The following is a 255341-nucleotide window of genomic DNA, read 5'->3' as shown; positions in this document are numbered from 1 at the left end:
GTGCTGGCAGATGATCATTCCTTCTTCAGCCCTCAGCCATGAACCCAGTTATCTTACTCCTTGCACCAACAGGTAGAAAGAGACATTTTTCATTATTAGCTGCTCTCAGTCTTCTCCTAACCTCCTGTCAGCTTTCTGGCCTGAAAAGGACATTTATCTCTAGGTACTGCATATGTGGCTCTTGAGCTGTTTAGTATGCAGCTCATTTGTTTGTTTAATACGCAGCTCTTCAGCTGTTTAATCCTCATTGCCCATGATTCAGCTGATGTTTCTGAAAAGTGAAGGCTGCAACAGTTTTCAAACTGTACAACACTAGAACACCCACTTCAGTTTCTTGCATTAATGACAACCTTGGGGTAGCATTCTGTGTCAAGATTTGGTTTTGGGAAGAGGGTGACTTGGATACCAGTTGATGGCTAGGACTATCTAAGTAGAAGACACATCAGGCATCTTCTACAGCAAATGGAGAAAAGAGGGGGTCTATTTTATGATGAAAGTTTAAATTGAAATTAGCATATGCATTACAAAAAAATCAGCCCAAATTTATTTGTGTAATCAAGAGTACAGCCATTACCTGGCATTCATGTTACTGCAGAAGGAGCTCAACATGTTCGAAGGAGATGCTGTGATACTACATTCTCTTGCTGTAGGTGGGGAACTATTAAGAAGCCTTAAGAACCAGTAAAGCCTGTCGCCAAACACCTCTCGAGTTGGCCTTATTCTGCTTCCTGCAAGGACAAACCCAAGTGGTTACAGTTCGCATGCACAACTGCTACAACCTGCCTCCCCCAGGACTCATGAGTGTCTGCTAAAGACTATTGATTCTGTAAGGAGATGACTGTTGAAGCTATAAGTAGCTCCAATACACATAGGTCACTGCTTCACTTGTGAAGCATAAACTGGTCTGTTTTTTGTCGGGGAGAATTAAATCTAAAAAAGTCTCATAGAAGATCAAAGGAAAGTAGCATTTCGGGCACAGTCAGTGGCATTGCAGTACAGAACAGAACTTCCCAAAAAAAGCAAAATGCACCTTCCTGGCTGCAACAATAAATGACACATGCTGACAGTGCTAGCAGGCTGGGGTTTATTTCAGCCATGTGCATATGGCAGCGCAGATGGGCACAAGCCTTTCATCTGCCGCCACTCCGCTGGCTGTCGTGTAAATCTGGCCTGCAGCTTGAGTGCTCTAGCTCACTGAAGAGTAGGTAAGATAATGTGAGGATTGTTGCATCCCTTCATCGGGGCTTGTCCTGTTGAAAAGACACACAGGGCTGGTTCAGTGCTGTGCAGGGATGGTTTGTCCTGAGTCACATGGGACCAAAAAAGCTCTTCTCTGTCCAAAAGGAAATTCCCTCTCTGTTCCTTACACAACAGAGCTGAAGGGCCAGATGCACAAAGGGAGCTATTGTTTCTGTTGTATGAACAGTTGTACCATAGGGATCAGTAAGGGAACTAAAGAGCATGGTTAGCTACCTCTAAGTATGAAGCCTCTTTGCTCCTCAGCCAGGAATGCATCCACTCCTGGGGCCCTCCATTCTGAGCTCTTCTATCTGTTGATAATGGAACATGGGTGACTTTTCCCTACCTGTCACTACACTGAATAACTTGCATGTCATAAGAAAGATCATTCAGCAGACTTTAGCTTGTGGTCAGCATGAGTCTAAAATAGGAATTTCACATTTAAATTCCACAAATAAAGAAAAGAAACTAAAAATCACAGCAATGCAAGTGGTCATGGTGTCACCTCACAGAAAGGTGCAATAATGACATACTCATTTACTGTAGTATGAGTAACATCAAACAGTTCCTTTACCATATTTCCTGTCATCAGTGACATTTTTTTCTGGCTAGATGGAATTTAAAGGGAAAATAAATTAATTAAAACAGACTTTTTACAAAGAAAGCATCCGTTTGCCTAAACCAGAGTGAAATGCGTGCTAAAGAACCAGAAGATCACATGCTCTCCTGTCCCAGCTGCCAGAGCAATCAGCCCAGTTCGAGGAACTGTTTCTCATTGTACAGGCGTTCCCACCACACAGTGGAAAAAAAACCTTAGAGATAAATGTTATCTTTATAAAATCAATGAGTTTATCTACAGATCCAAAAGCACATTCGGGCTAGCAAGGGCCTAGAGCTCTCCTTTTTATTCATGTTTGCTTTAAGGTGGTGCTTAACGCGTAAGTTAAGTAGCTCGGTAGGCAAGCCTGGCCCATGTCACTGAATGCTTTATAAGTAACAAACTTGGGAGCAGTCACTGCAATGTAAAGACTTATTTTTGCCCATGTTTCTGTGGGGACAAGCATGTGCATAACAACTTCAACATTCACTTCAAATGGACAGAAGCTGGCTATTGTTACTTCACTCTATAACAAACTGACCTCTTACCTTTAAAGCCTACAGTTTTGTCATTGCTCTTCTTGTTTTTAAAGGGAGGATTGTGTTCATTTACAAAGCAAAGTGGGGCTTTTGGTCATATGAAGTGAAGTTGTGATGAAAGAAAAAGGTGTCTTAGGGCTGACCAGAGCACAAAAACCTGCAAACAAAACCCAAGCTATGATTTTATCCCTGATCGACTACATGTCTAAGACACCTACACATTTGTCATTTAGGCTTAGCTGCAGGATGACTCCAGGGTCCTCTTTCTTTGCGTTTCTGTATGGTTTTACATCAGTTATAGCTATGCAACAGTAGTTGCAGAATGATGCAGCTCAACTGATAACATTCATAATTGAAGAACAAATGGCTCCATCAGCCAGTGGGGAAAAATGGCTACTTTTTTCTCAGCAATTATCTGTGCAAGGAGTATCAACAAGGATACTGGAGCATCAGACTAAGTAAAAATCAAGTTCAGGAGCTTCATTTGTGGCACCTACAGCTGTGTGATGTTTCTAGAGCCATCAAACCTTTCACTGGCACTTCCCAAGCACTTAACCCGCTGTTCTCAGGAGCCAGAACTGGTGTGTACACAGATTACAAGGAACAGAACAGTAACCAGTGATTTTAATGAAAAAAGTTTCTCTCTCAGAAACATCCAGACCAGATACTCACAAGCAGTCCAATCTTCCTGTTTCCTTAATCAGTAGTGAAATCTGCTTCATTCAGAAACAACCATCTTCAGTTTCTATTCCAAGCAGCAAAGCAAGTGATACACAAACAGGTGAGCGGTAAACTAATCATCAGCCACACCAGCCATTGCACCAGCATGGGTCACAACCAGTCAAGGGATCCAGTTTCAAAACCTGTAGCAGGTCATGGGCCAGCGGAAGCTGAGCATGTCACAGGGATAAAGCGGTGCTGGGGAGGAAAAGAAGAATCAGCAGTTATCACTGGCATGACAAATCATCAGTCGAGCTGTAGAGCACCCATAGCTCATCTCCACCTCAGCCACCTTAGTTAGGAGGACTCCAGGATGGCAGATAGTCCATGAGTACCAACAAGAAGAGTTAATTCAAGTGAAAGGAACCAAGATTGAGAATGCTGTGTCTACTGTGCATGGAACTTTCTGGTCTCTGTGTAAAGCCTCCAGAGCAGCAGGGCTTTCTCTTTAGGCCTCCTGAAAGGACTGATCCTTTTAGCTCACACACTAATTCCAGCAGATTGAAGTCCAGGAGGTGTGCCTGACCACACATGAAAGTTACCTTTGCATTCATCTTTTAAACAGTGAGACTGGTCTGCAGAATGCAGAGACTCTCAACCCAGGGCCAACATTTTGGGCTGGAGGGATGCTGAAGCTGCCAAACACCCCCCCCCCCAGCAGGCACAGGCACGGGCTGCTGCGGTGTCCTCACTGCTCTGCAGATCACAGGCTGCGGCACACAGAGTCTTCCCTCTGATCCTCCCAGCCCTACCACACTGGGGGAATGAAATTAGACCTTGAGAAGGGCAAGTAAATGCTATATAAATGGAGTAGGGAGGCATAGGAAACTTGAAACTCGAACACCGCCTCAGCCTGGCAGGCTACAGAGCTATGCTGTCCCATTCTTGCGGAGGACAGGCAGCGTGATCTATAGCACGAGGTGCAGAGCTCCCTGCAGTTATCCCAAGAATTCAGCAAGCCCGTAGGACTGCCCTTACAGTATCTGCGCGAGGGCTGCGGCATACCTTACATCTCACAGCAGCCGGAGCTCGATTCCAGAACATGAGTAACAGAAGTATGAGGTGACCCAAGCTCTTCTCATATACTGTTTCTCTCACTCATAAGCATGTTCACATGCCAAATAAGAAGTGAAGCAATGTGTCAAAGGCCATCTGCTCTTCTGCCAGCCTGAGAATTCCTTGCAGGACCTCAGAGGTGTAGCCTCCCCAACCAGAAATTCAGCTCAGAGGCATTTGGCACTCTGCTTTTCCTGATGTTTGACTCAGGCAAGACTGGAGATAATACAGATCAAATAGGTTTGGGAGCTGGTTATGAGGCTTCCCAAATGCTGGGCACAACAAACTCTGATAACAGTTGATTGTAAGAGAAAGAATTGCTCCTGGAGCTCTCATCTCGGCTTCCCTTTCTGAACAAGTTTGCATGATGGGTCCTCCCCTCCCAACTTGACAGTATTAAGCCTTACACAGGGGCTTTCAGCTTAAATGTGGGTTTTTCAAAGGCCCTCGCAGTAGCTTTCCATAGCACATGTTTTCCCCATGGCTGTTCCTCACGATTTAGACTTCTTAGAAGCAATGTTCAGTTCCCTTCATGGTGCAGTCAGACCTCTCCAGAGGGCTTGTGGGCACATCTCCACAACCAGCTCCTTCTTGTTTACCCCTTTACCCGAAGAAGTAATGGGTAGGTGGCACACCCCTGCCGTACAGCACTCAAGCTGCAGTCTCAGGCACACTCCAATGATGGAGCTATGGGGCAGGGGAGTACTGGGGCTGGCCAGCTCATGGCCCAAGCTGGCTTCTCAGGTGATGGGGGCAATTCAGTCTGTACCATTAGTGTAGTATTCCAGATTCTTTCAACAGAGAATATAAATTAGCCTCAGTTCTGCTTATTTATCATTATTTAAACTCCAGTATTGTGCAGGGGGATGAGGCTGACCTTTTGTCCTGAAAACAAGCTCAAATGAAGCATTTTGTTTCCAGTTCGATGGTATGCACTGAAAGTGCTAAACTCATGTTAGCAGCCCTGCTAACTAACACCATAGCACTAATGTTAAATTTTGCTCTGACTGCAGGCAGTGCATCCAGTCAGCAATGCTCCTTATTTTAGGTAGACTTTTTTCACAGTGCATCAAAGTTGCTGCATCTCTAGTGCTATGGTGCAGAAAACTCAATAAACCCTGCTAAATCTGCTAAAACAGTATCTTCCTCATTATTAAACTAAAACTAAACTATCTCCCAACTTCTGAAGTCTTTTGCTAAAGATTTTGTCAGCGGAAAATTTCAGCTTCCATCAGTCATGAATAGCACAGCATGCAGACAGAAGAAATCGGATACACACATGCACACACAAAGTATGCATTCCTTCAAATCACTGATTATCAGTATTAGCCAGGCTTGACAGGGTTTTTCTTCACAGGTACTTAACACCAGTGAAAATTCTTCATTCGCCTCTGGGTATGATCATTCAGGGTCTGTTCCTGGAAGGATCTGATGTCCTTCTAAATTTATATTAAGTCACATGATTGTCATTTTAGAAATGGCTAATAATAATAATAATATGAACCTCATCTGCATGCCCTCCAAGCTTTTCCTGGTGGTTTTGTTTATTACAGCAGATATTTTAAATCCATAGAATTAGCAGGGCAGCAAATAATACTGGTTTGGTATGTTGGGGATGGCAGATGCTTGGTTTAAACTTAGGTGTCCGTCTGAAAGATGACTGGCATGCAGACCAGTTTGGGAGACGTGGTGGTTGATCAGAAACAAGACAAGAGTTTTTCTAAGCTCTACCCCTTCTAGCTCCCACATCTGTGTTATGCCATTTTGCAAGTACTTGCTTTAGAAAAGCTCCCAAAGGATGCCATGAAGTCAAAACAACATGTCTTTAACTCTGTGTAGCTCTGAAAGATAAAGCCATTTTGTGGTAAAATAGTTCCAGGCTCACCCATATCCTAGTTTAAAGCAACTGTAGTAACAACAGAACTAGCTTTTAAGTATCAGAACCACCATTTCCCTAAGCATTACGTTCCACTGGTGCCACAGAACACAAGTGCTGACAGCAGAAGGTTCTGCCTGCCCAAGAGCCAGACTAAGCCAATGGGATATACAGCAGTATGAAATAACTTACTTGGATCAGACCTGATGAGCATTCACCTATCACCCAGACCTCACTCACTCCAGCTTTTCTGCAACAGCATCTCCTGTCAGTACCTGCATAAGTTGACATTCCCATCCTGTTCACTGACTGTGATTATCCACAAGTAGTTCTCAGGCTGCAGGAGGTAAACTGGCAATGTTTCTGTGGCACTGGGCAGCTTCTGCTTTCATGCAGTCTTCATTTCATGTCCAACCTTCCAGGGGATGCTCATAAAAATAGTGGGGAGAGAGAACACACATTTATATGCTGTCATTGACCCCCCAGGGAAAAGGAGTGGGTATAAGAAACCCCCCATCAGATCCTAAACAGAGAAACTGACACATGTAAAACTTCCAGCTAGGTACCTAGCATTGCTGAGTTTCATGTAACCTCCATCTATCCACAGCCATTCAACTGTCAGGGTTGCTTTAATCTGGAATGAGAACTACTTAAGTTCCCCTAGTCAAGGAACCTCATCAGCTCCCCTAAGTTTCTCTTGTACCAAGTCCTAGAGCTCTTGCCCAAGAAGGCTGCTGGCCAGATGTGCCAAATCCAGGAGTCAAGCCACTTCCCCGTGAGCCAGCTCTGGCCACCAGAAGGCTCTATTGTGGATTCTACAGTAGCTGGGAAAGGACAGCTACAGTTTAAAGCAATTCGGATTTAGGAAAAATTTAGGTTTCTAAGAGACCTTTACCTCAGGTCTAAACCCATTATAAATAGTAAGACTGATCAGAATACCTAAGTGTTTTTACCACGTCCTTAGAACCCCAAGAAGTCACATTTTCCTCTTCTGATTTTGAATCTATGTCAAGTAATAGAGTTTTGCCCACACTTGAACATTGCATAGGGTTCAGTTCCCAGGGTTTGGGAATTGATCAGACAAGTACATAAATAGCTGGTATGTTACTGTCTTACCTGAGGTTCATTAAAGCCACCAAATTGAGCATACCTAGGAGACAAATTTTAGTTAAAAGTCCAGTCATTTCAGGTGTAGTTCTGCGGTCAGTGCACTAGGCATTTAGCAAAACCAAGGGAAATGCAACAGTCCACTCTGAAATTGCAGTGTCCCAACATGCAATTCATTTATCATGGCGTGATGTGTTACACAGCAAGCCTCTGGCACTGCATCGCTTTTTGACTAAATGTCAATTATAAAATGAAGAAAAACTTCAGTGTTAGTTATTGGTAGCAGCTCCAATGATAGTATGTAAGTATACCATGAACTGTTTCCTCTCACATGCTTTGAAAAGGGTTTTTCAACTCTCAAAACCTTTTTATCCCCCCTTCACTTAAAGGCTACAGGGAAATTGTTCAATACTAAAAATAGCTTTAGAAAATGCAGATCATTATAAACAATAATGCTATGGTAGCAGGCACAAAACCTTCCTGCCACAAAGATGACAGCTATTAGCATTCGAACGTACAAGTTTTATATTTGGACTGAGATACTGGACAGTACTTGCAGTGCTTTAGCAGAGGGATACACCACCTTTGTGTATGGAAGGTAAAGTCCCAACCTAGGGACCTACATGTGAAAACTAAGTTATCTAATTTTTTTCTTTTAATAATGGAACAAGAAAAACTCATACTTGCTTCAAATATTTATTTCCATGGCAAAAATAGACTATAATATATTCATTTCACATATATTACATTCAGTAATACAAGCTTTTCTGTCTATGAAACACAATTTGTACATTGTTTTACAAACCAATTTCAGTTTTACAAGAATTAAAGCTGTTTTGATTATACATTTTTACAGTATTGATGGCAAGACAGCAAAAATAGACATGTTAACTGCTAGCTTAGTACTAGAAAATAATACTTCATGTTTGCTACTCTTTAAACAAAGTCCCATTTAAATCCTTGCATACTGGCTCAAGTGAAAATGGAAGAAAATGGAGCCAGATCCTGAATTCCTCTGACATTAAGGACTCAATTCTACAGAACTGCTGAAAGGACTTCAAACACCCATTTGCTTTAACTGGATGAAGAGATTTCAGCAGTGTGCAGGAGTGCACATGCTTACTGCTCTGCAGGCCAAGCCTCTGCAATTTCCATCCAAGTCCCCCCAGATCAGCCATAAAGAGGACAGATATGTTGGGTATTTCAAAGCAAAGTATCTTTGTAAAGAGCACATACACCTTGTCTGTCAGAATTATCCAGGATTACCAAAGTGAAAGTCTGGAGGGTTTTTACACAGTTTTCTCCCATCGAGTTTCCTTGCAAAGTCTTTGAAGTATTTTTAAAGTCTCCTAATTCTACCTAAATATTTCCAACTGGAAAAAAAAAACAGCATTTAAATTCCCTTTATAAAAGTTAGGCACCTTCTGAAACTGTGCTCATAAAATTAATGATTTGGTAGTTTTGTTTGCCACATTTCTGAACCAAACTATCATTACGGTATCTAAAGACTTGCTCTCTAACTTGCCACAGGCTGGACCTGTTGTAAACTCTATTAATTAGATTCTTTGCATTTGATGTCTATCTTCATTCCCTAATTAGAGATGAAGAATAGTCTTCTAAAGAACAAATGCACTGGAGGTTATTCTTCACCACTGAACACAGCATCACGTGGAAAATAGCAAAGAATAGAACCAAAGGCCATTTAGCAACTGTCTTTTGAAATGCTCATTGAAGTTAACAAAACCTTTTTTTTTCAGCCCCTGTAGACCTTAAAATAACATGTGCCAACAGAATGCACCAAGTTAGCTGGTCCCCAACAGGATTTCACTATGAATTTTTTGTTTATTTTAAATATTTTTACAAATATGTTTACAACAACTGTTAGACGTTTTAACATTTTTTCCCTTACCTTAACACAGTATTATATCATTTTAATATCACTGTATTGCAAATGCTGTACTACAACACACCTTCTAAACACATGTTAAATTTCACATTTCAAGGGCTTGATTTTCAGCCCAGCCTTAACTTAGTTCAGTTCACACCTACTGTAAACACCTGGCTGCATTCATACGGTATTTAGACTTTGAAATCATCTAACCTGCATCCATTTAGAAATTACCACTGCAAAGTTGCATGTATGCCTATTCCCCCTGCATTTTGCATGTGTAAAACCAAAGACCATGGTTTGAAAATCTGACCTTTAATAAGTAAATAGAAACTGAGCTGACAGATTGAATTAAAAACATTTGGAAAGGAAGATGTGTAAAAATAACGGAACCTCTGCAAGAAATATTTGTAATTAAAAAAAAAAAAAATCACATTTTAAAAAGCCAGTAAAAATAACACCTATGACTACATATTAATTTACCCTACCATGCCAAGACAAACATACCATATGAATCAAATGCTCCTAGCAGCTCTACTGCAGATACAAAACATTCCAAATCCTCCTCCAAATGCCTTCAGCCATTCCTCAAATCCTCACTTTCTGCTTCCAACATTTTGTACTTTCACAAGAGAATTTGTAACGAACTATCTCAGCTGCTTTTCCTTTGAATACTGTAGCTTCATGTATGCACAGTCCTACTGCATTCTTTTGGTTAATTCTTGTAATCTGTATTTAAATCTAAAGCAGACATGTGAGTATTCATGCTTTAAGGGCTCAAACTTTCCTTGGCAATAAGCCCTTTTTAATTCCTACAGTACCAAGAAGCAGGAATTTTGCGTCTTGCAGGACTGGACTCTCGACTGCACAACTTTGCAGTATTGAAAAACAACCAAACCCCAAAGCAGAGTGTTCTTAGCAATTGAAGCATTGGGTTTTTCAAGTTAACAATTTGAACTAACTATTGAAATATAGTAATGAGTTCACTAATTTTAAGTCCAGGGTTTTAGTAACACTACTCCTGTTAAAACTGAGGTCTCACTGCACAGCTAGCTGGTATGATAAAGCACCCTGCAGTTCCCAAGTTTGGTCCAGAGCCCACTGAAATCTATGAGTCACCCAACTTCAGCTGCTCCAACAAGAAAAATGTAGCAGCAGCCTCAGGTAGTCTTAATTATGAAAATTAAGAAGCATTTTTGGAGAAAATTGCTCCTAATGTCATCCACTTCAACAAAAGATACACAGGATCACAAGGGGAGCCAAAAATACATTGCTCAAAATGCCAAGAATTTTTTCCATTTTAGTACACATTTATTTTACTTATTACTTCATTTTACTTTTTTCTAAATGTTGATGATAACCTAGAGCAGCTTCTCATCCTTGAGAACTCTGCCTTGCTCACCTGCTTTGAGTTAGATTCCTAGATATAAACCATAAACCTACTTGAAGTCTTTACTGTTTGCTTGTTTAAAAGGTATTACCAGGACAGCAACACTACGGCATAAAACTTTTTCTGCTCTTCATGCGGGACAGCAGAAAAAGGCGAGAACTACTGTGCAGGAGGCAGAAAAGCTATGCAAAACTCCCCTGTGTACCACAGAGCTTCTCCCTCCCAGAATGGGGTGAGGAGTGATTTGCAGTCTACGGTTAAGCCTGCTAAGTCAGCGACATCTTTGCAATGAACAGGGCTCTGACTCATGTGCTCAGACAAGAGCTGCTAGGCCAAGATCACAAGATTCAGTAGCCAGAAAATCTCTCATCAGAGCAACCAAGAAAAGAATCAAATGTGCAGAAGCCCTTACTACAGCTTGTGGCTTCTTCTCCTGACTCTTCATAGGCTTTGATGCTAAGAAGTAATCTTCCATGTAGCCCATAAAAAAACAGTCAAATCTGTCTCTTCACAGTATATAGCACCTTTACTTATCCCTGAGAGCTCTGACATCTCTAGAGATCAACATCATCTTTGCAAGAATGTCTTCACACAACTTTTCTTACTATAAAAAGCTCAAATCTTGCATAACAATCTGGTTTCATCCCCACAGGAACAGAAGCACATCTGGCAAAAAGGACATGCTTATAGTAGAATTTTACTCTTTTGACAAATAAATCCACACCCAACTCACACTCTGACTGGATTTGGACAGTGGATGTTCTTAAAATGTCCAACACTTCATGGAGCATTCAGCACAACTACATGTAAAAAAGCATCCCTTTTCAAGGCTCAGAACAAAGTGCTAAAATCTGGATTTTCTTTTAAAAGCTAACTGAAAATCTAAACAATGGGTTTAAAATTAATTTTTTTACAGGACGTTGTAAAGTTTATATTCATTTGGTATCTTTAGAAGAGAAACTGCTCATTTTCAGTACTCACTTGGAGCCATATGCTTACATACAAAAGCAGTCCTGCTCTTTCAGTAGGAAAACTCACATAAAGTCAAGTCTGTTAAGATCAAGTCTGTTAATGCAAACACAGGCTACTGACGGACGGAACTGAAGGCTGAAGTGGAGGAGGTAGCAGTGCTATGCTTAAAAACATACAAATCAAGACCGTGACTATCAGCTTAAAGAGCAACTGCCTCTAAATGTGAACACAACTTCTTTCAGCAGAACAGAAAAGCAAGCCAAAAGACACACATTTCCTCACCCACCTCAGATAATCCCACAAATTTAGGATTAAATCACTTGTTTTAACTGCTCCTTTTAATGCCTCACAGCTTATGTTCTGTCCCAGTAACTGCTGAACTGCTAAAAATTGTTGCTTGAAGTTGTGGTTGGGTATAATATCATTAAAAGCTGCATGCAGCAGGCTTGAGGATGACAGTCCAAAGTGTAGTGTTGAAATGGTATGAGTTACCTTTTAGAGCATACCTTCCTATTCAGAAATACTTCTGAAGATACAAGTGAACTGTGGCAAAATCTATCAAGGTTTTTAAAACACAGCATGATGCAAATAGCTAAGAACGTTTGTTTCTTTCAATACTTCTGTTAACACACAGATGTTAGACTGGTTTGTTTTCAGGCCTTCTAGAGAAAAGAATGTCTTCAGTAACTGCTTTCCTCTGAACTTCCAGTTTTACATTTGGCACTTTACAGGCATTTTGTAGTTATAAAAAGAACATATATTTTCCTCATCTGAAATATTCTATATTACTTTTAGTAAGAATAGAACAATTCAGACTGCCTGAAAGCAGACCAAATGCACTAGATTAATCAGAGTAACAGTGTACTTTAATATATTCTATATAGAATGACCTATTAGCACAATGTCATTTGGACCATGTGTTTTCCTTTGTGGAAGTAGGTTATTACAGAGGAAACTGAGGCAACTTCTTTACAATTCTTAATTAATGTTTTGTGAGACAATTATTATCTTGAAGGGGTTTTAATTATTCCTAATAGTTTCCAAACCCTTGCTATAGCTCAGAAAAAAAAAAACAAGTAATTTTGCCAATAATAAAAATGACTTGCAGTTTCATTTCATTTTGCTAAGGAGATATCAAGGGAAATGGACACTTAAACATGCGTGCAGACTGGTCTACCGTAGGGCTGTTTTAAAAATAACCAGGTATCTACAAACCAGTACTTCATTTTTGAACAGGGATTTTCAACTCAGCATCACAAAACACTTGAGAAGGCAGGTAAAAACCACACTGACCCCATCTGAAAACCACAGACAGAGGACTATTTAGGGATACCATCATTAAACCAGACCACAGGACAAAACGGAAACCACCAGAGGTACAATTCTCTTTAGGTACATGCCACAGCCATTGACTCAGCCACCTACACAGCTACTAAAATACCCACATCTCCAGTCTTGCCTCTAAGAGCTCTTACATTCTGCAGGTGTCCTCAAACAGCTTCTATGGATATTTTTCATTGCAACACTGCACAGCATTAGCAAAATCTGTTCTAGTACTGACAAAATAATGTGGAGGATTCTACAGAAACTTCCAGTGCTTTAACAGCTTTCTTGACTGAGAACATAAACATTTTTACTGGTCACCTTTGCACTGTGTAAACCAGCAATCATTGCTGCCACACCTCCTCCATTATGTTTCATACGATCATTTCCACTTCACCACTATGCACCTTCTTACTCCAATTTTGATTCTCTCACTTCACCAACTTAAAAGGCTCTTTCTAAAATTACAGGTTAGTAATGGTATATTACCGCAAGAAACAATAATGCATGATTATAATTTCTATGTTTAACTACATAAATAACAGAGAAAGAAAGTGCTTAAAACATTTGCATCCACTTTGATTTCAGCCAGTAAAATCAAACTGTCCTCTAAATATATGAATAATACTGAATATGTACTTTATCTCATCCACTTGTTTCCAACAACCTTGTAGATAATTAGAATATTTTCCCCGTTTGTTGCAGGCAAACATGCCTCCGCTCAAATGAAAGTTACTAACAGTTATCATCTTTCATTTGTCAGTTCTATTACACAGCACTACAAGTAACTACCAATAGCCCTCCCTAATACTTTCTGATTTTTTTAAAAGTTAGTTCAAACATTGTCAGTCTTCACTGAAAATATTACTGTGTTTAAAAAGTTTTGGGTTGTGGTGTTTGGGGTTTTTTTAATTAAAAAAGGCTGAACATAAAAAGAACTGCCCTTAAAGCAACAGCTTGAAATATCCAAGAGCTTCTAATTTTGCTGAGTAAACCAGAGGAAACTAAGAGTTCATTTGAAAAAATACAGTTGTATTGTTCTAAATATAAAATTGAAAGCAGAATGAAACTGCGTAAGACCTTGACATTCCCAAGGAGCAGGCTTCTCAGCCCATGTGCACCTTCAGGGTTTAGCTTTCACACAGCTAACAACTATGTTTTAAAACATAACATTAGTAAAATTGTGCCATGTACTTCCATTCCATAATATACTTACTTTGACCAGAGTAACACCACTCTAAAGAATATATGCAAGTACTACAGAGCAGTACAAGTAAAATTATTCCCTAATATAACTGCAGCTGAACATGGGAAGAATTTAGACCAGTGAAAATCCTACTTTGCAGGGACTGTTACTCTGACTTGCATTTAACAGTCACATACCAACCCTAAAAGGTAACTGTGTGATTCTTCATAGGAAGAAGACACCGGTGAGAGCAGGTCTGCCTGGACAACTGTAGCGGTCTTTCTGTAAACTCTTGCAATGTTCCTTAGGAAGTGGCAGGGACTATATAAGTCTAGAACTTTTGAGAAACTGAATGAGAACTCCATAGACGAAAGTGTACTGTGAAAGAGTCTGCACCATCATCATTCTCTGCTGCCTCAACATGTCCAGCACTCGTGGGATGTCCAGCATCTGGAGGAAGAAAACAAACTGTTAAAAGTGACTGGTGAGTAAGGAGGCTGGCTTGCACTTTCTCAGCAGGAGGTTCAGAGCAGTACCAGTGATCTAAGAGCAGAATCAGCTTGTCTAATGTCAACTCCAGCAATTCATTGCCTGTGCATGCATTACACCATGCCTACTTCCTCATCTATGAAATATGCATAATGTTAAACTTGCCCATGTCATGGGGTAGGACTCTTCACAAATCTAATGATTGCAAAAGTCTGTCACAGTGGTAGGGCAGGGATGCATAACAAAACAGTTTGTTGAGTCTCAGCTAGCATATTACATTATTAATAAACACTTTACAGCTGTTCACTTCCACTAAAAGCTGATAGGACCAGGTTTTATTCTATTAAACTACTGCTTTGTCCTCTGCTGAGATTGATACTGCAAATACACTACACTTAGAATCAAAATATTTAATAACAAGCACAGAGACTGGCTACAAAGCATATTTTGAATATTATCCATTAAAACTAAGGCATGAAGTAAAAGTGGTAAAGTCAGGGTGAAATCCTGAAATATGCTTCGTAGCCTAGAGCATTCCTTGTTCTATTCAGTGACTCAATATCTTATCAAGTCAAGAATCCAAATGAGCATTCCAGTATCCACTGTATAAGTGGGCAACTCTAGAAGACTATTAGCTTCTGCAGAATTGCTAAGAGCTCTTTCAACCACAGTCGTAAGGGCTCTTCTGAAGGCCACATCTTGGGAAAGTTCAGATGAACAGCCATTAAACATTTATTAGGTGGGTTATTTACTCATCCACTACCTAACATTACTTGAAGCATGAGAAAGGAAAAGAGATCACCTCATTGTGTTCCAGGCAAGCAATCATGATCTCTGACAGTATGACCACTCCTGTTCGTCCTACACCTGCACTGCAGTGTACCAGTACAGGAGGATTGGCGTTTTTAGGATCCGCAGTGCTGTTTGTATGGCGCCGCACTGACTGTATCTCTTCCAAATATGCTATTAAGTTCAACAAGATGAGAATAAAACAATTAGGAGATGAAGCCCCATGAGCCATGCTATCAAACCATATGACCGTCAGAAAAGTAGTAATCTAATAAATGACATCCCACAGAAAAATGACACCCTGTATAAATCACAAGTTATATCCCAAGCAAAGCAATACAGACCTATAAAGACCATCTAACATTCATAAGGCTTTCTTTGCCTTGTTCCCATATTCCCCACCAAAGCTGGCTCATAGCCATCTTGCTACTGCTGGAACATACTCAAATGCATAGTATGTGATACAATTATGTTTTAATGTATCTGAACTTTTAGTAAATTATATATATGGCCTAGGCATAAACAGTCACTTTATCAAACTGCCAGGTATATTCCTGCTAAAAATGTAATTCAGTATCTCTTGCTGTTGAGAAGAAATCTTTTCAGAAGAATGCTTGGCATCACTGATCAAAGCTAATTCACATATAGCAAAATAGTTACAAAAATAAAAACAAAAAAAGCCCAAACACCCCAATAACCCCAAACCAAAGCTATTAAATACAACTTACAGAGAAATCCCTTTAAATCCTCTGGACAGCCATGCTCTGGCCAGTCAGTATACTGCAGATGCCAAACTGTTCTTTCCTGTCCTGTGAGAAGATGTTTAATCTTCAAACCCGTAGTTGCATAGCAGCCTGAGTCAGTACGGAATCGTGTGGTAATCTTAAACCTTCCATAGGTTACAGTGTTGTGTCTTGAACCAAGACGTGGCCAGTACCTGAAGCTTTTTTCTCTCCCACTTTCCTTAAAAGTAAAATAGTTGCTTAACAAGAAACGTAAGAACACTCATACAACTAATGCTCCTGTAAGAACTGTCTCTCTCCTCTATTATGTACTACTACAGTGTTATGGTTTCTCAATGAGTAAACCAACTTTCCTGCGAAAAGAGGTTGCAAATTTATATCTTTCTGCCAAGGACATGGCAAATGGGTCACCAGAAATTTATCTTTGATTGGTCTTTCTGTTGGAGCAAAGATCCCCTTCCACTAACAGATCGTAACAAAAGCACTGCAGACTTTCTGGGAGAAACCTGACTCAGTTTGTACTCACTTCCTCTGCTGTCACCATAGCTATGATGGCAATCCCTTGTTCCCAGATCATCTGCCAGAAATCCTGACATGTATTCTGCAAAGGGCCTTGTGTAGCAATGTAATCCCACTCTATGCCTCCAACAGAGACCTGTAAAAGAAAGACATTAGCTTAGTAATTACCAAAATCCCTTTCTCCGATTCTTAAGTCAGCCATATCAACATTCACAAACTGAAAAACGACAGCAACACTGCAGCAGTAGGAGACCATTGTTGTATCTAACTCCCATTCTTTAGCTGCATCTTGTCACATTAGACGCAGAAGAGACACGATGTTTAAAGTTGTATAGGCACATAGCTAAATAAATATATTTTACATCACAAGCATATTGTTAAGTGAGTAAATAAAATTGTATTTCTTTTTTGCAACCTTGAGGTATTCTAGTGAACTGTGGTTTTGAGAAGCTTTCATACCCTGGTGCTTTAAATGCTATTTCATGCACTAAAGAGTCAGAATTAGCTTATTCCTCAAAAAACATTATCTTGTTTGGGAAGGATCAGAAGAGTTACTCAATATTTGTGAATGAGTTCAAGTATAGAAACAATGGTATCTTGTCAGTTGGATTAAAAAAGGCAACACAACTGCAACTGCTGCTTTGATGATCTCAACTTTTCTCAGAGAAAGCATGAAGCCAACTGTATTTGTGGTTGTGCTTCAAGTAGGTAGATGCATTGAAAAATGAACAAAATGCTTTGATCATTCTTGAGGTTACCCTGCAACTTCACTTTTAAATAGCTAAAGCTGAAGAAAGGAGGCAACTGAAGATAATGAAAAAGCAGATTTCCCCTTGGCTCCATCTGTTCCTCTAACCACTCAAAAAAGCTTAAGCTGGGAGCTGGCATACTGCCTGTTGTGGATCAAGTCAGAGAGTACAGAAAAAGAAGAAATAATTATTGTTACTGCAGTTCAAAAATATCACAATCATTGTAAAGGATCCCAGTTTGTTATAAAGCTATTTGCCTTCTTAACTCTTCAAAGAGTGGATATGCCTTCTGTTAGCAGCAATCCAGAGAGAGAGGGAAAAGAGACAGCAGATCAATACAGAAGTGAAATGCACAAGACCTCTCCAATAATTAACCCTCTGTTATGAGGTAATGAGGAAAAATAGGTTGCTCCTTTCCTCAAAGAAACCTCTGCAGAAGAAGGGAAAGAGAGAGAGATGGAGGGATTTTCATGCATCTGACCGAACCACAACTGATAGCCAAATCAATTTTTAGTTACCACATGAACCAGAAAATGTTTTTCCAGCAGTATTTCTCTCACCTTGATATGAGATGCATTGATGTAACCCGTGTTATTTTCTTTGGTTGGGACTAGCTCTACTCTGGTATCATCATAAGGAAGCACGTCGTGGAACCGGTTTCTTTCAGCATTTTCAGGGAGCCGAGCTATCGAGCACTCACCATCTGTAGGTCTCTTTTTCTGAATGCGCTCATACTCTGTAAACACCATCCCCTGCTCTAACCGTTGTTCCAGAACTTTACACTGAAAGACAGACACGGATAACCATATAAAGTCACATTCCAAGGCAAGTCTATTTTAACAGAGAATTCATGAAGGATAAAACATACGCATTTTCCTCTCTTACACATATTTTCAGTGCTTTTCCAGCTATTAATGTTTTCACAAACATACCAGAATAAATCAGAAGAAAACCTAACCAGCGTGAATTTTGTTCAAGTGCAAACTAAGGAGCCTGTTGTGCTTCATTAGGTCACAAACACTGTGGATACCACTGGTGAAAGAAAGATTACTTCATAGTTTCTACGAAGACAGCCCAGCTGGGCAAAAAATATTTGGCCAAACCAGATAACTAGGCTATACTACAAACCATCTGAAATACCTTTGAACAAGAAATACTCATTAATGCTCTGGCTCAAGATAAAATGTTAGATTACATGATTTGAAAAGGTCTCCTTTAAATTTGTAATCCAAAACCATATTGCCAGCTTTGTCATTTGAATAGAGAAAAACTCTAAAAATATAAAAAACACTTGCCTCAAGTCAATGAGCTGGTAATTCACTACCAATATTCCATATTTTCTTAAGCTGAAGATAATAAACTCTGAATATAGTCTTAAAGCCTTCTTAGAACCTCTTGCTGTGGCTGAGATATAAACCCCAGGATTTTTTCACTAGTACGACTCCATTTCATTTAATAAGCTGCTCCCTCCCTTTCCCCCACTCGCCCAATTCATTCTTTCGAAACCAAATTCTTTCTAAATCATAAGATGCATCTGGAATTTCACCATCTCTTTGCCAACAATAATTAGAGGAATAATATGTAAGATTTCAGCCAGAAAATTTCATCCATGTCACATGTCCCCAGCCTCTCACAGCAACTGCTCTGTGGTATCAGGTCAGAAAAGTTGTATCAAATAACTGTAATGCCAAATGTTGCAGAGGAAGGAGTAAAACCTCAATCATACACAATTTGCACATCAATTATACAAACTCCTTTATGATCTTTAAGTGAAATTCCCTCATTTAAACTGATAACAGCATGAAGCTGAGCAATGAAACAGGCAGTGAATCAAATTTAAAGTCATCTTCTAAAATATCTGCACTTTGGACTTTGTGTCATATGTCTACTTTGCATTGTCTCTTCTCAACTGTTTAGGTAGGAACTACTCCCATTTCATGGTAGTTATTCCACTTTACTGCCTGATGAGACTGTAGTGGCATGTCTTCTTCATAACCTGACTTTATGGATTCTTCTTTTACCTCAACACTTTGGGCAGAGCTAGCTGAATGATAACATGACTGAATTCAATAAAAGTCAATCCAGGAAGAGATGATGGCTTTAAGTAAGAAGTAACCAACTCAGGTACTAAATGTAGAACTTTAACTCAATAACATAACGTTAATTTTTGCCCTTTAGCATATTTTAAGAAGTATATATATAGTTCAAAAAGAATATGTTGAAATGGAACAGTCAAATCTTCCTTCCATGGATCTCACTCCAAGATGTCAAACTCCAAGACCGAATTTCCACTGTGTGACTTGCACATAATTTCCTTGTCCTGTTCCTTAAAACTGCAGCTGGCAAGACTTGGCCTGTTCTTTTAGTTGGACTTGATGACCTTAAAGGTCTCTTCCAACCTAGTTGATTTTATGATTCTATGATTCAGGTTCTAACCTCTGTCCAGTGACTGACAACAAACTGAGCAAGAGGGGGTTTGCAGCTGAGGAGCCAACCTATGCTCAGAACCAGATTCTAAAGAGACCACTGGTCGCAGAACATACAATAATCACTGCAGAACTTGATGCATCTAATTGCTCCCTGGTCAGATATGTGATGAAAGCACTGTTCTACATAGCCCTCCACAGGCTGGATATTGACTCAATTTCACTTTCCTGCACCTATTTAATGGTATATGAGGCAGGATGAAGTATATTTAGTAACCTTTTTTTTACCCTGGCACAAGCAGATAAAGTATTTCTCAAAGAAAGATCCTCAAATTCATCAGAACCTGATGTCCTCTCAGTGGTGTGAAATCTTTTACTGAATGTAAAATTTCTGCACACTACACAAGTTCCATCTGGATCTTCAGGGATCCACCCAAGGAAAACAGATAAATACAATCTGCACAAGCAGTACCCTGTGGGTGCAATCTAACTACAAAATTTATTTTAAAGATGTTATGAATAACTAGTAATTACAGGCAAATCCAATCTCACACTCCAAATTTTAATTTTCAGTCTGGAAAACCTCAAAATTAAGGGAGAAAACAGAAAGACTTGGCACCAAAATGTATCAGTAGATACTAGATCATTTGCTTCCCGTATGTTCGAAGGGTGAATTATAATCTCAGTCACTGTGATCTTAAATCTTAAAGAAAAATCAGAGTTACACCCAATATGTCCAGCATTCACTTACCAATGGGTAGTCTCAGTCTTTTGTTTCTGTCTCAGTATTGAGTTGCTTTGAATTTGATGCATTTTAAAGTCAACACAAAGCACCACTCACATGCATTTCATTTTTTAAAATCATTAGTATAAAAGAGAAATCAAGCATTAAAGAACTCCAACATACCCGTTCATCATTTGTTGCTCTTGATGACTCTTCCTTCCCCTCATCTGGCAGAGGCATTCTAGTCAAAGTTAGTCCATTTAGGGCAGCTAGCTTTAGAGGCCCTATTTTCTTTGCATCATTTTTGTTCTTTTTCATACCCTGTAAAATAAAAGCTAAAACTTGTAAATAAATATCTGATGAGGTTATAAAGCAAAACCAAATTAGCTCAAGTAAGCAAAGGATACTTCTTTGACCCCTTCTGCAAACAGCTCTGACTTTTTTTTTCCCTAAGCACTGCGGTAAGAGATTAGGGTGGTGGGACTACATTCCTCCAGGGACACAGTACAAGTCTGGTTTCATTCCAGACAGGTTAATTGACCTCCATGAGAATGACAAATATTAATGCCCACAAAGCTCACAACCAAGGGTGTGAGGTGGCAACACTGCATAATTACATTCTTGGACAGAACTGAAGTCGCTTTCCAACCCCAAAAATGCATAAAAATTATTTCTTACTATTCCTTACTATACAGTTTGCAGGCACTTTTCTTCTCTACAAGAAGGCATAACAACATACAGCTTTAAGGTATTTGGATATAGTTAAATGGTTGACTAAGCTTGCAACAAATTGCACATACAGAACATGAACACAGAACTGCAGACAGATCTGAGCCCTGAACCAGGCCATGAATCTAAATTATTGAAGTTAGTGTTCATTTTTTGAGAAAAATACCAAAGGGGGATTTTTATAAAAGAATAAATTAAAATGATTCTTAAAAAGTGTAAGAGAACTTAGCAGTTGATAAGTTGGGTTATTAAAAATACACTGAAAATGGGAGTGAATGTGCTGCTTGAATGAGAATCAATGAGTTCAAAACCTAAATGGTAGTGAGGAATAGGAAGACAAAGCTGAGAGCATGAGACCACATTTAAAAGTGAAAACAAACATGACAGTAAGAGTTCCTTGGAAAGCAAAATGTATAAACATTGGTAGGGAACACCTTTGTTACCAGGATATTCATCTTAATATTGAATGCAGAAAAGTAATATTCTGTGTTATGCAATGACACTCTTAAATGTTACTGAACATTTTATTGAACATTTCCAGCTAAAAAGTTTTAACATGGATTTAATTTCAAAGGTTGACCTGAACATTTACATAGGTATTAGAAGGAAAAGGCAGGGTATGATTTATGTAAACACATTCGTGTCTGAAAATGTGTCTTTTGAAGAACAAAATACTAAGTGACTATCTAAATGTGAACACAAGGAGAAAGATATCACCTTTTTCACCTGTATCTAAGTACCAAACAGTAGGAAGGAGATTTAGATAAACATATACAATTGTAAAATTAATTGAATCTGATAGAGGTACATTTCAAAGTATTCAGCTCCATGTATAGGAAGTCTGACAGACAAAATATAGTGACAGCAGTAACTATCTAAATACATAGCTTTTGCATAATTCGTTTTTGCAGCATCAGCTGTAGCAGTTACTACAGCAGTAGAAGTTATATGGTAGTTCCACTGCAGTCCAATTTGTGCAGAAGACTACTTGACACTAACTCAGGCAGGCAAAGTTAGCAATCAATTCTAAAAGGTGAAATAATAACAACAGTGGTCTTCCTCTGTTAGCACCTGGTATGTGTCACAGACTACATAAAAGTGAACAGAAGTTGAAAACAAAATGAGTGGTAAGGAGTGCCAGTGAAGTTGTACAGTCCCACACAGATTTTGATGTTTCTATGAGGTGAGAATTACAGGGAAGGTGAAACTTGCAGTTGTTCACTATTATGGCTTCAAAAGATTGGAGTTGGAAAGAGACATAGTAAGCAAGATCCTACCTTTAGTGGGATAAAAACAGCTTGAAGAGAAGGCAAATGTGAAAAGATATGAAAAGGGAAGCAATGGAGGAAAGAAGAGAATGCAAGGAAAGAATTTACTGCCTAATGTGTCAGGTCCCTCTCTTAGGTCAGAAGAAAGCAAACAAATTGAAAAATGTAAACACTCAGTTGCATCCAATTTTTCAGTGAGAGGAAGATTAGAAAGCTGGTAGTGGAATGGAAAGAATTGCTTCTGTTCCAGATAAGGAATGGTATGGCAGAATTTGCGATCTATGAACTGACTTTAAACTAGCTTGTTCTACAGTTGCTAGCCAGGTTAGGTGTATCCGATGGACAGAAGCTGCACAGCTGGATTTGGGGGCAGGGGAAATATAAAACAACTCATACATGGCTGGGCAAAGTTAATCATGGAAAAGCAGGAACATAAAGGTTAAGTTTGCTTTTAATCCACATTTTAAAAGCATCTCAGGTTGATTAAAAAAACACCAAATCTTAAACAAACCCCGACACAACTCCTGCTACAGAACAACATGAAACAAGAGGAATTGTATCCACTTACACCTAGTGGGGGAAGGCCTTCCACAATATTCTTCTTCCCAGACAAAAGATCAGACACAGGTCTCTTCTTTAATGAATCTTTCCTTACTCTGTATCTCCCTGATGTTGTAAGATCAGATTCTGACATAGATGGAGTAAGCAGTCCTTCCCCTCTTCTCTGTACCTGATTTTCTACTAGTAAATGAATGGGGCTCATATCTTTCACTTTCTTTTCTGTCTCTGTAATATGTAATTTAGGCTCAAGAATATGCAAAGGGCCAGCAGACGAAGCAACAGAGTTATAAGGGTAGCTGAGTACTGAATCACGAGAATAACCACCCATAACAGATGAAAGCTGAGTTTGATCTTCAGGGAGGGGAGAAAGGCTTGTACTAGCCTTGTTCTCTTCTTCAAATTCTTCTTCTTCCTCACTACTGTGAATCAGCATAGTGGCATCCGAAAGGGTTTTCTTATGATCACAGTTTACACCCTCTTCTTGCTTACTTTCTTTTTGCTTTGTTCTCTCCATCAGAATGTTGGGCTGTGACCCTTCTGAAATAACTCTTGGGAGAGCCACATCTGCTGCAGAAGCTGACATGGTCCTCTCTTTAATTCTTATTCCTTCAAAGCTGGGAGTCAAGCCTGCTATTTCAATACTGTTCCTTTTCTGCAGCTGAGTATGGCGTGCCGATGTTAGAGGTTCACTGACTTCCTGAAGAGAATGTGCCACAGGCAGGCTGTCTTCCTGAAACGTCTGGACAGAATGGTGCACTCGCCTTGTGATAAGATCTGGATTACTGCTGCTAATGTAGATATGTCGTGAAAGGTCTGGAGTACTATTTGCAGGTCTTGGGTACGGGTATGGGGGAGGTGGTCGATAGACTTGGGTCTTCATTATATTTGGTGCTGGATAGTCCTGAGCCTGGAGCTGCACATTTGTCAACTCAGGCACACTGACTGCCCCAACAACTGGGCGCTTTTCAGCAGGATAGGGATAGGGGGATTGACTGTGAAAACTGTAGTTCAGGTTAAATGGATAATGGTTAGACTGTGGCGAAGCAAAGTGAGCATGTTCTCGTATTTCAGGCTGACTGTAAACTAAGGCATCAGGCCTGCTGTAAGCATATGAATTGCTGATGTTAAGATTTCTCATTGAATGACTCTGCCTATCTGTGTGCACCATTCCCCTGTTGAGCTGTCTCATCACAGTTTCATAGTCTGGTGTGGGACGATAAGAGGGTGGTATTAATGCGCTATGTCTATGAGATGGTATATAATCAGTTCTGAGGACATCGCTTCCAGTAATGCTTGGGTTAGAGGACATGGGGGATGGCTGCAAGTAATGTTGTGGATTGTTCAAGGAATTCGTGCTGTGTGCACTATAGACACTACCATTGCGGATCCGACCAGTGTAGTCATGAGGGGCTCTATCCAAGCTAGTCTGAGAGTGACAGTAGTATCCATTCTGATTGCTCACAAAGAGGTTATCTGAAAGTAAAGTTTAAGAACAATATGTCCAAGACATCAAACAAATGTATCTTTCTATTAAGATATACCTAACTAATGTTTCAATTTTCAAAATTTCAGTTGTTCTTAGCTATGCATTGAAATGGGAAGGAAAAAAAACCCAACCCAAACCCAAAACAATCACAGCTTTTCGCTGTGGATAATGAAGGTATGTATACTACAATAACCTATTATGTTCATTTAGATGATACAAATTCCTACTGGAAAACACCATCTCAGTGTAAGAATGGCTTTCTTCTGCTTATGATAGGTTTGCTGAGTTTCAGACCAAGTTAAACAAAATCCGTATCAATCTTAAACCTCATTACCTGAAAGAAAAAACATCGACACCAGGATCTGCACTTGTCTCATGAGATCAGTTAAACAGCAGGAGACCAGAGTCTATATACAGCTGCTGTATATGCTATCATAGCTAACTTTGCTCATATCCCATAGAAGAGGATATAGAGGAGCAGTGGCTGAGGAACTGCAGTGTTTAATCTGGAGAAAAGGAGGCTGAGAGACCTTATTGCTCTCTAAAACTAGCTGAACGGATGTTGTAGCAGCATGGGTGTTTATCTCTTCTCCCAAGTAACAAGCAACAGGACAAGAGGAAATGGTCTCAATTTGCATCAGGGGAGCTTTAGACTGGACATCAAGAAAAATTTCTTAATTGAAAGGGTTGTCAAGCATTTGAACAGGCTGCCCAGGGAAGTGGTGGAGTCACAATCCCTGGAGGTGTTTAAAAGATATGTAGATGTGGTGCTCAGGGACATGCTTAGGATTTGGCAGTGTCACATTAATGGTTGGACTTAGTGATTTAAGGGTCTTTCCCAACCTAAATGGTTCAATGATTATATGATTCCATGATTGTATTTCACATTAGCCTAAATGCCTCTATGCACTTCAATGAGTGCTGTAGTATAAACCTGTCCCATGTTCACCCTATGACTTTATTCAGCTCTAGCTAAAGTAGCTGTAAGTACAAATCATAGCTTTTGCCTTCTACACTTATGTACCGTAGCCTTGGGTTTAATGAACTTACCTTGGGATGATGCATATGGTTCAGTATAATGACCATTGTAATGAAGCTGAGGTGGTGGAGGCATCATATAAGGCTGAGGCTTGGGCTAAGAAAGCAAGCATCTTATTGTTAGTTAAAACCTCATGATTTATTTTAAAAATGTCTTGAATATTTTTTATGTAATGCATAATATTATATATATAATATGAAATGTATAATACACACAAACACACAAAGCCTTCATCTTAAACCATTTCTCTAAATCTGCAGAGGTGATTTTCTTGTGAGGTCATACAAGAAACAATAAAAAAAAGGAATCAAAACCAAAACTACACACCACCAACCCAAGACTGTATCTTGCCATCTGACATCTAGGAGAGTCTGTCAGATACAGAGCAATCAAAATAAAACCAAAAGTGTTTAAAATATTTTTCACAGCAATTACTGTAATTCCATAATTTGGATATTACATAGCAGCTTTTTCTGCAAGTTAGAAACAGTTCCTCACATACTAGACTCATGTTTTTCACTGAAGGAGATTATTGCCTGATTCAAAATCAAATGAAATTCATGAAAATGCAAAACTATTTGCTGTCCTTACCATAGACATCCTGGATGAAGACCGCCTTCTAACAGGATTCACTGTAACAGTCTGGGTTTGTCTACAGAAGGAGTTTTATGGTGAGAAATTTTTCTTAACAACAACAAGACCTACTTCAACCCTTGAAAAGTGATCCCAAGTTCAGTTTAAAATCACTCTACATTTCTTGGAGTCAGGCCGTGAGTTAAATAGCTCTCCCCAGCTGTCTCAAATGGAAAGAGCTCTGTGGATAAACCACCATCACAAACAGTATGGGCAGAATCACAAAGCAGCAGAGTAACTAGGGACTACTTCCAAATTTGAACCCCGTGTAAAATCTTATACCGTTAAGTTACCTGTTCTACATGACTAGACATGAAATTGTTTACAGAATGTAATGTTTTAGATGTTACAGGAACTGGAAAATGTGACTATACTGCACAAGCATTTGCATATTCTAACATTCAAGCTAACAGCAATAAATTTTCATAAGTTGTTGGATTGCCTCCAGGATATAAGGTCCAGAAAACTTAAGCTCCTTTTTCCCCATCTTATACTGCACTTCTATTCCGCTTCTTGTAGCAAGACATATGTCAAGAGATGGCACAAAAATACAAATGCAGGAACGGCCAGATTTCAGAAAGAAAGATGATTTTTCAGCTCACCCTTTGGGAAGTGAAGGACGAGAAAGGATTGGAAAGCGTGGAAGGGAAAGAATGAGGGAAGATTTCTGAGAGCCCTCCTCAGATGGAGAGTCCAGGGAGTCTCTAAAGACAACGTATGTACAAATAAAGAGAAAACAAAACAAAACAAACAACAAAACCTGAACTTAATACAGGCATGCGTAAGACAGTTTTTAGCAACAGGACCGGATGACAGGGAATCTTAGACTGGAGATAATCAGAAAAGATTTTTTGAGGACTTATTAGTAAAACCATGTTATGATGAAAGGGTTAAAATGAGTAATCCTAGACATTCAATGTCACACTGACATTCAATACAGAACCACATAACTAACATTATTTGGATAGCAGTGCAGAAGTCCCACAAATGCACTACTTCTACCAAGATTTCTTATCCCTCTCAAAAGGCAGGCAGGTTTACAAGCTTAAGAGATATGAGGTCCACACTGTTCCAAATTCATTTTCCTCTTCTAATGTAAAATCAGCATTGAACACACTAAAAAGTTACTGTAGTACAAAATACTCCATCATCTTTCCACTGGCCTTAGTAAAATTTGGACCAACCCCTCCATAGGTATCTCCTCCCATACAATCCTGAACCCCATGAACATTTGTGAATCATGCTTTTTTAATGACAGACTATTCACTGGGTCTAATTCTCTGTTCTTTGACTGAAGTAACTTAACTGAAGGAAAGCTGTACCAGTGGAATAGCTAAAATTCCAGTCCTTGATTTACAAGTTGGAGATCAGCCCATTTAAATTTAATTTGATGAATTGTACTAAATTTACTTTGCACTGGTGCTACTTGAGCTATACGGATTCCATGGATATCCAAAGGACCACATACCTCTCAGCTGTCAATCCAGCACATTTCAGGAGTGCTTCACATACACTTCCCGCCCTTCTAAAGGCCTCTAGAGTGCCCTTTCAGAGCAGTTCACCCAAACCCAGGCCAAAATCCCAGTGACTCCAGTAGCTCACAAACATTCTAGTAAGAGTAGCCCCTGAAGCAACTAAAACATGTCCAGCAGCATGGGCCAAACACCGTTACTTTTGCTAAGATTTCAGTGTTTCATAATGTCCTCTGCATAAAGTAGAACACACTTGAGAAACTGGTAATAAGTATTTTGTCAAAAAAAAATTAAGAAAAAAAAACCCCAACTTATTAATTTCTACCATCTGAAAAGGACAGTAAAGACATCACAGAGGTTATAGAAGATTTCACTTCTTTATGGAAGCTTCAAGGGCACCAAGAGTTCTGGTAATATATTCTACTTACAGGCTGCATTTATTTAGTCTGTAAAATTTGTGTCTGGCCACACACATCCTCCACACATATTTCGCTGTTTCCATATCTTCCTGCCAAAAAAACAAAACCAAAAATTGCATATTAAGCCAAATATTCATACCCTTTACTTGCTTTCAGACAAGCCACTGAAATTTTTTAAATTAAATTATCATTGACCAATTTAATTTTAATATACTTTCATTACTGTCACCAGGTTCTCCCTAAAGCTGTACTTTGTGGATGTGAACATTCATTCTAGCCTATTTTATTAGACTTATGAAAGTTGAATGTAAAAGCCTTTTGTTGAAGACACTCTTATCAGCTATAAAACTAACATTGTATGTTTACAGTATATGTATGTCATGCCGTAAGATTGTCAACAGCTGTCTTTTTGACAAAGGGAACTTGCAGATGCTACACAGGATTCATTCTGCAAGGAACGGTGTGGCCCATTCCAGCAAAGTTCCAAGGTGTTTATCTTTCAATGCCACTGATTTAAAAGTCAAAAAACATGCTAGAAATTTTCCTAGAATGGATAAAAATGTTTATGACCATCTGAACCAAACTTGCCAATGTACTAAACAACAAAGGGCAGATTTTTTTATGCCTTCCTGCAGAAAGCTAGCCAGAAACAGAATTATTACTTTGGACTTAATCATACAGTTCAAAGTTGCTAAATATAAAAAAAGAAGGTTTTATCCTTTGAGTTAAATTAGCAGTCTTAACTTGTTCTTATTTACTGATGTCTTAGTGCAAAAAATAGAAGTAAAAATCTACTCACAGTTTGGAACTGGATTGTCTCTTCTTTGTTTGCCAGCTCTAATGCAAAAAAGGATTTGTTGTGGGACATGTTGGCAATATCATGCCACCTGCAAACAAAGGAGATGATAGAACATGACTGTCAAGCTCTGATTTTCAAACCACAGAAAATGATACTGAAGAACAGAATCCCCACCAAGAATACAGATAAAGAACTGAGAACAAATAAAGAGTTCAGCAATATATCTGAACAAGTTGCAGACCATCACTTCCATATCCATTCAATGACTGCTGAATTAAAATATGTATATGACACTTTTGAAGATGTGCAACATGTACACTAACAAGTTTATTCCTTGTCTTCCACTTGAAATTCTTTCAAGTGGTTTTGTTGTTGGGTTTGGGTTTTTTTTAAATGAAATTTAGATAAATTTAGTTATCAGTAAATTATAATGTCCCAAGTGCTTGAAAGCAAACCATACACTCTAGGAGATGGGTATGGGAGGGGGGAAATCTACACTCAACAAAGCCATTAAGGCATGATTACACATATTTTCAAGAACTCTCTTGCACATTGACAAATGAGAAAAACTTCAATTCCAAGAAATATAATACCATTTATTTCTTCAACTTCTTGTCAAATACAGATGTGGTTAGATCATTAGTATTGTGTTAGTTCAGATAAAGCCTGTATCATTGATTTATTAAAAGAATATTCTGCAGTACACAAACACAGTAAAAAAGCACCATCTACACACAGGACTCCCTAAAGGTGTTTATATGACTTCCCTTTTCATCACAAAGATGGGGCTGATAGCATTTTCTATAGTTACTGAAAATCAGATTTGTGAGGTAGAGAAACAGTAGTGTCCCCATTCCAATTTATAACAAATGCAATTTAAGGCTTTGGTTCATAGGCATTTATGGACATAATTATGAAATTACTTGAACCAATCTGAAGCATAAACCAGCCTTTGTATACCGTGCTTGTCTATGCTTTTTTGCCACCCAAATAACCATGGTATATCTATCCCCACCAGAACTGCCCACAGCCACACAACAAATAAGCAAAGAGCAGAAAACTAGATCCTGAAATCAGAACGTGAATACTCTCTGATGCTCTCCAATGTGCAAGTATTGTCTTATGTTTACACAGACCCTGAATACACAATTCTTTGGGAAATTACATTAAATGAATGAACAAAGCTTTATTTCTCTCCCCTTGTGTGGTTGGAAAACCCGTCAGCAGAGATTTTGTTGCTTCATTCTGCAAAAAAAAGCAGAGTAGGGTACTTCTACCGCTCTACACAATTAAAAAGAGCTTGGCTTCAGCTCTCCTCTCAGGAGCAGAGACAGAGAATTTTGTGAACAACCGTTAACAGTACTGTATTTAATAATTATATTAAACAAAGCCACTAACAGCAGGAAACACAGTTGCTACCTTCTCTAACCCCTGGAATTCACCATGATTTCCAGTAACTGCTGGATCACAGGATTTCAAGTTTCAGTTCATAATCAGCCAAACAATTCTATTCTAGAGGATTAAATTTCACTAAGTATAAAGCCTTCCTTGCTCTAGCAGTAACTACAAATTACTAAGATTTAAAAAACAAACCACCAAATCCCAAACTATCAATATGTATTCTTAAAAATTTATTCCAAATTCTATCCAAAGATGCCCAAGCAACCCCTCTTCAAGTCAGTGGGAATCAGGCTGTTTCACATGAAGACTGAATTTTAACTGTTAGGTGAGCTGCATACAAGTCTATATCCACAATTTAACTTCAGAATATTAAATAATAAACTAAAACAACATATTAATTCGAAATAATGAAATAAATGTTACCAAGTGACTCTCCTCTATTTCTTTTATATGTAATATATGAAAGGAACTCCTGGATAATTTTACAATTGAATATTTCTAAGTAACACGATGTGCCCATCTCAGGACTTAAGATGCTTTATGCATAGAGAATTGTTCCTTTTTGACTCCACAAATGTTTTGCAATGAAATTTACATTAAATGTTCATCTCTTTGAATTAATCTGGCTTAAAGAGATTCATCCTGCAGTCAATACTTTGAAAAATTCCAATGGATCTAAGTATTCACTGTAGCATGACAACAACAAGACTATGTTCAGGTTTTATCAAATTAATAAACACACATCACATCTATGACATTCCTCACATTCATGCTAGTGAGGAACACACCTAAAATGTGAAGTGCGCAAAGATATTTTAAGAAAGAACAATACTAACCTAAATACAACAGGAGGACGACCATTTTTGTGTTTCACAAAGATACCATCAAGACACGCTCCAATGAATATGTCACTTCCTTGGCTGTCCTGTATGAAGTTGCAAAATATTATGCAAATACAGAAAAAAGTCTTTAGAAGAAAAGTTACATAAGAAGCAACTGTTTTAACAATTCTGGGGGAGAAAAAGGGAGGTGTGGTTTAGAGTTTTATTTTGTTTTGTCAGGAAGTAAACCTTTTTAGATAGTGGAAAAAGGAACTGAGACAAAGATTAAAGCACTGTTTACCTTTGCAGGATAGGTCTCTTCGCCGTAGCCCTCCATTCTCTCTACTTCTTGCATGTATAGCATTTCTGCATCAGGAGGAGTAAGGCCTCTACAAATGGAAATAACAATTAGCTAGTACTGTCAGTAAGAAAAAATCATCTTTGTTTTACTCTGACTGACACTGTCAAAAGCTAGAAAAGCATCCACAAGACATCCAGGCAACCCTCAATCATGCTATTTTTATCTGTCCCAAAGGCTGATATATTTGTCTCAGCCTTTACACTTTGATTCTAGCAACCTCTTTATCTCAGGCATTTCTAGGGGTAAATGCAACAAAGATCAGTTAAAATTATAATCTCTGCTTATGGCAGACAAGTATCACATTCTTCTTGACATCCATCATTGTCACCAGATTTTCTCACTGTATCAGAATGATTTTTCTGGGGCATGTGTTCAAGACCTGAATTTCTCCTACTGCAGTATACATGTTAAGTACCGAGATGAAGCTTGATGCTTCACATCTCAGGAAGGAGAGTCTCATTTTTTAAATGCTGAGTTTTAACTATAATGGTTTGAGAACATGAGAAGATCTGTAGGTAAAGGTAATATTATTTTTTAATTAGACCACTTGGCAAAGATAGTTTTCTCACAGACTTACAGTAGTGTCACAGGGATTAAAAGCTTGTTTCCCTACCTACCTCAGCTGATCTCACAAAAGACATTATATCTGTCTGCAAAATGTTGTCATGCTCATTCTTACGTCTCGCAATACTTTTTCAATCATCAGTCTCTGTTTCTTCACTTTTTACTAATGTTATGCAGATTCAGTTTTCTTTGCTGAACCTTAACCATACAATCTTCTTATGAAAGTATTTCAAGGATAAACGGATTCGAAATTTTCAAACTGCTCTTTTAAAACAACACAGTAAGAAATAATCAGTATTACTCTCATAGTCACAAACATTTTTTTCACTGATGAGTTGACAACAGAGAATTTAACTTTCCTTTGTCTTGAACTACTGCATCTTAGCTACCTTTTATTTTAGATCATAAGCATTCTGGCACAGTAACTGTCTCCATATGTCTACTGCTGTCAGTATCTGCCAATGTTGTTTATCAAGGAACATGCTTACTGGGGTCACAACTTCCTATAAACAAGTTTCAGAAACATGCAGAGGAAGCCATACTATTCAGTTGTGTCTGTATTCTTAATTTTCAAGCAGAATCCTCTCATTTATTTTACTGGTCATTCTGTTCTCCTTTCACTTTCATTCAGCAAGAAAAAAAAAATACTGTGATTTTAATACAGACGTATCAGTGAAAAACTCATTTAAATGGGAGGTGAAATTAGTCCAACTAATTCCCAATGTCCTAAGCTACTGAAGTAATCACATCAAAATTAAGTAATGATGAGTGTTAGAAATGTTACCTGTACTTCTGATGTAGCAAGGCAACTTTCTGTGTTGCTTCTTCCAGTATTTTTTCTTCTTGTAGCCAACCCTTAAGGTAAGATAGTAATTATAGAATGAAATACATGCTATTGTTCTACAAAATTAAGTTTAATTACAGGTTCTTGACACTGGCAAGAAAACCCTCCACTCTATTCCTGTAGCTTAAATGCTGTAATATGCACACAAACAAAACCAAAAAGTGCAAGTACTGTTTTGAAGTTTTACTCACTTTCCCACCTCCACCCCAACCTTTTTTTCAGTGTAATATACAATGAAACTAATAAAAAAAAAAAGAAAAAACTAAAAAAACCTTGCAACATCTTTGCTTCTGTGTAATATGACTCACTCCAGTCTCAAAGAAAAGCTTTACTGAGTTGGACAAGCAGTAAGGTGGACGGATTATGGAGTCTTTAATAATAACCTGCATTTACCAATCTAAAGAAAGATTTAAATTTATCAATTTAAGAATTTATATTTATCAATTTAAAGTAAATACTTACCACTGGAAACAAAGCATATCTTTGTAGGAACTCCTGAGATTCATACTGATCATAGTCTCCAAAATCAGCTAAAAAATAAAAAATTTATTGGATTCAAACATTTGCAATAAAATGATTGAATACCCAATTAATTGCAGCAGGATCTCCAAGCAGCAAATCTCCACCCTACTGAACTATGATCTGAAATCAAAACAATGTAACAAACTAATCAGTAATGTTTATGATGAGGAAAACTAAAACCAAAACCCATACTTTAACCTTGTTCTGAAAAACTGGTAAGGTTTCTTGTGGACAGGAAAGAAGAAATGATAAAACAATCAGTGTTGCTCCAAGTTCCTTAGTTCCTTGGGGTTTTAATTGTTTAATTTTTTAATCCCAGAGTGGTTGAGAATGGAAGGGGCCTTTGGAAGTCTAGCCCTAAGCAAGGTCAGCTACAGCACACTGCCTCAAAGCTTTCTCTGGTCAAGTTTTGAATACAGCAGATGGAAACTTAACAGTTTCTCTGGGCAACCTGTTTCCAGTGTCTCACCACTCATACAACTGAAAACTTTTATCACATTTAGACAGAATTTAATATATTTCATCTTGCACCCACTGCCTGAGAAAGGTCTGGCTCCACCTTCTTTACTCCCTCCTGTCAAGATACTTAAATTACTTGCAGAATAGTGCCAATACACTGCTGTAACTTTCAGCTGCACTCAAAACACTGCACAGACGCACAGAAAGTGGGACCTAGAAGCCTTCCCATACTCTGGGGCTTAATAACAGGTTTGATTTTAATAACAGTTTTGAATTTGTGTCATGCTAAATGGCATCCCAAGGAATTTGCCTCTTTTTCTATTTCCAGGAAAAAAGCTAACCAATGCTTCAAAGAAGAGAAATAAAGCAGTCTAAATTGTAGAAGCTATGTACCAGTCTCACAAGAGAAACTGTGAAAACAGCAGTCGGTATGGAACAGCTGCTTCCAGAAATATAAACACAAACCCCAAGAACACAGATCCATCCATAACAGTATAATTTTAAAGACATTAGGAACCAAATTTGTATTCAGGATTAACAATTAATATGCAAGTTATTTGTGATGAAAGGGGAGGACTTGTGACACGCTACACCAACACAGCACTTGAGATAAAGCACTGTTTAGAATTAGCCTATGATAATTATTTAAAATACAGATTATTCTTGAAGTGAGTTCACCTGAAACAGCAAACAACTGCTTTTGTTCATTCACCAGCTCAAATTAACCCACCTACCTCGTATAAGCAACTGCAGTCACTAGAGCATATTAATTTACCTGTGCTTTTTCTGACTTGTTTTTTCACTGCTTTATAATCACATACAGTTTCTCTCTTACATGAGAATATGAAAGGAATATGAAAGCTAAAGGGATAAATATTTTCAACCTGGAAACAGGCTTATATTGAAATATTTCTATAAACAACTCACTGAGCAGAGAGACATGTGCACTGTCCAAAGATATGGAAATAACAAAGCAAGACTTTGTCAGTTGAAAACCATTAAATCCTGGCTTAGATTAAAAAGATTCACAAATTCATTAAACAGATGCATTATACAAACAAGGTACTAACACAATTCAGTATACTCTACTGGCAACCACGTTTTCAAAAAGCATAGACATCATATTTAATGTGATATTACCAACAAATGTAATAAAAACAAAAAACCCAGAAAAAAACAAGTCATATGTACTGCAAATGACTTTAAGTCCCTTTCAGTTTTTGGCAGATTTACATTTGCTGTTAGATGTACTGCAGTGGCAATTGCTGTGTAGCAATATACAAACACTAAACAAAGCTGCTGCCATTAAAAAACGTTTATTTTGAGAGATTTAAGATCTAACAAGCAGGGAATACGAGACATGACCAATGCAGATAGAGTTAGAACTGGTGGCTCTCTGGTGTCTACTGTATCCCATCTGACTCCAGTCAGGAAAAATACAGTGGCTATTTTCATGTAACTATCACTTCATTTTCATGTAGCTATCACAGAAATGGGTCTTTGGGAGCGATTTGAACACAAAAATTGTTAACAGTCTTGCATACAAACTTGAAATAATCTTACATGTTAGGATATTTGGGAGAAAATGCGGAGATACAAGTACATTCAAGTTTGATTTAGCAAAGCATGTTTCTTTTGTTACTATGTCAGAATAAAGTGTCTTTATTAACAGAATCAGATGAAATGTCTGTAAGCAGACAACTGAAGTCTTTGCCCCCACAGGAACTCTAATGTCTAATTCAAACCCAACTCCATGTTAGACACCCAGGCACACGTCTGAGGACTGCACAGAAATGCCACAAGTTCAGGCCCACTGTTCCACCTCTTCAGCATATGCAAGGAAGTTCTAAGGAGTAAGTCTTTCATAACTTATGGAATTCAGTCTTTGAGTGATAAACAGAAAAACTGCAATAGAAAATACATCCACAAAGCTTCTAATGCAGCGTTAGCTAGTTAGCACAACTTACCCTGAACAGCTAACCCAGCCAGATGTATTGCTTGCTCCAGCGTGCAAGGAATATTGCCCTCCAAGATATCTTTCTTTAATTGCAAATAATACTGATACCTACACAAGAAAAAAAGAAAAAGCTAATATGGTCTGCTTAATTTAAAGAGAATGCAGATAAACATGCCTGCATTTCCTATTCCTCTCTGCATTCCCCAGTTTTTGTGGAGGGCAATCTTCCACACCATTCGGACCCTTCACAGTCTTTGTTAGCTCCTCCCTTAGCTTTCATACATCACTGCAGAATCAAATACTGCTACCTCCTGAAACAAAGAATCTCCACGATTTCTACCTACTACCATACCCAAATATTGTTTTATTATTTTTACCTCTTCTTTAGCATTTTTATTATCTCCTCTTTACAATGTTCAGCACACTGGTGTTGTTAATGCACTGCTGCTGTACTGCTGCATTCCTTTTCAATAGATCCAACATTGCACATCCCTTTAAGCACAATAGCAGCTTTCGTTTCTGCATTACAACTTCCGAGTACATTTTATTCTTACTTTCAAGACACCTTTTTTTCTCCTTTAATCTGACCTTTTCCTGGGTCATCTCTTGTACGTGCAACCACTGCTAGGTGTACCATTTGTTCACACACTGAACCACTAGTTTCTTGAACTCTTCTGCCTCTCTCAGCCATCTGCAAAACACCCTATCTTGAGCCTAAAACACCTCAAAACACCATTGTAATACACACTTTGCCAACGACATTTGTCTCCAATACGTCTAGTTTTAAAAGCTGCTTAACTTCCTCGTATTGTACATTAACTCTTGTGTAGTAAGGCTTTAATACCAAGAACTTGGAAACATTCAGGGATTAGAAAAGTCAGGTGAACTACACACAGATTTTCATCAGGCTAAAAGGCAACTTTCTTCCCTCACTATCTAACCAACCTGTTAAATAAGGTGACAATTTATAAATATTAGCTAGAGTCTTCTGGATCCTGCTACAAAAGCGCAGTATGCTGTGTGACAGTAGTTAACATCCTTATACAACACACGCAAGAAAAGTCGGGCCTAAACCCAGGCCTTAGAAAAAAGGGAAGGAAAAAGCCATCACATATCAAGGCATTTGGGGAAATAAATCTTTCCAGTCCAACAGCAGAACATAAGCTCTTTCCATAGAGCTGTTATTAAAAGTAAATATGCAAATGAAGAATCTTGACGCTACCTTGTGATAGTACAAATACCATCCCTTTTGTCAATTTCCATTTCCTGGTATACATTAAACAAAATTTGCTTCAACATGCTCAATCTCATTTATATTCAAAAGGCATGAAAAAAAAATGACTTCTGAAACTAATTCAGACTCTCACTATTGGAAATCAAAGCAAGTACCATCATCTAGGACTTCAATATAAGGTTGGCAAATGAATTCTTGCTTTCTACATGGCAACACACTGCAAAACTGCTATTAACGTTCCAATATAAACATTAAATTCTTTAATGCCAGAGAAGAATATGCAAGGTCTTTCTAGCAATGCAACACAACATGTATCTTACTGCAATGCATCCTAGCATACCAACAAGCACAGAATCTGAACCAAAGACTAAAAAAAAGAAGACAAAAGAATTATTTTTTAAGCCAGTAAAATTGCTGAGAGAAAGTCCCATACTTAGCACTTTTCTAGAAAGAAAATATTAACACAGGTATTACACATAAAAAAGAACCTTAAAGCTGCGAGGCACTGAGCAACACATTAAAGCACCAGTGTCTGCATGAAGAGGCTTACCTCCCTGAAAAGCTTTCATACCACAATTAGTGGGAAAGGTCTCTGGAAAGTTATTCTAGCACCAGAGTATATAAAGACAGTTTCATGTAACCACAGAATAAATTAAGCTGGAAAGGACCTCAGTGATCACCTGGTTCAACTCCTCACTCAGAGTAGGACCAGCTTGAAGTTACCAGCTTGAATGGGTTAATTAACGCAAACACAGATTTCTGAAATAACAAATATATGTTTGTAATCCAGTCTGTACTCATTTGCCTGTTAAAAAATAATAACTAAATCAGAAAAACTACATACATTAAGGTCACTACAAGCCAATGTATAGGCCCATAGGAATAACAGGCTACTATATGCTCAATTTCACTTTCCCCCTGCAGTCAGCACCACTTCTGTGATGTTCCCCAAATTCACAGTAGAAATGGATATATGATATCAAAGCTAACATCCATCCTTATTTCCCAGTGATACACAAAAAAAAAAAAATCACAAACTGAAACTTAGCCTGTAGTTTGCCAATGTACTGAAAGTACATAAAGTACTGAAAGCAAAACAGAGGCAAGAACAGCTAAATAAAATGCTGTCTTGTGCAGCATGAGCATCCCCAAAAGCAACAGATGGCTCTTCAAAACACCACCAAAAAAAACCCCAAAAAAACTCCCAAAAAAAAGAAAAAAACCCAAAGACAACATAAAGGGAGGAAAACAATTAAAAGTCTAGTCATACAAGTATTGCTGAAAAAAGCCTGTTACTGAAAACAGTTTTCAATACCTTTCTAAGATCACATATTTTAAATATTCAAATGGGAATTAAATACACAGTTTGAACATAAATTCTGCCTAAAGTAATAATTTCCACTTCTGTAGAGGGGTGTGTGGGGGAAGCAGGCTATTTTAAAATTAGCCATATATTTCAGAATGTTGAAAGCAAAACTACAGACACAGGCATGAAGTTTACCTGGTAATCTCCTGCTGAAGCTGAGAAACAGTAGGCACATAGAACACTACTCCGAAATACACAGTCGGCTCTAAGGCGTATTTGTCCAGCTGCTTTTTCAGAGGCTTGTCCAAATCTACCCATCTGCGCTGATTCTGCTTATTATAATACCACAGACTGAAATACGTAATCTGAAAAAGAGGCATTTCAATGATGAAAAAGTTAATATTAACATAGTGGGTAAGATATATTGCATGAAAGTCTTGCTACTTAGAAGTAAAGGTTTTAAAACACAAATGCAATGAGGGTTTGAAAACTCAGAGAACTGGAGAGACATTTAATATCACAAGCAGACTACTTTCAGATGAGCAATCTATGTACACAAGGTCCCTCACCTAAAAAATTGCTAAACTTATTATTTGCAAACAGTCTCTGACCCTGTTGTGGCAACTCACAGGTATTAGTAATAAGCATTTATGTGTGACAGAAAAACTAAAGGAAGTGAGGAAGGCAAATAAAAAATGACATTGAACAGTGTGAGAGCAAAGAATGGCTTCTCTGGGGCACTGGCAAGTAGGCTCACATGGGATGCTGAAGGACAAAAGAGCACATGACAGCTGGTCACTCAAAGACAAGCTTATTAAAGTATATGTATGGCTCATCCCATGAGCACGATGATGTCCAGATGCAGCAGCAAGCTTCCTTGCCTGAGCAAGCAACTTTTCACCAAGCCAAAACCAAAATACAGTATGTACTAGAACAGACTGCCCAAAGAGGCTGAGGAATGACCATCCCTGGAATGTCGGACTCCCACTGGACAACATCTTTAGCTACACAACCTAACTTTGATTAGATATCTGAGGAGTTTGGACCAGAATATTTTCCTATCACTCCTAACCTAACATTTTCATTTTTATCACTCATAACCTAAATTTTCCTAACACTACAGAGCCACTCAAATTTAAATTTCTCTGCTGTGTTTAAACTGATTAAAATCTGCTCCTGAAGTATTAAATTCACTCAGTTCTGGACCAGCAAACAGATATGGGCTGGAAAATACTCCTGTCATTATCATAGCAAAACTATAAATTTCAATTACAAGGTTAGTAATTGAGGGAGGGAGATAAGGGAATGCTACAGATTACCAATTGCATCCTTAGGCATTTACATGAGGACTTCTCCAAGTCCTTCCTACATTAGCATATGTAGAAATGGTAGAAAGATGAACACCTTTAACCCAACACTTCATATATTATCAGATGTTTTTAACTTGTACAAAATAAAGCTATCAAGGATAAAGTTTTATAAAACAAATGACTGTTCATCATAGTGATTTTTATATCAATAATTTATGTTAATTAGACTTGGAAAAACTGTTTACCTAGCAAAGTATTTATTGTTGTTTTTCCAAAAGCTCTAGCATTTTAACGCTTCACGGAACACAGATTTGAAATTCACTTGGGAGCAACAGCTGGTAGTAAAGGCCACTTTAGTACTTTCTTGTGAAAACTTGCCTATATACACATCTGTAAAAATCATGTACATACATCCTCTTACTTTATACTCTGAACAGGATGAAGATTCTACCCTTATGGCCTTCTGGCTATGCCTTACAGCTCCAACAGGCTGACTATGAGTGTAACCATGGCATAGTCAGATATGCTACATCCCAATCTTCAGGGACAGCAGTGAAGTCAGTGCTCTGTATCAGTACAGATTATAAAATAATTGTGGGCACAAAAAAATCAAGGTTTAGCATTAAATAAATAAAGGCTTTTATTCCATAAAAACATTTTCTCTGCTAAACTATCAAAACTGGGAAATTGGAGCCAATTGTAATGCACCACGTTCTTTTGATGTTGCATACAGGCAAAATGTACTACTTTGCCACTCTCTAATTTAGCATCAACAGAGTTTTAAGTGATTGCTGGCAAGTTTTGGTGGTTTTTTATCCAATATTAAAAAAAATAAAAATCCTCTAAATTAAAATTACTGTTTCCATGTAACCACAAAACAGGACTCAGAAGATATATATATTTAAAAAAAAATCTTAGGATGAAATCTGACCATTTCACCTTAATATAGATTCCCTTCTGCAAACTCTAAGACACCTCTGCTCCTACTTGATAAAAAGGCAGCCTGTAATACAAAAAATAAATTGAAATAGAACCATTCATAGAAGAAAAAAAAAAAAAGTTTTTTTGTATAGTGGGAGATAGGACAAGGGGTAATGGCTTTAAACTAGAAGAGGGTAGACTTATATCTGGAGAAAAGGCAGGATGCTGATATATACAAAATAGTTTCATGCTTGGGAAAGCTTAAAAATCACCATATAGAAACAGACTGTATCCCTACATTGCAAAGTTCGCTTGTAAATCGAATCCTATAAACCAAATTTTTCACAGGTGGACACTCTGTGGTCTTTACTTCTGACTTCTGAAACCAAGGGTCAAATTTAAGAAGTCATAAATACTTCCAGTTTCAAGAGGATAAGGAATATGGCTTTGTATACAAATACTAGAAACAAAACTTTTCTAAATTTCTCAGTTTAAGTGCATTAAGTTTGCTGATAACTTGCACAACATTTGCTTTTATTTCTGTGCTTCAATCTGCCAACCATAAGATGTAGTGTGTGTTAATCCCAGCACCCAACAAAGATATTGAGAAGACAGTATCTTAAGATTCCACAAGGTATTAGGAACTGTAACAGGAGCACCAAATAGGCTCCACTGCTAAAGAAATACTATGTTAACTGTAAAATCATTGAAAAGGATAACATGTACCAAATGACTAGTCCTCCATCTTTCCTCAGACTGAATGAGGAAAGGAATGCGTGCAAAAAGTTGTATTTCTTTTTCATTTCAAGACTGTTACCATCGTGCACAATCACAGCAGCCAGTCAGACTGTGATGCTGACATTTTGTAACTTCCAAGTTTTACAAATGTATATATAATGCAAGATGGTAAATAAATTACAGGACCAAAAAGTAAACAAGATCTATATGCCATGAGCTATTTAATCTCACTTGCTAGGAAGAGCTCAAAAAAGAAAGCCTATTGTGCTGTCCCAGCCCACCTGCCCAACAGGTCAACTGCATCCGCCCTGGGCTGAGTGCAACCCAAAATGCTGAACCACAACTTTCTGGGTGAGTGCAGAGGCCATGGCAGAGACTGAAACTTAAGGGAAACAGCTACAAAACCACAGAAGCACATCAACAAAGCTGAAAGACTCTCTGATGTAAGATATTCCTGGTTCTGTACCCTGAAGTCTAAACTGATGTAGAGCCTATTGTTAAGGCATGATGATCATCTGCACTGGCCTGTCTCTTTAAAAGACTTTTTCTTGCCTACGCACAGCACAGTAATTACTGGCACAACAGACTAAGAAAAATGTGTCTGCATATTAAAATATTCTCTGGAATACAGCATATCTTTAAATAAGATTTTTCTGCCACAGTATTTTCCCTTACAAACTCCCCCAGTCTGGACTATCAAAAATAAAATGAAAGCCAAGCAAAACACTGTGGACCAAAGCCTGTCTTCTGACTTCTATGCAAACCTTTTACTTGACTTCAAGGGCAGAATTTGATCCTGTGAGTTTTCAGAGCAGCTTATGCACCCTGGAATATTCGCACTGATTAAAATAGAATCCATTTTTATTCATTGCTAAAACATTTTATTATTAGCAGCTCAGGACAACACCCAATGCTAAAAAGAATGCCATGACATAATTCTTAAAATATGTTAAGCTGTTAAGATTAACACTGCTTTGAGGTTCATTTATTTTAGTGACTTATTCATGACCCAACCCCTCCAAAGAAAATCAAATAGAAATAAAAAGAGCATATAATTTCTGCACAGTTACTTTCTATCTAGCTGCTTTCTATCACTACAGACAGGAATAGTAAGTATTTTTTGCATGAAAGTTTAAGAGTCATCAAGAACATAAAAGTACCAAAAGACCAACACAAGTTTGGTGGGCATGGAGCGATTTCATCCATGAAATAAAACAGATTTCCTAAGCTAAGCACAGGAGCTTCATCAGGTATGAACACCACAAAACTACGTTACTGTAGGTGGCTATATCACATCTTTCAGCATGATATGAAAGTCAAAGAAATGGGGCTGATCAGTCCTAAGATGCTAAAGTAAAATCTTACTGTGGACTTCAACTGCCTCAAAGCAAGGTATAGAGAAGACAGAATCTTCTTGGAAGTGCTTACTGCAAGTATGAGAAGCACTGGGCACAAGCTGCAATGTGGGAAATTCCAATTAGATCAGGAAAAAATTTCACAAGACTAGCCAAACACTGGTACAGGTAGTCCAAGAAGGTGCCAAATCTCTATCTTAGGAGGCACTCAAACTCACCCAGGCAATTCCTGAGCCACCGAGGTGGCCTCTCTGAGCAAAAGGTGGGATCATACAACCCTCAGAGGTCCCTTACAACTCAGAATATTCTGTGATTCTATGTCATTATAGAATCGGCACTGATAAAGAGAAACAACTGGCTCAGAAATTCTTGGATGTGAATTAAATAACACCTTTTTTAAAAACAGTGTTATCTTTTACAAAGACATTAAAAACTGAACTTTAAGTCTTCAAATTTTCATCATTTTCCACATCCATTGAGCATAGTTTGCTGTTCCTCATCTGCTCTCTAATTTGAAATTGAACCAATGAGACAGTCCTTCTTTCCTGTACCAACTGCCTCATATTAGTTAGCTACAACTAAGTGCTGCTTTTTGGTTTGTTTTCCTCAATGCAGATCAGTGTCATCCCTAATATAATTCCATTTTAACTCTAATCTAAAAACATAATTTGTATGTATCAGTTATTCTGATTAGCAGTATAAAATAAAATGTTTTAATATAGGATCTCAGGGTCTATTTTGGTCACAGTCTACACTATCCAGAAATGAAATAAAAATGACAAATGTATACACCAGATATAAAATATATGTAATCTTCTCACTCGAACTTAACAGCACCTATTATGTTCCTCAAATTCAACTGTGCCTTCTTTTTTTTTTTTTTTTGGAAGTATTATATAGAGAAAAAGTTATGTTCTCTAGGATTTTGAGAAAACCCTACTGTGTTGTGGATCTTAAGAAAAAAAAAAAAGGAAAAGGAAAATGAAAGAGATCATTCTCTATAAAACTTCAGACTAAAGGAAAAAAAAACCCTGACTGCTTTTTGTGGATGGAAGTGGGGAGTACACACAGACTTTACCACACATTCCCCGAGGCACAGCAATGTTTAAAGTTTACTTCAAACTCATGTATTTACCAGATCATTTCCATATCCTATATTATTAATCTTACAGAGCATCTCTCAGGTTACAAATAGACTAGTTAACAGAATTGTTTTCAAATTGTTAAGAAAGTGCTTTTTAATTAATGCAATTGCCACCTGCAGTGACCTGAGGAATCACCATCCTAAAACATGAGGCAAGAAATAAAACAAAATAAAAATAAAATAAAACAATAACAGGGTTTACAGAATAATACAATTAAAATACATTTTCAGGCTTTTCCTCTTTCACACTGACACATACAAATAAAACAAGCCATAAGGCTCTCCTATACAGAGTGCTAGAAACACCTTCTCGTTACCAAAGGATAAGCACTGCAGCTGGACTTACAAAATCCCAGTTAGCCCAAGGGCTCCACTGTGTTTAGCTTTATTATATGCTTAGATACAAAACAGCTCCTGCCATCAGGATATCACAGTTTAAATAAACTGCATGCAGAACTGGGTCAGTAATTCCATAATATGCACAACTGCCAGATACCAAGTGAAAGCTTTACCCTACACCCAATGTTAACTACAGAAGGAGACAAGAAGCCCTGAAAATTCTCCAGAAACTCCACTCTTATCACAGCAGACAACCTCCACAAATCTTCCCAGTCTCTAGGGAAGAAAGGATTTGGAGAATCCTGGGCTGGCGGGTGTACAAGATCCAAGACTTCCTGAAAGTGGTGAAATAAAACCCATGAGCCTTGCCAGGTACCAGTCACTGAGTGGAAAGTTGCACTCCTCTACATACTACAAAAACCAATTCTTCTTCCAGAAAAAGGAGGACTGCTGGCTAGCCCCACAAAACCCTCTCCCTTTTCCCCATCTTGTAGCTACACTGTTTTTAGTGTACTTTTGCTTACACTGTTTTTATTGTTTGAGTACTGACAAGATCTTCAACTGTAGTTGCCACAGGGAGTATTTAGCAGGGTAGCTATATGAATACAGAGAGAAGTCTGCCTTAAGTCTTCGTTCTTTCATAATGGAAATTTTTTTCCCAGTACACATGCACAATTATTTTTTCCTAACTACTCCAATATAGGATTCCTAAATGCTATTTAAATGAAATAGTTGCCAACTATAGCTTATAGCAAAACACCACGAAAATAAACAAAATCAATACTTTGCCAGATAATCTGACACATTCTAATGTATTCAAATCAAAACATTGCACAAATCACAATATACTGTTTGACACCCTGCAAATGTCTTGAATAAATGGTCTTTGGACAGGCAAGGCAGATTCTATTCATCAGTAACATTGACAAAGGTGAAGTACCTAATTTAAAAGCTGAAGAGCAATACTTTCACAGTGCACAGAAAACATTGTATCCAAGACACATTTTAACCTCTTGCAGAAACAACTCAGTTATCAGCACGACAAAAACATGCAGAAACATACTTTTTCTAAAAAACATGTTACGTTTTCCTCAGCACTGCCCAAGGCTCCAAGGATGGACTCGAGTATCTGCTTTTGACTCATACCTTACACAGCACTGACAACATTAAAAGGAGTACCATGTTCCCATTCATCAGAAGCTTAAATTCTCATTGCTTTACAACAGGAAAAAGCAAAACTTCAAAATGGTCAGAAAATACTAAACAATAAACTGATATCTTTGCTTCAGAAGAAAACCTCTTCTGTCAAAGTTAGTACAGAACTGTACAGCAATATACAGACATTGTGAAAATGAAAAACCAGAATTATGTGGTACATTCAAATTCTGACTTAACTTAAAAAAAAAAAAAAAAAAAGCCAAAGAAACGAGGGGCAAGGTGTCCTAGTTGCCACTAGCGCTTTCATGAAAAAAACCTCAATTTTGTGCTGCTCGGTGCAGTACAACCATATGCAAATCCTACACCTGCTTGTATAGCATTTTTCCTTCAGAAAAAGGAAGAACTACAATAATTGCACTGAGGCGATTATTGATTTTTGGCTGATTGCTTTGTCTTTCAATTTATCTTGGTTCATAAATAACAACTACAGCAGACTTATAATTAATGCATGTTTTAGATGGAGTCAAGTTTGCTTTTTAATAAGGTATTTTTATCTTTTAAATTAATTAGATTGCACACTGAAGGTCTGTATTTTTATATACTTTCATCCATGACAATTTCTCCTTTTCTAATTTGAAGGAAAATTTAGTTCAGACAGGCAAGCATAGCAGCTCAAGTATGAGTACTGCTTCTCCTCTTCTTTCTCCAAAGATTATCTAAAATTTTGTCAGACTTTGACAAAGGGCATAAACGTAATTATGTTAGCGATCCTTCTGTCATGACTTGGCCCAACATTTATTTGCCAGTCAGTATGTTTACTGATACATATACACATAAGAATATTTATGGTTGCACTTGGTCTTATTTTAAAAACTCTTTACATATGCAAAACACACATTTAAGAAACCACGACACTGGATTAAAGGAATTTTTTTGTGTTTTCTCCAAACAGCAGGTGATATTTTAGAAGTTTTACAGCATAGTTCAAGCATTGCTGAAGCACTGTTTCAGAACTTCAAAGTCATTCAGGCTCTGGATAACCTTGATTTCTTCTTCCCTATTCATGTCCAAAACAAACACAGGAACTTGCATATGCACAATACATACTCTTCACAGAAGTTCCCTACCAGTAGCTCTTGTACTCAAGCCCAAATCTCCACACAGTAGAGGCAGTTAAGTTAGAGACTGCTTGTACACATCTTCAGTATTTGCCCCTTCTTTCTGGTTTAGAAGTCTTATTAGAAAACAAATAAAAGAAGATCCAGCAAGAGAAGTAGATCACTTGTAACATCTCCTGTCAAATATGCTAGAGCTGTATTAACACTGAAAAAGAAAAAAATCTATATGTTCAAGTATTTCATTTGTATACTTATGCCCTAGATGCAAGATGAGCAGTGTTGCACATACTCTTTAAGGCAGTTAACAATCAGAGCTCTCAGCAGTTTTTCAAAACTTGAAATTCCAGAATGGTTTTCCGCAACAAATACAGATTTCTGCATAAATCAAGTTTGGTTATAGTTCTCTCACAGGATAAAAGACAGGCTGTGCTACACAGGGTAAGTAACTTAAGTTCCCTCTTCCCTTTGGCTTCTTTCCCCAGTTCCTCAGTTTTAAGAGAGCTGGACTGCATACCCACTGCTGATGAGTCACATTCTGGGAATACCAGATGTTGTTCTTAGTTTAATGCATTCATTTCATTTTTCTGTAAAGTTTACCATTCAGTAAAAAACTAAAATTGGCAACATACTTAGGACTTTCTAAACCCTAACAATGTGTCCATGACAGTATAGCTCTTTTAAACTGAGAAAAATCAAAAGAAAACTAGTGCGTGACCACACAACTCTAATATAAGACTACTCATTTACACAGTGATGTTAAAGAAATTAAATTAAAGATATCACAGTATTAAAAACAAGCCATTCAATTCACTGTCCAAGTTCAGTAATTGCAGACTACATCAGACAGAAAGTGATATTCACATTTTTTTAGCATTCAATGTGTAAAAAGGTAGAGATTCCCCTCAAACCCCATGCAGTAAACTGCTCTGGGGGTGAATGGGAACTGTATGTCATAACTGTGTATCCCATATACAGTAATCTGAAACTGGTGCCTTGGAGTTCATAACTGCGTTAAGTCTCAGTATTCAAATAAGCAGTCACACTTTCATGTCTAACACTTTGAATTCACACTTGTAAGGATGCTTAGTGCATTAACAGTATGCAACAACTTAAAGAAAGTATTTAGTATTTTACAGTGTCAAGGTCTAATGTTGTTTCTGCAGATTGAAGCAGTGCTGAACAGATTTTTCTTTCCAAAATCTTTTTACTAAGCAAGGAGTCAGGAATGATCCATTATCTGCCCGGTAAATCTGACTATTTAAAGGCAGAACATTCTTCAAATGCAAGCTCTGGAAAGTAATTTATATTCCTATTTTCCATTCCCTTTTATTGCAACACATTTTCCTGCCAAAATAATCCATGCAAGAATGTATGACTGAAGGTATCTGCTCAGAGTTCAATAGTGTACTGTCAACTCCCTCAGTCTGATGTATGACTCTTAATTGAGAGAACTGCCATCTTTCTTTCTTTTTTTTTTTTTTAACAAATTTTTAGGAGTAGCTCCAAAGAAAACAGATAATGAAGAATAGCTGAAAATACTTGCATCTCTAATGCTCTGTGACTAGTTCAATGAAAGCTAGCAGTCATCATTCAGGAAGACAAATCCTTTGCATTTTACAAACCAAATATAGATAAAATTCTTTACCTTACTGTTGACTTTGCAGTGGCACCTGAAAGTGGATAGGTAACATTGATAAACTCCATTCACACAACAGTAACTGAATGCTAAATCTATGATATCTGATGTGTTCTAAGCAAACACTAAGGCTATGACAGTACTTAGATTCTCCCTTTGCTAGAAGGAGCAAGATGAAATAAAGAAGTCATGCCATTGTACAACACTGTATTTTTTCCAAAATAACGATACACTAAAGGAAAATACTTGCAGAATCCACAAGAATGCATATTGGGACTGAAAACAAACACTTATAGATTAATCGATTCAAATCTATTTCATTTATTTATTATTTTCCAAACAGGAAAAAAAAATCTAATAACTATTTATAGCACTTTCTACTAAGAAATCCTACAGTAACCATGCTGTCTGCAGTAATAAATACTTGCAGGAGTGAGTCCTAAATTTACTTGTGCAACATTTGAGCAAGGTTTCAAGCAGTTGAAACTTGCAGTTTCTTGACAATGTCAAGAAATATCAATGCCAGTGTCAAGAAATGTCAATGTCAAGCAGTTGCTTGACAATGAAAAAATAACATTTAAAAAAAACATACTTATTAGACAGTAAGTATTCTCATGATGACTCTTATTTTGGTTACCCAAGTCTAGGGTTTCCATCCTGTATTTGAATCCCATATTCAAAACACTACTACATAGCAGACCACATAACACAACAAAAGCATCTTTTCCAGCAACATTAAGCTTTTATTACAAGTTTTCCTCCTCCAGACCACCAAAAGTGCACATGCTGTCAAAGTCTAATGACTACAAAATGAACTAAACCTTTTGAGACTCTAGTGGGAAATTTCAGTTTACACAGGATCGAGAGCATTGAACTACTGCAATCAAATCCACCTCTGCTTAACTATAAAACAATGACATTGGTTGGTAAATTGGTAATCTATGTAGATTCCTATAAGCAACATTTTGCAACACAACATTTTAGAAGTAATTCACTCAATACAGATGTATAAAGAATCACTAAATATGTGGGAGAAGAGTAAATTTCACTTGCAAAAGGATCCTTCAAAATACCAAGTAAGGGGGCGGGGGGGGTTACACAGATTCATACAGATTCAATTGGTGGAAACCATATTTCCTCATGAGGCCAGCGTTCAATCTAAATGACCATATGCTTGCTCTAAGGCAGTTTCTGCAAACATGTTTGTGGTATTTGAACAAGTAATACAAACAGTTGATCACTGGTACGCTTATCACATTTTGTGCTTTAGGTTCTTTCCACAGCTCTAATCCATCAAGAAAGAAAAAAAAAATACATGCACACATCACTCTTTCATATCCTTAGCTAAAAGTTGTCTCAAGTTTTGCAGTAATTCTTAACCGTGTTGCTTAGGCAGAATATTCCTGTCTGTTGCTTTGTGGGGGTTTTTTGAACAGCATTTCAGCATTGTCAGATTTTAAAACCAGTCACTTTGTTTATCACTCTAAGCTTCAGTTCACTGCCACTTCTCACATGTCCTCCCCTTGGGCATTCCCTAGCTCTGTAATGTTAAGTTTTACAACTGTTTTGGAGCAGTCCCCATCAAGACCAGAAGCTGAAGAAACAAGGGGAATACAGGATAACTGATGCTAAATCCACTGCCCCAAAGGTAAGGATTCACCACATAGGTCATCTAGCACTAGAGACAAAAATCACACCTTCGCTCAACAGTTTGCTTACCTCCCGCAATTCCAGTCTCTGAGCCACTGCTTCCAGACTTTCCTGGCCTGTGCTTTCCACCGATAAGGTGAACTCCACAAATTCACTGTTGAGCAGCTGGATACGAGCCACCAAGCAACTTTTGCTGGATACTGTGTAACGTCGAGTTCGTTTCAGTTTTAACCCAAAAGGTAGAGGCATCTTCTTTCTCCCCCAGGGATGGTTACCGATAAAAAGCTACTACCACCAGGACGTTGAAAGGGACAAGTAGCTATCTCCTCTCCAAAGGCAAGGAGCTGTAAAGTCTCCAAAGATCAACCAGCAGCAGCAGTATCCATTAAAGACAAGCAAGTTTTCCACCAAGAGACAAGTAGAAGGGGCATCCACTAGAATCCTAGTAAGGGGCAAAAGAGAAAGAGAGTAAATACAAGAATCAGAAACAACAGTTTGACTGAAAGGCGAATGGTAACATGGGAAAATTAACATGTATATTTTTTCCAAATCTAAATCGTCAGTCTACTTCTCCAAAATGCAGAGCTGTTTGCATTCACATAATGAAATAAGCACCAGAGTTTCTGGTTTTTCCACAAACGACACTGGTCTTTGGCAAGTTGATTCTTTTTTTTTTTTAAACTCGCAGATGAATAATGAGACTTAATCAAATGTGGCTTCAATGTCTTAAAATATGTATTTCTAAACTGATTCAGTATTTAAATGAAATACATCTACAAAGTCTATGTTGCCTAAGGTATTTCTAATACTGAACAAAGCCACTTTCTGTAACTGCGGATCTGGAAATCTGGGTTGTTTTCCAGAGCGGACCGGCATGCAGCCTCAGCCACTACCCCTTGGATTAAACACCAACCCAAGCCCCATAAGTGATTAAGGGGAAAAAAAACCAGAAAGGCAGGAAGAGAGGCACTAAAGCTTACACCTCAGCTATTTCCTACCAGACAATTAAAACCCAATTCCTCTCATTTTCCCTGCATTACAGCTAGCTGCACTATTATTTCTCACGTTAAACTGCTGTATGATGCTTCAGGTTTCCCTTTGCCTTGCAAAGAGAGCATGTAAATTCTGAGAACTATTTATTTCCTAATTTTTCCTTGAAAAACGTGCTTATTCCCAGTCGAAAGGCAGCCACCCATTTCCCCACCTTTGGCAAACATCTCCACGCCTCCTCCCCTGCCAACTCCTTAACAGGCAAGCTTCCCCCTGCTTCTCTTTTTCAGGTGTTTTCTTACGGCGTGCGCCTCAGCCTAGGAAATGTCACTCGTACTAGCGGTGGTTTTCAGCAGCGAACGCGAAATAAAAGCATTCACTAAATACAGTGAGGGTCTGCGGAAGTCCGTGGGGCGAGAGCGGTCTCTACAGCGAGGCTGGGCACTGATGTGAAAGCGCTTCACACACTTGAGGTAAAGCCGCCATCGCATGAGGTGAGGGGAAGCAATCGTGGGGAGCCTCCCCGCTGCGCTGCTAGCTCCAGGTCGGGCCGGGCAGCAGGCCCCGGACGCCCTTGCAGCCGCTCCCCGGCCTTCGCTGTCCGCACACCGCAGGCCGCGCCCCGCGCCTGGGGAAAGTGGCTGTTCTTCCCGTCACTTGGCTGCTGCGGGCGCGGGGAGCTCTGCACGGGGACCTCTAGCGGCAGCGCCGCACCGCCTGCACGGTAAAAGAGAGCAAGGAACCACCCACGGTTTGTTGTGGTTTGGTTTTGTGTGTTTTCAAGGCTGGTATGCATTAGTACCACGTTTTAAGAGGCGTAATTTGATTTCTGAAGGCTCTTAGAACTATCAGACAAAAATAACATGAGTGGGGGAATCAGAAGAAATAGCCTTCCTAGCATACCTGTTTTTAAACTCAAAGGTACACCTATAAACAGACAGAGAGCCTCATGCTACTTGCACATTTATAGACACAGAAATTTAATGTTACTCAACACAACTGCAAACTCTTTAGGCTGAAAGCCCTCATCAGACTCCCTAATCCCTCAATAAGCAGCACAGCAAAGACAAAATGAGGTGGAAAGACACTTAAGGCCTAAAGTGGGGAGAAAGAGGGAGCAGAGTGGTTTTCCTCAATGGCACCTTTACTATCCTACTCCAAAGAATGACCATAGCATATTTTGTGAAGAGGTTTACAATAATCTGGAAGCAGATTATTCGAGTCCTTCAGAATCCCCATTCTCAACAGATACCACCTGAAATCTCAATTGAATTAAAAAAAAACCTGACCCAAACACCAACTATTTTATTTTTGGGTGCAGCTGCAGAATAAGTAACAACTGATACCAACAGGTTTCCCTGAAAAAATTTGGGATACAAAGGGAAACCTCATTTTATTACTCGCTCTGCACTTTGATCCTCCAAATCCTTCTCCCCTAGAGCAGCATTGCAGGGAATGCTCTAACAGACAGAAGCTTTTTGTTTCCTGCCCACTGCCAGCAGAAACTCACACTGGGTTTATTCCTGACAGCATAACTTTTGGCTGACTGACCTCAGCTCCCGTCCACAAGGCCTGTTTTCCAATACGTTCTTTGCACAGTTACACACTTTCTTCAGTGTTACAGCAAGGAAAAGAAACAGCTCACTTGTCTTTTTGAAAGCTGCAGTCAGAAGTGCAGTCTGTTTTAATCTCAGTTTTTATGTAGTACCACTGAATATGAAAGACTTTCAAACTTTTATGCCCCCATCAGGGCCTTAGCAGTGTATTCTTAGGGCATGGAAAAAAAAATAAAATAGTTAAAACGTTGCTAACCAGATGCTGACCTGACAGTGAAGTTTCCAAACCCTCTAATGCTGACATGAGGCAATCTCAGACTTTCAGTTATTTAGCTATGTGGACAGGTCACAATGGCAGCATAAGAAGTAAGTTTAGAGCAGAATTTTCAGAATGTGCCAGAAGCACTCTTCAGGTTATGATCTGTTGTTTGCATTTATTGCTCTACTGAGCATTTATCCTAAATTATTTCAACTCAGTACATGCCTGACAATCTTCGTTACTTCTGAAGTATGTTCCTAACACAAAAAACTTAACCTAGCTTACACTCCATATCACAAAAGACCAACATAAGAACAGAAATTCCTGAGATAATAATAAATATTGTAGGACAAGGGCAAATTTGATGAGTAACACTGAGGAATCATTCAGCAACTTCTACTGTGAACTATGTGTACTTCTTGCAAACAGGGCTGTGCTGGTTTTATTCAGCAGCTGTGCATTCTGCAGTGCTAGCTGCCTTCTGCATTACTGTAAATTCAGACACACCTGCATTGTTATAAAGCTACTGCAGAAAAACGCACTACATACTGCCAGGAGTTGCAAAGCCAATTGATGACCTCTACAATACATTGTTTTAGCAAGCGTTTATTTAGCAAGTCTGGAATTTTCATGCAACACCTTAAAATGTCTTTAGTGGCCAAACTTCATACATTCAACACAAACATGTAGTTTCAAAAAAGTTACATCAGAATTTCAGCAACATGGCTGTGACTGACACATGGTTACTAAGCACTGTGGTTATCTCTCCCCTTTACCTACACCTCCCACTCCCACCTCAGCAATCAGCATTTTACTTTACAAAGGTTTTTTAAACATCCTGCATGAATGGCAGCATGCAAAATAAAACTGCAATATGTAATAATGAAAAAGAGTTCCTGTTATTTCAAATGCTTAAAGTACATGTATTTATTTCAGCAATATTTGGGGAGCCAAAAATAGAATACTCCACTCTCCACTTGTTTTACCAGTTAATCTTTGACATGACTCTTGGGCTGAAAGAGCAGCAATTAAGCACTTATCTCAAACCTTCCCTACCTCCAGAAGCACAATTCTACAGCCTTTACTTTCAAAAAGTTAATGCTTGAAACTCTTCAGTCTTAGGGTACAGAGCAGGGAAGATCACATTCTATTTTTTTTACTGTGCCTACTGTTTTCCCCTTACCTTGTGCAGTGATCCAAAGACACCAAGTCTCCTTTCACATATGTGTAGCCGTAAAAAACACACAGCGCTCCAAGACTTTTTCTCCCGGAGCCATCTCATCTGTATTCCTCAGGAACTGACTTACTGTGCTCCTCTTGGCCAAAACAGCTGCTATCTCGGCTAACCCACCTTCTTCTCAGATAACTCATAGTCAAAACATTCCTCACTTCCTGTCTCAAAAAACTTGCTCTGAGTATCATTCCACTGGGTAAAGAGCTGGGGGTGGAAGAAAATACTACAACAAAATAAACCTGTGCCAGACAGCTCTTCAGGCAGCCTCCTTCATGTGACGCTGTGCTGCATGACCGCAAACTGCGTTCTTGGGGGTATTTTCAAATTGCCCGTCCCTGTGTGCCTCTGTGTGTGTGCATTTAATTTCTTTTCCTGGAGGCGTTCCCCTCGCTCTATCCATGCGGAAGGATACGCTGAAAGAATTAAAGCAAAGGCCCGTATGCTTGTAGCCCATTACCTCAGAGAATTGGAATGCCTGGCAGGGAGAATGTCAGCAATGAACAGCTGCTTCTCTGGCGACAGGAGCATTACAGAAATAGGGGTTACAACAAATAGCAGGCAATCCTTGCTTTTTAAAATCATATGATCATTTATTTTAAGCCTTTCAAATTAAGGCAAATCTCTTACCAAAATTCTGTTGGTTTCATTTTCACACCACTTGGAAATCTTTTCAGGGTTTAATCTGTACGTGCCATAGCAAATGACCTATGCACATACATTTATATCTGCAGCTGAAAAAATAAGTCCTTGCAAAGTTTAAGCTGTTGGTAATATGCACAGGAATAAAATGCAGACTAAAGACTGATTTTTCAGCCCTTGTCTGGACTTAAAACTCCCAGAGGTGTCGGTAGAATTTATACCCTTAATAACAACTGTCTTAGCAAGGCTTACATGCATATCAATTAAGTAATATTTATAACATTTAACCATCATGTAAGGGCTGCAGTCCAGTGCCACAAACATATGGAGACCTCTGTGTGCATTTCCACAAGTGTGTAATCAGCAGTTGTATGCAGTTTAAAATTTTACAGCTTGCCATTTTGTGAGCCAAGCAACAGTATATACAAACTTGAAACGGGTCAGGGATGAGTAAGAAGGTAAAGCAAGTATGTGAATGCTGACTCATAACTGTAAAACATAGAAAGTGTTTTGGCAATGTAAAGCACACAAACATGCTACTGTCTGAGCAGGTCTAACTTGCAGACCTTCTATGCAAATAGCATGTTACTCAAGAGGACACTGATCTCAGCTGAAATATGTAGGTAATTTTATACTACAATGAATTCTTTTAGACAAAAGTGGTCTTTCCTCAGATCAGGGGAATCTCTCTTCCCCTCTTCCCCCCCCCCCCCCGTCTATGTATCAGCCATAGTTATGATGAAGCAGTCCATAAGCCAAAATAATAACTAATTCAGGGGATTTTTATATTGAATAAAATAAACTATGAACTAACCTAAACCCCTTCTCTCAAGGCATCTGCTACAGGCCAGAACTACAGTTACTTGCTAGAGAAAACTCCAGTACCATAAATGACAAATCCAAGCCATGAAAATTCAGAGTCAAAGAGGCAGCCCCTCCTATTTCTAAACAATTCATACTGGAAACAAGGTCTCAATGCTCTTATCTGTCACATTTCCTACTCTAAACCAAGATCACACCCATTTCCTGCCCGATTCCCTGCCTAGAAGTTTCATTTCTTTGAGTTTTCTTACTTTCCATAGTCCTTGCTGCATTTTCTTTCCTTGCATTTACATTGAAAACAACACCTCATCTTCAAAGAGACATTGTCAATGTGCTCCTCCACTGCCTACATTTTCTCCTTTTGAAGCTCACCAAACCTCTATCCCCGAATAATTTTCTCTTCTGCTTCCTATTACTCCAGTTTGTATCCTGAATTTGTAGGTTTCTGCACTTCTTCCATTTTGCCCTACCTTTTTACCCCATCATCTCTCTACTACCTGCTTTGCTCCATCAACTGTAATAAAAAGGACAAAGAAATTAAGGTGTCCATTAACATGTGGTGAACTCTGATAAAGACATAATCAAAAAGACAGTGACAGCCTCAGGGCACCCCTCTGTGCTTCTGCTTCTCCTCTTTAGCCCCTGATCAACACTCATGACATACATGGGCAGAAAAACCTGTGTATTTTGCTGTACTTTTTACTGTCTTGTTGAAGATTACAGGAGGAAAAATTAATATCTGACAGCTGAATGTTCCAGCCCTTGCTCTGGAAGTAGAAAGAAAAGTTTCTGCCTGTTGGGTTGAATACTGCCTGGCCACAGCATAACAGGGATAAACCCATTTTGATTCTTACTGATGTCTTCCCTTCTGGGGCCAGTTTTCCTTTTTTTTTTTCGTCCTGGTCCAAGTAGATTGCAGTTGAGTGTATCAGCCAACAGGGTGAAGGCTGACACAAGTTTCCATCTTGTTCCGATTCTGGGAACTCTCTCCAGGATCAGATCTTTGCACTGACCAACAGTTAGATGGAAGGCTGGCAGTGAGCCAAACGGGAAGCAGAATCAGCCACCCTCCAGGCAGAAAAACAGTCTGCATGTATATACTCTTCAGCCTAGCATGGAGTTATCCACTGGTGTTAAACACACAGGCAGGATAAATCCAGAAGCTATGAGTTAAACGGGTATTCCCAGGGTGCTGAAACAATGAAGAAGTCATGGAAAAATACCTCCATTTACTCACTAGCCATGCAAAATCAACATAATGAACTGAAAAGTCAGACTACCTCTGATTCTACATGGGACTCTTAAAGCTGTCCTCTCAGCAACTTTTAGGATGAAATTCATTATATTAAGCATTTCCATGCTTTGGCTCTGTGTCTGAAGTGGTTTTTCATCATTCCATTTCTTATTTGTGGAAAAAAAAAAAAAAGATAGCTGGGTCTTTATGCATCCTTATGTATTCATGGGGAAAATGCACGCTGCTAGAAAAATAAGCATACAATATGTTTCGAAGCCTGAAATTTCGTATCTGCAAGATTAATTTTTACTTGTAAGGCACAGTAAAATGTTTTATTGGTTTGGGGTTTTTTAAAATAGAAATTTAAATCTTTGATTTTTGTTCTTTTTCAGAAAAAGCATTAATATTAAAAGTAACTTTATAGTTAATGTTGTAGTATTCCTATTTATGATGAGCTATGTGGCAGGACTCTATAAACCAGTTTTATAAAAACCACGAATGAAGAAAGAGGCAACTTTAAAAAAGCTTGATGTTACACTCGAATGATTAAGAGTAGCCCCTCTGATACACAACTACTTAGAGATACGCTGGAAAATACAAGTATTTTCTTTACCCTCGGGCCAGACTGCACAGCGATTCCTGGCTGCCCACTGCTTGACAAGCAGTGAGCGTGGTGATAAGACGGCCCAGGGCGGCCTCCCAGTTGGGGCTGCGCGTCCCCCTAATCCCCGCGGCCCTGGCTGGGGGGGGTACACCGGAGGCCCGTGCGGGCCGGGCGTAGGCAGCATTAGGTTAGAGGGGCAAAGGTCGGTGCGGGCCTCGAGCACCAGGCAGCTGGCTAGGGCGACAGGTGGGAAAGGAGCAAGGAAGGACGAGGGGAGCCGTCAGGGATTGCTGAAGAGCGTTCTGAGCGAGCTCGGGGACCTTTCGCCTCCACCTTGCTGCCTGCTGGCCTCTGGGGCGCCACTCGCCTTCCTGGGGTGGAGGCGGCGGCGACGACGGGGAAGCACCGGCGCGGCCCGAAAGGGGGCGCCGCAGGTGGAGGCCGTGTACTCTCTGGCGCTGCCGCGGCCTGCGGCGGGAGTGGAGCCTGGAGGCCGCGGTAGGAGGGGATACGGCACGACAGGAAGGATCGGATCGGCGCGACCATGGAGATCGGCACCGAGATCAGCCGCAAGATCCGGGTGAGAAAGAAGCAGCCAAGCCGTTCATTTTCCACTCGCGGCAAGAGCCTGACCCCGCTTGCTTGCGGCAGGCCAGGCCGGTGGCTGAGGCGCGGCGGCGGCGGGCGCGGTGCGGAGTGTGCAGAACCGGGCCCCTCGTCCCCCAGCGGGAGGAAACGGGGGGGTGAACCCCAGCTGGGCCGGGGCTACAGCCAGCTCCCGCCGAAGGGCGGCCTTCGGCCTCGGGACTCCCCGGGAGGGGGCACGTCCAGAAAAATTGTTTTGGGAGGCGGAGCCGGACTCGTACGCCGAAGGGCAGCTGCCGTCTCCGGAGCTGTAGTTCTCGCTCTGCAGCGGCCCGGAAACGGCGGCTTACCGGGAAAAGGACCAGCCGTAGCCCTCCACTCTGGTATATAAGCCCCCGGTAGCACAGGTCTTGTCAGCTGCTCCTCCTCAGCAATTGCAGTTTGAACATCCTGGCAGGTGTTTTTCTCGTACTGAGACGAGAATGACATTTTATCGAAACATACGGGATTCGTTTTCTTTGCACCTTAGGAGTCCGTCTGGTCTGTGCTTAAAACAGGACAGCTGGGACTTGGAGGTTCTCTGGTAGCACCAGAAACTGGTATATAGGAAATACTGTAGGGAGTGTGAGATTCCTGGCAGTTCTCACTATTCCACTATCAGTCACTCAGTGTTAAAACATCTATAATCACAAGCAGTGGAGAACAGGAAAAGTAACATGTGAAACCAATGTGTTCAAATGGTTAATGAGAAAAAACTGCTAAGTTTTGAAGTTAGCAGTATTTTTTTTCTCCATCCCTTAAATGCTATTTTATTATTTTTTAGGGTGCTATAAAAGGAAAGTTGCAGGAGCTGGGGGCTTATGTTGGTAAGTTTTATCACGTGTTTAGCAGTCTTCTTTAGGTTCATTGTTGTTACATAGGAAACTACCAGCTAGTTAATACAACAGCATATATACTTATTACTTGTGTTACTGCATACAGAAGCCTTACACATCAGATGAATTATCTGAAGTGCTGTGTCTCTGAGTATTTAAGGAAATTTCTTTGAAACGCAAGTAGAAACATAATATAAAGCAAGATCCTTGCAAATACAGCAGCAGTTACCTGTGACTAGTCTCAGATGGAGTCAGTCCTCCTTAGGCATCTTTTCAACTGTTTTGAATTCAGGGTGAGACCTTTGTCAATATTAGGAGAAATGATATTACTGTAAGACAGAGATAGGCTAAGTATTTTGGGAGGTAAAAAGGCCATGTCAGAAATGTTATGTAGGACAAATTTGTAAAATGCAAGAGCTTGACTGTTAAGGGGAAGACCAAGACTTAAGCTAATGTTAATGTAACATATGTAGCTGAATCTTAGAGGCAGGGTGAGATTTTCTTTTGGGTTGTGAGAAAAGAGATATAAAGACTGAAACAGATTGCCAAGGAAGTGGTAAATGCTCCATCCCTGGAAGTGTTCAAGGCCAGGTTGGACAGAGCTTTGAGTGACATGGTCTAGTGTGAGGCATCACTGCCCATGGCAGGGGGGTTGGAGCTAGATGATCTGAAGGTCCTTTCCAGCCCAGACCATTCTATGATTCTGTGTTTGATCAAACTAAATTGAAATATGTGCTCAAGAAGCATGCCTAGTGCCCTCAAGCAGCAAATAACACCATTCAGACCTTCAGAGTAGGCCAGAGCTAGGCCAAAGTAAAAAGCTGAGCACCAAACCCAAAAAAACTGTTTTGTTTTGTTGTTGTTTTTTTTTCCTGAATCCAGGATTAAATGGATATTGTACTTAAGAGCAGCTGGTTTGTGGGTGTTTTTACAGCAGTAAAAGGTGGTAACGTAACAGTGTTCTGTTGGAAGTAGAATGCCTCAGTCCTGCAACTGCCTTGTTGTCTGTGATACTTCTTAGGTTTCAGGTGAAGGACAGGAATTGAGAACATAGTTCACAGATCCTGTGAGCTGCAGGACAAAGTTCAAAGTTTGTAGTTTGATCTTGAATTCATCTTGCTTCCTGTTTAAAGGGGGGCATTGTATTTATGGAATCAAAATACATTGACTCATAGAAAGGAGTTACCTATGAGCTGATGTTCTGAACTCACCAGGTGCCAAGGAACCATGCTTAGAGTTTTGTCATTTAAGGTTGTCTTTTTTTCACCATCTCAGAAGTTGTCTTTTGCAGTGACTCATTTTTCGTTTTGTGGATTTTGTTGTTTTTGTTTTTGTTTTTTTTTAATTATGATTCCAGGTTTCAGTTCCCCAGTTCTTGATTCTTTGTCTGCTTTTTCCTGGATTTCTGAAAAAAGAAAAAAAAGCACACTCTTATGTTGGAATCCCTGAGTAGTGAGGTGTAGCGTATGAATGTTATTTCTATAATCTAGGGTATAGATGAATTATTTACAGGGTACAGAGAAGACAGGCAATTCATTTGATGTGTATTTTGGTTTCTGTTTAAGATTTTTCATTCTTTAAGTCTTTTTAATATTGTATACAGACCTCACTTGACAAAATGAGTACAGCTGTATTAGTGCCTTGGTTCAAATTCACAGTTTGAAGTGAATTTCCCAACTATCTCCACTTACCATTGTTAGCACTAAAACAGGAGCAGTTGAGTTTGGATATAAGGAATACGTTCTTCACTGTAAGGGTGGTGAGGCCCTGGCACAGGTTGCCCAGAGAACTGGTAAATGTTCCATCCCTGGCAGTGTTCAAGCCCAGGCTGGACAGCCTTGAGTGACATGGTCTAAGGAGAGGCATCCCAGCCCATGGCAACAGGTTGGAACTAGATGATCTCAAGGTCATTTCCAACCTAAACCATTCTATGATTTGTTTGATCAAACTAAATTGAAATATGTGCTCAAGAAGCATGCCTAGTGTCCTCAAGCAGCAAATGAGCCATTCAGACCTTCAGAGTAGACCAGAGCTAGGCCAAAGTAAAAAGCTGAATCCCAAACTCCCCAAACTCTAAATGATGTCAGATTCTGAGCACCTTCGTATCCATTCTGATGAGTAGGTATATACCCTGTGTGAGCAGCCCATCCAGGGAGTGGATTTCTTACTGCACATGAAATTGCAGTTTTGTTTGATTCACAAATCGAAAAGGCATATTTACCTGTTTGGTCTTTGTAACTGAAGGAAATTTGACAAGGGTAAGGGGGTATATATGGCAATATTGAAGTAATGGAAGTTGTAGATGGTTGTTAAAGATGGATGTAAAAGGATACAGGAAGCAAAGTGGCCTTCTTTTATGTTGTCCTTTTTGTGTTTTATTTACTCACCTTTTAAATACCTTGATCTTATCTTCAGCTTATGTTCATGTTTAGTTGATCTTTTATTCCTCACTCATAGCTGAAACTTTCATTGAACCTCAGAAGAAACGGAAGTCTTGTTAATTTGCTTACCTAATCCTCTGCCTGCAGAGTCTTTATAGTAAAACTGGGGAAAAAATAATCCTGGTTACATGTTTAATGATGTTTGCTGTGTCTTTTATGATTTATTATACTTTAAATCAACGTATTTCTCTTTCTACTAGATGAAGAGCTCCCTGATTATATTATGGTTATGGTGGCCAATAAGAAGAGTCAGGAGCAGATGACAGAAGACCTTTCCCTTTTCCTTGGAAACAATACTGTCAGGTTTACTGTTTGGTATGTTTGTAAACTATTTGTCACACTTCTTACCAGTAATCAGGACTGCTTTCTATAAGTGAAACCTGAGAATTTAACAAGTTACATATCTTGTCATTGTGTAATTTACATTAATCAAAACTTTTTACAGGTCTAATAAGTAAATTATTTTAGTCTGGCAACAGTTAGGCTGTTGTAGTGATAATGAAGTGGCAAAAAGCTGCAGGTCTTATATTTTTTGTTTGCTGGAATTCCAGTGGAATTTTTTAATGAAGTGTGAAATGCTCAGGTAAGGGAGGGCCACATGTTGGCTTAAAAAAAAACTTATTCCTATAAAGTCCACTGTGAGCATGAGACTGTTACTTCCTGTAGTTACATGCAAAATAGTTCTTTGAAGACAAGCTTCTTTGCTTTTATGCTAATAGTACTTCAGATTGCTGTTGTGCATGGGAATTACTATATCAAGACAGATGAGCAGTGGATCTAATTCTGTATACCGTCTTTGACAAGGCTTAACACCAAATGCTTAGGTATTCCCACCTCTCAGACTGTTTATTTATTGCCACCACCCAGCTTTACAAAACAAAAGCAGACCCCTGGAATTATTGTGAGCAGGACAAATTGGGAATAGATGAACTCTTTTCCAAACTCCTGGCAGTGTGGATTAATTCATGCTATGCTGCATTATAGTCTCAGCCATTATATTTCTCATGCATTTTCTAATGCTGAGTTTGGCTTACAGTATAAACTTTTCATGTTTCAGGGTATTCAAACAGATATTTCCCTCCAGAGATTTTTCTTGCATTCAGATTTGTGTATTAATTAAAGTTAATCTTATTTCTTAGTCTCTAACCTAACACAGTTTTAGGGAATGTTATTTTAGTTTGAATAGATGACAGAAGTACTAAATTTTTTTCTGCTTTTTCAGTTTGCTTCCTTTGGAGATTTTATACTGACTGGTTACATTCACTACCAGCATTTCTTCTGTTGACTAGTCAATAGAAGGTTGGGAGTTTTTATGCTATTAAATAGCAGAGCAAAACTTTTTGTAAGTTGGGTTCATTAAACTGTAAACACAGGCAAAAAATGAAAATTAGTTCCAGCTCTTCAGTTCACTGAATTAACTGTTAAAATTGATGGATTTCCATGGGACAGTGTTACTTGTATGAATAAAATTTCAGTTTGCTTCCAAAGTTTTCAGTTTTTTCCTGGTGTTTGCCAAAAATATAAGAAAGGAGACCAATTATGCATGCACTCGCATGCATGCAAGTACACAGGCATTTATATTCTTTGTTCCCTCTTTCAGCCTGCCTAGGCAAAACCTTTGGATTTCACTGTGTTAGTCACACAGTAGTCTTTTTTCATAGTAGTTGTGGGAATCAGACAAATTAGCAAGGTTTACAAGTTGATGAAGGTAACTCCGTTACTAGGATATTGACTAAATCCTCATACTTATATTGGAGTTGCTATTTATGTTAATGATAGGTTGGAGAGTGTGGAACTCTGTCTGGGGAGAGGTGATCAGTTAACAGAGAGTTTGTGGGCCAGGGTTAAAGGGAGAACAGCAATGAGGGACATCACTGTGGGGATCTGCTACAGACTGCCTGATCAAGAGGACTCTGTGGATGAAACACTCTACAGACAGATAGGAACAGCCTCACGCTCACCGCAGGCCATTGTCCCCAACAGGGAAGGGCTCGTTGGAAATGTGATGCTCCAGGGAAGCTTTGGATGCAGCGATCACGAGATGGTCGAATTTGAGATCCTCAGGAGAGTGAGAAGAGCGTGCAGCAAGCTCACTGTCCTAGTTTTCAAGAGAGCAGACTTTGGCCTCTTCAGGAACCTGCTTAGTAAGGTTCCATGACATACAGCCCTGCAGGGCAGGGTCACCCAAGACTGTTGGTTAATATTCAAGGATCACCTCCTGCAAGCTCAGGAGTGTTGCATTCCAACTAGAAAGAACTGCAGCAGAAGGGCCAGGAGACCTCCTTGGATGGATAAGGAGCTGCTGAGGAAACTTCGAGGGGAAAAAAGAGGCTTGTAAAAGGTGAAAGAAAGGACAGGTGGCCTGGGAAGAATACAGGGGTGTTGTCTGGGAAGCTAGGGACCAGGTTAGGAAAGCTAAGGCCCAGTTAGAATTAAACTTGGCTAGGGATGTGAAAGATAACAGGAAGGGATTCTATAGGTACACTGCAAATAAAAGACAGACTAGGGACAATGTGGGCCCTCTCCCAAAGCTGTCAGGAGAACTGGCTACCCTGGTTTCGGAGAAGGCTGAGGTTCTGAATGACTTCTCTGCCTCAGTCTTCACTGCAAATGCTCTTACCACATCACCCAAGTCTTGGAAGGCAGACGCAGGGACTGTGAGAATGAAGACCTTGGGCCCACTGTAGGAGAGGATCTGGTTCAAGACCATCTTAAGAACCAGAACGTGCACAAGTCCATGGGACCTGATGAAATCCATCTGTAGGTCCTGAAGGAGCTGGCGAATGGAGTTGCTAAGCCGCTGGCCATCATGTTTGAAAAATCATGGCAGTCAGGTGAAGTTTCCGACGACTGGAAAAAGGGAAATATAACCCCCATTTTCCAGAAGGGGAAAATGGATGACCCGGGGAATTACAGACCAGTCAGTCTCACCTCTGTGCCTGGCAAAATCTTGGAGCAGATTCTCCTGGAAGGCATGCTAAGGCACATGAAAAACAACAAGGTGCTTGTTGACAACCAGCATGGCTTCACTAAGGGGAAATCCTGCCTGACCAATCTGGTGGCCTTCTATGATGGGGCTACAGAACTGATGGACAGGGATAGAGCAGTTGACATCATCTACCTGGACTTGTGCAAAGCATTCGACACTGTCCCACACAACATCCTTGTCTCTAAATTGGAGAGACATCAGTTTGATGAATGGACCACTCGTTGGATAAAGAACTGTCTGGATGGACACACACAAAGAGTTGTGGTCAATGGCTCAGTGTCTTGCTGGAGACCAGTAACGAGTCGTGTCCCTCAGGGTTTGGTGTTGGGACCGGTCTTGTTCAACATCTTTGTTGGTGACATGGACAGTGGGATTGAGCATGCCCTCAGCAAGTTTGCCGATGACACCAAGCTGTGTGGTTCGGTTGATATGCTGGAGGGAAGGAATGCCATCCAGAGGGACCTTGACACGCTTGTGAGGTGGGCTGATGCCAACCTCCTGAAGTTTAACCATGCCAAGTGCAAGGTCCTACACCTGGGTCGGAGCAATCCCAGACACAGCTGCAGGTTGGGCAGAGAAGAGATTCAGAGCAGCCCTGCGGAGAAGGACTTGGGGGTGCTGGTCGATGAGAAAATGAACATGAGCTGGCAGTGTGCATTTGCAGCCCAGAAAGCCAACCGTATCCTGGGCTGCATCAAGAGAAGCGTGACCAGCAGGTCGAAGGAGGTGATCCTGCCCCTTTACTCTACTCTCGTGAGACCTCACGTGGAGTATTGTGTACAGTTCTGGTGTCCTCAACATAAAAAGGACATGGAACTGTTGGAACAAGTCCAGAGGAGGGCCACGAGGATGATCAGGGAACTGGAGCACCTCCTGTATGAAGACAGGCTGAGAAAGTTGGGACTGTTCAGCCTGGAGAAGAGAAGGCTGCATGGAGACCTCATAGCAGCCTTCCAGTATCTGAAGGGGGCATATAGGGATGCTGGGGAGGGACTTTTCATTAGGGACTGTAGTGATAGGACAAGGGGTAGTGTGGGTTAAAACTTAAACAGGGGAAGTTGAGATTGTATATAAGGAGAAAGTTCACTGTGAGGTTGGTGAGGCAGTGGAATGGGTTGCCCAAGGAAGTTGTGAATGCTCCATCCCTGGTGGTGTTCAAGGCCAGGTGGGATAGAGCCTTGGGTGACATGGTTTAGCGTGAGGTGTCTGTGCCCATGGCAGGGGGGTTGGAACTTGATGATCTTAAGGTCCTTTTTAACCCTAACTATTCTGTGATTCTATGATTCTATTGGGTATACAGTAAGAAATACCTTAATTACATGTGTATTAATATGCATATAATAATATGTAGCAGAAAACACTTTTATGGCTTTATAAATGAAACTAAAACTTCATTGAAAAATTAATAGAAATGTAGAGAAGGCAAATTCCGGCAGGGAAGAGAAATCAAGATGAATGTTTTTACATATTAATATGTTGATTTCAAGTATATGTAGATATTATACCTCCTGCTGGTTTTGACACCTGCTTAAATTACAAATATTAAGAATCTTTTAATTCAGTATCCACATTTGCTTCTAAACACAAATTCAGTGATGGTGCTTTATCAGTGATGAGGTAGGTATTGCTTAAAAGAATTCTGGAAAAGAAGACAAGATGGAACTTATGCAATAAGCAGTAAGAGGACTGGTGGAAAAACGTTATGTAGCATTGTAGTTGGGAGCTTTATATGCTTTTATTTCTTCTAAGTGCAACCCAGAATTTGTACAGTTTTCAACATTGGATCTCTGGCTAAATACAGTACTCAACATAGGACTTGGTTTGACTCTATAGCTGATAATTTATTTGAGGGTCATCTGGCAAAAGTTCCACAGCAATTCTGTGACAGGCCTTGCAGTCCTGCTGGTTGGCCAGCACTTCTTAGTCTGAACCAAGTGTCAGGTCACAGTTATCCAGAGGTCATTGTGAAAACTGGTACACATCAGCAGAGCTCAGTTGATGAAAACTTTAAGAGTGTTCTAGTAAAAACTCACAAGGAGGCAAGTATAAGCTTTCCTTACACTCACGTGCAGTCTTATTTTTCCAGTTTTCAATATGCTTTTGTTCCTTAACTGCTTTCTAATACTCAGTCTAAATTACAGATATGTGCCCAAACAAAGATTTGAATTCCAAGTAGCATATGCACTGAAGTGGTGGGATTTATTTATTTTTCCTCCCCCCCCCCCTTCTTCTGCCTGTAATGTGCCCTTATTTTTAAACAGCCTTATTATTTCATAGCCATTGATTTTATGTATTGCTTCAGGTTGGTGCCTGTTTCACAGGCAAATGGTAAATTTGTAAACTTGCTGAAATGTTTTTGCTCACAAACATCTCAGAGAATGTTGTTGGTGTATACAAAGCATACCTGGAGAGCCCCGAGTATGTTCAGAGCTGTGAATTACATATTGTTAAGGTTTGTGTTTAAAATTATATTTAAGTCTGGTGTGTAATCAGAGTTTCATATACAAAGTAAAATTTTCAGCTGTACTTAGGTTTCTAATGTAGGTTTTTTGAATCGCTCCTTTTGAGGACACTTAACTGGCATTACTGTAGTGAAAGTGGAAAGTCCAGTGATGAATACCCTACCTGCATTTATGAAGACTCGCTGAAGACAAGATACTTACAACCTCAGTTTTGAGGTTAAACATATGTCAGTTGATGGAAAGTGAAGGCTTAGGGAAATGAGATGCTTGTTGTAGGGGGGAAAGGACAGTTGGTTTCTGAAAGACAGCTATTCTGAATGTAAATTAAAGTTCTTTTATTTCTCATCTTTCTCTTTTGCTTCCTTTCCTGTCCCTCGTCTGTTTCAGGCTCCATGGTGTTTTGGATAAGCTGCGATCAGTTACTACTGGTAAGTAAGAAAATTAATTTTGAGGGAAAGTAGGTTTATCTTTTCTGTGCAGTGGTGCTTGTCTAATGAGTTTCCAAAAAGATCTTAGCTGACTGTTCTGTTAATTTTCAGTTTATATGGTCTTGTGTCCTGTCTCATCAGAAAATTGCTCTATATTATGAGATAAAGAATTTATTTCTGAGTCCAGAATTTATTTCTGGACTGATGTTTTCAGCTTCTGTGCAATGTCTTGTTTACAGTTTCTTACCTACGTTTACTGCAAAACCTGTATTGCTGTGCTTTGATGTTAAAATGTAAGGTACCTGTCTCCACAGAACCAACTAGTGTAAAGTCCTCAGAATCTAGTATCTTTGAGAGCAACCTTCCTTCCAGCAAAAGCAGTTCATGCGTGAGTGATGAGAGAAGGCGTGAGGATACCTTGCCACCTCTTGCGGTTTCCAGCACTCGGACTGAAAGAAATGATTCCAGAGTTTCCACTAGCTCGCAGGAGCAAAGGAACACTGCTTCACGGTAAAGCTTCTGGTTACTTACTAACACACGTTGAGACATTAGTAGTTGTGTGACTGTTGTAGCCATTCTGACGAGCGCATCTACTTAGAAAATTCAAAGTAGTTTTGAAGAGGAAAGCATTTTATGGTTTGTAGCATGAAAAACATTAAATCGGGAATTCAGTTCCATTTCTTTAGCAAAGATGGGCTTCGATTAATTAACCAAGCTAAAAATAGTGATCAGTGTGTTGAATATGTAGAAACAATAATACCTTAATAATTCTTCCCTGCTGGCTTTGTTTAAAAGACAGTTCTAATTTTCCAGAACTATATTTCCAGATGGGTTAAGAGTTGGCAATTCTTATTTTATCAGGCAGTCTTGTGAAGATGGTTCAGCATCGCGCTTAACATCTACAGTCAAGCCTTTGAGGGAATTGTCACCTTCTGAAGCTGTAATCGACATTAAACCTGAACCAGATGATCTAATTGATGAAGACCTAAACTTCGTGCAGGAGAATCCTTTGTCACGGAAGAAAACCATTGTAACTGTAATTTATAGTTCTTCTCATCCTTCTACTGAAATGTACTGACCACCAGCTGGTAGGAGTGCAGATGGCAGTACACACATGCACAGATTGTCACACCAGGGCAACAAACAGGGGAGCCGGCAGTTAGACACGCAAAGCTGCAGGTCTTTGGAAACAGGCCAGCTGTGCAATCCAGAAACATTTGGCAGCTTAGCAGAAAGTTACAAACCCACCTCCAAACTTAGTGCTGATAAAGTAGGCAGTGAGGTTAGTACAATCTAAACTATTGGAGTATTTTACATTTGCTAGGAACCTAAATTACGATGTACACTTCAGTAAAATCCTGACTTCAGAGAAACTGAAGGAATTCTGTCACTGATACCAGGAGGTTTGGGATTTCATTCTTTGGCTCCACTGATAAAAAAATACTGCATATTTTGCAGCATCACTAGACAAGTTGCTGCAGGTCAGAGTTAATTAGCTTGTAGATCTTCATGCCATCTTGTATTGGCTTAATGGATTAGCACATTGCTATGGTGCACACAATGAATCAGAAATAATTTTGATCTCTAGATCATTGGAACATGATCTTCCATAAGTACGAGTTAAATATCCGGCTTTACATAGTTCTGTAAATCAGTATTTTTGGGATGCAGTTTATTCATACCTACGCTAGGTATACTTTAGTCTCTAAAGCCCAGATATTTTGCTTACTGAGGTTATTATTACATTATTTAGAACCATGGTATTTAAGAAGTCTTTGGGATGAGTCTTGTGTAAGGACAAACGAAAAGGTGATTGCTGCCCTACAGTCTTTGCAGGTCTGACTAAGGTAGTCAGAGTGATAGGTCTAACTTAAGAGCCCTTTGTGAGAGGAATTAATATTGTTATGGCTGCTAATGTAACAAAGCAGGAATTTTGCATACCTTGTATTCCAAGTGCATCTGTGTTTGTCACTGCCTGTGTAGTTCTGTCTTTACTTAATTAATTCTGTATAAAGGACAATGAGTATTTGGAAACTTAGATTGCTTCACAAAGATACGTGCTGATGTCTGCTTTTTAAGATGGGGAAGTGAGAATGAGAATATTGTGACAATACAGTAATTTATTTAAGGCTGTACGTAAGTCACTGATGAATGACAGTCACATCTCTGTTAGGAAAAGGTCTTGTGATAATTTTCTTCTGTTCCTATTTCATGAATAATGTCCAGAAAAGGGCTGTTTCAGGAGTGTTTCTTAGAACTGTGTGCCTTTGCTGTATTCTGCCTGGATAAGTTCTACTTTAGTCTTTTTTTCTTCTATTTTTCTAAGTGTTACTTACATTTTTAATGAGATGTTTCAGAGAAAATATGATTTTCATATTCTCTAGTGCTATCACTTGTTTCTGCAGACAGTATGGTAGTCCTAGACCAATGCAATTTGTATGAAAATTCTCCATCTTCTGGCTATAGGTAGAATTGCAATACTTTCTTTGCTGGCTTATTAATACACGTTTTAAGCTAAGTCAATTGTTTTGGTTGCTCTGTTGTAGGAAGAAAGCTCCAGGAAGAGACGGTTGCCTGTTGTGAGCTCGGTAGTCAGAGTGAAAAAGTTCTGTAATGAAGGGGAAGATGAGGAGGAAGAGGAAGACTATGGATCACGAGCAGGAAGCATCTCCAGCAGCGTGTCTGTACCTGCAAAGCCAGAAAGGAGGTACTTAAGATCTCTGTGATTCTGTGTGTTTTCAAGAGTGAATTTACTGAACAAAAACTTCAGAAGTGGAAAACCGTTTGCAGTTTTGAAGATTGACAGATTTCAATAAGCCATTTTTGTATTTTTTTGTACTATCTCACAGCTCCATGGGTGAGATGTCTGTTTATACCACACTTTTTCCGCTGATTTTTTAACCTATTTTTGTTATTGTGCATAAGCTGCAATGGAATGTGAAATTTTACATTGTTTAGGTAAGATTTACTAGCAAAAGAGCATTAATGTTGGCATGTTTCAAACCAGGTACTTAATGTGGAAAAATAATTTTCCAGGAGTTTTAATTGCTTTTTTTTTAGGAATAGTTTTCAAACCAGTTACCACTTGTTCTTTAAGGTGATCTTCACTTTTCAGAAGGCTTGAGAGATATTTCCTATTTTTCTGCTCCCTAATTTTGTCTGAATGTCAGATGTCAGAGTATATCAGTGGTTTGTATCTGATTTTTAACGATAAGATGAAGAACATTCAAACTAGAGAAGAGATGATTCTGCTGATCTACAGTGCTTGTTGTACAAGATTTGAACTAATGCACTTCATCAAATTTTTCTTCAGTGCCACAGCACATTTATCTGATTTAAAATTCTTATTGTTGATGTTCAAAGACAAAGGGAAAGCTTTTTCTACAAGTCATGTTTTTGACAGAGTCAGTTTTCAGCTGGATCTTACCCTCCAGGGCAGCTGCAGAATTAGGACTGCTAACACTAACGTAGCAACAGGCATGTGAGGGGCATGGGTGGGAGAAAATAGATGGCAGAGTTTGTGCCTTTCAGATGCAGCATGGGTTCACAGCAGCTTAAGCTGAGACGTGGAATCATGCCTCTGGACTTCCATTTCTGAATGTTTTGTGGATCTTAATTCACCCAGAGAATAGATTAACAAGGTGAACACAAATACAGATTAAGTGATTTTAGATGATGATTTCTATCAGTGTAATTATTAATGACTGTGTTAACTTGCTGCAATATCTGTTTAATATGGATACGGTTACTGTTGCAATTCATGTGCAATTAATTAGTTTTTTTATCTCCCTTAGACCTTCATTGCCTCCTTCAAAACAGGCCAATAAGAATTTAATACTGAAAGCAATCTCTGAAGCCCAGGAATCGGTTACAAAAACAACTAATTATTCCACTGGTAATTAGCATTATTTTTGGTAGTGCTAAGATACAGTATTTCCAAACCCTGGTTTATAAATCCAACCTGAAGATAGCACTTGGAGATAAAGCAAAATGTTAAATAGCACATGTCGGTGATACACAGAAGGGATTTTCTGTGTCCTATGCACATTATACTTATTTTCAGTGATGAATTTTGGAAGCACAAACAAGGGAGGAAAGAGTTACTTAAAATATGTTAATTGAAATACTAAGTCTGTAAAGTGTACAGATACAAAGTGGAAGTGCCAGAGATATTGTGAAGTTGATAGCTGCCAAGGGGAAAGTGTTCAGAATTAAGCAGCTTGTTTGAGCTGTGTGGCTGATTTTTCTTCCTTTTCCACATTGTCCTCCTTCCTTCTGAGAGGAGAAGAGAAAAATATCTTTTATTTTACCCATGGATTTCGAATTAGCTTATTTCCATATTTTATTCAAAATACTTAAAAAAATAGATGAAAAATCACCTTCAAAGTAGAAGAGCCTTCATGATATTTCAGATGAAATCCACAAATCACCTCTCTATTCAAACACAAAGTGGTGATTTTTGGTTTCTCCGCTGAAATAGTCTCATGTTGATAAGTCAAACTACAAGATCACCACTATTAAAAATCAATAGTTTTAATTAATTTTAAAATTTTCTGGCTATGTTCTATTTTTTACTATATTGCTATGTACACAAGGAAGATTTTCCTGCATTACCTCAAAGTGCTGTTCCCGGTGTTGCTGCTTTTTCCACTATAAATACTCCTTGCTGGAAAACTGGCATCAGAACTTAGGAGTATCAGTGCTCCTATCTCTCTTCTTCATCTTAAAAGTAGATGTACTCTGATGCTACTCATAAAGTGGTCTATGCACATGGACATGCTTTCACTTTAAGAGTTTTACAGATAGCTAAAGATGCTTCTTGTGGGGACATATGCTTAGGATTTTGAGTGTGTAGGAATTTATTTTACCACAATATATAAAAATAGTACTGTTGTGTGATTGGTTTGTGTGCAAATGTTTTACCATTGTTTCCTTAAATAAAGTTCCACAGAAACAGACTGTTCCAGTTGCACCAAGAACTCGAACTAGCCCAGAAGAATCTCAGTTAGAATTAATCCATGTGCAAAGCAGACTGCCTGCTCTGACTTCCCAGCTTCAAGCAGAAGAGCCAAAGGAGCGGGTATCGGAAGGAATTCAAGGTCATCTGATAATATTCTTTAAGCATTTATACCAGGGAATGTCATTTTGCAACAGGCTGAGCTGAGAACAGAAATGGTTGTCATTTTTAAGGCAGTATCAAAAGTTGCATGTGGAAATGCCCTGAAAACCCTCTGAAGTTATATATAAGGAAAGATTGATATAGCATTCTGGAATATCACTGAAGGATAATTTTGTATAAGCAAATTTATCCATTTACATTATGATAGCTTTTCCACATCCTTTTCATTTTTTCCCTCAATACCTTTTAGGAGCAATTTTGTCACAAAAAAAATTGGGTTGAGTGAGATCTTTGTTACCTCAGCTGATGGTCATTGTTAAGGAATGGTAAACATTTGTTATTAAAAAAATCTGTGTTTTCCTGTTTCTCATATAGATGTATTTGGAATCTTTCTGCCAACATAAAATAGTTTAAATTGTATCTATAAAGCGTAAGAAGATTTATCAGTCTTTGAATTAATGTACAGAAAATATTTATGCTAAATATTTTTTCTTTTTTTGCCATTGAAGTGGAAATGAGAGCTTGTTTAGGAAACCTATGGAAAGCAATATAATTTTTTTCAAATCATAAGTCAAATGTAGAACAGTGCTACTGTCGTGGTTTAAGCCCAGCTGGTTAACTCAGAACGATGCAGCTGCTTGCTCACTCCTCCACCTCCCTTCTTCCTCTCCCTGCTCCCAGAGGGATGGGGAGGAGAACTGAAAGAATGTAACTCCCATGGGTTGAGATAAGAACAGTCCAGTAACTAAACTATAACACAAACCACTGCTGTTACTACCAAGAATTATAATGATAAGGGAGATAACAAGGGAAGAGAATACAGCTGCTCACCGCCCACCAACTGATACCCAGCCTGACCTGAGCAGTGATCTAGCCCTCCTGGGTAACTGCCCCCAGTTTATATAGTGGGCATGACTTGCTGTGGTATGGAATACCTCTTTGGCTAGCTTGGGTTAGGTGTCCTGTCTCTGCTTCCTCCTGGCTTTCCCTCCTCCTTGGTAGAGCATGAGACTCAGAAAGTCCTTGGTCAGACTAAACATTACTGAGCAACAACTAAAAACATCAGTGTTATCAGCGCTGTTCCCAGGCTGAAAGTCAAAACCACAGCACTGCACCAGCTACTAAGAAGGATAAAAAATGATTGTTACTGCTGAACCCAGAACAGCTGCTCTGGTTTGTTTCACCTCTTTTAAGATGACCATAAAGTAGTCGTTTGGAATTAGCTGCTTTTCTGCATATGTGTTCTCTGAATAGTCAGCACCTTTACAAAAGGGAAGAAAGAACTTGGCCTTTAAAAGTTGTCATACCCACAGACCTAGTTTGTACCAACCAACCATTATGGGAATGCCTGGACTCTTTCAGTATTCAGATTTTTCCATGCTAGCTGGAGCGGATGTGTTATTGTTCTGTTTCTGAAACAATGAGAAAGGGGTTTGTAACCTGTTAGAAATGTGGAGATTTTCATGGGGTTTGTTTTCATGATATTTTTGTTTAAGGGTTTTTTTTGTGTTTTTTTTTTCTTTTTAATATAAAAGGAATGAGAAGAGCATGCTTCGGTTATTTAGTCTGTTGTTGCACTTTGACATGCAGTAAATAAGTTTCTGATTACTGGGTTGATATTTTTTTAGGAGCTGAACAAAAGGAGCTCTCATCTCGGCTCCAGATTGATCCTATGATTGAAGATACTTTGCAAGTGGCTCAAGGTTAAGTCTTGTGATAGTTTATTTGCAAACTGAACACTGATGATCAGTGAATGCTAAAATATAACTTCCTTTTTAATTAATTATACTGGGTTTAGTATCTTCTAGTTTCCACATCTCTAAGGAATAAAAGTAGCAGATGTTTAAAGCCTGAGAGAGAAGCCTCAGTACTCTTTCAACACAGCCATTCCAGTAAGAAAGTTTCCTGGTCTGGTCTAGTATGGGTTATGGCTCTACAGATCTAACTGATCTGTATAATTAGCAAGGAAGTAAAGAAAGTTTTCTGGAAGCTACTAGTAAGAAATTAAAATAAAATTAGCTTATTGGCCATCTAAATTGATATTAAAAATATGCCATAAGTTAAGAGTAGAACTGCAACCTTATTTTTCTATGTATTTTTTCTTCCAATCCAGATTACTACGATATAGAATCTATGGTTCACGCAGATACTCGGTCATTTATCCTGAAAAAGCCCAAGTTATCTGACGAACTACTGGCACAGAATCAGCAGTTGGGAAGGAAGGCCACAGAGGCGATGCGAGTACTCTCAGGACGTCTAATACAGACAAGGTGAAAAGTTGTCTTTTTAAGACTGTTATCAGTAAGAATGCTTTTTTGTGGTTTAGGTGGAATCATTCAGCCATACATGTGTTTTGTCAGTCCTGTCAGGATCTGTGAAATCATGGAAAAAGGGACTGACATTGAATATCAGAGGAAAAAGAGCAGGGGCAAAAATCCTCCCAGAAATCCTGGGTCAGCTGTAGCTTGAGCATGTCTTAAGATTTGCAAGAAAGAAGAAGGAGCTGCAGAGTACTGCTCTTTATTGTCACAGCTGCTCTGATTTCTGAAATCTTAGATCTTAGTGAAGTAAGACTTCGCTTAAATAAATTAGCTTTAGTTTTATACCTGTTTCACTCCAAGACTGTGTTTCTTAAGAAATGTTTTTTAATGCAGTATTGGGTATGGTGAAGCCTGTGCTCTCAGGGCTGGATAGAAACCAGCACATTCTATGTGCAGATAGCTCAGTTCAGTGACATGTGGGACAAAGTGATTTAAGGCTCCTTACTGGTGAGTTCTGCCAGAAGTTTAAAGTTCATGTCAGTTTCAGATGATGTGCTGTGGATGTTTTCTCATTTCTCCAGAGGAACAGTGGCCAATGCGCTGTCATTTTCCTAACTTCTTAGAGGCCTTGATAGCTCCTGCTACCAAATAGTTCTACATATTTTCCCTGTTAAGAGTAAGACTCAGAACAATGTGATGGACTTCATCACTGTGTTTGAGAAACTGTTAATGCTTGCTTTCCGTGAGTGGCTTTAAAAAGCCTGTGGTAGTTAAAAAACAACAAAGAAACCCAACATAATCTCAACAAACAACAAACAAACCCAAGGATAATCTCAGAGTGTTACAGTTGAAAACTGTGACTGTGCTACAGGAGAGAACTGGAAAAGGTCTGGCTAGTGATGTTTTTAATGTGTTGCTTTTTTCTGTCCTAAAGGCATTTTACGCTGTAGTTGGTTTTAGACTAATTTCATAGGAAAGCAAATTTTATACTATCACTGTTTGTCAAAGATCAGAACTTCATAGTGCGTTTCCAAATACTCAGAATCACATCCCATTCAGGAAATCCTTCAGGTCAAATGGGTGCATCAGTGGAATATTGTAGAAAGCATTTCATTCTGTGTTTCTGCTTTCTTGTCCACATGTGCTGTCAGGCACAAGACAGTAGGCTAGACTAATCTTTCAGTCAGCCTCAGCATCCAAGTTCATAGTGTCAGTGTTTCAATTCTCTCTTTCTACTCCTGAGAACTTTTACATCCACTGTTTCATAATGCACTATTGAGTACTTTTGAGGAGACACCTGTTTGTGTGTTAAAGGTTCATGATTCCAAGAATGGTATTTATCCTCACTTTTTTTTGTCTCAAAACTAAATTCCTGAAAAGATTAATCTTTTCTTAATTTAACCATGTCTGTAACTGAGCTTTTGCATCTATCTGCTGAGAAGAATGTAAGAAACAGAAATGTAGCTGTTGAATTCTCTGCTGAATGCCATTAAAAGCTGTATTTCTTATTAGTGCTTCAGGGAGAATGGAAAGCAAACTATTAGTTGGAGTACATTATTAGTAGTATTGAAAGAAGGTTTGTTACTGTGTGACCCTCCATAGGTTAGCTTGTACTACTTATAGTTACTAGTGCAGTTCCCTTTTACTCAAATCTCTTGAGTCAGAAAATCTTATTTTTACTACATTCCTTTGTTTAACAGAGACCAGCTTGCACAGCCAGAGAAACCTGCTAGCCCGAAGTTCATTGTGACACTGGATGGCGTGCCCAGTCCACCAGGATACCTTTCTGATCAGGAGGAGGAAGATATGTGTGTAACTGAAGGATTAAAGCCAGTTAACAAAAGTATGTGTGCCAGCAAAGGATTAAAAGGCCTTCAAGCACAACAGATGCAAATTGTAACCAGGCAGCTGGAGAGCTGTGATGGTAATTATGCTTACCAACAGGATCTAACATTAATATGGTGGTGTGATTGTGGATAGAACTCTCGGATATATCATTCTGAAGAAATCAAAGTGATGATGTTTATTCTTCAAATTAGAGCACTGGTTAGGCAAATGAAATGTGGTGGTTCTGTGGAGCCTTACCTTCATAACCCTTTATCTTGGTAAACTAAGAGCAATATAGCACGTAGGTAACATGCCACACATTGCAGTATTGCTAACATTTGTTTTGGGTTTTTTCTTTTGAAAACGTAGGTTGTCTTCATTGCCAGAAACCTGCTCTTCTGGCTGACCCATTAGCATTTGTTCCCCTGCTGGCAGACAGGAGATTTTACAATGAATGTTTTGCTGTGCTTTGAACTTTAAAAAATACATCAGGTGTTATTAATGTTTCTGTCTAGATTCATGATATCAAAGGGAGCTTGGACAGAGGCAGGTTGCTAGAAGCTCTGAAAATAGAACTTGAACCCTATGTGGTTGTACTTGCAGGTTTTTATATTCAGGGTACCTTTTGAATAACGTGGGAAATTGCTGAAGCGTGTGAATTGTTTAGAATCCTGACACAGCAGTGAAAAATACAGAAGGTTCTGCTTTGTCATAGGCAACAGGTTAAATACGAGCCTGCAGGTCATGCTTGGATCTTTTTAAAGCTTTTTAGTTTTCTTACGAAAATAAAGACCTTTATTTTCCATAGTAGCAGCGTATCCATGTTTTCTGACCTAAATAAAGAGTAGTACCTGATGCTATCCAGGGAACTGTTAAATTCTATGGCTCCAGTTGTAAATGTCTATTGCAGTTATGAGGGAACCATGGGGGAAAGGCAAAAGATCTTTTAAGTCTACATCCTTTCAGTCCCACTGGCTGCAGAAGTGCAATACATATCAGGCAGTCTTGAAGAAAGGAATGTTATATATCCATTGGCACATTTTTACTAGTACAGTGAAATATATATTAGAGAACTACCCTTCTGAATCTGTGCTTTTACTAGTATAAACTCTTCATACTCCTGACTAAAGCTATTAGCTACAGAAAGATGCTGATACATTTATGTCTCTGTTAGGGATTCTTAGCTGGTTAGCTGCGTCAGCCAGAAGTAGCACCGGTATGTCTGAAGTCTCACAGAATCAGGTGGGAGTGGAAGCAGTTTGTACAAGCAGCATGGTTTTCCAATAGGACAGCAGTGTTTGGCTTCAGTGGGTTGCAAGGAGAAGGAATAAATGAACCTGAGGATGGAATGAAGCTGGAGCAAATGTGGCAGTAGTAAGATCAGAGGAGTAAGTCTAGCATTCCTGGGAAGCTTTGAAAAGCCAAAGGTTTAGTCAGATTTGGACAAATAAGACAACAGTGCAGGTATATGCTTAATGACCTGAATTTGCAGAATGAAGTTTTACAGATAATGTAAAATAGGAGAAAATTGAAGTCCCAGGTTCCCTTAAGTGTAGTGAAGGTATTGAATGTTTCAGCTTGGGAATTCTTAAACCAGTTCTTTGATTAGAGTCTGAGTTCAGGTAACTGCAGTAAGTGTGGTATTGAAGCCAGTTACATGAAACTATTTATTTTTCATTGTGTGCCCCTAAACTAATAAATCACATCTGATTAATGTAGAAAATGACTTTTCACCTTCTGTCTTGAGATAATTTTCTAGATCCAAAAGATACCTTGGAGAGAGGAAGCACAGCTGTTATTAACACATGCCTCAGCAGAGCTAAGTTGTAACTAAGGTTCAGTTAAAGAATCTTTGTCTTGTCTGGTCAAGATCTGATCTTTTGACTTTCACACCTCAGTTTGGATTTTTGGAGAACGTGATTTTATTTGGCTTGTAACTAGTGCAAGTTTGATCTTCTGCCACCAGAACACAGCGATCGGCCCAGTGTTACAGCTTCTTTACTTTATACTGTTGGAGATTTTCTTTGGGTTATTTGGTTATACAAAAATTTTTACTGTTGTGACTCTTTTTGATTAGTGGAAGCTTATCAAGAATTGGGTTAAAAGAAGAGAGAATTTTAATGATGCTGTATTGTGTAAACCAAACTGCATATAGGCATAAAGGTCCCAGCTTGCTTTTTTATTCTTTTTCTTCTTTCAAGTGGATATTGAAGAGTTAAACATGCTGCAAAAACAGGAGAAGGTGCTTGAGCGCTGCAAGTACTGGCCTGCTTGCAAAAATGGAGATGAATGTGTGTTCCATCACCCCACACTGCCTTGCAGGTAGTAGAGCAAAGCTCATCCACTTGACACATTACTTTTATTTTTCTTTTGGTGCTACCATATTTCCCTTCTGTGTTAGTAAATATCCCAAGGCAGTGTAAGCCTGTTAGGGTAGGACTGGAGCTAGATTATCACACTGTAATTTCTTCTGTTTTCCTCCCATCTACCACATGTCTGAGTACAGTGATGTTTTCCATAAGCAGAGTCACAGCTGTGCTCATGCAGAAGGAAGCTTAGTTTAGCGTACAGGCTGGGGGTTTGTGTGGCTTAGAGGTGTGGGAATTGGTGTCTTTCTAAAACAATAGGCACTCTTCCGCTAGCTGTCAGAATGCTTGTGAACATGTTGTTAGGCAAGGAGGAGATTTTTTACATGGAGCGTGATAAAATACTGGCACAGGTTGCCCAGAGGTGGTGGATGCACTGTCCCTGGAGACATTGAAGGCCAGGCTGGATGTGGTTCTGGACAATGTGGTCCAGTTGAAGATGTCCCTGGTCATTGCAGGAGGGTTGGACTAGATAACCTTTGAAGGTCCCTTCCAACCCAAACTCTTCTATGATTCTATGTTAGGGTACCATTACATAGTAATGCAGTGATTTTTTTTATTCAAAAGCAAAGGCTGACTCTCGAGTGTGCAGTGTGCCTTTGACTTCTCTTCCACAAGCAGCAACAGTCTAGAAAAACAGCTTGTGTTTTGGGATAAATATTACCAGACTGGGTAGCTTCGTTTACTTGGACATTTGAATCTTCTTTCAAAATCCAACACAACTAAATTCAAAGTGAACTGTCTCTTCAGTGAGTGAACATGTTACTTAGGGATCCCTGTGCTGCTCAGTGTGGAGGCCTGAATTCACAGTGCCTTTGCTGCTTTGCACTGCACACTAAGAGTAATGTGTCTTAGCTTTGAGCAAGTAGCCTGCTACCAAACCCCACCAGTGTGAGGTAGATAGTTATGTACTGCATGTAAACAGGGGCAATGAATACAGATCTGTTTGTGCACCCGCGTGCCCTGCTGTGAGAGGAGCTAACACACATGTGCAAGCCCTGTCGTAGCTCTGACTTCCTGTGGTATTTTGGCTTTCATGTGCAGCAGCTGCTTGGGGATTTTGCTCTGAATGTGGGCTTATGACTCAATTCTTTTCCTGCAGAGCTTTTCCTAACTGCAAATTTGCTGATAAATGCTTGTTCATCCATCCAAACTGTAAATACGATGCAAAGTGCACTAAGCCAGACTGTCCTTACACTCATGCTAGTCGGCGGCTCCCCCATACACCTCCTAAGCCAGGTGAGTATGTCATGTTTTTCTGAGCTTTAAATGAGAGCACTGAAGGGAAAACAGTACTTTTGGAAGCAGAAACTGACTGTGGTGAGAAAATGATGTTTTGTTCCTTCTGAAGGGATTCCTCAGCACTGCAGTTTTACTCAGATTTGCTTCTTAAATTGGACACACGTAGCAAGAGCTTGTTACAGTTTGCTGTGTTGATATGAACATGTTTTTCTTTAATGACACTGTAGGAGTTAACTTCTGTAATGAAGAGGTGACTTGTGGGGAGAGGTTTACCCAATGAAGGCAGTAGCTGTGTTTGGATTACGGGTTGGTGTGCCTGGGCCTGTGAGCAGTGCCAAGGTGGAGCCCCTTCACTCCACCGGAGTTGTGATCTTTTGGAAGTGGTTTAGCGCTCAGTCACAGCAGGACGCACTTTTGTTACTTTGCCAGAAGGCAGAGCAGAATGTGCTTGTCTCCTGTGGCATCTCCAGCAGCTCCTCTGTTCCTGGAAAGTGCACTGCCTGTGCTTTGCAGTGCAGTTATAGCCTGAACTCTCCCAGGCCTGCTGCTGGCTAAATTTAACATTGGAATTTCTCTGCTAACCAGATCTCCGCTTAATTTGTTGGAAGCATTGCCATGGCCATGGCACCTTCTGTCCCAGAATGGTGCTGAGCCCAGACCAGGATTACCTGATAATCTTGTTCAGCCCCAGGATGAGATCCACTGATCCGTTGCCATATGCTTCCCATATTTCTTGCAGAACTTTGGTGTCTTATGTAATTCCTCGCAGAAGGATTGATGTATTGACATTTGTGTTAAACTGTTAAAAAAGCGATTTATTCTGATCCAGGCTCACTTCCTGTCCTTTTCTACTATAGCACCACTACCCACACCGTCTATATCCTCCAGTAGCCCACTGTGCAAGTTTTTTCCTGCTTGTAAGAAAATGGAATGTCCGTTTTACCACCCAAAAGTAAGAATTATCTCCTGTCTCTTCCTTTTCTTCCTAGAAAGTTACTTGCAGTATGTTACTTTGAGTCAGGAAGTGTCGCTAATGTTTCACACTTTGTGCTTTTACTTCTCACTTTTTAACTTCAGCTGAGAAGCACAGTGTGCAAAAGCAGTGATTTAAGGAATCTGGAAAACTTTAAAACATCATCTTTCTACCAGCTGCTTCTGGGAGTTTCAGACAGGCAGAGAGCCCTAGCACTTGTCAGAACCCTGCCTAGCATGGGTGCTGGGGCAGAGGAGGAGAGTATCTTGTAGCCTGCATTGGAGGAGTATGTTTTAGACTCCTGACTTCCTTCAGATGTGCTGCAGTGTACAAGACCTTTGAAGATTGCCCAGTTACCACAAAGTATATCAGTGTAATTTATATTGTACAAGAGTTTATAACTCGGGTACTTCTGTTCCACGGAAGTACGTCCCTGCATATTCATGTGCCTTTAAGTAAGTTTAGTGCTTTTTCAAGCACTGAATCCTGGAGTGTGCTGGGTGCCTGGGGATTACCAGCAGATACACAGAGGCTTTCCCTGTGTGTGTCAGATGCTGCTGTGTCACACTCCTGGCTTACACACGCACATCTACTGAAACTGAACTGTGTAAACCCTTGAAAGCAAAGGAGCTTCTCTACCCCTCAGTGCAGAGGCAGTTTTGAAGCACCTAATTCATAAGTAATATTGCTGAAAAAGGATTTCCCTCTGTCATGGGGTTGAACTGGTGGCATGAGGCTGTGTAGCTGTTGATTTGGCTTCCTATCAGACATGTCATACAGTAATACCAATGTGAGTGTAACACATGCCAGGTTAGCTTGTTCAGGAGTTCGGACAGCATCTTTGAGTAGCCTCTGCTGAAACACTTTCATTTCTAGCATTGCAGGTTTAATACCCAGTGTACGAGACCAGACTGCACCTTCTACCATCCAACCATTGCTGTTCCTCCTCGCCATGCCTTGAAATGGACTCGAGCTCAAACCAGGTGAGATACTTGGGGGGTTAATTTTTTCTTGGTTAGGTTTGGAGTGTTTGTTGTGACTGGCATTGCCAGTGTAGTCTACTCAATGAATGTTGTATGAAGAGAGATACCTGTTCCAGGCATCTTTCTTTTACAGAGAACTTTGTTTGGTTTTAGTGGTATAAACATTGACTAATGTGATGTGACGCTGAAAAACAAGCACCCTGCAGCTAGGATGGGGCAGGGGCACTGGAGTCCTGACCTGGACACGTTGTGTTTACTGAGTTTTATTTGAGTAAAGCTCAAAATCTGCCACCAGCTCTTTGCTGTTGTTTTATCATGTGTCCAAGCTGTCTTCTGCACAAAACGGTGGCGTTTCTTGGGCTGTTTCTGGCAGAACAGCTCCTTCCTGTCACCTGTCTGTGAACTAGTAGCAAACTTCCCAAAGCAACAGTCATACCTACAGACATTGCTCTGCAAAGCTCTGCATCCTTTGCTCTGCAAAGGTCTGAATTGTTACAGGGGCAGGGTGAAAATCCATGCTCAGCCCCTCTTTACAGGCTGGTACCATTGTCACTTATGATGTGTGTTTTTCTCTTTCCCCCAGTGAATGATTCTGATGAACTTGGGACTGGACTTGGCCTGCTCGGGGCAGCAGCAGAGAGGAAGGGGATATAGGGACACTGTAACTACCAGGGACACAGGATGCGAAAGAAAAATCCATGCATTTTAAACTTTTAATATATATTGTTTTCATAAAATGAGGTTGATGATTGCATACTTGAAATGTCTCTAATTTTCCAAGTTTGTAAGTTTGAGCAATTTTACATTTTTTTTACACTGTAAGAAGGAAACGTGTAAGAAAAGTTTTACTTTAAATTCCATTAAAAACTTTCAAAGGACGTTTTGTGTTCTCTTTGGGCAATGTGTCTTGCTTAAGATGAGGTGTGTTGAAGCAGTAAAGTGTATTGTCAGAAGGGCCTAGAAAGCTTATTCCTGTATTCAGATCATAGCAGAAGCGCTTTTTGTTCAGAAAATGTTTGGTACAAGGCATGCAGCTGGCCTGGTGTCCTGGTGCAGTGCCTGAACTCTTCACCTGCTCACAGAGAGAGTGAAGGGGTTGTGTTGTCTTCCAGGTGGTTTTTCCATGTGGTTGTCACCGATACTTTCTCAAACAGGGAAAGAACAAAGACACAATGGAACAAAACTGCTTCATGAGCAAGAATTAAACCATGAATGACATCACGCTACGTTTAATAAAAAGGCTATGAAATTAAATCCCATCTCACTTGAAAATAAGTGTTGTTTCAGCTGCCTCCATGGAGAGTAGGAAGACAGAAGTCCCCTCCCCCTTCCAAGTGCTTTTTTGGAGACCCGTTTTTTCTTCCAGCACCCCTGACCCCCCTGTGTCACTGCCTCGTTTGAGAAAGTTCCTGTGACTGAGCACTGCAGCTCTCAAGCCCAGGAGGTGACCATGAAGATGTTTTGGTGACATTCCAATGACAGAAAGTGTTGAGCAGTAACAGAAATGCACTTTTTTATTAAATCTCCTGTATCTCTTGGGGAGCTACATTTTCACAAAAATATACAAAGAATTTATTTTTACAAATATTTACATCTCATCTCAGAAAACAATGGTAGCTACATATCTTAAACTTAAATTTGACAAATACAGTCTGGAATTCTGAAACTCAACACTCCAGGAAAGTATTTTTTAGTTTTCTGTGTGTGTGAAATAAAGTACTCAAAGTTCATATTCAAATTTAAAAAAAAAAATCTTTATGCAAAAATCTGACATTTACCATTTGTTATATATATATTTATATATATACTTTAAATAAACATATAACATTGTTACAGGGATTAGATGTTCATGGTGGAAACCGAAATGGAGTACACGTAAACCCGTGGTCCTTATTACAGTAACACAGAACCGTACCTTTGGACTAGTTTTAAAATACCTTTTTTTTTATTCTTCTTTTGTGTTAAAGCAGGAGGGATTACGATGTGACACACTCCATAACGCAACACAACAAAGCTGAACAGACAACTGGAGCTTAAGCTTAAAGAACTACAGTACAGTATGTTCCTAAGGTGACCTGCCAGGGGAGTAGAGGAGAAATGGGTGCGTTCTTGTGCTGCATGGAGCATCACCACACAGGATCTCCAGGTGAAAGACCAACCAAGTGGTTGCTAGAGAATTTCCAAAGCCCTCCTGAGCCATCCCTCAGAACAAGCTGTCACCATGACACTGTGTGCAGCATGAGATAGGGAGACAGTAACGCATAAGGCCAACAGAGCACTAACACCATCTCCACTTCTGGATTTCAACAGCTTTGATGCTTTACAACCTCGTGTACCACATCCAGCATCGGGCAGGCTGCTGCTTTTGCTCTGCTAAACCCAAAAGTGAATAAGCCAAGCCACAAAGCTAAAGTGCACGTGCTTTCAAAGAGAATGGGTCTAATGCATTTACTTAGGTTGTTTCATTACTTGAAGTGATCGCTGTGGTCCCAAATGTATGCTTAAGTGAAATTTTACACTAAAATTGCATTAACTTACAAAATTAGTAATACAGCTTTTCCATTACTTACTATAATGTGCTGTATACCTGTAAATGAACTAAAAAGCATAAACAGAGCTTAGAATTACCAGATAGGCTTTAAAAAGAAATAAAGCTATTTCGCACCTGAAACTACAACGCAATGATGAATAGCATCACAGAAAGGAAAACCAGACCAGAAATGTGGAAAGGCCTACCCACCAGCACCAACCTTTCACAACAGCACAAAACCCTTCTTTCTTTTCCCATGCAATCTGTGCCTGTTTCCATGCTTGGAGTTTCTTTATCAAGTCTGGTTGTTAAATTCCCACAGAGCACAGCCCGGGTGGGACTGGTGTTGGAATTTGTGACTCAGTTAACAGAAAAGTCATTTTCAGCAGTAAAACACTTTATACTGGCTCTGCTGTGTTAAGAGCTGTGCTTGGGGTTGACCTGGCTGAGCTCTCACAGCTACCCTGTTACTTATTTGGGGCCTGGGCAGGGGTAGGTTAAGGGCTGATATGGAAAGGGGAGAGAAAAGAAAAAGGAGAGCAATGGGAAAGCTGCTGAGTAACTGGATGAGGGGGGATGTTATATGAAAACCTTTATGGTTTTGTTGTCCCCAAACGGCTGTCACCCTGCAGGACTGACACTGAGCACCCTACCTCTACTACCTCCCTCCTGCAGCAGCCACCAACAGGATACTCACTTCAATCACCTGTGGTTACTTCCTTAAGCACTCACCTCCTGCCTCAGCCCCACAGAGAATTCCTCTCACTAAGAGCTGGTACAGCACAACAGACCTCGGTCCTCCAGTTTAGAACACCTGCTTTGGTGGGCCTACTGAATAGTTAAGTGGGTACAACGAGCTTGCTTTTAACACAGAAAGGTGTGACTCAAGACACACTGTTCATGACAGTAATTTTGGGGATAGTTTTAAAAACCAAAACAAGTTTGAGGTTGTTGGATTTGTTTTGCAGAGGGTTTTGTTTTTAAATGAGCTCTCACATGACATCTGTGCCCAAACTGAGCAAGATACGTACTACTAAGGGCAAAATCACTTTGTAGGGTCTTAAAGTTTTCCCACAAGGAGCAACAGAAACTCAGGAAGCTTACTTATAATTTGGCTTTTGGAAGAGAAATCCAAACACACAGAGTGATGGAACACCGTGCCTCTCGCAGGCCAGGCTGAGCTGTCCTCTGCAGGCAGGGGAGCAGCAGTCTCACTCTGCACAGATTTGGCATTCCTTACAAAGAGTTGCTACAGGTGAAAGACCAGTTCAGCTGTAAGCAGCTAAGCAGCACCTGCAACGAATTTGGATTTTGTTTTACATAAAGTTCACATTAGCCAATTACATCTTTATTTTGTAATGGTTTATTTACAGCATCAAATTAAGAACTTTACTAATTCATTTTTACTCACATGTATTTTTAGGCCCACATCACATACACCCTCCCTGACCTACTATACCTAAGGTATAGGAACTACCGAAGGAAAGTTCATGTCCTGTGCGATTCAAACTCCCCTTGCAGACACCTGTCTCCAGCACATCACGAGTTCAGGCCACGGCTTTGGTGCCTCCCATGTTGAATGCTGTGAACAGCAGCCCAGAATGGGTGAACAACGTTTAGATAGCAAAGGAATGAAAGAGGCAGGAACCGATACCACTTGTTCATGAGAAGGTTTCTAAAGTACAGTATTTCTTTGGTTTAATGCTTTTTTGTTTAAAGAATGCATTCAAGCACAGTTGCACAGGAAGCTAAAATAAGGATAAATCAGAAAAAGCCACATAACACCACCCATGTTTGGTTTATGTGGGAAAGATGAGATTAAACTCTTGCCAGAGCTCTCAGCACTACATGGCATTTCTGCCTTTAGAGTATTTTCTTTGCTACTAACATGCACATGCTGCAGCAGAAATTAACCCGTGTTAGCTGCTGCACTTGAGCACAAAATAGCTGTCCCACAGGGATGGGAGTGAAAACAGCAATGAAAAAAGGAGCAGATGCACCTTCCCAAAACCAGCCTCTCCATGAGCACTCCACTGCTCTCCAGCCGTGGGACTCCATGGCCAGTACACTGGGGCAGCTCTTTGGTCGGTTGTGAGCTTGCCTTCATCTGATTTCCTCTGTTTTCATTTCTTTCTTCTTTCCTCCAGGTTTATAGTTACTGGTTTCCTGTTATCGTTTGCTCCATCCTATGTTCCACAATTTCAAAAATGAGTGGAAATTATGGGAATTGCCTCTTGTCACTGGGCTCAGACCTTACACTGTTGTTTTGTTTTACATGAGGAAGGAAAAGCACACATCCCATGCCTTCTTTCTTTTCCCTTTTTTTCTCTCTTTTCCCAAAGAACAAGTGAATTGGTTGGATCTCTCATCTAACAGTTAACAAAAAAAAACAGATCAAGGTGATGACTGGTGGCTGTTGGTAATCTGAGAAGGGGATGGTGAGTGGTTACCTGTTCTAGCATAAAGCAGATGGGAGAAAACCCCCCAGCAAGCCACCTACTACTTCTTAGTTACTTATGAATGATTTTGGCAAGGAAACCTATTGTGGGTTTTATTATACACCTAAAACTATTCTTTTTGTTCTCAAATGAAATAATGCAGTTTAAGTCTGAAGTCAACATTAATTGAAGAGCAGAAGCAGGAGACAACCAAAGAAAACACACTGCAGTGACTGGTATGGAGAGTGCCCAGCAGTCTTTGGCAAGCTCACAGCTCTATACCCACATGATCCAAAAAATCAAACAGTGCTATGAACTTTAGGAAAACACAGCAGGTTGCAAGGAAGCATAAGAAAACCATGAGAACAAAAGAGTATGCAAGTACAATACAGCCAGTGATGTTAAAATCACTGATGTGGCAACTGATCTATGACTTACAATCTTCCCTTTCTCTCGAGTCTACACGCTGGTTTTGTCCAAAACACTGACAAGTCAACATCTGTCTATAGCTTATGCTAATAGAACTTAAGAACAACAAAAAAAAAAAAGAATCTTTGCAGATTAAGGCCTGTCACATCTGTGACATTAATACTGAAATAGGGAAACATCACCTTGCCCATGTAAGCATAGCATTTGAAACCAAAACCCTTAGCTTGTGACGCTGCTGCACCTCACACTGCAAGTTCAGTAAGGGACTCCAATGCATAGGTCTGGAGTGAAATCCATGTGCAAGGTGAGATTTGAGCACTGTGGGGTGCAACCCAGAGGGAACAGGGTAGGTGCTGCACAGATGGACACAGGGCTGGTTGAAAAAGGGCACCATTTGCTTTGGCAAGCCTGCAAGACCAAGAGCGGGGTGTAGGCAGCAGCCACGAGGAGTGGATCATGGTTTTAAACTAAGTCATTCCTGAATGCTACCCAAGCCCTACTCTCAGTACTGAAGTCCTTTTTTTTTGATCTAGTTTCCAGATTCAGGAGATAACTGCAATGTGTCTGCTTTCTGATACTAAGATTCCAGGTCAGCATCAACTGGACTTGTCTGAAGTTCAGTTAGGCTGAGATGAACCTTGCTAATATTGAAACCCTGACACTGAGCAAAGTCAGAAGTCACTCTGAATGCATGCCTGCCTTCAGCTGTCAAAATATGATAAAGTAACCTTAAAACTTTCTGAACTGCTTTCTTTATCCTTAGTTTCACACCATCTCTTGCCTCCCTATCATAAAGTCACAATATGCAATGACTGCCTCCTTAAGGATAAAAAACCCCCTAAGATTTCAAGTCTAAATGATTGAATATATTTGGCCAGTTCTCCCTGACCTAATCTCAACGGTGCTCCTCAGTTCCTGCACTTAGAGCAACTTTCAGCTCTCAGTGTGTTTATTTGTAATTTTTGTTTGCTCCTAGGAACTGGATTTTCTGTCTCCCATTCTCTTTTTCCTAAGCATACTTCAGTAGCTTTCAAGGGCAATTTATTTCTGTAAGTGAAAAGTCATTTTGCTTTCATTGAATCAGTTCTCTAGTTTATTTCTTTTACACAAAAAACACTGCTGACTAAAGATCCCACAGATGTCAGGAAGACAATTAAGCTAGAGAACAAAGTAATCCATAAGTGGTTAAATCACACAAAGAGCTTTTGCCTCCCCTTCCTTTGTGCTGTATTATCACAGAAAAGGCTTTCTCCATCTTCAGAGCAAGCCCTCCTGCCTGCAGTTCTTCTCTCTGAGGCTCTGAAAGAAAGGCTATCACCAGTCCCTCCACATCCCAGCTCCTCCCCTGACTTAACCTACAGGGTTATGTCATCCTCTGACAGGAGCTCCAGGGCCCACCACAGCAGAGAGAGTCTGTTCCTGAATACATGCGCTCATGCAGGGATGGCAACAGTTAGCAGGTTACTACAGCAGCATTTAATGTAAACAGCAAAGGAGGCACAGTAACAAGCATCTTCACAGACGAAGACCAAAAAGCCCACAAAGCTGCCACCTTTAACCACGTGCACAGCCAGCTGTTCAGCAGGGAATGCCGCTTGTCCTACAGAATATGCTCCAAATTGTCCCCAGGAAGAAGGCTGCAACTGAGGCTGTACTCCCTCCTCTCAATGTACATGACCATTCCCAGCTGCTGACCCCATTTTACTTGGCAAACCACCAGCAGTTTGCCAGGGAAAAAACACCAGGTACCCATACCAGCCGCAACAGGAGGAACAAGGCCGGTAGTTTTGTTGTTAATCCTCAGCTTCCAGCCATTCGAGTCCCCATCCCCAGCCCTTCACTGCAGCAGTGCGGTTTGTAAGGGAGTGGAGAAGCAGGCAGAACTGCAGGCTCAGACTCCAGCACTGCAGCTATCAGCCTTGCACTGAGACAATTCACCCATCAGCTGTCCACAGGTATTTCAGTGCTCGGGTGGTAGCATTTGAGGTTCCTCAGGGCACAAGAACCAATGGACACGTTACAGGTGCAGGGGCACAGCATTAGTGAAAGGGGTGGAGGGAGGGAGGAGAAGAGGACATTACCAGTGACAGGCACAGAGGAACAAACCCCTTGGCAGTCCACATATGTCTTTCATGGGGTAAAGGCCTCTAGAAGAACATGAGGCTGGGAGACACTGAGTTTAGGATTTTGAGGGGAAAACATCAAAAAGAGGCAGAAAAATCTGGACTTTGATCTTGCAGTCTAAGTAAGACCATGAGGGAGGGAGCTCTCAACAGCCATCCAACTTGAACCAATGAAAGACAACTTTAAAACAGAGGCAGGACAAATCTTACTGCAAGATAAGAAGTCCTGCAGAAATGTGTGTAATAAGGGATAGAATCACAGCTACCAAATAGCCTACTGCAACTTGATTTCTCTGTCACAGGTAAGATTTAAGTGCTAGATAGTACTTTCCACATGAAACAGCTGGGCAGGCAGCAAGGTTACAAGACATATCAGGTCTAATCTCAATTCCCAAATGCAATTCTGCTGAAGTCAAAAACATAACCAGCAAGATGTCCCTGTACACTCCTGACCAAATCCACAGGTTTTGCTCCTGTAGCTCATGCAGCTGCATGACTGGAAAGCATGTGCTAAGAACCATCATGCAAAGAAACCTGATAATTGATTAGTTCTTCACTTCTTTAAAGTGTTATAGCTTGATATATAGAATATACTATCGAAGACCATTGGGTAACTAGCTTCAAATAGAACACAAAAATGATTTTTAGACCTAGGAGAGCCCAGAAGGCTGGCTCATTAACTTTTCTCCCCCTTCCTTCCATACATAAGCCCTCCCATTCCCTGTATAACCACCATGCACACAAGATGCTTACAAGAAGAGATGAAGTTTATTTCTTTTTTACTTTTATCTGGCATAGGAGAATGCAAGGGGTGGGTAACATCAAAGCCTACTGACTGACCTACATAAATGCCGTTGTTAAAGCACTGCTGGCTTACACAGAGAAAAAAGAGCTTTATGTTCACAGCAGAACATCATGATGATAAGAGTACTGATGAGAATTAGTGACTTCTGTTCCCTTCCACACTGCATGAACATGAACTGCACTGATTAAAAACCAGGTTCAGCCTGTAGTACATCTCTATGACATGATTTAGACAGACAGCTGAGATCTTCCTCACTTGTACCCAAAACACAGCTTTGTTCAGGTTTTCATTATCACAGAAATCTTTTTCTCAACTAAGAGGCTCAGTTATGTTGCAGGATAGCATAAATGCACTTACACTAGAGGTGACAGCAGGTCCATTTAAAGAAGCATATGACCGACACTTTTTACATCAGGAGAGAAATCTGAGTAGAGGCATCTCCCAGCTAGTCCTAACTCCGTTAAAAAGTTCAAATGTACAAAATACAACATTTGGAAAGTTTATATTTTCTCTGAATCCCCCACCCCCCACCCCGCCCCTGCCATGATGCTGAGAAAATAAAATCAATTCATATTGCTATGAAATTCTATTTTTGCAACTGGTGGCATCCCAAGCTTTATCTATGAACTATAAAATCCTCAGCCTCATCCACATTTCCAGCACAGCGGCTAACAGCCCAGCCAAGTAACACAGCAATAATCTCTCTTCCACTGAGAATACTTTTATTCACAAGGCAAAAATTGGAGTTAGACTTCTAGGTTGTGGGCAAGGCACTCGCAAAGTGAGCAAATCTATTTTTGCTCACAGAACTAATTTAATGTTTAAGTGCAACAAAAACACTAAATTAGCCATGAAGATCATGCATATCCAACAGTTTCCACCAGACATGACTGTGACCCAGGCCTCTAAATACAGCAACATTAAAGTCCTAAGGAATCAGCTCTATTATTTTGTTTCACCAGATGATTTCTTTTGACCAGTCATAGAAATATAATTTCTATTATAATAATTAAACATTTAATAAAATACTATATATTTAAGAGTTAATATATGGTTTCTTTCTGTAATAAAATATGGAATACTCTTTTTTCAATGATATTCAGACCCCAAGACTTAAAGGAGAAACAATCATGCTGAAAATGAATCAATGTACAGCACTAGGTCAGGAATCACATCTCTTGATTAAAACCCCAGGATCTCACTGTGAAACTGTACATTGATTAACAATTCACTGTTTCCTTTTATCCACTTATTTCATTTTCAGCATCTGGCAGTGAGTGAAATACAAACCTGGATTATCCAACACTGAAGCAAACCTAACAGCCTCAGCGTATGTGTTACTGTCCATCCTTTTGACAAACTGTAGACACTTTTCTTTCAGAGATAGATTGCTCTCTGTCTTGGATCAGCACCATTTCTTACTCATGCAGGGCACAGCAGAATGTCACATCACAATCCTGGGTTTTTCATGCCTGGTACTTTATGCAGTGTCCTCTTTGCAAGTCTCCATGTCTCTCTCAATGAGGCATATGCACACATTTCCAAACAAACAAGCTGTGTTCCCAAAGAGATATTAAATATGAGTTATAAAATACCACAATATTGGCAAAAGAAATGGCTAAGAGTCAACAGAAAAAGTTAACCTCTATAATGTTCTGAGTACAGATTTAAGCATATTTTCATTTGTTAAATCTTAACTTGTTCATACTAACATCTGGGCTATTTATTATGTTTCAAATACCCATTTCTTTATATGCAAACAGAAAAGCAGGCACACAGGCAAAAAGATAAATACCCTGGACTTTATACTGTTCTGGACTGTCCATGTCCACTGCTGTGTACTAACAAAAAGGATACGTACCTGCAGTCATCCCCTCCAGCACTGACCACGTATCTATCTCCACTTGTGAATCGAATATTGGTTAAGTGGGCAGAGTGACCTAAAAATCGTTTGTGTTTTGCCTGGAAAAAAGATACAACACAACAACAAAATGAGGGTCTAAATACTTTGTGTCCTTCTCAGCCAAACAAGGCATGCATGTTTTTATCTACCTTTTTATTGCATATCATTCAGAATGTTATATAGGTTTTCAAACATGAAAGATCTCCTGAAGAACCATTATTGTGCTGCAACACAGTTGAAATGTCAAAGTGAGACAGCACCTGCAAACTGGGAACAATGCTCAAGCTAACACAGCAAAATGAAATATAGCTGTCACAAGAAATATAACTTGCACAAACTCTAAATATTGTGCACATTCTTAACACTGAAAAAATTATTTTGATCCTAAGTGTGTAAGGAGTTTACACTGTGCAGTCTCAAATCCTAAAATTGAGCAGTGCTAGTGTTAGTGAAAAATCTGTGAACTCTTCATCCATGGAAATAAACAGAAGGGACTAAAATTACCAGCTGTCTTCCTCATCTGTCAAATGGAGAGTGGAGATGCGGATAAATAAAGCTAAGGGCTCTGAGATTTTTATTGTGAAGGCACTATGCTAATGCAGGCTGCCTTGTGAGGTGGGCTGATGTCAACCTTATGAAGTTTAACCATGCCAAGTGCAAGGTCCTACACCTGGGTCGGAGCAATCCCAGGCACAGCTACAGATTGGGCAGAGAAGAGATTCAGAGCAGCCCTGTGGAGAACTTGGGGTTGGTTGATGAGAAAACGAACATGAGGCAGCTTCAGTGTGCGCTTGCAGCCCAGAAAGCCAACCGTATCCTGGGCCGCATCAAAAGGAGCGTGACCAGCAGGTCGAAGGAGGTGATCCTGCCCCTTTACTCTGCTCTTGTGAGACCTCACTTGGAGTATTGTGTGCAGTTCTGGTGTCCTCAACATAAAAAGGACATGGATCTGTTGGAACAAGTGCAAAGGAGGGCCTCAAGGATAATCAGGGGACTGGAGCACCTCCCATACAAAGGGAGCTTATAGGAATGCTGGAGAGGGACTCTTCAATAGGGACTGTAGTGGTAGGACAACAGGTAACAAGTTAAAACATAAACGGGAAGTTTAGGTTAGATATAAGGAAGTTCTTTACTATGAGGGTGGTAAGGCACTGAAATGGGTTGCCCAAAGAAGCTGTGAATGCTCCATCCCTGGCAGTGTTCAAGGCCACGCTGGACACAGTCTTGGGTGACATGGTTTAGTGGGAGGTGTCCCTGCCCAGGGCAGGGGGGTTGGAACAGTATGGTCCTTTCCAATCCTAACTATTCTATGATTCTATGATTAACACCTACTAGCTTATAAGCTCTAGCTTATAGCAAGTGCTGCTGCACAAAATAGGAAAACTTAAGAGACGAAGCATACTTGTGAGACTACAGAGATGAAGTTACACAGGTGCTTTAAAAAGCTACAGATTTAGAGAAGGAAGTATTTCCATCACAGGTCTTCTACAGAAACAGCACAAGACCATAATATCAACAGTACTTGTAATAATTGAAAAACAAGTTCTTACAAATTTCTCAGGACATGGGAAGTCAAACAGTTTGACCATGCCAAAATCATCGCCTGTTACAAGATTGATTCCCGAGTGAGAGACACAGGCACAGTTCACATCAGCTTTTTCAGTGTGCCTCGACCAGATTCCGATTACTTCATCCCCTAGAACACTGCAACAGAAGAGCAACAGATTCTTTTGAAAACTACAGCAAAAAGAATAGAGTAAGGAAACAGTGAGCAGCTCTCACATTGTAACTGATTCTATAGAATCGTACTTTTTACATGTTATTCTTACACATGCACATCTCAGACAGGTTTCACTCTGTAATTAATTTTTGTATCACTCCATAATTACTTCTGAAAACGATTCAGCAATATACTTTCCAAAATCAAGTTGCCCATAACAACACTAAGAAGCAGAGGTGAAATCAATGGTACTGATATTATCCAGTTAGGTGTTTGCCAAAAAATTGAATGAAGGAAAATTAAAAATCATCCTCCTTCATTATAATCAGAGGGACAGAGAACTGTTCAAACCAGAAAACATAATTATCTTAAAGATTCCAAAACAGACATTTATAGAAAGTTTCCTTTACAAACTGTTGCAAAAAGCTGCTTTTTCATTCGGCTCTGCTTACAACATATGTGCATACTTCCAGGAATGCACAGAAAAAAAGCACTTTATCATTTGTTAGGAAGTGAATGATTTGGGAATTCCTCTGCAACTCTTTCCTCCTGAATCAGAGCACAGTGCGCCAAATTCAAAAGGAACGATTTACTTCAGACTGAAATAAAAGTAAGATACGGTAATTTCTAAGTCTATTTAATGAACTATAACAACTTTAAGGTATTTAAAAGTACTTTTGTGTATCTTTTGATATGCAAATGTTAATAACAACTTTAATACACAGATACCATTAGTGTAATACTGTAAATAAAACCTGAATCATCACAGTCTTGCATTGTCTTTTCATTTTTTTATATGTTTTAATATTACTTGTACTCTTATCCCTATGTTGCCATTTTGAAGCAAAAATTCCAAGTATTTGTGCAGTGCCATGAAAAACTACTGAGGCTGCTAGAGATATAGCAAAGGAAGCCAGAGATAAACAGCAAATAGAAAGGCATATATTGAAGAGATCAGTTGTTACTGGATGTCCTCACCAGTCAAATTCATGTTCTGTACTATCTTTCGCTGTACTGTACTTAACTGATCTGCTGCCAGAGCAGATGGGTGCATTAAAAGAAATTATCTAGCTCAATGAAGGAATGAAATATGCTTTTAAAAAGTAGGTGCTTCTGGAAGTTACAAGTGTTTTAATAGGTGTAAATGCGTGAATCATTTACCTTGTCCAAGTCGCCCATGTTATTCTATCAATCACAGCCTGGTCAACAAGCTGTTTTCCTGAAGGCACTTCATAGACTTGCCTTTTGTAAGACCCAGTAGAGACCTTAGAGTCAATGACAGACAATTTAGAATACACAAACTTTTTTTAAAAGATGAAAGTATAAACCTAAAGAGCTTTAAAAAGCATTTTCTTGATAGTTATCTTTTACTCTGTAACTTAGCTATTAATAAGCTTTCTTAATGAACTGAAAATTCTCAAAACTCTGTACAAGCTTAAAGCAACAGTGAGAAAGTGTAAGAAATCTTGAATTTTAAAATAACCAATTGATAAAAAATAATTGAAATATCTCACAGTCTGCACATTAGTTCTATATATACAGATACTGTGTGCATTAATATGTGTGTGTGTAAATAAGAAAAGCAAAATAAACTCTTATATTTAAAACTGACACAGAGATATTCCTTTGTTGATTTAATAGTGAAAGAAGCTTATTCCTCCTCCCAGATATGAACAAAATATAGAAAACAAAGCGTATCTATTTTGTTTTTAAGAAATGTCTTAAGCCCTGTGGCTGGGAATTGTAACACCATGATTCTGGTGCTGCTCCACCAAGGCTAGGACCAAAACACTGTGCAATGCTACCATTTTGGCCAGATTCCCATGTCCCTGGGGCTTACAGACAGACTACTAATTTTTTTAAGACAGCCCATCAGCCTCACAGAAAAGGGCTGGGAGACACAGGGATTTTGAAATCTGTTTCTCATTTCTGTGCTTATTCTTTGTATTTAATATCTAGGTTAACTATTTTTATCACCTACTTATCACAAACAGTCTAGAGACTGTAACCTACCGAACATTTCATTACAAAATCTAGCAGCTGTCAAAGGAGAATACCTGAAGAATCTCCCTCATGAGTATGTTTTTCATTCAGTAATTTGAAAAATTAATGACTGATACCTGGAGATAGGAGCTATCTGCAGAGAAGTCCATCTGGATCACAAAACTTGGGATATCTTTGCAATAGCTGACTCGATTCAGTGTGGGACCCAAAGTCAGATCGTAAAAATCCACTGCATTCTCACTAGAACCAACTGCTAAGTAACGAGAATCTGGGCTAAACCTGAAGAGACAAAAGAGTCTGCTAAGCAAAATAGGTTCTAAAATAATTTTTTTCAGTAAACATATATGCAACAGAATGTGGCAATAACTTTGGTACAGTTGTCACATATAAGCAAAATGGGAACACTTCTGAATAACTCTGTTCATTATCTGACCTCATTACCATTTCTATGGTCTAACTTAATGACATGCCCTGATACCTGATTCTCTAATGCCATACTTACAAGGCTAAAAAACAGAAAAATTAACCGCTGTAAATGAAGAAAAGCCAGACCTTCTAAATGAAATGTACTGAACAAAAAGGTGTGAAATCAAACCTTTCCTCTGCCCAATGTATTTCTACACAGTGGTTTCCTTCTTCCAGTTTTTCTTTCTAGTCTTGAAACTCAGCAGCTTCCTGAACTGAAAAAATTCCTCACAGCCCCTTTTGTGTTACTAAGGAAATATCTTTATTATCATTATCTCTGAGATATACAGTGGGACAGGTTTCTGATTCCAGCAACACCCTAACTCCTAACAGGGCTCTTCTGCCTCCTTGCAGCAAGGTCCTTGTTTGCTCATATTTCTCCTGCAAACCCCTCTTTGCTCTCCAGAAACTTCTCTCAGCTGATCACAACCAATTTATCTCACAGAAGGAACAGTCTTGTTCTCCTCTCAGGAAATGGAAGCAAATTTTACTTCTAACTCCTCCTTTCTAACAAAACACAACAAAGAGCAAACTGACATACAGGTATTTCCAGTGTCTCTCACAATCCAGTCTGCATCTGTAAATTTCTGATCTCATTTTACACATCATCTCAACCTGCTCCTCTTCACACCTTCTCATCAGCCCCTTGATTAGGACAGTCTCTTCCTATTGTCCATTTACTTTCTCATTCACTCTTCATTTTAACTAATTCTTTACAATATCATCTGAACCCCCCATGGTATGGCCCAGGTTTTGAGTGTATTCTCATGTTTTCATGTACTTCCTCCTTTCTTTTTATTCCTGCTATCAGAGCAATCACACAAACTCTGCAATTCACTTACTGTTTCCAGGACTCTGAAATATCATTGCAATGCTTCCCAGAACACAAATTTGTATTTTAAAAAATCAAAATATTACAGATTTCTAGAATACTACAATAGAAAAAAAAAAAGGCATTGTATTTTCTGACCTTATATCTTGAATTGCTGATCTTCTGTCCCTTTTCTTCCCCCAGATTTTTAGAGAGGTTACAAGCAAGATAATAAATTCTCCATTTTTCATGCCAATAGCTACCATATCACCTTCTGGGCTGTAACAAACAGTACGAGCTGCATGTCCTAAGCTGACTTTGTTCAGCATCTTCTGTGAAGAAATAAAACCACAGAAGAGTAAATATTTTTATTTGTTCATACTTCAAAAGAACCTTATGCTAACAGATTGGCATTATCAGACGAATTATTCTCAAAACACATTAAGAAAACAGGTTTCAAGTCCTCAACACCTCCACAAGTCTAGGATATTTTTTTCTTATTATTTTTTTCCTAAATAACAACTGTCCTCCAACACCTACCTTTTCTCCAATATCCCAGAGTCTTACTGTGCCATCTTCTGCTGCAGAAAGGAAAAAATCTCTGGAAGGATGTGTTGCTAGGCCCCAGATTGGTCCATCCATATGACCATTAATTAGAATGTTACATGCAGCATTTTTCTCTCCAACTTCGATTATTTCGGCATTTCTTGTCCCAACGAGAATTTTCCCCTTCAACAACAGTGAAAGAATTATCTCTGATGTAACACATTAACTACTCATGATAAACAGTAATAAAGATATAATCCAAAGATACAGTTCTGACAAGAAGGCTTGCTGAGATCCAATGATTATTTAATCAAAGATAATTTATTTCTTAAACTCATCTATGACTTATTCAAGTACAAACCTGTATACAATCATAATGCCAGTTGAGCTACTGCTTCTAAGTCAGATATTTGAAGTGTAAAAAGAAAAGATCAAAGAAATACTTAGTTTTTAATAAAAATATATAGAGAATATTATTCTAAGTAAGACTAAGATCTCCTAAAATAATTTTCTTTTTCTGCTGTAAAATCAGTTGCAGAAACCTTCTATCTCAAACTTTAATCTCAAATACTAATTATAGGAAAAAGAGAAGCAAATTACCATATATTTAATGCTACAAATCAATCCACAAATTCTAAGCATCCTTTTAAAGTCATGAGGCTTTTTTTACCTTGCCTCTGCAAACAGAGCGAACACAGTCCGTCATTTGTCCTGTCTCTAGTCTGAAGGCACGGCATCGTTTCAGCTCTTGATCCCATAGCTTAACTGCTCCTCCTTCCTTTGAGCTATAAAGAAATCAGGAATAGCCATGAGTGCAATGGCTGGCACACACACAAAAAAAAAAGATGATTAACGCATGAAAGAGCTGTATTATTTAATGTAAATTATTATAAATGAGGCATTTCAGTATGTTTAAAATCATTAAAGGCTCCATTTGTTCTTACTGAACATGCGATGTTAATATGCTGAACCTCCTAGCCAAAGAAATCCTGATTCAAAGTCCCCATCATACTTTTTAACAGAGCAATTTGGAAGACAGTTGCTGCTAAGCTTGTTCTGAATTAGTATCTCCTAGGAAATCTGCCTAGTCAAAGGAACAGTAAAGTGTGTGAACAAACTGCCATATTATTAAGACAGGCAGAAATTATGAAAATATAGTTGGGGAAACAGGAAAGATACAAGATCTGTATTTTACTACTGTGAAATGAACAACAAAAAAATCACTTTTGTGAAAATTTCACTGGTTTCAGTGCTGTGAAATAAATGACAAAGATATAGTAGAAAAAACACTCAATGTTAATTGCACAAGATACCCAAGTAATCAGTACCAGTCATGAAAGCTCTCAGTATTTCCTACCCACTTTCAAGAGAACTCATATTTCAGTAAAGAACACATTAAAAGAAGTTTCTAAAAAGGAGATAAAGTTTAATGAAATTGTTATAAATAAGGCATTTCCAGTTGAGCAGGGACATGTTTTATCTGTCTTCAAAAATAATCTCTCCCAACAGGAAATACAATGTTCCATGACACTGAGCTGCCATTGTTACAACTTTGATTACTGATTGATCTCTGACAAAGAACTCCAGAAAGTTTAATCACAATTCCTGCTTTTGTACTGTTATTACTAAAAGAACTGTAATGTATTATAAATGATTAGCTCTTGCAGTGCAATATTCTTTGCTTCCCAACAGCAGTGTTTTCACATACTCAGAAAAAGATTTTATGAAAAGAGGCTGGAGAACTGCAATCAAGAATGCAAAGGCAGAAGCAAACATGCAATTTTCCTAATTGTAACTTTTGTTTTATATATTTTCAATACTTCATTTTCTCACAGGGGATGGATTATTGTTTCTTACTGTTATTCATTACTCTTTCTTTCAGGTCAAACATTAATTATTTAAGAGGCTCTGACAGTAAAATCATGGTGGTGTTTCCTAAATACTAGAAGAAAATATTTAAAGCAGAGAAATAAATTTTCAGCTGGGTTTGAGTATCAACCAGGATCTTTAAGGACTGTTTAAGGAAAGGGTAATAAGTGGCCCGAGTCCTGCAAAATGGGGCATTATCATGCCATCAGGTGGACTGTATTGCAGCTTAAGGAGGAGGAACTGTAATACAGTCCACCTGAAAGAAAAAATAGCTTTTATTTTCCCACTTTTATCATTAGCAAGGCACTAAGAAAAAATTAAAATGCTTAAAGAGGTATTTTGCTTATAACCCCAGAAACAAAGGATGTTGCTGTACCTTAGATTTGAGAGAAGAGTTTGCCTCTGACATCATAACTAAACAGATTTTTCCTTTAAAAGTTGTGCATTACGATGTTATAGTATTTATCATTCATTTATTTAACCACAATTGTGCAAATTACTTAACAATCTCAGCTCAACTTTAGAAAAAGAAGTAACCACCAAGAACTAAGTAGCTTTTTAATGCTTAAAACTATATTTTAAACTAAAAGTTTTTGCCTTCTCTTTCAAAAAGTAATACTGTTGCGATAAATACCACTGAATCATTTAGCAACATAGTAACATGATCTGAAGGCTAATTTTTTATTATGATAATTCAGCCATTTTCAGCTTAAGGAGGGAGAACTATATCATCTCGTTGATAACTGTGACTGAAGAAGCTTGTACATGTGCTTTAGAAACATGAGTGTTATCCAGAATTTAAAATTACGAAGAAGTACTTGTACAGCACTTAGATTCTGATTCATCCCCCTTGACTTTAGGAACTTAAGGTACCCAGGTCAGGATTGTAGTGACTTTAGGCTCTCTTAATCAATGGAAAAAAATAAGTTATCAAAGTTCATAGGGCTTACCTTCTCTTTGGAGGTGGTGGCTACATTTTTTCCTACCTAATCAGGAATCAGAAAATTACTACTATAATTTTGATATCTCAACTGCCTAGTGTTAGATGGGGCGAGTCCAAACAATTTTTAAAGAATACCTGTGCATGCAGAAAAAAAACGGAACAAAAGATGACTCACGGCCTTTCTTTGCCTCCTGTAACGATCAAACCATCTCTTAATGTAGTATACATTGTGAAAACTGGTCCATTGTGAGCTTTGGCCACAATTCGTATCAATACATGATCTTTCCAAACACAAACATCTCCACTGATAGTACCTGTAAATGTCAAGTTATTCTGAAAAGGGGAAAAACATATTCATCATCTGAATTTGAGTAAGACATGAAGAAAACCATTCAGAAATAAAGATCATCACCATTTGCATTTAGGCTAGATTGCTTTTATTTGCTGCTGTAGAGGAGCAAATTGTAGAAGGGGTAATAACAACCTGTAAGGAAAAAACAATGAGCTACTATATTCTTTCTTGAAGCCCAAAACATGCTTTCTTGTAACTAATAGGCTCTCCAATACAGGAAGAAAGGCGGTCACAAGGCTATCTGTGTTTTCAGCCTACAAAGGGCACAAACTCTTGTGAAAAAGTAGAAAAGCAAGAGCAAAGAAATTAATGGCCCAGGTGAACAGAATGAGTGCTGCTCATACAGAGCACTTCCTGAAATGGCAAAGATATGGAATTTAGCAAAGAGGCCTGCATATGTAAAAAAAAAACCCAAAGCAAAACAAAACAAAATCCTACCGCGGTCATCTAACAGTCACAGATGTTAATGAATGCCCCAGGACAATGTTGTTCTTAGGTCACCCATGAGTAGTAAATGCATACAGATTATAATACAATCACCCCCAGGCGAGCATAAAATTAGCCTCATTTCTACTCTTTGATTCCTGCAGTACATCATTGGCCTTGTTTTACCTGGATTAAATACCAAGCCGCATATTATCTGTCCAAAGCATTCACGTTTGTTTCTCTTGAAAAAACACAAATCCACAGTCTTTTTCTTTTCTGCTCTAAAGAAAACTAGTATTCATTCTAACTAGCATGCAAGTATTAGAAACACTAAACTGAGTTTAATAAAACAACTGACATATTCATTAGCAGATTAGAAAAACCTCATTAAACTCATTGAATAAAAGCAGATATGCAAAAGAAACCCCACAACATAGTAAAATATTGTTTGCATGCATTTAAAAATTGTTTCTTAACATACTTACCGCTCCAAAGGCTACAGAGAGCATCGTTTGCATTCGGGCATCCTCTATGGAGCTCAGCAGCCCTTTTTTACTGAGAAGAGCTCTTCCAGCCAGTGTCCAGAACCTCACGTGTTTTACTCCCACAGAAACAAACTGGGTATCTGAATCTGGTCTGAATTCTGCTACAAATATACGCTGGTTGTGACCAGCTCGGCTGGCAATTTTGGCACCTGGCAGAAAGAAAATGGACATTCTGAATTCACTGATGAAAAATACACATTTATAGTTTAAAAATCTTCAGTTATGGGAAACGATGAGTCACCCAAGACCATACAGGTCAGGAAGAAAAGCACAAACTGCTCCTAAATGAAAACTAAATCAAGATGCAGATTAAAAAAACCCATACCAACAACCACCATATTAAATCAGTCCCTCTAGCAAAGCGTAGCACCTAATGAGTTAAGAGCTGAAATTCAAGTTCCCATCTCCTCTTACACTCCTATGACTTCTCTGAGTACCCCAAACTCTGGACAAATTACTAGAGACTAATGAATTACTTCTCCTTAAATTTTGCCAAGGTTAGAAAACTTCCCACTTTCTGCAGAAAATGCAGAAAATGACTCTGTTACATATGGTCTTAGACTCAAAGCTAATGCTTTTCCAGTCTCTCCAAACATGTTAAAATCAGGCCTTTTGACCCATACGAAGATTCCTCAGTCTGGTTCCTTAGCTGCCATGTACAATCTGTATAAACTCTTAAGGAGGAGACTTCTGACTGACAGCAGTGAATTGCTGCATGACCTTTTACCACACATCCCCCATGTTATGTAAGATTATATAATACACATTTGACATTGTATCCAGCTCAACAGGATCTAGCAGACAAGCTGTAAAGGATCACTTTTTATTAACTTGGGAGCTGATCTTTAAACTTCTGAGAGATACTAGCTGATCACTGGATATAGCCAAAGAGAAAGGAAATCCCTAAGATTAGAGAATCAGTTTCATGGTCTGGGCACAGTTTTGTCAGACAGAAAGGGGATGAGGAAAGGAGCTGACCAAATTGCTTTAGCCTAAATCCTGAACTCCAATCAAAGCACACCTGAAAACATGCAGTGTAACTTAAGACACCAACTGTATAGCTGCATAAAGGAGCTATACAGGCATCACATTTCTGTAACTTGCAATTTTGCGGGATAATTTTAGGAGCACAACTTGTCAGTAACCAGACTTTAAAGAAGAATAAGAACGGAGAAGAATTTCAGAAACAAAACAGATTTTATAAAGAGTTTTTACCAAGCAGCAAAGAAATGCCTGAAATTTTAAAGACATAAATAAAAGAAAAAAAAAAAAGAGTACAATTTTGTTTAATTATTCTAACTGGAAACCTTGGTCTTTACACAACAGTTCCAAAGGATATATACTTAGCAGTTAGTAGAATGGGCAACTGCATTCATATTACCTCTCCTATATTTATGTTACAACTGCTCTTGTCTCAAGCCAACATTCCTCTAAGAGTACAAACATATTCTACAATTGCTTTCTTACCTTCCTGCCACTTCCAAATGGTAATGGTGTGTTCGGGATCCAGCCCTACGGAGAGCAGCAGCTTGCCAGTGGCACTGAAACTGACTGAGCACACGCCCTTTGAATGGTAGCACCGCAGCACCGACAGAGTCTGTTTGTTCATTGCATCCCACACATGAATAGAAGGAGCTGTAGCTACACAGATATAAAAACATGTAAGTGGTATATGTTTTGAAAATGTCTAATAAAGTCTTACTGAAGAATTCTTATTGATGCAGGTAATATTTTTTAATCAGACAAACACTACTGTTCTGGGCAGACAGAGAAAAAAAAAAGGAGATTTTGGCCTTCCTTTGGCAATCAATTTAAGGCAAACAGGATCATTAAATAGGACTAAGAAGTTGGCCTTTGGCCTCCTTACACTACTGGAGATGAAAACTTTGCTTACCCTGTTACTGGACTTCAGAGGCACAACACACATAGAGGCTCTGAAAGCAAGCTGTCTTCTCCTTGTTTTCTCCTAAGTAAAACTTAGTTCCACATGGTAACTCAAAGACCTTCATAAATATTGAATAGGTTATCAAGAATGTAATTTCTACATCAGGCTTTTGACAACCGGTAGCAACAGAGAAATTAGTTTACACTGCAAGACCAAAATCTCCTTTTCTACAAAATGGCCATCTGTCTGAACTGCATGCTCTTAGGAGAGTGTCAGCTGAATAATCAGCTTGCTTACTGATGCAGAAGAACTAGAGTATTTATTTTAGTTTGCGCTGTTTGGACTGAAAGCTCTTTGCAGTAAGAACCATTTTTCCATGCTATTAATATATGTGATTATATCTATTAGGATAACAGCTAGGTTTTTTCCAAACACAATTCCCTCTCCAACGATCTTGCAATCCATGTATAGTTTGCAATCCCTAAATAGCATTTGGGGCATTTTCAGGACAGTACGATTCTCTCTCAAACTTCTTTACTTCTGATCTCTAGTAAATGTGACTGCAGAGTCTGGAGGTCACCGATTATTGTTGTAGACCCAGATTCATTTAAACTAAATTCTATTTCAGCTCCATGTTTTGCGTTTCTAATCAGCTAAACCTAGTCCCTCAAAGGCAGACATGTAATGGAAAACAGTAGGCACAGGGACCTATGTAAATTTTAGCAACATGAAGCTAAGCACAGTTCCACAGCTGTTCCAAAACAGGCTCTAGATGAATCTTCTCTTTCTCATTGGAATTTCTTCTCACGGTACCAACATACTGTTATTATCACCTTTCAAGAGGTACCACAGCACTGTACAGACATGCCATTAAAACAGAAAGGGCAGGGGTTTGGGACAACTGGCCTATCTCAAAATTGCTGTCTCAAAACTCCTTGCTATCCTTACGGAAAGCTGAGGGAAGAAAGAGCTTTCTTGCAGCTTTGAACTATTTTTTCATCTTCAGCACTCCTGTGCACCTCTCACATAACCATGGCGAAAATTTATCTTTTGGATGGCAGACAGAAATATTCACCTAGGTTTTATGAATAAGAACCAGCAAAATCTTTCAGAACAAGATTTGCATGACAGTAAATGTGAACTCTGTCCTGACACTGTGTCCTGCTTATGGAGTACTTCAGCTGCTCAACATCTGCTCTCACAAGAGAGGTTTTCATCTCCTTCTGGGGTAAGACAGGTAAAGCTACCATGGGCTGGCACGACAAAAAAATACCTCCACTAAGATGAAGGAAATCTACACCAAGTCATTATGAAACTTAATTTGCCATTCCAGCCTATTGAAAACATTACTGCTTCAAGAACTCCTGCATCACTGTAGGCAACATAAAATTGGAACAGGGAAAGTAAAAGCTGCTGGTGACCAAGGTGCCAAATAGCTATCGATAAATTTTAAGTGAAACTATGCAACTTTCTAATGAAGGCAGGCAGCAGCTTTAGATTCCAGACTAGTGGTTCCATAAAGAATAAAGCAAGAGTGGTGGCTTTCAGGCAGTGACGAAGAATTTAGTAACACATACAAGGTCAAACTAAACCTTCAGTAGGAAGAGGGCAGGCAAGAGAGGGAAAGTCTCTAGGCATTCTATGCAGGACTAGATTTTCTTTCATATAAACAACCATATCACCACTTCTTCTTTTATACAGTTTAAAAGTGTGGAAAAAGGTACCTATATGCTTCCTGCCATCCTTAAAACAGGCACAATATGACATATTTAAAAGAAGTCAACACACATTAAAAATGCCATTGTACATTTGCTCTTCACAGAAAAAGCTTTAGAGCCACATGAAGATTATTATTATGATTTCTAGGTATACATGAACACACATTTATGCATCTCTGGAAGATGTGTCAGAAAACAATTATGGCTGCTTAACAATGAACTCACTCACACATGATGGTGATGAATTTTTTAAGACTGCAGTTCAAAAAACAGCATAGTAATAAAAAACAGCTCAGTCAAGACTGTCAAGCTGTCAAAGACCCAAAATGATAAAGAAAAAAATTACACTGACATCATAACCAGCATTTTGGATCAGTGGTAATAACTGCATGACAATCATACATAAATGTGACAGGTGGTTGGTTTTTTTTTTTCACTCAGTCACCTAGGCCTCCTCAATGGAACTTACTGTAGAAATGCATATTTAAAATTATACTCAATTGAGTGTCTAAAATAAATATTAGTTGTCAGCCCCAATATGTCTATAAAATCTGCAGTTGTATGCAGGAATGCTACAGCAGTAGTATATATTAGAACTCACTGATCACTGGGCAGCAAGAAGGGAATATGTTACAACAAAAGTAGTTTTTGAGTGTGTTCTAACATTTTAATTGGTTCTATACTTACAATTTGCTGAGCTGTTGTGGTTTATATTCACTGCTGACAGTACTATGACTGATATAGGTTTTAATAAACTAAAAATGAACTCATGTCCCTTATTGCTCTACAAAGCTGTTGACAGCTACTAGACAGGCTAACTAAACCTGAAGATGTTAAAATTTTATTGCCCTTACCTGACATATCTGCTGAGTCTCCTGTAATGGAAAAGCAGCAGAAAAATAATTAGACCAGAAATAAGATTAGTTCTAAAGAAAATATATGCCACATTTAGTGTAATTTCTTAACACATACCTTGATGTCATCTCTTTGCATTGCAGCAGCACCAGTACTGCTTTTAGTGTTAAAGATGAACAACTACTGATAAAAGGAGGTCACATCAGAAATAAAAATCCATAAAATATATTTTGATTTCCATTTTGACTTACAACATAAAAATCTAGTTTTGATGTATGTTAGGTGTCTTTCTGCCAAGCTAAATAAAAACATATTTTACATGTTACTGATATTTTAATAAATTAACTGGAACACCCCCCCCCAAAAACACTGATAGCTACTTCTGCTAAGTAGTAATGTCTGATCTTGTCAAGTGGCAAATACACCCAATGTTCTTCTATAGGAGCATTAAGAAAGAAGGAATATAAAGGTTCAGGTACTGGGAAGTATTATCACAACTCTGCATGGCAGCATTACAGTTTAAAAATGCTTGAAGTAATGCTTCTGTAAGACTTTTGAAGATTTAAAAAATGATGGTGAAGCTATGTTTGTGCCAGTCACATGAGTAGGAAAAGTAGCAGCAGTTAAGTATGTTCTTTATGGCGTATTTACTCCTTAACATCTGTTCAGATTCTAAAAATAAGTGTTGTTTGAAGATATTTTGCTTCCAGCTCATTTTTCAGATTTAATTTTCTCCTTATAAATGTTTTGCAGTCTATTTTTCAAGTGTCATCTGCTCCTGATTTGTATGCCCTAATCCACATCACAAAGCAGTTAAAATTGTTCTACTGCTATAGATGTAGAAATTATTATGAAATAAAAAAGCATTAAGGGTCCTGTGTTTCTTCTTGAGTAAGATGAGCACAGAAGAAAATTCACAAAAACCCACATTTTCACATTATGCCTACATTCTTCCTATACATTCTGTCATAGGAAAAGTCGAACAGGGCCAGATTAAGAAATACGCTGAAAAAGCAAATTTCTGAAGACAATAAAAGGTCTGCAATTCCTGCAAATGTTCTTTTCAACCAAAGCATAGGCAAAATCTGCTGGTAGTTTTTTTCCATTTAAATAAATTCCAGTAATAATTTCTTTAAATTGCTGTGAGGTAAGAAACTCACCAAGAAATGAAGCTATTTTAGCTAAGCAGTTACCACTATCAATGAGTCAATTTTAGTGAGACATGCACCTAAAAATCCAAAACACAGGGGGAAGCAGATAATAATCAAACTGACCATATTTAGATGAAGCATCTAAAACAAACCTAAGGGGAAAAAAAACATATTCTGGCTAAAATGAACCAAGGGGTTTTGCACTAAGGAAAACCATGTGGTTTTGAATCTGCTGAGAATCAAATGAAGATAAGAAAACTGCAGTTGGGTTGTAGTACTACAAAACACACTGTTCTGCAAAATTTAGAATCAGCAGTATTAGTTCAGCTGTGGAGATGCACAGTGGGGATCTTTTTATTTTTTTTTTCCTGGTTAGTTTGTAGATCAATTTTAATATTATTATGAAACATACTTTCGTTTTGCCTCTAAAACTAAACTTTCTGTAGGGAAACAGCATTAGGGATTTAATTTGGGTTAGAATATTACAACTATGTATTATCAAAACACCAAGTGGGTATTAGAAATCTGCCTGATGAGATAGAACCTACATAAAGTGGCATTTATTTTAAGAATTGATAGCTCAATTAAGCTTCAGCCTACTCAAGCTGATAGTTAAATAAAACCAGACTAACTTCATGGGGCTTAAGATTTGTAAAAAAATATTTTTGATAACACTCCAAACAAAAGATAAGCTTAATCTTCTTTCGTGCCTTAATGTTTTTTGTTCAGCTTTATTAAATTACATTCAAACATATAAAGAGGACAGGTAACTGAGTAACACTCATACAAACGGAGATAGCATAATCAAATATTTTTGTGATTTATCATGAACTCACACAGCACTAATTGCATGCTCTTATGTTAATTTCTTTTTAAAAATATACAAACATACCTACTTGGCCAGTTGCCACTATGTTGGTAAACTTGGGGTGCTGATTTACAGTGAGGCACAAAATATCATCATTGTGTTCCTGGTAAAAAGACTGCGAGCCTAAAAAAAAAAAGTCCAACCTAAATTATAACACTTACATACACATAGACATGGTTAATGTTTGAAAAAGTTATCCAAAAGGAATTTTGTAAAGCTAATAACAAAATCATCAAATCTTTACTTCCCTCAAAATTCAGTCACTGAAAACATTTCAATATATTTAGTTTGTTTATGCAGATATTACAAATCATCCCCACAGGCTAAATTTTCAGCAACAAGTACTAGTTTTCCCACATACTTTCGTAAGACCTAAGGCATACCAGTTCTGTAATTCAAAGTGTGTGCGGAAATACTTTTCCTCAAGTGGGTTTTCTCCTACCTGTTGCCACATTATACAAGATCCCAATGGACGCAGTATGGTATATTACATCAGCACCATCATTCAAGTAGTGCACATTGTTTCTGCAGTCCTTGCCTCGGTACCCAAATACCAGCTCCAAAATTAGGTCCTAAAAAAAATGTATTTACATCCATTAGACATTCAAAACCTTAAAGCAATTATGAACTTTACTGTCTTTTCCAGGGTTTTATTTTCCAAATACATCTTTATGCAGTAACAGAAAATATGTTTAATGATGTCTCAAAGCAACAGAAACTGAGATTGTACCTTCCCTATCAACTTACATTGCTGCTTATTCGTGTCAGACCCAGTCGTGTCATCCTGTCATCTCTGTTTAGTGGATGCTGTAGAATACTTATATGTGTATACACATTCACATATATATATATATATATATACAGACAGATATTCATAGACATGCATGTAAATAAATTACAGTGAGCAAAGAACACAGTTTTTTTGATGCAAAAGGTATCAAGAAACAAAGAATGATAAACACTGGTCCACAATTTAATTCCAGCTGGCCATTAGAAAAGCTCAATTGCAGCCTAAAACTTCTAGAACACTAATGATAAAAGGCTGTTTATTAATAAACAACTATCATAGAACTATCATAGAAAAAAAACTATCATAACCATAGAGAATAAACATAATAAACAGCTATCATAGAAATATCATAGCAAATATTTCAGTTGACGTGAAGAACTGCATTTTTCAAGGTTAGATGAAGTTTCCACTTCAGATTAATCAAAACAGAGTATATTTATTTGCAAAAGCCACGTAATGAAAAAACACTAAATGCCCGAGCTAAGGACATCCTTAATAGACTTTTAAAAAATATTTTATTTTTAAAGCTGGTAACAATTATGAACTCCAGATAGTTTTAAAGTAAATTTTTAAAAAACTGCTGTTAAGAGATGCTTATAGTTTTACTAGCGATAGTACACCCACTAACAATTCAGTTATCTAACCAGGACATAATTGCTTTCTACGCACTGCATTTATAAGGTTTTATTGTTACTAAGAATTGAGTTGTGCTCCATTTCATTTGCAAGAAAAAGTAGTACCAGGCTTTTGAGATGAAAAAAAAAAAAACAAACCTCTGCCACTTTTTGGGCTATTTTCTCACTATTCAGTGTTTCCATCATCGATTACATGTAAAATGGATCAATCATTTAGTGTGTCCACAAATGTGTCAATTTTGGGAGGGATAAGGGGAAGGGAAATAATCCTCGAAGGAAAAGAAGAGGAGATCAATGTTTTTCTTACCTCTATAGGTCTCTTTTTTTTCCCAACATTATTTGTCTGAAGTTTCTCCGGCTGTGGCAATGCCCTACTAACTGGTGGTCTGAAATAAAGAACTGCGAATAAGAGAACGCTGTCCGTCACCCATTCCATACTAACACAGTATCTTCCAACGTGCTAATGCATATGGAAAACTTCTAGCCCTATCCTGCTTAACTGGTATTTTCATTCATCTTTAAAACAAATACCTCTGTCAAAGCAAAAAATAAAAATCAAAGAAAAAATATCTTTGTTTTACATGCTAGTTGTTTGGGGTTTTTTTTTTTTTTTTTTGTCAATTCTGCAACAACCCATGAGGTTAATGCAAGAGCTTGTTTTACAATGAATGACCACTGATAAAATACTAATCACTTTTTCATGCTATGTTCTTCAGGTATTTCCATCTTTGTAGCAATTTTCATTGGATAAACTTTAAAGGCTTACCTGATTTATCTAAATACTTGAGATAATTATTCCTGTTGCCACGTGCCTTCAGAAGGCCCTAACTTTCCTGTTTTTGAATAGTTTGTAAAGAACTCAAGGGACACCTGCCCATTCACTTTTACATCAGTAGAAACAAGTTATCGATCAACTCTTAGAAGTAAACTATCACTAGCCAAACGCAGGAATATCAGACATAACTTCTGTTCCACTGTTCTGAATAGCCCAGACGGAAGAAATATCAAATAGATGTGTTTGATAAAGATCTGTAACATATCTTTCATATTATGTTCAATGGGTCATATACAAAGAAATACACAAATAAGTTTTCTTTATCTAAGCTGGGCAATTATTTCAAGTGATTTGCAGAAGCATTAGTTATTGATTCTATATATACAGCGTATGTGGCTATGAAAATAAAACTCTAAGTTTGACCCATAAAATTAATGTAAAAATAAATTCTATGTATCTATTCAATGAAATCCAGATGATTTAATCCAATAAGCAGCATGACAAACTAGTATCACACATAGAACAGGTCAGCTCTCTTTCATATTCCCTTGAATGAGTATGAAGTACTTTTAATTCTACCTATGCTCTTGAATGATGGGTTTGACACAAAATAATCACCATGTCCTTCAAAAGAAGAATATACTGTGATTTGTTTGTACATTATATATTTTGAATTACAACCTAAAATTATGTAGTTCAAATACATACATATATTTGAATAATATTAAATTATTCAAATAAAATACTATTTTCTGAGGTTTATTTATCCATTTTTCCTGACTAATTTTAATACTATTTATAGATTTCTGTCATACCTCCAATTAAAAGATTTGTACATATTATAATGCAATTTTTACAGCAACTAACTATAGTCTGAGATACTTCAGTACTTTCTCTATGCTTAGATGCCTGTCAGGTACCAGCCTGGTGGATGCCTGGATCATGCAAACATGATCAAGTTTATTAAAACTTAATATGGGCATTAAACAAATTCTTATCAAAGCAAAGTATAAAATAATAATGTAAAGTTAAAAAGAAAACTAAAGGCATGAAGGACAATAATTAAGGGTCATATTTCATATTTATTCATAAATAAGTGCAAATTAAAACAGAGGACACTAACTGAAGTATGGAGAAAGACTTTTATAACTTCACAAAGAATGGTAGTCTAACACTTGGTTTTTGCTACTCCAAAATTCTTACTCTTGGAAATCAAGACTTCTAACAAACTGTCAGTAAAAGCAAAAATCTGGGGACACCAACCATATACAGCAATGCAGGCGGGGATGTGCACTAAAGTTCTCCTTGCTCAGAAACAAATCTTAAAAGATAGCAAATCTTAAATACACTGTCAGTCCTGCTTGAAATATGTCTGGTGGGAATGCAACTCCAGACTTCATTCTCAAAGGTCCTCAAGTTACAGACCTTTTTTTCCTCTACGAGGTCTCCAGTTACAAGGAATCCACACACATCTCAAGACAGAAAAGCAAGGCGTTTGAATTTGTTTATCAGTTATAACATGGACCAAGCTCACAGCCATAGCATCCTGTCCCTTAGTTTGTGGAGATAAAAAAAGTATTCTAAATTTTGCAGAAAAGCACACCAAGCACGGTCTGGTCTGCCCTCCTCATTACCCATGCAAGCATCTTGGCCAGTACAGGAATCAAGGAATACACCTGATTTCTGTCAGCAAACCTAACATCCAATTTTATGACCACTCCTGAATCGCCCACCACTGTCTCTCAGCTAGCTCTTTCCAGTTTTTATAGTTGATGGAAAATTCCTCACCTCCCTAGCTCTTTTTGAGGTCCTTTCTTCTCTTTGGTCTTAGCAACTGCTAGCATCCTCTCATCTAGCCTGTCACGTTACTAAAATAGTATCACTAAGTATAATTAAAGATCTCACTTTTTAATTTTTAAAAATAATCAGAGTTTTACTCAGAAATTTCTAAATCATCAATAGAAAACACTCCTAACAGGTCACAATGTTTATCATATTAAATACATATGGAGAGAGGATATCTAAAGTTTTGCAGAGGAAAAAAAATTGACCATATTTGTTCCCTGCCTTCACAGTAGATGAGCAGTTTCAGTTACAAATATGCTGATCAAGAGGTTAACAGGTATCTCCCAGTGCCATAGAAGCCTTCTTAACACTGTGTGCTACTCCAACTGAATCAACTCCAATCAAGTAAAACTACTGAAATTCATGAGCAAAAACTGAAAGGTACAGATTCCGTATGGGGAATGGGCTATTTTAAGAAATAAAGCTTTGTTTGAGGTTTGGAGTGGTTGGTTTGGTTGTTGGGGTTTTTTGCATATGAATGTAAGTACTGCTTAAAACGGAACAAATTCTAGCGCTTAGTGTCTGAAGTTAAATGGCAAACCAATAACCAGCTCCCTCCTGTGCAATCAAAAGTCTTTGAAGAATAAATAGGGTTAACAAGTGAATTGAATATGCACATACATACCCCATTATTTTATGGATAAGAATTATAGTTATTGAAATACATATAATAGCTGGTTTGTGTAATAGGTTAATGATATTAAGAGCTGCTAATGAATATTTTTCCTATTGACAGTTTACTGCTTTGAATTATAATTAAAATTCTTTAATTCCTTTGATACCTCCATAAATGATTGCTACTCATTTATTAACTAACTAGGAGCATACTCACAAACAAAAGAAGTTCCTTAAAAGACACTTATTCTAAAGTGGTTCCTTAAAGAACCCTTACATGATGCTGATTTTAAATCCTTTTTTAAACTAAGGAAACACAACGTGCACCTTTCTCTTTTTAAATATGGAAATCAGAAACAACGCTGATGTGCTGAAAATTGGAAGACTGTGTATCAGTAATTCTGTCAGCTTTCCCAGTAATGGGCGGGGAGCGGTAAAGGGGGGGAAGAGAGGAGGGAAGAGAAATCTATAACTAGTTTTCCATTGTCATATTACCACTTCTCTCATCCCATGCAGCAGCTATAAAAATCAAACAGTAGATAGTATTGCAGAAATGTGGGACTGGCATGCTGGTTATTGTGCATGCTGCTTCTACCGGCATGTTGTACAACTCAAAAAGAAATCCAGCTGTCAAAGACATGCTAAGGACTAAAAAGAAAATCAAAATGTGACTACTCAGCTGTGAGGCCTCAACAGCCAAGATACGATTGCCAGCCTAAACAAACACCAGCATAAAAATATCCAAATCTTCTTAAGGAAAGTAGAAAAAGACACACTCTTACAGTTCCAGGGAGCCTTCCTAGATAAGAGAGTAGCATAATTTCTAATGCGTTTCAGACAGCAAGGAAATCTTTAAATGCAGCTTCCTCTAAATTGCAGCCAGCACATGGAACAAGAATGTCAATTTCTAGATTTAGTATTCTTGCATAAATTTCTCTACCATTTTGAACAGCAGACTGAGAAGTGTATCAGTAACTAACGATACTCAAAAAAAACCCCAAACAACTAGAACCAAAAAACACTACAAAAAGTAGCTCAAGGGCAAATGAAGATGTCAGATCAAAGAGAGGAGACTACTACATTGCCATCAAGAAAATCCACCTGATTTGAAGCAAGCAGTCGAAATTGTAGGGAACTGAGTCCAGTTCTCTTGGGACAACTCCTAACAACCTATCCATAAACATATTTTTATGCCTATCTCAATTTAGAGATTCTAAGGAAAAAAAAAAACAGACATTCCCCAAAACATTACTGTTTAAGAGGAACAATATGTGTTTAATTGGTTGTCAGAGGCTACTGCTGTTTGACTACTGTTGCAAAGATACATAAAAACCAGAGACTGCATTGGTCAGGGGAGATTTAAGGAAATAAAAAGGATAAATCTAAACCAGCAGAGGAAATAAGTACCCCAAATAATTACACATTTGAGGTAAAGAAAATGAAAAGTAGATTCAACAATCTTTTCCCTGGGGAAAGAAAAGCAATCAACCATACAAATCCATACTACTAAAGCCAAGCTTAATAGAAGTAGGAAGCTTGATGACTATAGTTATTTAAACAGATCTACAGGTGTAGAATTGAGAGACAATTCCAGTGGTGTAAAATGGCTGTAGGCTCCATCACTGGAGGTCAGTCCTGCTTTATGGATAGGCACAGGGGGAAGATGGAGCAAAACTGCACAATCCACCTTCTGATCGCTCCAGAATGCTCCAAATATTTTGTATTTTTAATATCTAATTTGTCACAGTCAATCCTGGAAGTCTTATTACTGTTGTTCTAAAAATCGTTAAAACACAGCATAAAGAGCCCTTCTTCCACTTGTCACCCTCACAGACACAGACTACTCAAGCCTCATTTCTTCCTCCCTTTCTGCCCCCCATTTCATTTATGGAAAAGAAGGCAGAAAAAACAAATAGACCAGGAGTGCATATCTGATGTTTCATGAAAGCTGCAAAAACTGAAAGGACATGCTTCAGGCACAGGTTTATGTTATGGGAACTGAGCTGACTGGAAGTGAAGATTCCTCTGCTGCTTGGATGTAGAATGTGGCATTTGTATAATATGTCTGCTAATCCCTTGTGATCGAATGGGAGAAGAGGTAAAACTATCTCACATTATACAACCGCCTGAATAGAGCACCTATACTTAAAAAGACTATACAGATAAACAGATACAAATCTAGGTTGATATTCATCCTTAGCCAATCATTAGAGTATATTTACATCTGTACATTACCATACAAAAGAATCAAGTGAATGTACAATGGTCAATAAAACCTGACTTGACAATTCACACTCAGCCATATTATCTCACAGGTCTATATAATTTATGCAAGTACCCACCTAAGGCTAAGTCTATATTAATTCAGAGCAGTGGAACTAGAATGCAAATTACAAGGTTTTTTTAAAGGTGTGAAAGCTAAAGGTATTTTTCATTTACTATTTAAAGTGCAGGCAAGTGAATAATGGCAAATACAACATGGTCATGTACCTGCACATATAACTGGTTGCATGCCCAAAAACTGCGTGCAAAAAGATGGGAAGGAGAGCATGAATAACATTTTGGGGTGAATGCACATATGGATGGGGTCAGTTTGCACATGCGTGAGGAGAGTTCCAGCCATCTATCATACGGAAAATAAATACCTCAATATCAGCATTTTACTTTCAACATGAAAATATACTTAGTGTGTATATATATATATTAATATTTCTTGTTTTAAGACTGTAAAAATGGAATACAAGCACTTTGAAGTAGTTTGTGAAACAAAGAAAGCCCCATTTCATGGTTTTAGGCATTATTTCAGTATTATTGACACTGCTACCCATATTGTCTTGCATGATGCATGTTGTACTTCACTCCCTATTTTTAGTATTGATACTGAGTTTCTAAAATTATTAACAGGAAAAGGGATGGTCTTTTGTGGTTAATATAAACTGACATCAACTCTTCAAGTTCCATGGTAACTTATGACAGTGTCAATCAACATTTAATTCTCTTTTAATAATCCAAGTGTTCTTTTGGACGTGATTTTGCAGAGTGAATTTCAGCTGTTAGAACAAAAGAAGTCCCTTCCTGTGAGGGTCACTATAATTACACCTCATACTTTGGGGCACTGAGAATTGATTTTGCACTAGCCTTCAGCATAAAGTGACTTTCACTGGCCAAAGGTGTGGGCAAGCATGAACTAATTTTAAAAGGAAAAGGTCTTTCCATTTACTCTTGGCAAGATTTTCAGTTACTTGTGTAACTTCTTATGTCTGATTTTCATTAGAAGATAATGAAACCTGCTAGTTTTTAAACACTGCTTCTTGACAGTCATTATTCATAATTATTTTCATATATCCTATGAATAGAGTGAAAGGTGCACAGTATAGCACCCAACATGACAGACGGCTTTTTAAGGAAAATGAGAGATGAGAGTAAAATACAGGCTAGATAGCAAAATAAAAGCATTACCTGGAACCTCTTTTCAGCAGCAGGTGGGAAAGAGAAAAGGATTATTTATACAAGTTTGGCTGAAAGCTAGGTGTCTGTGAATTATTAACAGAAATAATTATATTTGCTTTCTATTTTTTTTACTTCTTTTTACAAGGGGATTATTCACAACTTCAGAGGTTATATAAATCTATTACTTCTATAGAAAACTCCCATTCATTTAAATGGGAATTATAAACAAGAGTTGGCATTAGAATATAATTCTTAGTAATTATTCCTACTGCAAAAACAGAGAAAGCAAGCAGAAGCAGACCCAAAAAGCTGTGAAATATATCAAGTGTTTCAAGAGTTGGCAAACACAACACCTGAATTACTCAAACAAAGGTTGTGCAGGTTTAACTTCACGGAATAAGCATGTCTGCCAATGACACTAAGTTACGTGGTTCAGCTGATACACTGGAGGGAAGGGATGCCATCCAGATGGACCTTGACATGCCTGTGAGGTGGGCCAATGCCAACCTCATGAAGTTCAACAATGTGAAGTGCACAGTCCTACACGTGGTTTGGGGCAATCCCAGGCACAGCTAGCTACAGGTTGGGTCTTAGCAGTCTTCCAATATCCGAAGGGAACCTAACAAGGATGTTGGAGAGGGACACTTCATCAGGAACTACAGCGATACGACAAGGGGTAATGGGTTTAAACTTAAACAGGGGGGAGATTTAGGTTAGATATAAGGAAGAAACTCTTTACTGTTAGAATGGTGAGAAACTGGAACAGGTTAACTTGACCGCTAGCCATAAAAATGACTGATACACAGATGTCCACTGCTCTTAGGAAAACTGCAGTTGTGAAGGGGAAAATCAGTTGTGGTTTGTTTTTTTTTTTTAACTTCTGCTATTGCAAGGAAAAATAAAGTAATTTTATGAGCTAAACCAGGAAACCTAGAACAGGACCATACCTCTGCTGGAGAGGTAGTATGCACATTCTAGAAACTGCGTTTACATTTTGAATTAAAGAAACACTGGCAGAAAATCATTATGTTACACTGAATGTAGATTCCCATGTTCCATACTTCACAGAGAAACTACCTGCTCACCAGACTGCAGTGCTTTGCAGCCTTTTTTGCTTATTTTCCCTTTTTGACCCTAGGGATTCTTCTATTCATTTCCGTAGAGCTTTAGCAAAAAGGAGTGACACTGCTTTGACCCAATTCGTGATGTGAAGTTTTGATGGACAAACAGCCTAAGCCTCTGATTTCCTACATCACCCTACCACTTACAAGGTAAAAGGTGAGATCAACTTAACCTAATAACATCAGGATCAAAATAATCTTAAGTGCATCAATTTTTGATACCCAGGTGAATAATTTCTGACTCTATATCCAGGCCATGGTATTGAACTACTCCTGGCCTCACAGATGTGCTTTTGTGAGACAGAACTAAGAAACAGACAAGATTTCAGGTATGCTTTAGTACTCTATTGTTTCTCTCATTTAATAATCTGGATACTAAAAACCGTATTTCCTCTATACAGAGGGGACATCACTAATCAATCTTAAGTAGTAACTACATTTTTGGTATTGTCTTCATTTCCATCTTCTCCCATAGAGAATGCACTCAGTAAGAAAAGAGATTCAGGTAACTTTCTGATAAGGAATCTTCTTTATACACAAACTCAAAATTACTTGAAAAACATTCTCAGAAGCACATTCTACACTAGCATGTACTTCTATAATAGCATGTAGAATGTGATCCTGAGAATACAAGGATTTTAATGAAGTGTTACTACATGAAACATATCTCTTCTAATGTCTGGCAGTCCATGTAACAAGCCTAACAGAATGCCACAGATGTACTTGGAGAGGAGAGAGATACTGCTTCTGTGAGAAGCTGCTGAAAGCTTCCCCTGTGTCCAATATAGACAATGCCAGCTGGCTCCAAGACAGACCTGCTGCTGGCCAAGACCAAGCCCATCAATGACAATGGTAACACCTCTGGGATAATGTATTTAAGGGCAAAAAAAAAAAAAACCCTGGGCAATAGCAGCCAGAGAGAGGACTGAGAATATGTGAAAGAAACAGCTTTGCAGCCACCAAGGTCAGTGAAGAAGGAAAGGGGGAGATGCTCCCGGCACTGGAGCAGAGATTCCCCTGCAGCCCATGGTGCAGACCATGGTAAGGCAGGCTGTGCCCCTGCAGCCCATGGAGGCCCATGAAGGAGAAGATATCCACCTGCAGCCTGGGGAGGACCTCACATGGGAGCAGCTGGATAAATCCAAAGGAGGTTGTGTGATCCTATGGGAAGTCCATGCTGGAGCAGGCTTCTGGCAGGATGTGTGGCCCCATGGAAGGGATCCACAATGGAGCAGTACATGAAGAACTGCAGCCCATGGAAAGGACCCAAGTAAAAATTTGTGAAGAACTGTCTCTCATGGGAGGGCTCCTAAGCTGGAGCAAGGGAAGAGTGTTAGGAGCCTTCTCCTTTAGTAGGAAGGAGTGAGAGAAGCAAAGATGCCTCACTCCCTGTCCCCAGGTGCAACTGGGTGGGGAGCAGGCTGAGAAATTGGGAGTAAAGTTAAGCCCAGGAAGAAGGGAGGGGTGGGGGGAAGGTGTTTGAAGATTTAGTTTTTATTTCTTATTATCCTACATGGATTTGATTGGCAACTAAATAATTTTTTTTCCAAGGTAAGCCTCTTTTGCCTGTGACAGTGATCTCCCTGTCCTTATGTTGACCTACAAGCCCTTTGTTAACATTTTCTTTCCCATGTTGGGCTGACGAGGAGAGTGACACATTGGCTTTAGTGGGCAGCTGGTGTCCAGCCAGGGTCAACTCATCACAGCATTATACCCAAATAAACCAACGCAGAAGGAAACTCTGTGTGAGTTATACACATTCTGTATAACTTGCAAAGAAACTGACTTTACAGATACACATTTTTTAAAAAGCCCAAAACCAGAATTAATTTGAGATGGTGGTGTGAATGCTCCATAACTGGCAGTGTTCAAGGACATGCTGGACAGAGCCTTGGGTGACATGGTTTAGTGCGAGGTGTCCCTGCCCATGGCAGGGGGGTTGGAACTGGATGATTTTAAGGTCCTTTCCAACCCTAACTATTCTGTGATTCTATGACTTAAAATTTAGGTCAAGACTGTGGCTTTCTTGATTATGTCAAGTTGTCTGCAGAAGGATACACAGAGAGTAACACAATTCCATCATCTATCACCATAGGGATGTGATTTCATTGTGGAAACAGGGCCCAGGGAGGTATGAGGGAGCTCTCCTTTCTTAGCCTCTGTAGGTCCAAGTGTACTGGCAGCTTAGTCTACAAGTCTGAAGGGTGCCCTACAGCCTATGGATTTGTTCTACTACAAAAATAAGAGTATGTTTTTGAGTAAGCATATATTCTAAGTAGAATGTTTTTGAGTATGCATATATTCTAAGTAGAATATATGCAAAAACTTATTACCTACTGCTGGCAGCCAAGCTAGCTACTCTGCATGTTATATGGATGATACTTGGACCTAGCAGGTCAGATGCTTTAGTACAGATGCATTGGTACGTAAAATGCTGCAGCCAAGAAAGTAACACTCCTCTTGTCCCTGAAGCTTTATTAGCTCCAACACAGCGGTGCAGACATGGTGATACTGCTTATACAGCCACTTCAGGCATCTCTACAACATGCTCCCTGAAGATCTTATTCCATGCTGGACCTCCAGACCAACACTGTGATACAGTCTTACAGAAGTCCACAAGAAGCTAGGCTTCTTGTTAGACTGTATAAGCTACTTAAGTGAAGCTGTTCCTTAGCTGCTGCAAAGTCATGAGGAAAAGAGGAGGCGATTTGATAACTTCCCCCCAAATACTCTACTTAGCACCCTTCTCACAGCCACTCAGACTGAGAACTGGGCTTATTTTTTGTCCCTTATCCCTTTTCCACCCATTAACCAGTTCCTATTTAATAGCAAAGAGTTAAAACCTTCACTTCTATTTCAAAGTATCACTACTTTTCCAAGCAGCTTAAGTTATTAAAACATGTTTGATCCTGGAATCTGTATAAATGAACTTACCTGACTACCCCCTGCCTTCATATGAAGCAAAAGGGAAATAAAAATAAAATAAAATTAGTATCTATGAAAGCACTTTCATAGATAAACTTTTCCTAAGCTTACACAGTATTAACATCAGCAGAACAGAAGTTAAAATGCATGCAGCAACCATATTCTGATTCCAATTTTCACCAAAACTTTTCTTTCAAATTTTAGGGCCCCAAATTTTTAAACAACGCAGGCAATGAAGTCCTTTCATGAACTTTTATGTGTTCTGAATCAGAACCTAGTTACCTTACAACAGAACTGTCTTTAATATTTTTATGTGTGAAACTTAAAAACACAACTCACCTTCCAGAAACAACTACTGAAAGAAATACCAGAGGCTTATAATTTCACTTAAAAATCACAAATCATACCTTTCACTAACAACAGCAAATATAAACTCAAAAAGTTGATGCCACGTGCAGTATTTATTTTTTTATTTCCACATCAAATAAATTATTTAATAAACAGAAAGACAGTTTCTAATTTTAGATGCAAGACAGGGAGCTACAGCTTCATACAAAGGCATCCATTATCTCCTTCAGCAGCAAAACTTAAAAAGATGAGATCAAAACACCTACGTAAGTCATGTTGCATTTCTCAACAAAGGCATCACAGATCTGTTAACTTCACTGTGGAAAGAGGCATGTACATTGTAACAGAACCCCTCACATTCTTGCAGGAAGTTCCAACCCACTATTTCTCTATACTGTTACACCTAACTATACTGTGCCATGTTTTCCACACTTCCCTCTTTTTAATACTAATCTTCCTCAATTGTTATGGTTATGTCCTTGTGGTTATAAATAATTTCACTTTCTCTACTTTACTCGTTGGTTTTATTCTACTCTGCTCCCCACCCCCTTCTCTTCTAAAGCATACAATAGCAAACCAAGCAATGCAACTACCACTGCAAAGCAGTCAACTTCATTTTCCAAGATTCATTAATAGTAAAGGCAGAACCAAGAATTTTTCAAAGAAAGGTAGAAGTTACCTGGAGACAGAAAGAATGCAAGGAGCAGTTGAAACTAAATTAGTCAAATTAGTTTGCTGCCAAAATAAAAAAACCTGAGAGCTGTTTTTCAATAAAACAGTTGTACACATTCATGCCTATAATGCCATCCCTAGATATCACTTGGTGTTAAGTGTCAAAAAAAACATATTATCAAATATCAGCAAATAATTCAATTACCTCAAGAAACTCCCCAAACATAATAATACCTATACATCATTTGTAGTCTTTGGTGTTCTCTGAAAAATATACAGCCTAGTCCTTTGGCAAGGCTTTTCTTAAGTTTGGTGGAGTTATTTTCCACCAAAGAAACATTTCAATTCTTTTTATACATAACCTTTTAAGTTGTATATATATTCCAATATAATTATATTTTACTGTTAATCATCTTTTCAGATTGCTTTCTTGGTTGGAATTGTAATTTAGCAATTACCTTTCATCTAAGGTTGGCTCCTTTTGTTGCAGGTGAGGCTTAATTCCAAACATTGGTCTAATGTTTGTTGATAAGGCTTTGATGGTGTAATTAATTTCATTTTCCCTTGTCACATCACTGTCATAACCTAGCAAAATCAGAGTTAAAAGTACCAAAACAAGAAATCAGGGAAAAAATAATCATAATTTGTTAATTTGTGCAGGTTTCAACAATGTACTGTAATACAGGAACAGTTATACCATGTATAATTAGTAACATAAATACACAACAGAAAGAAAGTAGCTGGGAATAATGAACATTGTTAATGAGACATTCTAAGAAAAAAATTCTCTACAATATCTTTGTGGAAAAAATTATTAACAAAGATTAAAGGGATACTCAAAGATACCCAGTTTCTGCTTTGTTGCCCTTAACTCAGTGTCACTAACAAAGGACCTCACTACATGACACCTGCTGTTAAATTCTGGAGGACTTAGCACCATGTTGTTCTCAATTTCAGGATTCATCATTAGGATGGAATCTATAGGTCTGCAGAGGTTTTCTACCCAATGCTTAGGGAGGGACAGTCAGGCACATCCAGATGATGTTTACTAAATTTGGCAAAAAAGCTAACAGGTGAAATAGTAACAGGATTGTGACCATCCTTTTGGCATGTTTCCCCCCCCACAAACTCTGAGATTACTAATGCCAACTTAAGAATAGCTCTCAACTCTAACTGCAATTACTAGGACCTGATGAAGATAATTTTTTGTGAAAAATATGTCAATGTATTTTCTTGTAAAGATTCACTTCTCTTTCTTTTATAGTATTTTTTAATACACAGCTTAAGAGGGCTCTGTGTAAAGCACTAGAGCCTAGGAAAGGTTATTGGGCAAAGATGTGCTAACAGGTCACAGGCAGAAGCTGGACAAAAACTCTGAAGACTGCAATTTTTGATTCAGAAAGCTAAAGCTGATCAAGTCCTCCCTGTGGGCAATTAAATTACTTTGCAGATGTACTCTTTAGGATTTTTAAGCAGGAAGACAGTGCATAAACTTTTTCTCCAATGAAAGTTTAATATGTCTCTAATATTTAAAGTGTCTCTTAGGTCATCTAACATGTTTTAGTGAAAACTGAAGTTAATTTATTACGCAGAACTATATAAAGAGTAGCAGTGACAGTTGAATAATGCTTGAAGACTGAGGAATTGACAAGGAGGAAAAACAGTACTGGGGAGCCAAGAGAACAAATTTGGAGGTTCATGAACCCTTGGAATTATAACATGAAGAAAAACCCACAAACATTAAGTATGGCAAAATCAACAAAAGTTAATTCTACAAAATGTAATTACCACTTTATAACTACTGATATGATCTTGGAATAAATTTTTCCATGTTATGGAAACAGATGCTACAACATCAAGATAACTACACAGATTTCAACATAATTCCATTAGAAGTAGTGCCCAAATCTAAATTGTAATTCTATACAGATTTGTTTTTAAGTTACCTGTAATTGGCACTTAATGTTTTTCCTTTTAAAAGATGTCAAAAGTCTTTTTATACACTCTGAATCAAAGCAGTAAGTCACTTTATTATCATTTTCTTCACAACAGTTTATCAGTCGTTTGCTCAAAAGGAAATTTTACTTAACGTTTTTGAAGCATCTTCTCTACTTAAGATCAAAACAATCTCAAGTCTTCCTGAGACAGCATGATCCAGCTAGCTTTATAAATTATTACTGACCTCCATCTTCTTCAGAATCTAGATCAGATTCTTCACTGTCACACTGCCTGCTATCCCGATGTCCTTCTATCTCATAAGTCCACAGCATTAAAGAGGTGTCTGCTCCTCCAACAGTGACCAACAAACTGTCATCATAGGTCCAGCGGACATTTGTTACATGGGTACTGTGAGCAACATACCTCTTAAATTTTCCAAACTTTCCCTAAGAAGGGAGAAGAAAAGGCACAGATCAAATTTAACCAGTCTACTAGATAAAATGGAAATGAATTGCTAGTGCATAAGCAACATGTTCTTAATTTCTTTACAGTTAATGCATCAGCTGCTTTGCATTTGTATGTATTAGATGACTTGCCAAGATTCTCTCCTATAGCAATCTCATGAAACAATAACCATATTTCCATACCAAGCATGCAAGAATGTTTGTAAACAGATTCCAGCAATAAACACGGCATAATTTTTCCTAAGAGAGGAATGAATCTAACAGATTAAGAATAAAATATACATAGAATATTTTGAGTCAATGCTTGTGCGTTGTTACCATCCCTAGCATGGCAAAATATTAAAAATTGAGATCATTTGCTGATAAATATACAGGAAAACTAGAAAGGTCCAAATAAGAGCATTGAAAATATAATGTGCTTCTGGAATTGATTTTCTATGATACACGATTAAATAATATTAAAGCTCTTCATCTTAGAGAAAGTTGGCTGAGTTTGGACAGAATGAAAGTCTATAAAATTATGAGTGAAACGAAGGTGTGGAAAAAAGTGTTCATTTTGTTCAAAACAAGGGCCTAAGGGGCTAAAAAAGATGCCGATAAAAGCACACTGAGAATATTAATACCTAAGATATTATTAAAAAGTGCCTGTCCCAGTCTCATTCTTACAGGTTTTCCTATGCATTTATCACTGTCAGTGATAGCACACTACATGAAATAGCTCTTTAGTCTGACTTGGAATGGTTATTCTTATTAACTCAAAGCTTAATGCATTGCAAATTGCAGAGTAATATTGAATGTCACCTTTGATCATAAGGATAAAATTATAAAAGCATTATTTTGTTCTGAGTGATGAGTTTTTATAGTTTTGAAAAGGCAGTTTTATTAACCAAACTTCTGCATGAACAGCTGAAAATTACTTACTTTAGCAGGGTATCGAAAAAGTTTCACAAATCCAAAATCATCTCCTGTGGCTAATACTTTACTGTCACTAGTGAGGCATGAAGCAGTTACGTCTGTGACTTCACCTATTATGGGCCAGATTCCTTCACAGCAAGAGCCCAAAACACTTGTCCATGATGCCCAGCCAATCTTTTCTGCCTACAAAAACAACCCATTTAAGACAGAGCATGCTTTTTCCCAGGCAATTTTCTTTCATATCCATTTTCAAGAAAAATGGATTTCTTGCACTGAAAGATACATCACATCTAAAAGATAATATTTCAACGTATCAACCATTTATTTCCTGTCTATTCAGGATTTCATTTGAAATACTTAATTTCGCCTCTCTTAACTTCCAAACCCCCTAGAAGTATTTAAAAAATTTTGATCTTACCTTCCCTTCAGCTAGATTAAATGAATAAATAAATAAATAAATGAAAGATTTACCTTTTTCAACCCTGCCTTTCAATCTCATAGAAAAAATTACTGGAAAGTTATCCATTTTCACTGTCTGTCTTACAACAATGCTCTGTGTGTGAAAAAGCAAATTAATATTACTGACACAATATACTACCCTTGCCTATGTATATCAGGCTGTAATAAATATTACTGTATTGCGTTGTATGTAAAGATAGACATGAGGTCTTCTGGGGCAATGTTTGGGCTAACTCATCTGCAATAGATTTTTAAAGGTATTTAGCTACCAAAAGAGGCATTCAGAAGTCCAACAAGATTTTTGAGTTTAAGTCAACCAAAGGTCAAAAAAAATAAAATAAAAAAAAAAAAAGAAAATGCCAAACCAGAAGCTTTTTCCAACAGACCAGTTACATTTGTTACACATCATTCCCTCTTATGTGGCAAGACAGTTGTACCATAACTCTAATTTGCTAGAAAGTTAAGGTGGCGGTCTATTTCCTCACCTCCAAACTAGGAATTGTCTGTTTTTTCCCACGAGGAGCTTCAAAAAACAACTGCTCTTTAGCACCAGTGTTGACTTGCAAGAGCTTCCCTATAAAACATATTACGTATTCTATATTAACATTACATAGAAAATTCCATTAAGACAAACAAAAACATATTATTTTGAAATTGTTGCTAACAACATTAAATAAATTATTTGTTTCCACTGGAAAAAGTTGCATATGTAAACAGAGGACCTGGAAGTATGGGCTTCTGAAGATCTGCATCCTTTGACCCTTTAAATTCACTGTCCTTCCTCCTCTCTTTGAAAACTCTCATAATGCATCACTTTTCTCTCCTGTTTATGATTGTCCTATCAGATGGTATGTAAAATGTACTGGTCTAATTCAGAACTTGTTTGTGTCAACTGGCTGGCCAGTATGCATGAGCTTTTGGGGTTGCACACACGCTGCCTGGCCAATGGCTGAAGCTGACTTCTGCTTGCCTTTATAATAATACTTTTCTGAGAGAAATTCTCATTAATGTTTCTGCCCTATTCCTGTTTTCAAAATTCTCAGAGGCAGCTAACTTGTAGCACTCTTTCAAATTAAATTGGACTGTTTCGAAAGTGATTATGTAGAGGAATAACAGCAGAACTAAGAGACTGCACAATTGCACTGCCTTGGTTTTGTATGAAAACAGAACTAAAATTAGTGTTTAAATTAATCATGTATTAAGACCCAGTCTTTCTGCTATTTTTGACAAGGACGCACATTCCTGAGCTACAGATGCAACTGCATTACGCAGTGCATTATGCTAGAATTCAGGTAATAAACACAGATGTGAAAAAAAAACAAACCCAACCCCTCAAACAAACCAATCTGCAGAGACAGTTTTTCCTTAAAATACATCTCGTAATGATATAAATAGTAGTAAAATTCATATTTTTAATATTTATTCAGATGCTGTGAGCATATTCATAAACTAAAGAAACAAATCTGTCAGTGATAGCATAAATTCATACTGCAGATGTACTGTATTTAGTCTGTAATGTAATGAATCTTCCAGCAGATTTTCAGAATGAATGTTACTCGCCTCTTATGTCCCAGTCCATGTGTGTGATATAACTGGAGGCTCCCTTGCATATTCCTACTCGTTTACTGCTCATTACATTGTAAATATCTACAAAGTTATCACAGGATGCCACAGCCAAGTACTTTCCAGCCCCTAAAACACATCAGTACAAACATAACACATTTTCAAAAACTGCAGTGCTCTGTATATTAAACACAAGTACATTCTGGAACTGAGCTATATACAACTCAGATTTCTTTGAAATGAGCTTACTAATTTATACATAGTCCTTGACAGACTGATGTTAATATTACATAATCAAGATCAGTATGAAATATACAACCGTTACATCATTACATCTTCAAACAGTAACAAATCTTTGATGAAATTTTAAACATTTATTGCACTCAGAAAGTAGTAAAGCTTAGGTTCCAGAAAGTAACGCTGCATGAGAAACAGTATTGCTAATTTGCATCAAATTTCTTCTACAGAAAACTATTTTCACTAAAGCAGTATTATTAGTTTGTTTAGGCCATATATCCAAGTTCCTAAATAAGAGCTGTACTGTTTACCTAGCCTCAGTGGGAGTGCTAAGCACTGCAGGAGGGAAAGAACTAAAAAGATGCCACCAGAACTTTCTGACACAACAGTTTTAAGCATTCTAATTAGCTAAGAGTAACCTCAGTGAAGATCCAAATTTATGCAGCTCAAAGTGGAACCCTAGGGACCTAAGGAGGCTGCTGGATATTCATGTTTTAAAATTGAGTGTTGTATTCAGGAGGTTACTATGAGCAAGCTTATTCCAATAATCTCATCCTCAAATGAGGAACACAGTCCTTGAAACCCAGTATTTTTCAAAATGTTAATATTAACCTTGCTGGCTTGTTTGTTACATGTAAAAAAGTAATACAAATCTCAACTTCTTTTTTTTTTTTTTTTTAAGGTGACAAAGCATGCTTAAGCTACCTTGATATAAAAATCTTTTAAATCACTTACCAGGAGAAAAACGGATCTCTGAAATAACATCTTTCCTGTGCTGGAAAGAGACTAGATCCTCCAAGGTATCTGCATTAACTATCAAAAAACTTCCATCATTGAGACCAACGGCTAATGCTTTTCCATCAGGAGAAAAGCAGCAACATCTGCCTCCTATGAGGAATACAGAAATGGCATTCAGGTACATTTACAGTGCATGATTTCTCTTTTAGAATTATTTTTCCAGTAGCAAAGGAAAGCTATTTTTACAGTATATAGTCTAATAAAACTTTTTTAGAAGCTGTCAAGATAATTTCCAAGTTCTAAATCTGTGACAGCACACAGAGGTTACTGGCAAATGAATACACAAACAACCCCAGATTCTTAGATGACATTTTATTAGCATACTAATTGACATATATTCTAACTTAGTAATACAGATTAATCACTACTGTCTATGTATTTTAAATTTTCTCTCCTTATTAGTATTCAGTGCCAGTTGTTTATTACCATTTGTTCTGGTAAAGAGAACACAACTGGAAAGGACCTTCTAGACTCACAGAATCCAGTTGTTTGCTATCATGTTCACTATGTCATACAGTCCTTTTAATAAACATGTCAAGTTTCATTTGAAGAACAGTTTAATTTCCAATCTAAATTTATTTATGGTCAGATTAGACACGTTGTTGTTGGGTTTTTTTGACACCAGAATTTTCCATTAGCCTAACTAAGTTTCTCTACTATTTGTTCCTCTGATTAACTTGGAGAAAGTAATCCTTTATTTAGCTGACTCCAGCACACAGCTTCTCATTCACTATCCTGTAGCTCCTCTTTCTCTATACTCAACTTTCATTTTAATTTCATTCAGTTGAACACAGATAAGAACTGTACACCAAAAAAAGATTCTGATTAGTCTCTCATACACAACCTGAATACTTCATTATGCGCTGGAAAAATACCTCACTATCACACATAATTGTCATCCTGTGATCAGCTACGTCATCCTGAGCTTTCTGCTCCTTAGTTACTCCTCAGCTACACAGACATTTTTCTTACAATTGGCAAGTCCTGCCTTTTTTCATTACCAAATATTATCATATTTCGATCACTGCAGTCTGCAGAAGTATCCAGCTCTTTCTGTACAGTAGGCAGCTGCTTTGTAAGATTGTCAAAGCATCTCAGAATGTCTCATCAGCAAATTAAGTCATTGCAGTCCTTATTTTTCTGCCAAAACTACTTTTAAAAATATTAAATACCAGTTTTAAGACTTGAGCAGACTTCACCAACTTGAAACTTTGTTTAATCTCTGCTTGTATCAGCTCACAGCTTTTCTTACATTTACCTTAATCAACCCAAATCATCTTCAACTAAGCTTCCCATAATGCTTTTCTGAACACCAAAAAGATAATGCCTATTGTATAACTTAGTCTAACACAGCACAGTTATCATTAAAAGCTTGTTAAGGCCAGATGTCACTTAAAACAGGTTTCCCATCTGGCAAAATAAAATCTAGTGATGTAGTATACAAGTAAGAATTTTATGACTTTTCTCTTTCCTTGACATTCCAGATTTTTCTAACATTTACAAAGAAGTGAAATTCAATGTTACTTTAAAGATTTCTTCCAAAACTTTCCAAATTTGAAGTCCTCCACTGTTCAAAAAAAGGCTGCATTACTACAAACTGTGACAGATTTATGTAACTGACCCAGCTTTCATTGTAAATTCACTGACTTAAAACAGCAGAATTGCAAATAATTCTAACAGTATTAGAAATCATTCCTAAAGATTAATTAGCTTAAGGGCTACAAAACATTTGAACATAGCATCAGTAAAATAATTTGAGCAAAGAAAGGAATTTATTCAATCTTGCTTTTCAAAGATTCATAACACTAGTGAACGCCAACTGAATTCAGTTATATTTTTCATACTAAGCATCTTACCCTTCTTCAGTTTGCGAACAGCTAACATACAATGGCTAGGAGATAAATCCCATATTCTTAAAGTTTTGTCATCACTTACAGTGGCACAAATAGGTAAATGAGGATGAGTAGCTAAACCCCAAACTTCCCCCTCCATGTGACCCTGAAAAACACAATGAATAAGATGATTTTGTATTTTAAACTGAAATATGAAATAATAAATTTAAGGAAGTTAAAACCCCACCAGCACCAACAAAGACAGAACATGCAGAATATGCATAACTTTAGAGGATTATAAAGAAGTATCTGAATAGAAACACAGAACACCTGGAAAAAAAAAAACATTACCCTGCTACTTAAAGTGCAAATTACAGTAACTAGTACTAGAGAAAACTTTTACTGAGAAATAATCCTCACCCACATCTCTGCCAGTGACATAATGGGATCAAGTGCACTCTTAGCAAGTTTGCTGACGACACCAAGATCTGTGGCAAGGGACCAAGGGACAAGACAAGCTCAAGAAGTGGGCCCACACAAATTGCATGAGGTTTGACAAGGCCAAGTGCAGGGTCCTGCACCTGGGTCAGGGCAACCCCCAGCAGGGAGTGAGAGCAACCCTGCAGAGGAGGACTTGGGGGTATTGGTGGATGAAAAGCTGGCATGACACAGCAGTGTGCATTTGCAGCCCAAAAAGCCAACTATATCCTGGGCTGCATTAAAAGGAGCATGGCCGACAGGTAATGGGGTGTGATTCTGCCCCTCTACTCTGCTTTCATGAGACCCAAACTGAGGTACTGTGTTTAGTTCTGTACTCCTCAGTACAGGAAAGATATGGACCTGTTGGAGAAGGTCCAGAGGAGGGCCACAAAAATGATCAGAGGGCTGGAGTACCTCCCCTACGAATAAAGGCTGAAAGAGTTAAAGTTGTTCAGCCTGGAGAGAAGAAGGCCCTGGGGAGACTTCATTACAGCCTTTCAGTATATAAAGGAGTCTATAAATAAAGATGGGGACTGACTTCTAAGAGGGCCTGTTGCAACAGGACAAGGGGTGATGGGTTTAAATTAAAAAGGAATAGATTCAGACTAGATATAAGGCAGAAATTTTATACTACGTGGGCAGTGAAACACTGACACAGGTTGCCCAGAGAGGCGGTGGATGTCCCATCCCTGGGAACATTCATGGTCAGGTTGGACAGGGCTCTGAGTTACCTGATGTAGTTGAAGATGTCCACTGCTCAGTGCAGGGGGTTTGGATGAGAGGACCTTTAAAGGTCACTTCCCACCCAAACTATTCTAAAATTCTATAATTTACAGTGTTTTCTTTACAGTTGTTCTAATCTATTCTTTAAAAAAAATAAAATCTAGTTCTTTATTGGATGCTCAGAAGTGTGAATTAAAGATCCACAGATTTTTATTTAAGTGTGAAAGAAAATCACACAATACGATGTAAAAAAATCTGTTTTGTAGTCAGGCTTAAGAAACATGGTCTGTTTGGTATGGCAAAGAAAATGAAAATGTTTTTTATGCAATTACAGAGAAAATCTAAAAATCATCCTCAAAGAGACAGCTTTTTTAAATTCTAAGAGTAATATGTACTAAGAAAAAGCTAGTAATGACTTTGGTGAAGGATCCACTGTTTCATACAACTTTTTTTTTAACAGAAATATGATCTCTGTCCGTTTGGAAGGATGAACTTGTTGAACAAATCAGTACATGAAATTCTGTGATCTGTTTTGCTCATTAAAGAGTCATAATGTTTTAGCCTAGCATTAAAAAAAAATATATAAATCTATAAAGTGATAGTAACTTGCTAACTTCACTAGTAATTTAAATGCTTGTTATTTCACAACAGTCTTTACTTGAAAAAGAAAACAGTGTTACAGTGTTTGTGGTATGGAGTATTGGCTGACATTCAACACGTACCTGAACCAGCAGAGTTACTGGTCCACTTTTATCCACCTCTAATATTTCACCATTCTTTGTGCCCACTAAAATATGACCATGTCCTAAAGATATGGCACGTATAGAAGGATTATCTTCTAAGAGAAGACCTAGAACATTCAAATGTTAGAAGACAGAAGACTTTCAAGCATCCCTTAAAATGCATTTTTCACACATTACATTCTCATTGTAGAAGAAGAAAATCAGTAGTACATAAGTAAAATCATTCTTGCATGGAAGAACTTAAATGTTTGGATTCATTTGGGAGTATTTAGCAGTTACCCAACTGACACTAATTTTTCTTCTCAGCTGAGTATCTCCAAAGTTGATTCAGCCTCACTCACTGGCAGCCTTTGTGAAAAATTGTGCATGTGAACTTATCAACTGTACTACTATACTGCTGGCATTTATGGTACCTTCTGATCTAGATTTTTATTTTACAGATATGAGAATGAGATACTCTGTGGAAGAATGTTTTAATTAATGGGTGTTTCCATTGATGATTTTTGAAAAATCAAACCACACACATTGGAAAATAGGTAATGTAAACTGGGGGGGGCAAGAGAAGGCTATCTTGAATGCTACACAGGAAAACTGTGAGCTAGCACCAAGATTAAGAATAAACGGTACAAACAGAAATAATTATTAAATATTTAATATTTAATATTTAATTTAATAAATATTAAATTATTAAAAATATTAAATAATTTCAAAATACATATGCATTTACAGAAAACTGAGACAGAGATGTACTAAGACCTTACAAAACTGACCACAATTCTCCTTTCCATTCCTCTTCCAAAACAAGAAAGATCAGACAAGATACTTCACAATTAGAAAAATAACAGGCAGTTTGGTTGCTACTTAAAAATGAACTGCCTGGGTGGGGTAAGATCAACTAATCAAATAATAAGGTAAATATTATGATCTGCACCCACACAAAGATACTTTAACATACCATTTCCCTCCCAACAGAAAACTGACTTATTTAGAATCAATCAAGCTTTTAAAAAAATAATTTTTAGTATTCATTATGTCAAATGCAGATTTTTTCCTACTGGTGAAAGCAACTCCACAGTAAGTTTTCTAAAGAAAGTATTTTAAATAGAATAAAGTCTCTGTTACCTTTAGACCCAGGGGCCAAAGCAGCCCTTTTGATGGCATAGGTTTTGAGACAACGTTCAAAGGTATCATCCCAGAGAGCTACTACCCCATCCTTTCCTCCAGTAACAAATCCCTGAGGTTAGGGGAAATAAAATAATAATCATTAAAAATAAATAAACTGCAGAAAATATAATCAATCATTATCTTTCCTTAGTTTTTCAGTGATTTCTGCAATACTGAAAATGGATTATATACAACACTGAAATGCACAGAACTACAGGTGTTAGAAATGAAAAGATTAGGGGCAACAAAATGATTGAAATCTTCTGACAAAAGCAGCACATTTCTGTACAGTCCAGGCACATATGCTGGATTTAGAAGTCCTAACCAATAAGCTTCTAACCAAAAAGCTTCAAAATCCCTTTGGTACTTCACCTCATTGCTCCAAGCCAAACTTAGTGCCACTCACAAAAATTTGATTAGTGCTTAAATTGTTCAAACATATGCATATATGTGCCAGTTTGTCGTGAAATTTATTTACAGCTATTTAATGAAGCAACATGTATGCCTCATACTGAAATCATTAGTATTTTCCTTTGCAGCACTTAGTTCTGGCAATGGATAACATATGCTTTGGACAAAGCTGCTATACTGCAACTCAAATATTAGAAGGTGAAGTAACTTAGTCTTACCTAGGAAGATAGATACACAAAACTTCAAACATACAAGTAATCTAACTGGAATGCCCAGTCACATTTAAGCACATGCTTAAAGGCTTTCCCGAGTCAAAAGATGTTGAGGATCAGGAGAGAGTACTTAGTGATTTGCAGATTAAATGCTGCTACTAGTAGAACAGAATTACACCATTAAAACAATAAGAATATGATCTACCCTGTCTCTTGCAAGCTCACATATTCCATTAAACTTATGGATGCTTAAATCAAAAAGTACTTTTACTTTTCATAAGTCACTATTTTTTCTTTAGCAAGAGGTCACAAAAATTACCAAAAAAAATGTCACTTCATCACAAGGGTTTGAGAAATGCAAAATACTGTTTTGAATGTGGACCTCACAAGGCTTTTCTGTAATGGAAATAAAGCCATGGTTTCCTGAGTCTGGGAAAGGCATAACTTCATAGACTTTTTTTTTGTCCAGACATCAAAAAACAGTGAGCAGTTTATTTACTTTTTCCAATGCGTGCATGCTGAACACAGGACCATCATGTGCTTTGACAGTTTTAATGAGAAATACATCTCTCCAAATACACACATCCCCCGTGGAAGTTCCAGAGAATGCCATCTCTTCAGTCCAGCCATACACTGCACACATCATTGTATCAGTTCTTCCCAATGCACCTATGCAGCCCTTTCTCCCAATTAGTCCTCCACCTGGTTCAAAGCAAAAACAAGATATCAGATGTCTGCTTGGAACTATTTTCCAAAAGCTATACAACCTTGCCCAAAGCAACAAGCCCTTTTCCCCTGGGTCACCCCTGCTCCCCAGAAAATTAAGCCCAATTTCCCAGAAAATAAAGTTCTTGCACTGTTTGTCATCTTTCAAGAAAAAAGAGCATTATTTTTAACTCGCTTCTTGAACCTGGATCTGAACATGAGCATACACATACATATAGACATACAAAGAGAAAGCTCATTTATAAACTCTCATCTAAACAAAAACATTAATATTTGCCACACAGTTCACAGAAATTCCTAATGAAATTAACTTGGGGGGAAAAAAGTTTAAATCTTGATATCCTATCCTTTTCACGATAACTTTTTAGTGAGAAATTTTATTTTAGAGGTTTGCTGTACTGACCTCTGGATAGTAGAAATGATACAGCTTTACAACTTTTAAAATACAGTATTGAAAATCATTTGGTAAGTACAAAATATAGTAACTTCTGGCTAGAACATTGGATTTTTATTTTCACAGTCATCAGAGAAACTTCATCTGTTATAATACAGAAGCCCCTTAGGATGTGACACTTCACACTGTTCTCATAATTACAGAGACAACGTCTCCGAACCCCTCTGCAACCACTTGGCACTGATGAAAATTTAGTCCAAACCATATACTTTAGTGTCACTTCTCACATCAAATGCACCTGCTCTAGTGCAGACTTCAAAGACTTGGCATTTGTTAAGGTGCACTGATACTCAACTCCTCACATTAACACTGCTAAGTGTGCTTCAAGGCAACTGCCTTGCCAGTGTACCATTGAGATTACAGACGGGCTGTAGCATTAAATAAATTTGATTCCTGCTGATTGAGCAATGCCAAAGAGAAAACAGGCATTTTAAAAAATTTCATTTGATTTAAAATCACCATTCCTAGGCTTTTATCATAGTTAAGATTTCTTTGTAGAGAAGTTATAGTAATTTGTTCATTAAATATTCTGACACACTTTGTTCTTTCTATAGGTAGCAAGAACAATAGTTACAATTAATTATTTATATAGACTTCAACAGCTTGATCTCAGGCAATCTTGACTAATTTCTGTTGGAACCAGACATGAGTGTGTTTTTTTTTCCAGTCACAGAGTTTTCTTACCACAATTAATCTTGATCACAGGCTCACGTGAATTGATGTGCATAAATAATTGGAACATTCTGAGCAGATAAGCTAGTCTTCCATAACACATATGTCTTTATATACTTTTTGAGGTTTGAAACAATGAAGTTCACAGTAATATCAGGAAATGTATTTTTCACTCTTCAAAGATTTTTGAGCAGATAAAGCAAGCTGCTTTTCTTTAGCTTTTAATTTTTGAGTTCAAAGGATTCTAAATAAACAGGTCCCAATTGGTACATGTATCCTCTTCAAGTACTTTGTCTGAATTCTTGTATGTGGATTTTTATAACTTTAAATTTAGCTTATATTTGTGGCTCTCTACAATATACCTCTTTTAAAGGTCCTTCTTCCAAATTATTCTACGATTTTAGAGCAGCTATGTAACATTACCAGATATGATACATTATTATTAGATAAAAAGAAACAAAGTAGTAAATTCAGAGTCCTTTCTACTTGTATAGTTCTAGATCCATGGCAAACTGACCTTAAAAAGAATTCCCATTATTGCCATAATGCCAATTAATATGAATTTCTACTAGGCCAAAGCTAACAGGAAGTACATGGAGAAAACATTTGCCTTTAATATACAAAACATATTATAACAGATTCAATGTTTATACTTGAAGTAATAGAAAATGCTATAATTCTGAAAGTTTTCCTTACCTGCTCTACGCCAGAATTTCATGTGTTTAATCCCAACAGTAGTCAATTTATCAGGCATATACGGGTTAATCTTAACAACAAAAATTTTATCTTTGCTTCCCCTGAAATGCAAAGCAAAATAGTTATATTAAAAAAAAAAACAAACAAAAAAAAAAAAAAACAACAACAAACTATTCATATTCTTAAATAGGTTTTGGTTTGGGGTTAGTTTGCGTTTTTTTTGTCCCATAATGTATACCTTCTCTATCTTGCTAACATTTACTTCCAAATCATTAACAATAATTTATTATGAGAAGAAAGCCAGAGAACTCACATACCGAGTCATGCCCTATCTTCCTTACCCTTGACTTTTTAAAGATAACTACTTTACTTCAGAAATCCACCAGGTGGCATTTTCTTTACAAAAGAATGCATATTTGCGCTAAGTTTAGGTATATAGCATTTTGACCTCTGACAGCTCATAATGAAACCTAAAGACGTAAAATTGAAAATCTTATTTAAAAGCCTTTCATACTGAAAACAAACTGCCATTCTCATTCACCTTTTACTTAATTTTTCCATTTTTCTTGTTAGTATAAAACATATGCATATCAATTTAAAATGGAAATTTCATTTTTTTCTAGAAACACTGAAACCTGTTGTGTGTTTTAGATTTCTGACTATGTTTCTGTAAAATCAACACCTTGCTTCAGTCCTATAGTGTGGACACCACCCCCCCCAAAAAAGAAAACAAACCCTAAAACAAACAAACAAACAAAAGCCACCAAAAAACACCCCCCAGCTTTCAAATGTGTTTGCTATCTGTGCAAGGTAAGAAATGCTTACTAGTAGGGATTTTTTGTCTATAAAATGCAAAGAGCCTCTAATCCTTAATTTTTGCTCCCTGTTCAAGAGTTGCCATAACCTTTTACCTCTGTAATTTCCAGACCTCTAAATGAACTGGTAACAAGAAGTATTAGCCAGTTTCTTACCAAACTCACAGTTTAATCTTCAGTGTGTATATTCTGCTCTCAAAAATTCTGTTCAATTCTTCTGAGTAGGTAAGAAAAAAAAAAACACTCAAGAAACTAAATCCAGTATAAACTGGTTAAATTTTGATTAAAAAAGGGAATTAAGTGAGATTGATGTGTTCAGAGAGTAGGGGGATTTAAAAAAAAAAAAAAAAAAATCACTAGAAAGGAGGCAACTGAAAGGCCCAAATCAGTATCTTCAGAGAAGCCAAGCTACCTGGGCTTCTAACAAATAATAAATCCTTTTCAAATCTGCCTAGAACTATATTTAGCGTATACATACTGAATACAGAGTGGGGAAATACCCTCTCACATTATTGCTCTATTTAAAACAACAGATCCTTAGAAACAGCAAAGACAGAGGTTTCAAAAACCTTAACATCAGAAATAAGATTTTTATCTTGTACACTGCAACTACATTTATTAAAATTACATTAAATAGTCTGTGCAGAGGCAAAAAAACCCTTCCAAAATATTTAACCTTTGGAGGTTATTTAATCCAACTTCCCACTCAAAGCAAAGCTAAGTCCAATGTCAGATCAGGCTGCTCAGGACTCAGAAAGGAAAATGAAAGAACACTGAAGAAAAGGCAACTGAGAAAAAAACCACCACAAACTACTATCTCAAGACAGACAGGACCTCTGATGAAAAAGATTCTGAAAAGCAGAACATACATTACTATCTCTGAGAGGGCCAACAAAAGTGAATGGAGTGACTTTTATTGAAATTATTTCAGAACTCATCAAACAAACGTAAACAAACTTTGCATTCTATGTCTGCTTTCTTCACCAGTTGAGCTGTCACTGAAATAAGTTTTGTTGACTCTCTGAGAGTCAACAGGTTCTTCTTCCAAAGACAGTTTTAAGTCTGTGCTAAATATGCTTAAAGCTGTGCTCTATCACTAAAGTGACAGAAACCGATAATTTATCAGAAAACTATTATTCTTCCATTAATATATTTTCCTTACTGTCGTTTGAGGGTAAATCTAGGTACAAATTTTAAAATGGAGATACATTCCTACCTTACTGCTGAAAGCTTTTCTCCTTTCTTCCAATCCCAGAGTACAATAGTGTGATTGTCATCTATTCCAACAGAAGCCAATCGTTTCCCATCCGCTAGAAAGATAAATTTATGATTAAGAGAGTAGATACATAACTATGCTGCAATAATAAGGAACCATATTAAAGAATATTATAACTTCGCAAATATTATAAGAAGAATGTACAAACAGGTAAATAATCATGTGACATGTGCTTAAAGGCACATCTGTCTGCTTTTAAACTTTGGATGCAGCTTAGGACTTTAAGTCACCTTGCCTAAAAATCGTGCTTTGTGTTTTTATCAAATCCTTTGTTCGGGTGGTTGCTGACATAGCTTCAGAAAAACTTTAATCACAGGTTGTACTATGAGAATTTCCTGCTCAGTCTGAAAATCCATGTTCATTTTTAAACAGGAAAGCATTAAAGCAACACCATGTACTTTATGAAATATCCTTGAACTTAGTGTGAAGTCTTTGAGAAGCTCTGACATGTATCCAACATTAACATCCAAGAAAGAAGTTATTTGTGCTTGCTCGTGATAAACAACTTTCTGACATTTATCAATCTTTGAAATTGCTATACATCCATGACAAAATTTGGGAAATCAGATTCACATCTTGAAAAGAACCAAAGGTAATAAGCATCAAAGACCCTGAACTACTCATCCTTGGGATCACATGTTTTCAGTGTGAGGTTAGAGATCCTATCTAGTAAGTCCAAGCCATTAAAGAATGAACAGAAGTCAGTGGAAAAGAGGAAATTTAACACTGGTACAGGAATTCAGTGTATGGGGTGTAAAATCTCGAAAGATGTAACTAACAGTCTCTTGTTAGTATAAGATGGAGAGAAAGGCTGGGTTTCTGCTCAGAACTCTTACGTAACTGGACTTTCTGAACTTACCAGTGTGCTACCCCATTGGCTTGCAGGATTTAAATTCTTTAAAACTGGACACCTGATAAATTTGCTTATACAGTTGTAATGCAGACATAACACACAAGATCTGTGCACCTGCCTCATACAACCAAAAGAGATTCCAAAGTGATCAACTCAGCTATTAAATGACACAGAACCTGTTCTTGCATTTTCTGATGTTCAAGACTCTACAGGAGCATTTTGTAATCAATGAGCACAGCCTTTCTCTTTTGACATTGATCATTGGAGAAAACTTTTAATGCAAAATCTTCAATGTAAAGGAATTCACAATCGCTCATTACAACTGATTAGCTTTCATATAAAAAAAAAAATTGTAAATAAATAAATAAATAAATACTTATTACCTGAAAAATCAACAGCACAAACACCATACTGGTGATAGCCCTTTAATACTGAGAGTGGTTTTATCGTTTCTGTATCCCAAATGTGTATTGAGGAATCTCGACCAACCTGAAAGTAAACATTTATAAGAATTTTTTTTTCATTTCTCTGTTACTTCACATAGCTGTTTAAAAGCATAATACTAACAAATTCTTTAAAAAGTATTTGAAAAAATTTACAGAGATAAAAATTTTGCAGTATTGCTTTTGTCTGGCTAGCAGTATGTTATTCCTTCTCCTGCTTTATAAATACCAGTCCCCAGCTGGCTCTTTCTTTCCTCCAAATAACTCAGACACATTAATCACAACTAAATCACTCTCCACTTGGGGGAAGAGAAGGGGAAACAGCCTTTCATTGATTGCACTGTGGCATACTTATTCCATCAATTCTCTATCAATCATTCCGTCCAAAAATAAAAGGTTATTTTTATTGCTCGTATGAAAGCTACTCTGTGTTTGAGAAATCAAGGTGACTTCTGCTACTGTCTGTTGTCATTACAAGTGCCTACAAGCCAGCTTTTAAAACATCAATACCTATGGAGTAATATCCACAGAAATGGCACCAATACAGGTAACTAGAACATGGTAAGAAAAGCAACACAGCTTTACTCTTTCCAACTATATACAAGCATTATTAGTCAATATTTACAAGATTATTTGCTATTCCTAAGATTTTGCACCTTTGTACACAAAAACGGCTGGAAAACCAGAACACTTTCCTGTGTTTAAGACCAGAGGTAGGACGCAAGAAAAAAGGATCTATTTCTGGTTTTGCCACAAACATAACATGCGATGTTTGCAAAGCTCTTTGTAATATCCACTAGAATCTGAACCAGTGTTCATGGGGAATTTGATTATTGCATTAACTAATTTCTGCAGGTAATGTAGTAAACAACAGTATATAATGTGCCTATATAAGCTAGTATGTAACACAATATATCTTCCTGTTTATAGCATAAGGTGTTCTAAAACACAGCAAATTCAGGCATATTTTTTGTTTTAGTTTTTACTATTCCAAAATTAAACAGAATGAATTCTTACATTTAGATCTTTAATCTCTAGACTGACCTGCAAATTTATGTTAATCACAAAAATTTTTATACAAATTAAGGGCATTATAAGCAAAATTTTATTTCTACTAAAAAATTCAATTCACATATTATCCAATTTATATAACAAAACCACAATAATAACTTAAAAACCTTGAAACATCAAATCAAACCTTCACATCCTGGTGTATAAACATTTAGGGGAAGAGGCATTTGCCTGAACACATAAATGAAAAGGATATACCTAAAATTACTGTCTCATGAAAGGTAAAAAGAACTTCTTATAAATATTTTAGCAACATACACACCTGAGTTGCACACACAAACAATAAATGGTTTGGCTATAAGTGATAACCAAAACCAGAACACATGAAACTGAAATGCCAGAATGTAGTAACAACAGCTAACTTCATGTTATGTAATAGTATACAAATGCATATATAGCTACCTTCATAACTAAGATACTAAAAATATTGTATTTTTATTGCCCATTTCCTCCACTGTTATCATGAAGCAGCAATGTAATGAAAAAAAATAAAAATGAATCCATTCTTAAATGAAAAAGATGTTAAAAAAACCCCAGATATTCACAAAAACGTATCCACTCAAGTCTCTTATCAGAATTAATATAAAGAACTGGAAAAATACCACCTTATGTAGCAGATGGAATCATGTTAAAGAACTGCAACTTACATGCAGTCCTTCACCCTAATAAATTTATAATGGACTTTCTTCCTTCAAAATAGGCTTTTCTAAATTCAGTAGTAACAACTTCAGATTCTTGTAGATAAACACACATCCTACCTGGCCTGTTGCCACATAGTCCTTTAAGGGATGAATAGCAAGGCAAAGAATGTCATCATCATGACCTAGATAAAAGCGCTGTGTGTTCTGCTGTCGATTGTATACCACTCCCACAGCTGCAACATGGTATACGATTTCACCCGTCTGAGTGTAAAATAAATTGCTTCGGCAGTCGTAACCTCTGTAACTAAAGAAAAAAAGTTTGTTCTTCAAGGACATAACGATACATACTGAAACTTTGAGATAAAATAATGCAAAATGAATTTTGCACATGTGAAAATTCAATCACTTAATGATTGCTGTTTTGGTGTTTTAACATTATTAACATATTTTCCTAAAGGAGCACCAATTTATCAATTTTACTTACTATTCAGACATCAGTACTACTAGCATTAGTTTGAAAGTGGCTGTTATTTAATAGTAACTCTCCACAACTAGTTTAGAAGAGAAAGTAATAGCGAATCACTTTTTCAGACATCATGTAGAATTTGGGCATGCAATGTGTAATCAAAGAAAATAGCCAAACTAGTACTTTGGACATTTTCTATCTCTTATTGTTTGAACAACAAGCAGCAAAAAGTTTACGTAAGAATGTGGACAACCCAAATTTCATAAAACTGAAAGTTTCTGGAAACTTACTAATACAAAATAAATACATAGATTTTCTACCGGAGCAGTTTGTTTTGAAGGAAAATCCTGTATCCTTTCTGTATTGACACAGCAAGTGCATGAGTAAGCCAATTCCCTACTGAGGTCTGCATGCACTATCACAGTATATACATTTCTTCTTAGGCATGATTACAATTCAGTAACCCATAAGAAACAATGGTAGTAGCATTTTCAAAAAGGCTAGGGTCCTACTTTCAGAAGTAATTTCAGAGGGTCAGAAACCTAAAATCATTAAACGATCAAGTTGTAAACTCGTGTTTTTAACAATGTGATCCTTGGCAGTCAATGGAGATAACATTTAAAAATGTGTAACTTAAATCCATTCCTTCCTTTCCTCTGATATGAACAGTATTCCATGTACTCCTGACACAACCTGTTCCTATGCTATTAATTTCCCAGCTAATCTCTATTTCTTCTTCTGTTCTTGCAGATCTTCACTAAACTTTTGAATTATTTTACAAAGATGCAGGCAAAATCTGGTTACATTTCTAAATATACAGTTATATTTACAAGAAGGGAATGACCCTTGAATGTGTTTGAACTGGCCATAAGTTATCTTTATTTAGGAATCATAAGGCTTTACCTAAGTATTTCTGAATCCAGCTTCTAACTGAACTAACTGAAAAAAAAAAAAAGCCCTGACCACGGTATCACAGTATCACAGTATCACAGTATGTTAGAGATTGGAAGGGACCTCAAAAGATCATCTAGTCCAATCCCCCTGCCGGAGCAGGAACACCTACATAAGGTTACACAGGAACGTGTCCAGGCGGGTCTTGAATGTCTCCAAAGAAGGAGATTCCACAACCTCCCTGGGCAGCCTGTTCCAGTGTTCCGTCACCCTCACTGAGAAGAAGTTTCTTCTCAGGTTTAAGTGGAACCTCTTGTGCTCCAATTTGTACCCATTACCCCTTGTCCTTTCATTGTTTGCCACTGAGAAGAGCCTGGCTCCATCCTCGTGACACTCCCCCTTTATATATTTATATACACTAATAAGGTCACCCCTCAATCTCCTCTTCTCCAAACTATAGAGACCCAGCTCCCTCAGTCTTTCCTCATAAGGGAGATGCTCCACTCCCTTAATCATCTTAGCTGCCCTGCGCTGGACTCTCTCCAGCAGGTCCCTGTCCTTTTTAAACTGAGGGGCGCAGAACTGGACACAATATTCCAGATGAGGTCTCACCAGGGCAGAGTAGAGGGGAAGGAGGACCTCTCTCGACCTACTAACCACCCCACTTCTAATACAACCCAGGATGCCATTGGCCTTCTTGGCCACAAGGGCACAGTGTCGGCTCATGGTCACCCTGTCGTCCACCAGGACCCCCAGGTCCCTCTCCCCTACACTGCTCTCTAACAGGTCGTTCCCCAGCCTATACTGGAACCTGGGGTTGTTCCTGCCCAGATGCAGGACTCTACACTTTCCCTTGTTATATTTCATCAAGTTATTCCCCGCCCAGCTCTCCAGCCTGTCCAGGTCCCTCTGGATGGCAGCACAGCCTTCTGGCGTGTCGGCCACCCCTCCCAGCTTAGTGTCATCAGCAAACTTGCTGATAGTACACTCAATTCCCTCATCTAAATCGTTGATGAATATATTAAATAATACTGGTCCCAGTACCGACCCTTGAGGCACTCCACTAGATACAGGCCTCCAACTAGACTCCGCCCCATAGACTACAACTCTCTGGCTTCTCTCCTTCAGCCAGTAAGTCAGGCATAAGTCAGTCATTCTTGGCAAACAAAGTAACTAAACTTTCAGCATTGGCAACTGCAAACTGACAGAAATCCCAAACGTCTGCTATACTTTTCATGATATGAATCGGTTAGCTTAATTGAAAGCATGTTTCACCAGAACAAACTGCATAATTTCAAAGAAGAAAACGAATGCCAGATCTTTTTGCAACACTGCAGGTCTCTATCACACAAGACGAAGATGCATTTGCACACATACCAGTAAGTGTCATACACAAAATTAATGGGATAGCATTAAGCCAATTACTGCATGAGACACGTAAAAGGTTTAAATGACACAGAAATTATGTAGTCCAGGTAGAAAATTTTTCATAAAATTATATACAGCTTTCTTTGTGTAAACAGTGCACCAATACTAGACCAATACAAATACTAGATCTTTGCATTACTGCAAAACATCACAGCAGGTGATTACTGGAAAACCTAGAGCAGATTTGAATATCCTGTCTTTCTGTCTGCCCACATACACTACTCTCAATGGTACTTAGCTCATATGTTATTTGAGAAAAATTGCTAAAATCACCTCAACAAAGCAGATAGTCCAGGTCCATTCCTTCCCAAATTCAGAATGTTGCATTTCCCCTTTTTGAAGTTCATAAGATTTCTCCCTGCCTAGTTCTCTAGCCTGTTCAGGTCCCTCTCAATGCAGCACAGCCATCTGGTGTACCAAGCACTCCTCCCAGCTTCATACTGCCTCCAATACTTTGAAGTCCAAAGCTGGATCTCATTAGATCACAAACAAGCAAGTTGCCATGGTCTAATGAACTTTTTAAACCAGCAAAAAGTGTGATAGCACAGAAATAACAGTTTTTAAATACATCTCACTCCAGCCCACTGTTTACATTGGTACTCACGCTCAGGCTCTTAACATCAGGTTTGGCACCAGTCCAGCAACTTTTCAACTGTTTTCTGAGTTACTGTCCCTTCAAGGTCTCTAAAAAAAATTCTCTTTCCATTAGGTCTGATGCTCAGCTGTATGTTTGCTTCCTGCTCTTCTCAAAAGTGACTAACAATTTAGAGTCACAATACAAGTGCAGACTCTTCTATCATACTTCGCTCTCCCTCCACCCATATCCTTCCCTAACAACATCCCCTAGCAGCAGCATGTCTGGATGTTTTGAAGCTGATTTCTGCCAGACCAAAATTACTGCCTGCTTGCCCTGCCTGGCTAAACCTTCTTTGATGTCCAGCCAGTAGTTTCTAAAGAGACATAATACAGTAGCTGTGAAGAAAGAAGACCAAAATAATCTACCACAATATGCAACATCAGCAGTTAAAGGACATGACAACATTCAGTGAGCAGGAGGGCGCAGTGCCAAAGAAGATATTTGGACCTGTTGCTGCTTAGGCATCATTTTCCTGTACTTCACAATCCGTTAAAAACACTAGATTCCCTTTGCAAATGCAGAGTAATAATAATTTTTTTTTTTTTTTAAAGCAGCTGAATAAACACCCTGAATGAGAATATCTTGAAAAACAGCCACCAAAAACGTATGGTGAAAGAAATTATACTTTAAAAATACTGGACATTAAGCAATTTCATACAAGCTTAGAGGTCACCTATAAAAATAAAAAGCATTAGGACAGAAAAAGGGTCTCAGATCCTTCTACCTGTAACCCAAAAATTCAGATTTTTCCCAGCTCTTGTTCTAACTGTTGCCTATATACCCTAAGCTAAGCATAGTGGAACGGAGTATGTTAATACCATATATCACTGTGCTACTCAAAACCCCCAAAATCTATCAAGGAAGCAGGAAAATACTTATTACTACTCATGGCTACAACTTTTTATGATAAGAAGTTGACATTTTAGTTCACTTCTTCCATTATTAAAAAAGGTGTACAATCAGCTATTTACAATTAAAATAAAACATTGTATCGCCAAAATATCAAGCAGAGCAAACAAAGACATTTTATAGCCCAGTTAAACATATCTGGTCATTCCCATATGCCATTTTACTAACTCCTTAACTATATAGCTACTTTTCACTAGAATGAATTGATGGGCTATCTAGTCCAAGCAGAGATACATTTTTCAGTGTAAAAGATCATTCCCTGAGTTCCAAAATACTTACATCTCCATTATTATGAAACCAATTTAGAACTAAGGTTATTAGCTAATCTCAGAAAAAAAAAAAAGAGAAATAATTTCTTTGCATGCAGAAAACAAACCACAGAAGTAAAATACAAGGCAACTCAATTAACAGCTACAAACTAAATAAGCTCTGCATCATAATTACTGGACAATATATAACAAGGCACTATAAAGATAATACTGGATTCTGTTGATGACAATGCTGCAGTAGTTGTTTCCAAGTGGTCTTCAGCAACAGGTAATCAAACCATCAATCCAGCTCCAGTTCAAGTTAATAGGACAGTAACTTTCAGACAAAAAGCCTCCTAATGCTAGTAGGAAAAAATTCTTGCCATTGCCTAGGTCATGTAGAGGAGGGGCTGGATTCAGTTTGAGATTAAGACATGTAAATGCAGGTGTTCACATGTGTATTAGATATATTAACACCTATATTTTAATCAACAGCGTTACAGTCCATATAGTCAATGGAACCTGCAGGGCTACTCAGCTGAAGAAACAGTCAGCATTTAACTTTACTTGAGCCAAATGACTCCTTATGCTTTGCTGACTACTGACTAGAACTCCATAGACAGCAACAGAAGTTTGTGCTTTCAGGCACAGAAGTGTAGGTTCTTCAACCTGAAGCTGGATCCTAACCACAGTTGCAAATTACGCATCTAAAGCCATCTAAGGGGCAACTTCACAAGTACTGTCCACTCAGGGTAAAGCCTCAATGTCCATAGTTTGTCTGATTCTGTAAGGGTTTCAGAATTTGTATGTTAATCTTCAAACCATATGTAGAAAACTTCCAAATGGAGTGCAATCTCACCCCAAAAATCTCCAGAAGAACCAAATGTCAAAATAAACATAGTTGAGGTCACAGTCTTTAGCACAAAGGCAGAGATTATTTTCTTTTAAAATATTTTTGCATGACAATAGTGTTTTTTCAACAGGCCGAACTCATAGCTTACTCCCTTCAGATGCTATTTGTATATGTTTTAACCCTCTGGTAGGAATCCATGCAAGATGTTGTAAAGACTCTCATTTAAGGGCATGAGAAATCCCATGTCACCTCGAAAAAATAACCAAATTTCATCTTATTTGGTAAGGTCAGTTCAATGAATATCCTGAAACTCAAACTAAATTTTGGTTAAAACCTTCGAATAATTAAAAATCATTTTTGTGAGATCAGCAGCATAGCTTCATAGCTTTGAGAGAATACAGGACTACTATTCTTATTATATACTCCTATGAATATAATAGTATAATATTTGCATCCTTATTCCCTTCCAGCAGAAAGAAACTTTAGGAAGCATTGAGTCTGAGAAAGAGGTTCCTCTGAATATCTCTCAAAAGTAGTATCCTTTTCATGTTTCTGAAACACCACCACTGTCAAAGGCATGGCAGAAAGAAAATATAGGCATAGTCAAAAAGACGCCAAACTAGTATATCATTTTAATAACCTTTCTGATGATGACTGCATCAGACCTCTTAGAAAAAGATGCACTTAGAGATTAAACTGTTAATAGAAGTTGCTGTCTCATCTGTATTAGTCAGTGACTGGCTCACATACTCAGAATTATTATTTTTATCCCTTCCCAGAATGGGAAGTAAGCAGAGGTTTAAAAGATTTCTTACAGGATATGAAGACATTTTTAAAAGTTCATCTTTCAAGGCAGTCGATACATTCAAAACATAACCAACATGCCCAAAAACAAAGAAAGGAAAAAGAGCTTCCTATTCCCCTAGTTCAAAAAAAGCACCACTTTGCACACTTTTAAGGAACATCCAAGACATTTCCATTGCAGCTAAAGAAAGATGAAGCAAAGCAGACTTCCTGAATCAGAGAATATGCCTATTACTCACTTGGATGTGGGTCACTTTAAAGTTAACAGCCTGGACATTGAGAAAAATCTGTTGTTCAGCATGGATTCTTCATTAGTTTCCTTGATGCCCACTGGGTAACCAGACAGAACTCAACTGGACATTCTACTTCTGGTCATTCCTGGATATTCTGGTCAAGCTTCACTTCTGTTGTGAAGGAAATAACAATAATCCCAAAGATCCAGGGCCCTTGCTTCTGCTACATCCTCTTCAGGATCATTTGGTTCGATTCCTAGACCAAATTTTAAAGACTATATAGAGCTACCCACCTTAATGCATTTTCTACACCAATATAAAAATCTTCAACTGAGAATTATGGAGCATCAAAATAGAAATAGAAGACCCCAACTCTGTAACAAGCTTCCCAGTTGTCATTATTTCCGAAGCTGTTCCTCAGACTCCATGTCTTTTACAGACAAAATTGCTGAGTTGAAAAATTAACTATCCTTAGCCAATTTATTTATTAAGCATTTCATATGGAGCCCTTCTAAAATTGTTTAAGTATCATCATAAAGAAAGACAGTACCAGTAACTTATCTGTGCATTTACTTATCTCTAAAAAGAAGTTGTATTCCAGCAAAGAGTTACCTTTCTGAGAGGAAAACAGTATTACCCGATTTCCAGTGCCTTAATTTAATCAAGGCTTTGAGTATGTTTTGTATCAAGGGAATTTATATTTCATTCTTTCATTATTCTAATTTAGTAACATCTACTGCCATTTTGCTTTAAGACACCACATCTTTGTTCTGATGAAAAAGTCTTCACTTATGAAGAGTTATGGGAGACTACCAACCCTAAAGATTAAATTGTAGAACTTAAAGGACACATCTGAAAGTCATTTTGGTACTTAAATTGGCACTAAAAAGAGAATGAAATTGAGTTTTAACACACTTGTAGGACCTGGTAAGGATTAAATTACTAAACTACCACAGAAACATGTAAAATGTTTCAGATTAGGTACAAATAGGTTTTGGTTTGTTTGGTTTTTTTTGTTGTGTTTTGTTGTGGTTTTTTTATAAAATAGCAACAGAAACAGCATTCAGTACAGAACCCAGCCATCTTCAACTACACCAGGCTTCCAAAATAATACACCAAAGAGAACTATTTCCAAATGCTGAAAATTATGTAATAACCAAATATCACAGTCACCTCTATTCAAATGATAAGTATCAGCTAAAGTTTCAGTGCAAATTCAGTTCAGAATTCACACTCAGAATTAGTCTACTTTGGCATCAAAGGTTTCTATTAAATTAGTGCAAATTTATTTTTACACAAATCACAACGCAACTGACCTAAAAGTCTTTCATCAGATTCTTAAATGATGATCACCAACCTACAAAACACAGTCTGCTTGTGTATTTAAAAGAATCCTAGTTTTCATACCCATGAACAAAATGTAATCTTATACTGTTCCCCGGAGCTCGCTCTCGTCTCTTAGAAGCTGCACTTTTTCTTTTTTCTTTGCATTGCTCTTTAAGTTGAGGTAGATCTTCTTTGTAAACCTTTAAAGAAAGAGCACACAATAAATTAAGAGATTCGTGAGAAACACATATGACTTGGAATTCAGCCACGGTAATCATCCATATAAATGAAATACTGACATAATTGTAAAAAATCTCCAAGAACTGTAGCTGGTTATTGCATAGCGTAACTTGTTCTAAAATTACAACCAAAACTATCAGAACATGTTAAGAATACATGTACTTTTTTATTTTTCATCTATTGTGTCTTCAGATTTTGAATACATCAGATAATAATTGTAAAAGTTTTGGTCAGTTCCTGCTCAGGTTTCAGTCTCTCCAGTTTTCAGACTTCAACAGGTATTCATAAAAGACCAACTTAAGCCCTGGGAAGCATTCCAACTACCATCAAAACAAGAACGTTTACCTGTCGACGATAGGTAATCTGTGTCTCTTGTTCAATTTCAGAGTCTAGCTCTGGAACATCAGACTGATCGGAATCTGAGTCATCACTGTTAGAATCAACCAAACTCTCTGCCACCAAAAAAGCAAAAATAGAAAATGAAGCAACCTAAATTACAAACAAGAAAGCATTTAAAGTAACTTGCTTAATGTTTCTGATTTGATATTCAGTGCCTGCATTAACTACACATAAACTTCTAATAATTAACAGGCTGAAAGAATCAGTTCTGAAATTAGAGAAATTTAGTAGAAATAAGTCAACTTGTAAGAAATGTTTCTAGAAATATGTAATAAAAAGTAATCTTTTCATCAGTGATCCAGAGAAACCCAATATAGCTACTGATAAAAGTAGCAGAGCACAGTTAGAAAGGCCATTATCAGGACAATTATCAATAATGTGACAAAACAGATGTATGCTGCACTTAGTGTCAGGTAGCCAGAAGGAAGGTTATATATCTATAGACAAGAAATCTAAACACTTTCTATATAGATATTTTATCTTAGGATGCATTAGCTAATAAGAAATTTGAGTAATAGGACATAATTAATTGAAAACCGATTCATACATAAAGAATCAAACAGGCTTTTTGGAGGCTTCATTAAGGAGATGAAGAAAACTATAGCTTCTTTCTGCATTTGGTACTGACAAGGCCAGCACTGAAACAGCATTCATTTACCCAGTAGCTGGGTTTGCACTGATACATCTTCATATTAAACAAGTCAATTACAATGCTTAAATTATCATCTAAATAGTTCAAAATTTTAATCAACTTTTTTTCCAGTAACATCTTGGCATCCAGTTGTTGACAACTTCGTAAAAGATAATACATACAGAATTCATGAAGTTGTACCTATGATCCAAACTTTTGCATTTTCCCTGTGCACAGGTAACACAGGGGTTATTTTTATTTTTCCCCCAGAATCTTGATAGACTGCACATACAGGGTACAGGCAAGCATTAGTCAATGTTCTCAGGTGGCAATTCTGAATACCTCTTTCTGTACTTCCACCAAAGAATTTTACTTCCATTTTAGTCTCCCCTCCTCATACCTTTTTTTTCTTTTTTTTTTAAATAAATGACTTACCCTGGGGAGCTATATGAAGAGAATCCTTCAACTTCCGGTCAGGGACAAACTTCCACTGAAAGACAGAATGATCAGCCCCCCCAATGGAAACAACCCACTGGTGATCGTGTGACCATCTGACATTTGTCACATGAGCAGAATGACCAAGATATTTTTTAAACTTTGCTCCTAGAACAAGAACGAAAATATCTGTCAACGTACATGGAATAAATATTTCAGAAGCCCCTTAGGAAAACACATCAAGAAATCCTTATAAAAAGTAACAGTTTAATTAAAACATTCCAAGTTATATTTTAATTAAAAATAGCAGCAACTTTCTGCAATATTTCCAAATTTAATGTCTTTAAGAAAAATTTTTACATTTGGACATACCTTTAACAAGTCAAACACAAAGACAGAAATCATATGATAGTACTGTATGAGGTGTACTAAAGGAAGATTTTCTTAAAACTTTGTTATATTAATCTTATATTTTTTACAAACCAGGATTTTGTCAATTACTGTTTCTATAGCGAAAACATTCAGTTATTTAAATGTTAAATTATGTATATTTGCCTCTGTGAAAGCATCCCCAATATGTGTGCTTGTAGCACTTATTCCCACTTTTTGTACAATTTGAGCACTATGCACTTCTAGCAATTCATATCCTCACGTCTTTAATAACAGGAGTAGTAACATAACTACATCAAGTTAATGTTTTCACTGACTACTACATAATTACAATACAATCACTGGATCAGTTACTAAAAAGAAGTTCCTAACAGTACTCCATTATTCAGATCCTTGTGCTTTTGTTTTTATATTTCTAGTGAAAAAATAGGGGATAAAACGGGACCAAATTCCAACTCCTTCAAAATGACAGAAGACTGCTTGCAAAAACATATTTTTCAATTACCTTAGGTATCAGTAAAAGCCTTATCACTTTAAAAGTAAAACTGGAAAGATTAAAATGAAATGGTTTTTAATATTACCTTTCACAAAAAGAGTTGAAAAAACTCTTAATACCATTCATTAAAAAAAAAATAAAATTTCTTCACACACACACTGCTTGAAGACGTAAGACTCACCAAAAAGATCATGCCGCTGTAGCCAGCATTAAACATGCAATGCTGCAAACTGTACCAGGGCAATTTTTTGTTTCCCCTTTCAAAACTTATTCTCGAGGCAAACTTTTTAGGTTAAGGGGACTCTTCTTACAATCTAGAGAACATTTCACAGGCTTTCTCTGATCATCACCACATTACCAGCTTAAGACACAGATCTCTGCTACTGATAATTCGTTACAGTTCAATTTGAACAGTGCCTTTAGCCTTTCTTGTCTAAAACAACACACATTCCTCCTCTGTTCTCTCAGTCCTCAACACTGAACTTGAAAATTATATTGCCTGATTTAGGCTTCAGTTTTAAAAATTTCACATGTGATTTGTCCTTATTACTAGCAAAAATCTGAGGAAAATGTCCCAGAAAAGTTCTTAAACTTCAAATGATATTCAGTGGCATATTCTGATTAAAGTTGTTTTTTTTTTTAGTTCCTAGCCTAAATCTCCATCACTGATCCAGAGGAAGGAAGAAAAATACTTGAAGACCAAGGTGAAATACTGAGGTATGTATACCATAGAAAGGTATATACTGCATCACCTCATGATATTCTGTTATTAGGAAAAAAAAAAAAAGCTATTTTTTCAGCAAATTGTTAGGTATTTGGTTCAAAACACAAGTAGTGCTAGTATTACAGTTGTCAATACACAAGCCTATTACTTTTTTCCACCTCTGAACTCAAACTAAACCTCTAAGAATAAATACTGGTTATTTATATACTTTTTAAACACAGTTTTCTAAAAACTTTTTCTTGAATAACCAAAATTCTAAAATATATGTTTATAATTGAACTTAAAGGTACTACCTTTTCTTAGACATGGGTATCGAAAGAGCTTTACTATTCCGTAATCATCAGCTGTGACCATAACTTGCCCAATAAAATTTGCATCCACAGAATTAATATCATTTATATCTGAATATTTGGGCCAGATTCCATTAACTTCAAGGCCAGAAACACAGGTCCATGATGCCCACTGAACACCTTTTAATTCCTCCTTGTTTGTTACTTCTTTTCCACCTAAGAACAAAAAGAGTAATTTTTAAATATCCATTTATGTAAAGAGTGTAAAATTTATCATTCTTCGGAAAACAAATCCAAGTGAGACCGAATTAAAACCTGACTTCTAAAACTGTCCTGATATTCTCTAGTACAGCATCAGCAGTAAGGCTTCTCAAGACAACAGAAGATCATGAGTTTGGTAATTTACAGTTTTTATTTTTTTCTTAGTAATCTGCTTAAGGCTGTGTTATTTTTAAATGTTTATGAAAAAATGCATGTAGCCATTCTAAGAAAGCTTGGAAAAATCCTGTTTCTGAACTGTTTTAGAAACCTGGATTACTGAGAGCAAAAAGAACTCCTCTGGGCACTGTGAATTACTGAAAACACCATCTGTATACTTAGATCCTTGTTACATTCTTTAACATCAGATCTACCTGTAATAAGATTGTTCCAGTCCCCCAAAGTTTCATTTAAGACTTTAAGAACTGTGTCAGACAAAAAGCTCATTTAGGATAAGTAAGTACTGTGTCCATAGAACTATAAATAAGGCACAGCGCAAACTGTAAGTATTGTATAACAAATGAAGGGACTCTATAGTAAATGATGATGATAATAGATAAATTCTACAAACACAATGAGTAGGAAAAATATAGAATGATATTATGTAAAGAGTATATACACATTTAAAACAAGTCAAAACTTGTGACAAACAGTCCTTGGCATATTGTAATTAGGACTTCAGAGGGAACTTGTCTTGATGAAAACTTCCAAGAGCATGGGACAGTTCAGTCAAGTTTTCAATACAGTGTTCTCTTGAAAATACTTACAATAATGGGGTTGTCACAGAGGCTGAAAATTATATTTCAGTGTTATGTAATATACTAATTTTCTCTAATAGTCACCTGCCATAAAAAAGACACATTTGAATTTGCATTATCAGTAAAATTAATTTTGATATTTTTATTCATTTTGAAGGTTGCATGATTGAATCATATATGTATTCCACTTCAATATTTCTTTTGTTTCCAGCGAGTTATTCCAGCATTCTGGCATCCTTACCTCAGGTACTCTTATTTTCTCTAGTTACCTTAACCCATTATACTTCCAAATTAATATGCATTCTGATTCGGCTACAAATTTCTTGCTGTAAAAGCTCTTTTAAAGTTAAACTCCTCAGTTCTACTGAAAAAATATTTCTAGAATACCAGATGACTCTTCTAAGACACAACATACTGACTTTTCCAAACATTTTAAAAACATACAGTGCAGATTGAAATCCATTTAATATGCAAGCTCAGTAAGAACACAGCTATTAACCTAATGCATACTTAACTTGAATGCAGTGGGTTGTTTGGTTTTATGGTTTGTTTTTTTGTTTGTTTGTTTTTGGGGGGATTATGGGGGTTTTGTTTGGGGGTTTGTTTTCTTTTTGTTGTTGTTTTTCTAAAAAAGTGGGAACAAAGATCTAGTTTCAGAAATAAATCATAAGCCAGCATCTCTACTGTGAAAACTTACATTATAAAGAGTAAACACACAAAAATATTTAAATAGCTTTGTCAGAAAATACCGTACTTATTCAAATATAGCAGATATTTATAAGAACTTAGAAAAAAAATAATTTCGTAACCCAATGCTTTGAACCAGAATGTATATGTGGCTGTTCTTGCCAAACTACTATATGTTCTTTCTGTAACAAGTAACAGAGATCATAAAGTCAACTCAGAATCTTACTTGGCATTCTGTAAAAAAGTCTCTTTCCATTGCCATCATTAGTCTGCAAGTATTTACTGTCTGAAGACCAATCCATATGGGTGATGAAACTTAAAGATCCAATACATTCTCCAACTTTCTTGTATCGCTGAACAACACCATATATATCCACAGAGCTGTCATTGGAACCAACAGCTAGAAAATTCCCATCTGGTGAATATTTCAGTTCATGAATAGCTTCTTTCCTGTCTTTGATATGAACAACCTCAGTCATATCTCTGTAGTATGAAAGAAAGCATGTCGTAAGTATAGAAGAGCCTTATCAATCTGTCATGTTCCCAGTCTTAAAAAACAGATAAAATCATGAAGTGAACTTTACTATCATATATGCAAACACAAAACTGCTATTTTTAGAGTTGAGTAGGGCTTCGTGGCCAAAAAAATGAAGGGAACAGTGACACAAAAAGGTGCTGCACTGGGCTGAGAAAGAGTGAACAAAAGTAACTCTTAAAATTGGGTCCATAAGAGAATTAATCAAGTAGATTAACAGATCTTTATTCATTCATAGAAGAAAACTTCACTGACATGAGACACAAGTCCCATTTTCCCTTTAAAACTCTGGGATCATAGGAACAAGGCAGCAATGATTTTGCATGCATGATGTGCTGACAGCAGCATCCCAACACATGGAAACAACCTAGGGACTAACGAAAATTTATGTTTTAGTAATTCAAGAATAATTAGTAAAGCTAAAACCTAAAACAAAACACTTCCTAGAACACTGCCATTCTTTACAAATATACCTGTATACTTTTTCAAATGTGTTATGGACAACATGAACACATGTAGCACACATGTTTAAAATATCTGAGCACCCCAAGATCAGTTATTTAAAACAGCAATGTAAGTCATCTCATGTATGGTCATCATCATGGCTTGACTTAACGAACGAAGATTTGGGAAGGGCTTTACCCACGCTTACTACAGGCGCGCTGATGACTAAGAAGGCCAATGTGGGATAGGCAATTCCGGCTACAAAAAGCACAGCAGACGGTCTTCTTGGGTGGAACAGGTGGGGCACAATTCTTCCTGTGTTGTCTTTTCTCCTCGAGACTAGTTCTTCGTGAGCTCTCAAAGGAGTCAGCAGCATTATGTATGGTGTGCCTCCAAGTCTCCCGATTGGAGGCCAAGGTGGACCACTGATAGTAGTCAATTTGGCCAAGGCTAAGATACTGTTTCAAGGAGTCCTTATATCTCTTCTTTGGAGCACCTCTCTTGCGGCTACCGGTGGCAAGTTCACCGTAAAACACGATCTTGGGGAGGCGGTGATCCTTCATTCTAGAGACGTGCCCTGCCCAGCGCAGCTGCAATTTCAGCAATATGGCCTCGATGCTGGTGACCCCTGCCTGTTCAAGGACAGTGACATTAGACACATAGTCAGTCCAATGGATGTTCAGAATTGTACAGAGGCAGCACTGATGAAAGCGTTCCAGGAGTCGCAGGTGATGACGGTAGATGACCCATGATTCAGACCCATATAAAAGAGTAGACAATACAATGGCCCTGTAGACACTGACCTTTGTTCTCTTCTTCAGGTGTTCATTGCACCAGACTCATTTATGGAGTTTTCCGAAGGCTCTGTATGCCTTTGCTATTCTGTTGTCTATCTCTTTGTCGATCATGGCATCCAAGGAAATGATGCTTCCCAGATAGCTGAACTGCTGAACTGTCTTAAGCTCTGACTCGCCAATGGTAATATGGGGATGGCGATAATCTTCTTTTGGTGCAGGCTGGTAGAGGACTACTGTCTTCTTCAAGCTGAATTCTAGCCCAAAAACCTCAGGCACCTCCGCAAAGCAAGATGTTAAACACCGCAGAGCTGCTTCTGTGTGGGCAACAAGGGCAGCATCATCAGCAAAGAGCAGTTCACAGTCAAGATGGGTCTTAGTGTGGGCCTTCAGTTGCCTTAGATTAAATAGGCTACCATCGGTACGATATCGAATATAAATGCCGTCTTGTTCGTCGAGGTCTGCCGTAGCCCTTTGGAGCATCATGCTGAAGAAGATTGTGAATAAGGTCAGTGCGAGAACGCAACCTTGTTTCACACCACTGGTGATTGGGAAAGGCTCAGAGAGTGCATCACCATACCTGACTTGGCCTTGCTGATCCTCATGTAACAGAATAATCATTTTGAGGAACTTGGGAGGACAACCTAATCGTTCAAAGATCAGCCACAGGCCTTTTCTGCTCACAGCGTCAAAAGCTTTGGTGAGGTCAACGGAAGTTACGTATAACCCCTTATTCTGTTCTCTACACTTTTCTTGCAGTTGTCTGAGAACAAATACCATGTCTGTGGTACTTCTATTAGCCCTGAAACCACACTGACTTTCAGGTAGAAGTTCTTCTGCGATGGCAGGTACTAGTCTGTTCAATAGTATTCTTGCAAGAATTTTACCAGCAATGGAGAGCAGAGTTATACCACGGTAGCTTGAGCAATCTGACTTGACACCTTTTTTCTTATACAGAGTGACGATGATTGCATCATGAAAGTCTGGCGGTATTTTGCCTTGTTCCCAACAGCACACAACTAGCTCATGAAATTTAGCGTGAAGTGCTTGGCCTCCGTGCTTCCATATTTCAGGTGGGACTCCGTCAACCCCAGCTGCCTTGCCAGTTTTCACCTCCTGTATGGCCTTAAGAGTCTCTCCCATGGCAGGGGTGAAATCCAATTCATTTTTCACCGGATGTTGCAGAATGTGCTGGATTCCTTCGCCTTGGACTACACGATTAGCACTAAAGAGGGTTTGAAAATGTTCAGACCAACGATTCAGGATGGAGATTTTATCTGTAAGAAGCGTTTGGCCATCTGCACCAAGTAAGGGGCTTTGAACCTGGAATGTGGGTCCATACACTGCCTTCAGAACCTCATAGAATCCTCTGTGGTCACCCAAATCTGCACATAGTTGAGTCTTTTCTGCTAGGTTGAGCCACCACTTGTTCTGGATGTCTCTAAGTTTCTGTTGGAGCTTGCTACGTGCAAGACGAAAGGCTGCTTCTCTTACATGGCAGAGTGGCTGAGCGAGGTGTGCTTGATGAGCAGATCTCTTTTTTGTCAGCAATTCCTGGACCTCCTGATTGCTATCGTCAAACCAGTCTTTGTTTTTCTTTGAGGAGAACCCAATGGATTCTATGGAGGACTGCAGGATGCTATTTTTGATATATTGCAAAGCGCTTCAGGAGAAGAATCTATAAGTTGGTCTTCAAGCCTAGTTTGAAGGTTAGCCTGAAAGCTGTCCCTCACTGCAGCTATTTGAAGATTATCAACATTGAGCCTCCTCCTTGGAATGCCGCCCCTCTTAGGTTTGGGCTTGAAGTGGAAATTAAGTTTGCAATGCACAAGGCGGTGGTCTGTTTGGCATTCTGCACTAGGCATCACTCTGGTCTGGCAGACATCACGAATATTTCTCTGGCGCACTAAAACATAATCAATAAGGTGCCAATGTTTAGATCGAGGATGCATCCAGGTTGTCTTCCAGCTGTCTTTCTGCTGGAAGATAGTGTTGGTGATGGTAAGCTGTTGCTCTGCACAGAACTCTAGTAAGAGGTGACCGTTATCATTGCAGCTGCCAACACCGTGCTTGCCTAGTACTCCTTTCCAGGCTTCAAAGTTCTTTCCTACTCGGGCGTTGAAGTCACCAAGGATTATGATCTTATCTTCTATAGGAACTTTCTGAGTGAGGTGACGCAGGTCGGAGTAGATTTTTTCTTTTTCTGCAGGGTCAGCTTGCAGAGTTGGAGCATATATGCTGAAAAGAACAACGTGTTGCTTATTGTGTAGTGGAAGACGTAAGGAGATAATACGGTCGGAATGACCTATCGGCAAATTTTCAAGTTTAGAGATGATGGAGTTTTTAATCGTGAAGCCGACTCCAGAAAGATGACTTTCAGTTTTGGGTTTGCCTGACCAGTAGAGTGTATAGCCAGCACCATGTTCTTTGAGGCTACCTGCCTCATGAAGGCGAACTTCACTGAGAGCAGCGATATCGATGTTAAGTCGTGACAATTCATGGGCAATTAGCGCAGAACGGCGCTCAGGACGTCCACTGTTCGCTGTATCAAGCATGGTTCTGATGTTCCAACATGAGAGTGTCAATCTGGACACACGTTTGGAGGCAGGTGTATGCCTTTGTCTCTTTATCTTTAATTGACCGCAATAGAAGATGCCCGTTGGCCATGGCTAGCCAACCAGGTGAAGAGGCAGATGAGCTTTGGTTAGGCCACTTTTTCTAGGCCTCTCTCCATATGGAGCAAGCAGTGCTGTCCTTGAAAAAGGCTGCTTGGTCATTCAGGATGCTGCCGAACAAGACTGTCATCTCCTGGGTCAGACTTGAGCGACCAATGTCCTGAACCGCCTGCATGGAGGGTTGGGTCTGCGACTTCCAGTGCACCTTATCACCTGCCGTTTCGTCCCTCGCCTGTCGCTGCAGGGCTTTGCAAGTGTGGGTAAACCCTTTGGGCCTGCGCAGTGGATTTATTTTAGGTGAGGCACAGCGTGCGCAGAACTGGCCTCACCCTTTACACCTGAGGTTTATCTGCCAGGGCCTAGCAAGCTTGGACGGTGACAGCAAAGTCCTCAGGTCGTAGGTTTGATTAGAGTATCCTTCTCTTAGATGGATGACCTTACAGGGCTATACGAGCTCCATCTGCCCGGGTTTGAAGTTGGAGTTGTCCTTCTCCTAGGATGGTTGCCCGAAGGCTAGTGAGCCCATCCTGCCCACGGACACACTTTGTCTGACCCTTCATTTGAGAGCTGACTGGCATGGGAGACCCTACCGGAAGCAGAAGCCACCACCAGCATAACTCCCAACTTCACAAGGGCATGCAAGCTCTTTCCCCACGACAATACAGTGTTAATGTACAGTTTATAAAAGCAACTAGACACTAGGCTTGAAAGAGTTAATAGCGTATCTAATTTTTGTGATGTACCTGACTCGAAGCACAGTGAAAGAGCCATCCTTCATTCCAAGTGCCAGATGGATTCCATCAGTGCTAACCGCAGCACAACGAATGGGTTCCTCCATATTGCACCGGGCAATCAGAGCATGGTCTATTAAACTCCAAATTCTAAAATAAAGCAGTAAGTAAAAATGTAATGAGTAGTTTGTAGCTGTGCTACAGATAGCATGAAGCCTGCAATTTCTGCAGAACACTGAACATGATAGTGTCCTATTTTAAAAGCATTTTTAATATTTTCTATAACGAAATATTTTAATATTTTCCATAAGGAAAACATTAGACATAAGCATGAATCTTGCATACAGCACAGAACTTTCTATATTTAAAATATAGAGAAAATATCTGATAAGAAAATGCAGGGGCAGATTAATTTTGTTTAGCTTTCTGAATATAAAAATAACAACAACATCTGATAATATATACCAGGAACAGCCACTCTGAAAATTCCAATATTTTGCTAATCATTTTAGCCAAGAAAAATAAAGACTTTGTCAGTAAACACATTCTTTCCTATTAACAAGTCATTATCAATAAACTAGTTGTAACTAGATATTATAACATGTAAGTTTTTACTACAAGATACATCAGAACAGCTATCACTTACAAGACATATCTAGAATTCTAGAGCATTATTTCAATATTCATAATTTAACTGCTTTTTTGCTTAATCACATTATACTAAAGATACCTAACAAAAATGCCTGTTTTTCATTGTAACCTGTAACTCCTTAAAATGAAATATAGAATACTTGTGTATGAGAGCTTAATGTTAGCCTAAATTAAATTTGTTCAGGTTTTGTACACTTCATTTTTTGTGAAATAATACATTTCTACTATATTTTATTACTGGAGATTAAGTTACACTAATTTCATGTGTAACTTTACTGGATCAATGCCACATTTTTAAATATCTACATTTTTATCAGGTCATCTACAAAATGAGCTGTTTGTATAAACTGTACACAGTTAAACAAACAAACAATATTTAACCTGACTGATCGATCATCACTTCCAGTCATTGCTAGAGGTTTTGTAGGATGGACAGCCAAAGCCCAGAGCTCTCCTTCACAGTGCCCCTGCATTATCAGGAAAGGCTTATTACGCTCATGCACCACAATTTCAAAAATTTCACTGTCTTGTGTCCCAACAAGTATATGGTCTCCTCGCCAGCAAACACTTCTTACAGACAGACCTGTAGAAGAGATTGTTACTAAAAGATACATCCTGAGAATTTGTGAAACAAAGGTAATGTAGCACATGACAAAGCATAAAAGAACGTAAATGTCAAGAAGTATCTATATACCTTCTCTTATTCCTCCATTTACTCCTTTTATGAATTCCACATAACACATACTGCCCTTGTAACGTTAACTTTTCAAGCTTAGTATTACAAAAAAAATAAAATGTGACCCTTATTTTAATAAAGGTCATGTAACCAATTCATGTATGACAAGATCTCTGACAGAGAAAGGTAATACTGGCATTTGTATCCGGAATTACACATTTCATGTCTTTAAATTTCAACAAAGGTAGCAGAGAATATAAATTACAACTTCTGATCAAACCACAGACCTTAGTACTAGCTAGATAAACCTATGTTTTATAAGTGACAAAAGCATCAGTGGAACATGTATTGTATGTAAGACAATCAAAAAGCCCAGTTCTCCCCAGGCTGTGCCTCAGATGCTCCCCCTAAAGCAAGTCTCTGTAACATCTTAATACTATCCAGAATTATTTTTCTCACTAAATAGAAAACAAAACTAAATCAAAACAAGACAACATACAAAGAGATGAAAAGGGTTTATGATGGAGTTCCAATGTGGATTTCTAGTAACTAATTCAGTTTATAGGCTTACAGTGAAAGTGAGCAGTCAGAGGATGTACTTGTTTATAGATAAGGTTGAGAACAACAAAATGGAAGTTAGGACTGCTGTAACTGGGAATCCAGACTTGGGTGCCCAATTTTAGGAATATGCACCTTTTAAAACAGGCTGTGTTTGTTAACTTTGACAGTGCAACTTAATTTTGCCAGTTTCAGGTGCAGATAACCAGATGGTAGCAATGCCTAACTTGATTCACTTTGCCTTAATTTCTGTGGAGAATAACTCAAGAATGATATTTGAAAAGTTACTCTGCATTAATATGAGGCAGAGTTTTATCTATCAGTTGAAAAGAATATTGTACTGATATGAGTTGATATGCTTCTGAAAAATACTTTTAACTACGTAAAGAGCCACCTTATGTTATTAAATTTACATTGAAGAAAAATTTGCAACTCAGAACAGTGAATGGGTGGGTTAGCAGACCAGTCAATTATTTATTGACCCTGAATATCTGATTGCCATCAGACACTGGACCACACTGCCAAATTCTTTGCAAGATGCTAGAAAATAATTAAGTGACTGTGGGCAAAGAAAACCGAATGCCAACAAAAGCAATGCTGTAAGTGACATTAGTGCTTTAGTATACTTTTGTGTTCTGTTCCTGAACCACTACACCAACAATATCTAGAACACTAACAAAACATGCTACAGACTGCCGCATTTAAAATTTTAGCATGACAAACTGTAATTGAAGATACAGGTATATGCAAGCAGCATTCTAAGTTCTATGAAACTGTAGATAACTTCTAAATAGTTTTTGCAAAAATTTAGATAACTAACAAGTGCAATTTTGTACTCCCCTGTTTTACACTGTAGAACTCACTGTCTCTTTTAAGTTAAGGTTTTACTGCTCCGTATTAAAAACTACTGTACTACAAAAAAGATGTGCATTTTATTGAATTAAAGAAAAAAAAAAAATCTGTGTCTACAACTTCACAGTATGTTTCGCAGTAACTCTGAAAGACTATGTGATTTTCACACTAGTGTCATGATCAAATTTCTTTTCTAGCAAATAATTCACAGTAACATACATGAAACAATCTTTTTGGTTGTTGGTTTGGTTGGTTTTTTTTAAGTCTTTTTTGTTCAAAACACTGGTAAATTTCCTACCCTATTGGTATACCAAAATCACAGACTTCTTTTTACCTTTATAACCTTGGTCTGTTTCCCTGAGATCAATCACAGTAATTGGTTTAAAATTTAAGTCCCACAAGCGAACACAGCCATCCCTGCCACCAGTGGCAAACCCCTCTTCACATGCATTCATGCTGAAGATTCCTGCCTAAAGAGAGAAGAAAGTCATTTTTAACAGTATACACAGATTAGATACATCAATACAGAAAATGGAACTCTTGCTCATGCTGGTATTGACTGTCTTCCCGTCTTCCTACCTGTTATGCTGCTGACAATAGCATAAACATATGCAACTAATACAAGCTTTAAATATGAGTCAAATAAATATAGAAGCAAACTCAAATATGAGCAGAATTCACAATGATAATAAGATATAAAAATTTTTGCAATACTGCTTTTATCATGAGGTTGACTGTAGTGATGTTGCTTCTTATCCCTAGAATTTACTTTCATATCCTCTTGCCTTAGGGCCGGGTCCACCTCCCACAAATGTCAGAAGGATGATCTCCGCTAATCTCCATCAGGCTTGTTTCAGGGCCTTTGTTGCTATTACTCAGCTTCTATGCAACCAGGCAGAAAATATTAGGCATGTTTTATATTTTAAGCTAAGAAAGATGGATTTAATATTTAAATTTAGAAGCAAAATACAGAGGAACACAGTGATCACTTTATGCCATTTAAAACTACATAATATAAAGCTCTTATTTTAAAGGTAGACATCAGGAAACCAAACCTAACACATTTTCTTTAACTTACTTGATATATGCTTTTTCAGGATAAAGACAAGGCAAGGATAGATCTATTAATAAATAGATATATTAACAGATATATTAAACAGATACCATATCTACATAACCACTGCATTTGATGTATACATGATACCTCATCTAAAGAGTACACACCCTTTGGACTCACTAGTCTTATTTCCAGAAGTAGCTCACACATTTCAGTGAGCAAAGATGCTGAAAAGGCAACTTTGGGTAATAAGCCTATTAGAAGTAAAAAAGAAAAAAAAATAATTCTGTATTTGTTCAAAATATTTAAAATCCACCTATGACAAAATAAAACAGGAGAACATTAAAAACCATGGAAGGAAAACCTTGTCTCCATACTCCTGTCTAAAAGAAGTAGAACAGCCAGTAACATGTGTGTATCTTCTATAATACTGTTCTGAAATTTCTGTTCTGTAAAGAAGTAAATGTAAAGCTCCAGTAGTCTGGTTAGGGTAATGAAGTACATTAACCCCCAAAGTGAATGCAATTCGCAAATGAAAGATTAGCTTTTGGGGGCAAATAAAGCTGCATGCTTTATGCTCACAGAACAAACTAGCACCCAGTGTTGTGGGTTGTCAGAATTCCCAGGAACTCATGACTCTTCTCTCCTACCAACCTCTTTTTTTCTACTGGAATTATAACTCAGAAGAATATCATCATGGACTGATCATAATAAAGTATGGACTGTGTTTACTTCTCTAGCATCCGGTAACAAGTGCATAATTTTTCCAGTTGAGAAAAAAGAAAAAATAAAAATCTCACTTTTCACAAAAAAAAACAACAAATCCCATATTATTACTAGAACGTCAAATGACAATCAAAACTGAAAGACTAGGGTGACAACTCAGACTTTTTGATGTGTCATGTCCATCCTTAGGATACAGACGTTTAAGGCAAGCCATATTTTGAGGAGTAGCATGTGCCTAAACAGAAATGTAGTGGAATTTTTAAGTCATAAGCAGATTAGAAGGCTAACTTCCATTATCTCCAACATCCTGAAAATCCTCTTTCTGTTTCTTCAGGAGCCTGGAGATCTTTTGAAAATACAACACAAACTGTATTTGTTTCTGTGTCTGTGTGTATGCTTGTGTTTTACTGCATTAACCTTTTAGTGCCACTGAGCAAATAAAGGTCTAGAGGAATTTTGGCTCATTTTATACCACATACCGAATTCTGCCCAAGTTCTGGCATATTTAAATCTTCTACAGCTCTTTTTGGAATGCTACCTTGATAACAGAATTATTCTGTTTCCTCTAATTAAGTTCTTCCGAAATCCATGATTTAATTAGTCAGTATTAAAAAAAGAATCAAACATTTGGCAATGTGGGAAGCTGGCTGAATGTTCTGAAGATAAGATCAAGTGGATCCAGGATTAATCTGTTTTCTATTTCACAGAATATCCTTGTCTTGAAAAGGACATGCTGGTTGTCAAGGAGATTTGGCAGATGTTGTGCTTGCTCAATCTCTTGAAATGCAACAGGACATTCTCATCTCAGACTATGTGCCACTGGAACAGAGAATTAGATGAAAACTGGAAAAAAAGGTCCCTTATTAATGGAGACTGTAAGTACGTAATGGAAGAAGCTGAGCTTAGCTACTCTTCATGTAATTAATAGGCTGACACTTAATGGGGTAAAGACAGATTCTTTGCTCTCGTAGTTTAGCCACCCATAATTCCAATAAATGTATCCTTTTGGAAACTGCAAAGATTGTTAATGCAAATCGATTTTGGAGTCTTGATGCTTCTCTTAATCCTTCAGCCTGAAACCGTCATAAAGATAATTTGATTTTTGACGGTCAATAGCCTCCTAGCAGTAATGAGAGGCAAACAATTACACAGACTTTGATCCAACTGAATAACATGAGCAACAAAGATTGACTGTGTTCGAAATAAAAAGTATAGATCAAAGTCTTCAACCCTAAGAGTTACAAAGTTTGACATGAACTGCATTCTTCTGTTATAAATTTTCATTACATTTCCTAATGAACAGGAAAATTCTGGAAGTAACATCTCAAACTGATGAGCAGTTTTCTCAGAATGCAGAGTATTTCCTATTTTCCAGTAGAACTAGCTGGTATCACACCAGTGCTCCCTCAAATTTGGAAAAAAAAAAAACAACTCAAAACAAAACAAAACAAAATCTGAACAAGAGCAAATAAATAAAAAAATGCCAAGGTCTACCAGAAATGACAGTTGAAAGCTGGACAAATACAAAAAAAAAATAAAAATTATAAAGATGGTCTCTTCTCCATGAATATACTGCCACTGCTTGTAGCCAAGAAGCTTCCAACAGTGAAGTCGTCTCAGGTCTTCTATTGCTGCTGGACCTATCTTGCCTCAAAAACTTGATGGACAAAAATCAAGTGTTAATTTATCTAAATGCAGTAATTTCTATAAAATCCACCACACTTACTCTGACTATGTGATTCCTAAAACACATGACTGCAGTTAGCTATAATTAGGACAAAGCTTGAAAGATCACATGGAAACTTCAGCAGCAACTGACTACTACTTAGCAGGTTGGAGAATGGAAACATATCAGTTCAGTAATAAGTCCCGTGCCTCCTTCTTACTCCTAGACTCAATCAGGACATAGATGCTAACATGTAAAGCAACATATGTTGAGCACTTACTCAAGATATCACGTCTCCCAATATATACCTGCATAGCAAGGAAATGGATTGCAAACATTTAAGGATGGAATCAATAAGCTTACAGTGGAGAGCCACTACTGTGAAACTTAATTTCCTGTCTAACAAATCACCAATAAAGCAGTCAAAAAATTGGCATATTATTCAAAATGAGCTTATTATTTAAAAATTGAAAACAGTTGCCTATATGCCTCTCACTGGCTGAAGTAAGGGGACAGTTTCCTTTCAAATCTATGACTAGTCTAAGCAGGAGAAAAATACCACACAACTTAATGGGTTGGTACATGACACCAGCTTAAAACCATTCATTTAAGTTCATTATATTGTTTCCATCTATATTTAATTACTGTTCAGCCAAGTGACATAGGCATGCAATAGTTTTAACAGAATGCCTGTTATTTAACCTCGAGCCTGTTATTTAACCTCAGTTTCTGACATCAATCCACACAACTTTAATGTGTACCCCTGAAAGACTATCTCAAAATAAATTATTCAGCTGCTGAGAAGGCATCTTATGTATATTCACTATTCAAGGCAAAGGCACACAAGAATCTTTGAAGAGTAGAGTGTTTTAAAATAAGCATACCACTATTAATACCCCAGTAACATCTTGTACATACACCTTAATAGTCACAGACTACCTCGAATTTAGAGCATGTAAGATGATAAATAAAGACTCTACATTCCACAATTTGCACTGACACAAAAGTGAGACATCTAATAAAAGATTTATTTTTTTTATTTAGTCAAGGTTTATATTAACTCTTCAGAATCAGATACACTGCCTACGATTTATCTTCTGAAGTACTACCAGTGAAAGTGAACTTAGACATGCTTTCATGTTGGTGTTTTATTTCTTCTTTTTAAAACTTTCATTTTGGCATTATTATTTAGAAGAGACCAGCAAAATTAGAATTTGAGTTTCCCATTTCTATCCAGTGTTCCCTGAACATGAACTCTGTGCCTTAGTTCTTTCAACTGATCATTTCCATCTTTTCCTACTTTTCATTCCTACTTCTACATGAAGTGAACTCTCCACTCCTCTTCCAACTAATTCTCCAGTTATTAAAATCTATTTGCTTTCAGCTTTTTGTTTCTACAGAAACTTAGATAGAAATCTGACAGAAACTCTTCTTTCCTCTGCCTACAGTTCTTAGTATCGCTGTGACAGAAGACAGATAATGTATCTTAGCTGTGAATTCTTGTTTTGCTTGCTCGTGTTAAAGTTGCTATCTCTTTCCTCAGTTGCTTACACTGGACCAGCTTGGTTTATTTTTCACATTGAATTACTCTTAAAATAAAAAATGTCTTTTCAGCAAGGTTAACGATAACAAAGAGAGTCAACCTTTGAAAGGAACCTGTTTTCTGTACTAATGCAGACCGCTACCTCTGGATGGACGATGTCCCCACATGACTAACATGCTTTTGAAAATGTTTTCCTGCATCTCAGATGCCTACTGTTTATGCTGCAAGAAATGAATACATGGTACTTTATGCAAATAACAGACACACTTAATGAATGATAAGTTTAATGCAAGCCCATTGAGGAGTGACTCAGGATGATAAACAGGCAAGCAGGGATAACACCAGCATACTGAACAAAAATTTCTATCAATTCCCTACTATGATCATGCTGCTTCTAACAACATGCACATAAAAAATGTTATCATCTACCCTTGTGTTTTCTTTTAAAAGAATGAACAAGGGCACGATTTATAAAATTATGTGCAAAATAACTATTAAGTATGATAATAATAGTTTAGTATGGCTGAAGAGACATTCTTAATCCAAGCTGCCATATTTTGTTCTTACAATAGTCTGACAATATTATCCTTTAGGGTAATATTTTACTGAAAAGCAAGGTTTCATTTTGTTGGGAAGTAAGCTTCCAGAAAAGATTTTATTGGGTCTTTTTTTCCCCTGAAATTGGTGAGATTTGTAGTGACACTAATCTCTCATGAAAATGAATTCCAGAGCCATGAACTACTGCCCCTACTTAATTTTCAGTCCTGCAAAGCACAATTCCATTGAGCCTAAAGGACAGAGCCAAAAATAGAAGGCTAGATGAGACATACTCCAAGGTCATCTGAGCTCCATCCACTGACGCTACTGAAGATAAGGACCACAACACTTCAAATTTGATCTTGTGGTCAACAAAATTGACACAGCACATAAGTAATGGAGCAACAAGTGCTCTCCACATTTATCAGTTAGGTCATTTCACACTGAAAGGGTTGAAAAGCACAGCATTCTTCACAATAAACTGTTGCAACTCCAAATAATCCAAGTACAGATATGTGAATATACAGGACAGATGTCTCCTATAGCACCAAATAGGATGTGATGCTCTTTTCCTGATCAGTTTTGGATGTGAGACAAAGTGCACTCTCTCCTCTGGGAATCCAGTTCTGTATATGCAATATAAGCATTTTAGAAGTTTCATTTAACTAACTTCAGCAAAGAGTAGATGTCCACATCACCTTAGGAAAATACAGATCAGAACAGAACATTACTGAATACTAAGTATGAACACTAAAACCAGATTTGAATGTAGACAGTAACAATGAGGGAATATTTGAAAGTTAAAATATCCCTTTATACTTCTTGGCTTAGAATTTATACCTTCTTGAGTACATCCAATATTTCTATAAGTGCATAAAGGAGGGTATGCCTGTGGGGGGGTATATATATATATTTTATCTACATACACTTATATGAATATAAAGCTCAAATGCAAAACAGTTTTACACTTCTTGTTCATAACTTTTTCTCCTAATAAGATACACTGTCATTATACTGCTGTCTGAATAAGCAGTCCAGTCACTTTTAAATTACTAGTTTAGCTGCCACTGTCCTGAATGCACATTTCTAAATCATCAATAAATCAGAAGTCTTCTTAGTACTGACTGACTGAACGTCTCCCACATATATATAATTCATTACTACTTGTCCCCTCCATTCCACCTGATCAAATCATAAGAGTAATTTTTATACTTCAGTTACACACATACATCCAGTCATGCAAATTATTCTTATAAGAAAGAATAATTTACTGTTACTTTTACTTAGATTTTCAAAGCTGCAATACAGGAACCCACGTGCTTGTATTTTCACACTATTTTAAATTGCTAATAAGGGATTGTCCTGGGTTTAGCAGTGGCAGTCATTTTTCTCTTTCTTGGTAGCTGGTGCAGTGCTGTGTTTGGACTTTCAGCTGGGAAGAGAGCTGAAAAACAATGATGTTTTGGTTTGGCCAAGGACTTTGTGGGCCTCATGCTCTGCCAGGGAGGAGGGGAGCCGGGAGGAAGCAGAGACAGGACACCTGACCCAAACTGACCAAAGAGGTATTCCATACCACAGCACGTCATGCCCAGGATGTAACTGGGAGTTAGCCAGAAGGGTGAGAGTGGACTGCAGGATTGGAGGAGGTATCGGTCGGTGCTTGGTCAGGCTGGGGGGGGCGAGTTATCGGTCGCCTGGTGATGGGGTGTTGTATTCTCTTCCCTTGTTATTTCCTTTATCATTACTATTATTGGTGGCAGCAGTAGTGATTTGTGTTATACCTTAGTTACTAAACTGTTCTTATCTCAACCCGTGGGAGTTGCATTTCTTTTTGATTCTCCTCTCCGTTCCCCCAGGAGTAGGGGGAGGGCAAGAAGGGGGGGAGTGGGTAACAAGCTGTCTGGCTGTGGGTTAAACCACGACAGGGATTTTTAAATATTATCTAGAAAGTACAATGCCTTTCAAAACAAAACAAAAAAAAAAATCAACCTTCAACCAGCTTATAATAAAGCTTCGTAAATTTACGTTAGCAGCTTCATGCCTCATAGGTTAAACCAACAACATGCTTTGGTTTTAAAGCGATACTTGAGGAAGTTAAAAGTTGAAACTTGCATTACATTACTGTATATAACTTACTACCATGAGAAGAAATGAGGACTCTCACAGATTGGCATAAACAAATCAGACTGCAAACCACCAAGTCTTTTTTGTTCCCTACTTTAATCACAAAACCATATGATTTGAAAGAATATGGAAAATATAAACTTGCATGCTAAAAATATAATCATTTCATTCTCACACTAAACACTTTGATTAACAGAAAATCTCATCAAGCCCTTTCGAAAAAATTTAACTTTCACTAATGCCGTCACTTTACAAAGCTGTATAACGTTCTAAAAAGCTGAATGAACACAGTAAAAGGCAGCAACACTGAACAAGAAAGAGTGATTGAGTCCAGCTAAAACAACTAAATCAATGTGTCTACAAACAAGCTGGGAGTTTGTGCTTACATTACACTTCACAAAATCAGCACACTTCAGAGAGCTATCAGACAACCAGCCAGTAGGACTCAATTCACAGAATGACAGAATAGCTGATGCTGGGGAAAACTCTGGAGAGCTTCTAGTCCAAACCCCTGCTCAAAGCAGAGTTGGAAAACAGCACACTGCTCAAGAGTTGTGTCCAGCTATGTTGTATCGCCAAATTGACAGAGATGTAAATGAAGCTCCAGATCCACTCTGGGGACCTGTTTGTTTGTTTCAACACCAATTACCTAAAGAGAGCAGTCCAGGCCTTCTGAGATGCTTCTGGATTAATGAGAAATCCATAAGAGAAAGTCAGATAAAATAGATCCATATTCTTTGGGGGAGGCAGCTATGTACTCAACTCCAGTATATAAAATATCACTATGTAGACCTATGCATAGGTAACTGAACAGAGTAATACATGCCTACTGAAGGATAAATTTAAATACATTCCAGGCTCTATTGATTACTAAGTCCCTCATCAATGATAAAGGAAGATACTATATAAATAGAAACCTAAATGTATATCTCAATCTAGCATTCACTTTCTAACACAACAGCAATCTTGAGCAATAGAGAGAAAGGACAGAAAAGGAAATATATTCAGATGAGACATATCGAGTCTCTATCATTGAAATAGTTTAGAAACACATACTAGGTGGTCTTGCAATGCCCTTTCCAGCTTTCCAGAAATTTATTTAACATTTTTTATTAAAGAGATATACTTACAGCATGTGCTCCTTGTATTGTCCTTACAAGGTTGATTCCTTTCCATACATATATATCTCCATTCAGTGCACCAGAATATGTCACTTCATCCCTTGCACAGGCTAGGCACAATATAGTTTGGAGATCACCAGTTTTGCCAAAAACGCCACGTTTTGGTGTCAAGGAATTGCCACACAAGCTCCAGAACTGCAACGGTTTAAGAAAAATATACATCAACAAAAATCTCTTGACAGATCTAAATGCCTATAAATCTCTGTATTCAGATTTTCAGTTAATGCTTTCTCAAAGGAAACACCAATTATTTTTAAAAAGCTATTCTTATTAAGTCGTCACAGAGCCTTAAAAGTTGCTCAAATAAACTTTTGCTTTTCTAAATAGATGGTTTAAGTCAGAAAGCCACCATAAATATATTAAACTGCTTCTGGCACAACATATTAGCTCACTATTGGCATAACTGTCCTGTAAGATCTTGAAGTAGAAAAAAAGACCATTATTAATCAAGTCTATGGAAATCTGTAAATGACCTGCTAAATGCTACGCTGAATCAAAGGCATGTGCAATCTAGCCAACACATGGAACACTTTCTTCAATAAACCATAAATACATATTAATCTATAACAATCATTTTATGAAAAGCAAAACATTTTTTTCCACTACATGAACCTACACGTAACAGCAGCACAGAACTTTCAAGCTGCCATCTACTGCTGTTATGCGGTAACACAGAAAACAGCGCATGGCAGAAGGTAATGACTTTAGGAAACTTATTTGATGGCAATCAAACACTGATAATCCTGCTGACAGAACTGAGCTGTTTCTGCACAGCAGTTGGTACATGGATTTCATAGCACTTCATAGTATTCATAGTATTTCATAGCACCCTCTGCTTGAAAAAAACATGAACTCTCTGAATTATGAATCTTGCAACTGGTAGAGTGCTCAAAATGATAAAGGTAGGAATAACAGCAGGGAAAAGAAAAGTATTAAAAGAAAGGACAAGCATTTCCGTTTCTCTTTCCACTGTATTTCCATGCTCTCTCACACTGTAAGAATTTTTTTTTAATTCATTCTACCTCTGAATTGTACCAACTCATTAACTGTTCAAGAATCAGAAACTTGATTACCTGAACTCACCTTAAATGTGTGCATCCTGTCTTGTGCTACTTGTGGTTTCAAACAGCATGTTTTAAGACAATCTAAATTTTAAATTCTATTACGATCCTTATATACAATGCTACTGACAACCGTTTCATTCCTTCCACATTTCTTCTGCCGGGGCATGAACTCTGTCAAGCAGAGCTGGTCTGTTTTCTACTATATGTGTATCTTGTCTGGTGTAGTCAGGTGTGATCCATGACTGCAGTGCCTAAGAAGTAATATTTCTCTTACAGAAGACCTTTTATATTATAATTATATATTTATTTTAGGTTCTATTTTTATATATATTTTACAGGGTATAAACTACTACATCTTAAATATTTTATGAGTTAACATTTATTTCATTACCTTGATGTGTTTCACGCCACAGCTGACAAGCTTGTTTGGCTGGTACAAATCCCAAGAAATATCAAATATCTGCATAAAAAAACCCAAAGATGTCAACAGAGATCGCCCTTCTAGCATGGGACACTTAAAACAGTAAAAATTTGTAGCAATTAACAGACAGTCTGAAATCCTTTAAATTGAACTATTGGAATGACATTTTATTACCTCATTCAATACTGAAACTGCAGCGTACATTAGCTCTGTTTGGCGCTTTTTTTTTTTTCACTAGAGTAATTACATCACATGATAAAACAACATTAACGTTCATTTACAGACCAGAAAAATTTAAGCAATTACTTGTATCTTGATTTCCCATGTGGGGATTAGGGTCTAGCAAGTGTCTTAATTTTGCACTTCCCCTACACGCTTACAGTCTCAACAAACCACACACAAATAAATGATGAGTTATGCATTTTACTTTAGAAATAAATGTGCATATCTAAAATATCTTTATATATCTTAATACATATCTATGCATTATGCAAATTCAATTTCTAAAACATAAATATTTTTTTGTTCAGACATAGCTCTAGTATGTCTATTCAGACATAGTTTAACAAACTAAAATTACACTGACACCAAATTCTTTAGTTACACTTACTCTGTCTGTATGACCAGGAGCCATTGACAGTAATTTCCCTTTTCTCCAGTCCCATACACAAACTGTGTTTTTTGAATCCAAACCAACTGAGACCAAGCGCTAAAAAAGTCCAAAATAAGTAAATTTAAGAATTCAGTATATTAATGAAAACTGGAGTAATTATTTTGAATTGTAACAAATTCATGACATATTTGAATTAGAAGCAATAGCTACATTTTTATATAGAAAAAACCTAAAGATACAATACCTTACGCCAAAGCTTCCATAGACATAATTCTTCAGCTCATAAATCTAGCTGAACTTCTCTCAGCATCAAGGAAACTGAAGGGTAACCTTGGTTTTAGGTGCACCAATAAATCATCAGATTCCCCAAGACAATTAACAAAGGAGAATAAATACAGAATAAATTATGCCTTCTTGAGCTAGGCAGACCAGTTGGGGGTGGGGAGGAGAGCGGGTCCGTGGTATAGCCCAACATGAAGCATTAGAAATGAACAAGTAATATAAAAAAAACTTGAAAAGTGCAATGGGCTTGACCTCACTTCAGTCCACATATTGCTTCCCAGTGACTGAAGACGACCAACGTTTGTGATAGTGATCATGTAGAGACCAGTAATAGGAACTACATTTTTCTTGTGGTTCATCTATATATTGCATATTTTTCTTCACTCAAGATCCAGGATACATGACTCTGAACAAACAACCAAAATGTGGAGAGTCACCAACACAAACAAAATGTGTAACAGAGAAGGGGATACTGCCTGAAGGCATTAAGGAGTCCAAGATAAGTAACATCACTTTGTGCACAAGACACAACCCTGCACCACTAGACCTGCTATCTCCAGCCATTTAGTATAACCTTGCCCTGTGGCCCACAAACCTCAAGGATCTCCCTACCACCTCATTTTCATTAAACACTCTTTAGAAGTTATACTTGCAAAATTTTGTCAGTAATTAGTAATGCCGACCTTTTTCTCCTCAACTCAAGAACAAGCAGATAAAACCTGAGCCAATGCACATCCTTAAAACACCACAAAGCTACTTAACAAGATGTGACAGATAAACAATTTGTTTGGAAAAAAAGAAAGAAAGAATATTAATTACATACCTGACCATCTAAATCAAAAGCCAAGCAAGCTATACCATGCGTGTGAACATCTTTTAGAACAGATACAGTCTGCACAGTGTATGAGTCCCACACGCAGATATACGGTTCTTTTCCAACTTGACCTGTTGCCACCAACACACGTTCAGGATGCAAAGCAAGGCTGCCAAAGAAAAATACACAAAGCATTTTTGAATGAAACTTTTACATTTGCCTAGATTTTTTTTATTAATAACTCTCCTTAATAATGATTTTACAATGTTTTCCCACTGATAATAGATATTAACAAGTCCCTTTGTATCGCAAATTCCACAATAGTTCTAATAGTTGGTATTTAGCTATCTACAGATCTATCATCAATGGAGAAATACGTATCTCCAGAACTACCTCATTCTACATACTATCTGACATCCTTTTTATGAGAGATCTTACAGCAAGCCAAAGCATGACTAGCTTAGATAGATACTATGGCTAGACTTCTGATGTCTAAACTGAAGTGACATGAGATTATCTTCAATGTCTTAATTTTAATATCAAACAATTGGGAATAATTGATTTTGAATAATTATGAACTATTCATATTTCTAATATTGCAGAGTACTTTCTTATAGTTGGTATTTCCAAATCTTTTAAAGTTGACAGCAGATCATCACAACTGTTTCATCAAATCTGGGACGAAGCTAGAAAGCAAGCTAGTAGCAAGACAGTTTTTTGTTTTCCTTATGCAAGCAAGCAGCAAGCAGACATGAGGTCTGAAGATTCAGATTTTATAACACAGAAAAGTAAGAAAGAATATATTCTAATAGAAACCCAAAAAAGCTACTTCATAACATTCTACACAAACTAGCTATAGCAGTCCAAAATGATGCAGAAGTCCCACCATTAAGTCAGGGAGATAAAAATTTCACAGGTTACTATTTAATTTGGCTAAAATATTTCCTCCCCTAACTCATAATATGGTAACAATCTTGAGAGACTGGTGCACAGAACCACTAACATAAAGATTACTTGTAAAGGAGAAAGGTTGAGCACTTTGCAATGGTAAGATGACCTGACACCTGAACAGAGATTTTGGTTAATGAAATTCCAAGGGTGAAGACAAGAGAAGTCTATAAACAGAAGCAGCAAGGAGAAAGCTAACCAGGAAATCACCAGGAAAAAAACAAAAAAAACTAAGTAAAAAGCTCTATACATTTTCTATATACAAAAAGACTAAGAGAAAACCGTGTCACAAGTTACTTAGTATTTCATGAAGTCATACTACACTATATGATAAACTTTTGCATTTTTTTCTATTGTATTGGAGCATTTCAGTTGGTTGATATTGTTATTGTTTGACAAATTCCACATGGACAACTTTGAGAGAAACCTTTAACTTCAAAGTTTCTACAAAAGGCCCCTGGACCTTTTGACTTTTTATGGGAATTCCTCCTCTTTGCTGCTCTGCATTATTCTCAGCACTGGGATCAAGCAACCAACATTTACTCTCTTTGCTTCTCTTCAAATCCAGAGTTATTTCTCTGGTTCTTCCTTTTTTATTTGAAAGATCAATTTCATAATAAATAAAAAAAAAAGTAGAAAGGAGCGGGCAGCAAAACTTAGCACATTTCACTGCAGTTCTGCCATCTAATCCTGACCAATACCTGCACTCTCCCAGAGCAAACACAGGCAGGTGGTGTATGCATGGGGAAAAAGGAAAAGCATCTGGAGAGGATGAAATCCTGCATTTGAAATTATCTAATTTTCACAGTAACACCACAGAAAAGGAGAGATATGACCACGTGGACAATAAGGAAATTCAGGTAGAGAAAGGAAGTGAAAAGAATACACAAAGGGCAAAAAAAAAAAAAAAAAGAGAGAAAAAGTAGGAACACAGCAGTATTATGACTGATTCATGACCTCTTCAATCCTGTACTTAGCTCTGCTATTAGTGCATTGTGCAGTTTCAAGCAAGTGAAAACCACCCCATACTGCAGCTTTGAAAAAACACTCAGGCACCACACAGGACACAGATACATGCAAAAGCACCCCCACACCACACCTTACAAAACACTTTTCAGCAACTAAAAATTACCTTAGCGTGCTTTTGGTGAAAAATCAGAATAAACACAATGCAGAGATGCAAGGCACTACCAGCGGCCAGGAAACACATTGCCTTAGACCAAGTGTGCCAACTAATTCCACTCAAAGCCCATAAAGCAAATATATACATTTCCTGTCTTTCCAATTAATAAATGGAAAATAATAACTAATAGCAATGTCATAGTATTAATGCTTTCTATAGCATTATATAAAATACTGGCTTGAACAACTGAGTTCAAATTCTGCCTTGAGATGGGATAATGCACCATAAATTAAGATCCAAATTGTAACAGACAACACCGTAGAACTACCAATGTCCTTCACCTTCCACTTCAGTCTCTATAGTAAACTGCTAACACCCTTTCTAGATAGTCATTGAAAGTAGAAGAAAATTAATATACAGTAAATATTTTAAAAGAGCAAGCTTTTTTAAAAAAGCCAGTATGCAGGGATTTTGGAGAAACTGAACAGCGGAACTATTAGCAGTGGCTGATGAAATACCTCAGAACACCTTCCCTCACCATTTCTTCCAGACCAAGGACTGAAGGATAGGTTAAAGTACTGTACTTTAAGTACAAAGTGCAAGTATTTTATCCCACTGGCTATGAGGACAGATGGAAAAGGGAAGTCTGGAAAGAGGCCAGGGACTACTGATTCTAGTACCAACATTAAAAAAAAAGGAAATGCCACACATATTCAAATGACTTTCATCTGAACTGTGAATGATAAGATGATGCTTTTCCTTAATACTCAAGCCATGGCCATTGTTAAAACCATGGGGTACTATGCAGAATTCCAGGTCTGAAATGTTAAGTCCTGATCAAAACACGAGGATTAGACTCCAGTTTAAGCAACATGGAGACCCTTTGTAGTTCTTTAATTGGACTATGAGTGATTAAACAATCCTTACAGGCACAGCAATTAATACAAAAATACAGTATCTTGGTCTAGCCTCTAGAGTAAACACACTGGTAACACCTCACATATTCAGAAACTTTCATTATTGAAACAGTCCCAAGCAATACATTGTAAATAGCTTCTTAGTGCAGGAAGAAAAAAAGTAACTAAAATAGATGCCCTGAAATGGATAACTATAAATGTTTACTATACAGGGACTACGCTGTAGTCCCTGCATCACTGGCATGATGCAGTTAACAGGATCAAATAATGAGTGTGAGCTGTCACTGGATACCCCACATAAGAACTCCAAGACACCTCTACAGAGGTGTTAATAGTATGAAAACTATTGAAATAGTATTTGAAATAGTTGCCTAGTACCCATCCAGTCAGTCCCTGAGGACAGGCAGAAAAGCATGAGTCTGGCTCAGCTCTTAAGACAGCTTCCACATCTGTTGATGTGGGCTCTGTGAACTTGAGCGCACTGACACCCTCACACACATTTTCTTGCATTTTTTTCTCACAGGGGGAGTAAAGAGACTGCTTAATGGACAAGACACTCTGCATTCAAGAGAACTTGAGTTCTGTTTACGGCCCTGCTAATTAAACCTGGGATGACCTATTCAGATTAGACTTTTTTGTGAATGCTCCATCCCTGGCAGTGTTCAAGGCCAGGTTGGACGAGGCTTTGGGTGATATGGTTTAGAGCGAGGTGTCCCTGCCCATGGCAGGGGGGTTGGAACTTGATGATCTTAAGGTCCTTTCCAACCCTAACTATTCTATGATTCTATCATTCTATCATTCTATGACTGCTGAAAGCGTGCTTGCATCTAGCCAACACAGTTAGACATTAAACTTGTGCTTGACTTTTTTCCTCTTCCTTGAAGGATGACTAAGCTGATGAATAAGGTAACACTTTTTGTCCAAACAAGGAAACAACTATTCCTAATGAGACATGTTCAGGCCTTCTTGCTTGTCTCTGGCATTTCTGACCTCAGCTTTTCAAGAACAAATGTTAGATCCAACATAGTCTCTCTGAAAAGGCAGATACTAAGGAAGATGTCCAAAAAGGCAAATGTGTCCATAAAAAAAGCAAGCAGGAATTTGGCTAAAAACCTGCTAAGTCAAATTAATTTTGAAATCGACTATAAATTTGGGTATTTCTCAGAAGAGGTCAGAAATAGAAAATTTAAAAAATACGCCTGTCACTACTGAAACAAAACAAAGTAACTGGACCTGCACAGAACAGAGATTTCCACTGGTATCTCTAACTGACAGGCCTTTCCCTAGATAGATGTTCAAAGCAAGCTGAAATACAGTATTGCAATTTTAACAGTATACTGAAAATGGATATGTTTCTCAATTTAGCGCTCCTCTCTTACACCTCGTAGAAAAAGTTCTTTCTCCTTTTTAAGGCAGCATGCAAGCATTCCCACCATTTTGAACAAATCCATGTACTGTACAATACCTATGTTAGATTAATGATATTCAATTATCATTATTAGCAGTCTATGAAACAAGTATAAAGGCTGTCCATACTGTGTCTGTTTGGGGTGAGACCAAAGATATGGATATGACCCTTCAACTTGCATGAAATTTGTAGTGGCAGGGGACCCTGAAGGAGACGAGTCTATAATAAACTACTCCATTATAACATAAATTAAGATTTTTTTTTTCATCTTTACTGGGTTTGTGCTAAGCATTAACAGGCACTGATTAATACAGACAAGCTGCAGACAAGGATACAGTATTAAAGATGATGTTTCCTTAGCAACAATATTGGATGAAAATCCAAGAATATATTCATGTGACTTCTCTTGAGCTTCATGAAACTAGGGCACCAGTAAAAACGCACAAAAGAACACTGCAGTAAAATAACAGCATCTCAAATATCTATTGATTGTTATTTCCAAGTGTGAAATCAATTCTGTGAGTAAATTCAAGCAAGTACTTTCATTGCGCGTTTATAGAAATTTTTATATAGTTGTGTGTATTTTCTTATTTGCTGCCATTTATCTGTATTTCCTCAGAAAGAATGGCAGGAGAAACTACAAACCTGAAACTACAAATATGACTTTTGTCATATTATTTGTTAAAACAGAATAAGCTGTAATCAGCAAACATCTCTCATCAAAGTTTAAACTGATCAAGTCAGAGGACACTTCCTTCCCGTAGCAAAACAAAGCAGTTCTCATCATGGAGCATCACTACTGGATCTTCCACATAGTTACTGTCATATCACTAATAATGTCAAATATAACTTTCTGAAGATTCTCAAGTTGTACAAACATACAACTTCAAAGACCGTCTGAACTGGAGACAGGGAGGGTGGATTAAAACCAAGTTGATTATTCTGAGCTGCAGTTTATCTCGTTACAATTCCATATTCTCCCCCCTCAGATCTGACTGTTTTGAGATTAACAAAAAAATGTTTACAAACTCCAAAGAGAAGGAAAGAGTTGGAGAGTGAGTGAGAGATTTGCCAACTCATCAAATATAACTGAGGAAGCATATTTTGGGAACTATATGCCATTTTATGCAGATGCTGTATTTGCCTTGCATAGTAAATCCTCCACTGAAGAGGAATGGATTGGCTTAAGCTTTCTAGTAAAAGAGTTACCATCTCTAGAAAAGAGAATAAAAATAAAGATATCCTTCTTCTTTTCAAATATGAATGTTTTTGCCAGTGCTTTGAACTGTGCATTGACTAGGGGTGGGAGGTATGCATGCTGGGGATTTTTCCCAAATTCTACATGATCTTTTAAACTTTCATTACTCAGTTTTCACTATTTCACTTTTTCTGAGGAAAACTTCTTTTGTAACATGTCCCTTGAAAAAGAAAGCAGCAACATTTCTTGCATTTTCCCAGCAATATGCTCTTCTCACTGAAAAGTCAGAATACCATATACTCCAAAATGATTTGGAGGTAAATTTGCTAAGACAGTGTCCTATTATCTGTTACTAGCTATTAGCATGAAAGAAGCAATTCTGATTGCATTAATTCATGGTACAGTAACATGACATATTAAAGCCTGAAGGCAAGCAAGGAATGGAATCCCACCTAAATAAACATCCATCTTCCTTCTTTCCTCTTGAGACAATACAAGGACTTAAGACTTATTCTTTAAATCATTACATATAAACTGTCAAATATAATTCACACACAAACCAGAAAAAAAAAAAAAGGGGGAAAAAAATGCAGAAGAGGAAGATCTGCAGGGAGCACAGGTAATGCAATCAGCTGTCAATAACTTAACTCTAGCTATTCATCTCCTTTGGGTCACTACATTTGATCATAGAATCCTAGAATGGTTTGGGTTGGAAGAGACTTTAAAGATCACCTAGTTTCAACCCCCCTGCCATTGGCAGGGACACCTTTCACTAGACCAGGTTCCTCAGAAGCCCATCCAGCCTGGCCTTGAACACTTCCAGGGATGTGTTCTCTAGGCAACCTGTTCCAGTGTCTCACCACCTTCATGGTGAACGAACATCTTCCTAACATCTAATCTAAATCTCTCCTCTTTCCGTTTAAAGCCCTTGTCCCATCACTATATGCATAAGGAGTGCAAGCTACACATACACACGGGATTTTTTATCAGAGTACAACCCTTTTCCAGTCTATCTCCAATAGTGTCATTTCCCAAAAAACTTTGCTTATCCTCAAGGAGGCTTCAGAATCCTCACCCACATCCTACCTTGGTGAGGGTGGAGAGGAAGGTCACCTTGTGCAGGTAGAACCAGGGTACACACTGGAAGGTGACTGTGAGCATGATGCCCAGGCAGTCTCTTCTGCTCTAAATCTTCTTTGATTGGTAACGAAAAACAGATGACATCACAGTCACAAAGGAGATCTCTTAACAAATCAACAAGCACTATTAAATGATTTGGTTAGTATCTGTCAGTCACCAATTTATAAACTAGTTCTTAACTCCTGAAAACAACTGGTAAAAAGTATACAAACCTACAAAATGATCACAGCTTAAAAAACTGAGGCCACCTAAAATTCAGTGGAAATACTGATTTTCCATTCTTACTAGTTTACAAGCTAGGAAACTACCCAATTAGCTTAAGTAGAGATTATCATGCTGTAGCCACTTAATTATGTGGACACTGAGACAAGGATGGCTATAAACTTAGATTTAATTTCAACTAAAGTTTGCAATGAAATGCAGGCTAGAAATGGAAACTGAATGACATAAATTCTTGTCACTGTTTGCTGAATTAGAAATATACAGAATAAATGACGTAAAGTCCAAAAAGCATTTACTCCAAATCTTCTAGCCAGGAAAATTTTGAAAATTTCTTTCCAGAAAAAGGCTATTTTGGATGCTTTGGACCTCACAAATTTTAACTAAACTTGCTTGAGGTACAAAATTTTCTAGCTTCTTAATCTTTTATTGTTATGGTAAAGCCCTTTAAACAATCTTTTGTCCAGTCACTACTATTTGCTTCTTCTCCATGAGAAGTTTTTAACTACTAGATTAATCTTCCATTATTTTTTTTAATTTATACTAGATCCCCTAATGTTGCACACACACACACAAAAAAAAAAAATAACCACAGATTGTGCAATTTTCTTTCATATTTCTGAACAAGTATATTAAACAGCAATTCAGTCTTCTATGGGATGTATTACGAAAAACTTGTCTAATATGTGAGAACTTCTCATCTGAATATTCAAGAGTGGAGTCACAGAATAATTAGTGACAACTTTTGAAAGGTTTTTCTTTTATACAGAAAGGTTGCCCTCACAAAATTATAAGTTGGTTCAAAATAAGGAATGGTGGGAAGAAAGCAGTGGCAGAGCTGCTAGTGAAATAAGCTGAGATAGACACAGTATTCTGTGATTCAACAGGCTGAGTTTCATTACAAACAAAGAAGGTTTAGAGCTGAAGAGAGCACTAAGCCAACCTTCATGTTGCCAGCACTGGAGACTGCAGATACTTTAGATTTCTTCCTGAGCTCTTGAAAACATCCAGCCTACAGATGTTCCATAGGTGTTAGTCAGAGGTATTTTCCTCCAGAAAACATAAGCCAATAACTAGCAACTTGTCTCAAACTTACTATCCCAGCATTTGATTTCATGTCCAGAAAAGCAAAATGAGCCAGGATACCACTTAAAGTTGGAACAACATGTGAAGCATCATTTAGAAAAAACTACAAAAATGTGATTGAGGCCACAGAATAGAAATATATACATGAAAGCCTGTCTGCTAAAACAAACAAATACTCCACATGTACAAGAACCATTAAAAAAAACAACAAAAAAAAACAGGAAAGAAACATGAGAAAATGCAAGAATACTAAAGGGACTCCAAATCAATGTGCATTTGGTAGGCAGTGAAAGCTGTCAGATACATGGGCTCACAAAATTAATTACTAAAAACCACTAAAAAGGAGAAGATGGATAATGAACATTCATGAGCAACAATTTCAATCAAATACAACACTTCTCTAAAATTTTTTTACCTCAGGAATACTGATCCAGATTACTATTCCCTATGAGCTAATGTAATGTACACTCATAAGCATACACTGTAGCCTGCAAAAGTTAAAATCTCAATTATTTATAAATTCAATTATTACTGAATAATGTTCCAAAGACTATTCATTTTTATAGTATTCGTTTATATGGTAGAAGAAACAACATTAATAAAGCAGTAAGTGAAAGCGGAACCTGGAACTAAAAATGTAAATAACTCTAAAGTGCAACCTCAGTCTCAAAACCACAAAACCAAACATTTACCAGTTCCTCAATTTTTTCCTATTATTTCCCCAAATACTCTGGAAGACTATCTAGCCTAAAATGTCACATTCACCACAATAAATCTTCAGGCAATTTCCAAATGCTGTCAGATGTCTTTGCTTGATCTAAGATAAAGCATCATTCACCTTGCTTGCTCTTGTAGAGTGATTATAAGCAGGGAATGAGGATTAACACAGTTCTGAAAGTCAGGAGAAGGTTTATACAGCTGTCAGCTAACCAAAACATAGAATTAATCCACACATTCTACATGCATGCTGTCTTGATAAAACGGAGAATGACTAAAATGCATAAATATTTTTCAGTGACTTCTACCCTGAAGTATGCTTTGGGTTTTTTCCGCCCATCATATGTAGGTATAATGTTTGTATGCACCTGTATCAGTCTGTCATTTTCAGGAGCTTTATTATTAAAATACCCTATAATTCAGAAAATTGAAGGATTACTGTTATTTTTATGTATTAGGTGAGGATTTTCTGAAGATGGGGTCCTGGTTCTGGGACTAAAGCATATGTTTATGACTCTTATTTCTACATTTCTTAAAACCTAGTAATTCTGATTATATCTGGAAGGTATGAAGCAAAAGAAATTACTGTGAACAAACTGGTGTACCTCAGCACAGAAAAGGAGGCATTTCAATTCACAGCTCAAGAGAAGCTATTACTCCCACTGTATGAATACCCCGCTTTTTAGCATAAGAACATCATTCTGATGCAAACACAGTGCAAATAATACCAAGATCCTTCCAAGTAAGGGAGACAGTAAAAGTATTTTTCAAAGATGACCCTGTGAATATTTAAGCAATAAGAAGTTGAACATTACTGTTGATAAGAGTACTTGGTGGGTTGGGTTTTTTGACAGATGAAAGGAAGTAACGTGTTTTTAAAGCAGAAGAATCAGACTGATCTGGGCATAAGATATAGATCTTGATTCATCCTGTCTGCAAGCTAAAGTAACAGGCACTATGAAGAAAATTCCAAGGAAAAAGTTTGGAAAATCAAGCAGTGACACGAAATTAAAAAAATGTGTGTAAGGGCTGTAAGGGTTGTCAACTGTATCTTCTGAAGCAATATCTCAATACCCAGAGTTTTCATAGAAGCAAACCATCATACAGATCCTATTTGAAACAAAAGGAGTCTAACAGGAAGGCTCTCAACAATAATGAGGATTTCTAGTTAAGGGACAGTCTTTTTCAAGTAGAGCCAAGGAAAATAAGTAAAGGTGGTCAACACCAAAGATGTTCCAGGGATTTCTTATCACACGGTTCATACAGAAGAAATCTTTGTGGTTTCTGTTTTTTGCAATTCATAACAGATAGGAATGATAAACCTGGCTTAAAATTCAATCATATCTTTTGCCATTGAGAGTTAAGGCAATCTCGGCTGATTCTGACCTTTTTTGTGCAAACCAAGCCCTGCATTTCCAAAGTCTATTACTATTGTAATAGCTTCAACAGCAACACAAATAATGACATCTGTTCTCTCTTGAAGAAATTGAAGTCTTTTATAGCCGCTGGAGTAATCAGAGCAATCTGCACCCTAATGCAAGTAATTTATATGTACCTATAATATTCTCTAAGGTGCTTAACTGATGCACATGGGGAAATTCATACTACACCAAATGGCACCCACACCAGAATGGCACCGCACAGAAAATCTTGACTACATATATTTTCCAAGAGAACAGTTAACAGCATCTACGTTGAACACTCTACCGAATTATTAAGATGGACACATAAATTCAGGGAATATTTTATTATTTTTTTTTCTAAGTTATTTCAAGTACTCAGTAACTTGGTCTAACACACAAAAGTACTAAAAGCAACAGGTTATTCCATGTCAAATAAATACACAGTGAATAAACCAATTTCCTTGATAATACTAATTATATTACTAATATAATTCTAAGGGTATCTTAAGAAATCAAAATTTTAAATTGAGCATATGACTGACCCTCATTGGTCCAGATTAGATAGTTTTATGGATCAAATTATTTTTCTTTTAAAATCCTTGATGCTAACCAAAAGTGCTGTCCTAAATCACAAATGTAACTCTCTAAGTGATACAACAATACTTTGAAAACTAGGCGAACTACATTTTGAAGAAAAACCCTTGAGATACCATATAATGTAAAACTAAGTTCTCTGGAATTTTAGTTTTATGTTACTATCAGCTTAAACTTTAAAGCCCAAAAATTGTAGATGACATAAAACTAGATATAACTTCTTATAATTTTTGTTGCTCAGTGGATGTTTTACAATTATTTCAGGTCTGGTTTCAAGCAATGTATGCTTTTAAAAAGCCTATCATGCATGTCTCAATAATTACAGTAAAATCTGAACTCTTTTTTTATATCTATCAGACAGATCTAGTATACTGTGTTTTTCAATATAGAAGGGGAATAATTCAACTCTTAAATAATTAACTTTTAAACCTGAAGCTAATTTTATGTCTTAACTGAAACTTTCTATTTTGTAGTAATAAAAAACCAAACATCTGCCTTCAGACAAACCCTTCAAAAGAATTATTTTATTCAAATATGCTAAGCTCCTCCCTATCATAATTGTAGTAACACTGTAAACACAATAATAATTTAACTTCATAATGCTGTTAAAAAATCAGCCAGGAACATAATCTACTTTCCTACCTCATCAAGAGGATGACTAACAAATGAAAACATCAGAGCAAAATATAGGTAAGCAGAAACAGAACTGATTTGACTGCAATTTGGAAAAGTGAAAAAAAAATAGTGCAGACCTCAGAATCTCTGCAAAAAATCATGTAAGTTTTTTATGATCATACATTATTAAGCCTTCGGTTTGTATTTTCTGTTCTTCTCTGTTTGTCCTAGAGCCTTGTGTTGTCACATTAGGTCTGAGGAAAAGTGCCAACGACCAAATCATGAGAAGTGTTTCCTACAGCACCAAGATGTTTTCTCATTTAAGTATTGACCTGATCTGACCCCAACTCCAAGTGCTGACAGAATCAAATCAGAAGGTGATGTGACTGCTGGCTATGGAAAGCATGATGCATGAAGTCAAGCTCATAAGCCTGTAGCTGCTTGCTGTGTTGATCTACTGTAATCAACTTCTAGTATGTTTTAGACATTCCACTCTGGTTGGATATTTTTGGTATTTCTGTTTATGCAGTTTTAACTAGGAAAAATAAAGTTTTCAATGGTATGAAGGCATATTAAACAACAGGTGTGCTCTAATCCCATTTCAAAACTGAATCCAGGAAATATTTTATTCTGTAATCCTAAAATATTTGCATTTTATCTAATTGAATCCAAGCAAAGGACATTTTTAAAAGATGACACACACACAAAAAAAAAAAAAAAAAAAAACAACAACAACAAAAAAAAACACCTTGTAATGAAGATTTGATAATAAATCCCTCAAAGAACATCTTCCAGCCTGGTACAACATGTGTTCCAGAACAGCTTTAGAACTATCCAGAAAAACTTGCTTTCCTCAGGGAAACAGCAGATAATTCTCCTTCCCCTCTCCCTCTGATCTATGCAAGACATAAATACAAATCTTCCCTCCAGACTTTTACACATTTGACAATTTGAGATCACTTAATATGAAAAGCTGGACAGAACTGCACCTTTGTCCTTATGAACCATGGCATAAAATGCCATGCCATTCTGCTGTAAAAAATGCCATAGACAGCGAAAAGATAGTTGAGCTAGAGGCTCTTAGGAGGACTGATCAAATTAATTATGACATAATTTAGGTCCTATTAAGTTATGAGTTCTTTAATGGAGGGAAATAAACTGATTATGCCCTTAAAGATCACCTGGAGATGACAAAGTGATAGTAGACGGATTTATGCTTAGTATAAATAAAACAGTCTTGCACCATGTAAGCCTAAGTATAAGCTAAGGAGACTTGATCTTTTAAGTTTCAAATCTAGACTTTCTGGAGTAAAAAACCAAACAAACAAACAAAAAAAACCCCCAACAATAAACAAACAGTCCCTCAAAATACGGTATTCAGGAAAGGAAAATGCCTTATTCAAAGAAGTACATTAACTTAGTGATTTAATCTTGTCAAGTGATTTGGGTTGCTGTAATAAACCTCTCAGAATGGTGCACATGATATGTTTTCAGCATTACATTGCTTTCATCCTTTGAAGGTTTCCTCATCAAGTGTGAATGGAGAATGAACCCCAATGGCCAGGGACACACTGGCACACCTGCTCCTCTTTGCAGAAAAAAATTAACGCTATTAGGTTTCACAGTAACCACTGCACAGAAGAAAAAAAACACAATCTATTCTCAGCGTCTAATTTTCTTAAAGGAAAAATGATTTCAGAAATATCTTCCTTCACTATAGACTTACATGAAATTACTTTATTTAAATTTGCATGTGGAAAGAAGATCATAACTGAATTTTTGAGGTCAGCATCCTGAAGCTTTAGAACTGAACTTCCAATTCTGGAAGTCCCCACTCTTCAGCCTGGGGCTCCAAATTTGGGGTTTGGTTGGAAAGTCACTTCATCTGTCACTTAGCACCACTGAAAAAGAGCCTGGCTCCATTACGTTTATACTTTGTCTTCAGGTATTTATATACATTGATAAGATCTCCTCTGAGCTGCCTCTTCTCTAGGCTAAATGGTCCCAGCTCTCTCAGCCTTTCCTCAGGAACTTGAACTATTTGTTGAGGGTTTTGAGAACTAGGATGGATCTTAGGGTGTCAGTCTACTGGAGGAACAGAAGTGATGGAAATAATTCTCCTCTACGTTCTTGTGAATGGGTTTGGCTCTTTTCTGAGAAAAAATACTTACTTCTTGCATAAGATATTTTCATGACACAGATCTAATAAAAAGTGAGGCAGAATGACAGTGTGGTGGTAGAAATGCACAGCACCTTTACAGAAAAAGTCAGTTTGTCACACTCAGTCATAACAATGCATGGTTAACAAACAGAGAGGAGGAGAAAAAGACCAAAGTCATCATTCAAAACTAGGATGTGACTATTCACTGCACTGCTAGAATTTCTGTTTGCAAACCACAACTGACAGCCACACAGGAATCCTGGCCCCTAGACCTGCTCTTGGAGAACATTATCTAGAAGCAGTCAGACAGAATGTGCGAGTGCAATTCTTAGGTGCTGACAGTCAGACTAATGTTGAGGGAGAAAAAATTCAAGCAGAGCTGGTGTACAGCACTAACATCTGGGAGCAGACATGATTTTAGTAATTTTTGGTTTTCACTAGAACCTCAGAAATACTGACATTAAAAAGAAATGGCCTATTTTACCTTGGAATACAGGAGTAAAAATCACAGAATCTCAGACAGGACAATATCCTCTAGATAGAGCCAAATTCTGAAATAAGATGACGACAGTCTTAAATAAAGTGCCCAGAAAGACCAGAGTTCTGACTGACTAGAGGTCTGGCTGCTGCTTTTTGTTCCTTGGTAAATAAAAGTCTGATATGATTCCTATAGAGTTTGCAAGAAAAATAAGAAAAAATGCCTTGACAAAAGATGTGACTTAGACAAATACACTATTTTCCTGAAAACAGCTGAACACTGTTTCTGAAAAAAATACAGAGAAATGATTTGCTATTCTTTCTACTTGTCTTGCATTTGCCTTTGCTTTCTTCAAGCATGCAATTTACCTCTCTACAGTCTTGGCTACAGAGGGGCACAAAGAGGAAAAAAAACAGATGTTTTTAACCACTCTAAAGATAGAATTCTTTCTCCTCTGACTTTGTAGCAGGCGATCTGTTAGTTTTTGGTACTAGACCTCGTAACAGTAAAGAATTTTAATGCTTTCTGAATAAATTTTAAAGTTTCATCTATCCTAAAAGCAGACCTCTGCATGAGCCCCAGGGCAGACAATGCATGATTTCTTTCCATATACTTAGCCCAAGACAAGGAAAGACACAGACTTCCAGACAAGTATGGAAATGAACTTATTAGACACAGCCTATTATTGCTCTACAGTGGATAGAGATGGCATTATCAGCAGAAATCCAAGCTTTTTTTCTAGCAGAAGATGCGCCAGCTACTACCTTTAACACCAAAACCTAAACATAACACAAACATCTTAATCAAGCAGTCACTGTTTACTGGTGATAAAGTCGTAGGAAGAATATACAAGAGCACAAGAGCACTACAACTTGCCAGCCAACTCACACAATGGATATTAAAAAAAAACGGGAGAAGGTTAACAGCTCCTCCTTATTATCCCTAGCAGTGTTCAAGGCCAGGTTGGATGAGGCCTTGGGTAATATGGTTTAGAGCGAGGTGTCCCTGCCCATGGCAGGGGGGTTGGAACTTGATGATCTTAAGGTCCTTTCCAACCCTAACTATTCTATGATTGTATTCTATGATTCTATTTCTCTCCCCTTGACAGAAAAACATAGTTCCTCTTTTCTTTCTTTGACCTGCATGGTTGTGTGGCTGTTTTGCACAAACATAGAGATAATGGTGCACAAGGACTGACTTACAAAGAGTGCTGAAGTTTGCATTGAAGAAGAAATGTAATGGAAAACAAAAAATGCATTTTTGCCTAGTCTACTAAAGATTTCAAAAAGATGGCACTGGTTTGATCTTAGGTTGTGCTTTTGCACTTCAGTAGCATCATCAATGCCAGGTGAAAAGTCCAATACTCTAAAGCTCACAAAAGATGACATAGGGCTAGCATTAAGGAAAAAATAAGGAGAAAAAAATAAAATAAAAAATGCATTAAAAGGAAAAATTATTCTAAAAGTCTTCTTGGAGCAGGTCAGCATAGAGAATAGTCCTAGTAACATCAAAGGCTTCTGCCAGCAGCAAACCATTTATAAACGTGGATGAGTTCAGGGTTTCCAGTTTTCCTAACCTCCATCAGAGAAAGTACATAAACACATTTTAGCTAGCCCAGACAAATAAAGAGCCTCAACATGAGCATCAGTTTCCCACATGATAAGCTAATACTCTGAGGGAGCATCTTCTGAAATCTTTGTATAATCTCTGATTTGTATAATCAGGATTAAATATGATCCCCCTAAGGTGTCTCAGACAGGGGAAGGACAGCCTACATTAGTTAACCCATGTTCCTCTAAAACACTAAAATTATTAATAGAGAGCAAAGGAAAAATCTAACCAGAACACATCAAGACACTGTTTCTTCCTCTTCTACCGGAAAGTAAACCTATCTACACCTCACAAGCTAGTTTGGTGATTTATTAAATCCTACCAAACACACAGTGAATATCAGTAACTTTGCAGAAATAATTCATGTATTCATTCAACATTAGTATCTCCTACATACATATAGCCCATGCTGGACAGGGGATCTCATATGCTGCCAAAAAACAGTCAACACCAAGTTATGCTGGTGGCAATGGACAGAACTATCAAGTGACCCAAGATTTCAGGTACAAGATTTTCCTCCTTATTTACTCCTAAAAAACACAAGAAAAAAACTCAGTTATCAGCACTCCCAAAACATGCAAATTTCCAAAGCACTTCTGCATCTGAGTGACAGGGTCCACAAATGCCTGCAAATACCCAGAAGGACATCCACAATAAAAATGTGAGGATACACAAGAAATGGGAGATAAGATTGAAAACATGATACTCTCTGCCCTACAGAACACTGGGTTGGTTTCAGGAAAGTAATTCTCAGGAGAAATAAAAAAAAAAAAAAAAAAAAAAACAAACAAACAAACAAACAAAAAAATATAAAAATCAAAAGCTTACCAGAAAGCGGAAGTCCTTTTAAAGACAGATTGGAACTGAATGACTGAGGTTGTTCAATTCTAAAAACAGACTAATAAAAGAGGCCCCAAGTGATTCTAACTACCTTCTTCTATTTCAAAAACCTGTTTGATAGAACTGAGGGACAGAACACTGAAAAAGCGTTCTCATATCTTCAATATATAGTTAACTGAGGCTGGGGGACAGGGGAGAGAGGGAGTGTGGAAACTGTGATTAAGATTACACATTTATACTGGAAATAAGTTATGTTTAAACATCTAATTATATAAAGAAATCTTACAGAAGGTTTGTAGATTTTTGTTTAGCAAAAGGAGGTAAAACTTCACAGCAGAAGACAAACTAACTCCTAGTTGTAGAAAGAAATTTTCTAAATGAAAATTAGCCCTCCGTTAATCTAATACTGGTGTCTATTATTATAGATAAAGAACTGGTCTCTGTCTTAAGACCTGCAATTCCTTTCTTCCTGACTGATACTTAAAATTAGAATGTCATTCAAAGCATGCTAATGATATAAAAGTTCTCATAATGAAAAGTACTAATAATATCGCCATGTAGCATGCAACATATACTGCTTAGTCTTTGTAGCTATGGAGCTGCGCTCACAGAAGTACGATTCTTTGAATATGTCAGATTTTCAGACATAAGACCTGCTTTCACAAATGAGATCCCATACTTGTAAGAAGACTCTCAATCCTCCCAAAAACATCACAAATGCCTCAGCATTCGGACAGTACTTGCTGAGCCTATTAAAACACAAAACATGATTTTTTTTTATTTTTTCTTTTGCACTACAGCAACTGAATTTGCTATCTTCAGAAAGAAAATTTAGTAACACCGATTACTGTATTATATAATCCCACTTTTGCACCTGCATTCTATTTTAAAAATCCATTTTCCTATTGCTGCACCTTCCTACTATGACTGCTTTAAATATTGAGAACTGACATGCCTAGGTACCCAAGTTTAGTCAGGAAAAGTATGGGATGATGACATTTAAATGGCACTATGCTGGTTTTAGAAAAAGCAGCAAGTAAAACACTGATCACTGCAAATCTAATCTTACTATTAGAAATAGCCATGCTGCTTTTAAATCGAGCACTCTTCTTTAAGCATACTAACATTTCTGCATAGCTTTTGGATGTAAGCAGCATGCAAAATTCTAACTGAATAAATCTGTAATGCTTTAACATACTTAGAACTAAATTCAAAGCAGAAGAAACCCCAGTATGCTGGGTCACAGTAACATACAAATCAAAGTACATACTCATACAAATCAGATAAATCATTATAGTCTTTCTCTCTGCTTTGCTGACTTTTGACACATTGTTTGTTTTAGTACTATTCTGAATAATGAGTTCTGTCACATTTTGGCCAAATGTAGCACATTGTAACAAAACTGAGAAGAGAGTGAGCAAAAAACTGTTACCTCAGGAAAATATAAACAACTTCCCCACTTGTAGCTCAAAACATGTTATTCTTGTACTATAAGGAGTCATACTGAAATGAAGGGTGTAGCTCGGAAGCACTCATGAGTATATGGCATTAAATGTGTAATTATGCTATGGCAGCCTTGGACTTCACATTAAAACTGGTTGTGCTTCCTTAGCACAATGGAAAGTTGAGGATTTGGACTTCCTGCAACACCTGACATTAGACATGGCAAGCACTTCTTCAGCAACACTTTTCCTGGACTAAAATGACAATTTTAAAGCATTAAACGATGCAAATAATAGTGATTCAAACTTCTGATTCAGCAACCCTAGTCCAACAATCTATAATGGTACATCGCCTGCCCACCTTTTTCATCACATTTTTAGCACCAAGGCAAAATGTACCATAGACATGATACCCTTCTAAGAGACATTCACAGCCATACTGCAGAACTAGACTTTTTAAGAAGATTTAAATAAAGAAAAATGTGGCCATTATTAGTAAGTTTTCTATTGTGTCTAAGAACTTAAATGAGAGACATAGCATCTATTCTGCTCTCCACAGGTAATGCCTGTTACACATACTAAGATATGTCTTGGAGTACTAAGCATCATAGAAACAAATTTTGTGCTGAAAATTGACTACCAAATTGTCTACTGTTACCTCTTACCCCAAAAGGAAGAGCAAAAGGAATCAGAATTTAAAATCCATCCGCAATGACACCTACTGGAAGGGACAGGATTGATGACTCAGGCTCACATCTGCCCTTCATACTCCTCAAATTCTCTCATTGATCTCACAATACCACTAGGCTTATAAAAACATCCTTAGGCTGAAAATATATTTAAGAAATGTCACCAGCACATTTGTTCTGCAACATCACTCTGTAATTATTTTTCTTATGTTAGCACCTGCTAACATTCACTGCCAAGTGAACTACTGAGCTACAGAAGAAGCCTCAATTCTGCAAGCAAGGCTGATCTTTTAAGATCACCCTAAAAGTTGTGCGAGTTACAGGCAAGCCACTAATTCCCCACGTAATCGTCGCCTTTTAAATGCGAGCCAAAGGTCTACCTGCTGCAGATTAACCTCCTCCGCAGCCCAAGCACTTCAGGGCACACACGAGATTACTCCTTCTCCTCCCGCCGGCCCTTTGACATTCAGGGGTGGCCGGGGACCGAGCTTCGGCCCTCAGGCTGTGCCGTGCTGTGCCGGGCACACAGGCGCACGAGCGCCTGGACAAGTTTCGGCACCGCGCACCGGGTGGCGACGGACACACACGACACGGACCGTTAAACCAGACAGCCAAAAGCCATTTCCAGGCTGTTTCTGCCCACGGCAAAGCCCAGCAGGAGGCGGGGGGATGTGTAGGAAGAGCTGACTGTCCTTGATATATTTCCATCCGCTCCCCGGATCCGCACAGTGCTGTCCGGACGCAGGAGGCGGACTGCCGACGCAGCCCGGGACGGCACCTGAGGCAGGCGGCGGCGGCCAGGGTGCCACTCGCGCCTCGCTCTAAGGGACCTTGAGGTGCGGTCGGGGGCCGAGTCGGGCAGGGGCGCCCGGAGGGTGCTGGGACCCGAGGCGGGATGCGGCCCGACAGCCCGCTTTGGAGGCTGTACCTGATGATGTCGTCCTGGTGCCCCAGGTAGAATTTCTGCCGGTGCTCCCTGGGGCTGTAGACCACGCCGACCCCCGCCACGAAGTAGACGATCTCCTTCGCCGCCGTGTAGTAGAGGTTGTTGCGGCACTGGTGACCCCGGTAACCGTAGACCCACTCCAGCCGCAGGTGGCAGCTCGGCGCGCTCCTGTCAGCCATGTCCCCCCGCCCCCGCCAGCCGGGTACGGCTCTCCCAGGCCGGAGACCCCGGGGGGAAGGGGGCGACGAGTCGGCCGCCCCCTCCGCTCGGCTGGGTGTCCGCCGCGCTAATCCCTGGCCGCCGACATGAATGCCCGCCGCCGCCGCTCGTCCGCCGCCGCCTCACAGAGGGCGCCGCCAACCGAGCCCGCCTCGCCGCCTCGCGCCGCCAGACATGGCTGCACTGGAACACCGCCCGGGACGCGGCGCGAGGGCGCGGCGCCGCTCCGGGCCCCAGCCCCCCCACTCAGCTCCGCACCCGAGCCTGAGCCTGAGCTTGCGCCTGCGCAAAGGCAGCGCCGTCAGGCGGCGGGGCGGGCCGGGCTGGGGGAGCTGTGAGGAGATGGCGGTGTGCGGGCGGCTTGCGGGACTGTTATTTGTGTGTGCTTGTTTGTTTCCAGGAGAGGCTGTGCCTTCTCCCTCTCCCCCAAGTTTTGTTCGTATTTTCACTGCTCCTTTGGGGAGTATCTTGGCTCCCTGCCTTTCCGTCTGACCCTCGCCGTGTGTGTGGAGACCCCCTCCCGGCCCGCTCTCCGCGTGGCCAAGCCGCACGCCGGGTCCGTTTCACCCAAGAAGAGAATTTCAGCTGTCGTTTTAATGATTTATATTCAACCCTCGAGCCCACCACCTGGCTCAAACACTACATGCTTCCCCGTCCGTGCCTTAACTTCCCCATCACACAACTTTTCACCCGTGGATCTTAAAGCGCTTTACGTGGGGAAGTCACCGTTTCCCGATGTCCCAGGTGGGGAAGTAACTTCTCTGTGTTGCATGAGGCAGGAGTGTGCGGGAACCTCTCGTCACGACCCGGACGTGTTTCCAGCTTTGTCACCCAGTCGAGTCCGTAGGCGGCTAAGTAAATGCACGTTATGGGGTCATGCAAACACCTTTGCACCATGAACTTGAATACTTGCTCTAAAAGCTCCTGGATAACTAGCCTGGTTTGACAATTGTTACTCTATTTTCATTTCAATTAGTGGGAATTTTTCCTCTTAAATCTTTCTTGAGTAAAATTAAGAATTATTCCCTTCATTGTTTTAGAAAAAGAATTCTTTCATAAAAACATGCATTTGAGCATTCTAGTCAATTAGCTTTATATTAACATTTTCTCACAGTCTAGAACACCAACAGATTATATTTATCTCAAGCTCTTACAACAAAGATTTTCATGACACCAGGAACAAATGCAGCTTTCAGTCCCATACGTTTATTGAAAACAACACAAGGTGCATATAACAGAAGTCTGCAGAGAGATTCATGCAGCCTGAAACTGGCATCAAATATACAGCCAATGAAACCTGTCCTTCCATAAAAATATATATATATATATATTTTTTTTTAATAAAAAAGAAAGTGAAAGAGGAAAAGGCTTCTGTCCCTAATCAGTGCTGTTGGTGAATATATACTTACTATCAGATAAACCAAGTGTTATTTCCACAAAAGTCATAAGCAGTCTGTTTCACTTCTATTTGCTCCCTAAACAGTCAGAGCACCTTGGAATCTGAATAGCCACAGTTTCTCAGGAGTCCCTAAAAATGGGAGACTGGAAAATTCCCAACAAATCTTAAGTACAAAACATGCTCTTCTTTCTGTTGCATAGCTGTTCTGTGTTGCTGTCCCCTCTCTTTCCATGGGAATGATGGTTACAGAAAATGTTTATAACAATGCTTAGTCTCCTTCTGGAAGTAATATGGAAAAGAAATGAACAGTCTTCCTTTTGAAAAACAAAACCCCCCAAATTTGCATTTCTACATTTCTTCCCCTTGAACTCCATTGTTTTGAGTGTTGATATGCATTTAATCAAACTGCTAGTAAGATTTTTTGCAGTTCCATAAAGTTACAGATATATTGAGGCTAAAAATAAGATCACAACTGTAAGACTCCTCCCCGCATTAGTTGAAGCTTATAAGAATGTAAGTTTGAAAAATACTGAATGTACATTATGACTGAAATAACTTGTTTCTAGCTTTTAAATGTTAATTGGTTGAATTATCAGCAGACAGGCATTTGATACATATTTGGCCTCTGTTGTTGCAAAAGCTCTTTTAGAAGTAGAAGCATTTTTGTGATACAAATTAAGAATATATTAATTTTCTTTTTACTGCACATTTACTGCATGTTTAAACATGAATGTACAAAAAATACGTAATTGTGGTGTCTCTACTTCTACTCTATAAATATGTACTTTTGTTCAGTTATTAAGGTGACATTCTGGACCTCTTGAGATCAGTGCTACATGAGGTATTAATCTTAACAGAACTAAAGTTTTAATCTTGTGCTCTTACTCACAACTCAGAAATTAGACTAAGAGAGTATTTGGTTAGTGAAAATGAACAGGCTGGTTTGAGCCGCATATTCCAAAACCACTGCTAGTAAAAGGGAAAAGAGAAAACAGAAATCAGGGAGAAACTTCAAAGTGTAATGACATTGGCTCTATCAGGAAGTTGCAGATCATGTTTCCTGTAATGAATGGGAGAACCCAAAACCATAGTCATGTGTGTGCAATGCAAGGAGTATGGAAGCAGCTGCATGGCACACCTACGCAGCCAGTATTTCCTTTTGATTGTTCTGGAACTGACTACCATCTCTACTACGAGGGAATGTCTGAGCGAAAGTTCCAGGAGGAGAACTGTTCATTGTCATGTTTTGCTAACCTGCATAAGTGGTGCAAGTGAAATTTTACACACACAGCATCTGTTTTTGCCAGGAATAGGGAACAGTGTGGTATCACCTTTTCCTCTACCTTTACTCTGCCTAGTTTTTACACTGGGCTTCAACACACATAATTCCTTTTGCTTCTACTGGCCTTGATATCTCCACACAGTAGGACTGACTGGTGCTGGGGAGTCTTCACATCTGTAAGTCACTAGGACCCATGACATCCCTCTGCCAGCTGTTGTGTGCATTGCAGATATGCGCTAGGACTCTGACACCAGCTCCATTATCTTCCCCGGCAGGCACACAAACTGCGGTGGCGTGGCCTTTCCAAGCTCTCCCCGAAGCTCACGACTCACACACAGCTGCCCCGCGAGCTGAGCCTGGCGCTGTCCTTGGTGCTGACCTCAGTAGGCGGGATCCGTGAGGGCAGACGGGACCTGCAGGGAGAGGAAAGGTACGACGTATTAGGCCGACGGTTACAGAAGGAAATAAACGACCTTTTAGCCATATAATAATTTTATATGCTTCCAGTAAGGTATTTTACAAGTGAAACATGGTGTTTACTTATTTTGACACAGCTCCCTATGATGGGTTTTATATCTTTCCTATGATGTCAGATACATCACTGCAAATTGTGTTTAATTAGTATGCACTGACACCAGTACATCACTTCTCTAAATAAAATCAAATAAGTGGCTTTTTTATGTCTCACAATGTGTGCTTATAAGAAGATGTACTTGCTAGCATATTGTAAATATATTTACAATGTATCTCATGTTCTGCTAAATGGAACAAGGCTTAAATAAGTGATTTCTTAAACAAATACTCTTGGAACAGCTAATTCCAGAGCACACAAGATGAGGGATTATTCTGTTAAATCCTAAGTAATACAGAGTAGCTGGTTCAAGTAATAATTATATAATATGAAGCAGATGAGCAACAGTGCCAACTTTAGTTTCAACATCCTTGAGGACAAAAAGGTCTCAGTCTATTATGGGAACACAATGTCTGAAAATAATATAATATATTGCAAAACTAACAAACCTATTTAAGAGAGAAAGTAATGGGAATTACCTGCTACAATTTCATAGCACCAAGGCAAACACTAAGGATCACAAAGGCCTTTTACTATTGGATAAAAATCAGAAGTCAAGGAAAAAAGGCAGCATCGCAACCTCAAACACTGTTTGAATTCAGTTTGCTATTTCTTCTTAAGAAAATGGAAAATTTAATGTGAGGGTTTTTTACCATATCAGACAACACATAAGATGCAAATTTGTAAGAAATTTTAAAGGACTAAGTTACATTATTAAATTAACAGTAGAGTTGCGTTTGAGTTTTTTCTTAGTAACATTAAAAGTAGAAAGCCTTGGAAATAATCAGTAGGTCTACTGCATCATCAAGAAGCAAAGGAATAAATGAAGGTTAAGAAAACGGCACAGAAAAATAGTTATTGATTTCTCACATCACTGCTCAACACAGAAGAATCTGGGAGATCAATAATGAAAGCACGTACAGGGTATGGTCACAGAAAGATATCTTTGTAACAGGGTGCTGGAAAATTGTTACACTGTGCCTCCAAAAATTCTGATAATTTCAAAATGTAGCTGACATGCTCTGAAGAGAAAAACTCGATTGCTCTTTAAAATCATGTCCTGCATTAAAACATCATCCAGTATGTAACCATTTTAAAAGCAAGTTCTATTATAACCTTGGTAACTACAAATACTTTTATTTTCTTTTGGTACTGATTGATAAACTACAGACAATGGTTGGAATGAAAATGAAACAACTGTATATGTATGAAATTAAATATTGCAGACATTAATTTGTCCTTCTGCAAGATAAATTACACCTTGATGATCATAGGAATTGTATTCATTTGGTAAACATTCATTCTGGGCACTGGAAGAAATGTGCACCCTATTGAAAAGACAATGCAATGTAATTTTCACAATGCAGACAGCAACTGGGGCTGCAATACATTTATTCATGGAAATCTGATTTAGGAATGTCCTCACTTAATGTTTCCTAGCACAGGGCTGATAAAGGATAGACAAGATACAGACGTTATTGAAATTAAATCCATCATCATTAGTATAGAAAGCAACAACTTCTGGACATTCTAAAACAGAAATAAATCTGGTTAGGACAGAAAGTGATGCAAGTACAACCGTAAACAATACCAGCTGAAACTGCAGAAGGCACACACTTACATAAACTGTATACTGGCTTATTTCGCTATAACATTTTTTGCCAAAAGATCTTGTTTTATGGTCTCCCCTGTAATCCAAAGTTCAAATCTTCTCTTTTGAAACAGAGAATAGGGTTTCTACCATTATTTCAATGGAAAAAACTCAGGCTAAGAATTTCATCACAGCACGTATCTTTTTCCAAGTAAATGCAAAAATTACCTTACACATTTAGTTCTAAATTTGAAGTTGCTGTAGTAACATTATTTGTAGTATTAGTCCCAAAAGTAAGGTACTAACATTTGTATTCTTTCTAAAAATGTCTATCACAAGCTTTAAAAATCAGTCCTAAAATCTGTGTTAGCACACGGGAATAGTTCACTAAAAAAAAATTCTTCTTAGTCTGTAAACAATGAAAAAACTGTTTCAGACTGCCAACAATCTGACACCAGAATGCATTTTGAAGTCACTCAGTAGAGCACTCAGTTTCTTTCAGCAATGACATCGGGTTTACACAACATGGTCTAGTTGCCCCACACACTTATATCTAAATAGCTTTTTTCAGCTTGTATTTCATGTACAATTATATGTGTACTGAAGACATTCATCTAGGTGATTTGAAGAACTTGTATCAAGCACCAGCACTTGATATGATAACCTAAATAGACTTAAATGCAGCACATAAAAAGAAGCTGATTAAATCCCAATGCATTTTCTATCAATAGACGTGATGAAAATCTGATACTGAACTCTCAAAATCAATTGATTTCAACTGTTGAATACACTAAGTATAGAATGCAGTTATGTGACAGCTGTCTTTGGCTCTATCTTATGATCAAAACCCATGTGAAGAAACACCTTGTTTACATGCAATGATAATTTTTTGACCTGTTCTCAATTTTTTCTTTACAGATAGGGTAATGGTACTATGATCAACCCCAAAGCTTGTTAATATTGGGTTTTGGGGGTAAATTAAAATTTCAGCTGGCTAATGCTAATTATTAGATTTAAAATTGTCAGGTCAGGAGGACATCTTTTTCCACAGAAGTTGACAATGTTTCAAAATACAATACACAACACTGACTTTGCAAAAGCTCTTGAAAAGCTCAGCTGTCAAAAGGAATCATAAAAGAGCTTAGCCATAAGTCACTACTTAGAATCAACGTACAATAATGCAGGTTTATCAAACATGACATAATTTGCCAGTGATAATATAAATATCCAGAAGAACTGAAGGAAATAACATATTTAAACTTTTAAAAAAGTAACAGTATTAACTATCACAAGGCTGAGAAACTAAAAAAAAACAGCATAGCACTATTAATCAAGAAGTGGAATGCAAACATTGAATTAATTTCATTGTATGACTCCATACTATCAGATTTGGCTAAGTACTGGAACAGGCTGGTTAAGGACAGAATAGATGGCCCAAAGAGGCTGCGGCTTCTTTGTCTCAGAGAGTCTCTAATCTCTGCTGGCCAAGAGATTAGAGCAACCTGAGCAACCTCATACAACTTTGAAGTTCACCCTGTTTTGAGTGAGAGGTTGAATTAGCCTTCAAAGATCCGTTCCAACTTAAATCATTTTTTGATTTAGGTACTCATTTGTGTAGGCTTGTTCCCCACAGTATATATTCAGTGTACCAAATGAAGTAAAGTAAGCCTACTTTAGGGATAGCAAATACTTCATTTTAAGTGATTCCAATTGTAATAGAAAATACGGGAAAAAGACTGCTACACAATATAACTTTTTAGTGTAACCTAGTGTACACAATCCTCTGTAAAATAGCCAATCCTCACAGTAGGAAAAATAGATATTTTTCCCACATTTTTGCTCTAAAAATGATATATTACTAACAGAACAGTTTAACACTTCTAAAAGGATGAAAGTAGATTTGTGGCGGACCTACATTGCTTTTTGGTGGGAGCTAACAGGTATGTAACAAATGCTGATGATGGAATGGCTTTGTAGACTAAGTACCAAGTCTGTATTCTCTCTCAAGTGCTTTAATATATATATTTATAGAGATAGATATGAGTAAACCCATTTATATCAAGCTTTTCAGATATGACTGTTAGTATTATTACCAGAGTTCCTACTTCGATACTTAGGGTCCGCTGCAAATAAGTGTGCTAGGCTAGCTGCTATAAACTTGAAAAGACAGAGTCAAGCCCAGGGGTGTTTTAAGCTAAGTATCCAGTCATCAGTGAATCCTTTGCAATTTTTTGCAACCTATCTTTAAATGGAAATAACATACAAGCCTTTTCATAGGTAGCTGTTTATAGCTGCATTGATTCCTGCTAGTGTGATGAACACCAATCTATATTCAGTGCAGCATACAGAGCATCTTCATCAAACAAGTAGTGCCTCATATGAACCACCGAAGACAAAGAAGAAGGTAACAGTAGCACTTGAAAAACATCCTGTTCATCCTGCACACTAAAGGAGGTGTGCATCCAATCACAAAAGTTGTGAAGATCGGCTGAGAAAGTTGGGGCTGTTCAGCCTGGAGGAGAGAAGGCTGCATGGAGACCTCATAGCAGCCTTCCAGTATCTGAAGGGGGCATATAGGGATGCTGGGGATGGACTCTTCATTAGGGACTGTAGTGATAGGACAAGGGGTAATGGGTTCAAACTTAAACAGAGGAAGTTTAGATTGGATATAAGGAGGAAATTCTTTCCTGTTAGGGTGGTGAGGCACTGGAATAGGTTGCCCAAGGAGGTTGTGAATGCTTCATCCCTGGCAGTGTTGAAGGCCAGGTTGGACAAGGCCTTGGGTAATATGGTTTAGAGCGAGGTGTCCCTGCCCATGGCAGGGGGGTTGGAACTTGATGATCTTAAGGTCCTTTTCAACTCTAACTATTCTATGATTCTATGATTCTATTTGGTCCACACATGAACAGAACAGGAAAGATCTAAGGTCAAATGAAATTTAATGGCAGGGGACCTGAACAGTACTGCCACCTAAGTTCTGTTATCAACTGCTGGGTTATCCTTTTTCAGCCAGACCATGGTAATCATGGTTAGGTTATCATGTATGATCAGCAAGAAGAGGCAGTATTCTTATTTATGATAGCAATAATTGCTGTTGATGTTTATTGTTATCTTGGCTGGTCACAGAATTAAATCTGCAGCTGCTGCTACAAATTACTTTCCCCAGTGCTGAATCTAAGCCTCAGCATAAAACTCTGCTCTTAATGCAATTTCATTTGCATGATCTCTCCTAATTTTCTAGCCAGTAAGAAATGGGTTCTGAAAATAGCATGTAAAGATGGAACTTCCTGTTTGTACTCTTCTGCCACATCTACACACCTTCTCAAAAAGGAGGCAGTTGGCATGGCCTGGTCTTTAGTCCTGTTTGGGTTCATTCAAAGCACACAAAATAAACCTCACTCTGTGCTCTGTTGCTCTCAGTTCTCCCAATGCCAAATGTATCTGAATCATTAGAATGAACCCTTTTTGCATGTCGTCTTTCACAATGCCAGTTCTTTTTCAAAGGCAGGACAGATGTCTCTAGCTGAGGCAATCTTCAGGTAGATATGTAACATCAGTGTTAATTTTCAAGCTCTTGTTAATTGTATTGCCCAGCAAATTACATCTTTATTCTGTCTTCTTATGTCTTGAGAGCGATGAGTAACTGACAGAAGCAGTAGCCTGCATCTGAATGCTTTAGCTACTGAGGGACACAAGACATTTCTCCACAGGCTTGTGTAAGAAACATTAATATACCAACAGAACTTTAGAAACTATTTTTAGGTTCTTTTCTTGGTTTTATCATAAGAATGTGAGTTCATGATGAGAGATAAGGCCCGAGAATTAGCATTCCTAGTTCAAGAAATAAGTATGATTACTTTATGTGTAGAAGACCTGCATGGGAGACTTATAGAGAAAGGCAAAGTCAGCCTATAGCATGTGTTTTTAAAATGAAAGGGGTCTTAGATACCAGTGGGTCCTGTCCTACTCACCTCTTCCATATGCACATTGTAAGAAACTAATTCATGTATCTCATACTCACAGTTTAAATGTTAAGAGACTGATGCAGAAGAATCATAAGAAAATTTGAAAAATGCAAATAATTTTAGGCATACCAATAATTTGTTCTGTAGGAGTGTGTACAGAAAGAAAACATTAAATGCATCTATCCTTTCAGACCCATATTCAATATCAGTTTAAAGTACACTTGTCAGTAGGAAGAAAAAACCTTTATCAACATAAAAGGTTAAAATGCAAAGCAGATTTAAATCTCTAAGCAACATTTATTCAACAAAACCTATATTTTATAAAAAGCAATTATACAAATCCATGTGTTTTATTAATAAACATAAATAATAAGGGATTCCTGATATTCAGTAGAGTTCCCTGATACTTTTATTTAGAAATAATTATAAGAATTATTTATTGTAGCCTGTCTCAGGGACATCTAGTTTTCAAATGAACAATAAACCACAGACAGAAGAGGCTTCTTGAATTATCTGTTCTTGGTTCAAGTAAATGAGTGCAAGGTTCAAATTACCCATGAAACAGTGATACCATCACAATAGAATCATAGAATAGTTAGGGTTGGAAAGGACCTTAAGATCATCAAGTTCCAAGCCCCCTGCCATGGGCACGGACACCTCGCTCTAAACCATATCACCCAAGGCCTTGTCCAACATGGCCTTCAACACTGCCAGGGATGAAGCATTCACAACCTCTCTGGGCAATCCATTCCAGTGCCTCACCACCCTAACAGGAAAGAATTTCTTCCTTATATCCAATCTAAACTTCCCCTGTTTAAGTTTGAACCCATTACCCCTTGTCCTATCACTACAGTCCCTAATGAAGAGTCCATCCCCAGCATCCCTATAGGCCCCCTTCAGATACTGGAAGGCTGCTATGAGGTCTCCATGCAGCCTTCTCTTCTCCAGGCTGAACAGCCCCAACTTTCTCATCCTGTCTTCATACAGGAGGCACTTCAGTCCCCTGATCATCCTCGTGGCCCTCCTCTAGATTGTTCCAACAGTTCCATGTCCTTTTTATGTTGAGGACACCAGAACTGCACACAATACTCCAAATGAGGTCTCACGAGAGCAGAAAAAAGGGGCAGGACCACCTCTTTCAACCTGCTGGTCACACTCCTTTTGATGCAGCCCAGGATACAGTTGGCTTTCTGGCCTGTGAGCGCACACTGAAGCCAGCTCATGTTCATTTTCTCATTGACCAGCACCCCCAAGTCCTTCTCTGCAGGGCTGCTCTGAATCTCTTCTCTGCCCAACCTGTAGCTGTGCCTGGGATTGCTCCGACCCAGCTGTAGGAACTTGCACTTGGCATGGTTAAACTTCATGAGGTTGCCATCAGCCCACCTCACAAGCAAGTCAAGGTCCCTCTGGATGGCATTTCTTCTCTCCAGCGTATCAACTGAACCACACAGCTTGGTGTCATCGGCAAACTTGCTGAGGGCGCACTCAATCCCACTGTCCATGTTACCGACAAAGATGTTTAACAAGACCAGTCCCAACACCGATTCCTGATTGACACCACTCATTACTGGTCTCCAGCTGGACATTGAGCCACTGACCACAACTCTTTGTGAGTGAATACTCCACATGTAAATAAAGCAGCACCACTGAATTTCCTCTCACAGAAGATGAGAATTGTCTCTCTAAACATACCAGCTAAGGCCAGGTTGCTTCTAATACAATGAACATGCATAGTATTGGGGTAGCAAGTGTTAGAAATACTTGCTGGACTACCAGTCTTACTTCTATGCAGTGTTTGAGAAGTATATGAGTGTGCAAGAGTGCCTCTATGTGTGCCAGAAATAAGTATTCAGATCCAGATTTGTCTGGAAATAAATATCATAGGCAGATGATTAGGTTGAGTTGCTCAGTTGAACAGGTTCTCCCAGTTTGATGTCACCTGACTTCATCTGCATCAGATTACATTTTTTTATTTCCCTGAAGGTAATCTGGTCATAGGCCATGACTCTAATTCCTGACTTTTTAGTTTTGATATAGTTACACTGGAGGGGTACTGCCATACAGAACTCTACAAAGCACAGGACTTTGCATATCTTATTCCAGGATTTTAATAAATTAGAAAAATGGTGTGGCTACCCACAGAGATTATTATTATTTGAAGGAAGTGATAGACCAGTTAAAGGTTCAAATTTGGGGATTTTGATAATCAAGATACAGACAGCTCCCATATTAAAAAAAACTCAGAATGCTCCCCACACAGGAAGTGAAAGCTGGCATTTTCAGTGGAAAAAGCTTCAAAGATTATATGTGTAGGATGATCTCTGTGCCAGTACCAGAAACGGGCCAGGAGGTAAGCATGCCAAGAAAGCACACCAGCAGCACACCTGGGGATTTGGCCTCACTTAGTAGCGGCAGCAGGCCATGCCAGAGAGAATGCATTTTTATACCTGCTGCTGGACTCCAGGGATGCAAATAGTGTCTCACCAGGGGACTGGCTTTACTTGAAAGGTAGGACAGGTAGAATTGTGTAATTTTATGTCTAAAGGCCCTGCTCATACAGAAATCTGTCAATATTGGATTGAATATTCTGTGCAATGTTCCTCCAGGATCAGGACATACTGTTTTAGACAGTTGTTTCCAAGAATAAAACAGTGCCACAGTTTAGAGAGCTGACGTTCTCCCAAGACTTATGGAGAATGAACATAGATATTCTCACATCTACATCCCCTGAATAGTGCACAAAGAGAGCCCAAATGTGCTGAATTACCTAACATGGTAACAGCCAGCATTTAAAAAACAGATCATCTCATAAATGTACACAAAAGTGGAGGAGCTTCAAGTTAGTATTTTTAATAACTCTGGTTTTTGACCATTGTTCACGATTACTCTGAATAGCACATCCCACTCATTGTGCTAAGCCTGACCATAAAACACATGCTGAAGGATTTGCCATTTAAAAGAAATTATAAACAAAATGGGGTAATAACGTACAGCTCAAACGTTACTCAGCCAGAGCAGTACAACTGCATAGCAGTATCACAGCAGATTGTCTGACAGAGGAACAAGAGATACTGTTCAGTCTTCTGACCAACCTGAGGCATACAGTGAGTCTCTTGTGCAAGTCTTCTAAGTGCTTTGTGGGAATACAGCACACACAGACTCCCCAATGACTTTAAAGCAGATAAGGATCAAATTATTGTATTATTCTTTCCACCCTTCTTAACTGGGGGTGACATGGGTCCCAGAAAAGACTTCACTCAGATCACTGTTTCCCTGTGTAGTGAGTTGATCATGACTGGATGCCAGGTGCCCACCAAAGACACTCTATCACTCCCTTCTTCACCATACAGGGCAAAGAAAATAAAATGTAAAGCTTAGAGCTTTACATCTTATCTCTTATCTCTTAGGTAGAGATATCTCTTATCTCTTAGGTAGAGATAAGGACAGGGAGATCACTCAGCAATTCCTATCACAGGAAAACAAGAGGAATTAGAGGCGTGTGCACGTCTATGGGGGTATGATATAATAGGCACCACAGAAACATGGTGGGATGGCTCCTACGACTGGAGTGTTGGAATGGAAGGTTACAGGCTTTTTAGAAAAGACAGGCCTGGCAGGCGACGAGGGGGAGTTGCCCTTTATGTTAGGGATAGGCTGGAACTCTGTCTGGGGACAGGTGAGCAGTTAACAGAGAGTTTGTGGGCCAGGGGTTAAAGGGAAAATAGCTATGGGAGACATTACTGCGGGGATCTGTTACAGACCACCTGATCAAGGAGAACATGTGGACGAAGCACTCTACAGATAGATAGGAAAAGCCTTACGCTCACAGGCCCTCGTTCTCATGGGTGACTTCAACCACCCTGACATCTGTTGGAATGACGGTATGGCCCAGCACAAGCAATCCAGGAGGTTCCTCAACTGTGTGGAAGACAACTTCTTTCTGCAAGTAATAGAGGAGCTGACAAGGAGAGGTGCCATGCTTGACCTTGTGCTCACCAACAGGGAAGGGCTCGTTGGAAATGTGACGTTCCAGGGCAGCCTTGGATGCAGTGATCATGAGATGGTTCAATTTGAGATCCTCAGGGAAGTGACAAGAGTGTGCAGCAAGTTCATTGCCCTGGACTTCAAAAGAGCAGACTTTGGCCTCTTCAGGAACCTGCTTAGTAAGGTTCCATGGGATATAGCCCTAGAGGGCAGGGGGGCCCAAGACTCTTGTTTGATACTCAAGGATCATCTGCTTCAAGCTCAGGAGTGTTGCATCCCAACTAGAAGAAAGTGCAGCAGGAGGGCCAGGAGACATCCTTGGATGGATAAGGAGCTGCTGAGGAAAATTCAAATGAAAAAAGAGTCTTATAGAAAGTGGAAGCAAGGACAGGTGGCCTGGGAAGAGTACAGAGATGTCGTCCAGGAAGCTAGGGACCAGCTTAGGAAAGCCAAGGCCCAGTTAGAATTAAACTTGGCTAGGGATATTAAGGATAACAGGAAGGGATTCTACAGGTACATAGCAAACAAAAAACAGACTAGGGAGAACGCAGGCCCCCTCAGGAAGCTCTCGGGAGAACTGGCTACCCTGGATTTGGAGAAGGCTGAGGTTCTAAATGACTTCTTTGCCTCGGTCCTCACCGGCAAAGGCTCTGATCGCACCACCCAAATCTTGGAAGGCAGATGCAGGGACTGTGAGAGGGAAGACCTTGGTCCCACTGTAGGAGACGATCTGGTTTGAGACCATCTTAAGAACCTGAACATGCACAAGTCCATGGGTCCTGATGAAATCCATCCACGGGTCCTGAAGGAGCTGGCAAATGAAGTCGCTAAGCCACTATCCATTGTATTTGAAAAATCATGGCAGTCAGGTGAAGTTCCTGATGACTGGAAAAAGGGAAATATAACCCCCATTTTCAAGAATGGGAAAACGAATGACCCAGGGAATTACAGACCAGTCAGTCTCACCTCTGTGCCTGGCAAAATCTTGGAGCAGATTCTCCTGGAACGCATGCTAAGGCACATGAAAAACAACAAGGTGCTTGGTGATAGCCAGCATGGCTTCACTAAGGGGAAATCCTCTCTGGCCAATTTGGTGGCCTTCTATGATGGGGCTACAGAACTGACGGACAGGGGTAGAGCAGTTGATGTCATCTACCTGGACTTGTGCAAAGCGTTCGACACTGTCCCACACAACATCCTTGTCTCTAAATTGGAGAGACATCTATTTGATGGATGGACCACTCGTGGGATAAAGAACTGGCTGGATGGCCACAATCAGAGTTGTGGTCAATGGTTCAGTGTCCAGCTGGAGACCAGTAACGAGTGGTGTCCCTCAGGGATCACTGTTGGGACCGGTCTTGTTCAACATCTTTGTCGGTGACATGGACAGTGGGATTGAGTGCGCCCTCAGCAAGTTTGCCAATGACACCAAACTGTGTGGTTCAGTTGATCCGCTGGAGGGAAGGAATGTCATCCAGAGGGACCCTGACAGGCTTGTGAGGTGGGCTGATGGCAACCTCATGAAGTTTAACCATGCCAAGTGCAAGGTCCTACAGCTGGGTTGGAGCAATCCCAGGCACAGCTACAGGCTGGGCAGAGAAGAGATTCAGAGCAGCCCTGCAGAGAAGGACTTTGGGATGCTTGTTGATGAGAAACTGAACATGAGCCGGCTTCAGTATGAGCTTTCAGCCCAGAAAGCCAACCGTTTCCTGGGCTGCATCAAAAGGAACGTGACCAGCAGGTCGAAGGAGGTGATCCTGCCCCTCTACTCCACTCTTGTGAGACCTCACCTGGAGCATTGTGTACAATTCTGGTGTCCTCAAATTAAAAAGGACATGGAACTGTTGGAGCAAGTCCAGAAGAGGGCCACGAGGATGATCAGGGAACTGGAGCACTTCCCATATGAAGACAGGCTGAGAAAGTTGGGGCTGTTCAGCCTGGAGAAGAGAAGGCTGCATGGAGACCTCATAGCAGCCTTCCAGTATCTGAAGGGGGCATATAGGGATGCTGGGGATGGACTCTTCATTAGGGACTGTAGTGATAGGACAAGGGGTAACAGGTCAAAACTTGAACAGGGGAAGCTTAAGATTGGATATAAGGAAGAAGTTCTTTCCTGTTAGGGTGGTGAGGCACTGGAACAGGTTGCCCAGAGAGGTTGTGAATGCTCTATCCCTGGCAGTGTTCAAGGCCAGGTTGGATGACGCCTTGGGCGATACGATTTATTGTGAGGTGTCTGTGCCCATAGCTGGGGGGTTGGAACTTGATGATCTTAAGGTCCTTTCCAACGCTAACTATTCTATGATTCTATGATTCTATGAAAAAAGACTCAGCTTGGGGAAATTAGTTTAATTTATTACCAATGAAATCAGAGCAGGATAATGAGAAATAAAAACTAAATCTTAAAACCCCTTCCCCTTACCTCTCCTTTCTTCCCAGGCTTAACTTGACTCCTGAATTCCCTACCTCCAGCCCCACAACAGCACAGGGGAATGGGGAATGGGAGTTGCAATCAGTTCATCATTTCATCATGCCATGGCATTTCATCATGCCATTTCTTCCTCTTAAAGGGGAGGACCCCACACACTCTTCCCCTGCTCCAGTGTGGGAGACAATTCTCCATAAATTTCTCCAGCATGGGTCCTTCCCATGGTCTGCAGTGAGCTCCTCCAGCGTGAGCTCCCTTCCACAGGGTGCAGTCCTTCGAGCACAGACTGCTGTAGTGTGAGTACTCCCATGGGGTCATGGCTTCTGCTAACAAACCAGCTCTAGTGTGGGCTCCTCTGTGAATGGGTTCACAGGTTCTGCCAGGAGCCTGCTCCAGTGTGGGTGCCTCCTCCTGCTCTGTCATGGGGTCCTCCCCAGGCTGCAGGTGGACATCTGCTCCACCGTGGACCTCCATGGGCTGCAGGGGACAGCCTGCCTCACCATGGGTTGCACCATGGGCTGCAGGGGAATCTCTGCTCCGTTGCCTGGGGTACCTCCTGCCCCTCCTTGTACACTCACCTTGGTGCCTTCAGAGCTGTTTCTGTCAGATATTCTCATACCCCTCTCTGGCTGCTGCTGGTCTTGCACAGTTTTTTTTTCCACCTTCTGAAACGTTATCCCAGAGGTGCTACCATCATCAGTGATGGGCTAGGCCTTGGGCAGCAGCAAGTCTGACTTGTAGCCAGTTGGCATTGGCTGTACTGGGCATAGGAAAGCTTCTAGCAGCTTCTCACAGAAGCTGCTCCCATGCCTGCCCCCTCCTCCCTCATGTGAACCCAGTATACCTGTGCACTCTCCGTAAGACCAAGCAGCTTCCTATAGCTGCTACTTCAGTTCAGGCCACTTACTCCCATATTAGAATAAGCTGTAGTCTTGGGATTGGCATTTCTATTTCTCCATCTTTCCACCTGACATTGATCTTGCTAATCTGCACATCATGTCATGGATCTTGGAGAAAAGCTAATATTTAGGTGAGACAGAAGCAATATAACCAGAGTGATCTGCTAAAATGCCAATGACATTATTTTAGCTATCATATTCGTGTTCATCCATCAGAAATTTTCACATCAAAAGCTTACTTTTTTGTAAGTAATTTGTATTTTACTTAGACAAAACTTACTTTGTCTAAGCATCCCTAGATATTCTTCCCCCCACTTTTACTTGGGCTCATGGGTGCAATCAGCATCTTACAATACAGAGAAAGTAAGAACAGATGTATTACAGCTTTTTTTCATCAAGTATCTCAGTCCTACTGCTGCTCTGCAAGAACTAATGAGCTAAAGGAACTAATGGAGTCTGCAAGACTCAAAACAGTGCTGTTCACAGAAACCCGTACTTTTCTCAACCAGGACACCTGGTACTCTAAAGTGCATTTTACCCAAGTAAGAATTAAAGGACTGTATTCTTCTTATTTAGGCATATATTCAAATTCGAAATGGCTCTTGATGATAGGGCAGGAAATAACAGGACACTGTTTAAAAACAGTGTGGTTGTCTGACATCTTCCGTTCTCGTTATTAGAGAGCACACTCTGCTTTTGGTCATCGTGGAGAGGCTCCCGCAGGGCGGGGCTGGGTCGGGGTCGTCCTGCCCTGCTTAAGGTGCACATAGCCGCATGGGACCTCCAGGAGCTGCCGCCCTACCCCGATCCCTTGCGTCGCGGCGCGCCGGCAGGCCCCGCCTCGGCCTGCCTGGGCCCGTCGTTTCCGCTGCAGCCGGTTGGCCGGCCGCGCTCCGCCTCAGGGCCCGCTTAGCAGGCAGGCGGCCGGGAACCCACCAGAGCCGCTGTGACTGACCCGCCGGCGGGATGGGGCTGGCGCCGGAGCTGCTGTTCCAAGCCTTGAGCTATTTCAGGCGGAGGAAGTTCCGGGAGTGCTCGGATCTCTGCTCGCAGCTGCTGGAGGGGCCGCCTGGCGAGCAGGTAGTGGAGGGCCGGGCTGGGAGGCCGTAGGGAAGGGAGGCGGCGGTGTCGGTCAGCAGCGGGCCGCGACCCCTCTTTTCAGCGTCCCGACAGCGCGAGCGTTCCGACGCTCCTTCTCTACCTGTCGCAGCCGCCGAGAGGCCCGGTGTGGCACGCAGTTAGTGGGCAGGGCAGGGCCGGGCCGGGCCGCGCCACACCATGCCTGGCGAGGAGGAGGAGGCGGGGGGAGAAAGGCCCAGCAGCGCCTTCTGACCGAGCCCCCTACGGCTGTCCCGTAGCCGGCAGCGGCCAGCGCAGGGATGCCGCGTTCTCCGTATACGCTCTCTGGTAGTACCTCCGGCTCCAGCCACGAAGAGGAGGGGCGTAGGCACCTTGTGCTGCTGGGAATGAAGCGGTGGCAATAGTGGGGTCACAGGAAGAGTTTTAACTCACTCAAGGTTTTGCAGAGTTAAAGTAAGAAAAGCCAAGACAAATCAGACATGCTTGAGGATGTTACTGGTGATATTACACAGATGTTCAGATATCACAGTTGCTGTATGGACTAAACCTCATAAGGTTAAGAGACACTCATTTTAGCTCAGCTTATGTTGAAGCATTACTGGGGGCCAAAAGGCGTTTCCATTCCTCTGCTCTTTCTATAGCTGCAGTCTCTGAAAATGTTGGGCATGTGTTGTTCAATACCTACATATTTTCTCACCTTTCTGCAAGAAGGAAGGATTTGAGAAAGTTGTTTGTGATTAATATTTGTATGCATGTAATATGTAACATCCTTTTAATCACAAAGTGTGATCTTTGCATATAGAAGTACGGCACTTGATTCATGATGGAAACTCTTGAGACAATATAGAAAATAACAGTAAGAGTCATAAAGGTAATAACGATTCTGGTGCAATTAATTTATAATTTTTGTTAGTAAGATGTTTTCCACTCTTAAGATCTCAACATGGAAATATAAAAACAACTGCATTTCTACTGTATGCTGAAGCCCAAGTATAAAATTGTCTTGTTACACTTGGCATCTCCAAACTTTTGATAGGCTGTTTCTGGTAGCACAGAGGAACTTGTTGGAGATACCTGCAATGGACAGAAGGGGGTAAGGAAGAGGGTGTGTAAGGCTGGAAAAAATATTTAGGAGGAAAATAAAAAAACAGTAATGAGAGGCTGTAGATCTCATTTGGTTTTGTTTCTTTCTTCCAAACATTGACTGCACATGCTGCAAACATTTAAGTACATAAAATTAGTTGTTTTCTTAGATTAAACCATACATTCTCCTTAGAGAAGCAGGACGTTACATACCAGCAATATAGGAGTTTTTCCAAATACTGTATAAAGTTAGGATGAGCAGTTCATCACTTAATTTGGCCTTTGAAATGATTATACGAACCTATAAGCTTTATTTTCTACAAGTATGAAAGAGTAAAAACATTTAAGATAATTACGCTTTGAGAAACGGTGGGGGATGGGGATATGAATGATGTCTATACAACAAATCACAAGCTCTTAGAAGAGGCCCTATATGAAATTTCTGAATGTTAAGGTCAAGCTTTGTCAGTGTTCTGAATGACTCTCATGTTGTGGTAGCCTGCAAAGGACTGGACTTTATAACTTCAGTGTGTTCATTTCAGAACTATATTCTTGTTCACGGTTTTATGTGAAAAAGGTATTCTTAAGCAGCAGCATATTTCAAACTTACTTGAAAGTGTAGATGGATGAGAAATGTCTTTGCTTTCTATAGAGGCAAACTTGAAATACGGTTAGTTTTGCTCTTGCACTGTATAATGTTCTTGAGGAATCCTTATTAAGAGCTCATTTTAAGCAGGAATTAATTTAGTCACAGAAATTGAGTAACATCCAAAATATTTAAAAATATATTTACTTTATATTGGAAAATAAAAGTTTTCCTCTTTCACATTTTGAAAGTGTATGTTTCAGTCTTCCTGTGAGGATATTTCATAGATAAGTGCTCAAGTAAAGCACAACTCTAAGTTGTATGCACAGCAAGCAGATTTTATCTTATATAAAGTATTTCATATAAGTAGAGAAACAGGTTAGAGCTTTTTTAAAGATAAACAGAGAGGTGATTATCAAGTGGCAGTTCAGCATATTTCCTCAGAAGGATCATGAAGTATACTGTACTTCATGTTGTACAATGTAATGCCTACACAGCTTTTTTCCATCATTCCTGTTAGTTCAAAGAGGACAGCTTCTAAAAGAAAATGTAGTGGGTTTTATGCCACCTGTTTATTTTGGTACAGCAGGTTGGAGAAACTAGAATATCAGTTAAATAACTTCCAAGAGTGCAGCTTGAACCAAACTCAAACCAACTCAACATGCAAAATCTTACACTTTGGAATATTTTCAAGTAAAACATTTTCTAATTATCTATTTAAAACATAGCTTTAACATTCATGACAGATTTAGCACGGAATGGCATTTCTCTTCTTCATCCAGCTGTGCTCATGATATTTTATATTTCACACTTTTTATTGTAATCAACACAAAATCTTAGTATTTACTGGTTATCAGTCCATGGAAGCCTGTATTTTGTTACTCTGTTTCTCATTTGTAAAGGCTTGCAAGTCTTTTCTCTACTTATGTTGTTACACTCTCAGCTTATTGCTTTCTACACTTGCTGCTTTAAGGTCTCAATCTTATCACATTTGCCCAGGTGGGCTTCAGGCACAGAGTAAAGGAAATAGCAATGTGTCCCTAGAATGTTTCATGTGTAGTTGAAACCTTACGAAAGATTTTGATAACTGGAAAGCTGAACACTAAGGTAATTAGAACTCAAATAAGTGACAGACGTTATTTAATTCTCCAGACTTGCATAGCCTAATACTATTTTACATTATTTATTTATTTATGTATTTATTCTAATGGTAGCGTATCAAGTTGCTGTAGTTGCAAATTCTAGAACAGTGAGCTAAGATTACTTTTTTTTTTTTTTAAGTTAATTAAGAATCCAAGATCATTCTCAGGCAGATTGAAGGCATGCTGAAGGTGGCATGTTAATGAAATCAGTAGTTCCTGAATTTTTGATCAAACTTTATTTCTGTCTTTAGCTACCTGCCAGAAAATAGTGCTGTCTTCCGTCTGTGTGAATTACATTACTAGCGTTTTGGTATAAAATGGAGAAATATCTAAAATTTAAGTATGAATAATTTTTGGTGCTTAACCCAATACATGTGGGATTTAATGCTTAAAAACCACATAGCATTCTAAAACATTTTATGGTCACACCCTTTATTGGAGCACTTCTGCAAATCGGGCCCAAGATATCTCATGGTAGGCACCAGGAAAGCAAACAGACAAATACAACACTCATGGCAAGTTTGGATTTAGTGAGCTGCTGCGCATCATGAGGGAATACTCAACTGTTGTAATCACTGTGCCATCTGTTCCCATCCTCTTGTCCTATATTCTGCTAAGCGTGTGCCTCCCAGCCTCTGCAACCACGGAAAGAAGTATCATGTAAGAACAGTAGCCATGGTCACTGTTTTGAAAAGCATGCATTAGGATATGATAGAAACCAAGCTACATACAGGAGATGGTGTCCTTCAAACTGATGCTCAGGAATGGTTAAGCTGTGACAAACACGAGAAGTTTTTCATGTTCAGGCAGCTAACCTTCTCCCTTCTATGACAGGCAATGTAACAATTAGTAAGTAAAGGAAAAGTGTAACTCCATAATCAGACCTTGCTTGTTTGAAAGCCTGTCCATTTTTCCCAGCTGTCAGCTGATTTGCTAAATGGTAGGACTACTCCTGTTCCATTGCATCCTCAGTGCCGTGTCAAAACTATGGGCAGCTGAAATCAGCTTTCTACAGTACCCTTAGAAATAAGCATTTTGCCAGTCACACTTATAAATGCAATAAATTTTCTTGACTTGTACATCTTGATATGTCTCTTAATTTACTACCCATGTACTTATAGCTTACTATTCAGAATATTTTTCATTGCACGTGTAATTATTTTAAATAAGTGCTCCTTTAAGAACATTGTAAAATATGATTTGATAGTCTAAAAAATAAGTTTAGTAATGATACAGTCACTGGTTACATGCCCATATATTTAGAAGCTTTCTTAGTCGTTGTAGAACTCTCTTTGAACTCTGTCACCAGATGTGGTTAAGCCCTAGGAGCTTTTTAAGGTATGGTGTTGACCTTTTACTCAACTGGGCATGAATCAGGAATATTCTCACATAGTAGTATCCAATGCTATGTCATTATAAACTTGAATTCTTAACAGAACAATGGAATCAAAACATTTTAAAATCAGTTGTTCTCCTGAAGAGTTCTTAATGAATAAAATGTGCTGAACACTGATAGGAGAATAAGTAGCTGCTACTGAGTTAGATTTTATGGAAGACTTGAGTATTTTTTTTCTATAAAATGTTTTGTGCATTTCTTTGTGTAAGAATTGGGAATACAGATTTTATTGATGGCATTTACTTTTATGCTGACAGTCGTAGGATGGATAAAAGCTATATTTTCTGTGACTATCTTTTGGGCATACAAACACATAAAGCCCTGATGTTCTGTTTAATTATTTTCTGTTGTAAGCAGACAGGCGTTGTCTTCTGTGTTTATAGTAATAGCATGACCTAGAGGAAACACAATCCAGGGTTGTTGCTGTTGATCATCCTGATTAGTTACCTAATCTGATTACTCTTCTTTGTGTTCCATATGTCAGATTCAAGGCAATAACCAGCACCAATGTCTGAGGCCTGCTGTAGTTTAACAACTAAAAAAAAATAAAATGCTAATGTAATTGACATACAGTGGATGTCCTGCCTTCAACTTCATTAATGGTCTGCAGTGAGGATTTGCTTTTGTTCATTGGTCCTTTCTTCTCCCATGGTGAACTTTCAGCTCCTATTACGTGCATACTGTTTTTTCTAAAGTCATAATAAAGTTACCACGGATGTATTTATATGCATGGAACTTGATTTGAAAAAAAATCTTTAAGTGAAATCAGTTATTGGTTCAAGAGATTACAGTTATTAAGTTTTTGCATAAAAATTAGTGATACGTATACTGAAGTCGTTCTTGGGTAATGTTTTTTCTGTGTTTCTGCTGTTAATTATTTGAAGAGCATTTTTAGACTATACTGATTTTAATATTCTGCATGTATGAAATCATACTGACCTGAAACTAATTGTAGAATGAAGCTTTATTTGAGTATAAAGTATGTAATCTTGTTTCATTCCCTCTTCTAGGCTATAAGCATCAGAAGACTTAATTTTCTAAATGTTTTTGGTCTTCAAATAAACTGACTTTAGATATTAATTTTAAAACGCCCTTGGTGGATTTAGAGATCTGTGTTAAATCCTTCATTTATTGCTTTTACTATCTTATTAATTTCAAAGGAGCTTTATATGTGTAAGTGAAGAATAAATTTGACCTTTTGTTTTGAGACACAAGCTTATAGGGCACCACTATTTGTTAATCCTCTCAAAGAAATCTGTATTTGGAACCTAGTTCCAGTGGATTACTTGCATGAATAGAAACTGCTGGATCCACCCATGTTAAGATATATTTTAATGTTAATTTTTGTTGTTCCAGACTTGTGTTTAATGGGGAGGTTCTATCACTTGCTTGAGGGTTTATGTTATTTCTGGTCAAAACCTCCATCAATATATTAAGATATATGGACAATCACCTACCATTATGACAGCAATGTTTTTAGTAAGTATTACTGATCAACTCTTACTTTTTTTTCAAAGTGATGAGGGAAGTAATTTCTGTATTTTTTTTTATCAATATGAATGCTGCTAGATAAGTAAACTTATTTTCCTTTTTAATTATTTTTTGTACTTATGAACAGTGCCTTATTGTGATACACATCTGAAATGTCAAGGCATTGTAATATTCCTAACCTTGTCCTCATTAGTTACTGTTACACATACGTTATGGAAGATCACCTACTGCTGTTTTCCTGTACATTTTCTAGTACATCGTATGTGCAGTAACACTCCGACATGATAGAGTGAATAAAATGGAAGCTGAAATATCTCTATGTCCTTTATTACTTAGAAAGCTAGAGCAGTTTATTTTTTAGAAGAGCAATACTATAAATAAAACAACATGTTACAAGAACCTGAAGTTCATTTAATCATACATCTAAAATATAAAGGCAGTTTCAGTGCCTTAATCAAGGCCAGGTACATCACAGAGAGCTCAGATTAATCCCTCAATTAATGTTTAGTTCTTTAAAATACTAAATTTATAAGCTGTATAATGCATTCTAACACTGGTGAACAAGTTTGAGATTCCAGATAGAATCCTTAAAAGGCCAACGAAATTCCAGTACACTACAGAAGGAATCTGGAAGGGCATCACCAGTTTTCCAGGTCCCTGCAGTCATGGAATTCACTCAGCAGCGGTGCTCACATTGAAAGAAGCAGACCGTATCTCATACTATAAAGGAAAAGGGCAAGCTTGACCTCACCATTTTCCTGGTGAAACGTGAGCCAGCAGTGTGCCCTGGCTGCAGAGGAAGCTAACAGCAAGCTGAGCAGTGCTTCAGCTTGGAGAAGACATTGGTGTGATCTAGTAGCAGCTTTCTAATGCATACAAGGAGATTATCAAGAAGATGGAGCTAAGCCCCTCACAGTGGTGCATGGAGTGAAAGACAAATATAAACTGAAATAAAGGGGACTTTGGCTTGATACAAGGTAAAACATTTCTCTGTAAGGCAGTGGAGCAGGTTGTACAGGGGCATTTTGTGGTCGCCATCCTTGGAAATTTTCAATACCCAACTGGGCAAAGCTCTGAGCAGCCTCAACTGATCTCATAGCTGACCTTGCTTTGAGCTGGGCTTTGGACTAGAGGCTTCCTGAAGTCCCTTTCTAGTCAGTGTTACACTAAGTTTCTATATTCAGTCTAGTATAGCTGACGTAACTGTAGTAGATTTACAGAAGGCCAGATGTTTAAGAAATTTTCCACTGTCTCTAGGAGCAAAAATGAGCTCACTCTGTGAAAGACTAATAGTGATTTAAAGAAAGTAGCATCCATCTCCCACCTTCTTTGTCTTTCCCCTCAAGCTAAGTAGTATGTTAGAGAGGAGAAATCCCTCCCTAGTGCCTGGAACTGAGCAGCAGAAGCTGTGAAGGATAGTTTAAATGTTATATAAACATGAAAATTAGACAATAAATTATGATAAATCTGCAATTCCTGTTATTATTCGCTTTTACCTCAGATTTTTGAACAGATGTAAATTCCTTCTTTTTGGCTTGTAGTAAACTTCATCCTTTGTTTGTTGGATTGTGCAATAAACTATTAGTTTGATATTTATTCCACTTAACAGTATTACTGTCCAGAATACAGTAAATACATCATTTCTATCATAGAAGTAAAAAAAAAATATATATAATCAGTTTCTGCAGGAATTCTCTTTTATATACTTCAGTGACATCAGTGTGATAACCATCAGCGCTTAACAAAAATGCACAAAGATGGATGTTATTATGTAGGCATTATAAATCCATGTAATAGTATTGTTAACATCTTGGAGATTTGCTTCCATCTTCTAAGTTTTTTGGTTTGGCTTGGTTCTTTTTTATGTACCATTTTTTCGTTTAATAATTCTGTAATGTTCTGCAAGATTTGGCCGACATGATCCAGCAGAAGCAAAAAAAGCAAAAGAGATCTGAAAAATGTGCTTACTGCAAATCTGCTTTTATTGTGTGAAACACTGATTAGCTCAATAATGTGTGTAAGTTGAGAGAGAAAATCTTTGTTCAAAGTGAGGTGGTCACAGAGCATAATTCCATTTTTTTGGTCATTGTTTTTATTGTTTTACATTTCAATTCCTCAGTTCCTATTTAATCTCTTTTCAGGAGCCTGATTCTGAATACTCCGTGTTTCAGGTAAAATTCTTTTCATAAATACAATTATTAGATACAATCACGGGGAAGAATTTCTGATACACTGTGAATAATACTGGTTTTGTTGTTAAATCCTTAATGGCATACATTTGTTTTTCATAATTTGTAAGGCAGTATATTTGAAAAGGGTATTTTAAATAGGCAGCTATTATAGTTGGTAGAATTTTATTTCTCTCAAATATTTCTTATAGATTTATTCAACAGTTCAGTAGCTTAGTTCCCTCTAAAAGCTAAATTGAATCTGTTTTGAGCTGAATGAGCTCAATTAGGGAAAAGACAATGTGTGTTTCACAGACAGAACAATATTTAAGATGTTAGGGCTCACTTTCACATTTCATTTAATGCTGTGTAACGGTGGGGTGCTACACATGATCTTCCTGCTCCTACAGCTCATTCTCACTACCTTGTGTAGAATCTGGTAGTGTTGAAGCTGCGTGATGATGCTTTGTGCAAGTGATGGAAGACTGAGGGTAATTGATTAGCTTTCACTCTGTCCACATTAGCACTAGGTTACTGAGATGGGAAGAGCAGTAATATGCAGGTGGCATCTTTTGGCTCCACCCTACAGTCAGAGGAGATTAAATGCAACATTAAATTGCATCTTTAAATACGGCTCAGTAACATATTTTACAAGTTTCCAATTAAATTCCAATGAAGTCATGCAAGTTGTTTGCATACGAAATGGTTTCAGTGAAGTTCTGACAGATATCTTCTTAACTTTAAGGATTATGATTCGCAAGGTAGTTGTGTTGTGGGGTTTTCACTGTGTACATAATAAAATGTATGGTAATTAAAAGGATTATTGGAGAATGAAACCTCTTACAAATGTGTGCTGCTACTTTTAGAAAATACATTTTAAGTATTTTAGATTTTAAGTTTATCTGTTTTTTAAATTTGGTTTCTGTAGTTTGAGGAGCAAGAGGAAGATATAAGATTCAGTTAAAAAACAGTTATCTGGAACTAAGTGAAAAACACTGTCACTTTCTGGAGTTTAGACTTAAGAAATACTGTATTACATTTTTATACTTACAGTTGTTAAGATACTCTTTCCCTCTTTAATCACTATCAGTTACTGTAAAGTTCTGCTCTGATGAGTAAGCAAGGTAAATCTATTATTATGCTGCGTATATGTGGGTTGTCTGAAATGAGCTGTCTCTTTTTTGTTCCTACTGTTTGAATGCCCATTTCATAAAACTGCAGGTTGTCTTAATAAATGCCAGACATGTTGCTTGTCATAAAACAAAATTATTGATCCTGCAAAGAGAGAGCAGGTAATATAAATGGAATCTGCGGCAACACTTTTAGTCTCCCAAAGTAAAGGTCACCTTTCTGTAGTTTAAGTAGCAAACTGGCCATTTTTCTCTTTTGCTGTTTTGATCAGAAGTCCTGTAACAAACATTGCTGCAGGCAATACTCTAATCTACAGGCTGATATTTAATTAAGGAATAATATGCAATATTCAAATTTTTGTTGGCTGTGAAGCCTCAGACTAGGATCTTAAGACTAGAAAAGCTGCCTAAGGAATCTATTTTTTATGACAGATATTTATCCAATAATGTCAATAATGTTGCTTCTCAAAACACATTATTTCATGTTTGTGTTTGGAAAAATCACAGTAACATGTTTATATTAAGAACTGGCCCCAGTTTTAGCAATTAGTGTGAAGAAGGTACTGCTTTCAGTTCCCAGGAAAAGATCGTTACTATAGGCAGCTTTTCTTACCTCTCATTTAAAGAACAAATGTTTGCATGCGTTTGACCTTTTGTTCTATTAAGGTAGCATCAGTCTGATTCTTTTTTGAAATGCCTACTTAGAAAATATTAACCATGCTTTTTCACCAGACTGCTGTACTCCCTGTCAGAAAGGAAACAAATGTAATTGTTTTGGCAATTTGGAAAATTCATGATGATCTGTTCAAAATCAGAAGGAAGATCAGGGATTAATCTTACGGCTCCTTTTATTATACCTTCTCCATAAGTATTAAATTATCAAAGTGATTGGATCTGCACTTATTTTGGTGGTATGGCTGCCACTGGTTTTTCTTTTCCGCATTGATTTGTTTTCTCTACAGTATACACAAAGCTTGTCACATAGGCTAAAATTATGCTTGCCTTTCTAAACTGCTCGTATAATTCTCCAAGACATTTAATGTAGCAATTTGTCAGCTCAGTTCACTAACAAGTACTCCAATAATCTCACAATTGGAGATGCTTAATTTATACTTTTACACATTTTTTTACACTTGATGCTTTGAATGAAGGCGTTCTAGATTATCTTTCTAAAGACTGTCACCTGTGGATAGTAATGTACTGTAACTGCTGGTTAAAAGATTTCCCTTCTTTCTCTACGGATGCCTAGAAAGGGCATTATTTTGCATTACTGTTGTTTACTTACCTCCCTCTCCCATCCCAATTTAAATGATGTGTCTGTCAGCAGTGGTGTTTGAGCAGCACTGGTATCTGGGGATTTCTTCCAAAGCACAAGTTCTCAGAGGGTTGCACTGACTTAAATTAATCATAACTTTTCATGAGGAGTAAAATTGTGTCCTCCAAACTCAATGACTATATTTTTTCCCTCCAAAAGAGTTGTCTAAAGTCTTGATCCCCTTTCCACTGCATCAGGGAACTGCAGGATACACACAACTGTTTAAGTCAATACCTTATTCAAGCCTGTTAAAATGTTGAAGGCAGTAATACTTATTAGATTATTTACTTTGTGTCCTGAAAATATTTTACATTTTGTTTTATCCTTATTCAGGCTGCCTGGAGCCTGAAAACACGAGCTTTGACAGAAATGGTGTACGTGGATGAAATTGATATGGATCAAGAAGAAATCGCAGAGATGGTGCTAGATGAAAATGCCATTGCTCAAGTTGCACGTAAGAACGACTTTCACTTATGCATATTAAAGCAAGAAGATCTCTTTTGCTCAGGATTGGATTCTAGCACAAAATAGTATATCTTGAGGTGACTTGATACTGTTTTTAGCTATTGCTACAAGAAGAGTGTGCTCTTCTTTAGATTGTTTCATGGTTACATGGCAGTGTTCAGATACCCCACATGATCTTGATGTAGTGCTTAGTCTTGTCAGACAGAGCTTCAGACAAATAGTGTTTTGTCAGCTTTTCCTCTACATCTGTACTGACTGGCTGTTTTCCATCAGTGCATTGTTTCTTTTCTTTTAGGCATCGTATTAGGTGTGGCTCTTAGCTGCCTACCATGTGAAAGAATTCAAGGGAAGAGCTGGATGTAGTCCAGAACTAATACTTGAAGCATTAAAAGCTTTTCTCATCTGGATAGAAGCAGGCAATTGCATATCTATCTGATGACATTTTAAAAAATGTTCATTATATGCTTGGCCACATAATACAGTCAAGCAGTATTCAAGTTGTGTTTATACATTATAATAATCTAATTACATGTGTCTGTCTTAAAGCAGCATGATAATAAAATTTAGACTTTTATTTGATTTTATGTCCCCTGTGGTAGAGACCATCTGCCAAGAAAAGTCATTTGATGAATTTTATTGAGAAATAAGGCATTATGGAAAAACACATTCATGATATATTTAAACAGAAAAGAAGGTGTCTTTCTAGGTAGTGTGTCACAGATTTCAAAGCCAAGGAAAATCTTTATGATAGTGTGGCCTACGCTCCTGAATCAATGAGATAAGACTTTGCCATTTGTGCTTCAAATCCACTAGATGTGCCTGAGCTAGTATGCAGGTTTCAGAAAGCATAAGAACTTTCCAGAGAGGGAGAACCCCCTGCAGTCTTCATTAAATTACTAAGTTTGCTAGCTTTTATCAGTGTATGCCATATCTGTAGTGGGAATTATCAGCTGTAGCTCCAGTTGTTGCTTCTTTGTGTACAGTTTAAGCCTGATACGAGGTCTTTATTTTCAAAGGTGTTTTTCTAAAGTAGCTAAAGCTGTCATTAAGTCATCCAGTAATCTTTTCTTTGGTAAACTAAACAATTTTCTCATTCTGAGGTATATATTCTAATTTTTGAGTTAAATCTTGAAACTCTCTTAACTCTTTACAGTTAATCTGCATGCTTTTTCAGTGTGTCACTAAACCAGACAATGTGTCCACTGACACATAGAAAATATGTTTTTCTTCCACAGCTTGATTTTACTTTCTTTATACACCTGAAGTGTTTTTCTGTAACATTTTTTATGTAAAAGATAAGTACAGATATCACTTGGGATATCACTTGGGAAGGAGCAAAGAGAATGGATTTGGTCTTTGCAGTGATGCCCAGTGACAGGACCAGAGGCAGTAGACACAAAATGAAACACAGGAGGCTCTGGCTGAAAATCAGGAAGCACTCTTTTTTACTGTGAGGGTGACTGGACACTGGCACAGGTTGCCCAAGGAGGTTGTGGAGTCTCTGGCCTTAGAGATTTTCAGAAACCATCTAGACAGGGTCCAAGGCAGCTGGCTTTAGGTGGCCTGTTCGAGTCTGGCTGGATCAGATGACCTCCAGTGGTCCCTGCGAACATCAGCCATTCTGTAATTCTGTGATCACGTCTACTTTTACACATGATCTAATAAGAAAAAGTGGTAGCTGACTGTGGGGTTTTTATTTTGCTGTTAAAGTGTGTTATCCATAGTTGTGCAGGTCTCGGGGTCTTTCACTTTGGCAAATCTAGGATATCCTCCACCACTATATTTATAGCTTACAAACTTAAGTGTGTAGTCATACCTCACATATTACAACAGGTATTGTATGCACTTCACTTACTAAGCAGTTCAAATCCTTTTGCATCAGTTAAATATCCATTTAAATTTTTCATCTGTCCTTATCTTATTTTCCAGATTAAGCTATCATAATAATGGTTTTGCTCTTGGTCTTGCATTATTAAATAATTACTGAATTGTAAAGGGTCCAGTGGAAACAACTACTTTTCTGTGGTTCCACTTCATACATATATATAATAAAATCTATTTCCATTAGTTTTAAAATGTTTATAATTTTGCTGTGTTAATTTTTTATCAGTCTTGTTTATTAATACAAATGTCCTATAGCATCATGACTCCTGTAACTTCCTTGTCAATGAAAAAGCTGTGATTAGTATGAGCTGCCAATTAGTATGTGTTTCTGAAAAACATGTTTTCGGCTGAGAAAGTTGGGGCTGTTCAGCCTGGAGAAGAGAAGGCTGCGTGGAGACCTCAGCAGCCTTCCAGTATCTGAAGGGGGCCTAGAGGGGTGCTGGGGAGGGCCTCTTCATTAGGGACTGTAGTGATAGGACAAGGGGTAATGGGTTAAAACTTAAACAGGGGAAGTTTAGATTGGATATAAGGAGGAAATTCTTTCCTGTTAGGGTGGTGAGGCACTGGAATAGGTTGCCCAAGGAGGTTGTGAATGCTCCATCCCTGGCAGTGTTGAAGGCCAGGTTGGACGAGGCCTTGGGTGATATCGTTTATTGTGGGGTGTCTGTGCCCATGGCAGGGGGGTTGCAACTTGATGATCTTAAGGTCCTTTCCAACCCTAACTATTCTATGATTCTATGATTACATTAGAAGATATGCTGGATGGGCTGGCCACCCTGTCTGTTGAGTAAAAAACTGAAGATTCACAGGACTGTAAAGAGCAAGTAAGCAACAGAGATCCTAAGTGCAGCCAGCCAGAAGAGAGAGAATCCTAAGTTTTGCTCCTTTTTTTTTAACATCACTTACATATTTAGTTGGCATTATGGATTAAAAAAGCTAAAAGGTATTTAGATTGAGTTAGAAGTTAAAAATTTGGGTAAGTCTACTGGTTTAAACAGTGGTCTGGCAGTATCTCAGAGGAAATCAGAGCTTGAGGGCAGGAGAGATAAACTGAAGGAGGGCAAACTCAGGCTTTATCTTGGTGAATTAAAGGAAAAAAAACCCTATCTACTTACAAGTTTAACTTCAGTTCTTTGAAACATTTGGAATAAAAGCAGTTCATACATATCTAGAAAGCAAGTAGATAAGTAAGAGTGATATGTCAAGAACTGTCTGTTTCAACTAAGTCTCATTTCTTTCTGTACATGGTAGCAAGTAGTGAACAAACCCAAAGGTGTAGATGTCGTATCTTGCTTTTAACCAAGTTTTTGAAACCATCTCTTAGACATTCAGTCAGGAGGTTAGAAAAACTGACTATAATCATATGTCAGTGAAGATGATGGATAATATACATGCGGGAGCTAGTAATGCTTAATGATCCACTGTCAAAACATAAATGCGTGAAAAGGGGACCCTTCAGCTGTTCACCTGAGCTCAAGCCAATTCAATATTTTCATTGATGACCTTTGGGTATGGAAGTGTTTGAACTTTAGCGTGCCCTAAATTGTGTGTGGGGTCCTATGGAGGCCTAATGATATGAGAGCTCATTTTCCATCTGCCCTGTAGCTGAAGGCTTTGATTTCTTTACTCAAGTCTGGCTGCTACTCAAGTCCCACATAGAAAATATACCATTTCAAATTAGAATGATCTCATTGTTTCAGTAACCTTTCTTACTTCAGTGCTATCTGTTGCTCCTAAGATGATCTTGAGAATTGTTGTGGGTTAGCCCCAGTAGGCAGCTAAGCCCCACACAGCCATTAGCTCACTTCTTCCACGTGGGATGGGGGAGAGAATGGGAAGGGTAGAAGTAAGAAAGTAATGTTCACTGTGGCAGGTTTCTCACAATAGTCTGACAATTTATCGGTAGTACTGTGCAATATTTGTTTTTGTCTCCTTTGTGTTTGGTCTTTGTTCTGTGTTTGAACAAAGAGCTTTCCAGTTTTTTGTAAAACAAAATTTTTTTAAGTCTGCCAGACAAAAGTGGTGTGTCTTGATGTAAAGTGAGAAATGCTCCTATTTTATAGGACCAGGAACATCTTTGAAACTCCCTGGAACTAGCCAAGGTGGAGGCCCCAGCCCAGCTGTTAGGTATGTAGTTGTTTATGTTTTTTTAAATGTGACCAATTGAAATTGAGCAAATCCTAAATTTGACTTCTGGAAATTAAATGTTTCAGATATAAGTGTTTAAATTGTCTATTGATAAAAACTACACAATATAAGGGTAATGTGCTTAACATTTTCAGGCCGGTAACTCAATCAGGAAGACCTATTACAGGATTTGTAAGACCCAGCACACAAAGTGGACGGCCAGGTACTATGGAACAGGCTATAAATACACCTCTCACAGCTCGTCCAATTACTAGTGCTTCTGGGAGATATATTAGGCTAGGAACGGTAAGTTGATAGATTCTGCTTTCAGAATGGTGGCTTTCTTGGTGAGAGTATTGGTACAGTGACATTGTAATTGATATAAAAGCTGCACCTGAACTCAAGTTTGAAGGAGGTGAGCATTTTTAATTTTCTAACTTTTCATAGTATAGTTTGAAAATGTTGTTTTCTGGTCTTTTTATATTAAAAATGTGCATAAATTCCCAAAACATCACATAAATTCGAAATTCACAAGTTCTGTGAGACTTACTTTTATTCACTGAAGGCCATGAAAAGATTATGATATAATTTCACTGTAAGTATGTTGAAACCTGCTCCAAGTTTTTCACTTTACTACAAAACAATTACTAATCTCCTAGTGTCTTGTTACTTCAGAAGATAAGGAAAATAAATTATACTAGTTTTATCCTGGCTTATTGGTAAAATTAATAATCTGCAATTGGCATGAATATGTAATACAGTTTAACATTACATTAATGGCAAAACATGCCTATATTCTCCGTATTGCAGATATTAACTGATAATCCTAAACCTTTCCTGAAGATTTTTTGTTATGTATCCCAACTACCTTCAGTCCATCCAACAGTTAGTCTAAACTACATGTTTGGGCATATTATGGAAATAGTAGAGAGAATGAATAAAAAGGTAGCTCTAGAAGGTAGTTTGTGCAACCTCTTTCAGGGACTGTGTGGGAGTAGGACAAAGTCCTGGCTTTCAGAAAAGATGAAATTCAGTAAGAAGAGTCTGTATTGCACAGTAGAATACTGCATCTGTAAATGCTTTGTTTGGTTTCGTGGGGTTTTTTCTTTTTGCTTGTTTGTTTCTGACTTTTTTTTTTTTTTTTTTTTGGATACTGCAAATATTTTGAAAATTTTCCAGAAAAGTGTAGAGGATCTTCCTACTTAAAAAATTCTGTCTCCCCTTCAGGCTTCAATGATAACAAATCCAGATGGCCCTTTCATAAATCTGTCTCGACTGAATTTAGCAAAATATGCTCAAAAACCCAAACTGGCAAAGGTATGTAAATATTTTAGTTAATGTTGTGGTATCTTTTCCTTATTTTCTGGCAGCATTCTAATGTAATTGTACGTAGAGATACAGTGAACTATGGTGTAGATGTAAAGTTCAGAAAAATGGTGCATTTACTTATCTTTTGACAGTGGTTACCAGACTTGAAATTGAAAATACGTCTGAAGAAACTATGTTGAAACTGTAACATAGAATTATAGAATCGTAGAATAGTTAGGGTTGGAAAGGACCTTAAGATCATCAAGTTCCAACCCCCCTGCCATGGGCACAGACACCTCACACTAAACCATCTCACCCAAGGCTTTGTCCAACCTGGCCTTGAATACTGCGAGGGATGGAGCATTCACCACTTCCCTGGGCAACCCATTCCAGTGCCTCACCACCCTAACTTCCTCCTTTTATTCGATCCAAACTTCTCCTGTTTGAGTTTGAACCGATTACCCCTTGCCCTGTCACTACAGTCCCTAATGAGTAGTCCATCCCCAGCACCCCTGTAGGCCCCTTTCAGATACTGGAAGGCTGCTATGAGGTCTCCACGCAGCTTTCTCTTCTCCAGGCTGAACAGGCCCAACTTTCTCAGCCTGTCTTCATACAGGAGGTGCTCCAGTCCCCTGATCATCCTCGTGGCCCTCCTCTGGACTTATTCCCACAGATCCACGTCTTTTTTAAGTTGAGGACACCAGAACTGCACACAATACTCCAAGGGAGGTCTCACAAGAGCAGAGTAGAGGGGCAGGATCACATCCTTCAACATCGGAAGAACATGTATAGATTGAAATATTCCATTTGTAAATAACTTTGAACTTTGCATATATGAGTGATGAAAGGCAACTAAAAAAAATTCCAGGATTAAAAAATTCAGCAGAACTCTGCTTAGTGTCTGGAAATGCAGTTCTGTGTACAAATGGCAATCCTGGCCTAAAAATGTTCAAATAGTTTGGATTTTTTCCTTTCATTTTATGGTGAGTTAATACTTCTTACATAAAGAGATTTCATCTTTTTGATCAAAATTCTCCTTAATTTTCAGTTAAGATCTTATGGTTGTCAGCCCTTGAAACTGATACTATCTGCCAATAGGACAGGTTTATCCAGGTTGTCTGCCTAATTTACTATTTTAAACTCTGAGTGGAAGGGACCTAAAAGTCATGTTATGAGTTTTGTCACTCTGGCCTTTCAGTTTTATCTTTCCCCAGCACAACCAGTAAGTTGTATAGATGATGATGATTTCTGTGCATATTTTGTTCACAAAAAACAGCTGTTGGGCTGAGGCCAACAACCCATTTTGCACAAGGTATCAAACGACTATCAGATACTCTCAGGAGCTGTGTTTGGTTAGCAGCCTAGGGTTGAAGGAATCCATATGTATTCAGTCTGTTTTGAGAAACGTAGTGGTGAACACTGTTAGAAGACTAACTACCTAATAATCTGCTGGTGGAAATTAGCTCCTCCAGTTCAAAACTTTAGTCAATAATTTTTCATAAGCAATTAGCAAGTTCTGTTGCTTTTTAAAACATGATCTAGGGTGATGTAGGGTATCGCTTTTCAGTGTTGTTTTCAAAAGAACTAGATTTGTGTGATTTCACTGTGTTCTTATGTATCTGTACCTTGTGCTCTTTAAACTAGGCAGAAGAATAGATCTCAAATATAGTAAGTTCTAGTCTGGCAAAACAGTGAAAGATTTCCAGACTTTAGCAAAATTTGGGCAGTTATGAGTGATTTTATCAGTTCTGAAGAAATAGCAGGCCTTTTGTTCAATTACGACCTTGCCAAAGCACACGTTATTCTAGATCTATTACAGTCAGTAAAGTAGGGAGAATGTAGGAAACCTGGGAAGGATTAAGAAACAGAAGAGACATCCATAAGAAACTCGGCTTAGTTCTTCTGATTGCAGACAGATAGCTTTTAATTGTGTTTGGTAACTGTATACTATTTAAGTAGGTAGGTTAGCTTTCAGAGGAAATATTTGTTCCCAGTAACAGCTCTCAGGAATAAGAAGCATATATTTTTAACGATTTTGGGATTTAATTAGCATTTTCTGGACAATGGGGTAGCTCTGTTTTCCTTCAGTTTTATGTGAAAAGAAGGTTAAGCCGAAACTTGTAAAGCAACAGTCACAGCAACATCCATAGGCAGCAAGTGTACTTGTCAGTATTACGAATTTAATACATTTTGACATTAATAGTTCACACAGAATGTAAGATCTAAGTTTAAATTAGGAGCTACATGGATTTAGGAGGGTTTTTTTAAACAAGACAGCATTAAGGCTAAAGCCAAAGCAGGAGGTGAGACTGCAGGCTACACTCTGTATTAAGAATCATTGCTTAAAGTTTTAAAACTCTTTGAGCTGTCACCTCTCCCAGGTGCAAAAAGATGCTAAATCTTACAACTTCCAGATTCACGTAATTAGCCTGTATATTTATGGTGGTATGTAATCCTTCCATGTGCTTCTTCCTTGTATGTTTGCAAAGTATACCCATCATGTCTTTTTATATATTTTTGTTTCCTTTTTAAGTTAGATTATCTATCTTTTAATTGCATGACTTGGTTTTCCAAAGTTTTGAAGTATACAGGAATGTAGGTTCTTTCTGACTAGCATCAGCCATGTTAAGGGCTATTGCAGGAAACCCCAGAGTAGATGTATGAGGTAGCACATTGCCAGAGAGAGCCTCTATAGACTAATCTCAGTTAGCAACTGGTTTATAGTATAAACCATAAAGTTTTATCTTTTTTTGTTTATGGATTTTTAATAGTTATCTCAATAGCTCTAGATTATTTTTTTTATTCAAGTTAATGTTCAGTCATTTAAATCCTTTTGAAGGTCAAGGTATATAGGTAATAGTGGTAAATTTCTTGTTCCAGCCATGGAAGAAAGCGTCTGTCATCACTTTAGATTTACGCACTTTTACTGAACGCAACTTCCCTGTTACTGAGCTAGAAGAGGAAATATTCCAATATTTCTTTATTTTCTATTCTTTTGTGATCTGCTTTTTCCAATTTCCTATAAATGTGGTTTTATTTGTAGTTCTTTAATTTTTTTCAATCATCTATTCAGTCTTTTCTGACCAAAAGTAGAAAAAAAAAGTAGGTTGCGATTTATTTTCCTCCCCAGACATGACAATTCATTAGTAATTCTCTAGTTTCCTTAAGGTAAATCTTTTAAGAAAAGCTAGCAAGAGAGTTATGGAAGCCCTTGGAAGACTGCTGTCTTGTTCTTTATGTCTTTCCTCATGGGGCAGTATTTTCTTCTTTTCTCTTTCTTTTTTCTTTTAAATAACAAATAGTAAGAATTTAGAAAACATTCTGTTCTTTTGAAGCAATTAAGACTGGGATTTGGATGCAGAAAAAGATCAAGGTTCAACCACTAGCAACCATAAGCACCTAACTGTACATTGCACAAAGTCTTTTATTAGATCACTTGTTGATTTTCCAGTTACAGAGCCATGAAAATGGTACCAGGTTTCCAAATCTGTATTCACTTTCAAATGATAGGTGCCTTTTTTTAGAAGTGACTCTAAGGACCAAAGAAAAGAGGCAATTCCACTGGTCTCTGGCAACAAATTAAGAATTAAAATGCTTTCCTATATGTGTCCATAATAATGCCAATGTAGCAATCTATAGTTCTTGTCTATTCAAGTATTAATTAAATGTACATGTCAGCAATTGTGTGTGTGAATGTGATTGCTTTCACAAATAATTAATTTCTGCTTAACATAATCAAGATTCTGCATGCCTGTAAAAGAGTGTTATCAATTTTTATCTTCAAATATGACAATGTTTTAAATATTCTTCTGACAGGCATTGTTTGAATATATTTTTCACCATGAAAATGATGTAAAAAATGTAAGTAATTCGTGTGTTCCATTTTCTGTTTTTACAAAACATTATTTTACATTATTTGAGTCAGTATTCTGTTGAACTGATGATCCAGGTAGTACATCATGTCTGAGTACAGAAATGAAGCATTAAAAGTTGTGGAGGAGAGAGAAATCCTCTCTCACATGGGTGAGAGAATGTCAGGAATGATAATTCGCAGATACCAAGAGACAGATTGCTGTCTGTTTTGAGATGCAAAAAACATTCTAATGCTTAAAACTAGGTCACTCATCTATCAACATGGTAAGATCCCCATATCTAATGACTTCATGTTAACAGAATTTGAGCCTGAGCAGCAGCTGAAACGCATCGTGTCTGGTAGCTGGCCTGCCTAGAAAGTTCAGTGCTCCTGAGACTTGAGAGTAAGCAGTAAGCTACAGAAAACTGTCTGTTAACAGAAGAAGGTGAAAATACTTGGCTGAATAGGTAATGCTTGAATTGAAAAAGATTCGATTTTTTAAACTATTGAGGTGATTGTGCATTTTGGTGAATAGAAAGGAAAGAAAGGTATTTGGTGAAACTGCAGAAAAATTAAGTATCCGTAGGACTTTGAGCACTTGTTCTAGCAATTTAATTCCATAGGGCTGAAGTGTTTTGCGTCCTCAAGGGAAAAATTGTATTGTCCATACGATTGTAACATTTATTCTCCAGAAGTTTTCCTAAAATTCTCTTTTATCCTGTCCAGAATTTTTCTTCAGTAGTTCTTAGTATTGCTGCTGCACTGAACTGGTAAGATCAAGTTTGGGTACCTGTATTTTACACTTTGAGAGACAGGTAAAAGTTGCAGAACTTTTTTGGCAGTTCAACCAGGGAAAGGATTATTTTAATGAATAAAGTGTCAAAACTATTCCGTTACTATGTTAGATATGCACCCAGTTGCAATAGAATAAAAATTTCTGCTTGAAGTTTGAAAGAACCCTTTGTGTAAATAATGCACAGCTGATGAAACAATTACCAAATTTTCAGATCACTGACTGGTGTGTGATTAGATATGAAATGAAAGTCTCCGGTTCATCAATAACACACACAAAAATATTTTTCTGACAGAGATCAGAACCATTTCCAAATGCACTGCTATGTAAAACTTTTAAATCTTGAATCAAATTATTATAGTTGCGCACTCAATTTGTCACATACCATTCGTTTAAGAGGACTGGATTGCAGTGCACTATTAATCCAAAACGTGGGTGAAATAGTAAGTACAAGTGTCAGAAATGTCAGAAAGAAATAGAAATAGCAGTTAATATTTACATGTTCTGATCATTAATATAAAGGAAGTGCCTGGGTTTTATGCTGCCAATAATTAAAATTTATGTTGTTACTGAAAACTCAGTTCACTAAGAATAAAAGGGTTACTTGACAAGAAGCCACATGTGCCTGTGACCTGCACTTTAAGGACAAGCAGGATCTCTAGGCTAGACAGATAATTTCATATAATGCAAGGATTTTTCCAAGTATGCCAGAATAAAATTGTAAGATGTTTTTACACTGTATTATATGTATTTTGAAATTCTTACTAAGAATCCCAAATCACTGTCTTGCCGGAAAAGTTTTGCCTGTATCCCTAAGCAAAGAAGTGTCTGTTTAGTCATCCCTGTTTATTGTGTAATGGGAGTGAGATTAAAATGTTTGGTTAATGATAGCTTCTCATAGGAAAAAAAGGAATGCGTCACACTTCACAGTACAAGGTGCCTTTATAATGTCATGTGTATCTCTGAAGAGGTGATTTTTTTTTTGTTTTAAACTGTTCAGTCTGCTTTCTCTGGTTTGCTTTCATTCTTCTGTTCTGTAATTTATACATCATTTTCAATATAATTCTAATTCTCCAAACTGTCCTCCCTTCCTTTTGAACCTCGTCTGCATGAATTTTTATTAAACAGAAAAAAAACAACTTCTGCTTAAATTTAGCTGCATCACTGTTTATTCACCTCTCCTACCAATGTAATTTCACCTATTCAGTTTCTTCCTTCTCCCTGAAAAGAAGGATTTAGCAGAGAAACTGCACGTATGTTACCTGTGTAAAAGTTGATCAGGATCTTGCTTGATCACTCTTTAGAACATTCACTGACAATCTCTTCATCTTTGTATTACCTGCCAATGTGTGACGTGGCACATTCTTAAAAAAACACAAAACCAAACAAACAAAAACCTCACCAAAAAAATCCACTTTTCTACGTGAAATCATGAATGATCTCAAGTTGGAGGGGACCCATAACGATCATTTAGTCCAAATCCCTGCTCCTTGCAGAGCTACCTAAAGTTAAAGCGTATGACTAGAAGCATCGTCCAGACGGTCCTTGGTGGTGCAGTGAGCTTTTTTGAGTTTTAAAGCTACTAATAAGGTAATAATTTGAGCAGAGTAATGCCAGGCTCTTAGAGTGAGTTATTTTTGAGAGCAGAGTTCTTTGGTGAAAACAGTATTATGTTGAGAGTGGAAAAAACCCCAACAAAACAAATGTTTTTAGGTGAAGGTTGAAATACTGTGATGAAAAAGCTTGAAAGGCTTGGAAGCCTGGGAAATTGGCTTAAGTTTGTGACTGTATAGATCAAAAAGCCTGTGATTGTGGACTTTTTGCATAGGTAGAATTGGAAGACTGGTTCCTGCAGTTTTGCAAGTAAAACACAAAACTCACAAAAGTGGTAGACAATATCCTTCCTTTGTCACTGTACTGATCTGGAACAGTCTGTACTGTTCTCAGCTGCATTATTATTTATGAAGCAAAGGCAGTTTTATTATTTATCTTCTGTTTAGTATTCAGTCAGTTCATAGAAAAAAAAAACCCTCAGCAATTTCAGTTGAGAAATATCATCAATCAGTGTGTATTATTCAACTGGACAAATAATGCTAGGAACTTGCTTCAAATTAAAAGTAAATAAATCTGTAAGCTATCAATTGTCAGAAAGGTGGGGATGGAAGAAGAGAGACGTGATCTTTTTCAGCACTTGAAAATGTAGTCAGAAGTCTTTTAATCTTATTTAATGAAAAGTCAAACACTTCTCTGAAGAAATTATTATTGCCCTTGTCCATTGTTCTTGACTTGTTTCCTGTTGAACACATACACTTAATAACTGACTTTTGTACCCCTTAAGCTATTTCTAAAAGCCACTTTATAGGTTAAATGCTGTAAGAGCAGGGCACTTCTAAAGAGTTGTCCAGAAATAGTAGCAGTAGGCTGTGACATCATTCTGTGCCATTATTCTCTGGTGGGTAATGATTACAAGAGGAACAACGAGTGTACAGTATATACTTGAGACCTCTGATAGTTCCTTAGTTCTTCCTAATAATCTGAAGTCTACACCTTTGATAGAAATCTATTTATAATGAAATTTATATTAGATTTACAAACTATACCAATCCAGGAGACACTCGTCAAAAGAAATTGTATTAAATTAACTATGGCTACTGTAATTTACTCAGCAGTCTTATAGACTATCCTGTGTTGAATTGTCTACAAATGAGTCAATAAATGTTGCTGGGAGAATTACTGCTATTCAACAGCATGTGAAAAAAGCAGCAGATGCTTGCTGTGATTTCCATCTAACTAATTTCTTGGTGCTTAGAATACTGTGTATTAAATTGCTAAGTTCCAAACAAATGTACATTTGCCAATTTAATTCTGCAATACAATAGTAAATTACCACAACCCTACAAGCTGTCTTAAACTGAGTTACAGCTGGTAGACAGTTGGAAAGTCTTAGTTACAATGCAGTTTAGCTAAGGAAGGTAATGGTAAATGAAATTAATCTTGGAATCATGCTAAATACAGTTACAATTTAAAAAATCTACAAAATAGCTTTGATTCATTAATTTAAAAAAAAACTTAAGGAAACCCACCAAGTATTCAGGGGTTTCATTATTTTTGTTTGCATAAATATAAGAACTGAGAGTAAAATAAATTTGTTCAGAAAGGCTTCTGAGGGCTAAGACTATTATTGACATGAACTCCTGCATAAATGAGTAGGTATGCTAAGTGCTCTGTAGAGTAATAATTTCAATTTACCAGCATTTCCAAATGATGAGTTATATCTATTAAAACTTTTGAGTCAATCAGTTTTGTGTTTTTTCTTTTGAAGGAAAAATCTTTAGAAGGACATACCAGTATCTGCCAATCCACAATCCATGCTGTTTTTCTTTAGTTATTAATAAGACTGCACCAACATTCAGTAATGCACAGGAGTGCAGGACAGGTATAACACAGCTGTTGTTACGGACTTTTAACATGCTGTGCAGATTCAACATTAATTTGTACCTAAACTGTATAATTAAAAAAAACCCCAAACTTGAAATATGATAGCAGTTGTTACTGACATGGTAAGGTGAAGACTTTGACTTTTCAATTTACTAACATTTCAAAGGCCACATTGTCAAAAGATTTTGTTGTAATACTATCAAAAGGTCTAACTACTAGTATGCAAAAAGCTGACATTGATATGCACAAAGCTTTTCCAGGCAAACACTTTAGAAATGTTGGTAACATCTAATATTTTTGGATTAAAGTTTTTGTGATTGCTGATAAAATACCACAAAGGATTTTCCTATTTTCTTAACAGAAAAGTATAAGAACAAGACTAAATTTCAGAAACTAACTTAAAAATAAAGTCATATATTGTTTCTTGATCTTAGTAATAAGATTCCAGAAAGAGTTCAGGATTGGCACCGACAGATAAACTGCTGATGTTAGTGTCTACTATGCCTGAAGCAGTCTTAGTTCCCATTTTCCAGTAGCAGCCAGAGTTGTTAGCCTTGCATAAAATAGTTATCAGAAATACTTAGGGCATCAGAAAGAAAACTGAATGTGTAGCTACAGAAGGGATTGTTTTCTGAAATTCAGTCCTTCTCCTTGAATACTTGCCATCAGAGCACTCTAAGGAAAACATGTTATTTGTCATACGATCCTCACCTTAAGTAGCTGCTCATGCTGCATTATAAGCAGGTGTGGTATTTGACAGATGCATGCATTGTTTATGCATTTGTAAATGCAACTAAAGTAACCAGTGTTTTAATATAGAATCATAGAATGGTCTGGGTTGGAAGGGACCTTAAAGATCATGCAGATCCAGCCCCCTGCCATAGGCAGGGACACCTTCCACTAGACCGAGGCTGGTTTTTAGCTTCATATTCCCCACCAACCCTTTTCCCCCCTTGCTAGTGAGAAAAGGTCCAGCATAGCTCGTTTCCTTATTGGCTCTTCTCCCACCTGGAAAAGGAAGTTGTCAGCACATACCTGGATTGGTTATGCCTTGCTGTGCTGTCTCTCCAGATACTGGGATGATTGAAGTCCCCGATAAGGACCAAGGCTTGTTAACATGAAACTGTTGTTTACCTCTCTAGAGAAGGCCTCGTGCACTCAGTCTTTCAGGTTGGGCAACCTGCAGGCACTCACTATAATGTGATCAGTCCCTACCCTCCCTTTAATCCTGATCCATGAGTTCTCAGCCATCTCTTGAATCACCAGGCAAAGCTCCATGCACTCCAGCTGGTCATTGACACAGAGTTAACACTACTTTCCCAAATTTTCCCAGTACTGGGACAAAATTATTTATATATCTTCAGATTAAAGAAAGTATTTGGAAGAGAAACCCTGTAATTTCTGTCTTGAAGCAAGCTCCTTTGTCATTTTAGCTGTAGCTTCCATAGGCCCTGTTGTGTGGTTTGCATAGCCATTAAGAAACAAAGGGCAACCAAGGTAAGAGCTGCCATCTGAAGTCTTCAAGGATTCCACCTAACTGGAAGAAATAGTGACTTCAGAGTTGTAAGCTTTCCTCAGTTTTCTCTCTCCTGTTTCAGAGGCAGGGAATAACAGCTGTCTTTTTCTTATGAGGACAGAATCAATGCAAAACTTTAGCCTGAATTTAGCTACAGAAAACAAATCATTCTTTCTCAGAGCCAAAAGAGAACAACTTTTCTTAATTTGTCACATCTTCACTGACATGTCTTTACTGTGATACGGCAAATCAACACCCGTTGATTACTTGCAGCCTCATTTTGCTAGTAGGAAGAACAGGAATCAAACCCAAGGTAGATGTCACGAAATCAGGCCTTTTCTAGTATTTCAAGTATTCGAGTTTACTTTTTTCCTGGAAAGTATTGGTTCCTCTACTACTGAGTGGCCAGTGCACAGTTTTCCATATTGACCCTAATAGATGACTAGCTTCTGATTTCTGTGGTCTGCAAAGTGTTTATGAAAACAGAAAACAAAGTCAATTGTTTGTTGTAAAACACTGCATTAAAGCTTTTTAAACTATTCCTGTTATCCCTAAAATATAAGTAAAAAGCCTAGCATGGCTTTGATTTGTTCTGACAAAATGGAATTTTAAAAAAGGAATGCCAGCAATTGCTTATTTGATAGGTTTTGGTACAGAACACACACTTGTTTTAACAGAATTGTTGAGATTAGAGCTAAGCCACAAAAAGCCATAGCTACTCTCTGCACAGGATGTTAGTAGCACATTGATTATCATGCTGTTTTTCCAGTATACCAGATAAAGAGATTTTAGACCTCCACCCTTTTCAATAGCTATCCGTTTCTCTTGTGCATTTTTCCTATCAGTTTTCTTGTGTCATGGACTTTTTAAAAGGCAGAAGTACTTCTTACTGTAAACATGAGAATTTCCAGAAGTGGAGGCAGCCTGATACTAGTAATAAGATGACAATTTCTACAGTATTTCCAAGTGGCTGAACTGATTTCTTTATTTTAGTATATTTGTACTTGTTTTAGCAACTTCTAGTGAACAAGGATAGGAAGCTTGTAAAAAGTGGGTCAGTTTACACAAATACTCTGTATATTCTGAAGCAGCACTTCAGGAGTCTGATTTTATTTTTTTTCATCAAACAAAAATCAAAAAATTGATTTTATTTTTTTCTCTTTGGATTACCAGAAGCTATTTGGATTACATGTTCTTACAGGGACAAATTATCCTCTCAGCTACTTTATACACTAAGCTATAAAAATAGGAAACATAAAGCAGTGCCCTCACCTCAAGTTTACCAGGACATTTTGTTCAAAATTTTCTCTTGATGGTCTTTACGTTGTTCACTTTGTGTTCTTTTCTTTGTGTAAACATTGAAGGTATTAATGTTAAGATGATGAATTTGTTTTGGAAGGCTCTACATTTGGCAGCCCTTGCTACCGAGCATGCACAATTCAAGGACTGGTGGTGGAAAGTCCAAATTGGGAAGTGCTACTATAGGTAAGCCATGGTTAATATCTTCTGCGAGCAGTGAGTATACCCATACAGGACCTGAACTGCTGGGTGTATTGCACAATGCTGAACACTGAGGGAAGTAGTTCACTAGTTGCAGAGCGCCGTCCTTAAAGGTAAATCTATAACCCACAAGATTATATTCAGCTGCTTGAAGTAAAGGGGTCAACACTTGAGTAACTGAATTCATTGTATCTTCACCTTTGTTAATGTGTTTCAAAAACACTGTTTGAAAAATCAGTAAATAAATGCAGAGAACTGTTGTTAAAACAGCCTATACAAAATGAGTATTACAATATTAGCTTGAGAAATTAACTGTCAATGAGGGCTTCAGATTGAGGAGGTAATAAAAAATTAAATACTCACATTAGACCCTTTTTGCCAGAGGTACATTACCCAGGAAGTACCAATTCCAAAGACAACAAAGGCTAAGGACTGGCACCCCATACCTGAGCATTTGATACAAGTGACTTAGGAGTACCTTGATACTGTGCAGCGATAAGTCTCTGGGGAAAGAGTGGCAACAGCAGGGAAGAGAGATTGTTGCAAGCAGTTCAGCCTGGTTGCTGAGCTTGTGGCTATGAATGTTAACAGCCAGTTGTACCGAATCAGGTGAAACTCCTGCTACAGCCATGCTTCCTGTAATTCAAACAGGTTTTGAGAAATCTCCTCCTTTCATTCTTTATATCGTGTTTGTCCATGAATGTAAAACATATGGATTCCATATTGGTTGTTAGAAAACCTGAAGCATCATCTTGCAGTATTTACAACTCTGTAAGCAATTCTTGTATGAACAGGCTGATAATACAGAGCAGTTAGTCCTTTAAATTTCCATGTTGTATCTTGGCTTAAAACTAGTGCTTCTTTTTGATGCCCAAACTAATGAAATTCTTTGTTATCCCTAACCTTTATTTGACATTCTTTAGAAGATTAGACTGATTTATTTATTTATCTGTTTGTTGAGCTGTGGCGGGTGGACCCTGGCTGAATGCCAGATGCCCACCAGAAGCCACTCTTTCACTCCCATCCTCAGCTGGACAGGGCAGAGAAAATATAATGGAAGGCTTGTGGTTCAGAGATAAGGACAGGGAGATCACTCAGCAGTTACCATCACACGCAAAACAGACTTGACTTTGGGAAAATATGAGTCCTTCTCATGGACTGCAGTGAACTGCTCAAAGGTGGGTCCCTTCCATGGGGTGCAGTCTTTCAGGCACAGACTGGTCCAGCGTGGGTCCCCCATGGGGTCACAAGTCCTCCAAGCAAACCTGCTTCAGCACAGGCTTCCCATGGAGTTAAAGAGTGAGGACATTCTGCTCCAAAACCATGTGGGAAGAGGTTGAGGTCCTCAATCTTTCTAATTGTTCCTTTCTACTATCCATTTCATACAAAGAGCAGGAAGGAGTCCTATGAAAACAAGTACATAATTATTCAATTAGTACCAGAAGGCTGCATGTACAGAAGGGGGTGAAATTTCATGAAATTGCCTTTTTCATCATTTTGCATTGTTGTCTTTGTAACCTTACTATATTTAACAGCATGGTTTTTGTTAACACACATGGAAATACATGACTTCAGAGTATGCTTTTGGGCAGTGTATGTTTGGTTTAGTGTGCACTGCTTCATTATTTAATAAGGTTTTTTAAAAAACAAATGCCTTCTATATCTCTCTCTTGTCTCTTTAGGTTAGGATTATATCGTGAAGCCGAAAAACAATTTAAGTCAGCTCTCAAGCAACAGGACATGGTTGATACAGTCTTGTATTTAGCAAAAGTAAGTCATAAATTTGCTTATTTTAAAAAATGAAGTGAAATTCCAGACTATTCCTGAGAAGACCATACACCAGAATAAGCAAATGTTGAGCTTGGTACGCCATTAAGTTTAATAGTGTGTGATCTTCATATTGATCTGAGGCAATACGTGCTAACAGTTGAAATGGAAGTCTGTAGTTTTCAGAAAGATTTTGAAGCTTCCAGATTTCACTAAAAGAAACGAAAAAGTATCTCCTGTGTTACTGGATTCTGTGCTCTAAACACCAATGAGGATTATGTATCTAAAGAATTACTGGAGTTCCAGTATGAAGAACGATGTAGTATTATATAGTCCCTGGGAAACTAATGCAGTAAATCAGTAAGAGTGAAGCTCAAAATCCTAGTTCACAATCAAACTCAAAACAAAGTGAGCTTAAAGAAGGCAATCAGAGACCTTGAAACAGAAATTGTTGCCAAAATAAAGGCATTAAAAGCTTTAGAAGAGCAAGTGGCACAGCTAAGCCTCAGAATTACTTGCTTACCAGGGTACACATCAGATTCTAAACATTTTTCAAAAAAAAGGTGGCCTATGAGAAACTAAAACTGCATTTTCTTTCTTTTGTCCTAGAAAGGGATTAAATCAGTTGTTCTTTGTCAGCTCCCTTTAAGCCAGCTGTCACAGGTCTATCCAAATGCCATCTCTACTAGTGGATAATTCAGATATTCATATTATGATACTTGCTTTACCTTTACATTTCTTGAGCAATTTACGTTTTGTATTTAAATGATCACTATTGCTATCTGGACATCTTCAGTACAGCAGTTGGAGTTAGTTTACTCCATTGAGCTTAGCAATTTTAGATTTCTGTCACTACCAGGAGTCATTCTGCAAAACACGAGCTACACAGACTGATTAATTTGGCAGAGTAATTTAGTTAACAAACAGTGATTTGTTATGGGAGACATGCATTCACCCACATCATTATTAGCTCAAGTAAGAGCTGCATTTGAACTTCCACCTCTCACTCGATAGACCAGCTCCTGCAAGTATAAAGCATTACACAACATGATTTAGTGGCTGTAGGTGGACAAGCAATAGAGTAGGGCACTCTGACAGTACTGAGAGCATCAGACTTGAGCAGCCATTGAAAAAGCAGTGGGAATGCATCAAGTTCCGTGCAAACAGTTCAGTACTACAGAACTGATTAATTTTCCGTTTATATTAATTACTACAACAGCAATCTGGGTTTTTTCTAATATTTTCCTGAAACCTAACGCTCCCTTGAAATGCAATTTATGAAAAGATAAAAGACCAAAAGACAATGGAAAAATAAAGACTCTTTAAGGAAATTAGGGCTGCTGGAAAGTTACAAAGTATTTCATGACTCAGAAGAGCTGGAGATAGGTTAATTTTACTAGAAATGAGAGATAGCAAAAAGAAAATCAAGCCATTCTGCATTTAGCCTTTAAAACTTAATGACTACAGCTCTAATAAAGACCTCTCTTATTAAGCAGGTTTCCCCAAAGCAGCTGTGAGTAGGTGGAAGTTGTCCCACCTATCTCTGAGTTTCTTTTTCCACTCATCTGGACAGCAGCTCTGCAGTCCTATTCTACCAAGTGCTATGTTCCTAAAACCCCCAAGCCTTCACTTTTTTATTGCTTTTCGCAAGAAGGAATTAGTTTTTTGTTTAGTACAGGCAATTGAAGTGATGTCAGCAAAATTACTCTAAAAAATGCCTGGTGGGTTTTTTTTTCTTTTTTACCAGTGATCAACCTGAAACGGCAGTCCCTTTACTAGGAAAGCACTCACAGTCGACAGCTCTTTGACAATTAAGAATGTCACTGGAGTGGTCATAGGAAAGAATTCTTTGCAAATGTTGACAGCAGTATATATCTATAAGGATGAAAATAAATGAACTTACACTTTTGATATTGGCACTCAAAAGTCAATGAAGCTCAAGGCCAGATGCAGAAAATGTGTTTGGAGGTTTCTCAGGTGTTCAGTTAACATTGATGTTTTTCTTACATTGCATCACAGAGTGCTTGTGGCAGGATGCCAGTCACAGATTCTTTCCCTTTTTTCATCATATCAAGTATTATCACTATTTAATGTAATACTTCTCCAACAGGAGCACTTGAAACGCTTTTCCACTCAGTGGGAGACAGATTGATCACATTAGCCATCTAGTGTCCCAGAGCAGCCATGCAGGGTTTTTTCCTTTGCTGTAGCTATATTTACCATACCTTACAATGGGAGGGCTTTACAGTTGTACTCTCAGACAGCTACAGAGTTAGTTTCTATCAACATATTGATGTCCTCTATCCAGTTCTCACGCAATGTTACCTGCATCACATGCTGTTATAGTCAACACAGAAGCCGGAATCACAGAGACAAAAAACTGCCCTCTTCCTGTTGCAGGACTTTATTGGTTGTGACAGGGGAGGTTGACAGAGCAGTTGGGAGATTTGGAAGTGTCATTGCTCAGTGCAGTGCAGTCTTATCTGACTTATAATTCAGTATTCCAGCATTATCAACCTGAAGATCTAGTTCTTACAAGCCTAGGCATAAAACATATGTTAAACAGGAAAATACTCCAGGTGATACCCTCACCTCAGTCTTGGAAGTATATTATTTTGGTATGATAGTAAGTATAAAGATACTTTTTTCATTTATTAGTAATGTTTGTCTGAATTAATAATGTATAGGTGATAGGCTTGCAAATGAAATTATCCTAATTAGCCTATTTTATCTTCATTACAGAGATATATTCAGTATTCATTATTTTCCCAGTATGATTCACCATCTCAGATAATGGTTTGCTGCATATCAGGAGGTGTCATCCTTTTTATTTGTCCCCATAGTTAAACAGCAGTGGAAGTATAAAAGTCAGACATTTGACATTTATATGCACTTCTTATTTGCTTAGGTGTATTTGCGCTTGGATCAGCCTGTAACAGCTTTGAACCTTTTCAAGCAAGGGTTAGATCGATTTCCTGGAGAAGTGACTCTTATTTGTGGAATTGCCAGAATCCATGAGGTATGCATCCACTATGCACTCATTGTGGCCGAGGTTAGCTGCCTGAGCAAGAAAAAGAGCCTATCGTTGAATATAACTGTAAGGTCATAAAAAATTAACTATCCTGTTTTTCAGCATCACTGATGCAAAACCGGTAGCGTTACACAGAGATACCAAAGTAACATCAGGGGAGCCTTTCAGGCTTATTTGTTTAAATGGTTAATCACATAGTGAGATCCTATTTACCCTTGACACATGGAAGCAAGTCCATGTTAAGTCAACTGGTCTAGATGTTGCCCGTGTAGCTAGGTCAAATTTATATATGTTTCATTGTAATAAAACTGCTTAATTCAGCAACAGCCAGTGCTAGCAGGAATGAACAACAAAATAGTCTACTTACCAGCATTGTCTTTATTAGCACTATCTTTTCTCTTAGTAGCACTATGTTTCAGTGTTAGTTTCTAAAGCCAGTGAGAACAGTTGAATGTTAATGTTTCTTAGTTTACGAAGTAGATGTTATTTTAAGCAAGATTAGATTTAAATTAATTTCATTTTAGCTTGGTAACTATATATTTTGTATCTTAAAACTGTATTTTTATGTGAAACAGTGGACTTAACATTGTTTTTTAACTAAAAGTTGGTAACGATCCTATTCTAGAGCAAGTGTTTTAAAGTCATGATTTTTTTTTTTTGTTTGCTTGTATTCATACTTGGCATTCTTTCCTGTTCTCATCATTCTCATCTAACCCCTAAGCATTAATCCATTTTTATATTAAATCCTTTTTGTCCTTCAGCAAGGAAGAAAACAGCTGCATTTTTTTTTTTGAGGCTTTTCTTTCTGAATTCATAGAATCATAGAATAGTTAGGGTTGGAAAGGACCTTAAGATCATCTAGTTCCAACCCCCTGCCATGGGCACAGACACCTCACACTAAACCATCTCAGCCAAGGCTTTGTCCAACCTGGTTTTGAACACTGCCAGGGATAGAGGATTCACAACCTCCCTGGGCAACCTATTCCAGTGCCTCACCACCCTAACAGGAAAGAATTTCCTCCTTATATCCAATCCAAACTTCCCCTGTTTAAGTTTTAACCCATTACCCCTTGTCCTAACACTACAGTCCCTAATGAAGAGTCCCTCCCCAGCATACCTATAAGCACCCTTCAGATAGGAAGGCTGCTATGAGGTCTCCACGCAGCCTTCTCTTCTCCAGGCTGAACAGCCCCAACTTTCTCAGCCTGTCTTCATGCAGGAGGTGCTCCAGTCCCCTGATCATCCTTGTGGCCCTCCTCTGGACTTGCTCCAACAGTTCCATGTCCTTTTTAAGTTGAGGACACCAGAACTGCACACAATACTCCAAGTGAGTTCTCACAAGAGCAGAGTAGAGGGGCAGGATCACCTCCTTCAACCTGCTGGTCACACTCCTTTTGATGCAGCCCAGGAAACGGTTGGCTTTCTGGGCTGTGAGCACACACTGAAGCTGGCTCATGTTCATTTTCTCATCGACCAGCACCCCTAAGTCCTTCTCCACAGGGCTGCTCTGAATCTCTTCTCTGCCCAGCCTGTAGCTGTGACTGGGATTGCTCCTACCCAGGTGTAGGACCTTGCACTTGGCATGGATAAACTTCATGTGGTCGGCATCAGCCCACCTCACAAGCATGTCAAGGCCCCTCTGGATGGCATTCCTTCCCTCCAGCGTATCAACCGAACCACACAGCTTGGTGTCATTGGCAAACTTGCTGAGGGTGCACTCAATCCCACTGTCCATGTCAGCAACGAAGATGTTAAACAAGACCGGTCCCAACACTGATCCCTGAGGGACAACACTCGTTACTGGTCTCCAGCTGGACATTAAGCCATTGACCACAACTCTTTGATTGCGGCCATCCAGCCAGTTCTTTATCCAACAAGTGGTCCATTTATCAAATTGATGTCTCTCCAATTTAGAGACAAGGATGTTGTGTTGGACAGTGTCGAACGCTTTGCACAAGTCCAGGTAGATGACATCAACTGCTCTACGCCTGTCCATCAGTTCTGTAGCCCCATCATAGAAAGCCACCAAATTGGTCAGGCAGGTGACTTCCCCTTAGTGAAGCCATGCTGGCTATCACCAAGCACCTTGTTGATTTTCATGTGCCTTAGCATGCCTTCCTGGAGAATCTGCTCCAAGATTTTGCCAGGCACAGAGGTGAGACTGACTGGTCTGTATTCTCTGGGTCATCCATTTTCCCCTTCTTGAAAATGGGGGTTATATTTCCCTTTTTCCAGTCGTCGGGAACTTCACCTCACTGCCGTGATCTTTAAAATATGATTGCCAGCGCCTTAGCAACTTCATTTGCCAGCCTCTTCAGGACCCACGGATGGATTTCATCAGGTCCCATGCACTTGTGCATGTTCAGATTTTTAAGATGGTCTTGAACCAGATCCTATCCTACAGTGGGCCCAAGGTCTTCATTCTTACAGTCCCTGCATCTACCTTCCAAGACCTGGGTGGTATGGTCAGAGCCTTTGCCGGTGAAGACCAAGGCGAAGAAGTCATTCAGAACTTCAGCCTTCTCCAAATCCTGTGTAGCCAGTTCTCCCGAGAGCTTCCTGAGGGGGCCTAGGTTGTCCCTAGTCTGTTTTTTATTTGCTATGTACCTGTAGAATCCCTTCCTGTTATCCTTAACATCCCTAGCCAAGTTTAATTCTAACTGGGCCTTGGCTTTCCTAACCTATTCCCTAGCTTCCTGGACAACATCCCTGTATTCTTTGCAGGCCACCTGTCCTTGCTTCCACTTTTTATAAGCCTCTTTTTTTCATTTGAATTTTCCTCAGCAATTAACAGTTTTTTAATGTGGATATGATTTTACAGAGCCATACATGACATTGCATAACCCTTTAAGGGTTTATCAAAGAGCAGCATATAGTTCACAGGATCTAGTTTTGCACTGACACCTGAGTGCAGCATTATAACTTCATTGCCAAAGATTTGTACTGCAGCACAGAGCTTTTTCCATTACATAGACTGATGGTGGAATGTATGCATTAGGCATCTTAATCAGAACTTTTCTGTAGAAAAAAGCTCTTCTACCTTTTCTTCTTTTACCTTTTTCCTACCTTTTTTCTTTTTTTTACTTTTTTTCTACTTTTTTTCTTTTACCTTTTGACAGTAAGGTTTGTAGACCTTTATTGGTTAAAAAAAATGGGGGGGAGCTGCTTTATTGTTGTTCCCTTTAATCACAAGAAAGACTTTTTTTTCATAGCTAAATAATGCTGCTGAGGTTAAAAAAAAGCTTATTCTTTAGTTGTGTTGAGAGTACGTTGTAATAATTCTTCATATGCGATTCTCATTTGTTTTCAAATCAATTCATGAGTTGACTTACAAATCATTAAAAGTAACTGAGACTTTGACTATGGAAAGAAGTCTGCTGTATGTTATCATACTGGGAAAGTGACTGTGCAGTACTGTGTAACACAAGGTGTTATGCAAAATGTGGCAAATGCCTATTGCATGTGCTAAACTTCTGACCAGTCTGAAAAATTAAAACCAAATAAAGCTCCTCTTGTAGCTATGGCATAGAGTTAATGACTGGTAAAGCTAGCACCAGTAAATTATTATGCATTCTTATGGATCTGTGTGTCACTTGTGAAGATGCCAATCAGTGGTGTTGCATTGTGTGATCAGAGAACCATAAAAGCATACATAATTAATCTCAGTTAAGTACAGTACACAGCATAAATAAAGCACTTAGTAAAATAACATTTTAATAAGTTTTGTAATGAAAATTGGTAATAAAAAGTAGAATTAATCTGACTTTTTTCTAATTGTGTAGGAAATGAACAATACCTCCTCAGCTGCAGAATACTATAAAGACGTCTTAAAACAAGACAATACTCACGTGGAAGCCATTGCATGCATTGGCAGTAACCACTTCTATTCAGACCAACCTGAGATAGCTCTGCGGTTTTATAGGTATCTACTACTTGTAGGGAATTGGAGGGGGAACTGAACATGTTGGAGGGTATAACAAAGGGTTGATTTTTGTAATGTTGATAGCAAAAAAAAGAATATTAAGAGGTTGGTATGGCAGGGTGATCAAGCATTTATACAAATATGACCGTAAAATCAGCATTACCAAATTAAGTTATCTTTCAGCCAGTGATAATTATATCTCTGTCTTAAAAACTTGTCATCATTACATGTGGAGTATGTAGAATTATCAACAAATACTATCAAAACAGTGATTATTAGATGAATAAAGGAGAAATGATCTTTCACAGCATGAGGCAGTTTGAGAGCCCTGGTCTTACTCACAACTTCAGTTGTATTCAGAAGCTTCAAGGGCTTCCTATTTAGCCCTTTGAAAAAAAGTAGTCTTTGAAAAGTTCCACAGGAAGTTGCAAGAAGTTGTGACCAGAAAATCCCTTACTTGAATGTGGGCTGGGGTTCCCCCCCTGCTTTGCTCAAAGCAATAAAAAGATAGTGTTGAATGATGCTGCTTGCTTTTAATTTCAGTACAGAGTCCAGAAAAGCCTGACTTGTGTTCTGAAGCCTAAGAGCAGATTAAGTCAATATAAACACTAGCATCTCATTTCTGTTGGACCTGAGCTCTTTCCTAATTTAAGTTCAGAAACTCACAGTCATGCTGCAGACAGCAGCCCTCTTTTCCTCTGACCCTCTTAGCATATCTGGTTTTGCTATAAATATTAATAAACAGAGTTTTTATAAAGCATCTCCATTCTAAAAGACACATTAAAACCCATCAATTTGAATCAAAATCTGAATTATCTTTCAAATGTAACATTCATGTAGATTCACGTACTAGATGTACTAGCACTGATTAGAGCAGTGCTGAAGGACAGGAATCAATCAAAAAAATTGAAGTCTGAGAGTTACAGAAAGTGACTGCAGCAAATTACATCTTGATTGACATTGAGGTATTGGAAAGAGGAAATAGAGAAAGTCTGCATAAAGCTATGTCTTACAGTAAAGTCAGATCATGTGGCACAGTCAAAAAGATGGAAGTTACCTAATTTGCACAAAGACTTGCACAGCTTTGATTCTGGTAATCAAAAATGTCCTACGCTGCCCTTCATGAAACCTTTACCAAGTATCAGGCTATAATACTTGGTTATTGCAAGCTCTCAGTACAGGGAGAAAGGAGGAGGGAACTTTGTCATTTAGAACAGATTTCTTATTCAAAATTAATCTGATTAATTAAATACTTTCTTTCAATCTAGGCGGCTCCTGCAGATGGGTGTTTATAACTGCCAACTTTTTAACAATCTGGGCCTCTGTTGTTTCTATGCCCAGCAATATGATATGACACTATCATCATTTGAACGCGCACTGTTTTTGGCTGAAAATGAAGAGGAGACAGCGGATGTGTGGTACAACTTGGGACATGTGGCTGTGGTATGAAAAATATTAACAGCCTTTCTGAGTAAATACAATTTTACAAAAACTGGAAAAAGAATAATTAGAAAGGTGTCATTGCCCTACTTTGAAATATGAAAACTGACAGTATACAGGGTACAGTACAGATTAAAGATTTATTTGCACTTCACTAGAGAGGAAGAGGCAAAAGAATAAAGTTCTGTACATCTTCACAGAATGCAGCTTACTCCTCCTGAAAGATACTCCTTCCTCACCATCTTTAGCCTTCCTTTCCTAAGAAAATTGCATCATGTACCAGCCCTTGAAAGCCGTTGCTGCAACACAGGCAATTCTCTGAGCTGTTATTTGTGTTATGTGGAGCATTAGACCAATTCTGTGGCTATAAAAATATGTATTCAGCAACATGTAGCAGACACTAAAGCACTATGAATGTCATAGTTGAGAAGGCACGTTCCTCAATCATATAGGCAGCAGCAGAAATATTGTGTCATTGTGTGATAAAGTTTGTTAAATTTCTACACTAATTTGCATTCATTGCACATTTTTCCAGATGTTCTTCCAGATGTTGTGTCTGGAACTAAACAGATTTCTGTTTAGCTGTGTGCCCAGAATAAAGTTACTGGATAAAGTTTTTGACAGCTTTCTAATACAAGTTGTAGTCAAATGCTGATTATGATTTAACTGAAATCAGAGAGAAACTCAACTGTTCACTTTGATGGTACGGCAACTAGGATAAGCACATTAATTTATACAAACACATTTGAATTTTAACTGGTGTGCCTATATTATTCAGCACTTGTTACCTTTAATTTTTAAACTGGGGCTCTATCAGTGTTGGTCATAATACTCAAACATTGAAGAGCAGAGAGCTGTTCCATACTAAGAAATTAATCTCCTTTAATTTTTGTCCTCTAAAAACTAGGCTTATGTGTGAGGTTTGGTTTTTTTTCTGTGTAGACACAGAGAGCCAAGATGACTTTCCCTCTGGAGACATATGTTTTTCTTGCCCTACTGTAGACGGTAGCAGACAGCGTAACCTTTAGATGACACGTTAGTCATCTAAAAGTTAAATTAGATGAAATGAGTATCACTTGGAGCATGGAAGTTTGTGCTGGAGAGAAATGATTCTGTCTGGAGGATGAATTAGAACAAAATGAGAGGGTCTGGGAAGAAAGCACATATGGTTCTGATCAGCGTGTACATATGGGTGAAAAGATACTCCAGACAACAAAACAGATGCATGTTGTTTTCAGTCTTGTCATAAATTAAAACAGTCTTACTTTTAGGGGATAGGAGACCTGAATCTGGCTTACCAGTGTTTCAAGCTAACATTAGTCAACAATAATGACTACGCAGAAGCTTACAACAATTTGGCTGTGCTGGAAATGCGAAAAGGTCACATTGAACAGGTTGGTGTTGAATCTCAGCCTAAGCAGCATGTTTCCTTTGGCCCTTTTGTACTTAAGAAACGTTATTTCCCTGAGGTGGAGGCCCCATATGAATGTCTAGCTTATTACTACTGCAGGGAGAAAACATGGATAATTGTTATGCATGTTTCAGTGTAACCTCCACTTTGTCATGCCGTCTCTCATTAAACTGCTCGTTCTTGGGCATGTCCAAATGGTTCATCAAAGACAAACAAGGTTTTGTAGTTGAGATTTTTTTTTCCTACATTGAGACACAAAACAAAACCCATCACTCTTTAATCATCACTTAAGTTACAAGTTTATATATTCTTTTTATAAATGTAGACAATACACTTTTACTAGGTGGCAGAAGAGAGCAATCAGATCAGCTCTTAAAAGATTTTTTTTCAACAAGGAGATTGCAAAGAGATTTGTCCCAAAGTAGCAGGTTCTTGATTAAATACTTCTGCATTATTGAGTTTGGGGGTTTGTCTTGCATAATGTGAGTATACTAAATTGTATTGTACTTAGATGTATAATTGACATCTAAGTGGATTAATGCATTCAGTTTTATACACATATAGGGAAAATTAATATGCTTTTGTGGAATGGTTTGAACTACTGTGGGCTTGTTTTAATCGTTATAGGAGCACATCTCTTTTGATGGATACATATATGTGTAGGAGAGCTATAACAATATAGAGACTTGTAAACGCCTTTTTAATGAGCAAATTCTCAAAGTTAACTTTATTCAGATAACTTAGCAATTACCATGGAAACACTGAAATGAATCCAGCACTGGATGTTTCCAGTGACAAATAAACTTTGGGTTTAGTTTCATAATCAGTAAATTTACAGACATTTATTTCCCAGGTGAACTTGCTTCCATTTGTGGAGTTTGTGATTGTTAATAATTTACACTGCAGAGCCTTTCCATTATAATCAATGGTTTTCTGTCAGTTTTAGGTTTTAGCTTAAAATTTTCTGGTTTTTCCTGTGTGACAAGTATAATTAAAAATCAGGATTATCATGGCAATGACATTATGCGTAGAAGAATAAAAAATATGAACATATTCAGTTTATCTGTGACTTTATTTTCTTTTATAATGTTCTTGCGTAAGTATTGTTGCATGTGCTCAGAGTTGTCATTAGGGAGTTTTAGTAAGTTCTTTACTCTGCTATCCCAAACAATTTACAGATACTTTTGCTTTTCAAAGATCAATTTTTTTTTCCCTTGAATTTCTCAATAATTTTTTTTAGTAAAACCATTCACAAGCCCACCTTAATTTTGCATTGAATTTACAGCTTGAAAACTCACACTCTGATACTTAATTTTTCATTAATTTTTAACACTACTGTTTTGCTAATGTTTTGTTAATATTTTTGAGTATGAAAACTGCTTTTTTATTCAGGTTTTTGTGCATGCTTAAGACAGTACTCAGAGACAAAAGATAAATACAGTGGTGTGGGACTTTAAATGCTTTTAATTTGTATATTCTGCTCAGTGTTTAGAACTAAATTGCTTAATTGAGGAAGTCGCAACATGGTTTTTTCTGACTCAGCCAAGAGTTGTATAATTTCAATGCTATTAAACTGTATTATGCCTAAATGTACTGTTAGGGTAACTGATACATAGTTGAAGATTACTTTCTTAGGAAAGGCCTAGTAAAGAAAACATAGGATGATTTCTTTTAAAAGTGATAAAAACTGCATTAGATTCTTGTTATCCTCCCTGCATCACAGATTTCACTGTTTTGGGTTGTTTTTTTTTTCTCTCCACAGGCAAGAGCTTTGCTGCAGACTGCTTCATCTTTAGCACCTCATATGTATGAGCCCCATTTCAATTTTGCGGTACTCTCAGAGAAGGTAATGCACTATCGTATTCTTGCAATCTGAAAATGGAGCCTTGGTGAAGTAGTTGGTTTTTGGTTGTTATTACTGAGAATTCCAAATAGGTAAGATAAAAGAAGAGTGCATACACTCGTGGAAAACTAAGTTACATTTTCATTTTAATACCCAAAAGCTTTGTGTGTAAAACATTCAAATGTTTGCTTTAAAGAATAAATGAGGCCAACTAGCTATAAAGTAACTTCGTAATTTTCCAAATGCCCAGAAGACAAGCAACCAGTAACAGTTCCATCTGCAGTCTTTACAGTCATTGGCCTTTTCAGAATGTCAAGTGAAATATTATATGATATATCAGTAATTGTAGAAAGGATATCATTTATTCATCCCATGATCTTACTGATCTCAAAAGGAAAGTCTGTTCTTCTGCTTTCCAACTTTGTATTTCGTGTGTTAATAATTTATGTCATGTAGAGTGTCTCAGCCACTGAATTAACAGTGTGTCTAACATTCCTGTTAATAAGGAGAAACTTGTGCAAGTCCTTACATTTTTCACAAGAAAAAAATGCTCCTTTTCTTGTGCCTACACCGTCAAGATCCTGTTACGAGTCTGAGTTGTGTGGGCAGCTCAACTCCTACAGATACTAAAGTACATGTGTCAAGGAGAGAACAATCCATTAATTTGTAAGTCTTTCCTCTCCACTGTGAAACATAACATGGTTTCAAATACTTGCATTCTGTACTTCCCAATGAAGGAGTAAATCCTAGTCTGCAAATGTCTTGTTGCATAGCTTTTGCACAAAGAACCTGCATAGGTTGTGGGAGAAGGCAGATGGCCAGATCAGCTAGCTGATTATGCAGTGCGGCAAATGCAATCCATAGACTGTATGCATGAATGTAAGGCCATTGTTTACAAACCATAACTTCTCTGGCCAGGACCCTGGTTTCTTCCCCTTCATGGAATTCTTACTGTACTGAGGCTCTGTGTTGATTGATGCGCAGGCAGCACAGGCCTCCTGCTGACACTTTCCATAGCTTCTTCCACCCAGAAGCTATGACTTTTACTAGACATGTTCCTGAACTTTTGGCTTCTTTTCTGATTAATACACTTTCTGAGATGCTCTCCGTATATACACTTCCTCCTTTCGAAAAATAATGTAGGAATTTAGCCTAATTAAGCAAAAAAAAAAGTTTCTGAAGTAAGGAACAATGTGGAAACATACTTCTAGAAGCAGCAGAGGAGCAATGTCACCTCTTCAGCGCTGCTGTGCCTCTCTGTGAGGAAGCAGAAAATCACATGGAGTTGCAGCTTTTACAGAGACCTGACTGGTTGAGTTTTGCTTGTGTATGCAAAGGCACTTCTGTGGAGTTTAAAAACAGACCTTCTATTTTTTATTCCTCCTCATTTTAAGCACTGGGCATGGTGTACCTTGTCCATTCTCCAAGTCAGATGGAATGGGAATTAAAGTTACTGTCTTGTAGCATCCTTCCCATTAAAATCACACGTCTGTCTTTTTTCTTCTCATCCTGTGATGTAAAGGGAGTATAACCCCAAGTTCAAAAGCCTCTGTGCTGATTCTGTTTTATTTGTTCATTCTCAGGACCAGCTGTGTTTAAACATTTGTGAGTCTCAGAAACGCACTGCACAGAATCGTGGTGCAAACACTGCAGTGCTTGGATTCACAAAATGAGTTTGTGTGTTTCTTCCAGGTTGGAGATCTGCAGAGGAGTTACACAGCTGCTCAGAAGTCAGAAGAAGCATTTCCAGGCCATGTCGATACACAGCAGCTCATCAAACAGTTAAAGCAGCACTTTGCTATGCTCTGATGAGCATATTTTTCATTATGTAAAAACAGCCAAAGAGAATGTCCCATGCATCTTTTTGAAATTGCTAGCTCAAATAGATAAGCTGCACTTAATGCATTCCTGTGGCAAAGCCTGTGTTAGTTTGAGTAGCAGGAAAGGTTTAAGAGTCCTAATTAGTTTCTGTCATCTTAAAATGTAACACCTACTGAAACGCAGCTAGAATGTTACGTTGCAACTCATACACAAGAGATTACAGGATTGTCAGGATGCTGCCAGTATGACAGCTCTGAAATAGTTGTCTGGTATATGAGTAAGTCTCCATTTAATATTAATGAACATTTTAAAGGATTTTTTCTGACTTTTCTGTAGAAAATGTTTTTAAATACTCCTGTGTGACAATCTGTCAAGTGATGTAAAGTACTTCCTAACTGGTCTTCAAACTTGGCTTTTGATAATATACATTCTTACTGAATGTTAAATTTTAAAACTAAAATACCTAAAACCAATTCAATATATGTGTAAAGCAGAAGTTATTATATTCCTTGTACTATATGAATTAAATAAATTCCAGTTTGTATGGTTTGTGTTGTTTATGAAAGTTAAAATTACATCTGCACTGCCATGAAAATTAGAGTCAGCTATCTTAACATATTTTGAAAGAACTGGTACAAAATAGCATAAATATGTGTGTTCCTCTCTACCCAGGAGAGTTTATTCTTAATCTCAGTTATGGAAAAGGATATTTAGAAGCTTGCAGAGTTAAGTACTAATAGTTGAGAACAAGGCATTGATCGGGTGGTTACCTGCACTACCACAAAAGCACTGTTGCTAAATAAATATTTGAATCATCCTAACTACAAGAATACTGTGAATAGCAACAAAGACTTTCTCTGTCAAATATCTTTGTGTTCTAACTAAAAGGGATAAATTTGCATGATTTTGCAATATGACCTTTTAAAAAGACCTTTAAGAAATGTGGGAGGTTAAGGCATTCTGAAATGGCAGTTAAAAATCTTTTCCTGTTTCTCTGATGTATTAAGGGTTTATCTTGGCTTAGAAAGCAACCCTAAACATGCTTATGAATATTATTTCTTCATTTTAGTACTCATTACTTCACCACTTTCATCTTTTCATGATTGTTCTAGAGCTGGTGAAGGCAGGTGCTCGGGAGCTTAGACAAATGTACCCACAGGCTCTCCCACAGAGCAGGCTGTAGGTAACAGTTAGAAACACTGTCAGTAACTGGTGTCACATCATGCTGGGGAATGCAAAAGCATTATTAGCTGAATAGTTCCAACATCTTTAATGGAAATTATATTAAGAGAGAGCCTTATTTATCAGTAATTTTCCTTACCTGAATAAGATTTTACTGTTTGCTGAAAAGGAAGAACTTATAGGGAAGTTCCATCCTTTGATCTACAGTACTTCTGCCTTTCCAGTTGGCAGTGCTAAACTTAGGAAGCTACCAGAAAAGGTTTGTCTTGACAGAGAATTTTTGAGTGTCATTATCACAAAGTATTTTTAAATTGCATAGTGGATAAGATTGTTTCTACATGAACGGGAACAGAAAGTAGTAATGCAACTTCAGTTTTTAATCCAGTGTGGCAGCTCAGTAGTTTCTCCCAGGTGCTTATAAGATCCTACTTACTGTGATCACTGCTCAAGTTAATGATCTGAATAACCCTCTAGCAGAGAGTACTCTTTAGAATGTAGGTCTGACATGATTATTCTATTGATATTAGGGAATGTGTGGAGATTGAAAGGGAGAAGGCTCATGTATGGTAAGGAATCCTTTATACAAGATTTTAAAAAGTCCATCCCACACACAAGCACACGAAGTTCTAAATAAGGATTAAAACATTTTTAGCTCCCTAATGTGCAGCATCTGCAAGCCATTCCAAATCTGTCTTACATCGTGTATTTTAATTCCCCCAAAAGGCAGCAGCGATTTGCTTTGTCGACCTTTCATGCCTCAGAGCAAGGCTACAACAATATTTTTTCATGACTAGCACATGTACAAATGAAATCAAACGTGGTATCAAATCAAAACACCACAGCAAAACAACAGCTGAATGAGCAGGCTGTTTGTCATGGAAGAATCCTTCAATTCTGTGGTATGTTAATTCAGTGCGAGCTCCATCGAACAGATGAGTTGTCAGGCCCTGGGGCAAACTGCCTTCAGTTAATTGAGGACAGCACAGCACAACACTGCATCAGAATCTGTATTCATCTCTGTGGTAGGATCATGTTAGGATGGTGTGACCTTAATATTGCAAGCAGCATTTCTGTAGCATAGAAATAATTTTTCCTCTAACCTGTAGGACAGCTCCATC

At 38.1% G+C, this 255341-nt stretch overlaps 4 protein-coding genes across 16 annotated transcripts; 2 read left to right on the top strand and 2 right to left on the bottom strand.

The window, feature by feature from the left end:
- Positions 1-13436: 13436 nt before the first annotated feature.
- PTPN21 (protein tyrosine phosphatase non-receptor type 21) lies at positions 13437-54306 on the bottom strand. Of its 2 annotated transcripts, XM_061359959.1 has the most exons (20): positions 53566-54306; positions 49647-50019; positions 38404-38573; positions 35679-35776; positions 33193-33260; positions 32671-32741; positions 31263-31350; positions 30977-31065; positions 28740-28827; positions 27950-28029; positions 26652-26753; positions 26008-26068; positions 25428-25512; positions 22899-24364; positions 20517-20654; positions 17744-17965; positions 16442-16570; positions 15901-16135; positions 15186-15346; positions 13437-14344 (listed from the first exon to the last, which is right to left on the bottom strand). In XM_061359959.1, exons 2-20 carry the CDS (start codon positions 49824-49826, stop codon positions 14216-14218), a joined length of 3660 nt encoding a protein of 1219 aa, XP_061215943.1. In that variant the 5' UTR covers positions 49827-50019; positions 53566-54306; the 3' UTR covers positions 13437-14215. The 2 variants fall into 2 exon arrangements, with proteins under 2 accessions (XP_061215943.1, XP_061215944.1); XM_061359960.1 differs by lacking the exon at positions 26652-26753 and having other exon boundaries at positions 53566-54301.
- Positions 54307-57365: 3059 nt separating this feature from the next.
- ZC3H14 (zinc finger CCCH-type containing 14) lies at positions 57366-82345 on the top strand. Of its 2 annotated transcripts, none has more exons than XM_061359953.1 (17): positions 57366-57495; positions 58324-58366; positions 61017-61131; positions 66655-66695; positions 67010-67205; positions 67557-67725; positions 69242-69402; positions 70490-70590; positions 71639-71794; positions 73443-73517; positions 73928-74084; positions 75776-75999; positions 78104-78224; positions 79371-79507; positions 80368-80462; positions 81360-81466; positions 82050-82345. In XM_061359953.1, exons 1-17 carry the CDS (start codon positions 57460-57462, stop codon positions 82054-82056), a joined length of 1941 nt encoding a protein of 646 aa, XP_061215937.1. In that variant the 5' UTR covers positions 57366-57459; the 3' UTR covers positions 82057-82345. The 2 variants fall into 2 exon arrangements, with proteins under 2 accessions (XP_061215937.1, XP_061215936.1); XM_061359952.1 differs by having other exon boundaries at positions 67557-67731.
- Positions 82346-87656: 5311 nt separating this feature from the next.
- Positions 87657-193685, bottom strand: EML5 (EMAP like 5). Of its 5 annotated transcripts, none has more exons than XM_061359954.1 (42): positions 193179-193685; positions 173671-173830; positions 172563-172661; positions 171923-171991; positions 170417-170602; positions 161968-162103; positions 159929-160130; positions 158909-159046; positions 153944-154200; positions 152018-152230; positions 150115-150282; positions 148995-149101; positions 148491-148609; positions 140732-140918; positions 138843-138948; positions 137547-137640; positions 135516-135616; positions 133467-133669; positions 132303-132414; positions 131160-131287; positions 129259-129400; positions 127340-127492; positions 126365-126496; positions 125290-125378; positions 124352-124528; positions 123211-123412; positions 121487-121613; positions 109585-109663; positions 108295-108424; positions 107877-107975; positions 105833-105853; positions 102843-103016; positions 101316-101524; positions 100228-100385; positions 97911-98025; positions 97235-97423; positions 96854-97026; positions 95535-95697; positions 94576-94679; positions 93245-93398; positions 91653-91753; positions 87657-91345 (listed from the first exon to the last, which is right to left on the bottom strand). In XM_061359954.1, exons 1-42 carry the CDS (start codon positions 193373-193375, stop codon positions 91309-91311), a joined length of 5910 nt encoding a protein of 1969 aa, XP_061215938.1. In that variant the 5' UTR covers positions 193376-193685; the 3' UTR covers positions 87657-91308. The 5 variants fall into 5 exon arrangements, 4 of the variants coding, with proteins under 4 accessions (XP_061215938.1, XP_061215939.1, XP_061215940.1 ...); XM_061359955.1 differs by having other exon boundaries at positions 96854-97023; XM_061359956.1 differs by lacking the exon at positions 105833-105853.
- Positions 193686-210356: 16671 nt separating this feature from the next.
- Positions 210357-253590, top strand: TTC8 (tetratricopeptide repeat domain 8). Of its 7 annotated transcripts, none has more exons than XR_009726481.1 (15): positions 210357-210611; positions 218451-218480; positions 221256-221376; positions 225335-225398; positions 225554-225704; positions 226626-226715; positions 230523-230567; positions 237706-237791; positions 239489-239576; positions 242482-242592; positions 246387-246526; positions 247795-247969; positions 249238-249360; positions 251140-251312; positions 252913-253047. XR_009726481.1 is itself a non-coding variant. In XM_061359961.1 (15 exons), exons 1-15 carry the CDS (start codon positions 210498-210500, stop codon positions 253027-253029), a joined length of 1539 nt encoding a protein of 512 aa, XP_061215945.1. In that variant the 5' UTR covers positions 210357-210497; the 3' UTR covers positions 253030-253590. The 7 variants fall into 7 exon arrangements, 6 of the variants coding, with proteins under 6 accessions (XP_061215945.1, XP_061215947.1, XP_061215950.1 ...); XM_061359961.1 differs by having other exon boundaries at positions 251140-251223; positions 252913-253590; XM_061359963.1 differs by lacking the exon at positions 218451-218480 and having other exon boundaries at positions 251140-251223; positions 252913-253590.
- The last annotated feature ends 1751 nt before the right edge of the window (positions 253591-255341 follow it).

The sequence above is a fragment of the Neopsephotus bourkii genome, unplaced genomic scaffold (genome assembly GCF_033783945.1).
Source record: "Neopsephotus bourkii isolate Nb327-2 ecotype Australia unplaced genomic scaffold, CSIRO-AGI_Nbou_v1 NB_998, whole genome shotgun sequence".
NCBI classification, from domain to species: Eukaryota; Metazoa; Chordata; class Aves; order Psittaciformes; family Psittacidae; genus Neopsephotus; species Neopsephotus bourkii.
Note: the sequence above shows the minus strand (reverse complement) of the source record. Positions and strands in the feature narration are given on the sequence as shown.

Coding starts and splice junctions, on each gene's coding strand:
- PTPN21 (XM_061359959.1), bottom strand. CDS start 49,826: ATGCCTCTACCTTTTGGGTTAAAACTGAAACGAACTCGACGTTACACA. Junction 31,066..31,262: donor AAGAGACCTATCCTGCAAAG/GTAAACAGTGCT, acceptor AACTTCATACAG/GACAGCCAAGGAAGTGACAT. Junction 16,136..16,441: donor CTATGGTGACAGCAGAGGAA/GTGAGTACAAAC, acceptor TTTACTTTTAAG/GAAAGTGGGAGAGAAAAAAG.
- ZC3H14 (XM_061359952.1), top strand. CDS start 57,460: ATGGAGATCGGCACCGAGATCAGCCGCAAGATCCGG. Junction 70,591..71,638: donor AACAACTAATTATTCCACTG/GTAATTAGCATT, acceptor CCTTAAATAAAG/TTCCACAGAAACAGACTGTT. Junction 74,085..75,775: donor GGACGTCTAATACAGACAAG/GTGAAAAGTTGT, acceptor TTTGTTTAACAG/AGACCAGCTTGCACAGCCAG.
- EML5 (XM_061359954.1), bottom strand. CDS start 193,375: ATGGCTGACAGGAGCGCGCCGAGCTGCCACCTGCGGCTGGAGTGGGTC. Junction 125,379..126,364: donor CATGGACTGGGACATAAGAG/GCGAGTAACATT, acceptor TATGTTTTATAG/GGAAGCTCTTGCAAGTCAAC. Junction 94,680..95,534: donor CAGATAGCTCCTATCTCCAG/GTATCAGTCATT, acceptor ATTGACTCTAAG/GTCTCTACTGGGTCTTACAA.
- TTC8 (XM_061359961.1), top strand. CDS start 210,498: ATGGGGCTGGCGCCGGAGCTGCTGTTCCAAGCCTTGAGCTATTTCAGG. Junction 225,705..226,625: donor GATATATTAGGCTAGGAACG/GTAAGTTGATAG, acceptor TCTCCCCTTCAG/GCTTCAATGATAACAAATCC. Junction 226,716..230,522: donor AAAAACCCAAACTGGCAAAG/GTATGTAAATAT, acceptor TTCTTCTGACAG/GCATTGTTTGAATATATTTT.